This window comes from Pipistrellus hanaki (assembly GCF_964339955.1).
Source record: "Pipistrellus hanaki genome assembly, chromosome: 8".
Taxonomy (NCBI): domain Eukaryota; kingdom Metazoa; phylum Chordata; class Mammalia; order Chiroptera; family Vespertilionidae; genus Pipistrellus; species Pipistrellus hanaki.
The window spans coordinates 28,802,852-29,086,150 of NC_140510.1; the positions used below are offsets into that span (position 1 = coordinate 28,802,852).

Below are 283,299 nucleotides of genomic sequence, written 5' to 3' on the forward strand. Positions count from 1 at the left end.
AGAGCAAAAGGCAGGGCACAGGATTATGTTTACCTGCTCTCGGCAAGGGGACTTCCCTACCTCGGGTGTCTGAGTCACAGGGTTTCATGTATGGAAAACTCCCTCATTCTCATTCTTGATTTGGTTACTGTTGCATGCAAGGCAGGCCGCATACTGCTTCCTCAATTGCAGTGGGAAGGACGGTGCCTGGTGAACATTTTACAAGTGGAATTGAGGGCGATGCACATCATGTGCTTTTCTGATGTCTTCTCCATCTTTCTGGAAATGGTTGTTTCCCAAAGCACTTGGAAGGGGCAGTTTCCAGATACCAAATCATTAAAGGTGACTAACATAGTAAAACTACAAATGGGATGGGTGAGTTTTTAGGCCCAAGCCTGTTTATTTAAAATAGGAAGACAGTCCTCGGCAAGAACCCAGTTACAAGGCAGATTTCAGTGTCGATGGGAAATGCCACAGTCTCCGGAGCTGCAGGCTTGTGCTGCTCCCGGAGCTCCATCAGCCGCCCTGCACCTCGCGGGGCTGGGGCTGGGGAAGGGGCTGGGGAAGGGGCCGGGGCCAGGGCCGGGGCTGGGGCTGCGCCTCGGAAGTACAGGGCTGGGGCCTCTGGGAGAATGTGGAGCTGGAGCTGTAACCTGCCAAGGCAATTACCGGTGACATGTGCATTGGCAGGTTTAATGCTAGCACTTGTGACAGGTTTCATCTTGCGATGTGTCTTATGTACATAATAACACAGCAGGAGGAGGAGGAGGAATCTCTCAGGTGACACATCAGATGAAAATGTGGGCTCCCTTGGCAAAAGGCACCCTGAGCCACGGGACTTTTACTCTCCATTTGGCACAGGAAGCACCATCTGTGCGTGAATAACAGGAGACTTGCAGGTCACCGCAGAGCTTCTGTGTGGGAGCTCCTCTCTGCTAGGCACCCTCCAGCCCTTCCCTTGGCCACGCTGAGACCGCAAGGGATTCCCACAGCGTGCCTCACACCCTCGGAGCGTAAAAAAGGAAATCAGAGCCATTGGCCAACTTGTTCTGAACGACATGCAGCAGCACCAGAACCTCCTCATGCTCAGAGAGTGGCAACCAGCAATTCATGCGAGACTGCTCTGGCTGGGTGCCAGACACTGTTTTAAGTGCTTTACATGCATTAATCCATCTAATCCTCCTAATAAACCCAGAGGTTGGTCGGCACCATTGTCTCCACTTTGCCTGGGGGGAAACGGGCACAGAGAAGTTAAGTAACTTGCCCAAGGTCTCCCAGCTAGGAGGAGGGGGAGGCAAGACTCAAAACCAGGTGGTCTGGTCCCAAGGTGTGCGCGCTCTGCAGGTAGTAACCACCTCAGAATGATGCCTGTGTGTGTGTGTGTGTGTGTGTGTGTGTGTGTGTAATAACATGCCTCAAAAATCCTTTTGTGAAGAATTGATACAAAGCTTTATAGATTCACAGCGTTTCTGTTTCCTGCTTTGATTGGACTCTGAGACATCACCGTGTGAGCCCCTTTAAGCCATCAGATGTATCCAGGCAAGAATCATGGAACCGATAATGAAAGAGGATGCCTCCTGGTGGGGGGCGGGGGCTTCTAAAGCAAGGCTGAGGAGCTGCACAGTGGTCAGAAGTTTCTCCGTAGCAACAGACACTTAGACAGGAGGCGGACACTTCTAACTGTGTGGTGAGAATTCTACTGGTCATGATCCATGTCGACTTTTTTCTCTTTAAGGCATCTTCTCTGGTTGCTTGTTTAAGTACATAGCCTATATCCCCCCTACTTCTTAGGCCCGTGGTAGGCAAACCACAGCTCTCAAGTCACATGCGACTCTTTGGCTCTTGAGTGTGGCTCTTCCACAAAATACCACGGCCTGGGTGAGTCTGTTTTGAAGAAGTGGCATTAGAAGTTTAGGTTTTAAAAATTTGGCTTTCAAAAGAAATTTCAATTGTTGTACTGTTGACATTTGGCTCTGCTGACTAATGAGTTTGCCGACCACTGTCTTAGGCGAAAAGCAAAGCAGGGTTCTCCTGCCCCATCTCAGCTCGCTCCACCGGGGGTCTGAGGGGCACTGGTTGGGCTCTCTCACCCCCAGTCTGTGTGAGGCTGAGGAGGAAAGTGTTTAGGGAGCCCCGGTAATCACTGCCCCTGCCTCCCCCCCATCGTGAAGATGAATAGGGGCTCATTTTGGTGCTGTGGGTTTGGAACAAGCAAACAGGCCAGTCATACCACTCCTGCACATGCAAGTCCAGCTCCGGGAGGGATGGGCCCAGCACAGGCGGCCTCTCCTGGGAGCCCTGCTTCACCAGACTCCAGCGGCACCTCCCGTCCGAGGGCGCTGCTGCTGCAGGCTGGGAGGCACAGGCTGATGGCAGGGTTTTCTGGGCCAAGGGATGCCAACTTTCAGCCAGTGCCTACAGGTGTCCCTGCCCCCCAACCCAGGGGTTTGTGCTGCCCTGCGAAGCCCCCTCCTGGGACCCCTGCACACTGTCTACGGGGCTGTGGCCCCGCTGAGTACGATGCTCCTCCACCTCTTTACAGGGGTCATGTCCCAACAACACATCCGAGGCTGGGAATTCCGTAAGTCAAAAACACACATATACACCTAACCCGCTGAGCACTCACTTCGATGTGCCCAGAGCACAGTGCCCTGCAGGCACCGGGTTCTTGTCCTCTGAGCTCTGTGCCCGACGAGCTGCCGCTCCTGCCACTGCCCAGCACCCGGGGAGAGCAGGTACCACGCGTGGCCAGCCCAGGAGAAGATCATGGCATGGCTTTTGCACCATCCGAAAGTCGAAAGATCCTAGTGTTGAACCTTTGTGAGTTGAAAATAGTCTGTAATTCTGTAGAGGTAAGAAATGCCCACTCAATTGCTGGGAAGCAAAATCTCAACGTATTGAGAAAATGCTCCGGAAAATGGCAGTTTCACGACTTATTTTATACACCGGAATGAAGATGGTGTAAGGGGGTTACCTGAAATCCATTGGTGATAGATTAGGGAGGCACAGAAAGCAAAGTGTGGAAGCCTCTGGGGTTGGGTAAAACATAAAACGGAAAGACACACACTGCTTCTACATTGGTGGGCACAGGAGAGTTACTAATTAACACTTACAGCACAGAGAGCCGTCTGTGGGAGACCCAGGTAACAGAGGGATTCTTGGGTCTCCTGCTCTGGTGGGAGTTGTGCCCTGGGGGGCGGGGGGTGTCTGGGAAAAGGGGATTACTCTGACATTCCGAGGTCTGTTATTGTAGATGCAGGGGATTACTCTGACATTCCGAGGTCTGTTGTTGTAGATGCAACAGAACAGTCCACAGGCTCAGTTATGGTAAGGATTGACCTTGGTCAAGGAAAACACCAGCCTAGGCCCGTGGTCGGCAAACTGCAGCTTGAGAGCCATCTGCGGTGTGGCCCTTTGAGTGTGGCTCTTCCACAAAATACCACGGCCTGGGCAAATCTATTTTGTAGATGTGGTGTAAGTTTAAAAAATTTGGCTCTCAAAAGAAATTTCAATCATTGTACTGTTGATATGTGGCTCTGTTGACTAAGGAGTTTGCCGACCACTGGCCGAGGCCATGACTGCCCGCCAGGACTCACCTTTAGTGAGGAAGCGTTCCTCTCAGGCAGGCCTGTGTGGCACGTTAGGGCTCTGCGTGTGTAAGGCCTGCCCTGCAGGCCTCCCCTGGGCTTGTAAGGTGTACCATGTGGTCCCTTTTCCATCCAACTCCCAAGTGGAAAGCATGATGAAGCTGGAACCTGGGTTCGACTGTAATTTCCATTGAGCGGCCGGTGGAGGGTGAGCTGCACCGCATCCCAGGGCCTCTCTGCCTGTGGAGCGTGTTGGCCACTGCCTGTGCCACTCAGTTTGTGGTGAGGAGCAGCGGAGAAACTCTGTGCAAAGCGCGACTCAGGTATCTGGGATCAAACCATCAAAAACGCCCCAGAGAAGATGTTTACGCCTCAGACCCAGGCTGGGCCTTCCCATCAGTCAGTAGCTTTGCTTCCAGCAGGAGGAGGACGAACGTGCAGAGACAGGATCGCCTGCTTCTGCCCACAAGGCCAAGCCTCGCCGTAGCTCTCCATTTAGGGTTCTTCCTTTCCCACCCCTCCACCCTCCTTCCTCTTGGAGAAAAGCCGTCTTAGGCTATTTCAGGGGTTGATCACAGAATCCCTCATTGTTACCTTGTTCTCCCACATACCCTGCTCTCCAAATAACCCCACTGGGGGGCTCTGGGGCCAGTGCCCATATTGTGTGCCCAGGGGCCGTTCACACCGGGATTCCTGCGAGGCCCTGAGGTGGGATCCCGGGATCCTGAGTCAGGCCCGCTGGCTCCCCAGTAGCCACCACTGGGGCAGAGCCTGCTCCCCACCGCATCTTTGCAGCAGCTTAACAAGTTCCCCACAGAGAGATGAGGGGAGATCACGGAATCACTTAGCCAAGCTGCCGCACAAAAGCACTCTCGGCTCGTGCCAGCCCAGCGTCTGGAAACAAGCTGTCTGCTCCCTGGGCTAGAGAGCCCGTGGGAGGCCTCCTCCTGGTGCCGCCCCTGGAGGCAGGGCTGTCCTCTGCCCCGGGCCGGCCGCTCCTGAACACCAGGTAACCATGATCACAGCCTCTGCTTTGTCCTCGGCTCTTTCCAGGCCTGAGGCCAGGAGGAAACCAAAGTTCAAAGAGGTGAAGTCCTGTGTCCCAGGTCCCGAGGCTGCTTTGCTTCTAGAACTCAGGTTCCTTCCGTGAGGGCCCTTGGCTTGCCCGGCTGAGTTTTTGCCATTCCCAGTTCCCCCTATGAGTTGCTGCAGATAAATATTGCCATATATATATATAAAAAATCATATATATATATATATATATATATATATATGTATGTATATATATATATGTGATTTTTTTACACAGAGGAAGGGAGAGAGATAGAGAGTTAGAAACATCGATGAGAGAAACACTCATCAGCTGCCTCCTGCTTACTGCCTACTGGGGATGTGCCCGCAACCAAGGTACATGCCCTTGACTGGAATCGAACCTGGGACCCTTCAGTCCACAGGCCGACGCTCTATTCACTGAGCCAAACCAGTTTCAGTTAAATAGTGCCTTTTAAAGTGGTTTTTGCTTTACTGTATTGAATACATTAGGGAGTTCTTGAAGAAATAAAGAGTATGTCACCAATCCATGGAGCAGCAGAGAAATGTGCAGGGACACTGGGAATTGTCTGGATGTTAAGTGACCATCCTTATGTCAATTGCTGAGACCGAGCCCGGAGCACCCTGCTCAAGTCAGGGTTCCCTCCGTTGCACCACCCCTCTGCCTGCAAACATTGACCCTCCCATCGTAACCGGTGGCAGCGGAGCCTCTCGGACATGTGGTCAAGCACTGCGTGCGATGAGCTGGGTGGACACGTTTTGCCACAGCCCTTCGCTGTGTGTGCTATGTGCCGGGGGCCAGGAGAAGGGAACCATGGCAGGCACGGTGCCTCCGAGGAAATTCTGCTTGCTGGCCTGGTGTGTGAGATGTGAGCTGAATGCTCTCTGGGCTATTTCCACTTTTTGCTACATCAGGACTCTGTGATTGGCGAGCATCAAAATCCCAATGAAACACACACTTCCTTGGCTGCCCTCGCTCAGCTTGGAGAGAATTTTTCCGGTCCAAAAGAGAGGATGCTGGATTTGTCCGATAATGCTTGAGATGACACTTCTGGGCATCTCTGAAACAGGACTTTGATAACCATGCTTGCTGCAGCCGCTGCCTCCCTGGTTCCCTCAGACTCCGCTCTTGCCCAGATCTGCCAGGAGAGGAGCGCTCCCCATCGTGGGCCTCACACAACTAAATGGCATCAGGCTGAAGCAGGCTGTTCAGTATCTAATTAGCCTGTGGCTTCAGGAAGTAGAACAAAACCTCTACATGTTTGAAAGATGTCGCTGGAACGTGCTAGCTGAATAGCCTCAGCTGTTCAAACAGCAGAGCGAGACGAGACGCAGGTGGGGTGTGGAGGGAGGGGTGGGTGCTGCAGTGAGGTGTCAGGAGTCCTGGCAAAAAAAGGTCTCAGCTTCTTTGGATTTAAAGGGCCAACACAAAGGTGGCCGTAAATTTTATTTTCTTCTTTTGCAAAGCCTGGCTTTTTTTTCTCGAGTGCCCCTATGGGACTTGGGTTGTGGAAGGAACTACATTTTTCCTTTGTTCAGGTGGGATGAGGGCTTCATGTAGAAGGGAGGGGGGGCTCCTTGCAGATGTGGGATGGCAGCTGCTTCAAATGGAACCATCTCTGGGCCTGTTTATTCACCAGAGAAAGCAGAAGGTGGGACAAGGTCAGCCTCCAGGCTGCCTGGAGGCAAGAGGCATCTGGGGTGCTTATTCTAAAACCTCCCGCCCTCCTGAGCCCGGATTCTCGGGGGCAGAGGGATCTGTTTGGAGCGAGCATCCCAGGTGCCCCTCTTCCCCAGGTGCCTGGGGACAGTGGTCTGCCCCATCTCCAGCCTTCCAGCTCGGAAACCCTTGGCTCAGTCTGGGAGACAGTGAATCCTAATTATGTTCCAGACCCAAACCTCTTTGCAGATCTGATGACAGCTGTGGATACTCCCTTTAGAAAAAATGTATGCATACACAAAATATTAAATCTAGTTTCAGGGTTTCTGTCCCTTGATTAAGAATTCCTTCTCTAAAGTCAGTTGGAAAAAGAGAGTCTAAGATGCCCAGCTGGCATGGCTCAGTGGTCAAGCATCCATCTATGGACCAAGAGGTCAGGGTTCGATTCCTGGCCAGGGCATATGCCCAGGTTGCGGGCTTGATCCGCAGTGTGGGGCATGCAGGAGGCAGCCAATCAGTGATTCTCTCTCATCATTCATGTTTCTCTCTCTCTCTCTCCCTCTTCCTTTCTCTCTGAAATCAATAAAAAAATATATTCTAAAAAAGAATCTAAGAATTTAGGACTGTGACTATTGCAAAGTAGCGGCACACTGAAGATTATTCTATTATGTCTCTCAGCTTTCCTATGATATACGATTACGTCTAGTAATAATTAATGTCGTTTTCTAATACTTTTTAAAATCGAATTTATTTAAACAATACAACAAAATTTAATCAACAATATAGTTGCCGTTGTTTTCTACTACTTGTGCCCAACGCTCAGGAAGCATTTTAATCCCTCTGTTGTAAAATTCTTGTGATTTTGATGCAAAAAATTCAGTCAATGCATTTTTGAGGCATTCTTCATTATTAAATTTTTTTCCAAGAAGAAAGTTTTGCAAAGAACGAAACAAATGGTAATCGGAAGGGGCAATATCAGGAGAATATGCAGGTTGAGGGAGAACTTCCCATTCCAACTGGCGCAGTTTTTCAGCAGTGATTCTTGCAGTATGAGGTCATGCGTTATCGTGGTGAAGAATTACGCCCTTCCGATTAATCAGCGCGGGTTCTTTTTCTCTTAAAGCTTGGGCTAACCTTTCCAATTGGGCACTATACACTGCACTTGTAATGGTTTGGTTAGATGGTAAAAGTTCATAATGAAGAATTCCTTTAAAATTCCACCAAACACACAACATCACTTTTTTCGCATGCAAGTCAGGTTTTGGCGTGGGCTGCGGAGCCTCATTTTTGTCCAACCATTGAGGCCGCCTTTTCAAATTAACATACAGCACCCATTTTTCATCTCCGGTAACAATTTGCTCTAAAAACGGCAAACGGTTTTGACGAGAGAGGAGCGAACTGCAAATTGTGACTCTGATTACGGTTGTTGTTGATCAACTCATGAGGAACCCATTTTCCAAACTTTTGCCAAGTGCACGCAATTAATTGGAAATTGTTTTTTGTGAACAATTTAAAGTTGTCGCAAGCTCTTGTTGGGTAATTTGAGGATTTTGCACCAAAAGAGCTTGAAGAGCTTCTTGATCAAAATTGGACACACGGCCTCGACCACTCTTGTCATCTAACGAAAAATTTCCCTCGCGAAATTTCTCAAACCAACGCTGGTATTTTCTGGCGCTAACTGCATCTTGACCAAGAGCACTACAGATGTTTTTTGCAGCCTCACTTGCTTTTCTTCCTAATTGGAACTTGTAAAGCATGCAGTGCCGAATATGCTCTTCATCCGCCATCTTCTTAGCCCTAGTTTTGCAACAAAAACCAAACCAAACACAAACTTTTTCAAGCAAAACTTGTTAATTGCACTTCACACGTTCTGTAGATACCACGTGTTTGAAGGTTATGTCAATACAAGTCAACGCCAAGCAAGATTTTAAACGAATGTTGAAAAACGACATTAATTATTACTATACCCGATAGTATTCTTTTCATTTTACACATGAGCCAAGTGGGACATAGAGAGATGAACATACCTTGTGAGTGGTGGCTGGATTGAGCCCAAATAGTCTTATTCCAGAGCCAGTAAACTTAAAATTTTGAGTAACCTAATCACATAAGTAACAGATTTGCCTTCCGGAAGCCATAGCTCTTTCTGACTTGGATATTTATGGCCATTGCCCTACATTTCCCCCATATCAGTTATAATTAGTTGAGCAGTTACTGAGTAGCAGTGCCAGGAATGATCCTAGGAACTTTATGTGCATTGTTTTATTAAAAGATATGCCCAGAAAGGGAAATGCACTATTATTGTACACACTGAGTCCTAAGTAAATGTCGAAAAAAATTAGGGAGGGAGGAAAGCATTTCCTGAGGCTTAGAAACTTTCTGGATTATTTTCTCTTTGGGTAATTTCTCTCTCATGATATTATCAGAGACCTAGAAACAGACAAGAAACTGAAGATCTTCTAGTTCCAACATTTCCTTAGGGACCTGCAGAGAATAATAAGACAGTTATTTGCAAGGATTAATTCATCCTAGATTCCTAAGAGTCCAGCAGTGGTTTTTCCTCTATGCTCAGCGCTTTGGAGTCTACCAGACACCAGCTGGTCTCTGTGTGCTGCCAGTCGGAGCCACGTTAACCACAGTGAGAGCACCGCTGGGTGCCCAGGTGCTTTCTGCTGGCGCTGAGCTCAGGCACTGCGCATGCGCGGTTCCACCGCACCTCACAGGTGTATCAGACCTCCGCATGCGGGTGCCCCTTTCAAGCAAAGACCTTCGGGCAGAGATCTTGCCTGATGTGACGCCTGCACATTTCCCAAGTGGCAGAAATGCATGATTGAAGTACACAGCCAGGGATACGCAGGATCTGGAGACAGTTCCAGGCAGAAAACCCAGCAAGTGCAAAGGCCCTGAGGAAGCTTTTGCTTGAGGTGGGTTAATGGCAATAGAGCTCTGGTTTCATGCAAAGCACTCTCTCCACACTGGTATTTCAGTTTCTTTTTGACCTTGCAGATGAAAAAGATGGTACGTATGTTTGGGTTACCTTCAAAAGTAAGAAGTAAATTTGGGAGAATCAAGATCTTTCCTGGGGTTAGAAAGACATATCCGCAAAGCCATTTGGACATTTTTGTAGCCGGTAATTTTGTAAGCAGACCCACAGGACTTGCTCTGAAACCCAGGCGGAAGGGGCCAGCACCGGCCCAGCGGATGTCTTAGGCAGTCCGACAAACTCACCCCAGTGTTGGAGAGCGCGGAGGACACTGAGGAATAAATCTGGAAAAGCTGGCATGTGGCCCTGCTTCAGGGTCAAACACAGGCCGAAGGGGCCACCTGCATCTTTTCATGGTCCTCTTTTCAGGATTGGGAGGTTGGAGTGGGTGGGTGGAGGAGGAGAGAAAAAGAGAGAGAGAGTCAGAGTCCATGTGTATGCCAGGGTGGAACTTGTGCCTTCCTGATGGTTCCCAGGCCAGTTTGGGTGGCATCACTCACCCACTTACCAGGCTGGCCCAGCCCAGCTCACAGACAGCGGGAGGATCCTAAGTCACAGAGGATCACATGCTCCGCCGACTGAAACCAACACACAACAAGGGCTGGGCCACTTCACGTGGGTGAGTCTCAGAGGAGCTCACAGGCTCGGCCCCACCTGCTGCCAAGTGGCTGTCCCCGTGGGCAGGCCCGCCCACAGCCCCACCCTGGCACGCCAACCTCCGCATCTGCCACAGACGGAGGACAAGCGGAGCGGGGCACACCTAGGTGGGGCGCCCACTGCCACTTTTTCCCAGGTTGGCTTTGCCCAGGGTGACGTGCCCAGCCAGGCAACACCAGTTCTCAAACACCCATCCGCGCAGGACTCACTGGTGGAGGGGAATGGGGGCTCCGGGCCTGAGGGTGCTGGGCATACTGCTGGGGAAAGGAAGGAGCAAGCCGCTGGCCATGACCTCACCTCGCAGTCTCTAATTATGGCCTCTGAGGTTAACACATGCAGCCACAGACGTCTCCTGCAGTAGTTATCAGAGTGCTCTCCACCGCAGCTCTGAAGTTATGCAGCGTTCCCTGTACTGCTCTTGAAATGGATGTCTTTAATGAATCAGGACATTCGCAGCATCACAGGTTACCGTGTGTGTGTGTGTGTGTGTGTGTGTGTGTGTGTGTGTGTGTGAAGCACATTCATTTGTTCAATGGGACACACACACACACAAACATCCCACACTCTTTTATTCTATTTTGGTATGTCTTTCCTTCTTTTTATTAAAAAATAATTTATTGTTTTTATTGGAGAGAGGGAGGGAAGAAGAGAGAGAGAGGGGAGAGAGAGAGAGAGAGCGAGAGAGAGGGAGAGAGAGAAACATTTAAGTGAGAGAGGATCATCAGATGGAGCCTGAAACCCAGGCATGTGTCCGGACCGGGAACTGAACCGGTGACCTTTTGATGCATGGGTTGATACTCAACCAACGGAGCCACACCAGCCAGGGCTGATGTGTCTTTATGTTTGAAACTGTCAGGGACTCAGGGAATGCAAGTGATTTGGGCCAAACGACTCTGAGAGGCTTGGAAAGGCCACAAAGACCTCCGCAGAGGACCAAAGCCAAGCGGAATCTCTGCACCAGTTCTGTCCCCACCAATTCTCCCCAGCTACAGTCGCACTAGCACCTCATACTACCAGCGCCGGGTTTTGAAAAGTCAGTGGCCACAATGTTTCCACAGCAGGGCTGGCAGGATGGCACTGGAGTTCAGAGCCCTGCATGTGACAGGTCAGAAGTTCAAGATCTGCTGCTGGACAGCGAACAAACTGGTCCTGGGGAGGGATGTCGGCAGTACTGGCAGTACGGAGCACGGGTGGGCTGTCGCTGCTGAAGTGGGACTGAGCACTCTGGCCAGAAGTGAATGGCCAGCACAAGGTGACAGCGGGAGGATTCAAAGACAGGGCCACATCGGGTGTGTGTTTGTTCATTAGGTATCAATGGAGCACCTGCTCCGTGCTGGGTCCGTTCAAGGTTCTGATAATTGAGCAGTGGACAAGCAAGGCCCCTGCCCGTCGGGGGCTTACAGTCTAGGGGTGGGGAGGACAGCACCCTCGGAAATGATTTTATTTATAGCCTAATGCCATTATTAAAACGTGTGTGTGTGTGTGTGTGTGTGTGTGTGTGTGTGTGTGTGAGAGAGAGATGTAGAATGGGATAGGGTGGAATGATTGCAAAGTTTTTTTGAGTCCTTCCAGTTATGAACTAACTCGCCTGTGCCCTTGGCCCAACCACGCCTCCCCCCCCCCCCCCCCCCCCCCGTCTCAGTTTCTATGTTCTGCAAAGAAAGGGGGGGGCCTCCTCCTCTTCGAGCTCCGCTGCGCCCAGCTCCCTCCCTCTGAGTTCATTTCCTGAGCGGCCAGGCGGGTGGGCGCAGCTTCCCAGGCGCTGAGCGTCCCAGGTGTCACCCCGCGCGGCTGCCCGGCCGCCCTTCCGCCCGCGGAGAAACGGCGAGGTTTGCCCGCGGAGTTGGAGCCGGGCTGCTCCCGAGCCCGGGATCCCCTGTCCGGCCGAGGCCCGCGGGGTGTCCCAGGTGTCGCCGGGCGGGAGCAGCTGGTCCCGCCCCGCCGCGCCCCGCCCCGCGCGCCGCAGTCACAGCGGCCCCGGCGGCGCTGCAGCGAGGCGGGAGCCGGGAGCGCGGGCGGCGCAGGTGAGCGGGCTGCGGCCGGGAGGGGTGATCGGTTGGTGCGGGGGCAGGAGGGGGAGGGACGAGGAGGGGACTGCGGAGCCCGCGCCGGGTGCTGCGGGCGGGGGGTGGGAGCGCAGTGCGGGGCGACCCTCTCCGGCGCGCGGGGCCGCGGCACAGCCGGAGGGTCCGGTCCGGCCGCTGGCGTCCGGCGAACAGCTGCGAACATCTGCACCGGCCGGGGCTGGGGCGGCGCAAGCACCCCAGCAGGTGGGGAGGGGATGGGGGTGCGGGCTGCCTAGAGGAGATCTGAGCTGGTTCGGGGGTTCAGGAAGGAGGAGCCGGGGAGCTCAGCCTCTCCGTCCCGGCGCTTCCCAGGCCCCGCGCCGGCGCTGCTGCCCTCCCCCGGCTCCTGGCTCTCGGAGTTGGTGCTGAGTAGCCGCTCTGCAGCACCGTGTTCCCGGGGCTTCTGAGAGGCCGGTGCGAAGCTGCTCTGACCCCGGGGCCCCAGGTGGCAAGGTGCGGGTCTCTGAGCCCCGGGCGGTGTGGGAGCGGGAGTGTACTCACCACTTCCCCGGGCCTGGCCATCAGGACGAAAATGTGGAAAGAGTCTGGAGTAGAAAGTATTTAAATTCCAGTTACTGGCTGTGTTGCCCTGAGCAAGTTACTTAACTTTGCGGACCCCCAGTTTCCTGAAAGGTATTATAATCTTTTTATAAAGCACACAACACAAGGCCTGGGGAAAAAGTTCCCTCCACTTTTGTAGGTGTTCCTGCAACACGCTACCTTCCGGAGGTCCCCACGCATTCCTGAGCAGAAGGCAGAGCCTGGAGGCTTACATGGCCCTCCTTTAGGAGGGACCCTGCAGGTAGTGGCAGTGTGCTTTTTGAGAGGGAGTGGGCATTTTTTTTCCTTTCTTTCTTTTTATTTATTAATTTATTTGCTCTCATCCGAGGAGTGAGGATATTTTTTTAATTGATTTTTTTAGAGAGAGTGGAGGGGAGGGGGAGGAAGAGGAGAGAGAGACATAAGGATTGGTAGCCTCAGGGATTGAACCTGCAACTGAGATATTTGCCCTTGACCGGGAATTGAACCTGTGACCCTTCGTTCTACCCTTGGGTCTGTGCAACACTCATTTTGCTTGCTCTAACCATCGAGCAGCAGGGCAGGGCTCTTTCTTTCTTCTTCTTTTTCTTTTCTTTTCTTTTCTTTTTTCTTTTTGTACCACTCCGACTTGTTCATGGCTAGGCCTCCTCCCAGCTGCGTCACTTCCTGACACTGTTCTAGAGGCCAAGATGGAGAGGTGCGGGTGCACGGGGCCTGCGGACAGAGGTGTCATCAGCCTGCTCTCATTACATTTGTCAGTATTCTTTGAGTTGTTTTCTTCACGTGGAAATTCCCTTGAATTTAGATATCTACTGGCTCACAGGCCTGAAAGGCTGAGGGTTTTCGCTTCAGGCATTGTTAGTCCCAGGAGCTCCTATCAGGTTGCAGGGCTGCTCCTCTCTCATTTGTATCTTGGCTCTTGCCCCTCCCTGTTGACTGGTTCTTACTGGAGTGATAAATAGCATGGCACCTTCAGGCTCATCTGCTCCTTCAGAGAGAGGGTGGGAGGGGCCAGTCTCTTCTTCCATCCCCTCCATTATTTAGCACATCTTACTTATATACTAGACCAAAACAGGCCAGGCCATCTCCGTGGGCAGGGAGCAGGTTTCCACCACAAAGGTGGGTGCTTTACCCAGGTCGCACCAGTGTTTGGGGAGATTAGTTTAGCTACTAGGATAGTGCCACCCTGGTTGCTGGGGATTGGGGAGGGGCAGTCCCCAAAGAGAAGACTGCATCCTGGGCAGGTAATCAGAGGACATACCCATTGTACCCTCTCTGCCCTTGCTCGCCACCATCTGAAGAAGTCTGTAGCAGAGTGCACACTGCCTGGATGCCCTATTCTGTCTGTCAGTCATCAAGTCTTTATCCAAGGCACGAAGGCATCGCGCATGTTCATCCTTTCATTCATTGTTTTGTTCATTCATTCATTCATTCATTCATCCATTCAGCATTTAATTAGTGTCCAACATGCTAAGGCCTCTGCCAAGGGTGAAACTGCTTGCTTTTGAGCTCAGAGTCTAGCTGGAAAGGCCGTGTCTGGGACTGTTTTACTGGGGATGGAGTGAGGACTTCCCCAGGACATTGCAATTGTCCTTTAAACTGGAGATGAGTAGGAGGAACAGTCGGAGGGACTTCCCAGGCCATGGGCAGGGTATCATATAGAGCTTTCTATTGTAAGTAACGCTATTTAGGTGACTTTACCCTCTTGGGTAAGAAGTCTGGAGGCAGGCAGTTCAAAGTGGTCACAGCTCTAGGTTGGCTCCGGGAAGATGCCCGTGGTGTCCTCTGCCCTGGCACAGGGGCTCGGGAGCTCCATGCTGCCGTCACGGGGTAACAGCCAGAGCAGAAAGGAAGGGACAGGGGTTGCTTCTCCTGTTTCTCTAGATCACAAAGGACAACATTTCCTAGAAGTTCCATGTGCCACTGGCAGGAATAGTCACATGGCCACCCTAAGCCAGTGCCTATGAATGTTTGGGCAAGCAATCTGGGGCTGGGGGAGGGCTCACCTCCCCTGAGCACATTGATGCTCCAGACCCGAACAAAATCGGAATTCTGTTAGCAACGAAGAAAGCGAGACTGCCCAGCGGGCTGTTAAGTAGGCTGTCCACTGTGTCTCCCACGGCAGTGACAGATGGTGAAAGGCATGGCCTCTATGGGCGACCGGAAGTTCAGTACCATAGCTGGGTATGGTGTGGCTGCTGGGAAGAAAGGAGCTGAGATTGGAGACGCGGGCAGAGGCAAGAGTCCCCAGCGTTAGGTACCACTCTGGGTGTCACTGAGAAGCATGCATCTTGGTCCCACTCTTCAAATAACTTACACCCAAAAACTGGAAAAGTTTTTCTACTTTCATTAGTAACAGCAACAGTGTCTCGCTGTGTGTGGGTAACTCTCAGGGGGGGGACTAAGGTGGCGGGCTTTAGGGATGGGCCCTGTGTAGTTTGAAAAAGCTTCACAGATGGTTCTGCTGTGCCTCACACTCCCCAGCCTTCCCTGGTGCCCCCGTTCACCTCCCCCATGCCCTCTCGTATCATGTCTTCGCTTCAGTATTGTTACCTGCCTTTAAACGAATGGGCTGGGACTTGCTGAAGGTGCAGTTAGTGGTAGATCTTGGACTAGAAAACAGTTTTGCAGACAGTAAGTCCAGTGAGTGAATACTCCATAGGTGTGTTTCATAGGAAACCAGCCAGTCTATTGCTTTGGGAAAGTATTCAGCCTGTTTTCATTTGAGGTACGAGGTATGCTTTTTGTTTCCATTTGATATGGTGGACACTGCTGGACATTCGGGGTTAGATTGGATAACCAGGAGTGCTACTGCTCATGATCCCCCATACTCAGTATCTAGTTAGCATAGACACTGGCAACAAGACCGGGTCGCTAATCCTGGTAGAAAGGAGGGAGTGACAGGGAGCATTCTGTGTTGTTTCCATCAGCAGTACTGCCCTGGGTTGGCCGGGATCACTGGAAGAATGTGAGGGAATGAGGTGAGGAGATACCATGGATAGTCATTCATTCCATAAATATTTGTTGAGCATCTACTGTGTGCCAGACACCGTTCTGGTGCCACTGATAAAAGAGTGTGTAAGAAAGACAAAGTCTCTTCTCATGGAGCTTACAATTTCCTGGAATGAGACATTTATTTATGTTTTATTTCATATGTCAAGTGGTGTGAAGTACTATAATGAAAAGTAAAAACAGATTAAGAGAAGAAACGCGCTGGGCATAGCGTGATAATCTTAAAGGTTTATTGTCTTTCTTATTGCCAACAGAGAAATATAGTCTGAGCAGGCATTGTATTTGGGGACACACACACACACACACACACACACACACATTCACTTGGAAGAAGAAGGTTGCATATTGGATAACTTGATCTTAAAGAATTTCTTTCATGCAGAATCTGTTTTTATACCTGACATTGTTCCCAAACATGATTTACAATGACTTACAAAACATGCTACCAGGTGATGAGAAATAAGTGAAGAAATATGAGCAAAGGGATAATAAGGGTCATTTCTGTCATCATTGCGTTCCAGAATTGTTTAATTTTCGTAGCAGAGGAAGGAGGAAGTAAGGTGATTAAAAAATGTGGTGATTCATGTTCAGGGTTCATTACTTAAAAGGTGAGAAAATGAATTATGATGACTCAGAAAGTTATAACTTTTTTTTATTGTTGTTTAAAGCAGCGGTGGCCAACCTTTCGTACCTCAGGGACCACCGGAGGTCTGTGGACAATTGGTTGGCGGCCCCTGGTTTAAAGAATCAATTTTATTTGATAGGAAAAGTAGTCTCTTTACTAAGGACTTATGTAAAATTTATCTCCTGAGTTAGAAAACAACAACAAACTAACAGGTCTTTTTATATATAGTATATATATCAATCTGAAGTACATCAAAGGTTAACAGAGACCAAAGCCTCATTTTCTTGCCAAAGAGTATGGTACAAATGAAAATTGGTGAGAAGTTTGGACCTATAACTGACTGGAAAAAATGTACAAATTCATATAAAAATTTATAGCATAGAAATGTTATAAGGGATAATATTGATCACCTATTTTTTTGGGTTTCTTATTGTCAAGTTTTGAGAGTTCTTTATATAATCTGGATATATATCCTTTGTTAGAAATGTGACTTACAAATAAATTCTCCCAGTCTGTGCCTTATCTTTTTATTCTGGTTACAGTATCTTTCTTAGGGCAGATTTTTTAAAATGTTGGTAAACCAATTTATCAATCATTTTATGAATCAAACTCTTGTTTTATCTAAGAATTCTTTGCCTAACCAAAAGTCTCTAAAATTTTCTATATTTTCTTCTGGAAGTTCATAGTTTTATATTTAAGTCTATGACCCATTTGGGGCTCATCTATAATAATAAAAGCTTAATATGCTAATTAGACCGGACAGCCTAGACCCTAGACTAGGGGTGTCGAATTCAATCAGAGAAGGGGCCAAAATCTAAAATCCAGCCTAAATCGCAGGCCGAATGGTTTACTGAACAGTCATAAACTGACAATGTCATAAACTGACAGCGGAGTGCAGTGATGACAGCGCGGTGCGGGCCACATTGCAAGGCCTGGCAGGCTGGATTTGGCCCGCGGGTCTTGTGTTTGACATATGTGCCCTAGACCTTCTGGACGTCCTTCTGTATGTCCTCTGGACGAAACTGCATTTATCCTTTCTGATTGGTGTTTCTAGTTTCTGGGTATATATTCCTAGAAGTAGGATCACTGGGTCAAATGGGAGTTCCATTGTTAGTTTTTTGAGGAAACTCCATACTGTTCTCCAAAGTGGCTACACCAGTATGCATTCCCACCATCAGTGCATGAGAGTTCCTTTTTCTCTATATCCTTGCCAGCACTTGTCGTTTGCTGATGTGTTGATGGTTGCCATTCTGACAGGTGTGAGATGGTACCACATTGTCATTTTGATTTGCATCTCTTGGATGATTAGTGACTTTGAGCATGTTTTCATATGTCTCTTGGCCTTCCTTATGTCCTCCTTCGAAAAGTGTCACCTATTTTAACCATCTGTTCTTAAGTGCATATACATTTAGGATTTTTATGTCCTAAGAAAGGGAGAATTGATCCCTTTCTCAGTGTAAAATATCCTCTTTATCCCGGGTAATATTCCTTATTCTGGAGTCTATTTTGTATGTTAATAGTGTAGGTATTCCAGCTATCTGTCTTTTAATTGGTGTGTTGATCACTCATACTTACTATGATATCGGTATGATTTAATTAAATCTATTATTTTGCCATGCTGTTTTATTTTTTATTTTGTTCCATCTGTCCCCCTTTAAAAAAAATTCTCACCTGAGGATATATTTTTTAAATTTCTTTATTGATTATGGTATCACATAATTGTCTCATCCCCCCCATTCCCATCCCAAACCCTTTCCCACGTATGCCCTCCCCCCCCCCCCCCCCCGCCCCTGTTGTCCATGACTAGTGGTTAGGCTTATATGCATGCACATAAGTCCTTTGGTTGATCTCTCCCCTTTGCCCCCACCCTCCCCTACCTTCCCTCTGAGGTCTGACAGTCTGATTGGTGCTTCTCTGTCTCCTGGTTGGTTTCTGTTCATCAATTTATGTTGTTTATTATTTCCCCTAGATGTGTTAGATCATGTGATACAAGGAGTTACCTTATAAAAACCGAAACTGAGACAAGCCATAATGGTTATGTTGAGAGGCAAATGAATCAGTCTGTAGTGAGTTCCTTTCTGGGCCAACAGTTCTTTTGAGTCCCAATTTCAATGTCAAACAGTTCCATATGTGTGCCTATCAGCCATGGTATTTTAGATCTGGTTGGTGGACAAATGGTGGTGATGCAGGTCCGACCATCTCTGGTTTGTTCCTGGGCATCCTACAGCTACGCACAGCTGCTGCTAGTATGGTAAGGTGTTGTCAATGTCTTCCATCACTGGACTGAGGATATTTTTAGAGAGAAGAGAGAGGAAGAGGGAGAGGAGAGGGAGAGAGAGAGAGGGAGAGGGAGAGAGAGAGTGAGAGAGAGAGAGAGAGAGAGAGAGAGAGAGAGAAAGAAAGAAACAGAGAGAGAGAGAGGGAAAGAGAGAGAGAGAAGGAGAGAGAGAGAGAGGGAGAGAGAGACAGACACTGGCTATCTCCTGTACACTCCCTGACTGGGTATCAAATCTGCAAATTCTGCAATATTTTGGTTTTGGTCTATGGGATGATGTCTAACCAATACCAGCCAGAGCTTGATTTTTTTTTTTCTATTGAGAATTTTTTATGATTCCCTTTTATCTTTACTATGGACTTCTTTATTATGCTTCTTTAACATTTTTTAGTGAGACAGAGTTTATTTTCAAGTAAATTACTGTTTCATGTGTAAAGGACCTTTGCAGTATGTTCCCAATCCTTTTTCATCCTTTGTGCTGTTGCTGTCATTTTTCTTTTACACATAATGTGAAAAATACTACTGTTGTTACTTTAGACCAGGGGTCAACAAGCTTTTTCTGTAAAGGGTCAGAAAATAGTGTAGGCTTTGAGGCCACATTTGGTCTCTGTTGTATATTTTCTTTTTAAAAACATTTTAAAAACAAAACCATTCTTAACGCATGGATCATACTAAAGTAGACTATGGGGCTGGATTTGGCTTTCAAGCCATAGTTTGCTGACTCTTGCTTTAAACATTTAATTAACTTGTAGAGTAATTAAAATGAGAGAAGGATGAATTCTGTTTGACGTTCATTTATTCCATTTCTAGCACTTCATGTCTTTGTGTTGATCCAAATTCTTGTCTGGCATTATATTTTGCTTGAATAACTTCATTTGACATTTCTTATAGTGTAGTCTCCTGGCAATGAACTCTCAATTTTTGTTCGCCTACAAGAGTCCTTATTTCTCCTTCATTTTAAGAAGATATTTTCACTGGATATAGAATTCTGGGTTGGCAAAAAAAAAAAAAAAAAAAAAAGAATACAAAGATATTGTTTTCTTATTTGCCTAAAGTCTGGTAAGAAGTATCTTTGTAATTCTTACCTTTGTTTCATTGGTATTTGACCTGCTTGGTATTGTGGTTTGGTATTGGATCTGTGATTTGGTATCTGTCATAAATTTTGGAAAATTCTGAGGTTATTTCTTTAGATATTTCTTCTGTCTTACTATCTTTCTTTTTTTCTGCAATTTTGATTACACCCAGGTTAGAATTTTTGTTATTATTCCACAGCTTGTGGACACTTTTAAAATTTGTTTGCTTTGTTTTATCCTTTTATTCCTACTTGTTTTTGTTTGGGTAATTTCTACTGACCTATTTTTAAGCTCACTGATTCTTTCCTTGGCTGTGTAAAATCTATTGAAGAATATATGTTGAAAGTATTCTTGATTTCTATTACTGTGTTTAGCCTTTCAAGCATTTCCATTTTATTTTTATGATTTCTATTTCTCTGTTAAAATTATACGTTTACTCTTTTATTTTAATCATCTTTTTGGATAGGATATTTTACAAATAATTATGCTTATTTTAATTTTCATGTCGGATAGCTTCAATATCTGAATCTGGTTCTGTTAATTGCTATGTTTTGGGGGCATTGTAGCCTTTTTTCTTTCTTTTTTCTTTTTCTTTTTGGTGTGCCGTGCCATGTTTTGTTGAGAATTGGACATTTTGTGTAGAACATTAGAGACTGAGATAAACAGTTTTTATGCCTAGAAATGGGTAAGCCTTTCTGTTTCTGCTAGGCCTTAGTGTGCAGATCAGTGTGGTGAGGAGTTGAACTGGATTTGAAGTTTGTTGTTGCTATGGTTACCCTCAGTGCACCACAGAGTCCAGACTCCTATTGAGTTACCTTGAGTTCAGAGTTGGGGCTGCTTTGCTGAAGGGCTTTCCTCAGTATCTGTTTCAGTGTCAGCTTTAGGTATTCCCCTGACATTGCGCCTCTGAGTGGTCTGCCTCCATGCGCTTTCAACTTTTCCAGAAGCATTCCGTTATTATTTGTTACCTGATGCTTCTTAGCCAGTGTCCAGGTGTATTTGCCTCAGGTAAACTGTGCTCATGTCTTGTCTCTTCGGGCAGGTGCCTGGTTCTCTTAGATTTTGGGCTGGTGTGTTCCTCTGTGACCTCAGCTGTCTAAGGAGTTTAAGAACGTTGTGAGCTGGCAGTTTATCTGGCTTTTTATTTGCTGTGAGCACAGGAGGGATGCTCTTTTTAGCCCTGGGCGGAATTCAGCAGCCTTGATTTGATGCTTTCTACTCTTTCCTTTTACGATCAACTTGTAAAATCCTTGGGCTGTTTTCCTTCCCTGTGTGCTTTGTACAATGTTATGTATACATTCTGTGCATGTAAATCAGTGGTTCTCAACTCTTACCTGGGGAACATTAAACAAAATAAAAATCTTGGCCTCCAGATTCAATTGATATATGTTGGGGTCCAGGCCTGGGTGTCTTTTAAAAGCTCCCTAGGTGAGTCTGATGTACATCGAGGAGGCTGAGAACCTCTGGTTTAAGTATCACTTACAACCTTTCCTTTCACCGCGGTGCTGTTCCAACATAAACGACCAAATAAAATCCCAGGCTGTATACATTCACCCTTGTGACTGTGTGGAATTGTTTCCTTCCTTAATGATGCTTTCAGTGGTAATCACCTGCCGTCGGCTAATAGTCTCACAGAATGGGGAGGGACTTGGAGTTCTCGTTTAACTTCCCATTACTTACGTGCGTACCCTCCACGACAAGCTATGGCTTTGGCACTGCTTGGCCGTCTTTCAGATGCTGGAAACTCTCTGCCATTCAAAATGACACACCCCATTGTGAGATAGTTTTACTTGCTAGAGGTGTTTTTCTTCCATGGAATTGAAATGTGCCCTTCTGTAGTCTACTGAGTAATTTGTCCACCTTGTAAGTGGTTTTGAGAGAAATCCATTTGCATGACCTAGTGCACATGGGTGCACATAAGTGTGTGTGCATGCGTGAACATATGCACCCACTCTCATACCCATAACAAGCATTTTAAGAAACGGCATTTATTGTGAGTCTTGTACTTGTAAATTGATTTCACACCCCACCAGTGGGTTGTTTCTTGCAGCATGAAAAATGCTTCCCTATGAGACAAGCTTTCTGAGATTTAAAGACAGCACCGCTGGCACCTCCGAGTGTTCTTTGGCTGCTGCAGTGCTGGTTCCTTCAGCGATTTCAGCTTCCTCACTGCTCTGGCCAGTGTCCTGCACAAGGTGAATTTAAGTCCTGCATATGAATGGCCAAGGCCAGCGGCTGAGGCTGTGCAGGCAGGCAGATCCATTCAGAGTAGAGGAAGGGTTCCTTGTCTTTTTCTAGACACCATTTCTAGTTCTGGCCCAAATTTAGAAGGATGGAACTTGAACCCATCTTTTGAGGGACATTGTTGATGGCTTTTTTGGGGCAATTTTTATGTGTCCCACCTTTTTCAAATAACATGTCCTAATTAGCTACATATGCATCTTTCTTTACCAAGAGACTGTGAACTCCTTAGATGTCTAGAAGGATAGTTCATTCTTTTTCTTCAGAGTGATCGGTGCAAAAATGTTAATTTGTTGAATTAATCTTGGAAAACTGTGTTCCCAGTCAAGAAACTTTGGCCTTTAGCATGATTGCTTTGCTATCAGTTGTGCTTCTACATTCCCTATAACTTACCCACACAAGAGCTTGATAGCCCTGCATTTACTCAGGGAAGTGGAGAAGCTGGGTAATGTACCGGTAGATGTCCTTGTCACCATAGTACTCAGGCACATGACTCTGTGGCAGGTTCTGTGTGAGGTGCCAGTATTTCACAGCTTACAGCCTGCTTGGGAACACATGGCATGCAAGATGAATGTCAATGATTTGTATAGTGGGTATGTGTTCTTAGAGGTCACACAAGTGGTCAGGAAATAATTGATTTTGACTTTGAAGGTCAGCATCAGACATGGAGTGGAAGGTTATTTGTAAGTGAGGAAGATTTGGAAGGAGAAGAAAGCTATTTTCAGAGTCTCCCAAGTTGAATGAAATTGCAAGTTCTGCTCTCTCTAGGAGTGATTTGGATCCATAGGATCTGAGAGAAAATGCAGGTAAGATACAGAGGGAAATCAAATTTAAATTATTTCTATAGCAGGATAGAGATCCACAGAAGGTAATAAGCTCAATTCCCCCTTCCCCACTTATCCTCTCCCCCCCGCCCCCCACATTTGTACCTTCAGAGACTTTACCTCTGACAGGTGTAGTTTGTGTGCCATTCTGGCAGCTGCTCCTTGTCATGGGTTCAGCTGGCCAGGACCATTTCAAGGCTGGTAGCTCTGGCTCCATTGCTTTGTAGTTTTGTAATTTCTATCAGATTTTAGAGCAATCAGGCTTAGCCATTGACCAAAATTTTCTTGTTTTATTATACATATATTTTCTGTTGTTGTTAATTTCAGAGAGGAAGGGAGAGGGAGAGAAAGATAGAAACATCAGTGATGAGAGAGAATCACTGATTGGCTGTCTCCTGCACGTCCCCTACTGGGGATTGAGCCTGCAACCCAGGCATGTGCCCTTGACTGGAATTGAATCCAGGGTCCCTCAGTCAGCAGGCTGACACTCTGTCCATAGAGTCAGACCAGCTAGGGCCCTAATTTTTCTTCTTTCTCTTCTCAGAGGGCTCTTAATTGGTTGCATTATTAAGAAATGTACATTCTCAAAGTATACTGCCTTGACTACTCTTCATGATCCACTTCATCTGCGAGACCATCTTCTGAGTGAGCCAGTGACATCATAAAAATATTGCATCATTGGTGTCTTACTGAAAACTAATAATTTATTTCGGGGCTTTCTTGCTCAACAGAGGTGGAAAAAATATGCACCCTTTGTGTGTTATTTGTCCATTAGCAAGGTATGAGGACCAGAGTTCTTAAAGGCCGCTACAAGAATAGCTGAAACAAAGATGAGAGCTGTGCTGCACTACAGGATAGGTGTTAGTGTTACTGAGAGACGGACATCATGCTTTTCTCTTAGCATCTAGTGCTGCAATGGCCATTGATCTCCTGGGAGACCTAAATAATATTTTTTATATTTCTCCTTGTGCCATGGCAAAGGAAGCCCAGAGCAAAATGTAAAAGTACTCAACTGTAGTGATAATTTTATTTCAAATTCTAAGTACAAAGATTTCCTTTCTTAAATCATATGATTTCATTTTCTAAAAACAATAATTTTTATTTTTCTTATTATCACAGTGATACAAGTTCTTTATAGCAAATGTGGAAAAGAAGATATACCTCCCCAAGCAGACATTTTCCCATTATAGAGATAACCACTGTTTATGTTTTAATTGTTCTAATTTATTCTAGGCATAGACATGTGTGTGCATGTGTGTGTATATGTGTGTGTGTGTATATATATTTTTTTTTTTCAAAAGTGAAATGACATTTTTTACACTGTATTAAAACTCTTTTTAAAAAACATTTTTATTTGTTTCAGAAAGGAAGGGAGAGGGAGAGAGAGAATCAATGATGAGAGAGAATCATTGATTGGTTGCCTCCTGCATGCCCACTATGGGGGATTAAGCCCACAACCTGGGCATGTACCCTGACTGGGAATTGAACCATGACCTTCTGGTTCAACCATTGAGCCACACCAGCTGGGCCAAATTTCTCTCTCTCTCTCTCTTTTTTTTTTTTTTTAAATCCTCACGTGGACATGCTTACGGGGGGGTGGGGGGGATAGAGAGATAGACAGAGAGAGAGAGAGAGAGAGAGAGAGAGAGAGAGAGAGAGAGAGAGAGAGAGATTGGTTATCTGGTTGACTTCTATATGTTCTCCAACTCGGGACCCAACCTGCAATCCAGATACATACCCTGACTGGGATTTGAACTGGCAACCTTAGGTGCACTGGACAGTCCTCAACCAACTGCGCCACCCCAACTGGGCTAAACTCTCTTTCAAACTTCACCTTCACAGGCATTTTCCATGTCCTTAAATATTATCTTTAGTGGTTGGTATATTATTTCATCACGAAGCTGTATCTTGTTCTTTGAGCCTGAATCCAGCTCTTGCTGTCATAAACAATGCTGTCATGTATGTATATGCTTGTAGCTAGGTCTCTGAAGCGCATCCACAATTATTTCCTTAGAATAGAATTTCTAGAAGTGACATAATTGAGTAAAGGGCTATAATATTTTCAAGGCTCTATATATATATATATATATATATATATATATATATATATATATATATATATATATATATATATATATATATTTCCTTTTTGTCCGCCAGAAAGCATAATCTATTTTAGAGCTTAAGATTGCCTCTTCCCCAGGCCTCCTGCAGCACCAAGATGATTATTTCTTAAAATCTGTATTAGGAGGCTTCTGGCTGTGGCCAAGTGAGGAGGCTGCAAATCCTTTCCCCAGAAAGCAACTATAAGTCTGGACAAAATGAGCAGAAACGTCATTTTATAACCCTGGTCATCCATCAAAGGCGTACAACAAACTGAGAAGCATTATCCTGGAAAAAGTGCTGCACTTAGCCAAAGCACAGGGGGAGCCTGTGGGTGCTCCCGCCCCTCACCACCCCCAGCTCAGCGGTGCAGCGTGGTCTCAGCAAGGGGGGCTCTCAGGACCAGCCCTGGCTGCCAAGGCCAAAGGGATTCACTCCATTTGCAGCGGTGGGCGGGGCCTGCACCCAGGGAGTGTTTTCCCAGATCCCTCCTCCCTCCTTTAGGTTTACCTTGAATCTTTAAAAGATAGGAAATATTCTTCACTATAAGCATTAATATTTATTGTATAAAAAGGGGAGAATAAACATAAAGAGAAGAAAATTGAAGCCCACTGGGTGTGTATTCTTCTATATCAGCTCATTTTATAGATCTTGCTGTGATGACGGAAGTGTTGTACAGTAGCCTCTGCCCTCATGTGTTTATTGAGCACGTGGTCATGTGGCCAGTGCAACTGAGGATCTGAAACTTTACTAATTCTCATTAATTTAGATTTAAATATACACATGTGGCCAGTGCTATAGTGTTAGACAGACCAGTTCGATTACTTCTATAATATGGAGGCCTACACACATACCTACGTAGTTAAAAAACACAAAAATATGAACATATCACATATCGTATTTTATTTCCCTTTTTTCTGTTGAACAAGATGTCACAAACATAATTTTAATAGCTGAATGATGCACTTTCCATGGAATGAATGTACCGTAAGTTGTTTGATAAAATCTCTGTTGTGCCTTCAGGGTATTTCCAATATTTTGATCAAAGTCTTAGAATTTGAGTGATCAAGTCAACTTTGATAGCCGTTTCCAAACTTCTCTTCCAAGAGGGCCTTCCTGAGAACAGGGGTGAAAGTATCTCACCATTATTACTGTTATTTAAAAGTGGAGATAACTACACTTGCCTTAAGAATTATCCTTTTAAAGTTTAGGACTCAGTGGTTTTTAGACTATTCACAAAGCTGAGCAACTACCATCACTATCTAATTCCAGAACGTTTCCATGACTCCACAAAGAAATGTCATACTCATAAGCAGCCACTTCTCTTTCCCTCCTTCCTTCAGCCCCGGCAGCAACTAATCTACTTTTTATCTTTATGGATTTGCCTCGCCTGGACATTTCATATAAATGGAATCATTCATCATGCAACCTTTTGTGTCTGGCTTCTTTCACTTAACATAATAATTTCAAAATTTAAGATTCATAATGGTTTCAAGGTTATAGCATAAACCAGTACTTCATTTACTTTTATGTCTGAAAAATATTCTGTTGTATCAATATGCCATATTCTGTTTATCTGTTCATCTTGATGGAGATTTGGGTCGTTTCATTTTTGGGCTATGATGAATAATGCTTCTATGAACATTTATGTGCAACTTTTTTTTCCTCATGGACGTATTTTCTGTTTTCTTGGGTACATACCTAGGCATAGGATTGCTGGATCACATGGTGATGCTATGGTCTGGCAAACTGTTTGAAAAGCAGCTGCGCCTCTTTCCACTCGCACAGCAAGCTCAAGGGCTGCAGTTTCCATCCTCACCAACACTTTTCACTGTCCATCTTTTTGCCTATAGATATCCTAGTGGGAGTGGCATAGTGTCTCCATGTGGTGTTGATTGGCATGTTCCTAACAACTAATGACATTAAGCATCTCTTATGCACATATTGACCATTTGTGTATATTCTTTGGAGAAATGTCTGTTCAAATTATTTGTCCTTTTAAAAATTGAGTTACTTGTCTTTTTATTGTAGAGTTGTTAGAGTCTTTATGTATTCTGGATACCAGATCCTTATCAGATATATGATTTGCAAATGTTTTATCTAATTCTAAAGGTTATCTTTTTACTCCCTTGATAGTTTTCTTCGAAACAAAAGTTTTTTTAATTTTGATATCTTATCAATTTAAATTTTTTTACTTGTGCTTTTGGTGTCAGATCTAAGAAACCATTGACTAAGGTCACAAACGTTGACACCAATGGTTTCCCTAAGAGTTTTATAGTTTTAGCTTTTCCATCTAGATGTTTATTTGATCTCTTTTGAGTTAATTTTTTGTATATGGTATGATTTAGGGCTCCAAATTTATTTCTTTTAAGCATAGCTATGCAGTTATACCAGCACCATTTGCTGAAAAGAGTATTATTTCCCCCATTGATTGTCATAGCACCCTTATAAAAAATCAATTGACCATTAATATATAGTTTACTTCTGAATTCTCAGTTTTATTCATTGGTCTATATGTCTATCCTTATGCCAGTAACACACAATTTTGAGTATTGTTGTTTTGTAGCAATTTTGAAATTTGGAAATATAAGTTTCCAACTTTGTTCTTTTTCAAGATTGTTTTGGCTATTGTGGATCCCTTATATAGCCATACAAATTTTAGGATTAGTTTGCTAATTGCTGCAAAAGAGCCAGCTGGGATTTTGATAGGCATTTTAATGACTCTGTAGATCAATTTGAGAATTATTAGTTTGAGAGGCATTTTTTCAGTTATTTAGGTCTTTAATTTTTTTCAATGATGTTTGATAATTTTTTTTTAAACCTTAATATTGTTTTTTTTTTTAAATACATTTTATTGATTTTGTACAGAGAGGAAAGGAGAGAGATAGAGAGTTAGAAACATCGATGAGAGAGAGTCATCGATCAGCTGCCTCTTGCACACCCCCTAAAGGGGATATGCCCGCAACCAAGGTACATGCCCTTGACCGGAATCAAACCTGGGACCCTTCAGTCCCCAAGCCGACGCTCTATCCATTGAGCCAAACCAGTCTCGGCTGTTTGATAATTTTTATTTTATTTATCAAGTCTTGTTTTATTAAAAAGGTTAAAGTTAAATTTTTAAAAGTTAAATTTATTATTAATCATTATATTATTTCTGATACAGTGTAAATAAAATTGTCTTAATTTTATTTTTGGACTGTCTAATGGTAGTACATAGAAGTGTTATTGATTATTGTGGTTTGATTGTGTATCCTGAAACCTTTCTGAACTTGGTTAGCTTTGGTCATTTTTGTAGTGAGCTCAATAGGGTTTTCTGTATTCATGATCATGACATCTACACATGAGAGTTTTACTTTCTTTTTCTTTTTTCTCCAATATGGATGCCTTTTATTCCTCTTTTTTGGCTAATTGCTTTGACAGCACAATGTTGAATAAAAGTGGTGAGAGCTCATATCCTTGTCTTTTTCCTCTCTGATGTTCTTGATTAATGAGATGGTCAGTATAATTTGGGCTATTTTTGATGACTGTTTTTATACTCTAAGAATCTGAGTGATGGAGCAGGTGTTGCTGGCTGTTCCTCCTGGAAAGGGTTCAATCAAACAATAAAAATTCCCTTTGTCTCGTGCATTGGGAGGAAGCTTGGCATCGTAGTGAGCAGAAAAGGAGAATTTTAAGGGAGATTCTATTCAGGTGACATCTAGGTGCCAAGGAGTTCGATGAACATTTTCTAAGACAGAAGCATTCATTATTTAGAAATAGAATTTCAATTTTCCCTACTAGTTTTCCATCCTGCCTTCCCACATTTCTGATTGCCCACTGATTGCTGCAGGGACCGTGCTGACTCAGAGAGATTAAATGCGAGCCTTGCCCTCAGGGTGCTCGTGGAGAAGCCTTCTGGGGGAGACAGACCAGAGCAGGAAGTTGATTACTCTGGCAAGTGGCTCCCAGCAAAAGGTAACCTGTCAGAAGAGAACCAGTGCGGGATTGGGTTTCACCCTTGGAGTTTTTGGGTCTCAGTTCGCTGATGGAACATTCACTTTCAAACCCACGAATCAAAGAATTTTAGAAATGAAGGCTTGGAAAACCTCTATCAGTTTATCCAATCTCACATTTTTTGATAGGAGGAACCTCTTACCATGTGCAACAATCCCTGTTCTATCTCATTAGGAACTCTTCTTTCTCTGAAATGTTATATATATATATATATATATATATATATATATATATATATATATATATATATATATATATATATATATATATTAGAGGCACATGCACAAAATTTGTGCAAGGAGCCCAGCCCTTGAAGCCCTGACCAGCCCTGGCAGTCCTGTCCGGATGGTTGTTCTGCTGTTTGGTCTAATTAGCATATTAGCTCTTTATTATATAGGATTACACACACATGCACACCCACACCCACACCCACACACAAACATGACCTTCTCCATAGGAGGCAATCCATGTTTAGCCTACTTCCTGGCTCCATTTGTTGTGTCTGGTTGGGGTAATATGACACCAGTCCCCGTGTTCATCTTTAGGGTGACCCGTGTGGGATTCCTGCCTCACCTTGCCTGCGAAGGCTGCTCAGCATTGTTCACCTGATGTGAACCTGACAAGGACTGCATGTCATCCAACTCCAAATCTGAGTGACCCAGAAAGCTTGTGGAAGGCTTTCTGTTCTGGATTATTGAACAGTCATCTTTGTTCTTTTTGTCAGTCCTCACTTGATGATATTTTTTTACATTCAGAGAGGAAGGGAGGCAGGGAGGGAAAGAGGGAGGAGGGAGGGAGGGAGAGAGGAAGAGAGAGAGAGAGAGAGAGAGAGAGAGAGAGAGAGAGAGAGAGAGAGAGAGAGAGATAGCACCACACTGATTGTTTGCCTCCTGCAACACAGGTACATGCCCTTGACTGGGAATTGAACCCGAGACCCTTTGGTGCAGGGGTTGATGCTCTGAGCACTAAGCAGCACTGGCCAGGGCTATGCAGTCAACTTTGTAAAGAGCACACTCAGTCCAGTTTAATCTTGTCGGTTCAGAGGATTAATTAGTCTTCATCTAAAGTCATACCTGTGTGCTTACTGTAGACATTTGTCTAGAAAAGAATGAAAGGGGTATTAACAAAAGCAATTAAATTATTGTATATCTCAAATGAGTGATAGAGTGATTTTTAAATAAGTCAATTCAGAATTATATGGTGTTTCCATTTTTTACTTTGCTATTTAAAAATAAACCCTTGATTCTGGCTTTATTATATGTTATTTATTATTATGATTAAAATAGCATCAGGTTACTGTTACTTTTTTTTTTTTTTATCATTTCACTGGTAGATGGAACCGAAACCTTGTGGCCTTGAGCTATAAAAGAAAACGAATTGTCCCCACAAACCTTTCAAGTTTAATTAACTTTTAAACAAATATGAAGCCCTGGTTTCCTTTTCTCTTTTTTATTGCACTGCGTTTTCTCCTTCGATTATGTGAGGAGCCAGATAAGGATGCAGGGCTGCTTTCTGATTCCCACTGTTTACTGCATATGATACAGCTGCCGATTCAATCAAAAGGGAAATGGGAAAACAGCTACTCTATTTGTGCCTTGTAAGCGCTTTGCAAAGTCCTCTCCAGTCCCTGTGATTTAATGTTGCCTCCTCTCCTAGCAGACTTCTAAAATGAAATTAAAAAGTGGCACAAACAGCATTTTAGCATTTTAAAAGCAACCCCCATTACTGTGTGGGGACCAACCCAGCAAATTGAAGAATCACAGTATGACAGGCAGTCCTTTGGTGCAATGCTGCCCAGAATGCAACAGAGAAGGATATGGGGTGAGGACGAGATCCTGAGAAAGTTCTAGGTCTTTAAAAGCCTCCAATGGTTTTACCCATTTGGGGGGCCAGTTGGGGTGGGGAGTGGAGAGGATGCACTGGTGTTTATAGCAGGGATTTCCCAAGTATGTGCAACAAATGCATTAGTAAAACATCTATTTTAGTTTTTTCACTGAGTTATTCTTTCCCTCTGTCTACGCCCCAGAGTGGCCCCAGGACTTGACAGTCAGGAACCTGAGTCCTGTTCTTGGGCCTTCTGCCTCTCGGACCCTGTGACCTCGGAAGAGTCACCTTACCCCTCTGCAAAATGGGTTCCAAACTGCAAATTACGGGTTTGGACTGAGTCTGATTTCCCAGCCAAATCCCCAAGCCTCCATGAAGCCACCTCAGTGGTTGTCCCTGCACACACACTGGGGGTTCCTGGCTCCTGCCCCCCAAAAGAAGCAGCCTCAGTTTCCTGACCTACCTTTATGCTTCTGCAAGCTGCTGTTGGACCAGAGCAGCCACTAGCCAGTGCTTGAAAACTACTAGGAGGCCTGACCTCAGAGATCTTCTGGCTCTGACATTCCCGTTGTCTATAACGCTGACGCCCTGTCCATGCTGAAGGTGAGAGGGATCGAGGAACACCATGATCCCGCCTCTCTCTTCTTTCTCAGGAAACACCAGACAGGCGTGTCTTCAGCATCAGAAATGCACTCCCTTGTGAACCTGAAGCGGCAGCGGGGAAAGGAGTCTGGGTCTGTAGGACTTCAGCCTCTGGCTGCAGGAATATCTCCCTGAGCGGATGCAGTTTCTCTTGGCTCTGAGGTTAGGACCTGGCCATTGTCAGTGGCCTGGGAGCCATGTGGATGTGAGGGCACTGAGGCCTCGTCTGCTGTCTGGTGGCCGAGCCCCACACCCACACCGTGTGTCTCTGAGGTCCAGGCCGTAATCACCCCTTGTCTTCTCTGCACGTGGGCGTTCTGAGAGCGGGGCCTGCCCAGGAGTCACCTGCTAGTTCCTATTCAATAAGGGTTATCTCCCATCTGTGCCCTGTCATGGGAGTCTTTCTTTCCCGCCTTAATAACATGCCTTCCTCTGCCACAGACTCTCCTCCATCTCTTTTGAAATCACAGTGCACATACTTTGGTGTTGTCAGGAGCGAACATTTAGGGAGTAGGCCTTCAGTTTCCCGGCTGTTGCAAGCAAAATGGAATGCCTTTTGTTACTCGTCCCAGGATGCTCTGGTGAACACATAAGCCTGCGAGGAAAGGTTTGGCACAGGGAACCGTCATGAAAGAACTATTTTAATTGAAGAATATATAGCTGGAGACTCAGGGGTGTTGAGAAGTTTAATTAATGCTTATTAGAAATGAAGACTTACCCTTTAAAAATGAAAATTCAAACCTCCTGTCTCCGTATCCTTTTCTCCATCATGTCATTGTTCCCTTCACCCGCTTTTTAATTTAGCAAACGTTTACTGCGTTCCCATGAGGAGACCAGACACCTTGTGAGTCACTGGGCTGACAAAGATGGCGCTGGTGGCCGGGCTCAGGGGAAAGCTCAGCAGATGCTAATGGTCCCAAGTGCCCTTTGGAGAGGGCCCTGCAAGCGAGGGGATGCCCAAGACGAGCTGGGTGCCCTCGGCTGGGTCAGCGAGTAGTTCTTGCAGGAGGTACCCCGGGGTCTGGGACCTGAGGATGACCTGGAAGTGGCCCAAAAAGGAGGGGTGGGCATCCTGGGTTCACTGGGGAGAGGGAGTTGGTGGGATTGGTAAGTGTAGGAGCTCAGTGTGGTTGGAAGCAGACCCTGGGGGAGGGGTGAGGATGGGAAGGGGTGAGGATGAGGGAGCAGAGGCCTCGACAGGGATGGGATTGTGAAGGGCCTTGGGTATGTTATCAGTTTGGATTTCCCCCTGAAGGTATGGGAACCCACTGCAGAATTTTCAGTTGCCTGGGCTAGGTTTGTAAGATTGTTAAGCGTCGTAGCCAGGGGCTCTGGATCCAGGTGACTGGGGTTGAATCCTGCTGTGGGCACGTTACTTACCTGGGCTGCCTCATCTTTAAAATAGGAATAAAAATTGTAACTGTCTTTTGGGATTCTTGTGAAGAAAAAATATGTAAATTTACCTAAGGCTCTTACAGAAACAGGTTCATAGGAAGCACTTATTGAAATGTAGTTATCCTTTTTGGGGATGGGGCATATCCTGTTTTCCATGAGCAGTCTCCTTAGACTGCGGGTCAGTTATGGCCTTAATTATGTCCAGGCCGGGGTGAAGGATGGTGGCCAGTCATGTGAGGTGCCACAGGCTGCACTGGTGTCTCCTATAAATGCAACTTTCCACCAGGGGCAAAGCCAGCATTCAGCTTGCAAAAGCCTAAACCCCAGGCACCTGGCCTCAATTGTGACCTTCCTGCGCTTGTCCCAGTGTTGACCTTTAGACCTTGCAAATGCCTTTTCTACTGCTTCTCAGAGTCTTTGGGGGAGACTGCACATTTTAGGGGAAAACCTAGACTGTGGAATGAAATGGGGCAATACCCTCAGCTACTGCTTATGGGGAAGATTGGCGAGGAGCAGAGGCCGTGCCTGCAGGATGCTGGGTGGCCTCTCTCTCAGACTTACCAGGCTGCAGTGACATTCTTGAACGTGCCTTGTAGGAGGCGTGAACTGCTACAATAAGACTTATTGTATAAATTACAAGGGTAAAGTGTGTGTGTGTGTGTGTGTGTGTGTGTGTGTTTACATGTGTCTCTAGATGCCTCTCTCCCAGTGCAGTGGAAGGAATTGCCTTTTTTAATGTCCCCCCAATTCTTCCCCCACCCTCCCCCCGGACATTTGCCTTCTACTCTCTGACCTCCTGTGCCCAACTCTCCAGTGGACTCCCCTGAGCAAGGGCTGGAGACAGGGAGGGAGAGGCAGCCTGGATAGTATTTACTGGTTTGTCATTTTATTCTCCTTCTCCCAGACTCCTTTGGGCTTGGGAGTAGATTGCGGACAGCGATGGGAGGAGTCAAATACAGTCGCTTTGCCAGCATGTAAGATAATCTCTCTCTTCTTCCCTGGTCACTTTATGCTGTTGACAAACGTAGCCATTCTTCTCCAACAGAGAAGAGAGAGCAGGGACAGGGGGTACATTCTTATAAGTTAGCCTTTCCTACTTTATGTACGAGACTAGAACAATATTATGAAATTAAATATCAGATTCCTAACATGCTAGTCATTTATTAGATTAAAAATTAAGCAAGAGCTCTAAAATTACACTTAATAATTAAGTATACTATTAAATTGAGCAATTCTTTTGAAGAAAGAGAGGGAATACATTCTAGAATTCTTTTGGTGACAAACACAGCACTGGAAATAACAGGTCAAACATGTATGTAAGCTGCTCAGGGAGCTGTAGCATCGATGATGGTAGTGCTTTCTCTGGTTCATTTATTGGTGCAGGGGATTAGCACAGGGATTATAAGGCTGAGACTCCCTCCGCTGCCTCACCCCTGAGGACCCTCCCTCTGCCATTCCCTCCCCACAAGGAAAGCCACAGGAAAGGGAGCCCGGGAAAGCTCATATTCTAAAAGCAAGCCACGGATATACCTAAGGAGTTGCAAATTTTTTCCCCCCTGCAAGTGGTTACTTCTAAAAGGCACAATTCAAAATAGTCACAGCAAGAATAGACATGCCGAAGTCCTAATGGTGCAATTCTACTTTGTTGAGTCAAAAACTAGGGCTGGGTAATGACAAGTGGTAGCTATGCAAATGCGGAGACAGATCATCCCATCTAGTGCTTCAGGGTGTGAGTTGATGGCAGAAACCTGTCCATATGACTTAGGAGGGATGATTAATTCATATGAAAGCTTTCATATGATATATGTTCTTTTGCTTTTTCCTTAAGCATCCTTTATGGCTGAAATTGTAAATAGTTGATCCATTGGCAGCCTTTCCTGAGTGTTCACTGTGGGCAGGGCTTAGCCAAAAGGTTTGCAGATGGGTCCTCCCTTCCTCCATTCCTCTCTCCTCTCCCTCCCTCCCTCCCTCTCTCCCTCCCTCCCTCCCTCCCTCCCTCCCTCCCTCCATTCCTCTCTCCTCTCCCTCCCTCCCTCCCTCCCTCCCTCCCTCCCTCCCTCCCTCCCTCCCTCCCTCCTCTCCCTCCCTTCTCTCCCTCCCTCTCTTCCTCCCTTCTTTTCTTCCTTCGTTGATGAACACAGCTTTTGCTTTTCAGGAGCCTAAATCTTATTTTTATTTCTCACAGGAGGATATTTTTCCCATTGCTTTTCAGAGAGATTGGAAGGGAGGGAGTTAGGAGAGAAAGAGAGAGAGAGAGAGAAAGAAAGAGAGAAACAGCGATGTGAGCACAGGGGCAGGGAGGGAACCCACAACCCAGGTACATGCCCTGGACTGGAAATCGAACCCAAGACCCTTTGGTGCATGGGCCCATGATCTAATCACTGAGCCACATCAGCCAGGAGCAGAAGACTAAATCTTAATGGGAATGGCAAGATGCACACATTAGAAACTGAAATGCACACACACACACACACACGTGCACATTTATATATAGTACATATTGTATGTGGTAGATTTCTAATATATCTGAAGGGGAAAAAATAGAGTAAAAATGATGGTTCTAAAATTGATTAAATTAAACAATGAATTCTTCAACTCCTTTTGCATTCAGACCGAGTGGTGCTATTTCCAGGCTTGTCAGGGTTAGAATAACATTGCCACCTAAGAAGTAACCCCTCCCCATGAAATGAGCAGAGAATCCAAATAGTAGTTGGTGACTCAGCTACCATATACTTATAAACCCTGCAATTACCTCCCCAGAGCCTTCTATTGAATAGGAAGACTGATTTTAAACAGGAATCATTTGCTTACCTGCCCGGTGCCCCACTGAAGGTGAAATGAAATGGCTTGAGGAGGAGGATTTTATTTGTTCCATGGTTTCTTATTGAGATTTCTTACAAAAATATTATGTATTTTTGGGTTTTACTCTGAGGTTCTTATACTTTATATTAAAAAAGTGAATTGGAATTATTTCCTAACTACATATAACACAAAAGTGCTAAAGTTTTCAGAATAAGAAAACGTGGAGGAATGATTTAATAGATATTTAAATAAAATTTTTTGGACATAGTATCAATTGGATCCATTGATATTATGGATATCAAACATATCGTATCTCAAAGATAAACTCCAGAGAATTAAATATTGCAAGTTAAATTACAGAAAAACTAGTAGAAAATATTTATTAGGTCTTCATAGGAATGAGAATTTTTATGGCTTTAAGATAAAGAAGCAGCCAATGAAGAAAAAAAATGAACAGATTGAAATATGTTAGAATTTAACATTTCTATACAAACGAAGAGACAACAGAAAATTTGCATTAACTTGTGACACAAATTATTAACATGAGCTATAAGTTCAATATATAGCCTACTCAAATATATAAGGAATAGGCTGGGACCATAATAAGTAGACATAAAATATAATAGCTACCATTTATTTAATATTTTGCTGTGCCCACATAGATTTACAAAATCAGATTATACTGGTTGTCTTGTATATATTGATAGAATGTTTTTTATCACCAGTTTTTCTCACATGTCCAGAATATGTTACTAACTGGTCTTCTACAACATGGTTTTTAGTGGTTGCAAAGTATTTCATGGGTAAAGAAGGACAGTCCAGTTTAACTTGACTAAGTTTTCAGTGCTGGAGGTTAAGGTTATAGAAATGTAGTTTAAAGTGATTTCTAAAGCCAGGGTCTTTTGTTAGAAGTATGGGTATGGAAAAATATATCCCATTGAATGAAACGGAATGATTTGCAAAGAACCACACTTGATACTCTTTGTTTTTTCTTTATTTTTAGTGTTGACACTACAGATGTCCCCATTTCTCCTCTCCCCCCCCCCCTTCAATTTGCCCTCTTCCCCCAGCTCCCACCTCCTCTTCCCTACGGCCACACTCTTGTCTGTGTCCATGGATTATGCACTTTCTTTCACCTAGTCCCCATCCCTCCTCCTCATACTGTTTTTTATCAGCAACTTTATAGATAGCAATTGCCATTGAAACCTGTTTTAGCAAAAGAGGAAATATCATTTGAGAGCCCATGCTTTTCACAACATGTCATCAGTTATCTTTAAAGGCCTTAGTAGAGAGACATGTTAATTAGCATCCCCCACAAGCATCTCTAGGATAGGGATGACTATGGTATTATATGAGGGCACTTTGTCAAGCATGTCATTCCCTTATCTTCTTTTCGCGGCAGAGGAAATACAGGCACTCGAGAAATATCTTTGAGGTCGCACAGCAAGTTAACAGCAGATAAACATTGGAACCGGCAGCTCCAGAATTCCCACTGTGTGTAATTAGTTCACCGTGGGCAGGAAATGACAGCATTGGGGATGAATGGCAAATGTGGTGCTTGGGGACCCGGTGGCTGGTGGGAATTCTGTGCTCTTCTGAATGGTTAATTAAGTTAGTTCTGTGTGTTCTCACTGCATAGACTTGGAGGCCTCTCGGCCGGGGACCTTCTTCCTTAGGAAACACACCATCACCTGCAGCATTCGATGGGCTGTCGTGTCGGGGTGGAGGAGATTGAGTGTGGCCCGTGCGGTGCCTTACTGAGGTTCTGTGGTGTTTCTGAGTGTGGGTTTTGTCTTTAGCTCCCGAATGACCCCGAGGAGACTGGGAGTGAGCGGTTGAGTGAAAGGGCGGTAACTGTTTTGACTCTTTACAAGTTCACCTCCCTCCCCTGCACGCCTGTGTTCTCAGAGTCACCTGGCGGTGCTTGGTCAGCTCACCGTTTGTTTTTGTCCCTTTACGACTGGAAGATACTGAATCCACGGACTGCTTCCGGTTTTTAGGCACCTCACAAAATCGTTGCGGCAAACACAAAAAACAGGGTCTTTGAAAACTACTGCCAGGATATTTGATATGTTCCTGGAAAATTCTAGGGAGTCCAGAAACAGCCTCCCAAGGCTCGTTCTGTCAGAATTCCCATTGCTAACAAACTCATTAGGTCCTAGAATCTGGATTATCTTCATTCCTTATCCCTCCTTGTAAGGACAGGAGCACATCTATAATCACCAAGGGCTGGCTGGAGAGAAATGGATCGGTTCCCCGAAGGAAGGTGGGATCCTGAGTTCCCTTTCTCTGCTGCCCAGTCTAGAGGAACTGGACCTGCTTCCTGGGAGAACACAAGCTGGACTCAACTCCTTCTCCGTGGCATCACACCTGGCTGCTCCAACCAGGGCCATTGCTTGGCGGCATCGCTGTCACCTGAGAGCTGTCTAGGAGAGCAGCTGCACTGGTTCCCGAACCTGGGTTCTAAAACCCCCCATCCCACCCCCTTGGTGGTTCCCATGCATGCTCGAGTTCCAGAAGCACTGGTGTCCGACACGTAAATTCTTTACCTGTGAAAGGAACTTGGTCAGTGGTGAACGCTTCTTTCAGATCCTGTTTTGAAGTTATACACTTATGACTCTTGATAAAAAAAATTTTAGCCCCCTGACACTTTCATAATTTAAAACATCTTTTAAAAAGTGTTTTGTAAGTATAAATGACTACATTATCATTATAAAAGCGTCAGAAAAATACAGAAAAGTGAAAATAAAGAGCAATTTACCCCAGCAAGTATACTTAATGGTAACATTATAAAGGTACCTTGTTTCTTTCTTTTTTTTTTTTCTTCTGTGTATAATTTAAAAAAAGATTTTTTCTTGACTTATAGAAATTATATATTATTTTTTAGAAAATCAAGAAAAAGCATAAAACAGACAATGGAAACCATCCTATTTAATTAGGTTGGGGGTTTTAGAGAGTGCTATGAAGTGGGCCTTCGCGGTCTTTGCTTTGTAGAGGATCCTCTCAGATAGTCTTTGTCCTTAGTTTTTATGCTACTTGTAAGTCCTGTTTCTCCATTATTGTATGCAATTTAAAAAGATTCCTGGTATAATCATCCATGGCTCAAATAGTTATGTACAGTCAGAATGGAGACTTTATTAAGTTCTCTGTGAAACGGAAGAAATAATTGCCTACTCACCGGTGGGACAGATTCTATGTTATGTCTGAATCCTCTTCGACCAGAACCTTCCCGGAGCGGAAAGCCTTTGCCTTTGAAGGGTGCGTGACCACGCTCCTTTTACTGTGACTGGAAGGTGAAGGGGGAGACTGGTTAGATGGAGAGTCCCAGGAGAAAGTCCGTTTTCCCTTAGGCCAGTTGCTTCTAGATGTTGGGGAACACCACTGTCAGGAAGCTGGTTTTGTTTCTCGAGCTCTTTGCTGAGAAAATGCAAGGCAGAGTGAATCTTTCCCCTAATCTCTGCTTTTTGGGGTAAACTGACATGTGATTTGTAACATCCATAGAATGACTGGCTCCAATGTCTCAGGCAAGGCAGGGACAGCTGGGTGATTGCCCTGTCACTTCTCTGCCAGCCTTTGTTCTGGAATACATCATCGCCCTCCATAACGGACTGCACCACGTCCAGGGCAGGATTCTCTGTGTGTCTGTGCCATGGACGAGGCTCCCCGCTTCCAGGTGTCCCAAGAGGACTTGTGGCATTTTACCAGTCAGGGGAACACAGCTCACAATCTCAAGTAACTAAGGACTAATTCCCATATTTCACACTTGATTTGTCTCCTTTAGAGAACATGAAGAGGGGAGGGGTTCAATGCACATTTCTAAACATAATAAGTAATCTCTCTAAAAATTCTCTCCCGCCTCACACTGTTCTGGATCTCCTCTCCTCAAAACGTACATTTACTCTTCCAATCCATACCTTTCTGAAGTTCCGGCGCTTCTTCTCCCAAAGTTCTTCCTGTGTAAATCACTGTAGCCCCATTGACTTCTTTTATTTTTTATTTTATAATTTCCAACCCAGGAGAGCCATGAAATGACCCAGCAACAGCATTTATTCATTTTTGTAGGACAGGCAGGGGGCGTAGCTCCAGTAGAGCCTGATGGTCAAAGATGGTCACTACTTGGTCATTAATAATAATAGCTGTGTTTTGTTACACAACCTTCAGGCCATGCCCGGTAGTCCATACTTGTCTTGGCAACACAGATTGTGTTCTTAAGAACAATGCAGTCACCTTAGCTGGGTAGCTCAGTTGGTTAGAGCATCATTTCTATATGCCAAGGTGTTGGGTTCGATCCCCAGTCAGGGCACATACAAGAGCAATCAAGGAAACCATATATAAGTGGAACAACAAACCATTGTTTCTCTCTTTCTCAAATCAACAAAACAATAATAAAAAATAACAGTGGAGTCAGTTGTTTAGAATTTGTTATGAGTATTGGTGAATTGGAAAACTGTTTATATGTTGCATGAAACTGGTTGATCAGGATTGCATAGAGTTGGTAGAAAGCAGACCTTCAGGTGGCACCCCCAACCCCTGCTGTGTCTCAGATCTTGGCTGATAGCATCTTATTCATGTGGAGAAGCTGGTTGGGCAGGATGTATGTGTGGTCTGGATATTACATAAGCCAGCTTGCCATTTAAATTTGCCAAAGACCTTAAGGCATTAAACATTTAAAAAATGCCTCTGTGATAAATTTCAGGCTCCAGAGTCCTGTAGTTCTGCACATTATTCATTTTAACCAGCATGACATCTTTTTATAGCATCATTGCACGTCCAGTTGCCCAAGGTCCTGGGCTGAATTCTCTATGCCTGGTCCCAGCCTCATGTATGGAAGCTTGCCGCAAAACCAGTTTTCATTTTTATTAATAGAACTTAGGGTTTTTCCCCAGGTAAATATGCTGGCTTGCTGTATAACATTTTTTTTGGGGGGGGGGGGGTTGGGGGCAGGTTGTTCACTTGAAATATGGAGAAATAAATTCTTCAAGAAATACCACTGGAGAGTTTTGAGTAAATGAAAATTTGGTAAATGTTTGGTCTTTCTGTACTTGAAAAGGCATGTTTTGGAAGCAAGGTTCTGTATGGTCTTGCTCTCTGCTCCTCTCGGATCTTATTTCCTGCCTCTCTCCCTGTGAACATTAGGTTCCAGCCACATTGGCCTCCTCAATGCTCCCCAACATGCCCGCCATGCTCTGCCACAGGACATTTGCACAGAAGTCTCCCATGCCTAGAATGCTCTTTCCCATTTATCTTCAAGGCTGGCCCCACCCGTGAGACTCTAATATGAATGAATCCTCACTGAGGATGTTCTTGGTCACCCACATGTAACCTCACTCCCTCCCTTTAGCCCTGTGACATTTCTTATTCTGCTTTCCTATATTGTGTTTTTTTTTTTTTTTGCTTTTTGTTTTTCTCTTCTTAGCACTTACCAATACCTAACACAGTATAAATTTTACTCACATATCTTGTTGTTCTCTCTCTCAGTAAACTACAACCTTCAGGAAGGCATGGTAGGGTTTATTTCCTCTTACAGTGCCTAGAATGGAGAGCTTGGAGCATCATATAACTCACATGTCGCCATATAAAATGCTCAGTAAATAATGGCTGGAGGGGAGGAAGAAAGGTTGTGGATGACTCTTGTTTGGCTTCTACCTGTCCTAATTGACCCCTACATCTTAGACAACCCTGTGAAAACTAGCGATTAGTGCACTCCCTGACCAGAGAATGGCCTGCGAGGTTGAGGGGGATTTTGAGGCTCCTGGGTTCTGGCAGGCTTTACTGTAGGTAATCACAGGAACTAAACTCTCCTTAGTATTTGGAGGCTTGTCTCGTGAAACCAGTAAATCCCCCTCTCTCTACACAGTTCTACAGTTTCATTTCCAAGAAGTCAACAGGTAGTAGCAGATGCAGCCTGATTGATTTGTGGGAGGGGAGGGACAGAGCATATTTGCTGTGGGATAGGTAAATGCAGTCTCTGGCACCGAGATTCCATTATCTTTTGTCCAGGGCTAAAAGGTGTGTGACTGACTTATCATTTAATCCCACAGGCAGCATTAGCTGCAGTGATCAGTGAGGGTGTGAGGAGAGGGATTCTTACACAGTGATAAGACGGTGGGAATGTGAAACTCGGCTTGGCAGGGTCTGCCTGGGATTTTGCTGAGTCCATGGCAATATTTAATTAACTGTGCAAACATTCTATTCAAGATAAGACTATAACAGTTGCCTTGGGGAAAATTCTTTTGAGTCAATATTTGTTTGATCTTTTCCTTATGTAGTATTTTGGCTCTGCTATTCATGCTATAGCGAAGTTCCCATTATAAATGCCATTTTCAGAGATTTGCTGTGTTTGCACACCAGGTCAGTCCTGGAAGAGGTAAAGGATTGGAATCACTTTTAAATAGAGTTTCTAAAGGGTTTCAAATGAATCTTTAAAACAGAAATTCTGTGTATCAGTCACTTGACAAATAATCATTAAAAACCTGTTAAGTACTCTGGGGGAACCCAAAATATAGGATAAATTCTTTGCCTTCAATTTGCTTATAATTTAGTTATAGAAATAAGATGTTAATCAGTACATGCGATAAAGATGCAGATAATAATAACAATGGCTACACTTTAATGACCCGTAACAGAACTAAGCACTGTCCTAGTGCTTTTCTAAGCAGGAACTAACTCAGTAATCCTCTCAGTAAGGGGGTGATTAGCCCAGGGAGGTCAGTGTGAAGTTTGTCTAGAATAGACAGTGGGAGCGTGAAGACAGGGGAGACCAGGGAAGCGGAGAGACAAAAAGGAAAACTTTAAGGAGGGGGACTCTCACTCTAGATTAGGGGTGTCGAACTCAATCAGAGAAGGGGCCAAAATCTAAAATCCAGCCTAAATCGCAGGCCGAATGGTTTACTGAACAGTCATAAACTGACAGCGGAGTGCAGTGATGACAGCGCGGTGCGGGCCACATTGCAAGGCCTGGCGGGCTGGATTTGGCCCGCAGGCCTTGTGTTTGACACATGTGCTCTAGATCTTAAAGATCAAGAAGCCAATGGCTGTACGATGGGAAGAAGGAAAGGGACCTAATAGACATTTGTCGTTTCTGCCTGTAATATCCCTTTCTCTCTCCGGAAGGTTGCTTTATCCTTCCTAGACTGTCCGCACTGGTGCTTCTGGTGAAGGGGACAATATGCAAATATGTAAGTAAAACACAGAATGTCAGTGTGATAAGTGCTTTGAGGGAAACAGGTATAAGGGAAGGAGAGTGCCAACCCAGATGGTAGAGGAGCTGACTGGCCATTTTAAATAGGGTGGTTAAGGAAGGCTAACTGAGACACAGGAGTGAATGAGGATTGCAGGAGGAGAGAGAAAGCTGTGACGGTACCTGCAGGAAGAGCCTTCTAAGGCAGAAGGAAGGGCACGTGCAAAGGCCCTGGGGTGGCGACTTGCATGGTTTGCTCAAGGAACATTAAAGAGCCAGAGGGGCTGAGAATGGTGAGCCAGGAGGAGAACGGTTGCAGGTCATGTCTTTAGAGGCAGTGCGTGCTCAGTCTCTGTTGGTTTTGGTGATGATGATGGCGGTGCTGGTGTTGGAGGAGGAGTCACTGAGAGTGTTTGAGGGAGTGGCATGGCAGTTTGGTAGCTGTCACTGCTTTCTCCAGCCCTGAGCAGCTGTAGCACCTCTTGGTTTTCACTGGCAGCCCCAGCTCAGTAGCTCTCAGATCTCGATCCATTTGTAACGTGAGCAAAGGCCCCTTGGCAGCCTCACACCCGTCCCCGGGCAGGTAGGAAACTCGTGGTACAGCTCAAGCCCTGGGTGAGAGCAGGTGTGTGAGCTGAATGAACCCTCGCCTCAACCCTCAGGATTTTCTTGGCCTGTAATTGAGTTCCTTCGATTTCCTGTTGGGACCGCTGCCCTCTTGCCTGGGCCCTTGGATCTGCTTGGTTCCCGCCGTCCTCCCTGCCATCCTCTGTGTTGCTGGGAGTGGTTGCTGGTTCTGGACTGTATCTGTAGCTATTTGGGAGAGTTAGGAAGATCCACAGAACTGCTGGGCCTCCTTGCCTCGCCCCAAGTTTTTGCTTCTCTTCCTACCATGGCCGCAGCTCCTTGGGTAACAGACACGGAGACTGGAATTAGGCATGGTTGATTGTGCTTTTTCACACACATGGGCTGGACTGTTGCCAAAACTCCTCCAGGCTGGGCTATGACGTGTGGATCCCTCTGGCTTGGGTTTCTCTGTCTCTGATCCTTAGCCCATGCAGCCCATCCACTTAGCTGTAAGCACAGGCTCTGCCACAGAGGGAGAGGATGGGAACCTGGGTGTGTGTGTGGGGGGGAGATGAACCCCAGCCAGGGCACCGCAGTGTGAGTTGAGGGGGGCAGAAGTGAGAGTCTGGGGAAGGAAGCCTCAACAGAACGTGGTACAATCTGCTGTGATGACTCAGTACTAAGCGGAACCAAACAAACTGTTTAAAGGTTTCCACGTGAATGTTAATTCAGAAGTTGCAAATGCAACTAGTACTTTCAGAGTCTTACACCTGAGTCATGACTAAATTGTGTAAGAAGGATGTGTCTGCTTTGGAGACCCTGGGAGTGTCCAGGTGGGGCTGGGTCAGTATGAGTTAAGGTTAGGTCAGAGGGCTAAGCTAACGTTTACTCCAAGGGTCAGCTATGGGGTCTCTTAATAATGACACACCCGTGCACACACACCATGCACACACCCATGCATATACATATACATACTATACATGCACATACAGGCCATGCACACACACACCAGGCACATGCACACATATACACACTATGTATGCATACACCATGCACACACACAGCATGCACATGCCCATGCACACATATACACATCATGTAGGCATAGACCATGCACATGTGTACACACATATTCTTAACCAGTGCCTCCTTTGGTTTGCTTTCAGTTGCAGTTACTTCAGCATATGTAGATTTAAAACACCAACTTGAATGCCATTAATAGGAACAATAAAAATGCAAATAGGCCAGGTTCCCAAATTTATGGACCAGAGGTTGAAATTACAGAAAGTCCCTTGCAGTTTCCTCCTGTTTCCAGCAGCAGGAGCCTGGCTTGTCACAGGGGCACATCGAAGCTCTTTCGAATTTCCTGTGCATCGAGATGTGCTGCTGGGCATTTCCATCCAGCGCCAAAGAAGAGTAATTGTGCTGAAAATGTTATTATAAAATATAATATTGGATCGTAGAAGGTGGTGAAACTGAGATATTTCCTTTTTGAAGAAAGTGCTAATTTATTTAAGGTACTAAAGTAAGGCCTGCTACTTACTTTCCTGGGAAATGGATTAATTTGAATGAACATTTATTGAGTTTTCAGAATATCCTATGAAATGCTTTAAAATTTTAAAACGCCATTTATTTTTTGCACAGGTAATTCGCTCACGGGGTTCAATATTGAAAAGCTGAAAAAGGGTGTTCAGTGGAAATCCTCCCTTTCCTCCTCCAGTTGGTCAGTTCCTTCCTCAAGGCAACTCACTCATGTTACCAGCTTCTGATATATCCTGTTAATAGTCTATATTGACTCTTTTTGCTCAATCAGCGTGATGTGAAAACCAAGGTGTCTTTTCTCTCTTTAAAGATCTTATATTTGGTTTAATAAAATAAATCTATCCAGTCAATCACTGATAGGTGCATTTGGGAAAATTTTGTTATAAATCCAGTGATAACAAAATCCCTAGCTACTGAAGGCCATTTGATACGCGGAGTTTGGTCCTCAGACTCAGGAGCTTGTTAAGATGCAGGGTCTCAGGGCCCCATGCCCCCCGGACCTCCTGAACCAGAATCAGCATTTCTCACATTCACAGGTGACTCAGAGGCACATGGCAGATTGAGAAAGTTTGAGAAGCCACTGGGTGTATCGTTGTCACAGCATTGGCTGCAGAGTAACCTGAGTGTATGTTCTGTAGTGTGCATGTACAGTTTATTACAAATTTTACATTTCTGAGCAGTTTAGGCTTAATATCTATATCTATATCTATATCTATATCTATATCTATATCTATATCTATATCCATATCTATCTATATCTGTATCTGTATCTGTATCTGTATCTGTATCTATATCTATATCTATATCTATCTATAATTGCACTGTGCATCTTTTTAGTTAAGAAATTGGGAATTTAATAACGTAAAAATTGAAGTTATTCATGCTGGCGTCTAACTTGCGGTTGTCATCTGACTGAAAGTGAGCTGGTGTCATTAAGAAAGAAGGGGAGTTGAAGGGCATCAGGTCCCAGGGGTGTAGCTTTGGGTTAAAACCTGGCTGTTGCTCCCTGAAGCAAACGCGCTGCTGCAGGAAGGGCAGGCTTTGTTAAGGGGAAATCGCAGAATTCACATGAGGAATGTGACAGTCAGCATCATCACTTTGCCTGGGAGGCTGACCTGACAATGTCAGATCACAGTGACACATGCCCGGCCAGAGGAGGGTCCTGGAAGGACTGCAGGCACCCCAGGTGTGGAGGTACAGGGAATGCCGCCCTCACCTTGCACCCCTGCCTGCCCCCGGGAAGGTGCCGCCATCCCTGGATAGAGGCCCGTTTCCTGCCATTACTGATTTTCCTTTGAATCGGCCTTTGCTTCCCTCTCTGTTCATGAACTGCTTTCCCTTCATCACATCTGAGTGTGTGTGCGGGCAGGGTTCCTTTCTGTGATCCAGTGAATTGAACGTGGGGTTGCCAGCAGGGATTGTAAGTACAGTGTGTTGAAGTCACCAGGTCCTTGGGGGAGGACATCAGCGACTTTGGCTTTCTCAGGCTACCTACCCACTAGGCTGCTTCGGAGGTTGGTGCTCACCCTCAGGGAGCACTCCCCCCTCCCTTACATTGTGCCTCTGAAGAGCCCGAAGCTCAGCCTCTGCTACTGATTTCAGTGGGAATCATGGAAGCCCAGCTAATTTTCAAACTTGGAAGAACAACAATGACATTTTTTAAGATTGTTGACACAAAAACCTTATGCTTTAAAGACCATCAGATATTACCACTGCATGAGTTACCCCTGAATTACAGGTTGTGAGCTGCCCTCTAAACGCACTGAGGGCAGGGCTAGTGTCTACTTGGCTCACTGCAGGATCTGACCTTCAGTGTGTGGCCTGCTAGCCGGTATGTGATGGGTGCTCCATTCATATTTCTTAAGTGAGTAGAATTTCATTGCATAAAAATTCACTCCAGTCAAATTTTCTCAGCTAATCTTAAAATTTAATCTAGTAGGTGTTACTGATGTTTGCCATCATTTGGACCTTAGTCAAAGCTGGCACATACTGGAGATCAATTCAAAATCCCATCCTCGGGCTGATTGCTTTCAGAGGTTCATTTGTATTTTCTGTGGCTGCTTTGAAATAGACACTGTTGTGCTAAGTTTCTGCTGGACCTACGTTTTTGGAAGACAATGTACATTAATTCTACATTAAAGATCAGAAGTGATTCTGAACCACGAGCCTCCCTTGAAGTCTTATTACTTATTAAAATGCCATTTCTATTCACATTCTTTTTTTCTCCTGCATTATTTTCAGTAATCACATTTTTTGGAGCGGATTCAGGCCTTTGAAAAAAATAATTCATTCCTGCAGCGGGAGTTACCAGGCTAGGGGGAAGGTGTGCTGGAGCTGGCTTTGGGGACCTACATCAGCCACCTTCCTCTTTCGATAGAACCATGCAAAGCCATCCCAGATGGAGGCGTTAGCAGGCCTCCAGGGGAGAGAGTTTGCTGTTTCTTTCTTGCTTTTACCTCTCACAGCTTTTTGCAGCACACTTTTTATCGATTCCTGAATTCTAATCTCGGTACATGTGCCCTGCTCTGGGACATAAAGCAGTCTGCTTTATCTTTCTGCATTTGTTATTTCATCTCCAAGATGAGACTAGAACTGCCCTGTTGACCAACACTGCCAGGCCCAGGCTATGTAAAGGAGCTGGTTTGCCAGGGCTGCCAGCACAAAGTAACACAAACTGAGTGGCTTAAACAACAGAAGTGTATTTTCTAAGCCCGGAGGCAGGACCTGTTCCTTGAAGGCGCTAAGGAAGGATGTGTTCCTGGCTCTTTCCCAGCTGCTGGACTTCTCTGGCTGGTGGCAGCATAGCTCCAGTCTTCACAAGGGGTTCTTCCTGTGGGTGTGCACACAGTCCCTTTTTATAAGGACACCGGCCATGTTGGTGTAGGGGCCCTCCCTACCCCAGTATGACCTCATCTTAACTAATTGCCTCTGCAATGATGCTGTTGCTAAGTAAGGTCACATTCTGAAGTGCTGGGGGCTTAGGACTTCAATGTGTGAATTCTGGGGGACACACAATTCAACCCAGAACAGTAGGCGAGAAGGTCAAATAGAATCAGGTGTTCTGAAGCAAAAGGGGGTGCTATTTCTTTTAAGCTCTCTGTTCTTTCTTCCTTTTTAAGAATCCAGTATATGAGGGAAAATGCCAACCTGAGGCAGGTAAAGTTGCTCTAAGACTGGGATCCCGCTCACAAAGACCAGATAGAAATTAACTTACCTGGAGCCTTGATTTAGTTGTGATATTAATTTCAGGACGCTATAGCACCTAGACCCTCTCCTGAATGTAGCCCTTCCCATGCAAAGGTGCAGGATCTGGCCCGGGTGCCAGTCAGAGCACTGCTGGGCCTCATTTGTTTCCTGGCCTCTTTGAGATCCCAGATAGAAGACACACTAGGAGATCAAAGGCCTTGGTAATTACTCCCCCCAGCAACTCTTGCTAATGCCTGCAGAGTTATTTGTATGCTATTGCAGGGACCATGTCTAATTTTACTTTACATATAGACATAGATGTTGGTTCCTAATTGCCTGAAGCCCTCATATTTCTTATATAATACCATTTCTTAAGTAAAGTTTCCAATGTAGAAGTTAGAGATCTCTTGGTATAGAGGCATAAAATTAACTTCATATTTTAAATCAAACTTTTATGGAAGTATTACATACATGTAGAATAGTACACATGAATTTTCATACACTTAACATACCTGTGTAACCAGCCCTGGCATTACCCAGAGACAATCCTTGCACTAGTTACTCTCTCCAAAAGTAACCATTATTCTGAATTCTAACAGCATTGCTTATTTTTGCTTAATTTGAATTTTATATACATTTTAAATATATTTAAAACTTTTTAAAATAAAAAATTTTAATAAACAAATTATACAAATACATTTTATATAGTCATAGTATGCACTGTTTAGTGTCTGACTTCTTTTGGTCAACATGTGAGATTTCATCCATGTCATTGCCTGCAATCATATTCCTTCATTGTATTGAAGGAAAAATAAGTTTTCCTTAACTCTTCTTGGTTAAGACCCCTGTAAGAAAAGACAGATGAACAAGAGAAAAACAAGCAGTTGTTAAATGTGTACTTCATGTATACAAGACAGATACCTAGGGGAAAATGTGTAGCTTCCTGGGATAGTTGGAATTCAGGCTTACATACCATCTTAATAGGGGACAGGAAGGAGGGATTTTGGGGGGAAATGGGTGGACCCCTGAAGAATAGATGGGAGGTATGATAGTTTGTGACAGTTTTTCTGGGAGTGGTGTCGACTTTTAGAGTCTCCTGTTCTGTGATGGAAATGTCAGTCTCCCCTGGCTGATGAAACTCATGGGGAAGGGATTCATGACAGGTGAGTTCCTTTGGGAGGATCTGTCTTTCAGCAGATGGGGGAATTCAAAGACAGCCTCTCCCAGAATTTTCCGTTTTTCAAGTACCCACAGCTCAAAATAATCAGTATACCCAAGGTTTTCAGGTAACATATCCTGAACTCTGACAGTCAGATTTTAGTCTGGCATATTCTGTTGGCCTCCAATTCTAATTGCTTCGTGATATTCCAGGGTAGCCTTCCTATTTTATTCTAGTAGTTACTATGTAGTTAATTTCCTGAGTCACCTGCTGAATGGTCTGCCACACTTCTTTGTTGTACATCTTCATGTAATTCAGCGGCTGTTTCCAAGATTCGAATGCTTGCCCGCCTTCCTTGTTGCTGGAAGGTCCCTTTCCCCTTAATTCTATCCCCACAGGATATTTGAAGCTTAATTTCCCCCTTAATAACTCCCCGCGGTAACGTTGAGGAGGGAAACATCTGCTCTAGTCTTTTGACTCCTCCAACACGAACGCGAAAAGAGCTGTGAGCAACAGCAGCGGCCGATTAGCATGGCCCGAGAGGCCCAACTGGATCAAGGTAATATATCTTTGCTTCTCCTGCTTTGATTGCCAGGGTAGACAGCTGGCGGCAAGCTGTGATTTTGATTTTGATACATTCTTTCTCATGATGAATGGTTCTGGATGCCTAGACATGCAAACATTTCATATTTTGCATTAATGGTTTTTCCGAGAGAATAGTGAATCTCTCCCCTCCCCCAATTCCCATTTTTTGAAACAATGACAACTTAGCCTTCTGAATATGAATCATATTACAAATTACCTTTAGCCTTTAGTTACAGTGAGTGTTTCAGTCAGTGCTTTAGTGTAGAACTTAATGTGGTAAAGACTGGCTGTGTCTGGAAATCCACACATTATGGTCCATGTGAGGCACTTGGAATGGTGTCTGGCACATAGTAAGTGCTCACAAACTGGGGTTGTCAGGGTTATTCTTTGAAATTGTTATTGGTGGAAGTGGGGTTCTTGGGGATACCTCTGGAATAAGCATTTCCAGAGGTCCCCATGAGAGGATGAGATATGATAGACAACTTTATTTTCATAGAATTACATCCCTAGGTTTCTAAAGTCCCATTTTCCTTAGTCCAGTTGTAGAAGTGTAGCTCCGGTTTCAGTAAAGCTGGAAGCAGAGCCAGAGTTCAGAGTTTCCGTTCCATGTTGGAGCTTGGTCCAGTACAGCATCAGGTCAGTTACAGTCCATTGGTCCATTGTGTGTGGGCATCTGCATGGCCCTAGTCCACACGAGAGTGCCAGGAAGCGTGGTGGGAGCCATGAGCCACGCGTGCCAAGAGGAACCAAAAGCACAAGAAAGCAAACTTCTTTGTTCAGGGAATTAAGTATCCCAAATTGCTGTGCTTGCAGGAGCCAAGCCCATTCCGGCCAACCATCTCCATCCCTGGGTGTGACTGACAGCAAATAACTTGGCTAGTCCCCCAGTGTTACTGGGCATGCGTCTCTCTTCCCTTGTTGGATCCCTGGAGAGGGTAAAGTTGTAGCTTCTTGGCGAAGCTGCTTCAATGACATGCCTGCAATATCTGGCCTTCCATTTGGTCCTTTCCTGTTATTAATAACTAGCTAATTACAACGCATCATCATTATTCGGGATTTTCATTGTGCCGGCAGAGGGCCCAGGTTGGCTGGACTCCATTGCATGGTTAATAAATACCATAGAGTTAGGCAGCTGGAAAACCTTGTCAACTGAAGGGGGCTGGGTAGAGCCATAATTCAGACCTCCCTTTCTACCTCGTTGCCCATAGGAAATGAGGAATTCAGGGTGTAGAATAGCTTTCTCTGCCTGCCTGGGTGCTCCTGGGTCTGACTTCATAAAGGAAACCCAATGCCGCCCTGAGCAGATGTTCCTGCTGCAGGAAACGAAGCCAGTGCAGAAACCCGCATCTCCAGGTTAGAGTTTGGAGACATTGGACGAAGTACCCCTTGAATGGAAAGAAAATGGGACAATCTGGCCCAATTGTAAAAGTTAAGAATTTATGCATGCCATGCCAGGACACTGCACAGCGGACAATGAGCATTTTGCTCTATCTGCTATTCTTTCTCCCACACCTTTCAGACCTCAGAGCATTTCACCCCTTAGTAACATTATACCTAAAAAAATTAAAGATTATCGTTCTGTGATCTAATATCCAGTAGTTTCAATTTTTCCTTGTAGCTTTTTTCCAGCATTAGGATCCAATCAAGGTTCGCATATTGCATTTGGTTGCTCTGTCTCCTTAGTTGAACTTGTCCTCCATAGCTTCTCTTTATTGTCTTGCAGAGTCTGGGCTGGTTGTCTTGGAGGATTTTTCCCATAGTCTGTGTTTCTTGATCATTTCCTCATGAGTCATTGGCTTAATCTCTTTTGTGTGTATATCCTGTAAACTGGAAGTTAGGTTTAGAAGTGTGAGTAGAATCATGTTTAATATTATCTTGGTCCCTTCAGGCTGCTATATAACAATGTACAGTAGACTATTTTAAAACAACTGAAATTTATTTCCCAGGGTTCTGAAGGCTGGAAGTCAGAGATCAGGGTTGCAGCATGGTTGGGTGAGGGCCCTCTACTGGGTGCAGAGTTCTTCTTGCAGCCTCCTATGACCCAGGAACTAGGCAGCTTGGTGCGGTCTCTTATAAGGCACTAACCCCATTTATGTGGGCTTCATCCTCATGACCTAATCACCGATTAAAGGCTCCACCTCAGAGCATTTCCCATATTCTGGGTTAGGATATACCTTTGGGTTAGGATTTCAACATGTGAATTTGGGGGGACATAAACATTCAGACAATAGCCAACGTTTTTGCCCAACTACCAGTACTTCATAGGTTACGCTGTGAATTTCATATCTCATAATATCCAGCTGTCTCAGTACTACTGATGCAGAGCTGATAACTGCCAGATCCCCCCCTTGTACAAGGACATTTTCTTTTTGCAGTCAGTGAGAATTTGTGGGGTGATTTCTGGCAAAGTGCTGTTTCCTAGCAACTTTTCAACCGAGTTTTATGCTTTCTTTGACCCCTCCCTGGATCAGCTATTACACTGGAGTTGCAGAATGGAGATGTAATTCTTTCATGGCTTCTTTGTTGAGCTGCTGGCAATTTTCTGTAGAGAATTTTCCTCACTCACCCATTTTCTGAGCATTGCTGCAGACTCATGGGTTTTTGTTTACTTAATACATTACAACAATTACGGCCATTAGTCTTTTTGATACTCTGGTTGTCCTTCATGTTGAAGGACATGAGGGAGTTGAATTGGTTTATTGACAAGTTCTCTTGGTAAAAATAGGGCAGATAAAGTAGTTTTTTTAACTATAGGCAACTGACTTAAAAACCGGTTATGTTCAGAAGTATTTAGAATGTGCCAGCAATGGAGGTGTATCTGTCAGGGAGTTAGTTCTCTTTCAGAATCAGCTCTTTTGGGGGGCAGTTATAAAATTGTAGAACCTAAGAAGGGATTCTGAGTATTGCTAAAGCAGAGAGGAAAGGAAGGAGCTCATTTACTCTTATATTAAGTTAACTGTTCTTACTTTTTTGGCTGATTTGAAGTATTGTTCTATTTCCAACATTCCTATCACTAATATGGAAGGAAAATGAGGAAAGACTCCTGGGAGAGGATAGGAAGGTAGCCCTATTCCGAAGGCTAGTCAGCGAGGACTGGAATGATCTGAAAAAGGAAGCGAGGCTACCAGTGCCTCCGGGTTAATGCAGACAGCAGGAGAAAGGTCCATTAAAAACAGCTCCATCAAAATCAAGACATTGCCAGGAAGCTGCTCTCGGCAGAGGGTCTGGGTCTTCTCAATGCTTGGATGCACCTTAAGTGAAGGGTTTTTATCAGTGCGGAACACAGCCAATTTTTTCTTCCAAAGGGACCATACATTCTCTCCCTGATGAAAAAGCAAGGAGAAAGCCAGTTGGTTTGGGGATTGTGAATACTACCTTCTTCCTGCACAGCCCTCACCTCTCCAGACCCCACTCTGCTCATGTGGTGCTCCCAGGAGTTTCAAGGTATCCCAAAGTGGAACATTTAAAATCCAGTGCTTTTTTTATCTCCCTCCTTTTTCTCAGTCTGAGCCCAGAGTGTCATCTCTGAACAAAGCTGGCCTCCTTTCAGAGCTGGGATAAGGCATTCTGTCTTGAGGAAGGTATCAGATGAAATAGGATTGTCTTGCTTTTTATTTGGAGAAATGTATTCGTTTGCGAAGGCTACCATAAGAAAGTATCACAGACTGGATGGCCCAACGAACAGAAACTTTTTCCCCCTCACAGTTCTGGAGGCTATAATAGATGTTCAGGATCAAGGTGTCAGCAGGGCTGGTTTTCCTGAGGTCTCTCTCCTTGGACTGTAGATGGCTTCCTTTGTCTCCACATTATCTTCTCTGTGAGCTCCTCTTCTTAAAAGGACACCAGTCATATTGAATTAGGACCTTCCCTCCTGAGCTCATTTTAATGTAATTACCTCTTTAAAGGTCCTATTTCCAAATATAGTCACATTCTAAGGTCCTGATATTTGGACTTCAAAAATAAACGAATATGTATATGAATGTTATATCTCCTAATAGATGTAGTGTCTGATTTCAATATTGAAAATCATTAATATATTTGTAACTTAATCTCTTAAAAGCACACTTCCTGAATGCTGCTCTGGTGTGCAACTTATTCTTCTCTCACCTGACCAAAATAAATAAATAAATAAATAAAAAATACCAGAAATAAGAGCAAGGGCACAGTTAAGGTGTCATCTATAATGACTGAATTTAGTCAGAGAAAATATTTAATTGGTGGTTTCCTTTTCTTCTGCATCTGTTACTCTAGATTCGATTTGTAGGTGCATAAGGAAAGGAGAACTCAGTTATGGGTATACTATTCTTTAAGAGTTATAATATACTGCTCTGACACAGAGATTGTGGATTTGTTGTATAGTCCCCACACCTGTGGAGAGACTTGCTGGGAGGAGGGGGGGGGCTTGCTAACCCACTAAACTCTGCATTGTTACATTTCTGTGAGTGTCACATGTCTTCTGGGTTCATGCATCTCTGTGATGGTGGGTAGCTTCTAGAACCTTCTGAGACATCTAGAAAACAGACTAATCATATATCTTTCAGAGGATTTCTTTGAAATGCTTAGGACCAGGTTATCTGGGGATATTTTTCTAATTACTTGTGGTCTGTGTTCATTATAGGCGACTACATGATAACATCCAAGAATATGGTTATCCTAACAGGGGAGTAAAATATGAACAGATAAATTAATATAATAAATGTTCTTTGGTCTAAAGTTGGTCTGTTAGCTTCAAAATTTAATTATGTGAGCATGTTGTCTTTTGGGCTTGATCATTTGTTTTTTTGGACTATTGGTTACTTGGAAATTCTAATGCCCAGGAGCAAACCCTAGACACATTGCCATCTCTCTTGCTTCTGGTGGTGACCCCATTCCACTTCCTACAGCCTAGGATCACCATGTACATCTCTACCACACTGACACCTCTTTTGAAGTTTATCTGCTAGTGAAGAAATTCTAAGCAGTATTCCATTTGAGACAGTATATACAAAAATATTCATAAGATTTAAATGGCATGTTCAGTGTGTAGTGTTAGGACCATGTGCAATGGTTAAACAAAGTGTGGAGTTGAGAGTTTAGGGAATTTTCGCAGTAGTCATTAACTTTGTCAGGGCCAAGACTCCAGCACATGTGTCAAACACAAGGCCCGCGGGCCAAATCCAGCCCACCAGGCCTTGCAATGTGGCCCGCACCGCGCTGTCATCACTGCACTCCGCTGTCAGTTTATGACATTGTCAGTTTATGACTGTTCAGTAAACCATTCGGCCCGCGATTTAGGCTGGATTTTAGATTTTGGCCCCTTCTCTGATTAAGTTCGACACCCCTACTCCAGGGCAAAGTGTGTGAAATCCTTCTGATAAACGTAAGTAGTTGTATTCAATTGTTGAGAAGAACAGAGGAGATAGTACAGTGCAGTGGCGAAGAGCACAGTTTTAGAAGTGAGAACTGACAGACCTTCCACATACTTCTTGGGCGTCTTTAGAGGAATGGTTTAACCTTCCAAAGGATCAGTTTCTTCTCCTTAAAATGGTGATAACAGTACATAACATAGTGAGGATCAAAAGATAGAACATGCCTGGACTGGTGGCTCAAAGGTTGAGCATTGCCATATGAACCAGGAGGTCATGGTTTGATTCTCTGTCAGGGCACATGCCTGGGTTGTGGGCTCAATCCCCAGTGTGGAGCGTGCAGAAGGCAGCCAGTCAATGATTCTCTCTTATCATTAATGTTTCTATCTCTCTCTCCCTCTCCTTTCCTCTCTGAAGTCAATAAAGAATATTTTTTAAAAGGTGGAAGAGATGTAAAGCATACCATATAGTGCCAAACATGGATAGAGAATATTCTAGGCAATTAGTTCATTTTTAGTTGTGTGTGTGTGTGTGTGTGTGTGTGTGTGTATATATATATATATATATATATATATATATATATATCTCCATTATGAATTCAACTAGAAGTTGGTTAATATATTTAAGTTTGAAAGGGGTTGATTTCAAGCTGGTCGGATGGTGAGGCTGTATCTGGATACAATGGGAAGTGCTGGGGTTAAATGTTTCTATACAGGGAAGATTGATGACATATTGTCAATCCTTTATTATAGCTAATCTCTTTGGTCCAGTAATGTCTTCCATTTTTTATACTAAATATTAACAAATGATCTATAAGATAATTAAAATACTTCAATCTGATGTTAATGTTTTTCCTGGGTGATCATCCACACTATATTTATGGTTTGGATATATTGTGCTTCAGTGGATGTGCTAGAAAATTCAAGGGAAACATCATTTTGAATAAGTCCAGGAAGTACATTACTGACTCATGCTGTCTATTAACAACTCCTGGTTTTTCATTTGGTTAGTTTTAATTTTGAGAGATTTTTAAAATATGTATTTCAAAAATTTTAAGTGGTTCAATAAAAAAGCAAATGCATTTAAAAATCAAAATTGCATAATTGTGCAGAGGCTGGATGGGTAAGTATATGACTCTGCTGCTGCAGCCAGCTGCACTTATTTTTCAAAGCTGTGGTAGAAATTCCAGCTCTTCATGCTCAGATCCTACCCCACATTCTTTCTCTGCAATATGCACCTAAGTGTGTGATGGAGATGAACACGACCTATTCTGGGAACCCCAAATTCATGACTCTGCATTGATTTTCATATTAGAGAGGTCAGGGAATTTGTGGCTCTCTCTGCATACACTCCCATCGTTCCAGTGTGGTGAGGATTTTGTGTCATCGTAAGATGTTGAATCTTAGCCTATAATAGAGAAACATGTAAATTGACCATACCTTCACTATGCCCACAGCCAATCAGAGTGAGTATGCAAATTAACCCAACAAAGATGGCAGCTAATTTGCATACAGACATGGGTACTGGAAACCTCCTCGGCACCCAGGTCACTCCCAGCTGGCCATCGGGCAGAGCCTTTAGGCTTGGGAAGGGGCTCGAACCTGCAATTGGAGGTGTGGGTGGGAGAACCCCTGCCCAAGCCTAAAGCCTGGGGTAGAGGCTTTAGGCTTGGGCAGGGGCCGAGCCTGGGATCAGAAGGAAGGGGATAAAAATCAATGGAACCATATCCTCAGGTGAGGATAAAAAGAAAAAGAAAGAAATGCCATATTCTATGAAAGACACATCTTTAAAATGCTTAAAGAAAATTGTCATTTTTTCATGGTGAAGGGACTGGAGTCCATGTTGATAAAAATACCTTGGCGACTGCAGTGACTGGCTGTGACTGCAGCAGTGGGGTGATGGAGCTAGTGCCTTCCCCTGATCAGCCTGGATACCTTCTGCAAAGGGAGCCAGACTGCGGCTTAGGTCCCCTCCCAATGGGGAGTGGGCCTAAGCCACCAGTAGGACATCCCCTGAGGGTCCCAGTCTGTGAGAGGAGGCAGGCTGGGCTGAGGGACCCCTCCCCAGTGCACAAATTTTGTGTATAGGGCCCCTAGTTAATGATAATAGGTGATAGTATGATAAAAGACTATATTTCAGAGATATACATGTAAAAGACTATATTTCAGAGATATATGAATTCATCCTTTGGGGGGCACTAATATACCCTAAGATATTAACATAACATAGACTCACATGCAATTAATAGACTTTTTAGGAGATGGACTTGTTTTCCTAGAATTAAAAGCAAAGTGAAATCAACATGCATTGAAATAATATGAATAAATCAATATTTCTGGATGATTCCTCTCCATTTTAGACTTCGTTTCTTTTGACTCAAGCCAGAGATCAGAAGTATTCACAGAATGTTAGGAGTGGAAATTATCTTTATTGCTATTGTCAGTACTCTTAGCTTCTTCAAATAGGATTGTTCATATAAACCAGATTTAACAAAATTCTCCATATAAGGCATAAATGGAGATACTATATAAATCTTTTAGTTATTTTGAAAGAATACCCTATTTGTTAAAAAACTAATCTCAGGCCATTGGGGAGATAACTCAAACTGGGACCGAATGATATTGATTATGTAAAGCAAATGAAAGGGTATTAAATCTTTAAAACTTGATACAAAGCAATAAGAGCTTGTCTTTACTCATTTAATTATTTAGCTGATCTTTACTAAGAGCCTATTATATGACAGGCATTGATCATTTTGAAACTCTGAGGCTGTAAAATTATAGCATTAAGCAACATCAGTGTGGTAAGCATGGGAGCAAATGCATCGATTAAGATACAGGCCTTTCTCATGAGCTTTGTGAGGTTGCTTTTCTTTGAATATGTTCTGGTTGGTTCATTTCATTCTGAAAATATCTGGGTGCCCTGCATTAAGCACAGGGTTGAAGTGTGATTGCACACAGAATCAGGATTCATCTGATGCTTGATGTCTGTGACGTACTATGCAGTAGCATTAGCTTTGGGAGAGCTCTTTATTCAGACAGCTTTGCAATACAATTTTGTTTATTCTGTTTTACCTCTGCACTGTGAAGTTGGGGTTTTGTATCTAAGAAAAGAATCTAAATGAAATGAAGGCTTATATTTGTCCTTATTTAAACACACACACACACAAAAACATAGGGAATCTGTATTTCCTATGTTTGTTTGTTTTTTGTGTTTATGTATATATGAAATTGATTGATTCTAGTCTATCAAGAGTCTTTGGATCTTGTTTTTGGCATATCATACTTATTTTATTTATTCTTTTGGCTTCAAGCCTTTGGTATTTTTAATAATCATGCTAGCTATGTCCTCATTCATTTTGAACAGAACAAGCCCAAGGATAAAAGTTTGAACTATGCCTTTCATGAGCTTCCCTTTGGCTTATGTTCATTATAATTGGCATCTTTGTTTCTCTAACTGGCTACAAATCTATCTATGTTTACTATATCCCAGTATATATTTTTATTACCATCAAGTCATTTATCTGTCCATTATGCTACCCATAATTAATTGACATTTACCAGGGGACTCCTGTGAATCACATCCTGTGCCACTTCTGCAACTAAAATACAGAGAAGGCAGAGGGCATAATCTAGTAGAGGGGATCTACAAAAGGACATTTTAAACCTATGTGACAATTTTAAGCCAATTTTGAGGATTATTGTTTAGGAAATAATTTATTCAGGATAGAGGTTTGCCAGGAAGATAGTTAGATAGTTCATGTGAACAACTATCGTGTCTATATTGGTGAAGGGAAGGAAAGGAAGAAAGATTGAGAGGGAGAAAGAGAGATTTGCAGAGGGAGATTGAGAAAACCTGACCGATTGGGAAAAATGTGGCTCTGAGGGGACTAGTAGTCTTCATGTTTGACAGAATAGGAAAGTAAGAAAGCTGGAATGATAGGAAATTGGGATAGTGGGGTAGAGGGTTGAGTTTAAGATGTCAAAGATCAAGTATATTGGTGGGAGAGGGGATAGCAGAGTTGGAGGAAAGGTGAAAGTGTTGGCATTGAGGAAGTAAAATAATTGTGATGGTATCTATATATGCATAAAAATCATTTTTAGATGCTAGGAAGACTTGGCATGTTATGAAGACCATGAGCCAGGTGAAACTGAGAATGTGGAAGCGACTAAGCAATCTGTAAACCAGGACAGGCAAACAGTTCTGAAAGTGGCCCTAGAATCAAAGATTTAGATCCAAAGCAGATACTGTGAGATGACCCCCCATATCTGTTCTTCCTTGACAACATAATCATGAATTTTATGTGATCACATGGCCTATGTGTGGTCACATGACCAAGTTCTGACCAATAGAATATAAGGGGAGGTGGTGTTGATAACTGACACAAAACTTTCTTAGAGAGAAAAGAGCCTTCTGTGGTCTGGCTAACTTTAACCTGTTAACCAAGCGGGACGTATAAATACGTCAAACGTAAACAATATCGGGTACGGGTAGGACATAATCAATACTTCCTTGAAATATATGTTGCGCCCTGAAATGGGCGGGACGAATATTTCCGAACAACAAAGGTATTAGTCATCCATACATGTCTCAACATGAATTTAAGACACAGAGGGAATCAGTATAATTTCGCTATTGAGAGTGGTGGACGTGTTCTGGGTGAGCTGTGACGGGTACGTACTTACATTTACCTACCTATTTTCGTATTATATATTATTTACTTATATTTTTTATATCTCCAACCTTTATATAATAGAAAAACATATAAAATTGATCCAATCATCAATAATTTGTCAGAAAAGTTTAAAAGTTTTTATGTATGTGAACGAGAAATATGTGTAGATGAATCTCTTTTATTATGGAAAGGGAATTTATCTTGGAAACAATATATATATCTACAAAATGAGCTAGATTTGGAATGAAGTTGTTTGAGTGAAAGCCAATCTGGATACGTACAAAATATAATTTTATACACATGCAAGGACACAAATTATGGTTCAAACTACCCACAAGAAAAACAATCAACAAGAATTGTTTTGGAGTTAACACATGACTTACTGAATAAAGGGTATAGGATTTATTTAGATAATTTCTATACATCAATTCATTTGGCTGAACTCTTGTGTCAAAACAATACAGACATTGTTGGAACAATGAGGATAAACAGAGTCAGAATCCCCAGTGAAATAAAAACAAAAAAATTACAGAAAAATGAACATATAGTAAGAATCAAAGACAAACTTATGGTTTTAAAATGGAAGGATAAAAAAGACGTATTGATGCTCAGTTCTATTCATAACGATGAAAAGACAATGATTGAAAAGAGAGGAAGAAGGCAAGAAAAACCGAATGTTGTCCTGGATTATAACAAGAATATGGGCAGTGTAGATTTGGGAGATGGAGTTATGGTGGCCTACGTGGCTGCTGTTAGCCAACACTCTAACCACTGAGCAGAACTGGCTAGGGTATCTGATTTCAATTTTATAAAAAAAAATTTTTACGATTAATTGATATGTGCTGCTTCAATGCATATATTATATACAAAAAAGATAAAGGTCATTTGGATTGATTACACTTTTTGATAGAGTGTGTAGAGAAATTGGTAGATAACAACATAGTGAAAACCCACCCAAAGACATCAACAAGCAGCTCTACATCTAAACCATCATGCTTAGTTAAAAGGTATTTTCCAGAACAAATGAAAAGCGATATAGGAAAAACTAAATCCAGGAAATGCCAAGTTTGCTACAAAAAAGGTGTTAGGAAAGAATCTACATACTGGTGTCCGGATTGTAAGGTAGCACTATGTATCAACAATTGTTTTAAAATATATCACACGGAAGTTGAGTTTTGAATTTTTACATCTATATTTCAATTTTTTAAACTCAATATTTCTATTTTATTTGTGTGCTTTTGTTTATTGTTCTGTAATTGTTAACTTTTTATATTTTTATTGTGTATAGAAATAAAAAATATATATTTTTTGTAATCTTTATAATTGTTTGTAAAATTTATAATTTTTTAATTCGATGTTTCCATTTTTTTGTTGGTATTCTTTTCTATTTGTTTGTAATTTTGTATTTTCCTTTGTGCTTTATATATAAATAAACGAAAAAAATATATATTTAATTTATATTAATTAAGTATAAATAAAAATAATAATAATATAAAATTATGTCCACTGGGCGTGACGTACTGACACGTCCTAATGAAAGAGTATGCGCTCGTTGTACGTTGCATAATTAAAAAGGGAACTCCCCGGTTAACAGGTTAATATGCTTATGCTCTCTTGTGAAATTAACAGCCCTCTTGTACTAGTAGTCTGAGGCAAAAGCTGTTGTTCAGGATGCTGGAACAATAAGATAAGAAATAACCTGATTCTTTCTGATGAGAAGCCTACCTCTAGATATTTCTTATGTGTAAGAGAAATATATTGTTTTATCTTCTAAAGTCACTGATTTCTTGGCGTTCTGGGGTTCTGTCATTCATGGCCTAGTGAATACACCACCATAGTTTAGGATTGGGAAGAGCAGGTCATTGGCACCAGGAGGGAAGAAGCAGTACTCTAAGAGAAAGCCTGATTTTAATTTTTTTTTTTGTTTGTTTTTTTGTTTTTTTGTTAATCCTCACCTGAGGAAATTTCCCCCCATTGATTCCTAAAGAGAATGAAAAGTGGTAGGTGGGTGGTGGGTTTCACAGAGAGAAACATTGATGGGAGAGAGACACATCAACTGGTTGCCTCCCCCACATGCCTAACCTAGGGCTGGGTTTGAGCCTGCAACCGAGGTAAGAGCCCTTGACTGGAATTGAATCTGTGACCCTTCAGTCTGTCAGCTGTCAGCCAACACTCTAACCACTGAGCAGAACTGGCTAGGGTATCTGATTTCAATTTAAGCCAGGAAGTTAGATTCTGAAAAGAGCTATGGATGCTGAAGGACTGTTTTTCTTGGAAACAAAATTGTCAGAAGGTATAGCTGAAAGCTTTAAGGGGCAGGGAGCAGAAAAAGATGGCTGCTAAGGAGAACAAGGTGGGGAAGAGAGTTTGAGAATCCATAGGGAGGAATTTACATTTGGCAGAGATCAAAGAGGTCAAGAATGTGAGGTATGGTCATAGAATTCCAGCAGATGTTTGATGTGGTCTATGTTGGTCCACATGCAACTTAGATTGGTCTAGATACAATAAACTCAAAAGGTAGGGGGCCGGATGAACATAGCAATAGAGAGTAAAGTCTGTTGGTGCCTAGCCTGGACCTCTGGTCTAATGAGATCTCAGGATAGACTCTCTAAATATCCTATTATCATTTCCATGAGTAAGACTCAGAACAATATTCAAAAAGGAAGTAAGGGTAGTCTACTGTTTATTGTTCTGGGACAATCCCTGCTAGTTCCTGACCTCTAGTCTTTCACTAAGTGTTCATGGGCCAGCTCTTTAAAGATGAAGTTCAGGTACTTTCCTTTGAATTTGACATTTTCAGCTGTATGTGGTTCACTGTTCATTTTCTAGACAGCACTGGGTGTCTTTATTCTCTCTTTCCACAGTATGTTCTAAAATCACATTTTTTTTTCATTAACTATAGCTTTTACAATTTGTAATTTTCTCTTTCCCCAAGAATTTTCTTTTACATCTTTTGCATATACCAATATTAGGAATTTGCATTTTGTTTTACTTCTTTAGCTCATGTCAGGGAACAATCCCCCGCCCCCCCTCCCACCCCGGAATATTACTTTGGTATTGTGGAGTCATTATAGATGGTGGAGCAATAAGTGGGTAAAATAAGAAAATAATTATCTATTTAATTTTTGATACTGATTTATTAGTTATTTGTAATCCCTGTGAGTGAATGAACAGACATAATAAATAGTACATAGAGTAAAAATCTTTTGTTCCTTTCTTTTTAAATGCTCAAGCAAGGATTTGAATGCCTGCTACAATTTCACTAAATAAATGTAAATGAACTTTTGACATAGGAATGTTTGGATTCTTGTTCTCATAAGGAAAATTGAATAAAGCCTTGTAACTTCACTTTTGGAATTCCAGGGACATGATATAATCCTGGAGACATATTTTGGCACAGGAAGGTCATAATTGGACTTGCTGAACCAAATAGTCAAAGGATTGTCTGGAAGATGCTACTGAACCCCAGGCAGGTGGAAACGAATAGTTAGGAGACTGTTCTCCTGGGGTTAACCACTTGGGATTAAGTTCTGGACATGGTGCCTTATAAGAGCCAGGAGAGTAATTCTGCATTTCCTCTAAGACTGGAATTGTTGACAGCATTCATTAACTCTCAGATGGATTCCGTTTTTTAGGGAAGAATGAGATAATTAGATTTTATTTTAAACAAATTATTTAAGACAAAACCACATATATAGACAATAAGAATGTAAGCACCATTTCCAATTCTTGTGTTCATGTCTGATCCTTGTCAGTAAACAACAGCTAACTTGTTAGTTATTACAAGGGGCTTCAAACCAACATATTATTGCATCTTTGCTTAGTCACTTGTCAAAGGACTTTTAAGGAGGAAGGGCACCAAAAATAGCTATCAAAGCAATAAAAATTATTAACATGTGTGCTTTTATTCTGGCTTGTGTGACAATGGTTAGGAATTTTTGTTTTAAAGGATTATAGCATGAATACCATAGCTGGTGTAATAAAATAAAAACAAAAGTTGAAAGGACTTTTCTCTTTTTCAAAGGATGGCATGCCGTCCCACGTGATACTATGCTTCCAGATGAAGACATTTTGTTCTCGAGGTGAAAATTAGTGTATCTGGCTGAAGCCAGTTTGGCTCAGTGGATAGAGCGTCGGCCTGTGGACTGAAAGGTCCCAGGTTCGATTCCTGTCAAGGGCTTGTACCTTGGTTGCGGGCGCATCCCCAGTGGGGAGTGTGCAGGAGGCAACTGATCGATGTCTCTCTCTCATCAATGTTTCTAACTCTCTATCCCTCTACCTTCCTTTCTGTAAAAAATCAATAAAATATATATTTTTTAAAAAAGAAAGAAAATGAGTGTATCTGGCTGGGCTCCCCCCACCCACAATGGGAGTTTGTTAGAACACAGCAGTGCTTAGTGGTTTGTATGCATTTGAGCAGAACAATAAAAATCATTTACACTTAGCTGATCTGGTTAACTATTGCTCTGTGGTGTTGAAGCCATCAGATTGGAGGAGGTCAAGGAGAGGAAAATGGGAGGTAGGGAGTCAAGTCCGAGGAGGCCTTGTGTCTGCTGGGCCCCTAGTAACGGCCAGAATTCCTTTTGTGAGCTATCATGGAGCAAATGTCAGTAAGTTTGTTGTATGCCAGTTAAGGAACAGAAAATCATTTGAGAAACAAGTAGCACATTTACCCTTATGGGTTAAATATCTGTATTTCTACTTAGTCCAGGCTTTCAGATATCAAGCTTGGGTCTTGAGCTGTGTTAATCATTACTTAATATTAATATGGAAATGAGCTTACCCTGTTGCAAGTCCCAGGTTCAATCAGTGAGTAATTATGAAAATTAGTCTTAAATATGCCACGAAAGGGTGCTGCTCTGCAGGCAATAATTAAGCCTCTCAGCCATCTCTGGGTGGTTGACGTTTTTTTTCTTCTTAAGTTGTTTATTTTCCTAAACTTATTTTCTGCAGGTGAGAAAAGATGTCAAATTCCTGCTGACTGAGGGATTTGTTAGTTGAGGTGGGCAAGGTTCCATCAAAAAAAGAAGAGAGTGAGCGGAATGTGTTAGAGCTGCTTTCTTCTGGTCTGAAGCAAAGATGATTATTTTTTTTAAGTGGGAAGAGAACCTTTAAAACTTTAGTTATTTTCACAGGAATATTTTGGAGTCAGATCTCAAAATGTGAAGCTAAATCTCCATCCTCAGTGGAGCCAGCCAAACATGCTTGCCAATTTCAGTTTCTGGCAGTTAATAAACAGATGCTCAAAAATAGCAACTCATAATAATAATACTAATAATACTACTACTAATAATAATTATTATTATTATCATCTATACAGTGCCAAGGGAGCATGAGCATCACTACGGAAGTGGAGGAAGGTCTGTAGGCACACTGCTCTGGTGGCACTGTGCACCATTGTCCTTGTGCTCCCCACTTCCTTTCTCCCCAAAGGAAGCCTCTTTAAACTAACAGAACAGGGCAAAGCCACTCTGAAAGTCCTTCAAGTATGAAGGCTTCACAGACATGGTACATATGTAGGCACTGTTCTTAAAATTTTTTTTAATTGATTTCAGAGAGAGAGAGAGAGAGAGAGAGAGAGAGAGAGAGAGAGAGAGAGAGAGAGAAACATCAATGATGAGAGAATTGTTAAGGGCTGCCTCCTGCATGCCCCCACTGGGGATCGAGCCTGCAACCCGGGCATGTGCCCTGACTGGGAGTCGAACTGTGACCTCCTGATTCCTGGGTGGACGCTCAACCCCCTGAGTCATACCAGCCAGGCTGTTCTTCAATTTTATATCTGCAAAAATTGCAGTCTCAACAGGATGTTAGAAAGGAGTCACTTCAAACCATACACAGGAGCTCATTGTGGAGGAGGTAGGGTTGCCATATAAAACACAAGATACCCAGTTACACTTGGGTTTCAGATAAGCAATGAGTAAAGCATTATTTGTTGAAATTCAAATTGAACCGAGCCTCCTGTATTTTTATTTGCTAATGTGTCAACCCAGGTTTCATCGCCTCTTTTGGGGGTACCAGACCCGAACAATCTCGGCTGGGCAGTGAGTGAGTCTTTCATTCCCAGGGCTGTGATGTGTTCAGATGTTCAGGGACCCTGGTACCTTCTTCCCAAAGGTAATTTCAGAGTAATTGAGAATAACTGTTAAAGGAGGAGGCAGAATTTTTGGTTTAGCTATCATCAGAGATTTAAATGAGACAGAGTAGGCAATAAAATAAGCCTCTTAAGTAAATTAGGTTGTTTTACTGACTTTGGGAAAAGTCATTGGCTGTTGATGTGTCAGTGAAAAATACAAGTGGGCTTGAATCTAAACATCAGCAGTTTTCTTGGATTATTTGGTCCTTTCATCATGAACTTTCATCATGATTTTTAAGGCACAGACACAAGACTTATTTAATGAGGAAATAGAAGGGAGTATATATTTTAAAAGTCATTGGGTCAAACATTGTACTTTTGATCACTTTGAGGAAGTGTTTTAAAGATCTTGCAAATAAAAATTGTAAAAGAATTGCTTACTTATTATAATGTTGCCTTCTGTTTGCCTTTTGAGGGAGTTAGCCTAGAGTGATGGCAGACCCTAGGAGTTAAAAGACCCAGTCCCAGTGCTCTCCCTGAATGGGTGAATGGGTGCCAGTGTGGGTACATCCCGAGTTTCATTGTGAATTCCTGAGACTTAAGTTTTCTGGGGCTATCTTCACTTTTATGTTCTGACCTGTTTTGGATCCACATGGTCAAAGTCAGTCGTCCTGTATGAGTTGTGTAGGGCATGGCCATAGAGATTTAAAAATGGGTTTGCTTTTAGCAGTGCTTCTGTAAGTTAAGCTTATCTATTAAATGAGCATTTTGTAATGTTGATGTTACAGACATAGATACAGATTTCCCATACTGCTTTCACAGTGGGAAGTTAAGATAGATGTGTGATGACGGGACTGTGATGCTCAGCCACGTCCTGCATTTTTACAAGAATCCCAAATGCCTTTCCCACACACTCAACTGTCATAGCAATGGCCGAACGCCTCCTGAATTCCTGACTGGCTGCCAAAACAATTGTGTAAGTGAATGTTTCCTGATGTCCAGTGCCCATTAATGCCCCTCATATACAACTGGTGATGAGCTGAGTTTTTTCCACCCATTTTTTTTCTTTATTGTGGAAAGTATTACAGATATCCCCCCTTTTCCCCCCATTGACGCCCTCCACCCTGCACCCACCCCTCCCAGGCCTTCACCACTCCATTGTCTGTGTCCATATGTGCATATAAATTCTCCGGTTAATCTCTCCCATCCACCCAGCCTTCCCTCTGAAATTCATCAGTCTGTTCCATGCTTCTGTGCCTCTGGATCTGTTTTGTTCATCGGTTTATTTTGTTCATTAGATTCCACATATGAGTGAGATCATTTGATTCTTATCTTTTTCTGACTGGCTTATTTTGCTTAGCATGATATTTTCCAGGTCCATCCATGTGAGCTGAGTTTTTGAAGGCGTGCTGCCTATACTGCAGTGAAATCTATAAGAGAGCTTTGCCTTTGTGGCCCACTGGACTAGGGGGGGGGGGGCAGACAAAGCCCTGCAGAGGGACAGAAGCTCTTCTCTTTCATCTGTTTCTGCAGGGGCCAGAGTCGGTCTCTGAGCTGCCTGATAGGATTCCAGGAGTGCCAGCAAGAGGCAGTCCATGTTGCACGATCCCTTAAGCTTGGAGCCCAATAGAACTCTGACTGTTGAATACCTATCGCTGAATTATGAGGTAAATCCTGGTCACCAGGATGAGCTAGCCCCTTCCCAGACTTCTCAGAGTTCTCCAAAGCTCCTTGACCAGGGGAATGCCGAGTCCAGGACTGAATGCCTCCTTTTACAAAGGCCTATCTTCAGGAATTACAAGTCTTAAACCGAGGGACTTCTAAAACCCCCTTCCCAAAGACTGAGAGGAGAGCAGGCCCTCAAGGTGAGACATGCCTGTTTGCCCAGCCTAAGGTTAGACCACTTGTAAGTGTGTTGGCACAGCAGTGTTATGTTTAATAAGTAGGTGGCCCAGGGCTTTTGTCAGAGTCATTTCCAGGACTCACACAGGCTGCACAGAGCTATTCTCAGCAGCAGTGGCCCCTCCGCTGTTCTCAATGAGCAGTTGGTCCTCATTCTGTTTAGTCTGAGGAATGTCACACTTTTGTTCTAAGAAGGACCATTTTATACCAACTTATTTCCTGTTGGGAGACGATTGATTATTGATGTCTGCTGGGGATTGCTGGGGAGGCACAGGGAGTGGTGGAGTCCGTGATAACTATACTGGATCACACTGTATTTTAAAACCATTATACACTTTTAGCTTCTTTTCCTTTGAGCTAGTGTGACCACCAAAATGTTTCTTGACTCTGTGTTCAAGCAGTCATTGCTGGCCAGTTGGCATTGATTGACACATTGATGCCAGCTTACCACTTGTGGTTTTGCTGGATTGTCTTCTGCACTTCTTTCTCCAGAAATTTGTGTTCAAAAGCAGTGGGTCTCCCCCAGGTCCCTCTGCTCTGTCACCAATGGGCAGAGGGTCCTTGGACTGGCCTAGAGGACCTAGTAGAGCCTCATCTTCAATGAGAGCTAAAGGGCCAATATTCCTTCTTGGAAAGTTGCAGTTCTTCCTCACTACCCTCTCCTGCAGGCTTTATGAACCAAGTCTGTCTTATTCATGTGGACTTTTAAAATGGTGGCTTCGTGTAATTATAGTAAAAGCTATAATGAATCCATCCTTGAAATGACTAACATTGAGGATTCTCCTTTAAAAATTTTCATGTAGACGAGGCTGTGAGTTACCCCGAATTTGAAGCACCAAGACCAAACCAAATGGAAATCTGCTTCCTGTTTGTGCTAAAGGAACCCCAGACCCTCATCCTGCTGCCCAGCTCTTTGTGGCATTTTTCACTCATGTTGCTTGAACTAACCCTTGTCAGAGTTCAAATCTTGCAGGGAGAGCTGTGTCTTCAGACAGTCAGAACCCATGTGCTTAAACAATAGGCTCTCTTTTCCTCAGTTCTGCTGCTTTCAATAAGTTACCTGGACTCGATGCTCATTAGTGCGTGCCTTTGGCAAAAGGGGCATGCCTCCAAACCCGGCTAATTGCTCAGCTCTCCAGTACCAACAGGACTGACCGCAGACCAGCCACCTCAGCAGGGCGCTTCTCGGCCAGAGCCAAGTGTAGCAGCGGTGGGGACAGGGCTGAGGTGATGATAAAACCAGAGGCGATTGGGACCTCTCCAGGGAACTGTTAGTGCTTCTGTTTGTTCCAACATGTTTCCCCAATGGAGGTACTCCCAGGCCACTGCACTGCCCAAAGGCTAGACATTAAAAGGAGCTGGGAGCCAAAACCGGTTTGGCTCAGTGGATAGAGCGTTGGCCTGCGGACTGAGGGGTCCCAGGTTCAATTCTGGTAAAGGGCGTGTACCTTGGTTGTTGGCACATCTCCAGTAGGGGGTATGCAATAAGCAGCTGATCGATGATTCTCTCTCATCGATGTTTCTAACTCTCTATTCCTCTCTCTTCCTCTCTGTAAAAAAAATCAATAAAATTAAATTAAAAAAAAAGAGCTGGGAATTGGGGGTGGGGGTGGGGTAGGGGTTTGGTTGGTGGTGGCACAGATAGCCTTAGAAGGTCAGCCACTGGATAATGAATTTGGTACTAACTAGTGGACATGCCGAGGCTCAGGTAATCCTTGGCAAACCCTCTAATACAGTTGTGCTTATTGTTCACCGCACAAGGGCACCAAGCCAGGGGGTTGAGTGAGGCCAAAATCCAACCTGTTGTCTGTCTGGCAGAAGGCTACTGGTATGTTGGCCTGGACAGAGGGATGCCTCTTCAAATGCTCATACAGACACCATCCCCTCATCAAGCCCTGCACATACGTAGCGCCCATCTGCCAGAGTGGGGGCCTTTGCCTAATTTCCCCAAAGCTGCCATATGGGCTAATAGAGGCTCTCATGCTTCCCCCAGGTCCTCAGAGTAGGCCACACTTGTGTGTGAACTCTGAGTCCACCTTGGCCTCTTGGCTCAGGGGACGGGCTCTTGGAGATCTCAGAGCTGCCAGGACTGCCTGGCACAAGGTGAGTTCAGGGACACACACAACACAGGCATGAAATGGTTCCCTTTCAACTCTTTCAGTCCTACTTGTTCATCAAGAAGAAAGTATCAACCCTGGCCAGGTAGCTCAGTTTGTTAGAGCATCATCCCCATACACCAAGGTTGTGAGTTTGATACCTAGTCAGGGCACATACAAAAATCAACCAATGAATGCATAAATAAATGGAACAACAAAATCAATGTCTGTCTCTCTCTCTCTCTCTCTCTCTCTCTCTCTCTCTCTGTCTCTCAAAAATCAATCAATAAAAATTTAAAAGAGAAGCAAATATCAGTTTTGTTAAAAAGAGATAACAGCAAGTGCTAGAGTTGCCTTTGTCAGCCACATCATCCCAAAGAGAGAACTGACTGAGACCCCGAGGTTTCTGCAGGGAATGATTGCAGGCATTTCCTGACATTTTTAGTGCTCATTGTATTTATGTTTGAGATTATCTTCTGCCTTTGCCCACGGAAACTGATTTTCTATTCAAAGCAGAGAAGTAACATTTAAAATATAACTGTATAAAAGAGATGAGTTGATTTCTTCCCTCTTTCAGTCAAATCCAAGTTGTCACTGGCTTGGACTGCATTAAGGAAATACTGATTTAGTATAAAAGAACCAAATATAAGATGGAATTGTGGAATTGTTTGAGCAAGAGAGGCCTTCCCAGAAATGCAGGTTTTTGATAACTTCTGCTAAGAAGAGAATAAAAAGGAACATTTGCACTGTTGGAGGAATTTGGGTTCCAATGTGCATGTGTGCACGTGTGTCCCTGTGTTTGTGTGTACTTGTTCCAGAGATGAAGGCGGAGATATTGTCGACTCCCTGAATTCCTGAAGGTGGGGCAAGAAGATGTAGGAGAGACTAGAGCTATTTAGAATTCAAGCAATTGAACCACTTTTTTTTCTTTTTTTTCTTTTCTGTTTTAATCCAGCAACTGGCTGGATTAAAGCCAGAAAGTTCCAGAAGGACAACACATCTATTGATACTTGACTCAAGGTCTACCTTCATATGTTCCTCTGTGTGTGTCTGTCTCCTTCATTCTCTCTCAGTTTCTTTAATACACGAATACCTCCTTACTCTATCCTCCTGCTCCCCCCCCCCCACACACACATACACACACAATCCACCAGTGATTCAGATTTGCTATCTCTCTTGTAGAAATCCGTGCAGAAACCACCATGTAAAGTAACACAGGACACAGGGAACTCAGGACACTGTTCTCAGACATTTTCAGGTGACATAACACATTCACACTGTCGGTATGCACAAGGTTGAGCTTACTGCAGTAGAGGCATTCTTTGGGATCCAGTGGCAGCATTAGTTTATGTTTACACAAAGACAAAAAGTGCCCTCTGATATAATCTCAGAAAACTGCTGCCACAGGCCTTTGAAACAATTAGTTTAGACGATTTCACAGAGCATTAAGCTTAACAATGTCAGTCTGTTCCTAAATGCTCTGCAAGAGAATTTTTGCAATGAGGCCAAAATTTAAGTTGGCAAGAGGGCAACCTCAAATGGGCAATCTCATCCTTTTTTAAATGGCTTTTTTGAGATATAATTGACCTACAACAAACCGCATGCAATTTGTTATGTTTGACATGTATATATCTGTGAAACAATCACCATAATGAAGATAATGAGCACACTCCTCACTCCAAAGTGCTCCCTTGTGCGCCTTGGTGCTCCCCACCTCCCACCACTCTGTGCCATCCTCTTCCCCCGGCAAGGACATGCCTCTGTCACTAGAGATCACTTTGCATTTTCTAGAGGTTTATGTTAAGAGTACTGTATGAACCCATTTTCATCTGGCTTCTTTTACTCAGCATAATTATTGGGAGATTCATATAGGTTGTATATGTCATTAATTTATTCCATTTTAATGCTGAATAACATTCCATTGTTATGGTTATGCTTCAGCTCTGTATCCTATTCACCTCTTGATGGCTATTTGGGTTGCTAATAACTCTGGGCTTTTACAAATAAAGTTACTGTGAACATTTCTATACGAGTGCCTTTATGGATGTCTTTTTTCTTTTCTCTTGGATAATCACCTAAATGTGCAATGGCTGGGTCATAAGGTAGCTGTATGTTTAACTGATAAACCATCACACTGTTTTCCGAAAAAGTTATTCCATTTTAAGTACCCACTAGCAGAGCATGAGCTTCAGTTTCTCCACATCCTCCTCAACATGTGATATGTAAGCCATTTAATCTCATTGTGGTTATTAGCATTTTCTGAGTACTGATGTGGAATACTGCTGATATGCTATTTGCCATTCATATATGATCTTTGATGTGGAATCTACTCATTCACAAAGTTAGACTATTTTCTCGTTATTTTTTGCCATTCTTATATTCTGGATGCAAGTCCTTTATCAGATACATGCTTTGCAAATACTTTCTTCTAGTCTGTGGCTTATCTTTTCTACTTCTTTAGTCTTTCAAGAAAATAAAATTTTCATTTTGACGAAACCCAATTTATCAATTTTTTCTTTTATGATGATGAGAAGGAGGGGTTAAGGGAGGGAGAATGAAATTAACAAGGTTTGTTGTTGTTAGTTTCTGCAGCCCCCACTCTTTCTTCCATCCCACAATAAGAAAAATAAAGTTGCTTTTTATTGGGATGGAGAAAACTGGGAGAAAAGATGCAAAAGCTCAGTTTTTACTTATTAAGTTAGAGTCTCTATAAGGTGGACATACAGGTCTGGAGTACCTGAGAGAAGTCTGGACTGTAGTCTGAGTTAAGAATCATCAACATACAGCAGGCATTTAAAGCACAGGCCTGGAGAGGCCACCTAAGGGAGTAAGTGTAGATGGAGAAGGAAAGAGGGGTGAGGGTTGGGATTGCCCAACAGTCAGAGGTCAGGAAAATGGGGAAGAGCCATCAAAGGAGACCAACAAGGATGGCTAAATAAGCAGGATGAAATGCAGGGAGTGGCCTCCTAAGAACCAAGAGAATAAAGTGTTTCAAGAAAGAAGATGCAATATCCAATGTCAGTTGCTTTTCAAGTCGAGGAAAATGAGGTCTTAGAATTAATTAACTTTGGAAGTAGGCAATGTGGAGGACATGGTGACTTTGACTAGTACAGTCTTACTGAAGTGGTAGAAATGAAAGTGTGATTGGGGTGATCTCAAGAGAGAATATAGGCGAGGTAGTGATGACAGAGAGCATAGATAGTCCTTGGAATCGTGTTTAAAGGAGATACAGGAATAGAGTGTAATCAAATGCACATGCCTGAGATCTTAGATGTCTTAAAGGAGACACAAGAAAGGATTCCCTGTGGCTACCTCTGAAAGAGAGATGGAGTGGACTTGATATAAAGGAGACTGAGGAAGATTTTCCCCCATCAAACTTGCATTGCTCTTATTAAGAAACAATCCTTACAATGTTTATATTAATAAGTGAAAATGCATATAAACATAGATTGTGGTATACATAGCATGATTACATTCAACAAACAAAAACTATGTAGAGAAAAGACAAAAAAGAAAATAAATAAGCTATTAAAATTAATTTTATATGGTAAAAATGGAACTAACTTTGGAATCTCCAATAATACATTAAGTCCCTGGAAATTAATAGGTTCTTGGGTCATTATTTGCATTCCTTATAATTTTTCAGTGTTTTGAAGGGAGGAAATATTCATACCTATTTATACATTACTATTATAATCAAAAGTCAGAAACACTGAAAACAGACTGGAATAATAGTTGCTTAAAAGTTAGCTGTGTTTGGTTCTAGGTCATTTTCCATTTGGTATATTCCATTCTGTGTTTTTAAAACCAATGAGCCAACAAATAAAGAGTTCCTTTAAGTGGAAACATCAGGTGATTTGTGTTTTTCTGCCCGGGTCACTGACTATTTTATTGGAGTACATGGGAGAAATCTGGACTGTAGTCTGGGCTAAGAGTCATCAACATATAGCAGGCATTTAAAGCACAGGCCTGGATGAGGTCACCTAGGGAGTAAGTATAGATGGAGAAGGACAGAGGGGTGAGGGTTGGACAGAGGGGGTATAGGAGAAAGCTCAGTTGGTACCTGCCATCTGAAAAATCAGCTGGAGAAAATGTAATGCATCAGCAAAAAAGGCTAATGAAAAGGTGATTTCATTTATACATAGCCTTCAAGGCTTGAATCTCCTGCCTAACTTGAAGTCTACTTGTGATTCTTGTAACTGTTTTCCTGGTGTCAGTACTTAAAGAGTCCCCTCTTTCCCTTCCAGAAGTGTCCCAATTTGGAGGATATATTATGTAATCCCCTACTTAAGGGATATACAATAGAACTCTTAAAAGTTATCACAGGATCCAGAAACACTCTTGGATAGTTTTTGCTTTGTATCAATATATCAGGACTAGAGGCCCGTTGCACGAAGAGATTCATGCAATAGGCCTTCCTTCCCTTGGCTTCCAGCACCTGGGACCCAGGCCTTCACTCCAGCCTGAGTCTGCCTTCTTCGCTGCAGACTCCAGAGTCTGCAATCTTGTCTTCACTGTGGCACTTCGCTCCTGTAGATCCCTTCACCCTCTGCCCTCCCTCTCATAGCAGATGTCCTACTCTGCCTGGCCACTCTGCGCCTAGCGCAGCTGGGCAGCTACCATCTTTGGCCTTCTAATTTGCATACTCATTATGATTGGCTGTGGGCATAGCTGAGGTATGGTCAGTTTACATGTTTGTCTATTATTAGGTAAGATGGAGAATATGGTTTAGTTTAATGGGCCAATGACATTAAAAGGTCAACTACCAGATTTAAGTTCTGTGATGAAGTTGAGAAAAATAAACAACATTCAGGAGGGAAGATAGATTCCACAGTAAAATTTTCTGTCTTTGCTGGTTGGGCAGTATAAGTATGGGTTCTTAATATAGACCAGGGGGAGCAATATTAAGTAAAATATGTTGCAAACCATAAGGCTCTATTAAAATATAGAGTGCTTTTATTTGGATCATTCCATTTGAATCTATCATGTTCTCTATTTTTTAATAGATTTGAGACTAGCCAGTAATTGATTGATGTGGGGATAAAATTAATGTCTTCTCATGCTCTTCCATTATAACACACATCTGAGAGTCTTTTCCACACTTTCCAGGTGGGGCTTTTTCTGACCAGGACAAAGAGTGAGCATAGCTGGCTCCCTGAAGTAAACTGCCTGGTTACTTGTCCAGGAAACTGAATTATCTTCACCAGGTAAGGTTTCTTTGCTACAGAAGGTATTGAGAAGGTATAGTCTTGCACTGAAAAAATCCTTGTCTGTTTCCAAGATGGAATAGTAGTTGGTTGGCTGCTATCGGATTTGGGTATGTGTCATTTATCTCGACATTGGAAATTTCACCCCTTTCCCTTTCCCTTGCAAAGCCCAGTAAAGGGAAGTAAAACTATGGATGGGACAGTTGGAAGAGCTTTAAGGGGTTGTTGACCTGATACCATTTGAGGCTTTTATTTGGTACTTTACTCACAAACCAACTCTTAAATTAAGGATTACCGTTTGGAATTTAAGGGCCGAAAGAAAAAAAATAAGAGCTTATAGCTAATAGCTCTTTCAACTCTTTCTGAATACACAATCTTTGGAGAAAAGTCTTACCATTGTAAGTCATGCTTTTATCTCAGTGCCAAGTGATATTTCATTTTGATCTAGGAATGCAAGATTTGGATATATATTTCTTTTTGAAAAACAATGTTAGCATTTTGTGCTACTAAATTAAGTAACTGCTGATAAAGAAAACCCCCAATACAGCTCTTCCCTGCTGTCCTAAAACCATATCAAGACCCCACATAGCTGAGAGAAGGAAATTGTATCTTAAGGCTGGCCTTTGTTAAAGCTGGCTGTCAGCGGTCTGTAAATTAGAACTGTAGGGAATGTTGAAACTCAAAGTTCATCTTTAACATGAAGAGGGTTCACACATGCTCTTCTGTGGGCTAATCTTTAGTGACAGATGCAGAGAAAGGAAACTCAAGTGTTATGAGGAAAACCCAAGCCTTCCATTTTAGCTTTCATTTTAGGCATCAGCCAGTCACTGCCAGAAATACGTCTGAAAGGATTGATCCCAGCTATTGCAAAGGGCCTTCTTTTGTACAAAATACTTAGGGAATCATGCAATATTCTACTCTGTGGCATATTTTATATATACCAGTAATTTGTAATTACTACAAATATCAGTAGTCCTAATGAATTTTCCCCAAGTTAATGGCAGTATGGACGTGTGTGTGTGTGTGTGTGTGTGTGTGTGTGTGTGTGTGTGTTGGGGGAGTGGGAAATTCATAGAATTGGGAGGCAATTCTTACAACCAACAATTTAAATTAGATATTACCACTAATTAGATAAGTTAGTTAAACTTTTTTTTATCTCCATTTTTACATCTGTAAGTGAAGATTCTAATAACTTCTCTACTTACCTTAATGGGACGTTTTATGGGCAAATGGATGATTAGATGTCAAATCTTTCGAAAAATACAACCTGATTGTGGTAGAGTGTGCATCTTCATGGGAAGATTTCCTGGCTTCCCTTCCAGTTGGGCAGGTCATGTGACTCTTTCTGCCAAAAGGATTGTGGTTGAACATGAGTCACTTCTGGCCAGATTCTTTAATTGCTGGCGTGAGACCCTTTAGAGCTCGCATCTCTTGCTGTGGTGATGGTGTGTTTCTACATTTAGAGTTATCTGGAATGCTGAGACAACACATGGAAGATAGCTGTCTGGGAGAGGTGCCCATCATGGGCTTAGTCAGCAAGAAATAGACATAGATTGTGTCAGATCACTGAGATTGAGGGGTTGTTTATTGCGGCAGCATTACCTAGCCTATCCAGACTGCTCTAGGTACAAAGATGTCATAAAACTTTTATTGCAATTCATAGTCAGAAGTCTCCCAGATCCCTCCTAATATTTACCAATTATTTACTGGTATGCCATTTTTTTTTTTTTTGACATCTAATGGATTAAAATCTGATTATTTTTACTTTTCTCCCATTTCTCTACTCCCAAGAATCTCTAACACCCTTTTGAGTGTAACCTGAAAGAACAACTATTTTGGCAGTCATAACATACTGGCTACATAAAAGGAGCTAAGTTCAAGAAGTACTGTACCTAGCATATAATGGGCACTCAATAAACATTTGTTGACAATAAGAAGATAAATAAGATGATATGGCTGTTACCAGTCATTCCATGTTGCAAAATCTAGTAGTCAACCTGCAATTCTCATCTTAGTTGATCCTGCAAGCAGGGTTTGACACATCTTATTACTCCTTATTTCTTGAAAAACTTTTTGATCCTTGGCTTCCCAGACATCAGAATCTTTTAGTTTTTCTTCTGCTGGAATGGCCATTCCTCTGTTTCCTTTGCTGAAACCTCTTCTTCCGGACAGGTAAAATACTAGAGTGCCCCAGAGATCAGTCTTCATTTGCACCTCTTTTATTTGAATCTCTCAGTCATACCCGCTTTCTGTTTTACAACGAGTGATTTTAATTTATACGTTTTCTTTTATATAGAGCATTAACACTCTGTCTATTCTACATTGTCTATTCTAATTTTTTCTCATTTGCCATTAGATTTTTTACTTTATAGTTTTTCCATATAGACATTTTACATTTTTATATATCAAATATGTCAGTTTTAAAGGCTTCTAGAATTAGTGGGGGTTTGGGAACTCAGTTAATGTGCGATGTGATAATGCTTAAAATATGAAAGTGGTCCTATATTAAAACCACTTTCTTCTGCATAGCAGGGCTATGTTGGCCATCTGTCATTGTTTAGATATGTCCTTTGGGTTATGTAGCTATATGGTGAGGGGTCATGACATTCTAGTCCACATTCTTGCCAGATTACCCTGGTCACTGTAATAATAGTCTATCACTATGTAACAAAGCACTCCCAAATTTAGTTGCTTAAAGCACCCAACATTATTTATTATCTCTCATGATTTCTGTGGGTCAGGAATTGAGATGTGTCTTGCTGAGGCTAGGAGGATCAGGGTTTCTCATGAGTTGTAGTCAGATATGGCCAGGGCTGCACTTATCTGAAGGCTCATCTGGGGCTGGAAAATTTATGTCTATGGTGACTCATGTGGTGGCAAGTTGGTTCCTCTTCACTTAGACCTCTGAATGGGACTGCTTGGATATCCCTATGACATGGGGCTTGACTTTCCCCAGAACAAGTGATCTGAGAGACCAAGGCAGAAATTACCATGTCTTTTATAACTTGGCCTCAGAAGTCACACATCATTATTTCCGTCTAACTCTATTGCTTGCATCATAGACCAGCTCTGCTTCAATGTGTGTGTTGGGGATGAGGAGGGCAATACCAAGGTTTTGGCAACGAGGAGAGGAAACCATTAGGGATCATTGTGGAGGGACCACAGTAACCAAAGAATATTAATTGTTTGAGATACTTTAAAAACTTAGAATGCAAGGATGTTAACTGATGGGTACTGGGGTTTATCCAAAGCATTACAACCCTTACACGCTACTCAAGTAGGAAAAAGATGGGTGAATTTTTACAGACTGTTTGCTTGATACTGGGCCTCTGGTACACTTTCTGAGGCTAACACTGTTATTCTTGATTTTATACTTCCTCTATACCTCTCTGAATCCAAATATTTTGAATAATATAAATAATGTGGGGCAAGGAAAATGTTTAAGACAGAATAAAATAGCTGCCAATAATGGTACTTTTTACTTATTGCGCTCTTTCTGTGTGCCAGATGTATAACTGACCTTTTTCATAAGTTACATTTGATTTAGTACTTCTGTAGCCATTGATGGAAAATAATACTATCCTCATTTTAAATAGAACAAAACTGAAGCTTATAGTAATTTGTCCAAGGTCTTGCAGTAAGCGGTTGAGCCTTCAAAGGTCGTGGTCATTCTGCTACCTCTGACCATATCCAGCTGATAGACAACATATGCATATAAAATGTTTCGGCGTCAGAAAGTTGAAGAACTGTAGAGCTGTGTGTTATCTGGAAGGATCTTTCAAAAATAAAAGACCCAGGAAATTGTATTCCCAGGTACAAAAGCACTTTGCAAATGAAAAGTGCTTTATACATGTAAGGTGGCAGTGTGATTAATATCATTCAGCTCAGAGAACTAATTAAATGAATCATGTATAATCCCTGTATTTCTTCTTCAGTCATATTATAGCCGAATACCTGCCCATTAATCCTTCCCCTGCTAAAACATAAAGTGCCTATCCAGGTAATACATTGGGATTAATGTGTAATTAAAGAAAATGATCATCCACTCGGCTATGACATAGGGACGACAATATTTCAAGTTAATATACATTCTAGACCAATACATGTTTGAGATTAGGAAACTCTGCTAAAATCTATAATTTAGGGAGCTATCAAATCATCAGTTTAAAGTGAAAGCACAAAAGCCTGTGAAAGCATTTTGTTGTAATATCGATATGGTGTCAGATTTGTCTTCGATGGGAAGACATTGTCTTTCTGAAAACTACAGTTTACAGAAAATAAGCCTTGGGGGTGGGGAAGCATTTTTCTCTGGGATTTCCCCTCTTTTGACATGATTGTTGGTGGCATTAGCGCATTACCGGCGAACTCAGATGATGGTCTTGAGGTGACATGTGTCCCTCATTACAGTGGCTTGGCACCTGGCCCACAGACACCAGCAGCAAGAGCCTTGATTTCATTTTAAAAGGAGTTAGAATGTGAGGAAGGTCACGGCCATCAATCTGTTATCACTCTGCTAGATATGATCTCTTAAGGAGGAGCATGAAACATATTTTAAAACCTCCAATGAAAGCCCCAAATGACAATGTTCATCTTACCACTTTCTAATGAAAGTGCTCAGTCTATGAAAGAGAACTCACAAGCACTACGCCAGAAAAATGTATCTAAGAAAATGCCAGAGTCAGCATATACTGTCAGTATTTACAAAGAGGCAAATATATGAAAGCAACAAAATATTTCGCAATCCTCTTTGGTTTCATTAACTTCACATTCTTGTGAGAGGGACGGTACCCATGCTATTACAGAAGAAAGCAATGTAGATCGAAGCTAAATGTCCTGATGAGGGCAGCTTATTGATTGGAGGGTACAGCAAAGTCTGGAGGAGCCCTAATCTCCCAGAGTGCACCTCTCCCATCACTAGCTGTAGCCATGTGGTCTCTGGATATTATGCTCTTTGTTTTATTTTTAGAAATACTTTAGAAAAGAAACATGTACTTAGAAGTTTGAGTCCTTAACATGGGATTTAGTTTTGTAAAAGTTTATCTGATGTTTTAGGTGCATGCATTTTTACTTTTACATAATTAAAATTTTAATATATGTTCAAATATCTATTAAAATATCCATTTCATTTACCATTATTATTATTATAATAAAATGTGTTTTTGCTGCTATAAAATCTTTCTAATATTTCATGGTAGCATCAAAGTCCATCAAGTTGATGTGTCCTGATTTAATTATTGCCTTACTACTGGACATCAAGATTATTTCTAAAATTTCCTCTGCTATAGCTGATAATGTAATACACTTCATAAATACAGCTCTTTTATTTCTTAAGGTTTTTTAAAAAATTCTCACTGAGAATATGTTTTTCCAGTAATTTTTAGAGAGAGTGGAAGGGAGGGAGAGGAAGGAAAGAGAAATGTGGGGAGGGGAGAGAGAGAGAGAGAGAGAGAGAGAGAGAGAGAGAGAGAGATGTGAGACAAGAGACACATCAATTGGTTGCCTCTTGCACATACCCCAACTGGGGTGGGGATTGAACCTTCAACCTAGGTATGTGCCCTTGACTGGGAATCAAACCTGAGACTTTTAGATCTGTAGGCCAACACTCTACCCATTGAGCAAATGGGCCAGGGCGGTGTTATTTCTTTAAGCTAAAAAATTCACTAATGGACTTGCAGGGTCAATGCCACTTTTGTCATTTATATGATTATCTTCTAGCTGTAGTGGAGGGAGCAGTGCCTGCTGGGTCTGGGCCTGGTTCTGAGGGGTCCAACTCCACCAGGGATGCTGAGCTGAACCATGTGGTGAGTGGGATGAAACACCTCCTGCCTCCCTTCAGTCTCCTGCCCATGCTCTATTGGTCAGAGCCAACCAGAAGTCAGCTGTCCCTCCAACCTGGGTGACATGGTCTGTGGGGTCACCCTCCTGGGGCACAGAGCAGGACAGACAGCTGACCTTGGGTTGGTGGGGATGGAGATGCAAATGACAGAGAGACTGGCACCATGATGATAGGAAGCCTGTTTCAACAGAGTAGTAGTATTTTGTAGAATCACAAACTAATGTTATTAGTTTGAATGCTATTTGATGTATAGTTTGGGTTGCATTTATCTGTACATGTACTTTGGTTTGTGTAGATCAAGGGCAATACTTCTAAGGATGTTGTATTTGGTTTGAAGTGGTGTTTTCTAAGGAACATTAAAAACAATAAAGGTAACACTGGGGAATGTGAGGGAACATTTTCCTTAAAGAAAGGTCTGCATGTCTGCATACGTATAATTCAAGATGGACAATTGCTGTGTGGAGTTAAGAATACCAGTCTGGACTGTAGTCTCTGAGAAAGGCCTTCCATATTGCACATCCTTTATGATGAAAACCAGGTCACAGTGAGAGAGCAGGGGACTCAGCGAGAGTGCTCTGCCCTGATATGTCCCAGGTCTGCCGGGCTCTGTGTTTACTTCTTGGCAGTCTTTATAGCTCTATGTCAGCTTTGATTTCATTCCTCACAGGAGCTGTTCCACATCTCCTCCAGCTCCTAAACTCACCCCTCAAAATTTTAATAAAAATACAAGTATTTTTCTAGTTTCAAGGGCACTCCAAGGGCAGATTGTCTATTAAGAATCTGGTCACTGACAATATTCCACAGGGCAGTTTCTCACACTAAAACCTAAGGGCCTCTAAGCGTTTGAGGACATTGTGGGATTGTGAATCTTGTCTACGAATGTTAAAATGTTCTTTCATTCAGATTACAATGAAAATTTAATGTGCTCATATACTGAATCTTTGGATGACTTTCCTTGCAACTGAGCACTTCGACATGATTTCAATGTCTGCACCTGAATTCTGGTTTGTGCTTAGGTTAGTGTCAAGTAATCCAATTTAAATGTAGAGGGTGCTTAAGAAAAATCAGGGAAGAATCAATTTGGTGCCTAAACAATATTTAAAGGCCAAATGCTCCAGGGCAAGCTGATGAAGACAGGTGTCACAGTAGTTTCAGCAGGGGAACTGGTGGGAGAATCCAGTCATTACAGAGACCATGGAAGTCCATGCCGACCTAAAAGGACCCAGTGACCAGCACCACCTATATCCTCATTTGGGCAACAGCGTAGTTTCAGCAGAACATCATCTATCTTGTAATATTTATGTTATTAGTTTGAATGCTATTTGATGTATAGTTTGGGTTGCATTTATCTGTACATGTACTTTGGTTTGTGTAGATCAAGGGCAATACTTCTAAGGATGTTGTATTTGGTTTGAAGTGGTGTTTTCTAAGGAACATTAAAAACAATAAAGGTAACACTGGGGAATGTGAGGGAACATTTTCCTTAAAGAAAGGTCTGCATGTCTGCATATGTATAGTTCAAGATGGACAATTGCTGTGTGGAGTTAAGAATACAGACTGCTAATCTCGGCCTCTGTGAACTGATTGAGGGAGATGGAAGGATGGAGGGAAGAAGGGAAGGAATTTTAAAAATATCTTTTGGTTCTAAAAAAAACCTTTGTGAATACTTGCCCTAATAATTCATGAGGTTTGGATGATTTAGTGGCACATATTTAGGAAACACTCCTAGTACTAGCTGGCAGGATTCCCCTGGCTTGTTTGTTTCATGTTTCTCAGGACTCTGTCCCATGGAATTCAAAGGTGGTTTTACCTTTTCTTCCAGAACCAAGGAGCATGGTGAAACCTCATAAATATTTGCTCACTGATTTTATGAAGTGTTAATTTCATTGGTCACAAATATTAAAGAATGTTCCTTCCTTTTAATTCCTCACTGTGCTACCCCTCCAATAATGTGGATTTTGAATGTAACACTTCTTAGGAGATACCAATAGATACTACTATTTCTCTTTGGAGCTGGGGAAGACTCCCTAGTAATGATCAATGACAATTTTCCCATTGGATATTGTCTCTTCTGTGCATGCAGCAGGTAATTCATGTCAACACTCAGGTAGTTGCATGCCTCTGGGAAAACTGTGGTGTGTTTGGTATTACATGCATAAGTCTGTTCTTTAAGCAGAGGTTATAAAACACATTATGTAACTGAGGGATCATGTGATACTGGGAACAGGTGTGCATGGTGGAGTGGTCCGTTATTCTCAACTAGGCAACACCTTTTGTCCTTAGCAACTCTTGAGAGTAGAACCATTCATTTCTAATGATTCTAACGTGGTGAGAACAGGGCGGTTATCAACTATTGCCACTGCTGACTAATTCTTCTAATGGAGTTCATCAGAGGGGGCTTTTATCCAAATAATAGATCATTTGTAAATAATTTGTCACTGGAGCTGAAATGTGTCCTGCAGTTTCTCCTTTGCCAGTAGACCTTTCTAGTGTTTGCTTTTGGATTATGTTTGAAGGAGTTTGGATCCCATTTGCAGTCCTGCCCTTCCCCAGCTCCCTTCCGACCTCCTTCTCCCCATACCAACCCCATTGTTGTGAAAGGTGATGAAGAAAGGTTCACTGGAAGTTTCTTTGGGTAATTTTCTAGGTGGCCAACCCCAACAATCAAGAAGACCTAGGCTCAGCCACAGGTTGAAAGGAAGCCTTTGAAGAAGGAAGGGCGTGGCCGTGACTTTTGTTTTCCTAAGAGGAAAGTTGATGTGGGTTGATGAGGTCAGACTGCCTCTAACAGAATAATTCCAGGAGGAAATTGGACTTCCTCAGCCAAACATAAACCTTTCACACCATTTCTCCTCCATCCCAGACCGCTCGATTGGCAAAGCCCAGGAACTCAACACACCCTCACCTGCCAGTCCATGCAGTGGCTTCACCAGTCACCACGCGCTAAGCCTGTTTGCTAAAGTCAAACAAGGCCCAGCCCCAACAAAGCCCTCTGCAAACCAAGCCTTGCCTGGCCTGCCAGTTAGGAGAAGCAGATTACTTTCTAGACACAACTGAAAGTTTGGCCGAATTTCCTCTTCCTCCAGGCCTTGGATTTGCTCAGAGCTCCTCCTCCTTCCAGCAGCCACTCTGCCTCCGGGGATCCGGAGCCCAGGTAGGAATCTCATTCTGTCAGGAAACATCAAATTTGCTAATCTCTCCCCAAACCCTGCTTCTGGCCAGGATTACAGCGGGAGAGGGGCAGGTCTAGGGTGGGAGGGAAAATGGTGAGGTATGGTATAGCCCAAGCAGATTAAGGCCAATGTGATGTTTTCTCCCACTGAGGGTGAAGTGAATCAGGATCTTAACCCTTTTCTAAACCACACAGCACCAGTACTTTAATTCTAATCATCCTCTCTCTCTTTTTTTCTTATTGAGATATGTAACACTATATTTGTTTCAGGTATACAACATAATGATTCAATATTTGTCTAAATTGCGAAATGATCACCCTAGTAAAGTCTTGTTACCATCCATCACCACATATCGTTACAAGATTTTTCCTTGTGATGAAAACTTTTAAGATTTAACCTCTTAGCAACTTTTAAATATACAATGCAGTATTAATTGTAGTTATAAGGCTGTACCTTACATTTCCATGACTGACTTGTTTTGTAACTGGAAGTTTGTACCTTTTGACTCTCTCACCTCTTTTTTGCCCAGCATCTACCCCCACCTCTGGCAACCACCAATCTGTTCTTTGTATCTATGAGTTTGGTTTTTTGTTTGCTTGGTTTTTTAGATACTACCTGTTAGTGAGATCATAGGGTATTTGTCTTTCTCTGTCTGACTTATTTCACTTAGAATAATGTCCACAGAGTCCATCCATAGCGAGATTTTATTCTTTTTATGGCTGAACTATATTCCATTGTGTGTATATGTATGTGTATATACATACATATGCACACATACACACATTTTCTTTATTCATGTGTCTATCAATGGACACTTAGGTTGCTTTTTTTTTTTTTTTTTTTTTTTGTAAATAATGCTATAATGACATGGGAGGGAAACTACCTTTTTGAGTTAGTGGTTTTGTTTTGTTTGGATAAATATCCAGAAGAATTGCTGGATCTTATCATAATTATATTTTTACCCTCTCTTCAATTACATGCTACTGTTGTCTAATATTTAGTTCTGACCTTTTGCTATCACAAGTTTTAATATTTATTAATTTTATTATTATTTTACAGAAATACTTTAAAATATCTATACGCAGTTACCTACATATTTACCAACATTTTTGCTCACTACTTCTTGCATACCAGATATTCCTTTGGTTTTATTTTCTTTTTTTCTGAATTACATCCTTTAGACATTTCTTTAGTAAAGTTCTATTGATAGTAAACTCTATCCATTTTTATTTATAAGAATGTGTATTTATTTAATATTCATTCTTTAAAAACAGCTTCATTGATTGTTCTAGTTAATAGTTTCTCCTAGCATTAGGTAATTTCTGTCTTCCTCGGATTACTTCACTTTGTCACTGTTGTCAGTCTAACTGTTGGTCTCTTCTGTGGCTGCTCTTGTAATATTGTCATAGTATCACGTCTCTCGATGTGGAATCCTTTTTATTTGTTCTGCTCACTGTGTAATGTGTTTTTTGCATCTTTGGATTGGTGTTATTCATTAGCTCGAGAAAAACTTGGGCCACTATGTCTCGATGTGGAATCCTTTTTATTTGTTCTGCTCACAAATAAAAATTTGTATCTCGATGTGGAATCCTTTTTATTTGTTCTGCTCACTGTGTAATGTGTTTTTTGCATCTTTGGATTGGTGTTATTCATTAGCTCGAGAAAAACTTGGGCCACTATGTCCTTATACTGTTTCTCCTCTTGTCTCAAATATCTCTATGACTTACATTGGACTTATGTTCAACTTTCTTATTCTCTGCTTTGTGCTTTTAAATATACATTAATGTTTTTGACTTTATCTCTGCTGCATTCTGATCAGCTTTTTTCAGACTTCTTATCAGGTGAATGATTCTATCTTCCACTGTGTCAATCTGACCTAACCTAGCCTTTGAGTTCTTAATCTCAGTGATTTCATGTTGTTTTTTCTAAAAATCCTCTTAGGCTAATTTGTAAATCTTTTTAGTTATTTTAAAAGTCTCCATTTTCTTTATATTTTATTACAGGAAATATTTCATATACAATATTCTGTATCTGAGAATGTTAAATATTTGATAGTTGAGGGTACACCTATCTATTGTTTATTGTTTCTGGCAATTCTCATTTATACTGCTTTGTTTCTTTGTGTTTTAAAGATTTTTTTTTTTAGTTTATACTTGATTAAATTTAATTTAAAGCAATATTAAGGGCTTTCATTGATAGCTGTGTCCTGGAGCTTGGAGCTACATTAGCAACCTGACCTAGGGCCACATTAGCAGCGTTCAGGGTTCTCTGTATTTTTGTCGCATCAGCCTCAGGTTCACCTTCCGCACCAGGTGAGGGATCTGGTGCCGGTCTGAGCAGCATCTGCTTCCAAGGCAACCTGACTTGTGCATATTCTAGCCACTTACACTTTTCATTTTATCGTACATTTCTTCCCTTCCCCTCCCTTTCCTCCATTTCTTCCTCTCCCTTCTCCACTTCTCCCTTCTCTTCCTTCTTTCTCTCCCTCTCTGTTTATATACTTCTTTGAAATATTTTTTGTTCAAAATGCATTCTAGAGTTTGTTTGTTCTATTACTTAGGATGCTGTTATGGTGCAGCAAGAAGGCCTCTCAGAATGTGTGCTGGAAGCGGCAAATGTGACTGACACCTTTAGAGGATGCCCCAGTTCCTTGTCTCCCCTCAGGCACAGTTAGGTACACCTAATTTGTGCCTGTGTGTAGGCTGAGTTTGGAAGTATTTTTGGCTCATGGGTAGAATGGTGCCCTAATCACCCATCATTTCACATATTTCCTCATGGTCTTTTTACTGATTACCCTGTTCAGAGGAGTATCTTCAAAATACAATACAGCATAGGCTAATCGCTCTTTTCAAAAAAAAAAAAAACACAATTTGACCCTACATTTGGGTATTTAATTCCTTTAAAATATACATTTTCAACAAACATATGTCATTTAACTGATTTCTTAACTTAAAAGAAAAAAACACATAACCTATTATTCAAATGACTTTTTTATACTTGGATATGATATTGCCATTCCTTGCTTCTAGAAAGTCAGGTTTGTGTCTTATTTTCCTTTTTTAATACAACTACCGTGTGATATACTTTTCTGGAACTGAAAATCCATCATTTTTTGACTCCAGAGGGTTTGACAGGGATTTGCATATGGCATTTAGGGATGTGCCTTCAGATAGCATTTGAAATCTCCTGATAGGCCAGTCTTAAGTAGTAGAGCAGGTCATTTGGATCACGTTATAGATCCAAATCATGGATTTCAGGGATATTTTCTGAAAACGGATCCCTTGTCCTAGTTCTGGTCATTGGTACCACACCTTTCCCATCACCGATGAGCAGCTGCTGCAGTTACAGGAGAGAGACCCTCAAGGACGGAAAGTGAAGACAGAGCTGGGTTTTACTTGGTGTTTATCAAGGCTGTCTTCAGTGTGGCTGCCTCATCTGGATGGAGGCTGTTGAAAACAACGTGTAAGGTTCTCAGAGCTCTCGATGAATAGTGGCAAGAGGGTCTTTGTACATGAAACATTTCCTAAATTTTCTCTTTTCAAAAATAACCTTTCAAAACAAGCCAGAACTTCTTAGGCAATTACAGAGCCATTTGTATTAAGAAAATGGAAGCAGGATGTATTGTAGATGGTTATGTATATGTTCGCGGCCCAGATGCTTATGGATGTGTTCATGAAGAACACACCGCCTTGCCTTTTATGCTCTTTTGAGAGACCTCTCTATTTCAAATCCTGCCTACTGTTCCCATCCCCTTGATTGCACATCAGTAGACAATCTGATGAAAATGAGGCAGGCCACCTGCCTTAACCTCACAGATGAGAGAAATGGAGAACTCACCTGGGAAATCTCAACTCTTTTCTGATGCAAAATGATGAATAATTCCTGATTGGGTGAGATGTAATGCTGAGGGGGTGAATAGCAAAGGGCATATGGGATTTTGGGGTCCATTGAATGCTTCCTAGTACTCAGCATATAGGAAATACCCTTCATACACAAGAAGGACCAGTACTGGTTATCTGATGGGGACGTGCAAGGCAAGTGTCAAAAGGGTCCTGAAAAAGCCACCTCTAAGATACTAATAAGAGAAGAAAAAAGATCTAAGTGTCATAGCATGTGAGATTGCTTAGAGCATGAATGATTTTCCAAACTTGAGAATATACAAAATATATATTGCAGCATATTTCTTGGAAGTGGGACTTGAAGAAATGTGGACAAGTGTTAGGCCTGGCTGCTCTCTGCATATATTTCCTACTTTTAGGGCCCTGGTCTGCAAACGATGTGAAAACCTTCTCTTTGAGAAGGATATAATTAACTCCTTCATATGGAGGTATAGATTATTAATAAGCTTCACGGATGTCCTCCTCCTGTTTTTTAACTGGAGATAATCTTTCATTCAAGGCAATGCAGCTCCAGTTTATGGGTGTTGGTATATACCTTTTTAAGGGGTGGGGGATGCTAAGTATTCTTTAGAATCACAAGGCTTTTCTTGTCATGAGGGGCAGCACCCACAGCTGCTGGTGCTCATAAGGAAATAGACATGATTCATAGTGGACTTGATCGAGATTTCTTGATGGGGCTTTGTATCACCAGAGCAGAGACCTACCAGAGCTCATCTTTGCATCCTTCGTTTCTAACTCAATGCCTGGTGCAAGGTAGGAGCTCTATGAATATTGACTATTGAATGGATGTGAGCACAGGACCTGCTAATGGGCTGAGGGTATCTGGGAAGGAGGAAGAGAGGCACATAGACAGGCAGCCAACACAAAAGGCTGAACAACATTGTCTCACTCTTTCTCTTGCCATGGTCCCAGTCCTTCTTAATACTGTCTTGTGTGTGTGTGTATGTGTGTGTGTGTGTGTGTGTGTGGTGTGTGAAAATGGCCTTTTTCTTTCTTTCTACTTCCCTAGACTTCTGCTTCTGCTCCATCCCAGGCCCTGACCTTTAGTCCAGGAGCCTGGGTGCAGTTGGCCTTGTGTTCAAGTATAGTGATGGCATCCCCCTCTTCCCTGCATGCCCTTGAGAGGCCTACTGGGCCAGGTGTCCTAACTGCAGCTCTTCTCCCTTCACATCTCAGGACAAGCCTTGCCTTCCCTTGCTTTAGATTCATCTAAAGACATAGCCAGGAGTTTTGTGCCACTCATGAAACTCTCGCTGAAGACATAGTTTGTGCCATTCTGTTGATCAGTTCTCCAGTCCCTGCAACAGAAGTGGCAAATGTCCAAGCTCTGGCTGCTGTGGCTCCATTGGTTGGGCATCATCCCGGTCACAAATTCGATTGCTGGTCAGGCACATACGCAGGTTGTAGGTTCGATCCCCGGTCAGGGTGCATACAGGAGGCAGCCAATCTATGTTTCTCTCTCACATGGGTATTTCTCATCCTCTCTCTCTAAAATCTATTTTAAAAAAACAAACAAAAACCCAAACATGTGCTGAAGTGAGAATGGCCAATTTCCAGATGTATTGCATTGATATTGTTCTACGGGGAAAGAAAAAAAAAACAACAACTTTTAAATGGCTTTTGAAGGGGAAGAACAGGGGGGAAAGTCAACTACGTTAATTTGAACATAGAGTTTGGCTCCTGTTCTGTAGCTACTTTGTAACGAGTCTTTATTTAGGCACGCGTCCATGGAGTGATTAATCCAGGAGAGACAAAAGGTAGCCATCCATTTTAGGGACCTGGAAAATTCTGTTTTACACCTGGAGGGGAAGTTCATGGTGCTTATTTATTTTTTTTTTTTTAAAAGGTTTTTGGGTCTGAAAGAGGAAGGTAGGCCTAGTCCCATTGAATTGCAGCCAGGCCGGATTAGTGATTCTCCATGACTGGGGAGGGGAGCGGTGACACTATTCCTGCTGCTTCTGAAAATCTGTATCTGCTCCACCTACATCCCACCAGATCTTTCCAGCTGGGGACAGGAGGACACGGTCTGACGTCTGCGCCTTCCTTGTACCTGTTTGTGCCTGGGAAAGGCTATTGTGCCTAAGGACCTCTAAAAGACTTGTCCCCTGCCTAAAACCTCCTACTTACTGGAAAAGCCTTTTATCCCAAATGTCTACAACACCAGCCGTAATGATACCTTCCCGTGTTCATTTGCTTAGATGTGCCGCACCTCTGCCTGCCGTTGGCAGCCCTCCTGGACGAGGCTGCTTCTGTTAATCGCATGGCTGTTGAGTGTATTATGTTCACAAGTGGATGGAGAGAAGATATTTTTATTGAACTACAAATCCTCACCGCACGAGCTACTCATGCTTAGCAGAAATGTATTAAACGGTTGTGATCTGGAGTTGCATTAATCTCAGGGATTATGCTGTTCGCACACTGGTTAGATACTGTGGTTTCTGGATCCTCCCCTAATCATATTGACGTTTTACGAAAGACCTTTGGACACAAAGCTGTATCTTAGAATGTTTCCAGAATAAGATAGTTATTGACCTTCACTGGCGATTGTGCATTCATTTCCACTCACGTGGTTTTGCATTGCAGCTTTCTTAACGCTGTCAGCAGAAGCCCCTTCACTTAGCTCTCCATCCTAATCTTCTGTTCTGTTCACTGCAGATAAGCAGCAATTTCTTATTCAGTTTTATTTTCCTGTGGGTTACCGGTGGGTCTAAATAATCCCCTTAGTGTGCTGACTGGACCAGCTGAGAAGAGATGAAAAAGGGAGAGAATAAAAAGAGTGAAAAAGTATAAGAAGTATAAAGGAAACGGAAAGAAGAGAGAAGCATGTTGGGAAGGTGATAGAGGCCACTCACGCCTTCAGGGCCGCAAGCCTCCTGCATGACAGTGTATAAGCCAAGAGTTAGAAAGGACGTGTGTGGGCCTGGGTGGGCAGTCGGCCACTTCTCTCCTCCCCATCGGATGGTGAATGGATGGGAGAGTTGTCAGGGCTCTGGGCAACCCTGAAGCTGAGGTCAGTCTCCTACGGCAGTGGTCAGCAAACCTTGGCTCGCATGCTGCATGTGGCTCTTTGGCCCCTTGAGTGTGGCTCTTCCACAAAATACCCCGTACGGGCGTGCACGTACAGTGGAATTGAAACTTCGTGGCCCATGCGCAGAAGTCGGTTTTCGGCTCTCAAAATAAATTTCATTTTTAAAAATATATATTTTATTGATTTTTTTACAGAGAGGAAGGGAGAAGGATAGAGAGTTAGAAACATCGATCAGCTGCCTCCTGCACATCTCCTACTGGGAACATGCCTGCAACCAAGGTACGTGCCCTTGACCGGAACCCAGGACCCTTTAGTCTCAGGCCAACGCTCTGTCCACTGAGCCAAAGAAATTTCAATCATTGTACTGTTGATATTGGGCTCTGTTGACTAAAGAGTTTGCCGACCACTGTCCTATGGGATTTGAAGAGGCTCACAGAAAATTCTCTAGCAGAGGGCAAAGGCACCTGACCAGCAAAGTCTGTAGGAATAAAGAAGAGGACAAATAAGAGCTAAAAACAGAGTGATAGGTCAGAAAGAATTGATGGTGAAAATACTTCTTTCAAAGAGAGATACATCTCAGAAAAGTCCACAGAGCCAGAGACTGGAAGAGTAGACATATTTCGTTTTAGTCTCATCTTTGAGCTTTAAAAAATGGGGAAACCAAGACCAAGTGAGGGAAAGTGGTGTGCCCAATGCTATATAGTTAGTGGCTGATCAAAGCTGGCATCGTGGGTCCTTCCCATACATTAATGTTGCCTTTTTTAGAATCGGAATCAAAGGCAAGTCAGAGCTGTGTTGCATAGAATAACATAAAATGGAGCAGACAAGGGTTTGACTCATTACACCAAAAGAAGAGCATACCTATAATGGAGTTCATCTTTCTGCAGTCTTGAAAACTCATCTTTTCTAAGGCTGAGCCAGATTTCTTGTGTGCAGCAAATAGAAGCATTCTAGATGGAGAGAAGGCTGCCTGCTACAGACTCATACTCAAAAGGCTGCTGTAGAGATGGGTCTATCTTCCATGTATCATGATTTGATTTCCACTGGGCAATAGGACAGGACCTTAGAAAAGGCATATGGGTTAATAACCAATAGAACATGATTCCATGGATTTTTTTTTTTTCTCCAGAGAAGGTGTCGGGTGTAGCTCAAATTTCTCCATCTGTGGCAGCTCCAGTAGGTACCAGGCAAAGGCCCCACATTCTGGCAGCCTCATCTCTCCCCCCCTCCCCCCACTCCTGCAGATAGATATGAAATCATTGGCAGCTACACAACAAGAAGGAGAAGGGCTCTTTTAGAGCTATTTAGTGAGGAGAGTAACTGATGATGACGAGGACACCTTATTTCCATCTTACAGATGTATAGTAGTCCAGTTTGTTAACTGCCCTGGGTCCTGCCCCATTCAATCAGCCTTCAGCTCTCAGCAGCTTGTTGAAAGACTTGATAGGCTCTGCTTCTTTGCTCCTTGGCAGGCAGTTTCATAGAACACTTTGGTTGCAAATGTCAAGACAGAATTCTGAGACATAGAATTAAGGTTTGTTCAAAGTCTCTTAGCTTATGTGGCCTGATGCTTTTATTTAATTTGCCCATTCTTAATTTTTTTTTTTTTTTTTTTTTAGAGTATGTTCCCTTGTACAGAGCCAAGAGCAGTGATGAATCAGACACTTTGTTGCTTCTTTTTTTTTTTTTTTTAAATATATTTTATTGATTTTTTACAGAGAGGAAGGGAGGGAGATAGAAAGCTAGAAACGTTGATGAGAGAGAAACATCGACCAGTTGCCTCTTGCACACCCCCTACTGGGGATGTGCCCGCAACCAAGGTACATGCCCTTGACCGGAATCGAACCTGGGACCTTTCAGTCCACAGACCGACGCTCTACCACTGAGCTAAACCGGTTTTGGCACTTTGTTGCTTCTTTAGTTGTATTTTATGGTTCTTGTTTTACTGGGTTCTAGATCTCCTGTGATTTAAGTGACTCACGGCCTCTCATGTCTTCACCTACCTGGATTGTTTTCCTTTAGCTAAACTTAAGATTTAATAGGTCTTACAGATGCATATTCAGGAAGGTTAATGTTTTTGGCCACAGAGATTCTGAAGTGTGAAGTAGCCTGGGTGTCCTGGGGCAGCATGGTCAGGTTAATGAGGCTCTTGAGTGTGCAGTGTTGTTGCTGGTCTCTGGTCTGAATACCTCTCTCCTACCCCCCACTCTTAACTTTAGCTGCTGGAAAGTCAGTCAGTAGAGCCAGTGTAAATCTGTTTTATTTCAAGGGTGTACCCAGATATTCTGCTTGATCAGGGAACATTTTGGGGAACCATGCAGAGTAGGCAGGTCCCAAGAATGTCAGAGCCCCTGAGTCAGAATGCATTCCGTTGTTGGGCCCTGTGGTATAGTTCTAGATGTATCGCTGCACAATGAACAGAACTGGAGGTATTTGCTCCAATCAACTATGACTTTTTTTTTGGGTAAGGATGCATGGATGGAAAGTGAGTGAGTTATTAGAGTAAAATAGAAAAACACACACATTAATCCAGCAAATATTTATTAAATGCCTATTTGGTGCAGATGTTGAAAATATAGTAATGAGCAAAGCACAGCCTCTGATCTCTAGGGCATATGTTAATTATATTGAAGGAAGAGGGAAAACAAATGAACAAATATGTTTCTGTAGTGATAAGAAACAAAGGAAGGAAGGAAGAAAGAAAGGAAGGAAGGAAGGAAGGGAGGAAGGATGGAAGAAAAGAAAGAAGGGAGGGAGGGAGAAAGGAAAAAAGGAAGGAAGGAAGGAAGGAAGAAAGGAAAGAAGGAAGGAAGGAAGGAAGGAAGAAAGAAAGGGATAGGAGAAAGGACAGACCAAAGAACACAATTATAAAAGAACCAAAGAAAAGCAAGCAAGCAAAAGAGGGGGCTAAGGAAAGCTGAGGCCTATTTTAGAGAAGTGTCATGAGGAAAGGCCTTTCTGACCAGAAGACTTTTGGGTAGACAGCTGAAGAAAGGGTGGGGAGGAGGAGGCCATGTGGATGTCAGCTGGAGAAAGATCTCAGCAGAGGTACCTTGAGGATCGAGTCCACTCCTCCCTGCATGCTCCCCTGAAAGGCACACCTTGCTGATTCTGATTTATAAGCTGAATATGATTGTTTTTACCATAGGGGTTTTGAAGTAGTTATTATTAAGTGAAAATTATGCATACAATGTCTTTTATTAAAGCAGTTGTTGTTGTTATTAAGCATCAACTTCATCATATTTCTACTGCAGGGAATTCTGGTGTTTTTTTTTTTTTTTTTTTTTTTTTTTTTCCAGAAAGCCACAGAAAAGACTCTAATCCACCAAACTCATTCTTGCTTCTAAGATATTTGTAGGCATATAACACTATTCCTTAGGGGATGGGAATGCTACATAAATGTAGAATTGTTTTACTGCCCCTGCAATTCAGATCGCTAGAGTGTTCTTCTGAAATAAAAGCCGGTTTGCTTGGGGATAGATTCAAATCAATGATATAACTTGAAATGTTGCCAGCAACCCCATTCTCTCACAGTGCATGATGTGGTGGAGGGAAATGTAGGTATAGGAGGAGGCAGAGGAATGCACTGGCTTTGAATTAGCCAAATCTGGAAGTAAGCCAAGATCCATCAAGAAATCATGTCGTTAATCTGTGTTGTCAGTCACTGTCTACCAGTCCAGAGCTCTGGGTCAAGGTCTTTGGGTTTGGCATGCTGGAATAAGCAGGAGTGAAGCAGACAAGGTTAAGACTGTGCTAAATTAATAAGAAGATGCCTTAATATTTTAAAACCAAAGTTATTTTGGAATCTTGGAAAACATTCATGGCAAGGATCAACTCTTCAAAGCAGATTACTTCTAGTTATGTCTGATTTTCATAGAGTCCCTTATAATACCCCATTGTAAGCTTTATTTTATAAAATCTGAGGATTCCTTTAGGTTAAAATGATATTGTTTAGGAAGTTTTGTGTGCATATGTATGAATGAATAAATAAATATGTATTTTTCCCAGCTACTTCTAAGAAAGTTTGAAATTTTACAGAAAGAACCAGAAACATCAAAAATCAAATGAGAGATAATTTACCAAAACCCACAAATGATATATAGGGTGTCCCACTAAAAATTTAGACACACTCTGAACGATTACAAAGTCAGTGTTACGAACATACAGTTCATTTTCAAAATTTAAAAAGAATCTACAGAAATGAGTAATTTTTTTCCCAATGCCTGTTTTCAAACTAATGACTGTTCTGGTCCAGGCAGTGCTGATAACACAAAGCAATGGAATCACAAACATCAAGAGTCATTTGGTTTGGTATTTGTGTGTCCTCAATTCATCAAGTGTTGCAAGTTTTATACTGTAAACTTTACCTTTTATGAACCCCCCATAAAAAAGCATAGTGGATAAAATTTTCTTTGTTCAAAGCTCAGTCTGGCTTCACCCATTGTTTCAAATCAGTGAAACCTGAAAAGGAGAGAAAATTGAGTTATCACCCTATGTCTCTCCCTCCCCTTACCAACATGTATACACACTTTGAATAATTATAACAACAGTGTTTGTACTTCAACTGCATTTTCAAACTTCCAATAGCATTTTAGGATGAATTTCCTTTGTTCAAAGCTTGGCTGAAAAGAAACATCACTTGAGCTATCAGCTGTTAAAGAGTGTACGCATGTTTTTGTTATCCAATGGTTGGCAAACTCATTAGTTAACGGAGCCAAATATCAACAGTACAATGATTGAAATTTCTTTTGAGAGCCAAATTTTTTTAATTTAACTTCTTCTAATGCCACTTCAAAATAGACTCGCCCAGGCTGTGGTATTCTGTGGAAGAGCCACACTCAAGGGGCCAAAGAGCCCCATGTGGCACAAGAGCTGCAGTTTGCCAACCATGGCTATACCTGTATTATTTTTAGGGGAATCCTTGATTCTCCCTGCCATTGCCCACCACCTTCCTTCCCTCCTGCCATCGCCCACCATCTGCCCACGCTGGGTGAGATACTCTTCTGAGTGCTCAGGATACCCTGTGCATCTCAGTCATAGTATTGGCCACCTGTAAATTCAAAATCTGTCCAGGGTTTTCTGGAAAGCTGAGTTCAGAATCACCAGCACTTTGTATGGTGCCTCACATGTAATAGGGTCTCCATCTGTGTTTATTAAATACATGAATGAATGAATGCGTTTAAGATTTACATCTGGTTCTGAACTTTCTGTTAACCAAGCACGAAGAAAAATACATTGATTACACCATTTTCATATGCATATAAGATTAAACGGTATTACTTCAGATCCATGTTTCTCTTGGTGTTAACTTCTTAAAAGCATCTGATGAAACATAATATCAAGACAGTGAGTTTTAAGAAATGTTATTTGCAATACTTCATGAGCTACTCTTACCTGGACTAAATGAAAGAATGTGCTTTTCATGGCATCGTGGCTGCAGGCAACTCCAGCTCCTGGAGGGTCTGGGTCTGCGTCAGCATCTCAGCGGGTTCTCTGCTAGAACTTCACCTTCCCAGGTGGCAATGGGCCCATGAGACAGCACATCTATGCCAGTGGATTTTATTTTCATGATTGCAGCTAATAGATACAGTACTGAAAGATTTTATTGTGCTCGCAGGCTGAGGCATTAATTGAAGAGTGTGAATTAGTGGAAAACATCTAAAAGAAAACAAATTGTGAGGATGCTGCAGTCAGTTTACTAGTAGGATTCCAGCATGCCCTACTAGGTGTGGGTCTTCCACATTCTGCAGAAAAATTTGTCCTTGCTGACACATGAAGACTTTATGAAAAAAGAATTATTCCTGGAAAGAAGTGTAGATTTAAGAATACAGGCAAGAATAAGCTAGTGGATATCTGCTTAATTAAAAGGTCTTTGAACCAGCTTCTTCTGTGGAGAGGGAACAGTGCTATCAAATACAAGGATGTAGTTGTTGAAGGAAAGAAGATTCACCTTTTTTTTTTTTTTTTTCTATGTGTTTAGGAGCTAAGAGACAGAGAACAATGAAAAATCCCTTGATACACAGCAAGAATAATGATTGTTTTTAAATGTGTTTAAATGACATATTTTCTTTTAAGTTGGGTAATCAAATAGTAGAGAAAGGCTTATCATTAGTTGAGTGGTTACTCAAGCACCTAGACCCAAGCTCAGCTTAGCAGGTGCTCAATGAATATTTGTGTGTGTAAGACTGAGACAATCATTATAATTCTTTAAACATGCCATGCTTAATTTAGTCAACTTTCTGTCCATCGATATTTAGATTGTTTTCAGTTTGTTTCACAAACAATACTTATAGATACTACAATAAGTCCTTATACATTCATCTTTGCACTTCATAAATATATTTATGTTATTTAATTATGATAGATTCCCAGAAGTGGAATTGATGGGACAAAGGAATACATGTTTTAGATTTTGATGCAGCCTTTCTGCGGGTGTTTTGGCACATCTATCAGTGACACTACCTCAAAGAGCAGGTAAGATGATTTGTTTCATTGCAACCTGGCTGACTTTGGAGTTATCAGAGCTTTTCACTCTTTAGAGTATCATTAAATTCCAAAATTTGGAAGGCTGAATGCTTTCTTTGGTTTCTATTATCCTGCTTAGAAACAAAAACTATATAGTATATTCTTTTCTCCTGGGTTGAGAGAGTATGTGATATTATTCAATGAAATTAGTTCTTTCTTAAACCCCAAGTTACGTTCTCTTTGCTGCACCTCTGTTTGAATACATGGAGTCTCTCTTGTCATTGCTAACTGTGTACCGAGGGAAGAAAAAGCTAAGTCTAGACTTAGTTGTACTTCATTGGCAAGTGGGTTCTGACCACTTGCTGGGAAACTGGGGCTGCCTTTTCTAAACCACATTTAACCACTGTGGGAATGACCTTCTGGGGGAGCTTCTGCACGGTCTCTTGTTCCAGGCTCAGCAGCCAATGCGAGCAGACCAGACTCCATAGCGCATTCATGTTGGCTGTTGAGGATGCAGAGAAGAAGCTACTGACCTTGATCCTTGCTCCATAAGCAGGTGTGGATGAGGAAATCCCCGTGTGACCAACAGATCTTTCTACCTCATAAATCCCGTAAAGGTCATTGACTTATTTCTGGCCTTTTGCATGGGTTTTCAGCAGAGGATTTAAAAAACTCATGGAAGCATGTGCTCAACATTCTCCAAAACGATGTTTGCAGCAGTACCATGCCTTCTGAATAGGTTCTCTCCTCTCTCCTTCAAACCCGTGCATTTCCCTTTTTGCTTTGGCTACCAGGAAGTGTAGAGGCAAGTGTAAATCTTAAGAACGCTTTCATTCATTTATACAGTAAACGTACAAGGAGCCCTTATTCCATGTCAAGCACTGTGAAAAGTGATGGTTTTGAGCTGGTGATTTTGAGCACAAAGACACGGTGTCAGCCTTCAGCAAAGTGGTTCGAGCTCCAGCTCTGGAAGGAACGGGTTCTGGCCCCTCGCTTTGGATGCTTGCCCTGGAGGGGGGAGAGCGGCCTTTCCCATGGAACATAACCCGTCCCCACTAAACTTATTAGCACTAGAAAGGACGCGGCTCATTTTCCTCCCGGGTGTAGACAAAGGCTGCTGTTGTCCCAGGTGAAGGGCCTTCGGTGACTTGATTAGCAGGCAGCCTGGCCTGCCCTGATTTTCAGATGGAGACCATCAGATATAATCTGCCGCCTCATTAGGTTGACACTGTTCCTGCCCCCTCTTGTAATAATGTCACTGGAGCACATAATAATCGCAGGTAAATGCTGTAAGTGTACTCTGCCAAGGTAACCCAGGGTCAGTGGTGACAGATGCTCGAAAAAGCAATTGTTTCCTAATTCTCTGCTGTGTTTAAAATATAACAGGCAAAGAGGTATAGTAATTGGGTAGGTTTAAATATTAGAGCAGAATTTTCCGCAACTGAACTATTTTTATTATCTGATTCGAACTTGCAGTATTTCAGTGAAGAGGACAATGCAATATATAGGATGATTGCCATAGTCTTATAGGAGAGAGCTTAATAATTCTAGAGACGAGGAGGTTAGAGTAGGGCCCTTAAGTGTTTGAAGATATATAAGATGGACAGTATTTATGCACTCTTCTCTCTTTCCAGTGAAAACTTTTATGTAAGTCATAGTGATTCAAGGAGGAGTTAGGTTAGTCTACATGAAGAACTTCCTGACTTGAGACTGGAAAAGCCCAGGGTGGGGAGTAGAGTGGGTACACACACACACACACACACACACACACACACACACACATTTTGTCTTTTAATTGTAGGCAGTTATTTTCTTTGCTGGAATTGAATTCCAGAAACAGTTTATTGGCACGATACTAGGCTGTGTGCTAATTCACAAAAGTGTATAGCGTGTCCTGAGGGACCCAGTGGATGTGCAGGGGTGGGACAGGTGTTGTAGGGTTAGTGGGTTACAAGACTGTGGTGGGAAGACAGTGGAGCGTTTGGCTTGGTGCCGTACAGCTTACACCATCTTCTCTTAGGTCAGAGCTGGAGACTAGGATGATGGATGAGCTGGTGACTTAGGCTTACCAGGATGTGGGACTCCCTTAAAGAGCCAAGTAGGGGTACCTTCAGAGCATAGCTGCATGGAAGAAGCTGGGTGGGAGGATTCTTTGATATTAGTTAGTGCCATTTCTCTGGTAGTGAGGCATAAAGAAGGTGAGTGGGAGAAGTCTAATAGACATCTGATAGGGATTGGGGTTGTCCCTCCGGGAGCTGGCAGCTGAATTCTTGACCCTCAGGGACTTAGCCAGGACTACCTGCTGGGCCTTGAGGGCCAAGGTCCCTCCCATAGGTTTAGGTCAGCAATTTTCAACCTTTTTCATCTCATGGCACACATACACTAAATACTAAAATTCTGTGGCACACCAAAAATATATTTTTTTTGGCTGAGCTGACAGAAAATAGTTATAATTTTTATTGGTCTACAAAAAATTTAGTAATTACCAACCCTTTTTGCTCCAAAGTGACTTTAAAAAGAATCAGGTTTCTATACTTATATATAAACATTTCTGGTACCAAAAATTAATCAATAAGATGCAAACTTATTATGCAACATGACCAATAAAATGTAAATCTACTAGAAGACCTATATATTTATGTTCAAGACAGGCCCTTCACACCGGAAGACTATTGTTGTGTTGACTGTTGTCATTTCTTTATTTGACATCCTAAGGGAAAAGAGATCAGTGCCCCTGATTTAATAGCCAGGTATTGCATGTTTTAAAAATTCTTGAAAATCGCTGGCTTAGATCAAGTAACTTCTTTAAACTTATCATTGCTTTTAGAACACTTCAGGAGCATTGGGTGTTTATTTCTCATACTGTCTGAAAATAAGGTTTTCCCTAACTTTTTATGATTGAATGACCAAGGAAATAAATGCTGACCTTGAACCTGTAACAAGTGAGCCTGGAGAATTTTAACAAAATCATGGTACAAGTTTTTGATCCATTCTTGAATCTGTTCTTTTTCCTTTTGCCCTATCTTTGATCATTGATTAGGCATAAAAGAGGAAAAAAAACTGCAGTTAAAAAAAAACCACAACCTGCCAAAACCGGTTTGGCTCAGTGGATAGAGCGTTGGCCTGCAGACTGGCAGGTCCCAGTTTCGATTCTGGTCAAGGGCATGTATCTTGGTTGCGGGCACATCCCCAGTGGGGCATGTGCAAGAGGCAGCTGGTCAATGTTTCTCTCTCATCGATGTTTCTAACTCTCTATCCCTCTCAATTCCTCTCTGTGTAAAATCAATAAAATATATTTAAAAAAAACAGTAAAAACGTTCCTTTAAAAAAATAAATAAAAATAAAAAACAAACAAAAAAAAACCCAACCTACAGTGTATGGCATTTGGCCAAAACATACAGGAAAACTATTGCTATTGATTTCCCATTTGCAAATTTTATTTAATTTATGTGACAAACATTTATTTAGTACCTACTGGGTGCTATCAGGTACTAGTGGATAATACCTTGCCCTCATGGGGCTTTCCTTTTAGTGCTGGGAGCAAACAAACAAGCAAGGAATATCATGTCAGGTAGCGAAAAGTGATGAAAAAATAAAATAAAGCAGTGGAAGAAGGTTTTGAGGGGCTGGAGGGTAGTAGTACTGTTTCAGATTAGCTGGTCAGGTGAGGGCTTTCTGAATAAGTCAAATTGGGGCAGAGATCTGTGTGAATCCAGGGAGTAAGCCAAGTGACTGCCTGGGGGGGCATATAGGAAGGATGCCAGGGGTTGTGAGGGATGGTGTGTAGAAGCATTCTAGGAAACAAGAGTAGCACACGGGAAGTTCCTGAGGCGGGCCCAGCTGTGCTTGGTGTGTCCTTTGGGAAGAGGATGGGGAGAGAGATCTCGGAGGTGGCCAGAACTCATGGAGTCGGTTTGCCATCAGAGGAAGCAGTCTTCCATTTGTTGGCAGTGTTTCTGCCTTGCAGTTTTCTGACTGAGAACTTTATGTGTCCCAGTCAGGTGCAGAGCCTCTTAAAAACCTTGTTGAACGTGTTTGCTGGTTTAATTGCCCAGACATGTCAGCCCTGACAGTTCATCAATAAAAGGATTTAAAGGGAATGCACAAAGGAATTTGGAATTTCTGTAGTTTATTAGCTTCTCACTAGAGACTTCATTTTATTTTTTGGTGTTGCATTTTAAATGAATAAGCAATGTTGCGTATTTATTGTTTGAATAGTAGTAATAATGAACAAGGTAAAATGCAGATATATTACAAAATATATTTTTAAAAGTTAGTCTTCTCAGAAGCAAATACTGTTAACAGATTCGTGGTATGATTCTAAAATGTAAATACCTCTTCTTTCTTTATAAAAAAACAATGATTCTGCACCCTAGCCAGTTTGGCTCTGTGCATAGAGAGCGTTGATCTGTGGACTAAATGGTCGGGGTTTTGATTCTGTGTGCAGGAGGCAACCAATTGATATATCTCTGTCACATTGATGTTTCTCTTTCTCAGTGTCTTCCCCTACCTCCCACTAGCTCTAAAAACCAATGGAAAAATATCCTCTGGTGAGGATTAACAACAACAAAATAATAATAATAATAATAATAATAATAATAATAATAATAATAATTTTGGCTATGCACATTGTCACATTTGGCAAATCTTGGAGCTCTTCCATGTCAATACAAATGACATTGCCTCATTCTTGTTAATATTCATTACCTGAGAAGACCACAATTTAGTCATGCTCACCCTAATGGATATTAAGAGTTTTGTATCTTTTGCTATAACAACCATTACTGTGATGGAAACCCTCGTACACATTTCTTTTTGCACATTCATAAGTGTACCTATAGGAAAAATTCTTAGCAGTGAATTGGTGGGCAAGGGAAAATATGTATTTTAAGTTTGACAGATATAACCAAATTATATCAATTTAGTTTCCCATCCTGGCAACTCCATGTTCCAGTTCTTTTTTGTTTGCAGTATACACTGAGTGGCCAGATTATTATGATCTCTGAATGCACTGGCCACTCAGTGTGTGTGTGTGTATATGAGGCCCGGTGCATGAATTCATGCATGGGTGGGATCCGGCCAGCCTGGCCATGGGGAGGGGACATGGGTGGTTGGCTGGTCTGCCTGCTGGTCGAACTCCTGATGGAGGGGACAATTTGCATATTAGCCTTTTATTATATAGGATATACACTGAGTGGCCAGATTATTATGTGTTCAGAGATCATAATAATCTGGCCATTCAATGTAAGTAAAACATGATATGTCCTTGTAGTTTACTATGCATTTCTCTTAGTATGAAGTTGAATTCATAGATAAACAATGTTGTACTTTTGTTGAGGAATGTTGTCTATATGAATGTGATTCTTTGAAATTTTTTGAGATTTCTTGCAAACTTGGGGCCCTCATAATTTTATAAATGTTCCTGGAGCTTAAAAAGATGTGTTTTATTCACCGGGAGTAGGGTTTAAATTACTGGTATATTTGAAAATACTTCTGCTATGTTATTTGTACTCATTAAATACAACCTTTTTCTTTTGCTATTTTTAAAAATAATGTCTGCCTTCGGTTGGGTTAATTAGGTTTTTCCTTGTTCTTTCCTATCCCCTACCTCCCCGGAAGCTGAGTTTGTTTCCTAGGGCTGCTGGGATAAAGCACCATCAATGGGGTGGCTCACAACAACAGGAATTTATTGTCTCAGTTGTGGCAGCTAAAAGCCTGGAATCAAGGTATCAGCAAGGCTGTGCTCCCTCCCAAACCTGCACGGAATCCTTCCTTGCACCTCAGTTCCTGCTGGTTGCTGGCAGTTCTTGGTGCTCCTTAGTTTGCAGCTGCTCCACTCCCACCCCTGCCTTTGTGTTCACAGGATGCTCTCTGTGTGATTTCTGCTCTTAGCTTTATTATTCCCTTCCTCCTCCTGCTTTGGGTTTACATTACTCTTCTTTTCCTAACACCTTGAGATGGGAGCTTAGAATATTTATTTGAGACATTTCTTCCTTTCTAATGTTGGCATTCAGTGATATAAATTTCGCTCAGGACTGCTTTAACTGGGTTCTACATATTTTGATATATTGTATTTTCACTTTCATTCAGTTAAATATAGTTTTAAATTTCTTTTAACACATTGTTTTTGACCCGTAGATTATTTAGAAGTGTGTGGCTTAGTTTCCAAGTGTTTGGAGAATGTCCTGTTATCTTTCTGTTATTGATTTCTGGTTTCATTCATTGCAGTTGGAGAATATACTGTGGTTGATATAAATTCTTATACATTTATATACAACGTGGAGCTTGTTTTATAGACCACGACATGATCTCTCTTGGTCTGTGCTCCACGAGCAATCGAAAAGGTTGTGTGTTCTGCTATTTTGGGGTGGAGTGTTCTATAAATGTCTATTAGATTCTGCTGGTTGATGGTATTGTTCTTTATATTCTTCTATATTCTTGCAGACATTCTGTCTAGTTGTTCTATAAATTGTTGAGAGAAGGTCAACATATTTTTTAAAGTTCTCTCCAGAATACATCCTTCCTCCTTGAGGACTAAAATGTTCTCTGGATTCACAAGGAGCAATTCCATGGTCCATCTAATAGACCACGGTGGTTACATGATTACCCTCCTCCTCCCTGACATCCTTGACTCTTGAAAGCAGACTACTCATTTCAGTTGCTGGAGACAAGTTCAGTGAATTAATCGCCACTGGAGGGAGAGAAAATGGTAGTGTGGTTTGAAATTCCCACACCTGTACCATTGTTAGAGTTAATCGATTTGCAAACATTTAGGCATCGTCTGCTCTAGTTCATTTTATAGACTCAACCTGTATACTCAACCCTGCTGCATGTCAGAACCTCCTGGGGAGCTTTTACAATAATACTGATGTTTTGGCTCCCACCCAAGATCAATTAAATTAGAATCTCAGTTGGTGTGGTTCTGAGCTCCCTGGTGAGTTCATTTCCTAGTGCAGGCATAGCCCAGACAGTCACCACAAATGTTTATTAAGCACCTACAGTCTGCAGGTCTTGGCCCCATAGCACTTACTGAGGGTCTTATACCTGGACTCAGTTAATGTTTCTTAAATTGGTGGGTTGACTCATAGATCACTGAAAAGCTGCCTGGGATATGAGTGAAAAAGTTAGGAGTGAGGGGGGGGTTGAAGGGTGGCAGACCAGTGTTTAACTAGGGAAACAAGAGATACTGTATCCTTCAAACTCAACCCTTAATTTTGCCCTTTTTTTGTTTGTTGGTTTGTTTGGTATGTACTCTGATTGCCAACCACTCTCCCTGAGAACACTTTTCTTATTTAATGCATTCTCTTGGACTAACTAAAATTTTAAATTATTTACTACCTTTTCCTTTCCCACCTGATTAAAAGCTACATATCTTAATAAAATTCTTTATTAATTTTTTTAAATTAATAAAGTTTTTACTTTAGTTCTAGATTTTTTAAAAGCTGAAAAGATAGTACAAAAGGTTCCCATATACCCCATGCCCAGTGTCCACTATTAACACTTATATCAGTATGGTGCATTTGTCATAATTAATGAGCCAATGATACATTAGTATTAGCTAAAATCCATATTTGTTCAGATATCCTTAGTTTTTACCAACTATGATTTATCTGTCTCAGGATCCCACTAGGATTCCACATTAAATTTATGGACTACCTCTTTAAGAAATATTTCTTTTTAAAAAATTTGATTTCAGAGAGAGAGAAAGGGAGCGGGAGAGGAACATTGGTGTGAGAGAAAAGCATCAATCGACTGCTTCCTGCATACCCGCTACTGGGGACCAAGCCTGAAACCCAGGCATGTGCCCTGACAGGGAATCGAACCAGCAAACTTTTGGTGCATGGCATAATGCCCAACCAACTGAGCCACCTAGGCCAGAGTGGACTACCTCTTTTTCAATATTCATTTTAAATTTATTTTTCAGCAAGTTTAATTAGTAGCTTTCCCCCATATGAAACAAGAAGATTAACACACTTTAATTCCCTTTGTTTTTACCCAAATTTCTTAGCTGTTAGTATATACATTTTCATTCCACTTTTTTTTTTTTGGTTTGTTTGTTTTGAACTTTATTTTTTATTGTTGACATTTTACAGATGCCCTCTATTTCCCCTCATCCACCCAGCCTGTCTCACACCAGGCCTTCACTACACCAGTGTCTGTGTCTTTGGGCTATGCATATATGCATACAAGTTCTTAGGTTAATGTCTTCCCATCTCCCCCTTCCCTCTGAGATTCCACAGTCTGTTCCATGCATCCAGGCCTCTGGACCTTTTTGTTCATCAGTTTATTTTGTTCATTAGATTCCACAAGTAAGTGAGATCATGTGACTCATGTCTATGTCTGACTGGTTTACTTCACTTGTCATAATGGTCTCCAGGTCCTTCCATGATGTTGCAAAGGGTAAGAGATCCTGCTTTTTTATAACTGCATAGTATTCCATTCCATGTAAATGTACCATAGCTTTTTTATTCACTTATCTACTGATGGGCACTTGGGCTGTTTCCAGATCTTAACTATTGCAAATAACACTATGAACAGTTTTTATGATAAGTGTTTTGGGATTCTTAGGCTATATTCTCAGAAGTGGGATTTCTGAGTCAAAGGGCAGTTCCATTTTTAATTTTTTGAGGAGACTCCATACTGTATTCCACAGAGGTTGCAATATTCTACATTCCCACCAGCAGTGCATGAGGGTTCCCTTTCCTCTACATCCTGGCCAGAACTTGTTTGTTAAGTTATTGATGGTAGCCGTTCTGGCAAGTGTGAGTTGATACCTTGTTGCCATTTTATTATTTTTAAAAAATATATATTTTATTAATTTTTTACAAAGAGGAAGAGAGAGGAATAGAGAGCTAGAAAAATCGATGAGAGAGAAACATTGACCAACTGCTTCCTGCACACTCCCTACTGGGGATGTGCCTGCAACCAACGTACATGCCCTTGATTGAAATCGAACCTGGAACCTTTCAGTCCGCAGGCCGACGCTCTATCCACTGAGCCTAACCTTGTTTCTGTTTTAATCTCTCTCATGATTACTGATGAGCATTATTTTCATATGTCTCTTGACCATCTGTCTGTCCTCATTGGAGAAGTATTTATTCAGGTCCCATGCCCATTTTTAATTGGATTGTTTATCTTCCTTTTTGTTGAGTTTTATGAGTTCTTTATATATTTTGGAAGTTATATAAGGGTTCCCTTTTCATTTTTATGATTACTCCACCTTGTTTTAAGGAATAGCAATGCCAATGATCTGGGCAAGGACATTCATGGGAAATGGCTGTTATCTTGGTCTTCCTGTGCTGAGGACATGAAGGAAAACCACGTCCACACAAACGTTTTGACTATACCATTTGATAATTTTAGAAATATGCCTTCTGAAGTTGCAAAATGATGTTTTCTCAAATCACCCCATCCTCAGACCAAAAGTATGCCAAGGAAAATCAACTGTGGGTGACAAAATCTTGTTTCAGTCTTTCTTGGTAGTTTCTATACCCAGGTATCTCCATTCAATTGTCAGTCTTTAGAGGGGATAAAGATGAGCCATCGCAGATGCAGTAAATAAGACCCACAGACTCGAATTGTTTTCTCATCTGCAATTACAACTACTTAAACGCTAAGATCTGAACAGCTGCACAAGAATATTTAACAGTTTTCTTGGAGCCATTCCCACTTTTGATAAGACTTTTAAAAGGCTAGCTTATGGAAATCCATAGTAAATGATTATTTCACATAGAAAAGAAAAGCCAACCTGAAAAATTGGCAAGAAATGAATTCTCTGGTTTCCTTAGCTGCTCATTTTAAGTCAGTTGAACTTGAAGGAAACCACAGTACACAGCCTAAGAATAGTCTGCAGGTACTGAAGGGTGAGGAGAAATCAGTTCAAAGGACGTCTGTGAGGAGGTGTCGCCTGAGCTCAGTCCTGGAAGATGAGCAAGATTTTTTGTGCATATATTCAACTTGACTGTGTATCCAGCACTGTGTTAGAACTGGGACCCCAGGGTGAAATAAGCTATGACTTGAGCTCACAGTCTGGGAGAGTGGAGATGGACCTATCACTAAGTTGCAGTCTAGTACAGAGGATGGCAAACTATGGCCTCTGGTCCACAACCAGCCCAGCATCTGAACTGAGGATGATTTTTACAAAGCAAAGAGGGATGGGTGTGGGGTCTCCCAGCATTATTTTTCTTTTTCTTTTTATGCCATAGTGGAGCTCCTATCTGGTCCTTTAGATGAAAGGCTGTTATGGGTTTGGATTGCAGCATATTCATGGGGCTACAGGAACACAGAAGGGGGACAGTGTAAACTGCCCAGGGAAATCAGAGATGACACCCACAGGAGAAGAGATCCTCTATGAACGAACATCTAATTCCTCTTCTGCTTTCTGTGCCTTCCTACCTTCCATCCTTGATTGCCTATCCTTTAAGGGTTAACTAATCCTTCACCTGCTCCTTATAAAATGTGGCTCCTGATGCTCTCCTTGTTACCATCCACTCATTGTGTTCTTCTCTGGGTCTGCTTCCCTAAAGCAGGGTTTCTTCACGTGAAATAAATGGGTGGGGCTTAGGGTTCTGAGCACCCCTCAAATGAGAGCAAACAAATGCTCATGTGCGTTTTTCTGGGAGGAGGGTCCAGTTTCTTTAAGAGGCCTATCGTTCAAAAATGTTGAGAATCTTCTGTTTTAAAGTGGGTGTCTCAAAACTCAAATCGTTACTGCTGATGGTGGGTTTTGACCAGCTCAGAAGTAAGTAGAGGGATTGTGAATTCCCTTCTTTAGTCCCAGTCAAGATTATAATATCTTTGCCCACTGGTTGGGCATGTAGTGGGACCTTCCTCTCAAAGTTCTATGTGCTCCAGCAGCAGGTGCAGTTTCCCTCTGTAGGGGCATCACGGATATCTGCCTGGATGCTCCATACCATGGGGTCTAAGATAAGGATTAAGGTATCAGGGATGTATGTAGTTGGAAGAGGAAGCCCAGGATGGCAAGGGCAAGAAGAAGAGAAGCAGGACGAGGGAAGACGTGCTTTCCTGAGCAAGCTGATGCCATACCCAGGCTGTGAAGAACCACGTCTGTCTCTCTGAACAGAACCACGTCTGTTCACTGGCTCAGTGCATCTCCAGGGGTTCTGGGGTCACACCTTGAAACAGTTCCTAGGATGGAGAAAGGAGGGCAGATTTATCTGCCTGCCTCACGCCCATCTCCTTCTCACCTTGGTAAAGCTCTGTCCCAGGAGGTGCCAACTCTGCCTCACTCCAAGCTGGCACCCTGCACCCCATGGACTCCTTAAGGAGCAGGACCCATGCCTCCGAGGACCTTCTCAGCAGAACAAACACAAGAGAAAAGGTAAAAACAGAGAATGGGGTAGGGAAGAAGACTGTCCTCCTGAAATTATGTGCTCATCCTTCTGTCTGTGCCTCCACCTGATATTTACAAAGCTTCTAGTCCACGCCAGTGGTGATACAATGGGTGGACAGACACAGGCCTGGTCTCTTCTCTCACAGAGCTTAAAATCCAGTGTGGGAGACAGACATTAACCACCCAGTCACCTAGCAAATGTACAGTTGCAACTGTGTTCAGTGCTCCTGGGAGAGTGAAAGTACACTGCCCAAGAGCCTTCATTAGGGAAGGTACATTAGTCAGACAGGTTGAGAAAGGCTTCTATGGACCGAAACAGAAAGGACAAGTAAGGGAGAGAGGGGGATCTTTCTAGGTGGGGGCCTTCACGCCCACAGGCTCTGTGGTAGGCATGGTGAATATGAATGCCAGAAAGGAGGCCAATGTGACCTGGGCAGACAGAGCCCAGGGCAAAGAGGTGAGGATGCAGGGCCAGGATGGCTATGTGAGAGGAGTTTTGCTTTTCTGTGAGGAACAATGGAAACTTTTTGGCAGCATTTAAGTAGAAAAGTGTGGGGATAGAGGCCTACGCAAGAGGACTCCACATAGTGAAGATTCTCTCAGCTTCAGACTGTCATGCCAGGACTCTGGCTGCTGGAGCCATTCCGATGAAACCCAAGTGTTAATGACACCAGGGAATGTGAAGGAAAAGTGAGTCCAGGAAAATCTCTGAAGTAGCAAAAATGGGCATTTGAGACTTTGGGGCTGGTGGTCATGGGAGAACCTCATACTCATCAGCTGGCCCGGGGGACATTTTTTAAATGCTGCAGAGCTTTTTCTAGATTCTCTCTTAAGGTTTTCCTAACAACATTGTTGGGTAGAGCAAAACATTTGAGTTGCCCATATGGAAAGTTCTAGAACTGAATCTAGCATACGGGCTTCCTCCTGAGGTACCATCCCACAAATGGCAATGCTGGAAGATGGTGGGGTGAAAGGCTTCTCCCATGCTGTCCTGGGCCAGGACCCTGCCCAGGTTCTCAGTGTTTCCCCCAGACCTGCCTGTGCCAAAGGCCCCAGTACTGCCAAGAGGCTTCTGGGAGCTCCGGGAGAGACGTGTGGCCAAACTGCATATTCAACATAAAACTCTTAACAAAGAGGACACCCTATGGTGGGTGAAGCAATTTGAGGAAGAACTTTTCCCATCCAACTACCAAGTTACCTTTGGCTTGTGATAAACTCATTAACCGAGAAGTAGGTGTCTCAGAAAAGGGAAGGCTTTTCGTCTCTTGCAGAGCTCTGAGGGAAATTTAAATTTATTCTGATTTGGCAGGAATTTATGTATATATTGTGATTACCTCCAGTCAGAGCAGATTGGCTGATGCTTTGGTGTGCTGCAAGTAGCCTTGGGATTGGGCTGAGCAGGCTTGGCTGATTACAAATTTATGCATAGAACCAGTGTGTGTGTGTGTGTGTGTGTGTGTGTGTGTGTGTGTGTTTATTTCTAATCAACTCTAAGATGGCAGTAGTCATGTGTTCTGAGCTGTGGGTAGTTTTGATTCTTCCTCTTTTCTCCGGGATATTTCAGGTGGCTACAAGAGCAGACCTCCCTGGACCCCTCGACCTGTATAGTTTCAATGCACAAGAAATAACGGGGAATATCTATGAACGACTCCAGTTCCTCCCATCCCCTGCAGTGGTCTGCATTCTTCCCTTCTGACCTGGTCAGCTGCTTGAGAGAAGTTGATGGAACATGTCAAATCTGGGGTATTCCTTCTAAAAGCTTTTAGGTGCAGGCTTGCTTAGTAATCCTAAAGAGCGTTACATCTTCCCAGAGAAATTCACAGTTGGGTTTGAACAAATTGGAAGACTTGAGAAAAGAGTCATAAAGGCGATTACAGGCCAGAGGGAGTGACTGAAGAGATTAAAGGAGTGAAATGTGGATCTTGGCCAAAAGGCAGATGGGGGAGGTGCAGAGGGCAAAACACTTAGAAGAGGATAAACTGTTGGGGCAGGAAGAAAGAGTGGCTGTTTCCAGGCTCTTAACCTCTCTGTGGGTCATGGGCCCTTTTGTGAACCCAGTAATAGCTCTGAGCCCTCTCCTCAGAAGAACGTCCAGGCTCACACACCAGGGGCCCGTTTCTTTCTTCCTCCCGCTCTTGGCTCCAGACCTGTGGTTCCCACACAAGTCTGGACTTGCCAGATGACTTGGTGTTTTCAAGACAAGTTAAAAGTACAGATTATTATGTGATTTTTTAATTTTTATTTTTAAAATAACGATGCTGGCCAAATTAAATATCTCTTTGGGCCATTGTAGCGAGCCTCTAGTTTGCCATAAAGTCTTTAGCTTCCTGTAGTCTTTGAGTTTTTTTGGATTCATCTGTGCGGTTTGGCGCCATGCTCCTGTGTGGGAGCCTGATTCTTGGCTGAGCTCAGCTGTGAGTTCAGTGTGAGCAGGTGGGGCTTTTCTGTAGGCGATGGATGATGAGGGAATAGGGCCATTTCTCTGAGGCACTGATTTTTTCTAGAGGACTGTCCGGAGGGAGGAGAGGGGCAGGTATGAAGGAAGTTATGTGGTTCTGTAGCTGGATGCTGCTGTTCTGGGAACCAGCAGTTCAGTGAGCAGATTATTGCTACTCTATCAGCGTTTAGTCCTACACTTCATCCCGCTGGTCCACTGTCTGATGCCTTTGAATCCAGTGAATCCTCTTGTGAAATTTTTCCCGGGGATGAAGCCCTCATCTGTAAGGTTAGATGCTTTATTACACTGGGTTGAGGAGAAGCTCTCGGTCTAAATTGCTCTGTCTGCTTCAAGTAATCTCTCCGCTTTCAATATCCTCCCCTGCCCTCTTGTGTCCCGGAGCCTTCTGGTGCCCAGCCCCTAAGGATTCTACAGAACAAGTTCATTTGCTCTTGTTGGGATCCTACTTTGCAAGCTGTTGGTAAGGCAAAGAGTATCATGAGCTAAGTTACCATTGTTTTTCTGCTTTATATTCTTTAAAATCTCTCCTTTGCCACTGTTTCCTTCTAGTCCTCTTTATCTTATTAAAAAATTAAATAGTTTTACTATTTAATAGTTCCAGCTATTTAATAGACTTAGCAGTCGTTTTAGTAGGGAGTCGGGCAGTAATGTGTTGTTGGTCTGCCATTTTTAACAGAAAGTCTTCCTATTTCTTCATCCGATTCCCTCTTATTTCTTCAGGACCTTAAGTCATCTATTTTTATTTTCTTATCTTTTCAACTCTTCTGTTTTAAACCCAAAATAATTATCCCTCAACCATTCTTTTCATGTTTTTCCTACTACAGTTGACATTCAATGCTATATTAGTGTCAGGTGTTCAGCAGAGTGGTTAGACTTTCATATAACTTACTAAGTGTCACCTGATAAGTCTCTGACACCATACGTAGTTATTACAGTATTATTGGCTATATTCCCTATGCTGTACTTTACCTCCCTGTGACTATTTTGTAACCATTCTTGTTGACCTCACGTTTCATCACTAACGAGTAGCTTAATGTTGCTGCCACCGTCTGAGTTCTGCCTCCATGATTGCTAATATTCTTGGAAGGTCACTGATTCTCCAATTTAATGATGTTTTTTGGTCCTTCTCTTCAATGTCCACTCTGGTCACTGTGGATCCCTGACTCCTGATCCCTCCAGTGGCTTCCTGATCGCAGTGGCCCTTCAACTTCTGGCCACTCTTGAGCCTACCTTCTTTATCTGCTCTCTCCTACACATATGAGCCCCAAAGACCTTCCCAAAGTCCTTTTCTCTCTCTTCTGAAACAGACATACCCATTTCCATGTGCACAGCTGCTCTTTTAAGCAGGGAATCCTGGATCTGTATGGTGAGTCTGGACCTTCTCCCTTGATCTGGTCCAGCACGTGTAAATGCCTGTTGGGGAAACTTGCACAGAGGTCCTGCTGAAACCTCAAAATCACATGTCTAAGACTAGATCTGTTTTCTCCCTCATGGCCTGTGCTTTCCATTTTTGTTAATGGTGTCACTGTCCTCCAGTTCACTCAAGTTACCATCCTTAGGGCCATTTCTTAGCTACTACTTTTTCTCACCCCAGAATCTAATTACTGTAGTTACAAAGCCCTATTGCTTTTATCCTCACAGGGCCTCAGAATCTGTCCCCCATCATTAATTTCCATTACTACTACCCTCGCTTAGGACCTTACACCTCTTGCTTGAATTATCGCAAAACGTGCTTACTGCTCTTCCTACCTCTGCTTTTTCTTCTCTCCAGTTCATCTTCCACACCAATGACTCCCAGATGTAGATGTAGTGACATCAAAATGAAATGGGATTTTTAAAAAGCGCATATTTCTAAACACCTCCACTCAGTGATTGTGATTAATTACATCTGGGTAGGATGCAAAAACCTGAGCTTTTAAAAATGCTTTGCAGTGAGTAAACCAAATTTAGAACAATATTTACTGAGTGTATCATTTATATAATTTTAATTAAAGTAGTAATGCTATATGGATACATAATATACCTATATATTTCTTTCTTTTTCGAATCATGGGTTATAAGTATACTCACCGAAATGATATTATTGTGGGAAAGGAAACAAAGGGGAGGTCAAGGGCAGATGTAGTTTATTTCTCTTAAACATTCTTAAGCCAAAATGGCACAACATCAACATGATTTTATTACAAATGGAGAATTGTTCTATTATTATTTGTGCTTTTCTATCCATATTAAGCAAGTTTGAATCTCTCCAGATGATTCTTTAAAAAAATATATATTTTATTGATTTTTTTTATAGAGAGGAAAGGAGAGGGATAGAGAGTTAGAAACATCATTGAGAAAGAAACATCGATCAGCTGCCTCCTGCACACCCCCCACTGGGAATATGCCCGCAACAAAGGTACATGCCCTTGACCAGAATCAAACCTGGGACCCTTGAGTCCACAGGCTGATGTTCTATCCACTGAACCAAACTGGCTAGGGCTCTCCAGATGATTCTTATGCAGATCCAGGTTTAGGTTCTGTGATACCATGAAAGTGCTCATCAGAAAATGCAGATGTGACTACATTACACATGTTTGAAAGTTTTCCATGACTCCTACAGAGTCAATTTTAAATTCCTTGGCATAGCGTTCAACTGGCATGGCTCAGTGCTTGAGTATCGACCTGCAAACCATCAGGTCCTGGTTTGATTCCCAGTTAGGGCACATGCCTGCGTTAAAGCTAGATCCCCAGTAGGAGTTAGACAGGAGGCAGCCAATCAATGATTTTCTCTCATCAATGATCTCTCTCTCTCTCTTTCTCTCTCTCTCTCTCTAACCAATAAAAATATATGTTTAAGTTCCTTGGCATAACATACAGGATGCTAACCTACCTTTTTGGCCTTGCCTTCCATTACTCACCATTCACTCAGTCACTGGGACAGAAATCTCTGCTCTTCATGGGACCTGGGAAATGCCATTTGCTTTCACTTGGCTCTGTGTCTTCCAGATATTATTTCTTCTGTATTTTATTCTCTTCCCTGATTGCCCCCTCCCATCTTCTCTTCATCAAAATATTGTTTATCTCTCAAGATCTATGTTCTGTTTTACCATCTCTAGGAAACTTTCACCCATTTCATAAGTTTCCTTACCCTGGGTGGGTGGCTCTTTGGTTGGAAAGTTGTCCTGATGTGCCAGGGTTGTGGGTTCAATAGTCAGGGAAAATGCAGGAAAGCAAACAATGAATACATAAATGGGGGTAGAGCAATAGATCTATATCTCTCTTTCTCAAAATCAATCAATAAAAATAAAACAAACAAACAAAAAACCCAAAAGCTTCTTCTTCTGCACTTTCCATAGAATTCCACTTACACTTCTTATTCACTTTTGTGCTCATTTCATCCTCAAATGAAAGCTGTGTGAAGGCACGGGCTGTTTTATTCATTTGCTTGACATATATTTTACCAGTCAGATATTTCTAAGCACATGTTATGTGGAGGCACTGTGTTAGATTATGGGGGGATGCACCTGAGGAAAGCAGGATTCCATTCAGGTTCTGTCATGAGGTTGATGACAAGTGCTCACGTCATTAAGGGGAGGAGAGAACAAGAATGCCTTATCTGTTCGTCAGGCTGTTAAATTTTAAAAGGAAGAATCCTATGTGGTGGATGAAACTGGACAAAGACTTATGGATGAGTTGTCTTTGAGTTGAGCTATTTTGGGTGAGATATTGACAAGGAGACATAGTCAAGGTAAATGGTTGTTGAATTAATAAATAAATCCCAGGCAGAGGGATTTCAAAGTCGTGGAGGCCTTTGAGAAGCTGTTTAAGAACAGTAAGTAATTTACTTTGATCAAAGCCTGGACCAAATGGAGGGGAGCAGTGGATAATAATTCTGGGAGAGGGTTTGGGACTCAGTCTAGTAGACCTAGATGCTGGGCTATAAAAAGATTGCTTTTTATTTGGTTAGAAACCACTAAAAGTTTGTGAACAAGGTTGAGGTATGATCGGGCTCTATTAAGACAGCAACAGGTAGGATGGTCATAAAAGGAAGCTGGGAGAACAGGTAAGAAGAAGTTATGATCTGGTCTCGGACTGGTGATCCAAGCTGGACAAGGGTGTTTGGGCAGCAGGCATGGAAGAGAGGAGACAGGCATGGGTAATTCTGTTGAGTAGATTTGATTCAACTTCATTACTATGGATTACAGAGCTTATTGGAATTGGGGATCAAGGGGGTGAGAGCCCTTGGAGATGAGAGTTCAGCCTGGGCCCTCACTGGGAAATGGGTCTAGTAATATGAAGAAGAGCATTGGGAAAAGGAGAGGGCTTGTGGTAAAAATGATAGGTTCTGGTTTTGGGATGTTGTAGTTGATTGAATAGTATCCCCTAAGATAGATATAGTTCAGTCTTAACCCCAAGTACCTGTAAATATGACCTGATTTGGAAATAGGTTTTTTGCAGATGTAATTAAGTTAAGGATCTCTGATTGAGCTCATCTAGGATGAAGGGTGTGCCCTACGTCTAAGAACTAGTATTCTTATATTAGGTGTACTGGTTAATAATGCGGATTTTGTAATCAAAGAACAAAGGATAATTTCAAGTGAAACATCAAAAGTGCTTTATTCAAAGTAATGTCCATTGCTAGTTACACATTTCTCCCATCTTTTAGGTAACTTGTGGATACCGTCCCGATAGAACTTTTCTTGTTTTGAGGCAAACCATTCAGAGACCCAATTTTTCACTTCTTTGTACGTTTTAAAGTCCTGCTCAGAATGTGCGTGTGCCATCGATCAGAATAAGTGGTAATCTGAAAGAGCAAGGTCTGGTGAATATAGTGGGTGGGTTAGTACTTCCCAGGCAAGATCTTTTAACATGTCTTTAACTGGTTTTGAAGTGTGTGATGGTGCGTTATCATGAAGCAAAATTACTTTGCTGTTTCTTCTCGCCCATTCTGGTTGTTTTATGATCAAAGCGTGATTCAAATTGATTTTTGTTGTTGGTAGCAATCAATATTAATGGTTTCACTCTGTTTTAGAAGCTCATAATATACCACACCTTCCTGAAACCACTAGACTCAGAGCATTGTCTTCTTCTTTTTTAAATATATTTTATTGATTTTTCAAAGAGAGGAAAGGAGAGAGATAGAGAGCTAGAAACATCCATGAGAGAGAAACATCGACCAGCTGCCTCTTGCACACCCCCTACTGGGGATGTGCCCACAACCAAGGTACATGCCCTTGACCGGAATTGAACCTGGGACCTCCCAGTCCGCAGACCGACGCTCTACCAATGAGCCAAACCTGTTTCGGCCAGAGCATTGTCTTCTTTCTGAAGCAGTTTGGTCTTGCAGTCAATGTTGATTGTTGACCTGGATCAGCCCATTATTTTGTGTGTTTGGGATTCTCAAAATAAATCCAGTTTTCATCACCAGTCACAATTGGATGCAAAAAAGACTTTCGTGCCATTGAAGCAACATTTTACTGATGACTTTTTGTTTTTCCATTTGTCCTTCATTCAGTTGATGTGACACCCATTTTCCTTTCTTTAAAATATTTCCCATTGCTTGAAAATAATTCAAAATTGTTTGCTGAGCAACATTTAATCTTTCTGCAAGTTGTTTTTGAGTTTGACACGCATCTTCATCTGATAATGCTTGTAATTGTTGAACTTCAAACTTTTTCGTTTGATCTAGGCGTTCTTTGTCTTTCACATCAAAATCATAACTTTTAAAGTGTTTAAACCAGCATTCACAAGTATTTTGAGATGGAGAATGTTCACCATAAGCTTCCCGAAGTATATAACTTTCAGCAGCACTTTTCTTCAAAATAAAATAATGAATTAAAACTTCCGACAAATGCTTTTTTTTTTGGCATGAAATTGGACATTTTTAAGCATAAAAATATCTATGATATTAACACCTTCGTAAAAATTTGATATATGAAGTTTTGAAGCTTGCTGTCAATACAGCAAAATAGCATACATATCAAATTGCATATATATATCAACATATGTGTAACTTTATCTATTGAAAAAATTCCGCATTATAAACTGGTACAAGTAGACAGATATTTGATACAGAGACACAAGAAGAGCATGTGAAGACAGAGGCTAAGATTGGACTTCTGTAGCTACAAGCCAAGAAATTGGAGGCATCAGAATCTAGGAGGAGACAGGCATGGGGCAGATTGTGTCTAGGAACCTATGGAGGCATCAACCTCTCTAACACCTTGATTTTGGATTTCTGGCCCTCAGAACTGTGAAAGAATAAATTACTGCTTTAAGCCACTATGTTTGTGGTAATTTGTTATGGCAGTCCTAGGAAATACACAGATATGCTCAAATTTTAAAACAGAGGACAAGAATTTATCAACTTCGAAGCACCATCTGGAACTTTGTTGTTCTGTATGATGCACTGGGCCCACCATGCTCATTCATTGTGAAGAGCCTGTTGCTGATTTAGTTTGGAGAGGAGGTGAGGGCCAGGGGGAGGAAGTAGCTGTTTTATTGATTAAATGAGGCAGGTAGAGTGGATTTGCTTCCCTACAGGGAAAAATATTTCAAAAGCAAGAAGCAATCAGTAATTGAGCCTTCACTGAGTTTCTGTTTTGTGTTCCACACTATGCTGGGCATGGAAGGGGATTTAAGAATAATATTCCACATGGACTCTTGAGATACTCACAGCTCAGTAATTGAAATAGAACCATTAGCAAGGCTAATATGTAATCAGTGGTTAAGAGATTTAAGAAAGATTAAATTGAATAAGGAATTTTCATTTTTTAAAATTTTATTAATTGGATACTTGAATTGTTTCCAATCACTGAGTTTCAGATTCTGTGGCAAAGTCACTCCACAGAGTGTATCCCTTGATTCTGAGAGTCAAATTACCCTTGGCTTTATGTATGATGTGTGCTGATTTAACCATAGAACCCTGGAATTTGTATGCTGAGAAATTCGTTGCTACTTCATAACTGTAATTTTGCTACTGTTAATGAATCATAATATAATATCTGTGTTTTCTGATGGTGGCATTAGAAAGGTTGAGAACCACTGCTTTAAAAGATCTTTTTGCGGTTTAGATGATATGTTCCTGGCCATCTGAGCACCAAACTAGCGAATGAACTTCAGCTCATTCGTGTGCTGACTGGGTGACTGCAAAATCCTCTCAGCTGAGAAGCTAAGGCCGAACAAAGTGGTCTGAATTCTCTGTGGCTCTTAATTTTGGTTGTAGTTCCCTTGCCAGTGTGCTGCAAAAATGACTATTTTCATCACCTTCCTGGGGACATCTTCTGATGACTCCCACTGGGCCCCTCTTGTGCATCTGGGTGCACAATGGCATCTCCCCTCTGTGCCATCTGCTCTTCTACATGCCCTGAAGATGAAAACCAGCGTGGTGTGCAGCTTCTTGCTTTCTCTTTCAACTATTCCATTGTCTTGGTCGAGAGGAGCTGTGTTTGTCTTAAGACCCATGTTCCCACCTAGAAGGCTGGTTACCTTACTTATTTGCTGAAGAAAGCAGAAGCTTAAAGATGGCAAGCAGGTTGGGGGAGACATGCTTTTCTAATTGATTTTGTTCGGGTATTTTCTCTGGAGTGCTTCATAGTAGTGTCTCTGACTTCTTGACGTCAGCTGTGTTTATAGAAGCTTATCATAACCAGGTTGGTGGCCAAGATGGCACTTCAGCTTTAGACACCGTGACACGAAGAATTCCACATAGTGGGGATATTCTTATCTCACTTCAGCTTGAACTCTAAAGAACATTAATTAAGATTGTGGGGCAGATTGACCCAACCCTCAGGGAAGAAAACCCATTTAATAGGCTTTCATTTTCTTGCTGCTGCTATTGGTTCTGAAACTAGGGTTTATACGATTCATTGGCTCCTTGTGGAGTAGCTCTTCTGCCTTTCATACATGGTTCTTAGAATAAAGTTAATATGGAAAACAAACTTTTCATATTGTAAATATTTGATCATTGTTAAATTAATTAGATAAAAATTGATTCCTGGGTAAACAAAATGTGGTGTATACTTGCAATGGAATATTACTCAGGCATAGCAAGGAATGGAATTCTGATACAACATAGTTGAACCTTGAAAACATTATGCTTAGTGAAATGACCTGAAGAATAAATATGTGGTTCCATTTATATGAGGTCCATCAAATAGGCAAAGTCATAGAGACAGAAAGTAGAATAGTAGTTATCAGGGGCTGAGGGAAGGGGGTAACAGACACTTACTGTTTAATGGGTACGGAGATTCTGTTTAAGAGGATAAAAATTTTCTGGAAATGGATAGTGGTTATAGTTGCAGAACATTGTGAATGTGCTTAATGCCACTTAACTGTTCTCTTAAAATGTTAAATGGAGAATTTTGTGTTATGCCATATGAAAACATTTTTAAAAAATTGATTCCAAAGCAGGAAGAGTATATGACTTCTACATGCAAACATACACTTAAACCTGAACTTATAAACCTTCTGAGGGCAGTATTTCTTTCCTTAAAAAAAATCTTTATTGTTCAGATTATTACAAGCGTTCCTCTCCCCCCCACCAATAGCTCCCCTCTACCAGATTCCCAACCCCACCTCATGCCCTTACCCCCACCACTGTCTTCTTCCATAGGTGTAAGATTTTTGTCCAATCTCTTTCCGCACCCCTCAGACCCCTTTCCCCCCTGTGAATTGTTAGTCCAATCCCTTTCTATGTCCCTGATCCTATTATATTCACCAGTCCATTTTGTTCTTCAGATTTTTTTTTTTATTCTCTTGAGTTTTAGATTCACTTGTTGGTAGATATGTATTTGATGCCTTTTTGTTGTTCATAATTTTTTACCTTTACCTTTTTCTTCTTCCTCTTCTTAAAGAATACCCTTCAACATTTAATGTAATCCTGGTTTGGTGTTGATGAACTCCTTTAACTTTTTCTTGTCTGTGAAGCTCTTTATCTGACCTTCAATTCTGAATGATAGCTTTGCTGGGTAGAGTAATCTTGGTTGTAAGTTCTTGTTGTTCATAATTTTGAATATTTCTTGCCACTCCCTTCTGGCCTGCATAGTTTCTGTTGAGAAATCAGCTGACAGTCGTATGGGTACTCCCTTGTAGGTAACTAGTTGTTTTTCTCTTGCTGCTTGTAAGATTTTCTCTTTGTGTTTTGCTCTTGGCATTTTAATTATGATATGTCTTGGTGTGTTCCTCTTTGGATTCTTCTTGTTTGGGGTTCTGTGCGCTTCCTGAAGTTGTAAGTCTATTTCTTTCACCAGGTAGAGAAAGTTTTCTGTCATTATTTCTTCCATTAAGCTTTCAATATCCTGCTCTCTCTCTTCTTCTGGCACCCCAAAAATCTGGATGTTGGTACACTTTAAGCCATCCTGGAGGCTCCTTACACAATCCTCACACTTTTGGATTCTTCTTTCTTTTTGCCTCTCTGGTTGGGTGATTTTTGCTTTCTAATATTCCAGATCTTTGGTTTGATTCTTGGGGCATGTTGATCTATAGTTGAGTTTCTGCATATTCTTTATTTCAGACTTTATATGTTTAATTTCTGGCTGGTCCTTTTCCATTTTTTTGGTGTTCTCATTAAGGTCATTGAAGGTCTCACAAAGCTTCTTGGAGATCTCATCAAGTTTCTCAAAGGTTTTTAGAAGATTCTTGAGTAATCTTATAAATGTGATTCTGAACTGTGTGTCGTCCAGTAATTTACTCTCCTCCATCTCTCCCATTTGTGTCATGCTTTGGTGAATATTCATTTTGGCTGCCTCCCTGTATTGATGAAGTAGCTTTGTGTGGTTGGTGACCTATAGGGGCCAGTAGCTCAGCTTCCCCAATCACCTAAGGTGGTCGCTTTTGCTATATCCCTTTGTGGGCTTAGTGCAAAGTCTTGGTGTAATTAAGCCTTGATTGCTGTTGGTACACTGGGAGGAATTGACCTCCAGGCCGATTGTCTGTGAGGACCTGCTGTGTCCATAAAGGAAGAACTGCTGCACTGGAGACACGCCTTGTTTCAGTGGGGCTTTGGTGCTCACTGAGACCATCTCCTGAATGTGTCACTTATGGGTGTGAGGGATTGAAATTGAGCACTTGAACTCTGGTTTCTGGTTCTCAATGAGGTGCAGTTCAGCTACTGCCTGAGGCCGGTATTGTTGCAGGAGTACTGTGTGAACCATAGTCCTGTCTTCCTTGGATCTGTTTGCCCCAGGTTGCAATTTTGCTAAACTGCAACAGAGAGGGCCATTCATATGCAAAAGCCTCTGCTTGGAGCTTGGGCGTGTTTGTAGGTTTTGCAGGGCAGAGTCTCAGGACAGAGTATCAGGGCTTCACTAGGCTGGGGCATGGCCAACAGCGATGGCTGCCGTCCACTGCCTCTCCGATGGTGTCCCGGCGTCCCCACATCACCGAGTCTCCCCGAGTCGCACACCACAGCACAGCAAACAATCTCAGTTCTGCAAGCAAGCCAGACTCACTTTCTGATGGCAGACATGCTAGCCTCCCCCCAGAAACTGGATTTCAGAGAGATCGGGAACTTGTCTCTCTTCAGGTTGAAGAAAGCATCGCCCTCCGCCAGCCGGGATCCGCCACCAGCCAGTATGGCGTTCGTGCCCCTCCCCCCCTCCCCCCCAACTTCAGTTTTTCAGCACTTTTGCCCTGGATTCTCCTTTTTCTCTTTCAGTCTAGTTGTAGGGCTTCCTCTCAGCCAGAGTTCCCTTGGTTTTTGGGAGATACACGTTTTGTTTTTATAGTTTTTTTTTTTTAATTGTTGTACACAGCAGCGGTTTAGGAGTGTTTACCTACGCCGCCATCTTCGTTTTTAGTCCTGATACTTTAATACCTGCTGCCTTCGAGGTCCTTGGCCTGGGGCGCTCTCTGAGGGCAGTATTTCTGACATCTGCCCCTGCACAGCAGCAGATAAAACCTGCACTCCAGGCTGTGGCAGAGACCAAAGTCTCAGGAAGTTGTAGCCTGATTCCCACCCAGATTTTTGCTGGGAGAAATGATCATATTTCTGGGAAATATCTCATAGGATATGGAGTTCATTCTCCATTTTATCCCTGGATCCAGCCAACTGCTTTGTGCTTGGACCCCATTTTGGCTTTGTTTCTGGCCCTGAGGGAGCAAAAAGAAGCTTTATAGGAGACTCCCTACTGTGTACACTTAGAGGTGCTATTAATTATTATCCTCCCCCCCACACACATACCTCCCAATATGGATGATAAAGGATAGTTTAAGAATTTACCCAAGGAAGAAACACCTTGGGAGAAATTCCTCAATGATAAGAAAAAACTGACATCCTTAGGCAATATGTACATTGTATATTATCTTAAAGTCAATGTGATTATCTTGTGTCCATTTTCTTCTTTGCTTTGGCCACTAGGATGCTCAGAGCCCAATTTATAACCATGTCAAGTAACAGCTTACTACTTTATAGCATACATTTCTGTGAGCCAACTTTTATACATACTCTTGTAGCCCCTTTTTAAAAATGCTATCTTCTTTACATACTATACATATATTATAAGGCAGCTCGTCCTTTTTTGACATTAGATGGTGTATATGTATGCTCATACACACACACACACGTGTGTATATGTGCACATACATGTACTTAAATAAGCAAATGGAAAAAACAAACACATACTATACTATATATATGTATATATGTAAGTATATGTATATGTATATGTATATGTACACACACATATGAGAGAGAGAGAGAGAGAGAGAGAGAGAGAGAGAGAGAGAGAGAGAGAGAGAATATGTTTATTTTTAAGGAATTGACTCACATGAGTGTGGAGGCTGGCAGGTTTGAAATTTGCAGGGCAGACAAGCAGGCTGGAGACTCAGACGAACCTCAGTATTTACTCTTAAGGCCTTAGCTGATTTAATGAGAACCACCCATATTATGGCGGGTCATCTGCTTTACTCAAGGTAGTTAATCACATCTAAGAAATATCTTTACAGCAATATATAGATGTGTTTGCCAAACAGCTGGGTACCATAGCCCAGCCAAGTTGAATAAACACATACAATTAACCATCACAACCCTGGTTGGTGTGGCTCAGTTGGTTGGGCATTGTTCGGTGTACTGAAGGGTTGCCTGTTTAATTCCACTTTGGCCATGGTCAGGGCACATGCCTAGGTTGCTGGCTGGATCCCCATTGGAGGACATGCAAGAGGCAGCTGATTGATATTTCACTATCACACTGATGTTTCTCTCTCTTCATCTCCCTTCCTCTATCTCTAAAAATCAATATAAAAATTAACCATCACAGCAATATAAATATATAATATAATTTTTTAAATTTGGGCATAATTTTTATTTGTTTTTTCCATTTGCTTATTTGAGTGCATGTAGAAAAAGTTTCCAGTTTCCTCTCACCTCCTCATCAGATTCAAGCCTCATGTTGTCATTATTTCATCAGCTGGTAGGGCTGCCTTCCAAAGCAGGTTGGTTCAACAGCATAGAGTCTGCATTGTTGTGGATGTGTTGAATGTGTGAATGTGTTGACTTGCCAACATACCCTGATGTAGATCAGTGTTATACAGAGTTCTGCCAGATCCTTGCTAATCAGTCATTTTTGTGGAGGGACGTGATGAGGTATATCATATGATTTCACCAATTATTACCATTCCCAATTAGTTAGGGCCCAGGTGCGTGGTAATAGAATGTTAGCTCACTCTGTCTTAACAGCAGTCTCTGACTTGATTCCGAGGATTTCATGCATTTGATATTGTTCAATTGGTTATATTGCTGCTGTTGGACTCTGCAAAGTCCTCAAACATCTGGACACCTGCCTTTTGCGAGGAAGCATTCCAGTTGTTCAGGAATTGAACTCATCGCCAGCACTGGCTCATACCTTATCTTTTTATTGTTGGCAGACTGGCGGCGACTTCCTTTGGGCACAGACCTCTGCACTGCTGGAGGCCGACACCTCACTCTCTCTCAAGGTAAGAGTTGAAGCGGTTACAGATGACCTCAGTGTTCCATTTGGAAGCTTTGGAGCAGATTGTCGGGGGCCCATGTGCCCTCTTGGATGTCTGGGATTCTGTCTTTAGTCCGTTGCCTTGGTAATGTGCCAGGCCTTCTATCCCATCCTAACCCTCCCCTGCTCCCTGCGGCCCTGGCATTTCAAAGCCTGGCTTGGCTTTATTTCCATTTCTGGTGAACCCAAGGAGGGAGTCAAGCTCAGGGGATTATCCATGGATCAAAGACTTCCCTAATTTGGTCAATTAGAAGAGAACCTTCTAGAGTAATCTTCTCAGGTATGAGACTATCTGGGGAATAGGTAGGAAGTGATGCTCAAAAGTGTCTGTCAAGTTAAATATATCGCTAACTTTACTTAGTGTCTGCACTGATTATTGAGCATTCATTATTAGAGGACATTTAAATATTAAGGATTAGAAAATATCTCCTCATCCGAAATAGGATGAGAATGTTAATCTCACAGAGAAGAGGCAATGGCATCGATGTGGGCACCTTTAAAGTTGTGTTTCACTGATGGCTGCTTTTTACTTCATTTTGCCCTTTTGGTATAGGTATGGTGCTTCCTACACAGGCTGACCAGGTTCGGTGGTTAGGCACGTCTCCTTTCTCCTAGTGAGAAAATGGAATATAGGATCAGTTTTTCTGAGGTCAGGCTGCTAAAACGAAGGAATGTCTTTTTGAAGCTGCAGGGACCTGAGCCTGGTCTGCTGAGTAATCTCCCAGGCGTGGGCTTTCAGCGCCCAGCCCAGAGGCCTTCTGCTTGCAAGCAGACCTCCCACCTTGCATTGGAAGGGTGAGGGAAGGCTGCTTTCAAAGGAAGGTCTCTGAGATTGTGAGCTGATGGGGCCAGGGCCATGTTTACTTTCCGGTTTCTTGTCTAAAGAGCAGATTGAGTTATTAGCATCCATGTTTATTAGTGCTAATTATGTGTTTCAAGTACAAAGCCATGTTCTGTAGATGTCTACCAAGATTCTTTGCTCCTTGTTTTATTTAAAAGGGTGATATTGTACTATCCTAATTAGGTCCAAGAAAACAAGTAGCAATCTGTTTGCTATCATCATTGTTACCCCCTCAGGGAGTATTGGGTGGTATGTGAGCTGTTACTTCAACTTAAGAGTCTGCTATTAATAAACCCAAAGTATAAGGAGATAAAAGGAACCCTTTGGCACTGCTGGTGGGAATGCAGACTGGTACAGCCACTGTGAAGAACAGTATGGAGTTTCCTTAAAAAAACTAAAAATGGAATTCCCATTTGACCCTGTGATCCCACTTCTAGGAATATATCCCAAGAAGCTAGAAACACCAATCAGAAAGGAGATATGCTTTCCTATGTTCATAGAAGCACAATTCACCATAGCTAAGATTTGGAAACAGCCTAAATGCCCACCAGCAGATAAGTGGATTAAAAAACTACACAGTAGTACATCTATACAGTAGAATACTATGCTTCTGTAAAGAAGAAGGAATTCTTACCATTTGCAACAGCATAAATGAAACTGGAGAGCATTATGCTAAGTGGAATAAGCAAGTCAGAGAAAGATAAATATCACATAATCTCACTCATTTATGGAATATAATAAACAACATAAACTGATGAACAAAAACAGATCGAGAGACAGAGAAGCATTGATTAGACTGTCAAACCTCAGAGGGAAGGTAGGGGAGGATGGGGATGAGATGAACCAAAGGACTTGCATACATGCATATAAGCCTAACCAATGGACACAGACACCAGCGGGGTGAGGGCATCAGTGGGCAGGGGATTGGGAGGGTAATGGGGGATGAGGACACATATGTAATATCTTAATCAATAAAGAAATTTTAAATAAAGGAGATCAGATAAGTGAGAGTCCAGCAATGAGACATATAGAGAATACTGGGTGATTTTTCAAAGCAAGGAAACTTAATGGCTTCTTAGTTATAGTGTTAAACACCATGTCAGGAACATCATCATCATCATAATGATTGTCATAATAATAATGATAGCAATGGTAATAAAAAATAATCACTCTAATATTAACCATCTCTGTCACCACCATCATGACAGTTAACATTTACTGGCTCCCATTTTCTGCCAGGCACTAGACTAAGCATTTTATTTGCATCATTCTTTCTTAATCTGCATTGCATCCCTATGAGGAAGGTCCTATACATATCTGCCTTGTATAGGCAAGGAAACTGAGATTTGAAAAGATTAGTTGCTCAAAATAAGACAACCAAGCAAAAAGCTGCAAAAGGGGGTGTAACTGACTGAACAGCACAGCTTCGGGTTACTCATGCTGCAGCCTCGACCCACACGCACCTATTTGTGGCTGGTATTCCACTCAACTTTCACACTTGTCCCTACTCACATGCCCTTTGCCCTCTGTCCACCTACCATTGGCATTTTGTCTCTTTTGCACGGATGTAGTCAAACAGTAACATATATATATATAAGTAGTTCAAGACTATGGGAGGGTATCTGGCTTATTGAGAATACAGAGGAAATAATGAAGACTAAAAAGTGCCCAAGTTGAAAAGATGCCAACCTTGTAAATCATGAACACGTTTGTGCGCTTTGCTACTTACTGCCTTTCCCCTTGTGTATTGTTGGTTCCATAGTTACCGTATGTTTATGTTTTGAATTTTAAATTTAACAAGTCTTTTCTTGTGGCTTTGCTTTCATAATCCTACTTTAATGGCTGCCGTCTATGGTGAGAGGGCACTTAAGTTGATTCCACAAGAAGTTGTATCTTCCAGTTGCTCCCCTGTGACAAGTACAGAGCTTCTGCTCATGGAATGGGATGGCCAATATCTGTCTGCTGACAGTTGGGTTGGAGTTGTGGGCTGTCTATGTCCCCTCACAGTGTAAATACCCTGTATCTTGAGCAGAGTCTCTGTGGAGTTGGGCAGGAGTCTTACTGGCCTGGAGCCCAGGAGACCTAGACATGGCTCTGTACTGAAATTATCTGCATGTCTTTGGGCAAATTACTTCAGTTTTGTATCTTCATCCATGGATCACTTATATCCAGTCAGCTCTGTAATTCCCACAAAATAAGGAGTTTTCTGCACCCTCCTAGCTTATACCCTGATCAGTTCCAATTGATGCAGCAATTTTGGTTAAACTCAGTTGGGTTATTCTGTTACTTCAAGCAGGGAATTTAGTTTTTCAAGATGACCAGATCTGTAAACTCTTCAAACATGAAGTGTCATAGCTACTTTTCTATCATTCTTGCCATCCCCACTTCTTTGCCCTATAACCCCCTCTCCCCAGAATAAACAGTACAAAGTGTGTGCTCAACAAATAGGAGATGAAAAATACATGCATGACAGAGGCTACTGGTCTTGGTCTAAGAACCTTTAGCACTAAGCCTGACCCAACTTATCAAATTAGTAAGAGTGTTTCATGTAGATGTGGTTACTTTGTTTATAATAGACACAGAATTTTAAGCCTCCAAAATCTCTCATAACATATTTCAAGTGATTTTCCTACCAAAATGGTTAGGTAGGAAATTCTTCCTGCATGTTACAGATGAAAGAACACTGGTCTATGGAACTTGGTGTATTTTTCCCTGTACTATGTGTAGTGTGTGTGTGTGTGTGTGTGTGTGTGTGTGTGTGTGTGTGTGTTTGCTTAGGTCATGGAAAAAATCAAAGCTTAAAAAGTATATATATTTTTGCTGTGAACAGCAGAAAAAATGAAGGTGTTTGGGGCTTCCTGCATTCTTGGAGCCATGTATCTGGGCCATGCCGATAACATTTTTTGTTCTGACTGGCTCCCGCTGATTCTTACCTGATGATGCTGATTTTGTGTTTGTTTGCTCACACCTTGAAGATATCTGCCCACTTCATTGTGTAATATATTTTTTAAATATATATTTTATTGCTTTTAGAGAGAAAGGGAGGGGGGTTGGGGAGACATCAATGAGAGAGAAACATCATTAATCAACTTCTTCCTGCCTGCCCTCTACTGTGGATTGTGCCCCCAACCTGGGCATGTGCCCTGACTGGGAATCAAACTGGTGACTTCTTTTAAAAACAAAACATGTTATATATATATATATTTCAGAGAAGAAGAGCGAGGGAGAAAGAGATAGAAACATTAATGATGAGAGAGAATCATTGGTTGGCATGCCCTCTGCTGGGGATTGAGCCCACAACCCAGGCATGTGCCCTTACTGGGAATCGAATTGTGTCCTCCTGGTTCATAGGTTGATGCTGAACCATTGAATCACACTGGCCAGGCTCAAATGGGTGACCTCTTGGTACATGGGATGACACTCAACCAACTGAACCACACTGGCTGGCCATTGTGCAATATTTAAGACCTATGGTATAAAGCTACTTCCAAGGAGGTCAAATCTTGCCATATCTGGCCCTATATGTTTTCACAGACTAAAAGGAACAAAATCATGTGTTCCCATACCTCCCCGCCCCCTTCTGCCCCCACAAAGATGCAATTTGGCACCCACCTTGGCACAGAAAGCTTGCCTTCATCTCCCAGATTTGATCATCAATTAGTCTTAGCTTTTCCCAAGCTGATGTGCTGACAGTGGTGGCCTCACTGGGTGGCTACCAGGTGGGTGAGATGAGAACTTGGAAGCCCCATGTGGGGGTGGGTAAACCTGCTGGCAAAGAGACAAGCTGCCTGGTTTCATAGGTGTGTGAGTGTTTTAAACGCTACTGATATAAAAGCCTCATTTGTTTAGGGCTCTGTAGCTGTTACCTCTTGTTGCATAATAATAAACCACCCAAACTTAGTGGCTTAAAACAGCAACATTATTTGCTCACGGTTCTCTGGGTAAGCAATTTGGGCTGGGCTTAGCCATTCACCCAGGTGGTCTCCCTTGCTGCTGTATGCAGCTGGTGCCTGGTGACCTCGGAGACCTCAGCTGGAATAACTCATCTCTGTCATTTGTGCTTTCATCCTCCAAGAGGCTAGCTCAGGCTCCATCACCAGAGCTGCCCAGCAAGAAGAGAAGAGCATAAACTGTCCATTCTATTGGTCAAAGAATGTCATAGGGCCAGCCCACACGGGAGGGGGCAGAAAGGGGACTTCACCTGTTAATGGAATAGCAGCAAAGAATTCATGATCACTTAAAATTTATCAGAGGCTCTTAACTTAGATATGAAAGCAACCCCAAATTATTTTCATTTAAAATGATTTTTATTTTGCCTTTAAACTTGGTGTTATCATCTCATCTGAGAGAAGTCTGGAAAACAGAGGTCGTCTAGAACATACCCCAGAATATAATAAGAAAGATAGTAATAATAATGTTAATATTGTTCTTACTATATGCCAAGCGCTGTTTTAAGTTCTTTACATATCAGAATGCATTTGGTCATTACCAAAATCTTATGAGTAGGTACTATTTTTATCCCCATTTTATATGTGAGAAAACTGAGGCTCAGAGAGGTTAAGTAACTTCCCCAAATGTCATGAAGTTACTACGTGGTAGACCTGAGGTTTCACCTCAGCAGACTGCCTCCAGAGTCTGCACATTAGCCACAAATGCCTCTCAAGTTAATGGAAACTAATTCTTTCTGAGTCTGAGCAGAGTTCTCTCTTAGACCATGTAGTTTTTTTGAGACACAGGGGAATTGGCTATTTGGAGAGGAACACTAAGAGTCTTTGGTACACCCATTTGGCCAAACATGAGGCTAGTCACATTGTAGGAGACCCTGATTGGAGATAATAAAGATACTTGTGGTCCCATGCAACAGAGAGTAATTTTCCTGGATATAAATGTGTGGGTGTGTCTGGTAATGGTCATTGTCATGGTATCATTGTCATACTGCTCTTTGTGTGGGTTAAGTGTTTGAAGAATGAGAATATATAATAATGTCCCTCCCTAGCCTTTCAGAGAGCCTCTTGTTCTTGGCTTCAGCTCATCAGGAAGTCTCAGCTCCAAAGAAAATGTGGTTATTCAGCTTTTTGTTTAAGAGTAGGTTAACAGCCTCCTTTAGAAAACATTTGTGGAACTAAATTCAGTCCATCCTCCAGGTAGCATCAGGTGGTTTTTATTTTACTAATTTTACTGACATTTTAGGGTCACCCTGACAACCATGGATGAAGTGACCACTGGCCCCAGTCTTCATAATGGGCCCACATCCCCTTCCTCAGTTTGAGGAGTGTGAAGCATGTATTGGAGTCTGATTCTTATGGGCAATCATTGTAGCCATCTGCATCTCTGCCCCATCAAATACCATTGTTATCTCTCTCTCTTTTTTAAAAAAAATATATTTTTATCGATTTCAGAGAGGAAGGGAGAAGGGAGAAAGAGATAGAAACATCAATGATGAGAGAGAATCATTGGTCAGCTGCCCCCTGCACACCCCCTCCTGGGGATCGAGCCCACAACCCAGGCATACGCCCTTGACTAGAATCGAACCTGGGACCCTTGAGCCAAAGCAGCTAGGGCCCATTGTGGTCTCTTAACTCAGCGTTTTTCAACCGCTGTTCCGCGGCACACTAGTGTGCCGCGAGATGTTGCCTGGTGTGCCGTAGGTGCAGACAAGACAAGAATTTTATAATTTTTCACTATTTTGTTTACTTAATATTTCATAATAAAGTAATATAAAATACTTTCTTTGTGTTTATTTGATTCCTATTCAAGAGAATTACTTTATATATAGTCAATATAGGCACAGAGTTAAATTTTTTAACATTTTCTAATGGTGGTGTGCCTCGTGATTTTTTTCATGAAACAAGTGTGCCTTTGCCCAAAAAAGGTTGAAAAACACTGTCTTAACTGCACAACTACCAACTAGCCAACTAGCCTCCTTGTTCTGACATTCTCATTCTCCTATGTTGACTGAGTGACTGTTCCTGCTGCTGGGAGGTTTGGCCACGCTTATGTGTCCATAAGAACCTGCATGTTCACCCCGAGGATCTCCAGCCAGAATCTGAGCTGGCAGCCAGGCAATCTGGGTGGCACAACCCCACCAGAGAGGGCTGGCTGCCCCGCCCCTTCCATCACCTCTCCCCTCCCGACACGGGGAACCTCCCTGAAGGCCAGGTTTCTTAACTGTCAAGCAAGAAAGCTGAGGGATGCTTTCCTCATTCTCACAGAAAATCTGTTACCTTTAAAATCTTTTCCTTCAGCTCATCTTGAAGAGTTATAATCCTGTCCTACCTATGCTAAGTACTTTTTCCTTTTTGGATGCTTGCTTCCTTTTCTTCTTATTCCAACCAGCGGGGACAGTTTACCTCCTGCCCTAGACGCAAGGCAGGTCTATGCAGCAGGGATTCTCCCCACGGTGCTTTGCTGAGTAGCTCAGCCTCCTTTATGGCAGGATGAGAGGACAGAACAGAGGCAGGAAGCTCCCTTTGTTCCCGAGGCCTTTGGGGCTGTTCTTTCCCAACCATAAACATAAACATAATTGCTTCCTGTGATGGTCAGGCCGCCTGGCCATCCCGCTTTCACTGCCTTATGCGTGGGGGACCAGGACTACCAAGGCCTGCACCTTGGATTCTCAGTCATCAGCATTAGTTTGCCTTTGGCTTTGGCTGGCATCACCTCTTTTGGGAACTGGCGGTTCCCAGGAGGAGAACATGATCTCTGGGTGGAGGAGGGAAGACAGGTGAGAGGCAGCGTGCCTCTGGGACAGGATGACTGTGCTTAGGAAGCACCCAGCAGACCTTGAGCCTCCTGGAGAGGAGGTTTTCTCCCCTTATCCTCAGAGAGGACCCTGGTTCAGACATGGTACTTCCTTGAATTCTCTTCAGTTTGGACTCACCCTATGGTTGCTGTGTTTCATTGTTCCCCCATCTTGTTGATTTTATGACCAATATTGTAGGAAGACAATACCTGAATGTTTGTGTAAGTCCTTTTTTTTTTTTTTTCTTTTTTTTTTTTTTTCCTGGCAGTAAAGGTGATTGCTTAACAAAAAAAAAAAAAACACAGAAAGGGAGTTAAAAAAATAATTTTGCTCTAGGCTGGCCCTAGGCAAGGAAGGCTGAGCTGAGAAGGCATTTTAAATGGTTAGAATGGGCATTAGCACATCTGCCCATGCACCTCCCAGCCCCCAGCCCTTAGGAGCAGGCACTTCAGCAACTTTCTGACAACCCTCAGTGGCTCTTGAGAGGCTGTTCTCAGCAATCCAACCAGAGCACAGCATTCCAAATTCAACCGCAGGCAGCTCTCGAAATTTCATCTTCAGGAAAATCTTTCTAGGATAGAGATGAAAACTTTGTGTCTAAACAAGACAAGCCTACACATGACTTTGTGTCTAAACAAGACAAGCGGCTCTCATCACGATTGCTTTCCATGTGTGACCTGTGAACACTGAGTCCTGTCTACTGATTCGCTGTGTTTCCCCCCTTCTCAAAATGTGGGTCCTGCTAGGATAAAGAGGGCAAAGGCAGTTAAACCCAGGATGTTAGGTCTGTGTTTACCACCAGATGGACGGAGCATCAGTGTGTTTGGACATTGTTGTCTGCAGCATAGACTCTGATCATGGGGGCCTAGCTTCTTTTTCGTATTTAAACCTCAGGTATACTACAGTCAGGTGTGTGGGCAAGCCTTCTTACATAAGTGTACTTCAGAGCCTCCACAGTGTATCCAGATTGTTGCCAAAATGGCACATGGCATAAACCTGTTTAGCTCTCGCCTAACAGAACTCTAAGATGAGGCAATAATGTAGGATAAACCTATTAAATCAGTCTCTTTTCTATATTTTTAAGTAGCACTTCGTTTGTAATTAAACAGTGTTTTTAAATTTATTGAACTATATATGGTGTATAACATTGTATAAATCTAAGGTGTACATGTTGATTTGGTACGTATTATAATTTGATTGCCATTTTAGTGTTTGCATCTCTATCACATCACACCATTATCATTTCCTTTTGCAGTGGGAATAATTAAGATCTAGTCTCTCAGCAAGTTTGATGGTGATGACACAAGTTTGTTTATGTCACTATACTGTGTGTTAGCTCTTCAGAACTGATTTGGCTACTACATGCAAGGAAACAGTATTTTAATGTATCTCCCCCAAGGGGGTAAATTAGAGTAATGCAATATGGAATATAGTGGAGATTCTGATTATTTACAAACTAGAGGCCCAGTGCATGGAATTCATGCACGTGGGGGCGGGGGGTGTCCCTCAGCTCGGCCTATGCCCTCTTACAGTCCGTGAGCCCTCAGGGGATGTCTGACTGATGGCTTAGGCCTGCTCCCTAAGCTGTCAGTTGGACAACCTTAGCGCTACCGTGGAGGCAGGAGAGGCTCCCACCACTGCCGCTGTGCTCTCCAGCCAGCAGTGAGCCCAGCTCAGGGCTTCTGGCTGAGCGGTGCTCCCCTGTGGGAGCGCACTAATCACCAGGGGGCAGCTCCTGCATTGAGCTTCTGCCCCCTTGTGGCCATATGCATCATAGTGACTGGTCATTCTTCTTTCTGGTGATTTGCATATTATCCTTTTATTATATAGAATTAGAATCCCTAATGTACTCATGATTTGCTCCTGAGATTGATTATGATGCTGGAAGGGAAAGGTTTTCAATTTTCAAGTCTTTAAAATGAACTGCCATAGAGTCTTTACCTTTCTCTTGCTAGAGAATAAGGCATCATATTAGTTTTATAGGATTCTTTTATAGGATTCCATAACCAAGGCAGTGACCAAGAGCAGAGAACCGGGTGGTGTTCCCCTAGGATTTCTTTCCACTGAAGTTACAAATGTCCTCTCTGCCATTTCTTCCCTACTTTGTTGATCCCTGTTCTCCTCGGAGGCTAAATGCATAGTTCTGTGGGTAGTTTTCCTTGACCTGTGAGCTGAAATGGATATTTTAAATATAGAATGTTGAGGTGTCAGGGAGGAAAGTGACATTGATTAATTTGTTTTGTTCCCCGGCCAGCCTGAGAAACCTGTCCCGTCAGGTAATGAACAACTGCTTTTACCCAACTAGTGACTTTAATAGAACAATTACTCACCCCAGCATTTCCATTTCCCCTGAGTCATCCAGGTTGGCTCATATTGGTTTCAACTGAATAAGAATCTCCAGGCAATAGACTCGAAGGCCAAGGTTCCTGCTTAGTAACATGAATTACAAAACATGCCTGGGACATGGAGCCATGGCTCATTGTGGAAACATATTTCATAGATCCAGCCATGCGTCTATTGGGGAAATTGTATTGTTCGGTATATTCAAAAGTGTTATCTTAATGGGCATTGTAGAGTGAGTTTATAAGTAACAAGACCCTACAGCCTTTCCAGTCTTCACCTCAAGGACAAAGATTTACTATGAAAATGAATGATGATTTGAGGTTATCACTTGTTTGTACCTTCCTACTAGTGCTGCAGTTTGAACAGAGTATATAGTGTGGATCTTGGTAAAGCCCCTTTAAGGACCTGTCCTTGTGATGTTCAGAAAGAGCCTTGATACTTAAGAAGACATGTGCTGGGCCCAGCCACTGTTGCTCAGTGATTGAGCATTGACCCATGAACCAGGAGGTCACGGTTCAATTCTTGGTCAAGGCACATGTCCAGGTTACAGGCTCAATCCCCAGTACAGGGTGTGCAGGAAGCAGCTGATTCTCTCTCATCATAAATGTTTCTATCTCTCCCTCTCCCTTCTTCTCTCTGAAATAAATAAAAAACATATATTTTTTTAAAAGAAGACATGTACTATCATAGAGAGTTTCTGCAGAAAGGCAGCTGGAGTTGCTTCCATTTATACATCCTACTTGTCCTCTGTCATGCCACTGTTCAGAGTCCTCTTCCTGGGTCCTGTCTATACTAATAAAAGGCCTGTGGCTGTGATGCCATAACACAGAACGACCAAACAACCGGTCACCAGGAGTTCCAGAGACTAGAACACTGTGGCTCCAGCAGGAACATGCACCCCAATCGGGAGCATGGCCAGCCTGCAAACTACTAGTGCCCAAGTCCAGACTGGCCTCACCACCCAGCAGGGACCTGCACCCAGATCAGGGGCATTCCTGCCTGAAAACCACTGGTGTCCCAAGTCCAGGCCAACCTCACCACCCAGCAGGAACTGGCACCCTAAATTGGGGTGGTGGTGGTGGTGGTGGCCAGCCTGCAAACCACTGGTGCCCCAAGCCCAGGCCGGCCTTGCCCCCTAGTGGAGTCTGCCCTCAGGGAATTGGCCATTGGTCAGCTTGCTGTCAGTGGCCTGACAGCCAGGAATCCCATTCACCTGCACCCACAACCTATTGTTATTGTTTATTTATTAATGAATTTATATATTACTTTCATATAAAATGTTCTAATTTTCTTTAATCTCTGACACTTCTATTGTAGAGAAAGGGCAAATAGTGATATTAAAATATTTCTTCTAATTAATTTCCTTTCAATGTGCATGAATTTGTGCACTGGGCCACTAGTTCTATATGATTGGGATGACAAACATGAGACTAAAAGGTCCTGGATAAAATTTGAATGCATGAGTAGTTATAGAAATCAATATTAATTGGCCCACACATTTAGTTCCAGTTCATTCCAAAGTTCAGTTTATTTCCAAGTTCTTAATATTTTGATTCATTACAGATTTAGAGAAAGTTAGTTTTGAATGGGAGTTGTCTTCTGAGATTTAGTTGAGCCAAGACACACTCATGGGAGAGCCCAACATGTAGAAAATAAAAGGAAAATATTCAAAGCAAAATGCTGGGTGCAGGTTTGGGGGTTAGTTGAAAATCCTACCACTTTCACAAATTCTTAACTAATCCTCCTGGGTTTAAATAGAATCAACAGTTGCTTTTATAACAGCCTCTCTGTCACCTTTCTCAATCTTCAGGCACTTGAAATACATCATTAAATACCATCAGAATTAATCCAGGGCCCTTTAGACTATAGACTGAGTTCCTTGGGGCAGGAACCTTGCTTCCTTCATGTTGAATTCCAAGGACTAACAAAAATAAGGACACACACACACACTATTTATAAGCAGGTAAATATGAAATAACTAGAAACCAGGAAAAGAAAACAATTTGTCATTCAGAAGCCCTGGAGATTGGAGGGCATGCCTTGCAGGTCCATGTTAGATGAAAACCTGGGTCTGGGTGAGACAGCCGCCCTGGGATTCTTGGACAAAGCCTGGATGGAAAGGCAATAATGTGTGCCCTGTGGCGGACTGACTTTGCTATTGCCCATGATTCCTGTGTTGAAATAGGAAGCCTCAGCCCAGACAAATGCAAAGGAAACAAAACCAACTCTTTTATTACTCTCTACAGCATTTATAGCCAAGACCTACTCGCTGCCCTTATCCTTGAGGCATTCTGACAGTCATTTTAATGATTTATTTTCTTTTCCAAAAGTCAAATAAAATATTTTATCACCTTTTGGGTGGGCTTGATATTTTTCTCTTCATTTTATCACTTTCTGGGTCTATAAAACTCCCCTTACCTTTCAGTGTTTATAGCTCAAGGATAGGAATTCTGTTTTTCTCATTCCTTATAGGAAGGCCTTTTTTAGTCTGATCTTTTTTGGTCCTATATTTCCTGCCTATTTTTGTTGTGGTTGGGAGGTGGGAAGTGAGGGCCAGGGGGATGAGGAAAGGGGAACTCAAGAAATGGCACATGTCTGCAGTAACACAAGGATCAGAGGGAAAGGTTTTAAATGAGGGAAAGTATTTTTTAAAATATTTTGGAGCTAGAAGAACATTGGAGCCATTGGGGGTGAAGACGAAGTGGTTGTGCTGTACTCCACACTGACATTTACTCTGTGGTTTCTCTCCCAGGATCTGCAATAAAAGCCAATGGTCTGTGTGAGAGCCCACAGCCCTGTGATTACTCCTCTCCATTCTGAATTATATGCCTTCCTCCCAAGTTCCCTGCTTTACAGCTCACAGGCTTATTCCCCACTACTATTTGCCCTTTTTGCTTATTTTTTGCCTCATTTCTGTCTACTTATATTAAGATGTCAACAGCAGGATACTCACTCAGGCTAGTCATCATAAGCCACAAAAGCTACTCAACCACGTGGGTGAGTTTGTAAGGGCAAACTCTTTTCAGATAGGTGATTTCAAGCCTAAGTTTGATGCAGCCTGTGATTGTGTCAAGGTCAGTGGTGCAGCTGAGTGATCTGAGATGTCCATCTCCTGCCCATCCTGTCCTACCATCAGCTTCAATGAAGACCATAGCATTGAAAGCGCCTCCGGGTTCTTTTCTTCGAGGATCCTGCTCTCCAAGTGCAGAAATCCATTTGACACATCCACATGGATTGCTCATCATTAGCCTCTTGAGTAACCCTGTTGGCAGGGTGCTCATTGCTCTCAGGCAGTCAATCTCTTGTTGGGCATTTCAAACCTTGACCCCAAATGGGTCTCTGACAGCTTCTTTGAAATCATCTTCTGAAGTAAATTTCTCCTCTCCAAGTACCTGAAAAGTTATCAGTTGAAGTTTAATTCTTAGTTTTCCCCTTTCTTCACCAATGTTTTCAAATCTCTGGGCAAATAGAGGTAACTCTCTCAAATATAAATACAACAGAGGTTTTTAAAAAATATTTTATTGATTTTTTACAGAGAGGAAGGGAGAGGGACAGAGAGCTAGAAACATCGATGAGAGAGAAGCATCGACCAGCTGCCTCCTGTACCCCCCCCCCCCGCCCCCACTGGGGATGTGCCCGCAACCAAGGTACATGCCCTTGACCGGAATCAAACCTGGGAACCTTCAGTCTGAAGACTGATGCTCTATCCACTGAGCCAAGCTGGTTTCAGCAATACAGCAGAGGTTTTAGACCTCGCATCATCCTGGATATATGGTTCCAATTGTTGACCTGAAGCCTTACCAATAACATAAATAGTTGATTGACACATGTTTCATGTGTTATAGTCTGTATTTTTAAAAGTAAACTAGAGAAAAGAAAATGTTATTAAGGAAATCATAAGTACAAGAAAATACATTTATGTATTTAAAAAAGGCTGCACATAAATGGTCCTGTGCCATTCAAACCCATGTTGTTTAAGGGTAAACTCTACTGGCTTTATTTTTTAACCATTTGTCTTACTTCCAAACTGTGTGTGTGTGTGTGTGTGTGTGTGTGTGTGTGTGTGTGTGTGTGTTAATGGCACATTTAGGCTAAGCAGGTGATGCATCCTCATATGGCAGCCACCCTCTTGATTCTGCAGAAGGCAGAGGTATTATGAACCTGAAAGATGTCACATGTAGCCATATAGGACACATATCTGTCAGACTTTAAAATTGAGGTAGCACCTATGCTTTAAACTAATAACAACTCTCCTAAAAAAAGACCTTCCACCCAGTCAGTGTTGCTTAGTGGTTGAACATCTACCTATAAACCAGGTGGTCATGGTTCAATTCTGGTCAGGGCACATTGCCCGGGTTGCTGGCTCAATTCCTCAAGATAGGGCTTACAGGGGGTGGCTGATCAATGATTCTCTCTTATCATGGATGTTTCTCTCTCTCTCTCTCCCTTCCTCTCTGAAATCTCTCTCTATATATTTTAAAGAGACCTTCCCCTTACGCATGCCTTCCATCCCCATGCCCTAAGACATTCCACTATCCCTACTTTTGAAGCATCCATCGTATATAAAAATTGCTGTTTGAAATTTTAAACCTGCTATTTGGTTTTTCTAAATGCTTCCTTGCTTAAATAATCCTACCTAATAATAGAGTAATATGCAAATTAACCATCACTCTGCTACACCCACCAGCCATGCCCACCAGCCAATCAGAATGAGTATGCAAATAAACCTAACTAAAATGGCTACAGCCACAGAGAGCAGGAGGGAGGATTGGGTTTCCCTGGCAATGGAGGAAGCCAAGCTTTCCACTTGCCCTTGCTGGCCTAAGCCTCCACTCAAGGCTACAAAGTTTCAATTATAAAAGGTAAACAATTCCAAACAGAAATGGTGGCAGTCATGGAGCTGGAGGCTAGGGTTGCCCCTGGCAATGGAGGAAGCAAAGCTTTCTGCACACCCTGGCCAGCCCAGGCCTCTACTCCAGGCTACAAAGTTTCAATTGTAGAAGGTACCGTATTTTCCGGTGTATAAGACAACCTTTGAAACGAAAAAAAGTCAACCGAAAATTGGGGGCAAAAGACCAAAATTGCACAAAAATTACCTGCAGATCTTTACGGCAAAGTAAGTCTTTTCTTTGAAGTGTGGGGTAGTCTTATACAGCAAATATAGGCCTAAACCTATGTTTTAACTGTAAATTTAGGGGTCATCTTATGCGCCGGAAAATGCAGTAAATAAATCTCAGATATCAGGGCCTCCACTTGGGTCGCCAGGAGGTGTGGCTGATCTGCAAACTACCACAGGCCCCTTGCCCAGGTCGCCCCATGTCCCAAGGGAACCCCCACCCTGATCTGGAACACCCTTCAGGGAAAACCAGCCAGCCCCACCCATGCACCAGGCCTCTATCCTATCTAATAAAAGAGTAATAAGCAGATTGACCATCACTCCAACACATAATATGGCTACCCCCATGTGGTCAAAGATCCTGCTCCTATGTGAACACAAGATGGCCACCATAAGATGGTCAGCAGGGGAGGGCAGTTGGGAGGCACCAGGCCTGCAAAGGAGGGCAGTTGGAGGCAATCAACCCTGCAAGGCAGGGCATTAGGGGTGATCAGGCCAGCAGAGGAGGGAAGTTGGGGGCAAACAGGCTGACAGGGAGCAGTTAGACATCAATCAGGCTGGCTTGAGAGTGGTTAGGGATGGATCAGGCTGGCAGGCAGAAGTGGTTAGGGGTAATGAGGAAGGCAGGTAGGTGAGCAGTTGGGAGCCAGCAGTCCTGGATTGTGAGAGGGATATCCGACTGCCTGTTTAGACCTGATCCAAATCAGGCCTAAACGGTCAGTCAGACATCCCTTAAGGGGTCCCAGATTGGAGAGGATGCAGCCTGGGTTGAGGGACATCCCTCCACCCCCATGCATGAATTTCTACTCCCACTTCAGAGAGGCCATTAAACCTTCCCCAGACAAAATTATCGATGCTGGGACCAGGCCAAGCCTTTGATTGAGGTCTCAAGGCCCCAGCACATAGGGGCTCTTTAAGAACTTGCAAAGGAGGCTGGAAATACCCCATATTTAGGAGACAAAGAAGGTAAAAACATATAAATAGGGAAAATTCCTCCATGTTGGGGCCCAGAATTTGAGAGGCATTTTCCTTTGGACCCGTGCGTAATAAAATGTAACTCCAAACTCTCCAAGCATGACTTGATTTACTCTGGTTCTCTGGAACACTTTGACATGTCTCACCTGCTTTTATTTTTAGTAAAACTGTTTGGGAAGATTTGAAGAGCATCAATTCAGCTGTGTTTGCATTTTCTAGAGCATGAAAAATGATGTTTCAGTTATTGCATGTGGGGAGATGAGGGAGCAAATGTGCAGCCGGATTTTCAGAGTGCAGGTGGAACTGGAAGCATCGGTCGTTAGAGAGATGGACCCCAAGCCTGTGAGCTGAGTTAGTTCCATCCGTGTCACACGGAGAGGATAAACCTGGAACATCACAATTGCAGCTTCTGAATGCATTCCCAACCCCTCCTCATTTGGTGGGAAAAGCTTTTATTTTTCCACTGTTGGACTGCTCTTTCCATTGAATATGTAGCCAATTGGCTAAGGTAGTAAACTGGCTATGCTGGCTGGGCTCCTGTTTTTAGTATCCCGACAGGTAAGAGAGGTTTGTTGTAATTGGGTACCTTAGCTGTTCTTCCATCTGGCCATTTCCTCCTGTCTCTTATTCCCCTTCCCCTTGTTTCTTTGGGAGCCAATAGTGTTGCTTTTTATATAGAAAATAGATGTAGATGCCTGAGGGCATTGCTTTTTGGCTGAGAACTAGAGGGAGGACTTCTTGGGAGCCACCAGCAGGAAGCTTTGCCGTGGGATCTGCAGGCTGTTAGGATGGATGGTGACTACCCTGTGAACCAATCTCACACCTGCCGGGCACGTCAATACGCCGTCCCTGCACCGAGTGCCTTCGGCAGGTGGTACACAGAGCTTGTTCACAGGACCCATAGTGCTTCAGCTACATCTGCTCCCTGACCCACAGGAAATCTCCAACCCCATCAGCTCCTCGCATTCCCTGGCCCTGTCTCCTTCCTCCAAGAATTTCTTTGCCATATTCAACAGTGAACAAAACTGGAAGGGGACTAAGTGTTTTTTTCCCAATAAGTGACGTAAAGTGCTTATTGAGCACTTCCTATAGGTGTGGCATTGTGAAACACACTTTATAGGCAGTTCATTTAATTCTCAGTCTGTCTATCATTTACTTCTCACCACAGCCCTGAAATGTAAATGTTCCCGCCTTGGTTTATGGATGAGGAAACAGAGACTCTTAAGAAGTGAAGCAACTTGCTCAGGTTAATCGGTTCCTCACAGGGGTGATCAGAACAGAAGCTCAGGATCTGAACAAGGTTTCCTGCCTCCACTTACATTCAGGGCAAACCAAACCTTAATGATAACTTGTGTTCCATTAGGGGCTGGAGATTTACCTACTTGGGTTGAGAAGCGATGAGACTCCCAGCACAGCCTTTTTAGAGCACCACGCAGACAGTGTGTTCATTGTCTTTCCCTCTATTGCCACCCAAGAGTCTCAGAGCTTTATTGACATTGTAAAATATTACACTACAGGCAGCATCTTGTCACCACCGTGATCTAGAGGGCAATGTGAAATTAACTCAGAGTCAGTCTTCTGTCATTTTCCCTTCTCCCACTCCTCCCAAGTGAGAGGAAACCTGCGTGCTGTCCTTTAAGCACATGACAAACAAACGTGGCTGAGGCGATGCCCTGGTCAGCAGCTCAGACAGACACTCTGCCTCTCCAGCAGCTCAGGCAGATGCTGGAAGCTAACTTACCTTGCTTTTTGAAATTTTGTTTTCCTTGAGACTTGAGAGGCGCCTTTAATAAGTCCCTCCTGATACTGATATATTGTAGCCCTGATCTTCTAAGCCAAACTTGTGTTTTATGAGGTCCCAATTCAGCCGGCAGTGCAGGAGCAGGCACGTATATGCTGTTGAACAAGTGAAAGCAGCTGATCTCACGGCTCCCTGCTTCTGGGTCATCATTCTTTGGAAATAGTGAGAATTCCAAACCTGGTGGTACACATTCTTCTCTTTCTTAACAAAATGGTGCGTCCCTGCATGTAGGTCTTGTCAATAAATCCGTCAAAGGCCAGGCCAGTCTGCACAAAGCCCGCTTTACACGTTCCCCCTTCCCCCCTCCTTCCGATGGGATGCAAAGCCGCCCTTCAGCGCTGGGTGGCATGGGAATTACTTTTCTGTCCAGCTCAACAACAAAAGTGTACATCCATCAGTTTTCATTCTTGTCTACTGCAGTGGTCTGGAGATCACTTGTTTCTTTAAAATTATATATATATATAAAATTATTTTTTATTTTTTAAAATTAATTTCTTTATTGATTAAGGTATCACATATTTGTTCTCAACCCCCTATTCCAATCCCCCATCCCTCCCCACTCATGCCCCCACCCCCCTATTGTCCTTGACCACTGGTTAGGCTCATATGTGTGCACATAAGTCCTTTGGTTGATCTCTCTCTTTTATTGATTTTTTTACAGAGAGGAAGGGAGAGGGATAGAGAGTTAGCACATCGATGAGAGAGAAACATCGATCAGCTGCCTCCTGCACACCCCCTACTGGGGATATGCCCTCAGCCAAGGTACATGCCCTTGACCTGAATTGAACCTGGGACCTTTCAGTCCGCAGGCCGATGCTCTATCCACTGAGCCAAACCGGTTTTGGCAACTTGTTTCTTTTTTAACCACTTTGTAAATATCGAAGTTTGGGGAGCAAGGAAAGAAAGTTCCAGCTGTACCCATTGATTTCATAGTCACTGACGGGGGGCTGGTTAGAGAGCAGGGCATGCTGGGAGGCCTGCTTTCCTCTCCCACAGCGATGCTTAAGGGCTGTTGTTCCAGAAGAATCGAAAGGGAAATCTGTGCACCTAGTTACCAGACCAGGCATCCGAGAGCCTCCATTTCTCCTGGCGTAATTATGGGTCTTTGATGGGAATCAGAAAGCCCTGCAATTATGCTCGTGACTTTCAAAGGCAATCCGAGATAGTTTACCTCTCAAATCAATCTCAATAGCTGGCAGCAGCTAGCTGACAGTGCTGATGACTATTGCCAAATCTGGAGCTTTTGTGTTGGTGAATTGCTCCTGAAGCACGGAGAGCTGTGTAACTTATGATGAGGATATTTTGTATTCCTGACAGGGGTGATTTAAAAAAAAACCAAAAAACAAACAGGCTGTGTTATTCAGATCAGCACATAAGCCACAGATACAACCTCCTCCCCAGAGTTCTAAAGGGGATATTTTACTGTTGGGGTGCTGGTCAATGCTGGATATTTTGATGTGTTATTTTCTAAACTGGGCATTCTAACTTGGAGGAGTTCATCAGTTCACAGAGAGCTCTTGCTAATTCATAACATACAGCCTCTTTTTGGAAATGCCTCTTGCTATTAAAGCCTCGGTAAGCAAAGTCACAGTTTTCTCAGAATTCTCTACCCTGAAATGGCCAAGTGCATTCTGCACTGTGGAGGTGTGGGGGGTAGCTAATATTGCACCGTTGGTCTGTATTCACTCCAGTTTTCTTGAATTTACAAGCAGTGACACACTCAGTGTAAGAGTGCTTCTAATTAGCTTAGATAATTACCCAAACTGGTAAAAAAAAAAAATAAATTTCAACCTCAAGTTAAAATAAAAACAACTCTATCTTCAGTGGAAAATTTCTACAAAATGGCATCCTTTTTATTTACTTTTCTCCGCAATAAGAAAAGGAAAGGAGCCATTGGCAGTGGAGAGTCTGTCCCGTTGTCACTGGCTGGAAGGTGGGACCCCATCTGCCCAGCTTTTCTCGGGAAAGATTGAATCAGCTTTGCTGTCAACGCGGAGAAATGCTTGCGTGTGGAGAAAAACACTCTGTTAGATAAACCTCCCATCAGGTGTGGGCAGGCCCTGTGTGGAAGTGCGGGGAATGCCTGTGTATGATTGGAATACAAGGGGACAGATTTACTGGGCTCTGCGGGGCTCTCCCCCTAAACTTCCTGATTCAGCGTGCAATGCAGGCGCAGGTACAAGGCTACATGCTGTTTCGCAGTGAGACCAGCAGATTTAATGATTCTCTGCTCCTGGGGCATAATTCTCTGGTAACAGGGAGAATTCCAAGCCTGCAGGCACCTCTTTGTCTTCCCCAGGACACACACACACACACACACACACACACACACACCTTTCTTAAGGTGGATTGTTGGTTATTGGCCGTGGGTTGGTGTGTGCTTTTTTTGTTTGTTTGATTTGATTTAGTGTTAGTCTCCAAAAGTGAGGGGGGAAAAAAGAGAAAAGCAAGTGTGGAAGTACGAATGAGTTGGAGAAAAGTATTAAGTAGGCCCATGGTTAGCAAACTGTGACTCATGAGCCACATGCGGCTCTTTGGCCCCTTGAGAGTGGCTCTTCCACAAAATACCATGGTCTGGGTGAGTCTATTTTGAAGAAGTGGCGTTAGAAGAAGTTTAAGTTTAAAAAATTTGGCTCTCAAAAGAAATTTCAATCGTTGTACTGTTGATGTTTGGCTCTGTTGACTAATGAGTTTGCCTACCACTGAACTAGACCATTTGCTTGCTAGAAATGCTGTAAATTTTCTTGTTGGCAGGAGGCTGAACACTGAAATGGGCTTTGGTGTTCAGCTGGCTGGCTCTGAGGCCCAGCCGGCTGCCTGGGCAGGGTGGTGGTGGTGGGGGGGGGGGTGCTTCGTGTGGTGCTTCCCCCTGTCTCCGTCCCTGCCGCCTGCACTGATCCGCTGAGGGCACCGGGCCGGCTCTTTCCCAGGTACCGTCAGGCTCTGGGGGGAGTCCTGGACTGGGAGCCTCAAAGGACATTAAATGCTTCTTGTTTTCTGAGTTCACATCACCCTAATTCATCCCCCGGCCCTGTGCCAAGTTTACCAAAGGTACATCGATAGAAAAACTTTCCGACAAAATTGCCTTTAGCTGTACAACGTAATGATTTGATGCACATTGTGAAATGATTACCGCAGTGAAGTTAATGAGCACCTCCATCGCCTCACGTAGTTACCTTTATCTTGTGGTGAGAAGACGTGAAATCTGCTCGTTTAGCAAATTTCAAGTACATAATACAGTATTATTATTAACTGTAATCACCACGCCATGCATCAGATCTCCAGAGCTTACTTATCTTACAACTGAGAGTTTGTGTCTTCTGAGCAGCATCTCCCCATCCTCCCTCCCTCCCCCCCAACCCCTGCTGACACTGTTCTGCTCTCGGCTTCCGTAATTTTTGACTTTTTGAGAATCCATATGTAAGGGAGATCATACTGTATTTGCCCTTCTCTTTCTGACTTATTTCACTTAGAGTCATGCCCTTGGGTCCATTCAGGTTGTCTCCAATGGCAGGATTTCTTTCTCTTTTGTGGCTGAATAATAATATTCTACACATATATACCAAGAAAACATATATTGCACTTTAAAAATTCATTCACCTGGGTTGTTTCCATATCTTGGCTATTGTGAATAATGCTGCAGTGAACACGGAAGTGCCAATAGCTCTTGGAAATAATGATTTCATTTCCTTAAAATTTATACCCAGATGTAAGATTGCTGTATTGTATGGGGATTTTGTTGTTAATTTAGGGAACTTCTATACTGCTTCTCCTAGTGATTGCACCAATTTATTGTACATTACCACCAACAGTGCATAAGGTTTCTTTTTCTCCACATCCTTGCCAAAATTTATCCTTGTGAAGTAATAGCTCATTGTGATATTAATTTGCATTTTCCTGATAATTAGCGATGGTGAGCACCTTTTCACCAGCTGGGCATTTGTATGTCTTCTTCAGAAAAATGTATATTCAAATCCAAGCTGTTTTAGTCCCCAATTTAAAGCAGTTGGAAACATCCTTCAAGTGACCTCACCCTTTCTGTGTCCTTGAATCAGGCCTTGCTTCCTCATTTGTCTGTGCCTGGAATGAGACAAGATCAGTGACTTTTCAGATGTTTAAAACTCTGGAACCTTTTACCCAATTGTAATTTTGTAAAAATATTTTAATAAAAGCAGTTTTACAAATTAATCCTGTTCTCATTTAGGTATGGATTAGGAACCCGGAGAACTCCTGACCCCACTAAATCCCCTCCATCTGTAGCCTGGGGGCCCACCTTTAGTCCAGCCCCATGGCAGGCTGGCTGAGGCAGGAAGTTACACTGTGCTAAGGCCTGGAAATGAAGGTCAATCCTGAATTCTGGAGACAGCGTATCTTAAAAGTTCTAAGTCAACCAAAATGGCTCAACCCGTCATAAATTTGTGAGCACCAATCATCCTTCTCTTCTATATGCGCTGTTTCTTGTAACCAGAGTACTTTTAGCTTTGCTATTGCATAGTGATGTGCAAACGAATGTGGGTGATGGATTCTGTAAAGCATGCTCACCTCAACATCCCAGAACTATGCCAGGCCCTCTGCCATCCTTTCCGGTTTTCATAAACCCAGACTCTTTGCCCCCCCCCCCCCCACCTTCCAGCCTGCTAACCCCTCTGCTACATGAACACCATATCAATTTTCTTAACCTCTGTATTGATCACGTCAGCCTCCTTAAAAAATATAGCCTCATTGTTTAAAAGACCAAAACTCAACTCCAGACTCCAACTTGCTGAAATTTCCATGATTATTTTTCTATCAGATCCCATTTTTTCACTTCCTTCTAATATACATCCCTTTTCAGTAAGTCATTCTCTCCCAAAGCCTGTGATCATGCTCTTTGCCCATCTCTTTATCTCCTTCCCCCCTGTCTCCTTCATAGATCACCCTTTAAGTCCTTTCATGCTCCTTCATCTCCCTCCTCTGGCAATCAGCAAGGGAGCAGAATGGTGTTGAACAGGGATACAGCACCAGTACCACTAACTTGGGATTCTGCCATGGATTTGCAAGGCACCGTTGGCTAAGCCCCTTTACTTCTATGGGTCACGGTTTCCTCATCTGTAAAATGGGGTTAATAATATAATATATCCTTTGTCTACCTCACTGTGTGGCTGTAGGAATAAAAAAACAATACTATATGTGAATGCCCTTTATCTATCTTAAGTACTTTTTATTTTTCAGATCTTGTTCTTAAAAAGGTATTATTGTGAGTTATTATTATCACTTATTGTGCCCTTTAGCACTTGTTTTAATTATGAATAGCCCTCTGCCCTATACCTTTCCTTATTATATACATTATATCTACTCTCACCAGATATTTAATCTATTCTGGTGATATCTGGGGAAAGTCTCAGCCGGCATGCTTCTTCCTTTTTTGTGTGTGTTTTTAAGAATAAACCTTTTTTTCCCCTGAGGTATTTCCTCTACTTGGCCAAACTAAATGTGTGTAGATTTGTTCCTTGCAGATTTGCTTATTTCTGGAAACTTTCCTACCTGGTTTCAGCATAAATACTATACGTTATTATATACTACTAGATGCATTTCATAACCCAGTGCATGAATCTGTGCACTGGTGAGTTCCCTCAGCCTGGCCTGTGCCCTCTTGCAATTCGGGACTCCTTGGGGGATGTTGGAGGCCCGGTTCACGAATTTGGCCCAATCCCCGCAGGCCAGGCTGAGGGACCCCACTGATTAATGAATCCATGCACCAGGCCTCTAGTATGCATATAAGATCTTTGGTTAATCTCTTCCCACCCTCCCTCTGAGACTCATCCATCTGTTTCATGTTTCCATGCCTGTGTGTTAAGTGTCTGTCCCTTGGTGTTCAGTGTACTTCATAGCTACTGGTCTAACAGTCACTTAGGCATCTCTCTCTCTCTCTCTTCTCTCTCTTCTCTCTCTCTCTCTCTCTCTCTCTCTTTATATATATATATATATATATATATATATATATATATATACTAACTATAAGAATCACTAGATTTTTTTAGAAAAGTAAAGGCAGTAGATAGAGTTAGTAATGCTTTGTAATTCATTGTCCCCATACCAATGGCCACATGTGTGCCTTCATACATGGACTGCCTTCATCACTGTATTCAAATCTTTTTAGGTCATGGACCATATCTTTTTAAGTTTTTATTTCTAGTTTCTCACACAGTGAATAGGAGATGTTCAGGAATGCTCATTAAATGAGTAAGCAATCTATGCATTTTCTATGTAAAAAGTTGATTTGATTAACACTTTCTCAGCTAAGAAAACCCCCGAAGATAAAGTTGGACTAATGGTGCCAAAACATGACACTTCTAATCCAATGCTCAATGTAATTACCCACACAAAAGGAAGCCAAATTCGTGGACTGCACTGAGTGGCCAGGCTGTAGTCTCGGAACATGGCAAGTTTCCTTGGCAGGTCCCAGTGAACCCAGACCCAAAGGAATTCTGTGACGGTTCTCTCGCACCCTGCTTCATGAGCTGCCATTGCCAAAATGTGCAGAAAGTTCATCAGAAGCCTAAACAAGGGTGGCAGTATTTTAATATACAAACACCTAGTAGGCTTCATCAAGGCATTAAACTCCGGAGGTTCTGGAATTTTCCTGGAAGGATTTCATAACCAAATCAAGCTGTTAGAACATTAATTATTGCTGCTACTGCTGCCATTTTACTGGTAGAAACTCCTGATTCAAAGTCAGTTTGATGCTTTGCTACTGTATTTCAATCTCTATCTTTTTCTCATACAGACTGGCAACCTTTAACTGTTTTTGAGTTAATGTAAAATATGTGCTGAGTACTAGCCAGCCAGTCTTTTCAGCGTTCTCATTTAAGTGTAGTAAGTAATATGCACATTCCCTATGCAAGTATTTTCCTTCTTCTTATTAAATAAATCCATTGTTCCATAAAGTGCTCCTTAAAAGAAAATGCACCTTTAGTTTCACACCTTCTTTCTTCATTCCATAGCAATCAGCAAACACTTGGGCCCCTGCTCTGAGCCAAGCCCACTGCTGGAGACAAAAGACTGCACCTGCCTTCAGGGGCTGTGCAGAGGGAGAGGGAGGCAGCCAGACCCCTCCTTCTGTACCCGCACTCTTCTTCCCCCTGAAGAATCTGATGTTTTGGTCTGAGTGGTGGCCTGGGCTTTGAGGGCACTCAGGTGTTAAAAGCAAGCTTTTCTCAGTGGACCAATGAATGAAATTGAGAAGAACCATTAGGGTCTGATGCTCCAGACTCAAACAACCTCACAGTGACCTGGAAACAGAGCAGCGGTGATTGCCATCTGCTGACACACCACCCAGGCCGCCCAGGGACTGGAGCAGTGTTCTAGGCCAGACAGGCCTCCCACCCGCAAAGCCCGGAAAATATCCCTGATTAGAGCAATTAGAGCGACTCCCTGAGCCGGTTCAGAATTTGCTTAATCGCACTCACTTCACTGAACTATGGTTTTGGCTTCGGGGGTTTTAAGGAAAGAAAACAAAACAAAACAAAAAAAGCAAGTTTAGGGAAAGGAAGCAATTAGTGAGAGAGAGAATTCAAATTGATTCTCTTCTCTAGTCAGTTTGGAGTTGGCAGAATAGAAGGCAAATGACATCCATGACCAGGTATAAATGTAAGGAGGCTGATTTTGGAGGATGGGTCCTTTGAGCCTTGTTTGGATGAGAATCCCTAAGATCACAAAAGGAAGCAGCTGGTGAGTTTCGGAAACCTTTTTTGTGAAAGCACAGAATTTGAATAATGCACTAAATGAAGTGGAGTGCCTATATTTAAATATTTATGGACAAATGGCTGTTATTTCTTAGCCCGCTCTGCCATGGTCCCATGGCTTGATACAATTGCTTTTAAATGATCATTTTCTAGATACCAGAGAAGCATCAAACAGAAGGAGATGAGAATTGCAGCAAACCAAACAAAGAAAAAGCAGAGGAGTCGATTATAAACAAAAATACAGCTATCATAGCCAACTATATTTAAGGAGTTTGGAAAGCAGTGTAGTGCAGGAAGTAAGATGGATGAGTTTGGAACTGGACTGGAATTTAAATTCTATGTGTGATTTACTAGCTTTGTAGCCTTGGGTAAGTTACTCATCTTCTCTTGAAACCCTAATTCCTCATCTGTTTAGAGGGGATAATAATAGTACCACATTACCAGGGTGTGGTGAGAATTAAATGAATTATTGGTTTTAGGTGCCTGATACCCATAAGCTCTACAAGAGATCTGACACCCAGATCTTCAAGCTCAGGGACTTTTTTTTAGGGACTGAGACTATGGCAGTGAACAAAACGATGCCTGCTGCATGGTTTTTCCGTAAATGCTGGGTGAATGACTGAATGAATGAGGGTGTTTAGTCCAGTTTGAGTGTATAAATTGGATTATTTTATGAAATAAATTTAAAATGTTCATTTTAAATGAGATAAGGTATAGAGAAAGACATACAGGGTGAAAATTTTGAGTGTGGCAAAGGTATATTTTTCAAATAAGTAGCCAGGAAAATGTTAGTCCTCTAATTTCTCATCAGGGACACAGAGTTTGATGCTACTTGCTTCTCTGTGATCAAACGAATTGGGGGAGCATTTTTGTAACATTCTCTATGGCCTCCTCCTTTGCTCTCCTGAGCATAATGTTAAGAAGAGACACTGTAGGAGACAACAAGCACATCAACTATTGATTATAAACACTGTTTCCTGCCATTCCCTTCCATATCATGACAGCTTAATTTCCCCCTTGTGACAGAAAGTAGGGTCTCGGAGGTTCCAGGTCCCAAAGTCTAACTGCATCCCTGTCCTCCCATTTGTAAGCAGGTCCTACCGGGGTCTCTTCTAAATGCTCTTGTCAAACTGAGGGCTGTTGGCTCTGCCCTGCGCTTCGGGCAGGTCTCCCTCTGCTCCTGGTGATCCAAGCCCTGGCACCAAGAGCGGGGAAAGGGGTTGAAGTTCTCTGCTTAGCCCTAGCCCCAAGTCATTTATCAGACACAATGTGATGAGCAAAATGCTGCCATTGGAGGAAGATGAACAAATTTGCCAAGGAAAGGAATGCAGTTCTGGGACCTCCTAGCTACAGGATTATGTAAATCATTCAACAAAAGTGAAGTCAAAGTTATGAAGGTCAATTTCCATTTGTAACACAGCTAATTAGTCTAAGGAAAATGGTGATGGGATATTCTACAAACTCCCGGGAGGTAGCCTGGGAAGGCTGGTCCAAAGGGAGAGTTTTTACTGTGCCTCTAAGGTGTTACATGCAGGCAGCGAATAGTTCTTGGTTTGTATCTGATATTATTCTAAGTGCTTGAGACTTATTAACTCACTCACGTGAGGTCATTAATTTTTATTATTCCCTTTTTACAATGAGGAAACTGAGGCATAGAGAAGTTAAATAATTTGTTCAACATTTAATGCTTGATTCTACATGTAAGGAAGCTGAAGTGTGGGAAAATATAGAGCTTGTTCAGTCAGCTGACGAGCAGGAATTCCCCCCTCACTGTATGTGCATGAGGACCATTGCATCTTTTCCTTGGGAGCGGGTTCTAGCCTTTTTTTACAGATGAAGCCTTCCTGCCAGGGATTAGGGAGAGACGTTGCAGCTGCTGCCTCTTGAAAGCCTGTAATTTGGGATGTCAGGACCTCAAATGAAGTCCCAGGAGAGGTTGAGTTATTTCTCATATTCCAAAGAGCCTAACATATATTGCTTATTTAGGGACAATAAAACAATGTGGTTAATGAGTACATAAAAAGGATTCTTTTTTTTTGCATTTGTCAAAGATATATATGATGCTAATGTGCTAATGTAATAATGTAATTATTTTATGTGGGCCAGACACTTTTTATGGCAATTATGCATTCTTAATTTTTATAATAGGTATCTTCTACCTACAGTTTAAAATATTTTTTAATTTATTGATTTTAGAGAAAGAGAGAAAGACAAGGAGAGAGAGAGAGATTGAGATTTGTTGTTCTACTCATTTATACATTCACTAGAGGCCCAGTGCATGAAATTCATGCCTGAGTTGGGTCTCTAGCAGCTGCCAGCTGCCGCTGGGGCCTCCCTTCCTGTGGTTGGCCCACCAGCCTCAACCTTGGTTGAAATCTTGGTGGAACTCCAGGTCCAATGGACAATTTGCATATTAGGCTTTTATTATATAGGATTGGTTGCTTTTTGTAAAGGCTCTGATCAGCAGTGGAACCCACAACCTTAGCATATTGGAACAATGTTCTAACCAACTGAGCTACCTGGCCAGGGCTATGTATCCTTCAGATAAATCCTTATAAACATGGAATCTGGGATTTGGACTGAGGGCAAGGTAGAGATGAACCTTGAAGATGAAAAATTTAGCACTTATCAGTGTTTCCCAAAGTGTGGTACATGTACCCCCAGGGGTACGGGAAGAGTTTGGTGGGGGTACGAGTTGCACCGGAGTTTGGTGGGGATATGCACTGCACCATGCTTAGCTGCACCTAATTCTACATTCTCATGAGTACGAGGGGTACTCAGCGTTACAAAAATTATAGAAGGGGTACACATTTGTCAAAAGTTTGGGAAACACTGATAGAGTGATGTGTTGGTTATGGTCAACAATTACAATATACTCAAATGGATATAACACTGGTTTTGAGAAACGCTGTTTAACATATAACAAATTGCTGTGTGTATTTGAGTATTTCTGGACTTTATATTTTGTTCCATTTGTCTATTTATATGCTAGTATTATAATGTTTTCATGACTGGAGCTTTAATATCTATCAGGACTAGTCATTCCCAAATGCAATAGTAAGTCATCTGCTCCAACTCATGCTATATTAAAATGGCAGTTGATGAGAATTTATAATCCAGCCCCTATTTCAGTGGTAGGCCTGTTGACTTAGAAATATCAACAAGGAATGGAAGCTGAAAGTGTGAAAGTGAATGTGGTTCCTACGGAAAGTAATAATAATAACACACACAATAGGAAAATAAATAGTAATATAAAAACCTGAGACCCAAGGAAGGTCCTAATATAGGAGGTCAGGGGAGGAAGAGAAACCAGCAAAGGAAAAAGGACCTGGTTGTGGTGAGTGAAGGCTGCTTCTTCCTTGGAAACAGCCAGTCCTAGTTCTCTTTGGCAAAGTCAGAAAGGCCAACGGTAGAAGGTTGCAGCATTTGCTGTGTGCATGCCATGGGAACTCACGATCTGAGATGTGGGAAGTATGTTGAGGAGGCTGTGTGTCATGCTGCTCTGGGCAGTTCGCAGGCCAGGACAGGCAGTAACCATGCACACCGAGGCTGCCCATGCACTGGCTTGTGTCTCTGAAGATGTGAGCGTCAACCTCACCACGTGTTTCCCAGAAAGGTAGATGGATATCCATTATTCTCATCCCTCTTTCCAGAAGACAGCACTAAATCTAAATCTTTACTGGGGAGATGACTTCTATCTACCACAAGTGATTGCGGGAAAGACATCTAAAGTGTTTAGCAGGGGCAAATCACAATACCTTTTCCCCCCTCTGAAATGCACAGTCCTGCTGGACTCAGTCTAACCTTCACAGACCAGAGAATGATGCTCAGAGCCTGGATTCCGGAGTGGGTGGAGTGGCTGAACCCGGTTTACTGCGTTATGACCTCATTCCCTGGCAGACACCCTTAATAACCTTTGGCACGGCCTGTAACCTGCTCATCCCCAATTTCCTCCTCACAACCTGCAGGGAGCTCCCTGCACTTACTTCACAGGGATGTGGGGAAGATTCATTAGTTTCAGATGGGAAAGTTCTTTGAAGATGAGTCATATGGTGTAGTGAGTGTGGTCATGTGAGGCGGCACAGCCACAAATTGGGTAAATGTCTGCTGCCCAAACCCAGGCACCAAAGGGTCAATGGAAATTGTTCCGCCTCAGAGTCAGGGGAATGGACGTTGCAAACTAAATGAATGGGTGAAGTCAACCTCATTTAAGCATTTATTCAAAGATCACTTACCGAGTGTCTCTGCTGTACAAATGGTATCAGGGGGTTAACGAGGAGCGACATGCCCCGAGGAGCAGGCTCTCTGAGCTGCTGAAGAGGAAGGTGATAGCCCTGGATTGTGATCCATGGGCTGGATGTCATCTTTGCTGTCGGCCATGTGAGCGGGGCGGCAGTTACAGTGAGCCCACATCCTGGCTTACCCTGAGCAAGACGGATGTCGGGTCATGGCGCTGCCACCCTTTCCAAATCCCCGAGCCAGCCTTCCCTAGGTGCTGTCAGAAAAGAAAAACTTTATGCCCCCAAAAAGGACTAGAAAGGAGAATTTGGCCACTTTGACTTCTGCTGCATGCCATAGTTTTAAAAAGTACACTCACAGTGTGCTTTATGTTAAGCACAAGGTAAAAGGGACCGTTTTAGGCATTATCACAGAACACTTTCTCTGCCAATAAGGAATTTTATGGTCTGGAAATTGGTATAGAATATGGATGAGATCTCAATGTACATTTCGAGCTGAACTTTTTTTTTTTTTTTTTTCTCCTTTCAGGTGTCCTTGAGTGAGGGGTGCAGGGAGTTGGAAGGGGAGGAGGAGGGAAGAAAATTGATTAAGAAAGATGAGTCCGCGTAACCTTAGAAGGTGAAGTAAAGGGCTTCTCTGGGCAAGCAAGGCTACTAAGAACATTATCCCCGTAGGAGGGGCAGGACTGCAGAAGATGAGAGGTAACCAGAGAGCAAGCAGAGGGCAGTGCAGGAAATGTGTCATGTCAAAACTGTATTGTTTCATGAAGTACAAGATTCTAGGAGGGAGATTATAGGGCAAAGCACCATTGCATTAGTATGAGATCCCATATTCGTGATATTACGTATTAATAGTCAATAATATCAATTCATTTTTCAGTGAATATGTTATGGTTGAATAAACTCATATCTCTGTGCTTAGAAGTGATAAGAGGGTACAGTCTTAAATTATACTAAAGCTTCCGTAGGCATTGGTCTTATATTTATAGCTCTGTATTTTTTTGTTCTTAGCTCTTTTATTGAAGTTCAATAATCTTACACACACACACACCCCCCCCCCTACTTATTTAATTTTGTTCTTTAATGATTGGAACAGAAAAAGGTGATTTTTGGTGGGTTTGTGATATTGTCACTTGATTATAAAATATTCCATAGCTAATTTTATCTTGCAGTTAATATAGTCATTTCCTGATGCTTCCATTCTTACCCTGATCAGTTTATAGCATAAATCCACTTGTTGATTTCCTGTAAACCTAGCAGTGACACTTGCTCTTTCACTTTCCCAGTCCGGAGGTTCTGCTGATTCATGTCATCTGGTCCTGTGATAACCTGCCATGACAAGGCCCAACACTTCGGAGCAGGAGTTCTCTTCCCGGTACCTTTTTCAGACTGGATTCAAGGCTCAGGGTCCTGGCAGGAGCCAGGTGGCATATTCAGACTAGTTGAGATAATTAGTGAAGGGCTGTCTACAATAGTGTGGGCTAGATTTATGGAAACAGAATCTAGCCTACACTATTTCTAGCCTATAGGCCTACAGGACAAGGGGAGAAAATGGTCACCAGAAGGCAGGAGATGGTAGCTGTGGGGCAGAAGGAAGGGATGGCAGTTTGGCAGGGAGTGAGTCAGAGGAATGAATATCCCAGGCTCACTCTCTCCACCCTCCAATCTGCCAGTTACTGCCAAACCAAACCAGAAGCCAGTGGAAAAGGGAAATCTGTGAGTGGTCTCCATAGCTTGGCTTCCCGGTACACAGAGCAGGGTGGAGAGAGATGGAGGTGGATATTGAGGGGCAAAGGGTGAAAGCCCAGTAGAGTTCACTTCCCCTTCATCTGATAGGATAGTTTGGGGAGATCTTCCAGTTGTTATACATGTAAGGCTCATGTAGTGTGTGTTGAACAACATGTGAGAGTGTAGGCCATTGTTGGGCAGACCTTATGTTGCTGAAAATGGAGTTTTCACACTCCATATAATTAACCTACAGACTCAATGAACAATCAAAATGGAAATGTGAATGCTGTTGGTAGTAAAGATGAAAAATATTTTTCCTAAGATTATTTTTATTGGCAATGCCTGTGAAAGTGTGAGGCCTTCAGAGACTTTCAGCTCATCTCCAAGCAAGGACTGGAGCTTTCTGTGCCCATCCCAGTGCTAAGCAAGGAAGGGTAGTCTTATGTCTCAAAAAAACCTCAAGGTTTTTTTCAGGGTAGAAACCAGCCCACGGGCTAGAGTAGACATAGAAAAGTTTAATGAATGAAAAATATTAGAACTGTTACTTCAAAGAGTGGGAAGTATGAGGGTAATGACTCATGAGAGCCTATTGCTTTTTAAAGCCAACTTTATAACAACTGTGTAATATTTATAACTACTTACAGATAAATAATATGGATCAGAAAGCAGATAAAAGAGAATGCTTTACTGAGGCCTAAAAATTGTTCTCACATATATTCTAGGGGAGTTTTTTTAAAATTGGTCTTCAGAGGAATGTATATCCTTCTCTCATATATATTCAGACAATCATACAATTTGAGAGCTGATTATATATATATATATATATATATATATATATATATATATATATATATATATATAAATTACATACCTGCAATATCTTTTTAAAATATATTTTATTGATTTTTAAATATATTTTATTGATTTTTTACAGAGAGGAAGAGAGAGGGATAGAGAGTTAGAAACATCGATGAGAGAGAATCATCGATCAGCTGCCTCTTGCACACCCCCTACTGGGGATGTGCCCACAACCAAGGTACATGCCCTTGACTGGAATTGAACTTGGGTCCTTTCAGTCCGCAGGCTGACGCTCTATCCACTGAGCGAATCCGGTTTTGGCATACCTGCAATATCTTAATGATATTGTTAGGTATGTAATGATAGGGGTAGGTATGTAATGATATTGGTAGGTATAGTTAGTTTTCTGTTATTTTATTTTTTAAATTAAATGTATTGGGATGACATTGGTTAACATGATCATATAGTTTTCAGGTGTAGATTTCTATGCTACAAGATATGTATATCACACTGTGTGCCCACTGCCCAAAATCAAATTTTCTCCTGTCACCATATATTAGGGATTGAGTCAATAATTTGATAATAAAAACATCAGTGGGTAGGGTGCTGTCATTCATTCTCCTTTAAGTTCTACCACAACTCTCTGCAAAATAGATATATAATACTTCTATTTTACTGATAGGGAAACTGAGTCTCAGAGGGATTGCTAGAAGTAGATGTAACAAGTGACAGAGTCAGAATTCACACCCAGGCCTGTGTGCCCCCAAAGGCCATTCCTCCCCTATTAGACCAGGCATTTATACTATTTTTAACTTTGTGGGATTGTGAAACATTGCTTAAATGTTGTTCTTCATGTTGCAATTCAAAACTACTTAATGTACATACTTTTTCAGTTTCCCCTGGGAATATAAAATTATGCACATTATATCTTTGTATATGTACATTTCCTTCTCCTCCAAGTGGTAATAGTGACAGTCTATGCTTCAAGTGACTTTGTTATATATGCAGAATGCAGAAATTTTTTATTAGGACTGCTTTAATAAGCTTGTCAGCTTCCAGAGAGTTCTTTGAATAATCTGGTCTGCCTGTTGTGACTTTGTGAAAGTCAGCACACTGTTCTTTCACTGTAGCCTATAATTTACGGTTGATTTTTAAATGCCCTCCTCTTTCAGAATGATACCCACGAACTTGTTCTTTACTTGTATAATATATTTTTAGATTCAGAATCAAGAATGAAGTGGAGCTAGTGGAGGCTCTATAAACAATGGTCAGTGACATAAAACCCTACGACAGGAGAAAGATGACAGGACAGAAGCACAGTAACAATTCTGCATCTGTAAGCTCCCCCAATTGAAAGATAATCATGTGAGTGCTAAAAGCAGCTGAATGATTAGTAATGCAGTCTCTTAAACAGCGTTCTAGGGACAATTTACAACTTGACACATAGAGCTTAAGCAATTCATTCAATAAAATACATGTGTGTATAGGCAGATATACACATACAAATGTGTATGCTGATATGCATATAATATATACACACATATACACACATATACATACATGTATACACACATATATAACCTGATGAACTTATCACCTAAGATTCCTGCATTGGTGCAGACAGTGCCGTATTAAAAAGTATATAGAAAGAAAAACATTTGTATTTATTGTCATTTTTCTAGGTCAGTGGAGACTAAAGGAAGTCAAAAGTGCTACACATTATCTACACACCTAGTGACCCTGAAAACTAATCATCTCAGGTGAGTTCCATGTGCCATGTACTAGAGCAGTGTTTCCCAACCTTCTCTCATGATGAGAATCACCCGGTGGAGTTGTTAAAACACAGATTCCTGAATCCCAACTAAGAAGTGCTAAACTAGAGTTTTTGGGAACATATAGGTAAAATTGTATACTTAACTAGTGCTCTAACACAGATGTTATATACAGAGCACTAAGTTAGGTATGCAATTTTACCTATATGTTCCCAAAAATTCTAGTTTAGCACTTCTTAGTTGGGATTCAGGAATCTGTGTTTTAACAACTCCACCGGGTGATTCTCATCATGAGAGAAGGTTGGGAAACACTGTACTAGAGAATGCATGCTGGGAGAAATACACTCCTTCATCAACAAATATTGGGTAATGGGTCCTTAGCCAGCTGTTGGACATTTCAGTCTAAATTTTTATTCTGAGAGTTTCGATTGGTTATTAAAAGAAATGGGTTCAGTAAAGCAGGCAAGGATATGGGACATAAACACACTGCCTTTCATGCCCTGTCTCTACCACTCTGTGCATGTCCGCACAGTTCCGCCAGCGGAGTTTATTAGCAGCACCAAACACTGTGCCTGCGGCTGTCCCGCAGGATTCTGTCCTGTGATTAGAGCTTCCTCTCAAATTTAAAAACCCCTCTTCCACGGAGAAGAAAATCATATCTCTCATTTGCCTGCCTGGCAACAGAACTATCGCTATTAAGTTTCCTTTTAAAATGGTGCTGTTGGCTTTTTATAAGGAGTGGCCAAATGAAGGATAAAAGAGCCTTCAAATCACGTTTCAGGCTCTCTCCATATGTTGTTTGGTGCTCTCTCACTGATAACACACAGGCCCATTAATTTGAGAGCTAAGTGACTGAAGAGTTTCCTTTTACTAAATGATGAGAATATGTGTCCCAGGTGTGTCTCCCTGTCCGCTAGGAAGTCCAGAGCGGCGGGTAAGACAGCAGAGGACCACTGTTCATAGAAGGGGCTGGGGAGTTGACTCTCATCGCATCCAGTTTTTTTTTTTTTTACCCCATATGTTGGGAGCCTTAAATGACTTGGCATAAGCCTCCTATAAATCATGTATGGAGCAAACTAGGTAAAAGTTATTCCACTTAGTGAAGGATGCTCTCAAATTTATTCAATTAATACAGATTTCTACCATTTGTCCAAATAGTTCAATAAAACTTCACGTGCCAATCTTGATTCTTTTAAAGAGGAGTCCAGTTTTTGTGTGTGTGTGTGTGTTTTTTTTTAAAGGAGTCCAGTTTCCATTTCCTACATATCTAAGCTTTTCATCTTGTTCCTGTGGAGTTCGTATCATGTTAGTCCTTTGGTTTCATGAAAGCCTTCTAAAATAGATGTAAAATCATATCGATATCTTTGACAAAAATAGAGCTGAATAGGTATTACTTTGAAAGTGTCTTTTAGCTTTTTCTTGAATTTGAATCACACTTAAAAATATATCTTTAAAATTGATTAGATTGCCGAAACCGGTTTGGCTCAGTGGATAGAGCGTCTGGCCTGTGGACTGGAGGGTCCCGGGTTCGATTCCAGTTAAGGGCATGTACCTTGGGTGCAGGCACATCCCCAGTGGGGGGTGTGCAGTAGGCAGCTGATCAATGATTCTCTCTCATCAATGTTTCTAACTCTCTATCCCTCTCTCTTCCTCTCTGTAAAAAATCAATAAAATATATTTTAAAAAATGATTAGATTATTTCTAATATTACACAATGATGAACCCTGTATTAATTTATGATTAGATTTAAAGTCAATTTGCATAATGAAGTTATTTGAGCATTAGCACTGTTTTGGATTTTATCTTTTATCAAATTGCACATAGGAGGAAAACATCTACCTTTAACACTGCAAAGTGTACAGGTGTATGTTTAGAAATTAGATACTCATTTCTGTGAGGTTTTGATCCTGTTGCTTGAATTTTTTTAAAGCTTGTATTCTTTAAATCAGTGTAGCAGGAATATGAAACATTATGAGAATGCTATTACATTTATGAGTTTTATGGCATAACTGGAACTCTTAATTATTATCCTTTCATAAAAAATCAGAATATTAGTCATCAGTTCCCATTTGGTTGCAATAGAGAGAACTTCTGAATCCTCTTAAGAAATGAGTGTGTAGAATTTGACACTGTTTACCTGATTTGGTCCAGGTAGTATGGAATGGAGTTGCACAATCATCTCCCTTGATCTGATTTTTGTTCTCTGCTAATGATATCTGAAGAAGTGGGGAGAGAGGGAAGGTTAGGGGAGCAGGCACTTAACATTTGAACACCATCTCAGAAAAAATGCTTTATGTATGTAATTGGACTCAATCCCCACAATGACTTAGAAAAATTACTTATAGAGCTCTGAGTCTCACTTCTTTTATAGGAAAATGGGGACAATACCTCTTAACTCTATCACCTGAATAGTAGATGTAGAACTGGAATTTTTTCTGTGCCTATTGTTTTCCTCCCCTCTAAGATGATTGCATTAACTAACTCTTGGCAGTCATATCTAACCAGTGGTTCACATTGACTTTCTAACTCCAATAATGGATGAGAGCAGAAAGATTGTGTTTCTGTTATACACTGTTATCTACAAAGTGCTTAGCACGGTGCCTGGTATAACTGCATGCTATAATAGTGGATAAGCTCTAAGGGGAAGTTGCATCATGATTCTATTTTCCCCATTGAATTTTGTTGTTCAAATACATGGGACTCTGGAGATTTTTTATTTTCAGAGGAAAGTGATGGGTTGAGCATAAACTAAATTTCTGTCTCACGTTTTTCTTTAAGCACATATAAATCCTAGATTAAATATCTTTAAAATGAAAGAAATTCAAATTTAAACTTAGGGGAAAAAGAACTCTTCATGTACCAGAAACAGAGAGAGAACCTATCAAAGAGTGTAGGAGCTGAGCTGTTAGGAGCTGGGCTCTCACTGTCCAGGCAAGGTTAGAAACGGAGACCTCAGCTAGAGTAAAGGAGCTAGAACAGTCTCAACACAAGTCTCCTCAACACACTTCCTGAAATTAATGGGAAGCAGACTGTCTTCATTGGCCAACCTCTTCTATCAGCCAGAAATAAGTAGATCATCCTTAAGGTGGATGGTAAGGTTTTCCGGTAAATTTCTCCTTGTGAGAGGAGTGTTTTCATCTATTTCACTCTGATTAAAATATCAGCACTCATTTTTAATGTCCTCTTTGCTTTCTATTCTCTTTACAAAGGAAGCCAGGCCTATTAAAGTTTGTCATGAACGTGTCTCACAGAAGGATCAGTGATGCTTGCAGGAAGGTGTGAATGTGAATGTTGATAGGCATGCTGACCTTAGTAGAGCTGCTTTCCTTAAATTATCTATTTCATTTATTTTATTGGCAGTTGAAGTTGGCCTTGTGCTTGCGGACTCATTTTTAGCCATGTGCAAGAAATGCCAGTGTTTACTTCCTCTGTTTTGTCTCTTCTTTTTGAACTCTCCTGAGTCCATATTTCTTCATTATCTTGGACACCTTGTCAGCTCCTTACTGCCCACAACTATTCTTACTTGTTAAGAAAGGTGCTTCTGCAGGCTGGGAGTAGCTCAGTGGTTGAGCATCAACCTATGAACCAGGAGATTATGGTTCAATTCCCAGTCAGGGCACAAGCCTAGGTTGCAGGCTCAATCCCTAGTGGGGGTGGGGGTGGGGGCGTGCAAGAGGCAGCTGATTGATGAGTCTCATCATTGATGTTTCTCTCTATGTTTCTCTCTCTCTCTCTCTCTCTCTTCTCTCTCTCTCTCTCTCTCTCTCTCTCTCTCTCTCTCTCTCTCTTTCTCTCTCTCTCTCTTTCTCTCTCCCTCTCTCTCTTCTTCTCCCTCCCTCTCCCTCTCCCTTCCTCTCTGAACTAAATTATATATATGTATTTAATATATATATAAAGAAAGGTGCTCCTTATAAGTCAAAGCTAATGATGTTGGTTCTTCCCAAAAAGTATTTATTTATTTTTTTTAATTTTTTTATTTTTAAAAAATATATTTTATTGATATTTCACAGAGAGGAGGAAGGGAGAGAGATAGAGAGCTAGAAACGTCAATGAGAGAGAAACATCGACCAGCTGCCTCTTGCACACCCCCTACCGGGGATGTGCCCGCAACCAACATACATGCCCTGACCGGAATCGAACCTGGGACCTTTCAGTCCGCAGACCGACGCTCTACCACTGAGCCAAACCGGCTTCGGCCCAAAAAGTATTTATTGAGAACCAGTTTCTGTGTATGTATAATGATAATTGTGATTAATGAAAGCCAAACTCATTAAGCCAAAAGAAAAATGATGTAAGTCATTCCCCCCCCTCTCCCCCCCCCCAAAAAAAAATTATAATGTCAAGGATGCCACATGGAAGTGTAAAATGCCACAATGGAGATTAGATGGTTACCTTGGCTCCAACCTGGGAAATAGTTGCTTGTCTTGACCAAATGCCATATAGGTCTTTTACTCAGGCACTCGTGGGTGAAAGGCTCACGTGGGGTTTCCTACATTTACAAATCTGGCTACTTGCCATTTTTTGGAGTGCCTGAGAGTTGCCCATCCCTGGTGTAGCCCTACAGAAATCCCTTCCCTCTCTTGGTAAGAAAAGCACAGTGAATTCTAATTAACATGGTTTCCAAAGAGAGGGCTCATAAAATAAATGGAAGACCAGGCCTACTACCTGGAAAAGGTGGAGAACAATAAGGAGCTCTGCCTGGGAGGAATGTTTTGAGTTTGAGGCGTGTGGACCTGACACCTCATATATATATGCAACTTTCTTAGTGTCAAATATGAACACATCTAAATTGCAGGAAGCAGAATCATAATGGCTGTATTCTGAAACAGCAAGCAGCTGTTTTTAACCATCATGTGGGTCTCAGATTCCTTTGAGGACATGTGTATAGACACACAATTTTGCCAATAATCTTAAGAAGCTCATAGGTCACCCCTCTCTACGTGAAGAACTCTGCTCTCTGACAGAGTCGGAGAAGATACCAGAATGCTTTAGTCTAACGTGTGTCAAAGATTTCTTTTCTCTTCTGGAGAAAAATACAAGCTCTATTGTAACCTTGTTCTGCAACAAAGACTGCAGTGAGAGCCTGCTCAGCAGTTTCAGCAGATAATTTTTAGTTTAGAGTCTCCGTGAAATGATTCTAAATGTAAAACAACTTTTAAATACCATAGTTAGTCATTTGCTTTTTCATGATCCTAATGTCTTTCGGTTGTAAAAATAAAACAGTCATGTTAACCCAAACCTATACACTGAAAAATGGATAGAGACAGATATAGGTGCTTGGACCGGGGTGGGGTTGGGGACCAGAAGTGGTAACAGACTATAATAGCATGCTCTGGGAAATGAAACATTTTTATTTAGTGCTTTCCTTATCCTACAGGTAAAACCTCTGCAGTGGGAGAGAATTTTGATAGAAAAAGGCTATGTTGTTTTAGTTAAAAATGGAAATGAAAATACATCTAGTCTATACAGAAGCAACATTCTCCTAAGAGTAGTAGGTTGACTGAGTTATGTGGAAATGTTTGGAGGGCCTGCGTGCTAGGATTTTTGTGCATATGGCTTCTAAACCTCTCTTTCCTCAGTTGTATAAGGTTGATGACAACCTATTCCTTCCAATTTTGAAGAATAAACAAAAAAAGCAACTCTAACTCTTGATTTTGTTGTCAATGCAGTAGTTTTTAAGTTGTCCATTGTCCATTCATTTTTTTCATTCAGAGAAATTTTGTGGTTTTTCTGAATTCTATATTCCTCTATTCTCATTATTATAGGAGTTTGGGACCAACCGCTCTACAGAGAGGAAGCATTCTTGCTTTTCAAAGCAAGATAGTCTAAAATTAAGCCATGTATTGGCTTTGCCAGATCTGAAATTTTCACCATGGCCTGGAAGTGCCCGACTCCTCCACTCCCTGACTTGTCTGTCCGTTCCCCTTCTCAGCATGCGCCAGTCACACTGGCTGCTTCCTAAATCACCCCCTACAAGGTGCACTTCTTCTCGTCTTAGGACCTTGGTTTCTATCCCCTTGATTTTTTTGCTTGGACAGTTTCTTCTCATCATTTAATTAGCATGTAATGTCACCCAGCAGAGACATACTGGCCTCACCATATATCAAAATAGCTCCTTCTATTCACTAATGTACCTCCTTACATATTTTCTTCATAGACTTTATGGCTATCTGAAATTATGCTTTTTTATCATATTTATTTCCTGTTTTCTCTCTCTAAAATGCAGACTGTATGAGAGCAATGACCTTGTTGGGGATCCAGTGAATAAAAGTGTTTTCTGAAAAAACAATGATGTGAGAGCAAAACATACTTTTTTTTCTGACTTGTGATTTCAAATGGTGTGGGGATTTTTTCATAGTACTAAATGTTTACTTAATAAGAATTATAAAAATGCTGAGCACATAGATAATTTAGTTCAAGTGCTTTACATGTGTTAACTGATTTTATTTCTATAACCCTATGGGGTAGGTATTATTATTACTTTCATTTTATAGATGTAGAAATGGTGGTACAGGGAGATTAAGGAACTTGCTTGAGACTACATAGATAGTAGGCTTGGAAGCAGGTCTTTGAGCCAGTGCTCTTTACCACCTAGAAGTGCTTGATACATTCAGCTTTAATATGTGCCCAGCACTTGACCAAGTGCTTCATCCACATGATGTCATTCTGTCCTCGCTTCTACACTAATGTTTTGTCCTCACTTCTTCATTGAGGTAGGTCCTGTCGTTATGCCTTTTCTACAGGTGGAGAAGCTGAGGCTTGGAGAGCTTAAGCAACTTGCCCAAGGCCCCATAGTTGCTTAGTGATGTAAAAGGGAATTGAATGTAGACAAAGTGAAATCAATGATCTTAGATGATTGTAGGCATCATCTCAAAATTATAAAAACACTTTGGATTACTCTTGGAACACAGTTATTTTGAAATTTGTGAAGGATATATTAGCCCTCCTCCTTGACTCAAAGGGTCTTCCATTACTTGGGGATATGCATTACTTGGCCACAGATTCATAATAAATACAGAATAGTCCCACTCAGAGAGATAAACAGGAGAAGCAAAATTTGTATCAATACAATCCTTGTCTGTAGGGTATAAAATAATTGGCTACATGTATGTTTCTTCAGAAAGAGCATAAGAATGGGTTTTAGAAATCTAATAATTATGAAAGGTCAATTTTATTTTCTAAAATGAACCAGGATAGAATTATGTATATGTTTATATGTCCTAGGTCCAATTCTTTACTGAGCTGAAATGTGGTATACAAAGTTTAGCACTACTATTTTGTGAAACTTACCAGTTTTGTTTTTTCAGCCCTGAATACTTCCTTGGAATGAGATCATGATGTGGCTACATTTTCTCTAATAATCAGTTCCATATCCAAGTGTAGGCATTTTTAGCCACACATGCAAAACCAATATATTCACAACCCAAGAGGGGGAAATAAAACTCTAGAACTTACACATTGTTATACCACTTCAAACAGAAGTTCCATGTGAATGATTATGACCATATATGTGGAAAGCAAACTTTTTTTGGAAAAACTCTCTGTACCCACTGCAACCAGTTGATTGGAAAATGAGTTCAGCCAATATTATTGAACTATAAGATTCCAGCATTGTCATAGAACTTATAAGTGTTCTTACATACGAGATCCTATGTGATCCTACATCACGAGTGGGCAGGGTAGATGTCATTAAGCCACTTTACAGATGAGGAAATTGAAGTTGCTATAATATAAAGAGCTTGCCCAGGTCAGGCAGCTAGTAAATAGCAGAGCCAGCACCTGAATAAAAGTCTCTGGATTCCAAGTTACATACTTTTTCTGCTGCTCCACCTCTCCCCCTGTCAAAGAGAACCTGTCAGTGGTGCTGTTGTAGGTTCTGAGCATTATTCCTGAAGATTATCTTACTATCTGGTCTGCTTCTAGAGGGCAGAACCTATGGAGCTTAAAAATTAATATATTTTGCCCTGGCAGGTGTGATTCAGTTGTTTCAGCCTTGTCCTGTGCACCAAAGCATTGCTGGTTCAATTTCCAGTAAGAGAACATGCTCCTGATGGGGGCATACAGAGGGAAGCGATGGATGTTTTGCTCTCACATCAATTTCCCCCCCCCCTCTCCTTTTCTCTCTCTCTAAAAATCAATAAAAATATATTTGACTCAGGGGTTTGAGCATGCCTGCTGTTTTGTTGGGTTTCAGTCCTGCCTACTTTAAATCCGTGAATATGATATGGTTTTCAGCTGTTCAAACAACTGTAATTATGCTTTCTCTAGAACCCCTAGCAGCTTCTCCTTGTACCCAACATGACAGAAACTAGTGGGATGGCATTTCACAGTGACTCTTGTTTCTCTTCTCACTCACTGCCTGTGTACCCTGAGACACAGCAGACACTTGATGTCTCAGACTGATTGTCCTTTTACTCACTGTTCTTCCTACTGCTTCAACTTTTATTGTTTTCTCCGGGTTTTGAAAGAGTTGCAAAATTTCTGGAATGTAAGTGTTTACTCAAGGAATGGAATGGACAGACGGTTCAGTAACTTCAGCTGAACAAGCCTCCGAACAGTGATTGTTAGGAAGTGAGGTGATTCAGCAGGAAGTGAAGTGGGCCAGCCTGAAGCAGTGATGGGCTGGGGGTGGGGTGGGGGTGCAGCCAGGCCAGTACTGGCTGCTTGTTCTTCTGGAACCTGAATGGCCACTGAATGTCCTGCTAAAACTCAGCTGGCTAGTGCAGAGGCCTGACCAGTAGAAGGCGGTCATTGCTTAACTTTGATCAGAAAGAATACAGTTCCCACACAGGCACTGGCCCTCCAGAACAAGATGGTTCAATATATTTGAACAATCAAGCTTTCCAAAGAGAAGCAAAACATACTACTATTGATGTGTAAAATGCATATAAACTCAACCCATCTCTCTCTTCATTGTAGATATATGAGTTTTGGACTTGCCCAGACCCAAGGTCAGAATGCTGCTCTTCTGCCATGCTCTAGCTGTAGCAGTTGTCCAGATCTTTATCTTCTTGGAAAACCGGGCCTTTGCCAAGAACATCAACTTCTATAATGTGAGGCCTCCTCTCGACCGTAAGTAGTGGTTACCATCATATAGATCATGACTGTGGGACCAGAATGCCTATTTGAAGTTTCTGTTTCCACCTATAGTAACTTTGCATTTTTGAGACCATTTGGTTTATTTGGTTTATATCTATAATAAGACAGAAAATCTTCACTACTTCTGATATTCTCTCCATTTCTGTAAAATGCTTTGGCTTCCTGCTGAAGTTTCCAAAGGGTTGTTGTTTAAGATAATCTCTTCAGCACTGTCCCTACAGATGGCGTAGCAGAGCAAATTCAGTGTTCTTTGTTCCTCTCTTCACTGGAGGAGGATATTGGCTATAGGAAGTTTCTGCATCGATGACATATTCTATCAATGGCCATTAAAAATTTATTTTTTAATTCTCACCTGAGGATATGTGTTTATTTAATTGATTTTTAGAGAGAGAGGAAGGGGGAGGGAGATGGAAAGAAATACCAATGTGTGAGAAAAACAGCGATCAGTTACCTCCCATACTTTCCCCAACTAGGTGATCAAACCCACAACCCTTTGTTATACTGGACAAGGATCCAACCAATTGAGCCGCCTGGCCAGGGCTCAATGACCATTAACAATCTTGAAAACAGATTAGTATGTGTAAAATTTAGAGGAAATATACTTGGACTTTCATGAATATTATGCATAGTTAGGAAAGGCTGTAAAACTCAGCTTTCCCACTAATAATCTAAAAGTAAACAAATAGCCTATCTTATCTATACGATGATTTATATTTTTATATACATATATGTGTGTGCATATGTGCTTGTATACATATGTCATCTTCTCTCCTTTCTTTCTCTTCAGACAAGTAAAACTTCTCTACTTCTCTGATATACATCATTAGAGAGAGGCTGTTGTAGATAAAATTTGTTGGCAGAAATGTGAATGCCTGTGGTTCCCACACCGGAAAGAGTATCAGAATCATGATAAATGCCTTTAAAACTACACATTCCAGGGATTCAATGGTCAGGAGGGTGGGATACAAATTATCTGTGTGTGTGTATGTGTGTGTGTGTTTTTTCTTTTTCCCCTCCCTCTTCCTTTAAAATAGCTCTCCTGATACTATAGATACACAGCCAGGTTTGGGAACCACAGTCTTTACATAACTCCTAAAGGAAGCCTGTGTCATTATTGATTTCCACTTTGGACTTTGTTTATTATTTAGGACATTCATTCACCAGCATTAAGTAATAGTATTTTTTTAGATTTTAAGAAAAAATTATATTATAATTGACATACAATATTATATTGGTTTCAGGTGTACCATATAGTGGTTAGCCATTTATATAACTTATGAAGTGATCCCCCGATACGTCTAGTACCCACCTGACACCATACATAGTTATTAGCATATTATTGACTATATTTCTTATGCTGTCCTTTATATCCCTGTGCCTTTTTGTAACTAGCAATTTATACTTCTTAACCCTTTCCCTTTTGTTACTGAAGTGTTCATAATTTTAAAACTGTACTGCTTTAGTTAGATGGAAATGAATTTCATTATTTCTTTTTTACCTAATTCACTTTTATACATAGGCAAAACTGAAATGTATGTATAATACTTAATTTCATGTCCTTTGAATACAGTTCCCACACCTTTGGTATCTTACTCTTGTTTTATGCATCAATATTTATTCCCCCCCCCCCCCCTGTATCTTCAATACCTGCTGCTTTCTAATTATCATCTCAACTGTGGTCAGGATACTAGGATGGTTTGAGGTGAAAGTTTCACACAGAGCTTCATACACTGGCTTATAGAAAATGTCAAATTTATTGTACTTTTCATTTTGTGCTCATTAAAATAACAAGATAAAAGATAGGAAAGAAGCACAAAGACAAAAAAGAGAAATTAATATACTAGTTGCTCTCAAACCAGACTGCCAGCAGCTTCTAATTTCTTCTTTCCATAATAACCTGGCCTGAACAGAGGGTCTGAGAATTACTATCATCCTTGTATTAACAGTTACACTCCTAGTTGAGGTCTAATGCAATAATTGACATATACCAATAAGATTGTTTGATTGTGGTTAAATGAAACTAAAACGGAAGCATGTGTGGATGGAAACCAGCATGATTTGATGTGCTGTGGACTGACTCCATTAGATATTTTTCTTGCCACCTGCTTTTCAATCTTCACTATACCTCTGCAAGTCATGGGACCCTCATTGTTACTATTATTATACATAGTATTATTTCTTTGAAGTTAAAAATTATACAACTAATTAGTGGGAAGGGAAGAGTTCAAGCTCAGGTTAATCTGACTCCAGTTCTTTTCAGGAATGAAACCATACCCAATTATTGGCTCTAATGCTGCCACCACTCTTACCCATCCTCTTGATCTCCATTATTCCCAAGTTATAAATTATTATAGAACAAATCATGAATATTTCAAAGTGGCTTGTGGACTTATTTTTATTACTCTACAATAGATAATTATAGATGAAATAGTTAAAGAAAAGGGAATAAAGAAATTGCTCCAGAGTCTGGCAGTTAGGTCTAGCTCCCTAGAAACAAAAATTCTAAGCATAATGGCTTATAAATTTTGTCTGATCTTATTCAAGTTGCTAATTTTGTGCCATATTTAATGTTAAAAATATTTGTCTTTTCACTGTGCATTTTTCTTTAAAGCTACACCATTTCCAAACAGCTTCAAGTGTTTTACCTGTGAAAATGCAGGAGATAATTATAACTGCAATCGATGGGCAGAAGACAAATGGTGTCCACAAAGTAAGTGTGCTGAGTTTGGGAGACTCCTTTGGGATCACATCTCATTTAGGTGTCTCTTGATAAGCCACCAGGTTGATGTTGTTCTATAGAAATTAGAGATTTCTCTTAAGAGACCATTGTGACATTATACTACTTTGAGAACCCTTGGAAACTGATGGTGTAGCCTCAATTTGTAGTTGTGTGTTACATGAGAAAGGATTTCTTAAATAGTATTTACCCAGGAGAAAAAATAGAGTACAATGTTGACTAAGGCATTCTAAGAATTTCAGAAATGCCTGATGATATCTCCAGAAAAGTCATACTTACTGGCTAAAGCAAAGGAAAGGTTTTATACTCTTGAGGTACAGTAATGCTTGGGAAAGGCTTTCATTCATTTGGCAAACATCTTATATTGTTAGTTTGTTTTGTTCGCTGATATAGCCTTAGTTTAATCCAGTGCCTGGCCCAATTTAGACACTCAGAAAGTATTTGTTGACAGAATGAATGGATGCCTTTGATTAGTTAGTCAGGGAGTCTTCTCTGAGGAGTGTACATTTGAAAGAAGACCTGAATGACCAAAATAAGCCAGCTACATGGACATCTGTGGGAATAGCATGATCTTAAAAGGGACAGAAAATGCAAAGGCTACAAGAGGCAAGATTTGGCCTCTTCTATGAACAGAGAGAAGGCTGACCAGTGAGGCTTAGTGGAAGAATGTTGAAGAGGTAAGGACTGAGACACATGCATGACCTTCTTTTTCTAATAAAGAGTTCGGATTTTATTGTAAATATGATAGGAAGCCTGTAGTGGGGTTTTATACTAGGGAATATAAGATGCTAGTTGTATTCTAAAATATTGCTCTTTGCTTTGTGGAAAAAGGATGGTTTGGGACAAGAGTAGAAGGGGACACCAAGTAGGGTCTTTCATTATCTTCAGGGGGAGAAGATGATGACTTGGACCTTCAGGTGGAGGGGGCATATCAAGAAATTGAATGATTTAATATATACAAACATGGAGGTAAAGCAGACAAGCTGTCTGATGGGTGATTGGGAATTGAGAAACTACTTACAGCTATAAGGAGATCAGACTGTTTAGATTTTAGAAGTACCATGTTGTTTGTTTGTTTGTTTGTTTTAGTTTTGCAAATGTAGAAGGCAAAAGAAAACAAACAAACGAATTAGAGATGACTAGTTTTGGTCTACTATTATCTTGAATCTTTTGGAAATTTCTGTATCACATTATATATAGAAGTGAAATAGACTTACCTCTTCCAGATAAATAGTACAAACTAAAGACCTTAACGCTGCTGGAAAATCTTATGCCATAAATTAGCACAAGTGATTATGACATATACTCAGGCAGTATTTTTCATTATTTCCTTTCAAGAATAATCAAGAGCCAAAATATTTTTGTTGGGGTTCTCTTACATTTCTATAGAGCAATCCACCTTAAATTGTGTGTGCTTATGAGTGCACATGCACACTTGGTGTACACATTTGGGGACTTGTTTCCACATTTTTTTTTCAGATATTCATCTCAGTTATCACAGACTGTTTGAAGATGCCCAGTGCATCTCTTCACTACCTTATTTCTGAGGGTGGTGTTTATTCTTTAACTCTGCTTTAAAGCCTCCTGAACACTGGGCGTTACAGGTTAGGACAGTGTAAATTGGGGCGTTGGTGTTCATCCTGTTGTGCCTTAACTCACTGGAAATATATTTTTTCTTCTTCTTTTGAATTGTCCTAAAATAGTTCCTACTAGGTCTGTGCATAATGTTCCAATTTGTCACCAATTAATCAAATCCACTTTAATGGGATTATGCATGGGTATTTCTGGGTTATATCTGTTGAAACATGTGAACAAAAGGGGGAAGCTGCTGCTTTTTACCACCAAGAAAACATCAGTGCTGGAAGCAGGAAGACAGTCGGCTCTTCCACATCCACCCTGGGAACCTGAGGGTGACAGGGAATGACCCTGCATTCCAGCATGCATGCCAGTGCATTCTTGCCTGTACACCAGTCAAGCCGCAAGATATTAACCATCTGGAATTCTAAGCGAGGGTATAATTTCTTACTTTTCAGTTTGTCATTATTTAGGGAAATAGTAGTCGTCAACTATTTCTTCGGGCCAACAGGCCTACAGCTATTGTTCTTTGTCATCTTAGGTTTCCTTTTCACCTTACAGCTTTATTTCTGTGGTCTGTGGGTGTGAAAAGAGGTTCTCTGTGTAACAGGATATGACAAGAATGACATTTCTTATTTTATTTACCCTGGCTTTTATTCTAACTTTCTAGGGCTGCTTTAACATGTGTGACATTTCATATGAACACATGCAGCTACTGTTTTTCAATTCTTCTTTGTTAGAAGCGAAGTTGAAATGCCGCCCACAACATTTGGTGGTTCCCTTTCCTTCTGAAACTATAAGTCAGCTGCTCTTGTCAAGCATGTTACAGCACCATCTAGTTTAACATTAAGTATACTGAGAGGCAGAATAGTGTTTGGTTAAGGCACAAACCTTGGAAAACTACCTAGGTTAGAATCCTACTTTCCACCACTTTCTACCTATGTGACTGTGGACAAGATACTATGCTTCAGGTTTCTATTTTATTTTATCTGTAACATGAGGATATTAATATGACTTATCTTAAGACTTACTTTAAGTATTGAACGAGTGAACACATGTAAGAAGAGTATCTGGCTGGTGGTACCTGCTCAATATGTGTTCACTATTGTTGTTATTAATTAAATCTTACAACAACCCTGTCAAAATACAAAGGCACTTATTATCATAATTTACTAAAAAGAAAATGAGCCTAAAAGCAATTTATACATTCAGTGCAATCCCTATCAAAATCCCAAAGGCATTTTCACAGAAATAGAAAAAAAAAATTTACATTTGTGTGAAACCACAAAGGACCCTGGATAGCAAAAACAATTTTCAGAAAAAAGAACGAAGCCAGAGGTATCATACTCCAGGGTTTCAAACTGTACTAGGAAGCTGTAGTAATCAAAACAATATAGTACTGACAGTAATCAAAACAGTATAGTACTGACAGAAAAACTGACATGCAGACCAATGAAACAGAATTGAGAACCCATAAATAAACCCATATAAATGTGGGCAAATAACTTATAACAAAAGAGACAAGGATATACAATAGAGAAAAGAAAGTCTCTTCAATAAGTGGTATTGGAAAAACTAGATGGTAATATGCAAAAGATGGTAATATGCAAAAGAATGAAACTTACATCATACACAAAAATTAACCCAAAATGGATTAAAAACTTGAATGCAAGACATGAAGCAATAAAATACAAGTAAGAAAAACTAAGTTTCTGGACATTGGTCTTATGGGTGTGTTTGTGTATTTTACTCCAAAAGCAAGGAAAACAAAAGCAAAAATAAACAAATGGGACTACCTCAACTTAAAAAGTTTTTGCACAACAAAGGAAACCATCAGCAAAACAAAAAGGCAGCAAACCAAATAGAAGAAGATATTTGCAAATGATACTTCCAATAAGGGGATAATATGCAAAATGTATAAAGAACTCATACATTTCAACAACAACAACAACAAAATCCAATTAAAAAATTGGCAGAGGACCCAACATGTCTACTTGGGAAAAATAGACACTTTTCCCAAGTAGACATGTAAATGGCCAACAGATATCTGAAAAGACGCTCAACTTCACTAGCTATAATGTAAATGTAAATCAAAATCACAGTGAGATACCACCTCACTCCTGTTAGAATGGTTATTATCTATAATGTAAGAAATAATACATATTTTAAAAGATGTGGAAAAAGAGGAACCCTCATTCATTGTAAACAGGTACAACCATGATGGAAAACATTATGGAGGTTCTTCAAAAAATTAAGACTAGAGCTTCCATATGATCCAGCAATTCCTCTTCTGGGTATTTATATGAAGAATATGAAAACACTAATTTGTAAAAATATATGCACCTCCATGTTCACTACAGCATTATTTACAATAGACAAGCTGGGGAAGCAACCTAAGTGTCCACTGACAGATGAGTGGTTAACGAAGAGTGGTGCAGGTATGCAATGGAAAAGTACTCGGCCTAAAAAAGATAGAAATGTTGAAATATTGCCAATATTTCTTGAGGGTATTGTGCTAAGTGAAATAAATTAGATGGAAAAGAACAAATTAACACATGATTTTATTCATATATGGAATATAAAACCAAAAAGTAACAAAACAAAGATAAAGTCATGGATACAACAGATGGGTTATTACTAGAGGGAAGGTGGGAGGGTGAATGGGGTAAAGGGGTTTCCATATGCTAATAGAAGGAAACTAGATTTTTTGTGGTGAGCACACTGGATAGTACACAGATATCAAATGATAATATTGTGCACCTGAAATTTACATAATGTTAATAAGCATTGTTACCTCAATAAAAATTTTTAAATAATAGTAAACATTAAGAAAAATAAAAAAATTACCTCAAAGTTGCTAACATGGCTTGCTTGCTTATGACAAAGGCAATTTCATATGTCCAGTATTCTCAACTTTAGTCAAGTATTTTTCTCCTTTCTATGATATTGCTGTTATAGTTTCTTCTCTATAAATGAAACAGCATTTTATTGGCCTGAGGTAACCATAGAAGAATTACAGAACTAAAGTGAAATGTCCTGGGGTGGTGAGTGAAATCACTCTCTTTACAGAACCCTAAGTAACAAGATGTGAGTGATTAAAGCTATAACGATAGGTCCATGTAGAAATGGGTTAGCTATAAAGTGGGGGAAGGGGACAGATAAAGTAACAGCTAATTAAAGAAGAGGAAAAATAGAAATACTTTGAGTAAGGAAGGTGGTCTTAATGTGTACTTTGAAGAACCTGCTTTTCATTCCACATGGCCTATTAATCTATCAAATGTTGAATAATACAACCAGAGTATTCTGATCCATACCATTTTAAATTCACATTTTTCACTTTATTTTAGGCATAGAACATGTGGTTCAGAGAGAGAGAGAGATGAAGCAGAGATAGATACCGACACTTTCATATGAAATGGGAAAACCTATGGTTTTGATGAAAAGCTTGTCCAGTTTTTTTTCTCAGTTTTAGCTTGCACCAAAGGATAGGTACCCATTTTATATTCATTTTAAAAATGCTTCAAAAATGATAGAGAAGAAGGAAAAGGGAGAGAGAGATAGAAATATCAATAATGAGAGAATCATTGATTGCCTGCCTCCTGTACCCCCACACTGGGGATTGAGCCCACAACCCAGGCATGTACCATGGCGGGAAATCAAATTGTGACCTCCTAGTTCATAGACTGACACTCAACCACTGAGCCACACTGTCTGGGCCAAAAGTGAATGCCTTTTAAAAAATACCACCTGGAAACCCTAGAGATCTCTGCCATTGTATTTCTTGCCTAGAAACCTGAGGATCATCCTGAATTTTAATAATTTCTGAAGTAATAGTTGAGTGTCTTTTGCAGTGTAAAAAATGAAGTCTTTTTTTTTTCCTCCTGCCTAGACACACAGTACTGTTTGACTGTTCATCACTTTACCAGTCATGGAAGAAGCACATCCATCACCAAAAAGTGTGCCTCCAGAAGTGAATGTCATTCAATTGGCTGCCACCACAGCCGAGATTCTGAACATACAGTAAGGAGTGTGTGTGTGTGTGTGTGTGTGTGTGTGTGTGTGTGTGTGAAGTTACTGCCCTAAGGTGTCTTGCTAGTGACGGTTAGTTATATGTCATGGAGAGGCAGGAAGGATAAGTAATATGTTGAACATGTTTATACAGTGATGCAATGGAGACCTAAGAGAAGTTGAAGATTTTCTGTTCTTCAACAAAAAATAATGTTACTAAAATTGAATGATAGTTCCTAGATATAGGGCTAGACCCTAGACCTTGGACTTTGGGTGGATTCTCTGAAGTCATGTCTGGAATCCAAGAATAAACCATCCATGAGAGAAAGACAAGTGCTACAGAGCTCAGCTCACTTATTTTATGTTCAGAAGTCACCAAGAAGACTGGATAGGGCAGCTGGAAGGTGGAAAGAGGGAAACGGTGGCACCTTCTCACCCACTAGCTCTGCTTAGATGAGGAAGCAAGAGTCTGAAAGATTAACCTCAACTTAATATGATGAACTATAGATCAATAGCGCTCTGATTTTTTCATCCTAATATTCTAAATGAGCATTTTATTCTATAAAATATATATATATATATATATATATATATATATATATATATATTATTAATTTTTTACAGAGGAAGGGAGAGGGATAGAGAGTTAGAAACATCGATGAGAGTGAAATATTGATCAGCTGCCTCCTGCACACCTACTGGGGATGTGCCCGAAACCCAGGTATATGCCCTTGACTGGAATCAAACCTGGGAACTTTCAGGTTTGATGCTCTATCCACTGAGCCAAACTGGTCATGGTGCATTTTACTCTTTTATATGCCTGGAACCCTAAAATGCTTGAGAAAAAATTACTTGAGAGTATGTTAATTTCATGAGGTTTTAGAACTTGACTTAGCCAGTATGTACAGAAAAGAGCCTGGCACTAGTGGCTTCTAGCTCTGGCTGCATGGAGAGTCTCCTGGGGAGCTTGTATAAGCCGTGTTGGTGGTGGGAGGGGGCATCCCAATCCAAGTGAGACATAACCTCCGGGAGGGGTCCTGGGCTTCAGGATATTTTTTTGTTTTAAGTTCCCCAAGGAGATTCTGATGTGTTAGAAAGCACTGATAAAGAGACTTCAGAGTCACTGTCTTTATCTTCCCTAGCCATCCTGGACGCCTCTGTGAATGGCGAGGATTGTGAGGTTGAGGCATTTACCAGGTAATAAGGCAGGTGATGGCTTCCCCTGAAAACACCTTGTGCTATCAGGGAGCAAGCACTTTTCATCGCTCAGCAGCCATAATTAGCAAGTCATTGCTGTTGTAATGATAGTAATCAGGTGTTCCATAGACAATAGAGGGGCATTATTATCCCCTAACAAGGAGCACTGAGAAAGAAAATCAATGGGCAATCCAAGATGCTTCTAGCTTTCATTTTTGTCTCAGTGTTTTCCCTTACAAGCCTTTGGAAGATTTGTTGACTCAATCAAACAGTTTTATTCAGTTGCCCTTCCTCTTCTTTCCCCTGCTTATGCTGGGGCTGGTGTAGATAAAACACCGTGAAAAAGATTCTCCAGATGTTCCTTTCTTTCAGGTCAGTGGAAGGAAGGCTACCCAAGGGCCTGCGTGGCTGATAGACTGGTTAACTAACTCTAATTCCCTCTGTGCTCAGCTAGAGATCCAGAGCTTTTGTTTTGTTGTTTGTTTGTTTGTTTGTTTCACCCTGCCCTCTTCTTCCTGTTTATTCATTCTCTCATTTCCCTCTCTGCTTCCTTTTGTAACAGGAGTGTAGGTCGTGCTGTGAAGGAATGATCTGCAATGTGGAATTACCCACCAACCACACCAACGCTGTCTTCGCCGTCATGCACGCTCAGAGAACGTCTGGGAGCAGTGCCCACACGCTCTGCCTGCCAGCGCTTGCCTGGGCTTTCATGCTTCCATGGATATGATGCCGCTATTCCTGGGAGAGGCAGAGCCCAGCCCTCTGATGCACAAACTAAAAACTGTGTAAACAGTGAATTTTTGAGTGAGGACCAGTCTTGCGATTGGTGAAGAGCATGCATTGGACTCCAAAGCAGAAGACAATTGTTTGCTTCCTTAAAATGCTCTTGCATGAGGATGTGAGATTCGGGAAGAAAATATGGCCCAGTCTGAGGGCATTATCTGGCATCCAGGCTTCCTGGTCGAAGAGGCTGCATTTTGTCACTTTGGCAGGAAGGATCCTGCCGGCACCCACAACGGAAGGCTATAGCGGTCTATGTTGTCCTCACCGACCAGGCCTTTGGCTGACAGGACTTCTTGACCTCATTGACCCTTTCAGAAGCTGTAGGGTCAGATCTTCTCTTTCTGTGATCAGCTCAGAGCATCTCTAGGAAGTCTAACCCTTCTCCCAATGAAAAAGCAATGCCTGCTAATTGTGTGTGTGTGGAGGATAATAAAGCTTTTAAATTATACAAAGTAAAATGCTTGCTTCGTTGTTGCCTGACTAACATGAAGATCTCAGATGAGCTGAAACCGGTTTGGCTCAATGGATAGAGCGTCGGCTTGGGGACTGAAGGGTCCCAGGTTTGATTCCAGTCAAGGGCATGTACCTTGGTTGGGGGCATATCCCCAGTAGGGGGTGTGCAAGAGGCGGCTGATCGATGACTCTCTTATCAATGTTTCTAACTCTCTATCTCTCTCCCTTCCTCTCTATGCAAAATCAATTAAATATATTAAAAAAAAGAAAAGATCTCAGATGAAACACATCTACCAGTGTCATAAAGGAGGTCACTGAAGTTATGTTTTTTACTCACATGCTGGGGGATATTTTCTGGCTTAAACTACAAAACTTCATGCCAAAGTGACGTCGTATTTTTATTTGGGGGAAGTACACGTGGTAGGATGCTAAATGCAAAGTCTGTGAATTTAGAAGGTCAGGAAACCTCCCTGATGAAGGAGGATGATAGCTTATCACACGATGAACCCTCAGGAGTAGCAAATTAAAGTCAGAGAACCTAGCAAGATGGTCCTCCTTCCCCGCACAGTCAACTTCTCTGTGGCAGGCCCACCAAGAAAACCTTTCTAAAAACATCCTAAAACATTGTGTCCCTGTATCTCCTTCTTCATTTTGTACAGTCTCAGAGTTTCAAATAAGCACCTTCTTTTTATTCCCAGAATCCTGATTTCCTTCTTTACACTTTGGGGTGATCTTTAAGCACTCTGGCCTTGTATGCCTAGTGATGAGTTAATGGAGTCTTTGTGTTTTATTGAACATCCACCATCAGTGCTCCATAGTACCCATTAATGATACTATCCTTGCCACACGCCCCACCTATGATGGGGGTTGGTAAATTATGGCCCGTGGGCCAAATATGCCTCACCATTCTTAGTCTGCTAGACTGATGTAATAAATACACTTTTGATTAAATGGTTGAAACAAAAACATTTAATTCTCACAGTTCTGGGTGCTGGGAAGTCCAAGGTCAAGATGCCTGCAGATTGTGTCTGGTGAGGGCTCTCATCAGGGTTTGCAGAACACCATCTGTTTGTATGATCTCAGGGCAGAAAGCAGGGAGAGAGCTCCATTCCCTGCATCCCATTCATGAGGGCTCTGCACTCATGACTGAATGATCTCTCAAAGGTCCCACATCCAAATACCATCATATTAGGAATTTGGCTTCAACTTACGAATTGGGGTGGAGGGTATGAACATTTACTCCATATCAACTGCCTATTTTTGTGAATGAAGTTTTATTGGAACACAGCCATGTCTTTTCATTTACATATTGTCTAGGGCTGCTCTCATGCTACACAGGAAGGGTGAGTAGATAGATGCAGTGAAGTGTGTATGGCCTGCTAAGTCTGAAAGATGTACCGCCTTGTCCTTTACAGGAAAAGTGCCGACCTCTAACCTCTGAAATGGTAAGACTGCAGTGGGAGAAAGCTGCTTGCTTTGCAGAGCCCGTGGTGCTCATGGTGGTTACTCAGCCTAGGAAGGGCTTGCCAGGTCACTTCCCTTATTTTCTTTTTCTTCTGCATCACTTGCATTTTTCTTCTCTGTTTTGTTTGTCCCACTTATTTGATTCAGTCTCTTAATAGTTACGAGCTGATGTCAGGGGCTGGGCCCTGTGTTTGTTTTTTCTTCTCTTTGATGCAATGGGAGGGTCTCAACTTAAGGCTTTTCTGCCTCCAATAAAACAGGGAGGAGGCAGACATCATTATCTCCCTGCTTATGGTTGAATAGTAGGCTCACCTGGAAGCGTTGTTTTGAAGCCTGATACAGATTTATCCCACCTCTCACTCAGCACCTTGAAGTATTTGAGTTTTCGTAGCTATGCTTGTTTGAAATTAATTATATATGGCTTCACTTGGAACAGTTTAATAGCATCTTTGCTGTCTTTTTGTTCCTCAGGGTTTCTTTTGACTGTGTAATTGACGAATTGTCTGGTGAAAAACTATTAGCAGACATTTTCTTTCTGACTTTGTTTCTGCTGCCTAGATTAATGAATTTTCCTTTGTGTGTGTGTGTTTTCTTTCCTGGGGAAACATCTTAATTTTCTCTTCTTCACTCCCATACATGATGTTTGTATGGATTTCACTACTCACCACCACTTCCATAAGCATTTAAACTAGAGCTATGTTGAGCAAAAGAGGGATCATACAGAGAAAACTAACTCTTGGCAAAGATAGCCTAGTAAGTACAGGTGCCAGGTTTCCAAATAAAGACATGGAATGAGCCATTGAGTCTGAATTTTAGAGAAACAACAAATACTTTTTTTTTTTTTTTAATAATTTCTACAAATAAAAGTTCTTCATGAACTCATAAGTCTGGCTCATCTAAGGCAATGTTTCAAGTCTTTATAATAAATCAGAACCTTTTGCATAACTCATAACAATAAAATGCCTAGGGCTTCCTGGTGTTGATTCAGTAGATTCAGTGATGTGCAGCTCAGTGTGTTACTCTTCTCATGAGAGGATTACTTCTTCCTCTGAGCCCAGTCCTTGGCCACATAATAGAAATGCTAATGAATAATAAGATGTTCACAAGTAACTGGGTTACAGCCCAGGGCTTGCCAAGTGTGGTCCCCAGATCAGCAGGATCAGATTACCTAGAAACTCATTAGAAATGTGAGCTCTCCATTGCAGACATTGACTCAGAAACTCTGGGGTTCAATCTGTATTTTACTAAGGCCTCCTTCAGGTGCTCCTGATGCACACACAAGCTCAAGAACTCCTAGATCTGAAAAGTGGTTCCCAAATGTCTTCTGTAAATGGGTTCCTGGTGGCTGTGTGAGCATCACATGGGGGGGGGGGGGGGGGGAGAGAGAGAGATATTAAATGGCTGCTGTGGGTACAGGGGTTGATCTCAGCCCATCTTACATGCCCCCACCTGGCCCCTCCCTGCGACCCCCTCCTCCTGTCCCCTGTCTGCCAGCAGCCCCTCTCCCATCGCCACAGGTTCCATGTGCTGACAGCCCCAGCCCCACTCACACCCACTGACAGTGCAGAGCAATTGGGTCCGACACCAGCAGTGGGTACGAGTGGGGCCATTGCTGACAGCAGGTGGGAGAGGTAGCTGCTGGCCCTGATTGCCCCTCATGGGCAGGGAGAGGTGGAGAAGGGGTTGGCAGCTTCCACTCACACCCACTGATGGCATGAGTGGTGGCTCTGGTGCCAGAAGCAGTTGTGAGATCCAGTGAAACCATGGTGCATGGCAGCAAAGGATTTACAGTAACCACCAGAGGCTTGCCCCGATGACAGCAACCAGCACCCCACCTTGGTCTGGTGACCCCACTCACCTGCTCCACCATCCTACAGGGGTTGATGCCCCCCGTGTTCTGTGCACACCCTCTTGTGGTCAGCACACATCATAGCAACCGGTTATTCCGTTGTTCGATTGTTCCACTGTTAAGTCTGTTTGCATATTAGGGTTTTTTATAGAGAGATTATTGTTGTGCTTATATTTGTTCACCTCTTCAGTGTCCTGAACTGATTTTAATCCCATTCATGGCATTTTTCTTTAGGTCTGAAGGGTCTGTTGCTCCTTAGGACACAACTGGAAAGCAAGGGAGAAGGCATGATTTTCTGAGTGTTTCCTTGTTTGTTCTCCTTCCACATGCCCTCTGAAGAATGATCGGAAGTAGTCATTTGCTTATTTCTAAATATTTTTACAGTTATTATGAAATCAATCTTGAGATGGGTCCTGACTATTAAGTATTTATTCTCATTTTAACTAATGGATTTAGGTCAGGATTCATTAATGCACCGAGGATATCTTTTTTGTCAGAGATGTGGACAGGTTCTTAAGGAAAGTTCCTCTGAAGCTCATCCAACAAAGGGAAATGAAGAAATAACTAAGTTGAAATACAAAGTAAAGGAATAACACATTAGTTTGCCTTAGGCAAACCCACATTTCTTTCGATGGGTCTTTTCTTGTAACTAATCAGAAATCCAAATGTCTAATATTGATTTTGGAAGATGTTTTCTCAGCACTATTCAGAATCTGGCTCTTTTAAACTTACCTGGCCTTAAAAATTCTGGAATTTGAAGAAAGACCAGAGAAAGATTTTGATCATAGTTGCAACAATTTCTCATCTTTAACTACCTCGAGGCAGGGAGTAATTATTTGACTGAGTTATAACAGATTAGCGAAATAATTCTACATGACATCAGTATTTTTCTTTTATAATGCAATGTTTCAAAGTGAAAAGTGAGTTTAATTAACTGGAAAGATAATCCATGATTTAATAAGATAACAATAATGAAGCACATATTGCAAGCAAAGGAACAAGACGGAAACATGCAGTTTATGGTTAGGAAGAAAACAGTTAAATAATTTGAAGCAAAACTTTGATTACTAAAAAAAGAAAAAAGAAAAAAAGGAAGAATGCTAGATCTTATCTCCTTTTTGAGCAAGGCAAGAGGCAAAGCCAACCCTTTCCCATTTCTATATCAACTGCTGCTCTGGAAATGCAATTACCTGAAGTGGTTTGAAGTCCCTTGTCAGACCCTTGTCAGACGTGGATAAGTGTTTGTGCTAACGACGCAAGGACTGCGCCGAAGTACGTGGGTGCATTTAGTTTTCAGGGTGCTCGTGCAGAATGCTAATAAGTATTTAATTCTTTTCCTCAGAGAAGCCCGCTGTGCCTGGAGGGGATGCGTAATCTTAGATTTGCACAGACAAGTAGGAAAACCACTGCGTGTGGAGTGGCTTCGCGGTGCCTGCTCCCCTGGAATCTCTGCTGGCTTCAGCAGCACTGCCTCACGTGCGGGGGTTCATCTTGGCCTACCAGGCTTTTCCCTTAGAGCTTCCGCCGTTGCAGCCCTGGGCTGAGCATTTAGCTTTATAAGCAGCCAGGGTTTGGCATGCCCTGACATCCTCAATGCATCCAGGGCCGTAGAAGGAGGATGACTTTTACTCCTGTCATTCTCTTGGACAGAGAATGGGTGAATCACCTTGTGGGGTCAGTTGATGGGAAGGTGAATTATTTATAAGATGGGAGTAGGAAATGGTTTTTGCAGTGTAATATATTGCCCTGTTTGAGAACCTCATTCTTCCCACCCCGTTTTGCTCCATGTAACTAAACTCCTGTCTGATTTTTATTATACATTTCTAAGACTCTGAAATGGTAGCCAACTTTTGATGTATTCATCCTTTAGTGGGAGCTGTCAGAAACTAATCTCTGGTAGAATCCTTAATAAAGATGAATAGGCAAGAAAGAATGACGAATAAAGGAAGAAGCCTAGAGCCTAACAGTCCTCAAAGTGTGTAACTGAGCCCCTGAAGAACAGAATGCATCCCAGCATGTGACAAAAGAGATCTGTAATAATAAAAGAGTAATACGCTAATTAGACCAGATGTCCTTCCGGATGACCTCCCGGACAAAGCGTGGGCTGCAAGGGAAGTCTGGGTCCCAGTGCCAGAGGGAAGCGGGTTCCGGCAGCTGAGGGAACGAAGGCCTATTCTGGCATGAATTTCATGCACCTGGCCTCTGGTATGATTATAAATTAAAAAAAAAAAAACAACAACAACAAAAACAACAACAACTGGGCACCGGAGATCCTCAACTCCCGGTCCCCATCACTTCTCGCTATGCCCAACGTTGATTCCTGTAGTAGGGCCAACGGCAGGCAAGCCAGGGCTTTGCCCAACAATAAACACCATTAAAATGAACCTGGAAATACTTTTCACAAAGCCCTTAACCTCACCAGCATTTGCCGTCCCATTTGTACATGTTCTTTATCCCAATCCACCTTCTAGGCATTGCAGAAGAGTCAAGTAATGGCCCCTAGGTATTGGTAGTCAGCAGGTGCTGCAAATAAATATAAACTTATATTACCACCATTTTTTGAAGTAAGCAGTTATATTTTATGTGCTACCCTTTATATTTTCAGGGCCTTTGAAGTCATTAAGATGCCCCTTCTGCACTCATCAAATTGACTTCATTTTATTGACAAACAGAGGGATTCTCATTTCGTTTTTGTTAACTGATTAGGTTTCCTCAAACTTGGAGTTCCTCATTTACAAACAAACAATAGAAAATATAAGCTTTATATTATGTAATGTGGAGGGCTTTCCTTTTGATGCACTGTTTGGCTAATTTTCTTTTAGGCAAATAAGCAAACTAATTTATACAAGCTATTAATACCAATTATTAATGATTTTCATTTTGTTGGTTTCAGCAATCTTTGCGTGACACATACTGCAACAAAATGGGAATTGATTTCACCAAGTTTGGCAGCACTGCCGTGTTTTGTAACCTTTGCAACCATGCTTATTTGAAAGGCTGGGTTTAATTACCCTCCCCCCGCCCCCCCCCCCCCCTGCATCTCAAGATGCTGATGGTAACAGTTCTATTGCACTTGACAGTTAAAAGTAAATTCATCTCGAGTGTTACTACACTGCCCTTGATGCTTGTCACATAAGGAGAATATGCCCGCAGAAAAACATTAGCCTCGCTCCTCTGTAAGGCCTGTCACATGTGCAGAAAACGAAGCAAGTGTCTCAGCTGCAAGGCAGTGTAGGAAGCAGGCATTTGGGTAGAACAGAACCTGACTCTGTCAGTTCTGAGACTGGAATTAAAGGCCCACTGGGATTTACGAACCCTGGATCTTCTCTCTGGGGCAGTGCCTGCATCGTGCCTTTCAATTACACCTCTTTTCGGTGTCTTCTCATTTCATCTCTCGCCCTGAGAACTGACTTCCTGACCCGCTGAGTCATGTAGTGTACTCCCATTGGGATCCACTGTGACTCTAATTCTCTGGGTTGTCCCTTTTCTGCCTGTATTTACTTCTAGGGCACAGTCTGTGATGCCCAGTGCTTTCTTGCTCCGGAAGTCATTTGCAAGCCAGCCTCTCAGACGGTCGGTCCGGGGTCCAGCTTCGAGGTTGGTTCCCCCAGCTCCAGGGGCCTGTGGTGGGCAAACTCATTAGTCAACAAAGCCAAATATCAACAGTACAACTATTGAAGTTTCTTTTGAGAGTCAAATTTTTAAACCTTAAACTTCTAACGCCACTTCTTCAAAATAGACTCGCCCAGGCTGTGCTATTTTGTGAAAGAGCCACACTCAAGAGGCCAAAGAACTGCATGTGGCTCGTGAGCTGCAGTTTGCCAACCAGGGTCCTAGTGGGAGGAGGGGAGTGGCTCACAGGTGAGGGAGCTCAGCTGTCTGATGCTTCCCTCTGTAAAGCAGCTGGGCCGGGCCGTCTCCTTTATAAGTGGTGATGGGTGGGCTAGTTACTGGTCCCTGACCAGTTGGGACCCCAAATAATAAGTATGGACACACCTTTGAGGGTCTTTTTGAAGCTAACTGTAGCAACTTAGGAACATCTTTCTCTCCTGGTCTCTCACCTCACTTCCACATCCTAACCTTCCCCAGTGTCAAATTTATTCCATCAGTATTTGAATTTCAATGATCAAGACCATGTCTTGCCAGCTGCCACATTTCCAGTGGCCTACATTTTTTAAGATAAGTGGTGTTGGAAACATTTTGTGTTCCACTGTTCTGGACAGCGAGGGCTGTGTTTATAAAAGGCTAAGATCCACAGAGACTCAAAGAAGGTGACAGAGGTGACAGCCCAGAATGCTTGTGTTTCCTTTGGGCCTGTCTTATGAGTTGCCCTTAGTTTTCACATCAACACCTGGTCACGCAGCAGAGCAAGAGGCTGCAAGTCCAGGGTTACTCTGCTGGGACAGGGAATTGGGATGCGTGAGCTCATTTCTATGCAGAGAATGTAGTTAAATCTCTCAGGGTGAGTCTACTGTGATTGCACGCAAGCTGTAACTCACTGCACGTGCTGTTGCTGGTGTGATCATTGATGTAACATCAATCAGTCTCCCCAAGTATCCGCACTAAATCAGGAGACAGACGTGATTCCACTTTGGGAGACTTACGATCTAAGAATCTTATTGCAGCATTTCCAATTTCCTGCTAATCTTGCTGGTCGGTTTGTTAGGCAGAAGAGAGGCCAAGGCTGATAAGGTGTGTTTTAAGAAAGAATATTAAAGCCAGGAATAAACGAGAGAGCTTTCTTTGATCGATATTCAATTAGTCCTTTTTGTCTTGGTCCTGAAGTTTTGCTTTGAATTAATTTATTTTTTAAATTTGTCTTTGTTGTTGAAGGTATTACAGATGTCCCTCTTTTTCCCCCATTGACTCCTTCCACCCCACTCCTGCCCCCTCCCCAGACCCATCCTGAATGTTTAGATGGTGGGGTTGCATTTCTTTCTTGTGCTCAAGTAGAATGTAGTTTTCCTGGGGAAAAGTTCTGAGAAATGTCTGACCCTGAAAGATAACCAGATTTTATTTTTTAAATAAGCCATAGGGATACGAATGTTTAGTAAAAAGGTGGAAAGAATGAAAACAAAAACTTGATTTAAAATGTACATTCTTACTGAAACCGGTTTGGCTCAGTGAATAGAGCATCTGCTTGTGGACTGAAAGGTCCCAGGTTCAATTCCGGTCAAGGGCATGTACCTTGGTTGCAGGCACATCCCCAGTAGGGGGTGTGCAAGAGGCAGCTGATCGATGATTCTCTCTCATCAATGTTTCTAACTCTCTATCCCTCTCTCTTCCTCTCAAAAAATGTACATTCTTGCCCCTTCCCAATGCTGTAAACTTCAGTAAACTTCAGGATAGGTCTTTTTTTATTTTATATTTATTGATTTCAGAGAGGAAGGGTGAGGGAGAGAGAGATAGAAACATCAATGATGAGAGAGAATCATTGATCTACTGCTTCCTGCACACCCCCCAACTGGGTATGGAGCCTGCAACCCAGGCATGTGCCCTTGACCGAAATGGAATCTGGGAACCTTTAGTCTGCAGACCATGGCTCTATCCAATGAGCCAAACCAATGAGGGCCAGGACAAGGTCTTGAAGAACAGTCTGGATGCTGGAAGCCAAGTTTGAATCAGAAGCAACCTAAGTAGCATTTCTAACGTGGTCTCTTTTTGCCCCCACCATGACATCACAAGGTCTCCGAGCCACTAAACACTGAGCATGCCTGTCTGGTTCTCTACCCTCGTCTTGCTGGCCCTCCTCACCCTTGTAATGGATGAGGGTCCTCCCTGCCCTTTGGATTTGCCAGTAGGCATGGGAGGGGTGGCAGTTCAAGTGTAGGTCTCACATAATTCCAGCTTTCTCAATCATTTGATTTATTTAAGTACCTGCAATGCCAAGGCCTCTGGGCATTCATCCAACTCACTGCTTTTGTTTCCATAAACAATGTAAGCTCTGGGACTCACCTGAATTTGGCCAAAGGCTGGCTGAAGGGGTGTCTCTCCTGCTCCCTGAAGGTCAAGAGACTGGGAATATCTTAATATATATATGAAAACCCTGGGTCCTAAATCTAATAACGAGGGAGGCTCCACCAACCAGAAGTCAGTCCTGCAATCAGTGCTGGACTGCTTCTGGTGCCCCAAAACTGCTGATGGGGCTGCAAATCAGGGCCAGAGAGAGGCCTGAAGAGAGAAGCAGGGACTGATCCGTTGCCTCTGTGGCAGCTTTAGATCAGGACTTGACTCTCTCTTTCTCTCACAGGCTGGCCAGCAGCTGCACCTCCATTTCTTTCCATGCCTATTGATCAACCACACATATCTGATCAGGCCCCATTGATAGGCCCAGAGATGCTAACTGGCATAGAAACTGACCAATCAGAACAAAATCTGGGTGAAGTGTGAGGAACCACTGACTGCCTAGGAGACAGAGCTTTTGACCCTGACTGGCATAGAACTGATCAATCAGAACCAATTTGCCTGGCAAGGGAGGGCAGTTGGGGTCAAGATCAGGCCAGCAGGGGAGAGCAGTTGGGGGTGAGATCAGGCTGGCAGGGGAGGGCAGTTAGGGGCAATCAAGCAGGCAGGCAGAGGCAGTCAGGGGTGATCAGGCAGGAAGGCAGGTCAGTAGTTAGGAGTCAGCGGTTCCAGGTTGTGAGAGGGATGTCCGACTGCCAGTTTAGGCCCTGTAGGGTCTCCAATTGGAGAGGGTGCAGGCTGGGCTGGGGGAACAGTTGGGGGTGACCAGGCTGGTGGGGGCAGTTAGAATGACCAGGCTGGCAGGGAGGGGGCAGTTGGGGGTGACCTGGCCAGTAGCAGGGGCAGTTAGGGGCAATCAGGCCAGAGGGGGTGGGAGCAGTTAGGGGCAAACAGACAGGCAGGCACCTGAGTGGTTAGGAGCCAGCGGTCCAGGATTGTGAGACATCCCCTGAGAGGTTCCAGATTGGAGAGGGTGCAGGTTGGGCTGAGGGCACCCCTCCCATGCTCGAATTTCATGCACTGGGCCTCTAGTTAGTGTTTAAGAATTTTTTCAGAAAAGTCTTCCCAGATCAGCATTTTATAAATCATCTTGTTCAATATTCAAATCTTACCCTGGCTGGCGTGGCTCAGTGGTTGGAGCCACTGATGGGCCTGTGCACCAGAGGGTCACAGGTTCAATTCCCAGTCAAGGGTTTCAGGTTTGATACCCTCTCCTCTCCTCCCTGACCACTCTCCCTCTCCCCTTAGGTCAGGGTACCTGTGGGAGAGACAACCAATCCATGTGTATCTCTCTCAGATCAATGTTTCTCTTTCTCTCTCCCTACCAACCTACTTTCCACTCTGGCTGGACATCAGTGGAAAAAATATCCCCACTCCTCAGGTGAGGATTTAAAAAAAATTCAAATCTCAATGCATTTCAATAACCTAGGTTTGGGTTTCATTTTGGTTGGTGTAGAAAAGTAGGCCCTAGAAATTGATGTGTAGAATTAGAAGTTACCACCCATTGACCAACCCTAACAGATGTACGTTGAAGAGGCCAAGTCCAACAAGCTGATGTCCAAACGGCAGTCAGAAATTCACAGATTGATGAATTATGTGTTTTAATGCCAAGGTCAAAGAGAAATTCAACTTGATGTTTGAGAATTCAAATTCCTTGTTTTTTGCTCATGGACCCTAATGATTAGTATAATCATGCTAGTTACTATAAATGAGCAAATCATTAACCTTGGTCCTTGCTGTGCACTGGCACTATAATCAATAAATGATATTGGTGTTTTTTTCCCCCTGCCAAATAGTTGGAGCATGAGTGTCTGGACAATATTCACAATGGATACTCATGAGAGAGAGCACCATTTCTAGCTGGCTTGCTACAGAGGGATTCTCTTGGGTACAATGATGCCCACATCACCATGCAGAACAAATAGCTGTAACCAAGATATCCATGAATGCTCAGCATGCCCGCTTTGAGGAGGCTTGGGGACTAACAATGAAAGAGTGATTCTTGTTATTTCTAAAAACTCCCTTTAAGTACTAGTTTCTGTAGCAACTGGTTTTCTAAGTCCTTCTGCTCTATTTCTCCCCACCTACAAAGACAATCTCCTTTCTGCTTCCCTGCTGCCTGCCCTTCTTAACACCACTCCATACTTAGAAGTCAGGGTGTAGTCTCCCCTGCAGCAATCCTTTCCCTAATCCTCCCTACGGACAAGTTTGAATGAAACTCCATGGGAAGTTAGGTGATCTTGGATAGGAAATACAACATGGAATTACTGACCACTGATACCGGAAGTGGTTGCACTGGGTCACTCCACAGTACCCTGACACACTCCTGGGCCTGCCTCCCTGTGCCAGCAGCCGGCTCATTGCCACTCTTCATTTCTTACCTGGCCCACCGATTCCCAGCCACCCAGAACGCCACTGGGCATCTTAAAGCTTTAATTATTGAGAATCTATCGGTATCTGACATAGAGTAAGGAAGGTGCTTCTTCCTCCTTTTAGTTTGTGGTAGGTGCCTCATCTCAGGATGATTGAATAGGAATATCAATTTCATTCAAGAGTTCCCTCCCCCAACTTTTATGGTACATGATGGTCCATTGACCTCAAGGATAATTATATAAAAATAGTTTTAATGGAGACTTAAAAACCAAGAATATACTAATGTTGGATCATTCTTTAACCTATTACAGATGTAGTTTGTTTGAGGGAATGGTAAAAAGACAGGAAGATGCAAAAATAAAGGGAGGAGGAAGGTATAGATATTACGTTAGGAACTATTTTATTGTCTTTCAGGACATATCAGATATTCCTCCATTCTGATAGCAGCTATTCAATTAAGAAGGCAGGTACTACTGCTAGATTGTTCAGTGTTTAAATCTTTACCATGATGAGAAAAGTAGTACTCATATGTGTGAAAATAACTTAGTGTCCACACACAAAAAAAAATACATACATCAGTGGAGAGTACTCTGGCTGCCAAAGGCCATGCAGAGACATGCTTGTATGTACAGGGCATGTGGTGCGACCCAGGAAATGCATTATCATTGCTACTACTTGGTCAATGTAGCTGTGTCATTTTTGGAGGCAAAATCTGGGTGTTGTCCTTTAAATTTTCTGCTACTGCGATATATATATGTCAACTATATTGCCAATTCACATTTATTCTTTTTAAAGTGTATGTAATATAGCCCTACTTTTTCCTTCTCCTTGAACTGAGATACACTTGAACCTCTTTTTGTTCTTTGTTGAAGCAACTGGAAAGCTGCTGGTATATCTGACCATACCAAATTGCAGCCATGAGGAGAGGACTGTACCAGAAACTCCCAATAGTGTAGCTAGCGCCAATGCAATGTACCAGTTTTATTTGTCACCCTAGACTGGCATTCTACAATATGGCAAGGCACGCTGTGCTCCATTTAGTGTTGGTAGAGGCCACTATGGACTGAATGTTGATGTCCTTGCTCAAATTCATATGTTGATATCCCAACCCCCAATGCGGTGCTATTAGGAGGTGGGACTTGAGGAAATGATAAGGTCATGAGGGTGGAGTCCTCATGAATGGGACTAGTGCCCTTATAAAAGAACGCATAGAACTCCTTCACTCTCCTCCTGCCATGTGAGATACAACGAGAAGTGGGCGGTCTGTAACCCCTAGATGGCTCACCGGTGCTTGGCCATCCTGGCACCTAATCTCAGACCTCCAGGCTCCAGAATGGTGAGGAATAAATTATAAGCAAGCCACCCAGTCTATGGCATTGTGTTATAGCTGCTCGAACTAGCAAAGAAAGAGCCCAACTATCAAACACCTCCACATTTTTACAAATGCTGCAAGGACTTTTGCAACCTTTTGACCTAGTCAGCTTCTAAGCACTTGCTGGCGAGACAGTAAATTGTCATTTTCTTTGTCCTGGAAGCATTGAGACTCTCTTTTTCAGGGCAGTGTTATTTAAAACTGGAGTCATTCAATACACACTTTTAAAGTGAATTGATAAATAGGCTGAGCCCACATAGACTAATGTTCTTCCCTTCTCTTCCTGGTCATTGGATTTCCCCTCTGTTATGATCTCCTCTCTATCCTTTGAGAGAAAAAATCTTGCTGAAACAAATACCCTTGGAGTTTTCTCTAAAAACAAAACAAAACAAAACACAAGAAAAGGTTACATGGAAACCAAAACAACTTACAACAAAGGCGAGAAGGTGGATGATAATCCTCTTATGTCTACCTCAGATTTTTATTTGTTCAGGATTTATGAATTAGTAATTATTTCCATGATTGCACAAAGGCTTATTATTATAACTGTTGAATTCAATTAGTTACTGAGACTATTTCGTACATTCAATAATTTAAAAAAAATTTAATCCCAGAAAGAAACTCATATTAACATTTCAATATATAGAACCTGGTTTTTAGGTTTTCCCTTTTTGTTTCTAAAATAATAAATCTAGCAATATTTATCCACTCAAATATTTATTGAGTGTCCACTATACTGAGCAGTACTCTCAGGTGCTGGGCATACAGCAATAAACAAGTCAACATCTTTACTTTATGAAATTTATCTTCTACAGCAGTGTTTCCCAAACTTTTGACATATGTGTACCCCTTCTATAATTTTCGTAACGCTGAGTACCCCTCGTACTCATGAGAACGTAGAATTAGGCGCAGCTAAGCACGGTGCAGTGCATATCCCCACCAAACTCCGGTGCAACGCGTACCCCCACCAAACTCTTCCTGTACCCCTGGGGGTACGCGTACCACACTTTGGGAAACACTGTTCTACAGGAAGATAGTAAGCAAGCAAATAATTCAGGAGAGATGTTGCTAGGAAGAAAATTAAAGCAACTTGAAAGGGATGAAGAGCATTGGAGAGGATGTGTTTTGTAAGGGGCCTATTTAAGGTGGAAGGGGAGTAAGAGAGGATGTGAGGATGTGACATTTGCACAGAGCTCATCAACATGTTTTGCCTTGAAGTTTGATTTGTCTTCTATTTTATATCCAGGCAATTATGGGTTGGATTTGCTGAAATGGACTTTGTAGGCACATGCTATTGATTAGAATCAACACCTGTGAAAGGGAGGGAGGGGAGGTAGTTTTTGGCAGAGGGAAGTAGTGAAGTGTCATGCCTTGGCTAACCTGTGTCTATCACACAAGCCTTCTTATAAAAGCATTTTCTTGTTAAAGTCTTGCTCATTCAGAAGTAAAACAATCAATACATTGTTAAGTGAGTCATTGAATGAATATTTAATAAACATCAACTATGTTCTGAGCACTCCAAGAGGATCTGAGTAGGAAGGAGAAGCAAGTGTTCTGTCCTCATGAGCCCTCATGTCTGGGTTGATAGATGTCCATGTGAATAATTTCAATTCAATGTGGGAACTGTATTTAAAAGGAGCACTTGCCGTGCATTGGAGGGCATGGTTAAATGATTTACGTGCAAGTACATTTCGTAGCTAACTGACCTGGCAGGCTTATTGGTGTGCAGTCTTCCTCAAAATCAAGTATTCTGCTGGAACACTATTTAAGTTATATTTTGGAAGTGGCAGAAAGTTGATAAACCCTACCCTCAGAACCTCCCAAATCTAGAGCAGCTCTTCCACACTTTATTGTTCAGGACTCCTGGGCTTCCACTGATGAGTTTTGGAACATTTGCATGGATAATGAATAAATAAAACCTTATTTCACATAAGAGAATAGGTCTTGTATTATTTTTCCTCTTAAGCCTCATAGTTACCACTGCACACAATGCATGTGTATATTTAAAAGTGTAATATGCAAATCGACCAGATGGCAGACTGACCAGCCACTATGATGCACACTGACCACCAGGGACAGATGCTCAATGCAGGAACTGCCCCAGCCTGTAGGCCCCAATCAGGTCTCTTCCCTGGCTGGCAGCTCTGATTGCCCAATAGGGAATGGGGAAGCAGGCATGGATGGTGGCTGGGGGTGAGGCCAGCTGCCAGCAGCCAGGGAAAATGGCCCTGATCACAGGCCAGGCCTCGGAACTGTACCTGTGCACAGATTTCGTGCACTGGGCCTCTAGTAAATAATAATTTCCTATATTTGAGATATATCTTTGTAAAGGAACAATACATAGGTGCTTGGAAGATAGTTACATGCTATACCAGAATATATATAACCTCGTTGCATTCAACTAATGTCTACAAGTTGTTAAAGAGGAACAAAGAGACAGGCCCTTCTAACCTAAAAAAAAAAAATAAATAAATAAATAAAAAAAAAAAAATCTGGAAATTCTAAAGAAATGAAAAAAAGTGAAATAAGAAGTTGAATAGAAAATAAGCCTACTGAAGGGAACTGCATAAAATTTTCATTTAGAAAAATCCAGGAGCTTTATTTTAGAGAGAGAATATTTCAACCATATACATGTTTGTGACTCTTTGTTTTCTTTGTACTTATTTTTCTTTCTGCAAGTAACATACTCATTGAAAAAATAATAGAAATGCTCGAGGAATAGAAATATAAATTATACCCGTAATTTTACAACCAAGAAGAACTACTCTTGTCTTCCGATCTTATTTCTATGTGTCATATTTTGTGTCCATTGAATTTTAAATCTAGCATCTTTTCTTATCACTAGGAAATAAAAGATGAAAGGGGAGCTCAAGTTCGAGAATGAAAAGGCCACATAGCAGCAGAGAAGCTATTTTGATACCCACCAGTTTCAACGGTGACGTGGCTGTGGAGGTCTTAAATTTAATTTTGTCCATGCTGCCTTAGGCACCCAATCTCAGTGTAGTCTTTAATCCTGTGGGAGAGAGAGCCTTGGTTTATATCCACAGGAGGACAGAGTGAGCTCACACACTGAGAGCTACTGCACTTATTTAGAGATTTTAGTGTTTAATAGAAGAGTTTGGAGCCAGTTTGGGATCTAAAATCTTGTTGTTGGAATTGTATTATCTTCTAATGCCTTCCACCTCAGGTGCCTTCCTGGGTCAGGCTTGCCTTTACTGAGAGCCTTGAAGCAAATCATCCCTTATCTGATGAAATTTATCCTCAAACTAAAATAATATGCCCATGCGGAAACCGGTTTGGCTCAGTGGTAGAGCGTCGGTCTGCGGACTGAAAGGTCCCAGGTTCGATTTCGGTCAAGGGCATGTACATTGGTTGCGGGCACATTCCCGGTTGGGGGTGTGCAAGAGGCGGCTGGTCGATGTTTCTCTCTCATCGATGTTTCTAGCTCTCTATCTCTCTCCCTTCCTCTCTGTAAAAAATCAATAAAATATATTTTTTAAAAATTTAAAAAATGAAATAATATGCCCATTCACCAAGGAACATGTAAGTCCTCACTTAGTCATCCACAGGTTCTCAGAAATTGTACTTTACAAGAAACAATGTGTAGTGAAACCAATTTTACCATAGGCTAACTGACACAAACACAAGCTACGTTCCTAAGGCAGTGGTCGGCAAACTCATTAGTCAACAGAGTCAAATATCAACAGTACAACGATTGAAATTTCTTTTGAGAGCCAAATTTTTTAAACTTAAGCTATATAGGTAGGTACATTGTTATTAACTTAATTAGGGTATTCTTAAGCTGGCCTTTGCTAAAAACTCAAGGGGCCAAAGAGCCGCATGTGGCTCTCGAGCCACAGTTTCCTGGCCACTGTCCTAAGGCATACTTCTAGACACAAAAGTATCCAGAACTTCTAAATCATAACCCAAAACACTTCTAATATTAAACATTTAAATTAAAGTGAGCTATACATACATTTAAGAAAGATTAATATGACAAGTGCGGTCTTTTCCAATGGGGTCACGGGGTGGCTGAAGCCAGTCCCAGCAGCTCAGGGCACCAGGTGGGACCCTCCCTGGACAGGATGCCCTCCCTCCCAAGAGGCTCTCACATTCTCACACTCACTCAGACCGGGACACGTCAGACACACCTGTTCACCTAACATGCACATCTTTGGGATGTGGGAGGAAACGGGATTTCCTGGAGCAAACCCAGAAAGACATGGGGGAAATGTGCACACTCTACGCAGACTGGCCCTGGCCTGGAATCCATTTTTCTCCCTCATCCTTTATGATGAAACGAAGTTGAATGAAACGTTATGCAAGCACCTGCTGTGTGCAATTTTAGGCTAGATAAATGGGGCATGTTAAAAGCACACACACAGAACATATATCTGTGGCTTTTAGAGACGATAATTGAAGAAAAGAAAGATTTTACCTTCACGTATGGTTGATGGTTTGTCAACCCTCTAATATTCTTGGACAGAATCCAACACCTGCATAGTCACTTTTGTGCATTTCTGGGATGACATGTTTGATTCGTGTTCTTTGCATGAGAAACCGCAGAGCACAGAAATCAACAACGTTTTCCAAGGTGGAAGGTGACTTTACATGGTGATATTAGGATTCAATCTGAGAATTTAGCAGGAGACTGTAACAAATTCACTTAATGATGTGCTGAATGAAAATCTTTCTATCTGACAGGTACAAAGCTGCCTCCCCTCCACCTTCCTCTCCAATTGGCAACGATTTAAATCCAGAAAGTAACTTTTTCTGGAAAGCACTCTCCTAATTAATAGCTTTCCATATGACATCATTTTTTTGTTACAACATGAAAAGGGTATCACTGAAAAGTCAGAGCTGCCCTTGTCTTCATTACATGAGGAACAGAACACCTTTTTAATGTTTGAGTTGATTTTTTTGTTATATTTGAATAATTTCAAAGTGGACCAAACCAATAACAAAATACTAAAGATTTGGTGAAAATAGATTACATTGATCAGAATCTATGCACTGTCATTTGGGAATGATATTTGTATGAGCACCAATCCTCCTTGGAAAACAGTCACAGGAGTCAATGTCTAAAATATAGTTGGGTCTCTCTATTCCTTGAGCGTGTTATACATTCATAGAAAGGGAATGCTTCTCTAACACACACTAAAAACAGAGCAGAAGCCATGACTTTAGAGTAATGGGATTATAATTTTGCTAAAACCCAGGAGGCTTGTCTGATTTCCATTGCCTTCTTAATTAGGGATTCTCAATATTTCACAAGCTGAGCGGGCCAACAGTTGACATGCAGGTTAATTTCCTGTCCTCTGGTATTTCTGAAATGCTGCTCCCGGAAGTGTGGAGACTGGGTCTAATTCTCTCTGAGTGATCAGCCTGTGCAAGTCCACGCATCCTACATCAGTCTCCTCAAGGCCTTTAGCCCCAGCATTAGACTTAGGTGAATGTAAAAAGTTTCTCTTCATCACTCCTCTCCGTTTTCAATTATTTCAGATAGCAATGAAGAATTAAGAATCTTATATAATAAAAGCCTAATATGTTAAGAGTCCAGTTGTGTGGTCAGCCGTTCAACCAATCAAAGCATAATATGCTAATGATATACTAAGGCTGCTCGCACCGGCGGGCATATTGTAGTCTGTGTTAGGCTGATGCGTGCTGGAAACCAAATCAGTTTTACTGAGAAAGAGATGTTGACAGGAAGCCAGGAAGGCTGGTCAACAACCTTAATTGCTCAACCTTTAGTTGAGATTATGTTAGTTGAAACAGCTGTTATTTCCTGCCTAAGGGCTAAGCCTCAATAAAAGGGGATGGCAGGGCCAGAGCAGTAGTAGTTCTCCCACTAGAGTTGGACTACCGCATGGCCCCCCAAATCGCCAAATTGAATTTCTTCAAGTCTCTTTTCATTTGTGTGCGGCCCTTCTCCAGAACCTGAACCCTGAATTGGAACTCTTTCTACACGGGCCGTGAAAGAGAGTCCTATAGATGCGAGCATCCTGGCCTCCATGCGGCTGCCTACACTTTGTCCTGAGGAATGTTCACTCACCGAAAAACCAGTTGTAGGCTCATGCTCTATGCATGTTGAGAATGCAAACTTGATGAAAAGGTAGAAAGTTTTGAATAACGGGACTTGTGAAGCTTTAAGTCTGGAGGAAGGATTGTTACCACCATCATAGCTCTACCTCCTGCTGCAGCTTTGTTCTCAGCAAAGCAGACCTCCTTCTCTATTTGTAGTTTTGAAGCAGAAGTTCAATTTTATTGTCCCCATTTTATTGAGGGCCAGGATTATGGCAGATGCACTGTTGTCTACACAATAGTTAACCCACCTTCTTCTTTGCTAACAGAAACCTACAGGGGTGGCAACATGCTCAGATAAGGGGATCCCTTCTAAATCCCAGGACTTCTGGGAAATGCCTTTTTCTCTAATCAATATCCAAGTTTTCCTAAGACAGTGATGGTTTATGTGTATTGTCCTGGTGAAATTACTAGCAGTGCATTCTTTCACTTTAAAACATTCTAATTTTAATGATAAATTATATGAGAGAAAGCGCTGCTCTACCTTTGTTTCTGCCTCTGGCAATCGAAAGTGGGGGTATGATTCTTGGGGGTGTGGCAGCCATTTTATGCTTAGGAGGATAAGAGCCAGAGAGAACCAGAGATCCAGACCCAACTGAATCTGGATCTGCAGGGCCTCTGGATTTGACAGGACAGGTGAAGGTTTGTCTTTCTTACTTAAGACATTTAGGGGAATAGTGTCTTACTTGCAAGGAAGGGTATGAAGGGATGAGGCTGTTCCATGGGAAGGATTTGGAGTCATTTTGGGTAATATTTCTGAATTATATTTAGTTTTATTTTCTCTATTCCTCTTTAAGAATTCTGGAAATTATATATGGTTGAGAGGTAACGGTAGAAAATAGAAGAACCCTGGTCTCCTGCTCAGTGAAAGGGGTGGAAATTGAAAAGGAGCACTGTTTTCTCTCTCCCTACTTTGGGCTCCTTTTGGTACCAGTGGAAATCAATGGCAATCTGTTTAGGGATAAAGGTTCTCACTTCCCACAACTGAACCCCCTGAACCCCGCTCATTTGTTACTGGCTAGCTCTGGGGATCAACAATTTGACTTTTACATCATCAAAATAGCTATATTCAGAATTTACATTTTCTTTATAGTTGTGACATTCCTTGTGTGCTATTTCAGAGGAGGATATTTAGTTGAGAAATTCTGAAACCTGCTTTGGATTCTTTAAAAATGTGTAGAAAAGAGGAAATATTTTCCTTTACTTACTTTAGGAAAATAATGGCTTATGAAGTTCTAAAGCAAAGCAACTGACTTTCAAGGGAGAAACACACAGGGAGAGGACCAAAATATACTGTTTCTGACACTGTGCCTGGCACATAGCTCCAGGGGGGATTTCCTTTCCTGCCATCTTCCTTTCTGTATTGTTAGGTAATAATGTGATTCTGTAGGGTTTGACTTAGTAAGACCTGGATGCTTACAGGATAATTTTATTTTATTTTTTATTTTATTTATTTATTTATTTTTGCTTTACACAGTGTGTCTTTCTTAGACTTACCTCTTAAAGAGGGTAAAGTTCCTTGTATTTCATCTTCTCCAGAATCCTTGGAGACTTTCTTCAAAGTCAGTTAAAGAGCAGTAGGTCAGTCCTAGAGAACTGATCTGTCTGAAGGAGTTCAGGATCTTTAAATATCTGTGATGATCTGCCACAACTAAAGAATCAGTCTTTCCAGCAGTTTCCCATCTCTCTTAGGTTGTGGCCTCTGCCTTCTTGGGCTTACCTCTGTGGCAGGACAGACATCATAATTGACAAGCTCCATGTAAGACTACACAGACAGATGAGAATCTGTAATACTTGACACTTTCATCTTGTTAAAATGCTCATTTCACTCTACATGTGCAAAAATAGATATTTCTCCTTCATATCCAAGGGGAAAAGATTGTTTATAAAACTGGTATCTCATTACTATTTTTAAATGTATTTCTTTACCACAGCGGGTAGATTTTTGTTACCTCTTTTCTTTTCTTTTCTTTTCTTTTTTTTATTACCTGTTCCTGCCTTCACGCTTTCTATTAGAGTATATTTTCTCTTTTCAGCTTAAGTTTCTTTGTGTGTGTGTGTGTGTGTGTGTGTGTGTGTGTGTGTGTGTATGCACACATGAATGCTAAGTTGGGCTTAGGCTTGGGAGAATAATGTCAGCATCACCCACCTCCATGTCAATGGGCCTGATGGGGAAAAGGAGGCCCCACACAGTATTTTGAAAAAGCAAGGTATCATGATACCCCAGTTAATTAAACAATTATCTAATCAATCAATTTACTCATTTGTCATTCCACAAACATATTTTAAGGGCCTACTTTGATAGGCATCATTCTAGGAGCTGGAGGTACAGTTGCAGTAATATGACACCCTGTCTGCATTGGAGCTGCTGATGTTGCAGTTGAGAAAATATATGACAACCAGCAAATAAAATGAATGATATATACTAATTTACACCATTGATAAGCATTGTGAGGGAAGCTATAGCAGGCTAAACCAATAAAATGTGACAATATTGGGGATAGTTTAGAATCCACACTCTTAATATTAACTCTATAAATATTATACTGCCTTTGGGACAAAGAAGGAAGCGTTGTCATTCCCTTCTTTTTTCTTTTCTTTCTTTGCTCCTTTCTCCCCTTCCCCTTTTACAACTGCTGTTAGGACAAACAAAGCAGACTGTGGAGAGAGCTAGGGTTATTATTTTCGTTTTCTTTGTGGAAAATCTTCTCCGTGAGTATTTTGTTATCCAAAGAGATAGTTCAATCTTGACAGAATTGGCTGATAATTGCAATAAATAAATATCTTTCAGGCCCATCAGCCCTCTGTCGTTAAGCCCAATTCACAAAGGTGGCTGAGGTTTGCACTGAGTATTACACGACCTCAGAGCTTTTGCATTAACACACTCAGCCATTGAGCCTTTCTTGGCCTGTGTGTATTGGCTCATCTCCGTTTTTGAATCAATGTGTAATTAAATTTCAAGTGTTCTCCTTGATTTAGTCACAGAACTAATAATATGGAGGATAAAAATATTTTTTTTAATGAAATTGATGCCAGTTCACTTCTGTCCGGCGTTTCTTCAGTATAGGACTTTTTCTTGCAGCTCATTCCAAACTCAGCCATTTAAAATATCATTGTCCTCCTTTGAGCCTATTTTAAAGGAGTAATCTTAGAGGCACACTTTGATAGTGACCCCAAATAATTTCCTGTTAAGTTCAAAGCTTCCAGTTAAGGTTATGCCTATAAAAATTAGATTTTGGAAAAACTGGACAATTACACAAGCCTCTTTCTTCATATTGACTCCTTGATGTTTGTTTATATGTTGGAAATAGTAACTTTTCTGCCAAATAAAGCAAGGTACCAACTGCTCCTCCTGGGTCAACACTGAGAAGAGAACATTTGTGTTGAGTCTGCTGGAGATTGTGGCTTCTTGTGCCATTTCAGACCCTTAGTGTAGGGAAGCATGGGTCTTGGTTGGAAAGTCTGTAAGGAGGAATCTCAAAAGGTCAGGGGTCTCTAGGAGCAACTTGCCAAAGGCGACAGACCCTGCCTTGACTTTTCCAAACAAGTCTTAGCCCCAGCATGTTTTACTGGAATCTTTATAATTAGACTTCAAAACATCCTTACTTAAAAGACACTACAGTCGCATGTGTCTTCTCAAGGATCTAATAGTTAATTTTAGTTCAAGTTGTAGCTACAATAAAAGCCCAAAGGCAGGTGAATGAGGCTGTTTTGTTCCTATAGCCAAGCAGTCCCTTAGCCCTCTCTTTCATAGAAACATGTGTCAGAGTAATCATTCATCTGTCACTCAGGGTCTGCCAGTCAGCCTTGGCACTTTAGGACTTAGTAACAGTGGAGCTCTTTCTGCTTTCATGCTACTTGCTTTCTTCAGACTTGCTTCCATAAAGATAAACATACTTCTCATTAGCAACTTTAAAAATATTTTTCATTTCTGTGGAATTTGTTGTATCTGGAAATGGACTTTAATATTTATAGTTGCCAATACTTACTGCTTTCTAATGAAGGATACAGTTCAAATACCTGAGACTTGAGGTAGGGTAGCCACTGTCCTACTTTATTCATGCTAGATGATCAGACTTTTGGATAGTACTGTCAGCTGGTGGTTGTTGGTGCCAATTCAATACCAACAGGAGTCCTCAGTTTGAGGTGCTGGGAAGAAGGAAACTTTATTCAGTGCAAAACAGCTCAATGGTGATACAGCATGGCTGTGAAAACAGCAGGGCTGTGAAGCAACCCTGGGGCCAGGCCCCTCTCTAGACAGCTCTGCCCTGCTCCTTGCAGGTCCACCTTGCACTGTGCCGATCAGCTCCCCTGAGCTCAGTCAGCTCCATTCTGTGCCAGGCTGCTCTGGCCTGTGCTGGTCTGCTCCACTCAGCTCAGCCAGGGAAACACAGTCTTCTGTGGAAAGGCAAAGTGTGCTCTCAGAGTCAGAGAGGAGTGGGCTTATATGGACAGAAGTCCCCTTTGCCTGGTCCCTGACTGGTCTGTATTCATGCAAATGAGGAATCCAAATCCTCACAGTTTGGTTCAAAATAGACACAGAAGCATGGAACAGACTGACAATTTCAGAGGGAAGGTTGAGATGGTGTGTGTTTGGGGGAGGGGGGCGAGATTAACCAAAGAATGTATATGCATACATGCATAACCCATAGACACAGACAATAGTGCGGTAAAGGATGGCGGGTGTGGTGTGGAGGGGTCAATGGGGAAAAAGGAGACATCTGTAATACCTTCCATCACTAGAGATACATTTTTAAAAAGGGATTGTCCTGATTGGTCAGGATAGGGTGGCTCCAGTTGGGTGGGGAAGCCTGTCCTATGGGTTGAAATAGGATTCCAGGGACTCCTTTGTAAGGGCTGGCTCAGATGGCAGGAACACAGTGCAGGCTTCTCTCTGCAGGGCAGTTTATGTGAGTGGCCTCTGTTAGAACTGGTGCTAGGGCTCTGTATGTTTGTTTTTTAATTTGAGCCTTGTTAGCCACCAGGAGCCTTTCTTAGGTGTGTGTTTTTTCCCTCAGGGTTTACAGTATATACTTTTCCCTGCACTCTAGAGGCAGAGTGGGTTTAGAGTAGGAGGTATTGGTACTATGTTGTAACTGACTGTTTGAATGCAAATGAATTGCTATTTTTTTTTAAAAAAACCAGTTAACATTCTTAAAGAGGGATCGACTTGGCACCCCCTAGTTGGGGATGTCTGACTCCCACTAGATTGGTATGCCTTGAGCACTCTGCAGAGTTCCCTTAGCCTTTAACACTGTGAATGCTTAAGATATAGAGACTTACTGCCAAATGTAATTCCGTATCTGATTTTTGAGCACATCCTAAGCAACTCTATGAGTTAGATGTTGTTATTATCTCTTCGTATAGATGGGACAGTGAAGGCTTACAGAGGTTGAGCAAGCTTCCCGAGGCTAAGTAAGTAGCTCCGGTTGGTGGCAGTATCAGAACTCAAGCCCGAGATCTAGAGACTAATACTGAATTTGTGAACCACTTTGTACACTCTCTCCCTGCTCTTGGCTTCCTATGATTCTGTGTTGGTCCTTCACTTGTGACAAATCTAGTCTTGTTTCTTGGTTACTAGCTTGGCAGCGTTCAGGATTCTCTCCCCTAGGACTGTCATTCACCACATTAATCATTTCTGTCTTCCTGCGGGTGTTGTCTCAGAATCCTCTCAGCCAAGCAGGTTGATGCTGCCTCCGTTCCCAGTTTCATCAGATTATTGTTTGGCACGAGGGCATAACTAGCACATAGGCTCTTCTCTAAAGGCTTCTGTTTATTGGCCGATATTTTAAGACTAGAGCCTATTTGGGGATGATGCCATACACTACAGCATGCTAATGGTTTGCAGTAACAGAATATTTTACGTGGCATGTTAATACCTGAAAGTGAAGTGTATTATGTTAATTAAAAAACAACAAAACAAAACATGAAGTTGTATGCAACAGCTAATTTCAATGTAGAGTTGTGAGTCTGCATGCTAATAAAGATTGGCAGATAATTTGCACAAGGCTGGCATTGTTGATTATATTCTTTGTGTATGCTAAGTTGCTAAAGTTAATAGAAATAATAAGTAACATATCGATTTGGAAAAGTGTTGTAAAAAGAAAACATAAACCAATGATCTTAAGTGGAAATTACATTAAATGCCTTTTTTGGGGGTATCACTTTAGAGTTTATAAAATTCACTTGACATATTTTCTTATTTGAGCGTTATAACAGCACAAGGAAATAGGAAATAGGTATTATCTGCCCTGTTTTATAGATGAAGGGTGTAAGGCTCAGGGAAGTTGCTTGCCATTTTCTAAGTCTCCAGTGATGGGACAAAGACTCACACCCAGTTCTCCTGACTCCAGGTTTAACGTTCCTCTCGTCATGCCATATCGTTCTTTTCACCAGAGGGCAGAGCGACTGGCATTGGCTGCACAGCCACAAGCCCACTTAACAGGAGAAAGTCTAGTAAAATCATTGTTCCCACACCAGATCTCCAAAGCCATCTTCATCTAAGAAATCCTGGCCAGTTACACACCTCTAAACTAAGTAAACTACTTAAGTGGTAGAAAAAATAAAGATGTAATATAACCTGAATCCAATCTTCCTCAATCCATCTTTTTGGGCTGTAAAATAGGTTCTTGAGTATATGGTAGGTTTCACTTCTTTTTTAAAAAGAATAATTGCTTTTTATTAACTTTTTAATTGTGGTAAAATACACATAACATAACATTTACCATCGTACCAGTTTTTAAGTGTACAGTTCTTTAGTGTTAGGTAAACAATAGTTCCATTGTTGTGCAATCAATCTCCAGAACTCCTCATTTTACAAAACTGAAACTCTGTACCCACTAAACAACTCCCCATTCTCCCCTTCCCCAGCCTGTGGCAACCACCATCATAGTTTCTGTCTCTATAAATTTGGCCACTCTAGGTACCTCACATAAGTGGAATCACATAGTATTTGTCTTTTCTTGTGATTGATTAATCTACTTAGAATAATGTTCTCAATGTGCATATGTAATATGTAATATGTGTCAGAATTTCCTTCCTTTTTCAGGGTGAATAGTATGCCTTTGTATGTATATAGCACATTTTGCCTATATCTATATCTATATCTATATCTATATCTATATATAAAAGTATAATATTCAAATTGACCAGGCAGCAAAATGACAGATTACTATGATCACAATGACCACCAGAGGGCAGACCCTTCACGCAGGAGCTGCCTTCAGCCCCAGGCCCCATAGTCTGATTGGGGCCTATGGACCAACCTCTGGGTCCCTCCCCCCACCCCTGGGGCTGACAGCCTCCAATTGCCTGAATGGGGAACAGGGAACCAGGGGCGGGGCCAGAGGATAGGGCCAGCTGCAGGCAGCCAAGGAAGATCAGCCCTGATTGCAGGCCAGGCCTAGGGACCCTACCTGTGCATGCATTTTATGCACCAGGCCGCTAGTATTCATATATTGATAGACACTTGGGTTGCTTCTACCTTTTGGCTATCGTGAATAATGCTGCTATGAACATGGTGTACAAATATTTCTTCGAAGGCCAGCTTTCAATTTTAAGGAGTCTATACCCAGAAATGGAATTATTAGATCAGATGATAATTCCACTTTCAATTTTTTGAGGAGCTAACATGTACTTTTCCATTGAAGCTTCATCATTTTATATTGCCACCAACAGCTGATGATGCCTCAGCTGAAACTAGCAACAGATGAGGGTGCTGCAGAGATGTCTCTTCAATTCTTTGGTGATCCAAATTCCTACCTATAAGTCTTCAGGTCTTGTATTTCCTCTGGTGGAGAAAATTCAGATTTGCAGTGTTTGTAGTGACAGGGATTTAACTACAGTGGCAGAAGGGAAGGCACAAGTTTGTGTAGGTAGTGGCTGAAATGTATAAATGGGCCTGAAGTGGGATTGCAGAGACGAGGCAGGCAGGAGTAGTGTTGATTTTTAGAAAGGTGATTGCTCCTAAGGAGATGTATCAGTCAAGTCCAACAGGAAAAATAGAAATCATTGTGAGCATTTAAAACAGAGGGAGTTTAATTGAGGGAATTGGTTTCACGGGAGATGGAAGAGGCTGAAAACCTAACTAGAAAACATGTTGTCATCCCAGAGTGCTGACAGAAGCAGAAAAATAGGGAGAAAATGGTCCAAAACAGAAAAGGGAGGGAGAAACAGCTGACTTCTCCCTTCCTCCAGCCAGTGTCTCCCAGGGGCCAAACCCAGCCAGGAGCCACTGACCTGTGACCTTGGGAAACAGAGCGGAGCCGGGAAGGACAGGGAATAAATTTAAGACAAACAAGCCCAGGTGTGCTTGAGATAAAGGTGCTGTATGAGACACCAACCATCCCCTTCTGCTTTATTTGGAGAATTTCAGCTCTTTTTTGGGCATGTCACTTGCTGAGCTTGGCAGTGCCCCTTGAACTCTGCTGACAAAGCTTCATGGATTAGGCTGTTATCAATTAAAAGGGTCTGACTTGTTTTCAGGGTTGTCCAAGGCTGTGAAAGTCTAGGACGGGGGTAGCTAGTAAACGTGGAAGATAAGGAGGGTGTAAGCAGCCCAATGGCCAAACTCGTGATCTTGGTTGAACAACACAGTCAGGTAATTTATAGAAAAATCTTGGCTTGTTGGTCTGGGAAGGTCGAGAACAGAGTGCCTTCTGACAATGCATCCCAGGATGCAGGATGGGAATTTTACTGTTAGCCATTTCTGAAATGAATTTATTCTTTTGCACATAATGAAGATATGGCTTATTCTTTATTTTAAGTCTTTATGTATATATTTTCTTACATATAGCCCTTAGATAAAGTGGGCCACAATGACTTATAGAAAAACACTATGAAAATCAACATTATACTTATAAGATATTATAGGGAGTGGACAAAGGGATAAGAGGGGAAATGTAGGTATAAGAGAAAACAGCAAGAAAAAGAAGGAGCACAGGGAGAGAGCATGGCAGTTTAAGAGAAAAGGGAAGTGGTTTTTAGAGAGTCTAGACATTGTGTAGAAGGTAAATAATAGAGAAATTGAGAGGAAGTTAAAAGAAAGCAGAAAGAGAGTTAAAGAAAGGCAGAGAGGAAGCCTTAGGTGAGGTCCATTGTCAAGTATATAAAATTGGTCATTTAAAACTTTTAATTCACAAATCTTTGATTTTCACAAGAGTCCCTCCAACCTATAATCTGTGACCCACTCACTTCTTACAACCAGCCGGGATGAACTAGTATAGTGATAACAGCTGTTAAAATATTGGTTTACCAAGTGGTCTCAGCTCTGAGGCACCCTGTCCCCATCACCTGCTCCCTGAAGCCTCGGCCCCATCTTTGGGAGTCATGCTGACCTCCTCACCATCCAGTAACCAGAGATCTTCAGATCCCTGCTGCTGGGCTTCATGCCAACTGGTTGGCAGTCATTGTGAATATCACTATATTTCACTGGGATTGTCACCACACCCAGCAAAGGAGCATTCTTGGGATTTCAGCTGTACTGATCAACATGTTGTCATTCCATAGGCTGGAAGAAACTAGAACAAGGAATAGATGTATCAGTCAAGTCCAAGCATTTTCACATGAAAGTCATTTTCAAAGAAACAGCAAGTAATCCTGGTAATTTAGAGTTGTTTCCCTCAGGGTTTACAGTATATACTTTTCCCTGCACTCTAGAGGCAGAGTGGGTTTAGAGTAGGAGGTATTGGTACTATGTTGTAACTGACTGTTTGAATGCAAATGAATTGCTATTTTTTTTAAAAAAACCAGTTAACATTCTTAAAGAGGGATCGACTTGGCACCCCCTAGTTGGGGATGTCTGACTCCCACTAGATTGGTATGCCTTGAGCACTCTGCAGAGTTCCCTTAGCCTTTAACACTGTGAATGCTTAAGATATAGAGACTTACTGCCAAATGTAATTCCGTATCTGATTTTTGAGCACATCCTAAGCAACTCTATGAGTTAGATGTTGTTATTATCTCTTCGTATAGATGGGACAGTGAAGGCTTACAGAGGTTGAGCAAGCTTCCCGAGGCTAAGTAAGTAGCTCCGGTTGGTGGCAGTATCAGAACTCAAGCCCGAGATCTAGAGACTAATACTGAATTTGTGAACCACTTTGTACACTCTCTCCCTGCTCTTGGCTTCCTATGATTCTGTGTTGGTCCTTCACTTGTGACAAATCTAGTCTTGTTTCTTGGTTACTAGCTTGGCAGCGTTCAGGATTCTCTCCCCTAGGACTGTCATTCACCACATTAATCATTTCTGTCTTCCTGCGGGTGTTGTCTCAGAATCCTCTCAGCCAAGCAGGTTGATGCTGCCTCCGTTCCCAGTTTCATCAGATTATTGTTTGGCACGAGGGCATAACTAGCACATAGGCTCTTCTCTAAAGGCTTCTGTTTATTGGCCGATATTTTAAGACTATAGCCTATTTGGGGATGATGCCATACACTACAGCATGCTAATGGTTTGCAGTAACAGAATATTTTACGTGGCATGTTAATACCTGAAAGTGAAGTGTATTATGTTAATTAAAAAACAACAAAACAAAACATGAAGTTGTATGCAACAGCTAATTTCAATGTAGAGTTGTGAGTCTGCATGCTAATAAAGATTGGCAGATAATTTGCACAAGGCTGGCATTGTTGATTATATTCTTTGTGTATGCTAAGTTGCTAAAGTTAATAGAAATAATAAGTAACATATCGATTTGGAAAAGTGTTGTAAAAAGAAAACATAAACCAATGATCTTAAGTGGAAATTACATTAAATGCCTTTTTTGGGGGTATCACTTTAGAGTTTATAAAATTCACTTGACATATTTTCTTATTTGAGCGTTATAACAGCACAAGGAAATAGGGAATAGGTATTATCTGCCCTGTTTTATAGATGAAGGGTGTAAGGCTCAGGGAAGTTGCTTGCCATTTTCTAAGTCTCCAGTGATGGGACAAAGACTCACACCCAGTTCTCCTGACTCCAGGTTTAACGTTCCTCTCGTCATGCCATATCGTTCTTTTCACCAGAGGGCAGAGCGACTGGCATTGGCTGCACAGCCACAAGCCCACTTAACAGGAGAAAGTCTAGTAAAATCATTGTTCCCACACCAGATCTCCAAAGCCATCTTCATCTAAGAAATCCTGGCCAGTTACACACCTCTAAACTAAGTAAACTACTTAAGTGGTAGAAAAAATAAAGATGTAATATAACCTGAATCCAATCTTCCTCAATCCATCTTTTTGGGCTGTAAAATAGGTTCTTGAGTATATGGTAGGTTTCACTTCTTTTTTAAAAAGAATAATTGCTTTTTATTAACTTTTTAATTGTGGTAAAATACACATAACATAACATTTACCATCGTACCAGTTTTTAAGTGTACAGTTCTTTAGTGTTAGGTAAACAATAGTTCCATTGTTGTGCAATCAATCTCCAGAACTCCTCATTTTACAAAACTGAAACTCTGTACCCACTAAACAACTCCCCATTCTCCCCTTCCCCAGCCTGTGGCAACCACCATCATAGTTTCTGTCTCTATAAATTTGGCCACTCTAGGTACCTCACATAAGTGGAATCACATAGTATTTGTCTTTTCTTGTGATTGATTAATCTACTTAGAATAATGTTCTCAATGTGCATATGTAATATGTAATATGTGTCAGAATTTCCTTCCTTTTTCAGGGTGAATAGTATGCCTTTGTATGTATATAGCACATTTTGCCTATATCTATATCTATATCTATATCTATATCTATATCTATATATAAAAGTATAATATTCAAATTGACCAGGCAGCAAAATGACAGATTACTATGATCACAATGACCACCAGAGGGCAGACCCTTTAGAGTTGTTTGAGGCACTTTCAAAGTGACCCCTGTATTATGGGGAAGATTAAGATAACGCCCATTGGAGGGGAGAGGGTGATACTCAGGTGTATAATTGGCATCCCAATGTGAACGTTTTATCTGTAAATCACCTTGAACTCTTTGGCCAAAAGTCAAAGCCCTGAGTGTGGCCTATGTTGATCTCTCCCTCTCTCTCTCTCTCTCTCTCTCTCTCTCTCTCTCTCTCTCTCTCTCTCTCTCTCTCTCCCTCTCCCTCTCTTTCTCCCCCTTTCTCCCCTCTTCACTTTTTACAGCTGTACTAAAAAAAATCAAAGGACACCTCTGGAAGGAGACCCTAAGTTAATGGTGATAACAGAAATTCAACATCAATTCAGCATGATCTGCCTCAATTCAGGGCCCAATTCCTCTGTATTAAGCAGGTTCGTTATAATTATGGAGTGAAGAAATGAACGAGTAGAAGAGAAGGAAATAAGAATGAAATACTTCCTAATAGCAGATAACCCCAAAGCCATTTCCTGGACATTGCAAAGCAGTAAATGTTTTTTTTTGTTGTTGTTTTTTTCCTGTTGTAGATTTACTTCCTTAATTACATTTTGCTTGGGTTAATACTAAAATTCATGTTTTTTAGTGCTTTCACACTAATTATGTGAATTTAAATGCCTCAAGGGTGCAGAATAGCAAGGAGACATGAAGAGTAAACCAAAAATGTTCCGGTGCTAATTTTTAAGTAGGTACTTCACATAATTTTTCTTAAATGCCAGCATATGGTAACTATGTGTTTCACCAACTGCTGCTACCTTCTAAATATTTGGACTTCAGTGAAAGGAGATAGATTTTGTGTAGGACTTGCACTTTGTCAATGCTTTGTCTGGAAAAAAAAAAGGGGGGGAGGGGATTGAATTTCAAATGCTTTCAAACTATTTTCTATAGATCCTTTATTTTTGAAATTCTTAAGATTCATCTATTTAGATAACAATAGATCTCATTCTTATATTTGTTTTTCTTATTTATAAAATGGGAATACATGGTTGTTGTGAGGATTAAAGCAAGTAATCCACATAAAAATATTTGGACAGTTCTTGGTTTATTAAATGCCCAGAACTAGTGGGTATCAATATTACTCTTGTTACATGCTCTACAGAGTAAATTAGCATCGACTTTGGCTTTCCTATAAAATTTAGTGGTTGGGATATTTCACTGATACTAAACATACACTACAGTGGTTTTCCAACTTTTCATTACTAAATAGCTCTCCATGCTTTGTAGTACACTAAATTAACTTTTTTTAAATTAAGTAATTTTTAAAAATTAATCAAGAATGCTTAACTACCACCCGGCTAGTGTGGTTAAGTGGTTGAGCCAAGAGGCCTTGGTTCCATTCCAGGTCAGGGCACATGCCTAGCTTGCAGGCTCAGTCCCCAGTAGGAAGCCTGAGGAGGCAGCTGATCGATATTTCTCTCTCATTGATGTTTCTATCTCTGTCTCCCTCGCCCTTCCTCTCTCTTAAAAAAAAAATCAATAAAAACATTAAAAAAAGAAAAAGAAAAAAAAGAAGCTGCCAATTAAAGCTTCTGATTGATGTGGCATGATCAGTACTATAATAAATTGATATAATGACAGTTGTTTAGCAAATTAATATATACTTTTTTTAGGTTTTAAAAACTGTCACTTATATTGATAGTAACTCAAATAATACAGTATTATTACTTACTCAATACAGCTTATTTAAAGGCCCTCATTTATGTACTGTTCTATATTTCGTTAGGGTAGAATGTTGGACAAAAAGAGGTATTGCAATTAGTAGTTCAATTATTTTATTTAACAAATGGGGAAACTGAGGCACAGAGGAGTCATGTGACTTCTAATGTTAGAGGCAGAATTGGGACTGGGGTCAGATCTTCCCATGTCAAGTACTATACTTTTCCCACATGGAAGTCCACATAAAGGATTACTGTGTGAAATTTTAGCAAATGTTTATTCAGAAGAGAATTAAGGTGTTTTCCCCGAAATAATAAAGATACTAGCCAACAATTACTACTAGTTCCTAAGTATCAGTCATAGTGCTAAGTGCCTATGTAATCTCATTAAATATTCAAGGAAACTTTGTAAGGCAGGTAAAGTTGTTATCCTTACTTGGGAAAGTTATCCCAGTTGGGAGAGTAAGGCTCAGAGAGGTTAAGAACTCAAATTGTAAAATATGAGCCGGGGTTCCAGAGAGGCAGCCAGGATGCTCCTCTTTGACCACTCCACTGAACTGCCTCTCTAACCGTGATCCCTGCACCGAAGAGACGGAAGGCAGTGTTTGTGTCTGTGGCTGCTTACCTCAGGAACTTAGGACAACTGTGTAAACAAAGACAAAGCCACGAATTCCAGGCTGGAAAAGCCAAAGAACTTTTATATCCCCTGTTCACAGACTACATTCTTATCCTAGGCTACGTATCTAAGTCTTGGCTTCGTGGAAGCCCAGTGAAAATCCTTCTCTACTCAAGTGGCTTTAACTGTCAAATGTAACCACGAACCAAAAATGGGGACTGGGGAAACCATAAAATTACTAAGTAGCAGTTAGAAAGCCTATGTCTGTGTATTTCTTTATTAAGGAGAGTTCCTCTAATCCTTTACTCTTGGAAGACACGTTTTCTTTATAAATTGCTTTTCATGTTCTTCATCCATTTTTCATTTTTTGTGATACCAAATTGCTTTGCAGGAACTCTTTGCATACTAAGCCCATCAATTTTGGGGCTGTCATAAATATACAGCTATTTTTCTATCTGTTGATTGTTTTATAATTTTATTCATTCCTTACATGTAAAATTACTATTGTTTTATGTATAAAATCACTCAATCCTTTTCTTTATTATTTCTTAGAATACTCCTCGAGTATTATAGAATGTATACCTCCTTGCCTGGCCACTATTCTATGCATCTGAAACTAATATAGAATATTGAATGTAAAATGTGATTGAAAAATTAAAAAAGGAAAGTATATCCCCATCCCTAAAACATATTAATATTCACATATAGTTGTCCTATTGTTTTTGAGTATTTTTTGCTCTTTAAAATTTTAATCAAATTAGAAGTACTTTTGGTGTTTGGTATAAAATAGGGATATTTTTTTATTTTTCACAAATTTTTAGTCTTTTAATTCACCCATTTGGTGAAAATTCACCTCTTTTCCACTTATTTGAAATATTCTAATTTCTGATTTAAAAATTTTTTGTGTAATTTCTGTGGTGTTTCATTAATTAATTTTGCATCAATATTTTAATAATTTAAATTATTGTTGTGTATGCACTTACTTTACACTCATTTATGCAATGCTGGACCGGGTCTCTAGTTTCCTGGCCCTTAGCAAATTGCAACAACCTCCAGGCTCTTAAAGGGAGCATGAGCACATCAAAAAATGACTATGATTAAGCTTGACTAAAAGATGGGAAGTAGAAAACACTATAAAGTAATCTTGAAAACTCATTTGAAGTTATTTGGGAATATGTAATATAAGTTAAAAGTCTTTCAAGAGCTCAAACACCTCTGAGACTTCCACTAAGTGATTGATATTCATAAAGAACTCAGGTTATAAAAAATAAATATTCACATATTCATAGACTCAGAGCCAATTTCTTGGACTGAACTGGGTCACCGTGAAGTATGGGGGAAACTCAGACCCTGCCTGCTCTGCCAGCTGCATTTTATGTAATAGATTTTGCTTCCTACTTATGATCTGTGCAAAATATAGAAGGCACAAGCTGAAATTAAAGCTTAAATCGGCTCACAAATAATTGAATCAATTATTTGGCAAGCGTGTACTTTTTTCTTTGGAAAACTACTTACGGAAACATACAGATTAAGAGTAAAGATTACTCTACAGAATGCATCATTACCTAAACCAGATTACTTTAATCTTAAGTACAACTAGGGCGGCTGGAATTCTCGAAGAAATAACTCAGCTCTGACGTGTGCATAACAACTAATTCTATCTTTTCTATAATTTCTTCCCTTTTCTCCCCTCTTTCTTCCCCCATCAATGCAAGCTCTAAGAGCAAGTAGCAACACCTTATAGGACTTGGGAGCTTCCCACTCAGCTTGCATACTCTTTGACTGCTATGAGGAGAGTCTTGTAATAGTGCCAAGACAAGAGTGAGCTATCTGTTAAAGAGGGAGTGACCAACCATGGCTAGTTTTATAGTTCTATTTTTTTTTTAAATAAAATAAAAAATAGTCTCCTGGCCGGTGTGGATCAGTAGTTGAGCATCAACCTATGGCCCAGAAGGTCTGGGTTCAATTCCTAGTTAGGACTTGATCCTCAGTAGGGGGCATGCAGGAGGCGGTTGATCAGCGATTGTTTCTCATCATTGATGTCTTTCTCTCTTCCTCTCTGGAATCAATACAAATATTTTTTTAAATAAAATACAAAAAAATAGTCTTCATTCCATAAAACACATGGATCATAAATGAAGAGTTTGATGAGTTTTGACAAATATGTACCCATGTAACCAACATCCAAATCAAGATATAAAAAACACTCTGTCACCTCAGGAAATCCCCTCATGTCATATGAGGCAAGCCCTCTTTCAGTTTTCTCACAGCATAGGTTAGTTTTGCCTCCTTTTATAATTCATATCAATGGAATTATAGCATGGTCTTTGAGTGGGACAGTCTGGCTTTTCTCAATCAGCAAATATTTTCAATAGGCATCCATGTGATTGTGTGGGTAAACTTGTTCCTGTTTATTGCTGAGTAGTACTTCATTGTATGACTAACCACCATTGTTTTTCCCATTCATATGTTGGTGCACATTTGGGTTGTTCTAGATGTGGACCATTGTTAATGAAGCTGCTGTGAATGTTTTTGTATATGTTCTTTTGTGGACATATTTTTTCACTTCTTTTGCATAAATAACTGAGAGTGGAATTGCTGAGTCAAAAGGCAGATGTGTGTTTAACTTAATAAACTGCCCTCATGATTTTCTATGCTGATTGTATCATCTTAGTGTCTGAATAGGAATGTATGAGAGTTTGTGTTATTGCACATCTTTTCCAATATTTGGTATTATAAAATTATTTCTATTTTAGTCATTCTAGTGAGTTTGAAATAACATATCATAGGTATTATAATTTCACTTTTCTGTTGACTAGTGATGTGGAGCACACTTTCTGGTGTTTATTGGTTATTTTTGTGTTTTCCTTTATGAAGTGACTATTCAAGATTTTTGCTCATTTTAAAATTGGGTTATCATTTTATTATTTTGTAAGATATTTCTATATATTCTGGGCACATGCCATTTATCAGATACATTGCAAATATTTTTCCCATTCTGAGACTTGTTTTAAATTTTCTTATTTTTTGTTTGTTTACTGTCTGAATATAGCTCCAACCAGAATATAAACTCTATGAGAATAGGACTTCTATTTATTTGGGGTCCTAAGGTTTATTTAGCATTTAGAGAAATTCCTGGCATATAGTAGACACCCAAGAGGTATTTGTTAAAAGGACAAATTAATGCCTTCCCTCTGGGGCTTGCAAGGTATTTTGGAGGTGTGGAAATGGAGACTCAGATGAAAATAAATTTGGTATTAATCTTGAGGCTCTTGGTTCTTTCAGAATCCCTTTGGGGCCTACTTTTAAAAACAGCAATAGAAAACCCAGAAGGTAAAGTGAAAGTACAATATCTCTCCCAAATAGACCCCTGTGCTCTTCCTAGAATAGAACATTCTCACTTTATGGAATTAAGAACAAAGCAGAAAAGTATGGAACACATTTTAGAAATATTTTCAAACAAAAACAATTGAGAATGTAAAGTTGTTTTTTTTGTTGTTGTTGTTTTGTTTGTTTGTTTTTTACAGAATTAGGCTTTAGTAACTTGCAAACTGCGTTGTATTTCCAAATAATGCTGCAAAACAAGGAGTTATTATATACATTATCAGCATGGTTATATGGCTGCTGATATTAAAGCACTTACTGAATGCTTAGGACTTTACAGGCATGAACTCATTTAATCCTCACAATACTACATGTAAGACAGACTAAGGTATTATAAGAATATATATTCAGGAACTTGAAGCTTAAAGAGGTTAAGTAATAAGCTATGCCCATGTATTTCCTTAGGACATCACATTAAAAATAAACTTTCTGTGAATTCCTATGCATTGTCAGGGGATCTTCAAACCTCCTGTCCCAAGTTTGAATGTGGCCAGATCTAGACTGGTTAAGGCTACTCTTAAGAATTTAGCACTTGATGCCCAAATGTGGTGTAATAATATGAGCATCAACTTTAGGTTTACCTCACTATCATCCAACAATGCCCAAAGGAAAATCATCTTGGCACTCTTGGTGCTTATAGGAAGATTAACTTTTACCCACAGATCTCCACACTCACATATTTTTTTAAAAATGCCTGAGTCTCAAGAAAGAGAGAGGAAAACATTTCAAAATACATGGTTCTAGTCTGGCTATGCTACCATTAGGACTCATGATAGACTCCCCCCCCCTAACACTCACACACAAACACACACACACACTAGTTCCTGGAATTATAAGAAAGATGCCAAGCATTGTGAGATTGAACAAACGTGTCCTCTGTTAAAGGAGTTCATTTCATGTTCTGGTCCTCTTGGAAGCTGTTTAACCAGTCTTGGGAGTAATGCTCTATTTAGTACCTTGATGTTATCATTTTCTGATCTCTGCAGCCCTGAGTTACTTTGGCTACAGGTACAGGAAGTCCTCCCTTTAGAATCTGTATATCTTCTGCTTCCACAATAAATAAATAGAAATCTTTCCAATTGGCTCATCAACTTCTCATGATCTCCCAGTTTCTTCCCAAAGTCCTAGAAATTGGCTCATGCTTTATTTCCCCAATACTCCGTTCCCCTCTCACTATTATTCCAGTAACGGTGACACTGACTTAACCCATTTTTCCATCCATTTCATCCCTTCTCTCCTCATGTCTCCTAGGTTCCTGCTGACATGCAGCTCCTGTGGAAGCACAGTTCCCACTAACTTTCTTGTGCCTTATTCAGGTCACCTGGTGTCTGTTTGGCCCCCAGGTTGGGACTGTCCACTGTCAGGTCATTCCATCACAAACACATTCAGTTAGGAAACATGACTAGGATGTGGAGAAGGCTCCGGATCAAGGCTGCCACCACATAGGATAGCACAGAGGTAGGACAAAGGCTACACAGCACAGGCTTGTAGCTACACAGCAGAGCCCAGAGAAATCACTGGTCTGACCAGAGGACAGCTTTGTGCGGGGGAATAGTGAGAATGAACAGATGGAGGCAGGGCTTGTCTTTAGAAGTCTCCACAGTCAGACTGAGGAATTTTTCTTTGATGAAACAGACAGAACCCTTGGAAATGCTGTGCAAGGGGGGTAAAAGGATAAAAGCAAAGCTTTAAAAGATTAGTTTGGCTATTATGGTATGTTGGATGGATTGGAAGCAGAGACACTGCATTTAGGAAGGTTTTAGAGCAACAAAAGAATGAAAAGCCATGGATCACACTGAGGAGAAGGAACAGAAAGAGGAGACGTGAAGGATTCCATTGACAGAAGAACAAACAAGAGACGGTGACAGTGTTTATATTCATAATGCTAAGCAGCTGGGAGAAAATGGAGACATGGGGTTGAAATCCAGATGTTCTCAAATACATATTCAATTCTTTAATGGTAGATGAGCCATACATCTAAATTTTTAAAATATTTTTTGTTTGTTTTCTGATGGTTGATGGCTATTTTATAGACACAATCATACTATATCAGGGTAAACAATGTTCAAGAACAAGCTAATACATTTTAATTAGATTTGGGAGCTAATTAGTGAAGGTACTAAATATTAAGGATAGTTTGGATAAAGGTCTAAGTAAACTTTGGGAATTAAAGATAGAAAATTATTTTATAAAGTTTTTTTTCTATCATGAATGTTCATGGAATGACTTGCTTGCCCCCACTTGCCTGGAAATAATATGTGGCAGGCTGTTAACAAAGAATGTGAATTTTATTTATTCTGGCTTGGAGAGAGAGGGGTTGGTAGGTCTTATGCTTTTGGTTTTTGAAAGGGTAGAATTTGTTTAGAGACAGAATGATATAGTCCAGTGGTTGGTAAACAGCCGCTTGTGAGCCATATGCCTCAATCAGATTGAGGACGTTTTTAGCAAAGGCCAGCTTAGGAGTACCCTAATTAATTTAATAACAGTGTTCCTACCTATATAGTTTAAGTTTAAAAAAATTGGCTCTCAAAAGAAATTTCAGTCGTTGTACTGTTGATATTTGGCTCTGTCCACTAATGAGTTTGCTGACCACTGATATAGTCTATCATAGACCAAATAACTATTTTGAAAATCTGGCAAAAATCTGCCTGGCTTGGGCACATAATCACATCTCTGCTATTTAGCAGCCATGTAATTTGGGCAAACTCACTTCACCTGTGAGGTGGTCGATTTGTTATTGCAAACTAAGGACAACAGCATGTAATTCCTGAGGCTGATACAACACTTAGATAAGTTAATGTGGTACTAAAGACAGCAGCAGAGAAAGCACTCAGGAAAGGTTAGCTGCTGTCCTTGAAAAACTTTGAGAAAGACTCATTTGCTTAGCTGAGTTATCTTGATTAAACCTGGGAGAACCAGTGCAGAATTTATTGGGGGCTGGAAAAATGTATGTGCAATCAATGCTACCCAATTCTTATGAAATTGCTCCGGAGTGTTGACACTAGTAGACAAGCAAGGACAAAGAGACAGTGAGTAAAGTCATCCTTTACTCTTAAAGAAAAACGAGAAACTAATCAAGGAAGTCAAGCAAAGGAATAAGTTATAATTTGATCTCAAGTTTGGACAGATTTATTTCCATTTTTGAAGCAACGTAATTGTATCAGTGAATAGATGGAAGGGTCAATAACACAAAGATGAAAAAGGGACCAAATCACAGTAATGGGGCAATAAATCCAGCGCTTCCAAGGAAGCCAAAAACGAAAATATAAAAATCAACAAAAGTAATATGTCTGACTTTGTTTTCAGAGGCAGATGTTATTGTGGATAGATGGCAAATCCTTGGCACCATGTGAATGATTGTGTCTCTTGCTGCGTAGAAAATGCTGATTTAGGGTTTGGGAGATGTTTATTAAGAAATTTAATCTAAGGTTGGTGGAAAACAAGAATGAGTGATTAATAATCAAACTGAAAAATGAAAAGGGGTCAAAGCAAGTTTCAATAAAGAAGAAAAATGAGGCAGAAACTTATTTAAGGAAGCCAGGCTAAATTATGTCCTTCAAGCCTGCATAAGTAGCTCCAGAAAAGAATAGTAATTAGTGAGTAATAGCCTACTATTTAGAAAACAAGTAACTTTTCTTTTGTGTGTGTTCTGGGTATAGATATATCAGCACATATATAGATATAGATATAAAATTATTAGTTGTTAAAATGGAATGATTATCACAATAGAATGAAGACAAATACAAGTGAAATACCTAAATATCTATATAACATTGTATTATTTAATTTGTTCATAAATCGTTTGAGAGAAATGAAGGAGCCATACTAAATGACTGCGGGAAGTTTGTGAAAAACTAAAGAGGAAGCACATCAAAATGAACACTTAAGAGATTTAAGATGAAACATTTTTTTGAATACATGTTCTGATTTCATAAAGATCAAGGGAGAAAGCCACTATCACCTTTTGAGAATGGCAAATGAGGTTCAAGAAATGGAAGAGACTGACTTTTGAAGACAGTTTTATGAAAAATTATTCAATTGTATGTTCTTTGAAAACAAAGATCATGACTCTTTAACATGTATGCTTCAGTCATTTGGGATGCTCATACGGTGTTTTCTGAATGACACTAATCCCAGAAATTGAAACCTAAAAGGTACTGATTCAAAGAAATTCCAGTTCTTTATTATTTGTATAAAGCTCTTTATGACGCCAACTACAAAATTAAACCAAGTGTTAGGAACTCAACTCTTTGATATTCCAGAGCTTTGCCCCATACTATTTTTTAAAAATATATGTTTTATTGATTTTTTACAGAGAGGAAGGGAGAGAGATGAAGAGCTAGAAACATCGACGAGAGAGAAACCTTGATCAGCTGCCTCCTGCACACCCCCCACTGGGGATGTGCCCACAACCAGAGTATGTGCCCTTGACCGGAATCGAACCCAGGACCCTTCAGTCCACTGAGCCAAACCGGTATCAGCTGCCCCATACTATTGATATGTTTTTCACTTGAGACTGAAATTTGGTTCAGAAAATCATTATTCAGACAAGTGCACTTGGATTTATCTACACTATAGTGTCATATCTGTGACAAGTTTTATTTTTGGAATTTAAAATGCAATTAGTAGGGGGGAAGATCTGGAAAATACTAAGGAGTTCATCATAAATGGACTTTATGAATATTGAAGGGATGGTCATCAATATCTGCCTAAGGAATGTCATAGGAAAGGGTCATTGAGCCACAGGCACACGTATCAATTTCCAGGACCCTCATGCTCTTACCTCACCCCTCACCCCATCTCACCTCCTTCTGATGTTTGATGGGCTGATCCAAAGGCAAGTAGCAAGTAGTGAGTAGTCAGGTAACGGAGAACTGACTTTAACAATAGAGCCAATATCTAGCTCACAAAGTTTATGGATATTAACCTAGTTTGAGACCCAACCCTCAAAAGATCTTAGTTGAAATGATCTCATAAATCTTTTAAGATAAGTTAGGAAGCCAGGTCTGAAGAGGTTTCATGATGAACGGTAAAACACTGGAGCCTACGTTGCATGCCCCGGAGGAAAGCAAGTGGAAGGTGGGGAATGAGAATCAAACACGGTGAGCACTTAAAGGGCAACAGCAACAATCACCCCACAAACACCGCAGCCCATGCTGCTTTTACTGGCTCATTTATGGGGTTCCAGAGCCAGTCATGTTTACTCTGAACCACAGTCAGTTAGCATTACACACAGAAACAGCAAATGAATTCTTCTCAGTGAAGAAACAAACTTCCTCGCTGTAATGGGGTAGTAGTTTTGCCTGTCATCAGGTTACTGAAACCAATCATTATTTGGAAGAAGGGGGAGCGGAGGGACCACACTAAAATTATTTAGGAATGCCCTATCCCCGGGCTGACAGACCTGGAGTTGTAGCTGACCTTCACTGCTTCTGCCATTCGAGCCGTAAATCTCCCTTGAAGGCAGACAGCCCTTGGGCAATTGGAGAGAGGGCAAAGGCGCAGAATTATAGGTTGTCTGGGAAGAGTTGAAAGATTAGACCTCAACAGCGGAAAAAATAAAATGAATCATCATGAAGGGCAACGACTACGTAGGGTCAAAGTTTAAATGTCTCTAACTCCTGTTTTTGTTTGACTTGCTGCTCGGATAATTAATACTCTCAGGTCTCGGAATAATTGAAAGTAAAGCAGTACATTTAGAACAGATGAATTCACTTCAGAAAACAAAAAGGGCAATCATTTAAAAAACAAATCTGTCTTGAAGTCACTGAACACATGAAGACAAACACAAATAACCTAGCTTTCCTTTGCTAAAGTGAGTAATTTTTAACCTATAAAAGGATATGATGGGTTTCTTTAGAATAAGAATGGTAGCATAATATTAGAATAGATCCTCAACTTTCTTTATTTAAAGGTGTCTCTCTGCATCCAGCTTAATTTGTGTACTTTTAAAAACCTTGATGTAAAGAGCCACAGAGGATTTTGGAAGGAGTTAAGGCTTCTGTCCTACTGTCCTGTGAGGTGGTTACAGACCCTGAGCTTGAGGTGTCATTGTCAGTCTTCTGCACACATAGCACAACTAGCCAAGGTAGTGCCTTAAAATTGCCTTTCCCCTCAGCAGCAAGAAGGCTTACCATGTACATGTAACAAACCATTTACACAGATTTTAAATATTTCTAATTTTAAAAATTAATACAATGCCTGATAACTGGCAAACTAAACATAGACTATTTTGTTATATCAGGGGGAAAAATATTTTTCTGGCTTGCCAATAATATGTGTATTTGGATCCTAGTCTAATCTATGAGTCTATTTCAGTTACACAGGGAAGATAGATTTAGCATTAATGCTTGCAAATGGGAAACTAAAACTTGAACTCTTCCAGATATTCCCAATTCTCTAAGAATTTGTAATCAATCTGATAATGCCTAAATAAAGAAGTTTGAAGTGGAAATCCATGACAGAGGAAAGCACTGGTAATTCGTAGAGAGATTTGCAAACGTGGGTTGTTTTCAGGTGTTTGCTGAGAATAACAGTGAGCAGCTTTGTGAATGAATAATCCCAAACACTTGTGCTGATAGGGATGTGCCACTGCACCTGTGACAGTTGAATCTATCATTTCTTTGATTTGGGGCAAATAGTCTTCAATTCTGCCTCAGTTTCCCCATTGTCTAACTTCCCAGAGCAGTTATGCCTTTCAAATGCCACGTAGAAAAAAAAATGCAGTGAAAATGACATCCCTTATTACAGCTCTCCACAGTGCTGCCACTGCTCCTTCTAAGCCAGAATAGCTGAGGGAATGTGTGGCCTTGGTCATGGTCAAACTGGCTGCAGTTACCTATATTAACCCTGGTTTATAAGGAGATCCCTGTGGATCCTGAAAAGGGGCCCAGATGTCTGGTCTGTTACCGTCAAGACATGGCAGATGCAATTAGAAGCAATTATGCTGATAAAGCTGTGGGGAAAAAACAAACAACCACAACAATCTTAAAAAATCTAACAAACAAAAGCACCCTCATTTCTGCCAGCTAAACTCACCTGACATCCTGAAAGAAAATATTTTAAATTTTTTCTTCATTATTACTGTATACCTCAGTTCTCTGCCTTACTTATTTTCACACCTTTCATAAAGATAAGCTCTCTGGTATATCCATGGTTAAGGACTATTAGCCAAAGTCAAGTTTTATGGAGGCCACAGAGAGACCTGCCTATTTGCTTGTGTGACGATGCATCTTTGGGGAAAGATTTGGCAACACGGTGACCAAACCCGGACAATGACAGTGATCTCAGTTCATCCAAAGGCTTAACTCATCTCTTGAATGTGTCCAATTGGTAGTAAAGTTGTAAAAGTTTTGTTGGCTAGGGCTCTACGTGCTCCTTGTCCCATTCAAAAATCTTTCTTCATCTTGTTCTTATAATGATTTCCAAAGAGAGTTGTGCCTTCTGAGACTCTAACAGATCTCTAACTCGAAGTGAGTTGATCGACTTGCAAGTTATGCTTGGTTGCAGCTTGCAGATTTCAGCTCTCTGTGCTCATTATAGCTAATTGTACATGATACCTTCTCACGAAGTCCCATTCCAGGTAAGGGGTGGCATTTAAATCCTCTGATAACATGATTATTGAGTACTAGAGACCTGATGCATGAAATTCCTGCAGAGGGCTCAGCCCTCACAGCAGCGGCTGCCTTGGCTGGCCCTCGAAGCCCCTAGCAGCCCCAGCCAACTCTCGCTGCCCTGGTTCCATCGGAAGGTCATTTGGACAATCCTTCAGATGGTGGTTCTGCTGTTCGGTCTAATTAGCATATTAGTTCTTTATTATATAGGATTATATAGAATTAGAAAGTAATTAAGATAACTGTGACAATCAGTTTCATCAACAGCACAAAAGGAGGTTTGCCTATGTTCTTTATTTTTTTAAATATATTTTATTGATTTTTTTTTTTTTTTTTTTACAAAGAAGAAGTGAGAGGGATAGAAAGTTAGAAACATCGATGAGAGAGAATCCTGGATCAGCTGCCTCCAGCACACTCCCTACCGGGGATGTGTCTGCAACCAATATATATGCCCTTGACCGGAATCGAACCTGAGACCTTTCAGTCCGCAGGCCGACACTCTATCCACTGAGCCAAACCGGTTTCGACTGCCTATATTTTTAAAGGCATAGAACTATGTGGCAAGGACTTGCAACCACCTGATGTTTAGAGATTTGCAAAATGAGCAAATCCGCTACCTTCCCAAAGTGGCAGGTGATGTCCTTTGGCTGCAAGTGTGTCTTTAATTATGGTGAAACTGCTCAAGGCCCTGCACTGACCTTACTGCTTGCTCTTTCCCATTAATTTTGAAGTTGTAACCCAAGTCCAGAGCTGTTTCAGTGTGACCCCGAGGAAACTTGAGTTTCCCATTTGTGTTTAAAGTAAATAATTGTGATCAATAATTTCCCTCTGGAATCCTTAGAGCAAACCCTTAGAGTATGACAATTACATGAAATTTGCTTGGCTCTTTCATGCATGCCCAGAGTTAGAAATAAGACTATAAGGCATTTGGAATGATAATTTCCAAGATATGCCTGAGTCCCTCAATAGCTCTGTGTTCCCTCTCTGGCTCATCAATATCCCATTGCCACTTGTAACTGCACAAACACAAGGAGATAAGGCAAATGGAGGGTATATTCTTTGAAGCCACAGAGAAGAGATAGTCTATTCTCTTTTACTAAAATGAAACCATATATTTGCTCCAAGCATAACAGCTAGTGCTTGAGGTGATATTTCTCCTTTCACTTTTTTTTTTTTGGCCCAAAAAATATTGATATTTTAAAGCACACTATGCTATATTTGGCTATGAGATGGCTGGGTTTGAGATATGAATCAAATACAGTATTATGTCTGAGTATCCATTTAGAAGAGCATTCACATTGTCAACAGCTCTTAAGGAAAGGTAATACATAATCAATAATGATGTATTGTTTGGGTTTTTTTCTGAAAACCAAACCCTCTGTGTAGTGACTGCACACTTTTCTGAGAAATCAATGGACATTAATTTTATAGAACCACAAGCCAAATTTATAACAAGTGAAGAAAAATAAAAATCTTGACACATCCACTTCATAGAAGTTGGGCAAATGTTTAATTATGCAGCCTATTTTGTTACCTTGTAGAATTTCTAGAGGGTGTCATGTTCTAAAATAAAAATAGTACTATAGAGTTTTACAATGACTAAACCATAAATTGATGTTATAATCTTAATAATTTAAGAAATTACAAAGCATAATAAAGTGCCTAAAACAGACAATAAAATAGAAAGGCTCCAAACTTGCTAATGAGAAAACCCACAATCTACAGTCAAATCTTTACTATGCAACTTGAAACCTGCACTATGCCACTTATTGAGGAAGTCCCTTAATATCCTTTAACTTCAGTTTCTTCATTTATAAAACAAGGATCCCAATATTATACTCAGGTCACAGGGTTACTGTGAAGATAAATGAAATATTTATGATAGGGAATTAAAAACCATAATGCATAATACAAATGTTATTCTAGCAACAGTTAATATCACATGGCAAAAGCTCTGTAAGGATTGTAACCTTCATTATCTCTTTAAAAAGCTCACAAGAGGGCTAGTCTTAGAAGTTCACATCTTTAATTATCTTCACAGATATTTATGCCTATAATGGTTTTAGTAAGATAATGGTGATTATTCATCTAAATAGCTTAGCTTCTCGTAGATGTGGGTAGCAGAAAAAGTTAAATCAATAAGCTTTTCTATACATATAGAATACACTTATATTCTATACTAGAGGCCCGGGTGTATGAAATTTGTGCACTTGGGGGGAGTTCCTCAGCCCAGCCTGCACCTCTTGCAGTCCAGGAGCCCTCAGGGGATGTCTGACTGCTGCCTTAGCACTGCCACAGAGACAGGAGAGGCTACGGCCACCACTGCAGCTCTTGTCAGCTGTGAGCCTGGCTTCTGGTGTTGAGCATCTGTCCCCTTATGGTCAGTGCACATCATAGCAACCAGTCATTCCACCTCTTGGTCGATTTGCATATTAGCCTTCTATTATATAGGATGTTCTTCTAAAAAATGAATCAAAATGGAAAACTATTAAATTAGCCAATGTATTGTAGTAGATTTCAACAAGGCACATAGAAAGACCAGTGCACAGAATGGTAAAGAGGCTAAAGAAGTCTTGTTGTTTTGTCATTAACATGCTGTGTGATTTCTTCTAAATCCCTCTAGTTCCCTGTTTTCTATGATGCTCCATAAAGACAGGGTTTTAGCTATAGAAGTGCTCTTTAGGAAAAATTTATTAGGGATGGAGTGAAGGGGGCAATGTCAGCTAGGATGAAGTTGAGCTTCAGGGCTCATGTCTCTGGCATAAACCAGTGCCCCTTTGTGAGGAGCTTACGGAGATATGAGAAGGGGCAGCTGTGAGCTTTTAGCAGGCCACACTCACACCACTGGGTGGCATGCACCAGCCTAGTAAAAAGCATCAAGGTGGGGGCACCAAACTGCAGCTATGACAACTGGTCATCTATTTCTTACCAAAAGCTTTTTATTTAACAGAAAGTCAGGGAAATGTGTATTATGAACAGTTCTCCTTAAAAGTCACTTCCTTCCTTTTTTCTCATCTTTGTTAAAGAACTGTAGACTTTGCCTTTTAAACTTGGTATGCTTATCTTCTTCATAACCACCCACATGGCCATTTCAGTAACAATGTCTTCTTGTCTTACAGGGTAGATTCCAAGAAAAAGCAGACACAGCAAGAAAAATGCTAAGTTGATTTAAATGGTTTTGACAACTAAGATATTGCTTCTCCTTTTTTATGTTTTCTTCCAATTGTCCATTTTCCGTAAATCTGATGCTATATTTCCTGATTGACTGTGGATGGCCAGCAGGAAGAAATGTTGTCATAAAAAACTAGGTATTAGGCATTTAATTATGTAAATTTCAGACCAAAATTATGTAACCAATAGTAAAAAAAAAAAAATTCCAACAGAAAAAGGACATCAACAATCCCCAAACTTAGAGTCTCTCTCAAAGAGAGCCCTTCTCTTTCTAAAAAATCCAGAAACCAAGATTTCTGAAGCTAGGTCATTTTTGTTTGGGACATGCAGCATGTGTTATCTTTATCTGAGACCTTCATCACAAACACTTTGTAATGAGTTAGTTTTATTGGTTTACTATTTATATATAGTATGCTCTCTCCTTGATTGCAAGTACAAGTGTAGGTGTCTGTCCTATTCACCATTGTATCCCCAACACCCAGCCCATTGTATCCTGGAATATGAAGCAGCATTTTCCAAATAAATGTATGCACAGACCTCCCTCCCCTCCCACAGCCCCACACCTCCCCACCCACAAACACACACTCAACTCTTATCTGGAAAATATTTGGGGAAATATCTTCATCCAAGAAAAGACAATACAACAGAGGTTGGCATTCGGTCTTAGTATAGATGGTGACTGGGCTGATCATTCATCTTTTACCCTTCCCCAAATTCATTCTCCACCTCACTCTATCCTGACCCCAGAGCTCCATCACCCAGGCTCCATGGACTCTGGTTTCTGGTTGGGCCAATATGAGGCAATTCAAGGGAGCAAAGGGCAGGGGGAAGAGAGCTTTGGAGCACTGCCCCTCCCCACTTCTCTCTCTGCTTCAGCACTGCTGTTCTGTTCCTGGCTGCCTCCCTTTAGGACAATTGCTCCTCCTCAGTGGACTCCCATTGATTCTGTCAGCTCATCCAGGCTTCAAGTACACGCCCCCTCCTCCTCCTGTCAGTTCTCAGGGTGGTAATGACTTTCCCGGGTGCTATCCTTGGGAGCCTCAACATTGCCTATAGGTTTTGTTCAGTCTTTCCAGAATTCCTTCAGAACGTGCCTTTTGTTTTCTGTGGGCCTCTGACCACTGCAGTGAGAGCCCCTTCAGCCTAGCTCGGACTGCCAGGAGGAAATCGAACATCTTTCTGGCAGAGTTGGAGCTTCACACTGTGGTTTTGTTATTTTGACTGAAGTTTTATGAATTCCCAGAATTTCACCCACACCTGTAGAGGGTAGTACAAAAATAAATCCCAGAACCAAAGTACTTTTATGAGTTCACAGTTGGGAGGCAAACTGTGTACTAGAGGGTTTTAATCTATTCCTTACATAGGCTCTGAACTTCAAAGAAAATAGGAACTTATTCCTTGGGGCCATCACTCTTCATTTTTAATATAATTCAGGACACTGTAGGCACTCACTGCACATTAATTTAATTCATATATTCATTTACATGATGGCCACAGCTGCTGAGAATAGACAAGATGGAGGCATTATCCATTAGCTTCAGACTAACGTATAACATTTGGCAACACTGTGAAGAAAGGGAAAGAGGGACACATTTGTGAAAAGAAGGTACCAAATCCCCGGGTGTAATGTTTAGCATCTTTTTTGTGATATAAAAATAAGATAAATATGCTTAGGTTTTAATATAGCAGACTTGGCAATAATTAGGATGTGTCCAGTGATGGTAGGATAATGAATATCCTTTGGGTCTAAGAAGATATGGTCTGTAGATGGGGTGATTATGTCACTGCATGAACTGTTGGTTTTCTAACTAGCTTTAATAGCTATATTTGCCTTGGAATGGATATGGGATACAGCAAATCAAATAATGTTGCAAATCAAAGTTCCCTAAAATGTGTGAAAAGAAAACTTCCCATTCTGATGATGGGGTTACAGAAATCCAATGCCATGTGAAGGCCGCCACTGGATCTCATGAGCAGTAAGAGGGTGTAAGAATAGAGAAGCAGACTTCTTCCTCCAAACAGGTGCCTGGGGCTGGTGTTATTTAGTAAAGAAACTGTCTCCACCATAAATGCTGCGATCCAGATTGCTACTTGGTTAACTTTACGGTGGTCCTCCATAGTTTGCCATGATCTGACTGGATTTTTCAAGGACTACATCACTATATTAAATGCAGAAACCAGTGTAGGAAACACAGAAACTATCCTGAGTATTTAGCACCTCAGGAAGCTCCTGCAGCACTAATATAAATATGTGGCCATCTTACTTAGCACCGGATCTGCGTTACCACCAACAGTGCAGGAGGGTTCCCTTTTCTCCACTCCTCTCCAACACTTATTGTTTGTTGATTTATTGATGATAGTTATTCTGACAGAAAGACAAGCACCATATGATTTTTCTCATGTGGATTCTAATGAACAAAATAAACTAACAAGTAACTTAGAGACAGACTCAGATAGAGAACAGGCTGACAGCCGTCAGGAGGTGAGGAAGCTGGGTGGAAGGGGAGGGATTGAGAAGAAAAAAAAAAAAAAAGGAAAGGCTCATAGACATGGACAACAGTGTGATGACTGTCAGGGGAGAGGAGTGGGAGGACACTCAAGGAGGGTATGGGGCTGTAAATGGTGGTGGATGGAGACTTGACTTGGAGTGGTCAACACAATACAGATGATGTGTTGTGCACCTGAAACTTGTAGAATTTTGTTAATCGGTGTCATCCCAATAAATTCAATTAAAATAATAAATAAATAAATGACCATCAATTAGAGCTGGTCTTTTCCATCCAAGATTTTTGGAGGAGTAAACCCAACATAACCACTGCTTCTGTTTTGATCTCTTGCTCATTCCTTCTCCTAGACCTTAGCCCATTTCTTCTTGATATAGTTTCCATTGCCTTGGAAATTATTTTGCAGGATAAAATGGTTGCTTTCTGGGTATGTGGGTCCTTGAAATGAGTTGTGTGTTTCCTTTCAGTGGAACTGGTTCATAGGATTCCAGGCTAAAGCTGTCTGGGCAGCTAAACTTGTGATGAAAATAATGACAATCCAGTTCTTCTGTTCTTCCTTATAATTATTTATTTTAATAATCACTTGTTTATATGTTTATCTCCTCAAAGTATTAGTTCCTTGAAAACCTGTCTCTTTGGTCTTTATCTTGTCCTAACAGCTGACTCTTCCCAGGATGACTAAAAGTAGAAATGACATGTGCCCCCCAGGGAGAGTCCTCCCTAACCCAGGCTTTTTATCTCCATCAGAGAGATGATATCAGAATCCACAAGTATATCCCTGAAAATGTGAGGTATTCAGTCTTAACACCAACTGTAGGACATTAACAGTCCAGATTAAGCTTTATCTAGCCTGCTCCGTAGGTGACTGCCAATACTCGTCCTGAGGGAGATTAGGATCTAGGCTTGTCCCATTCTTGCTTTATACTTTGAGGTCCCCGCCCTGAGTATCTTCAGTGTTTCCTGATTTTTGACATAGGTGTTTAACAGTTTAGTAACAGATAGCCAAAGAAGCTCAAAACCCTTATTTCTAATAATGGTATCTGTCATTTGTATGAATCAGTAGTCAGTTCTAGTGGTTTTCCTAAAGCAAAACAATAGAATGCTGCAGAGTGGACCCACGTCTCCAACTCTTGCCAGTGGAAAGAAACTTTGTTTTCCATTCTTTCTATCTCCAGTAAGATTCCAAAGATTACATAGGTAAGCTTCAGACAGAGCGCAAACCCAGAATATTTCATGTGTTTCCCACACTGGTTTCTGCTTTTAATATAGCAATGTAGTCCTTGAAAGATCCAGGTAGATCATTGCAAATTATGGAGGACCACCATAACTGACCAAGTAGTAAACTCAAACAACTGTGCTGAATGCAGTATCATTACTAGAACACAGCACGGCCTCTCATACTTGTTATGTGACCATATATTAGCACAGAATCCTTCAGGCTGCAACAGGAAGTAAGAATCAAAGAATAGTTGACCCTTAAAAAATATGAGTTTAAACCGGGAGGGTCCCTTTATACCTGAAATTTTTATCAATGCATGCCTTCGATTTGAAGTTGGTTAAGCTAGTATTTCTTATCCTCCCTTATATGTATCAAGCACTGTGCTAACTCAATTATCTAGTCTGTTAGAAAAGAAGTAGATCAATTTGACTGACATAGAGCATTCAAAATGTGTTAAGAACAATCATGAACATTTTGGATTCCAGCAACAAGAGTTTGAGGTATGTTGGTGGGATTTGAGAATAAAACATATAACCTTCTAGAAGCTAATGAGTATAAATAGCAAAGATTTGATTAAAATCATATTGGAGGGAAGAAGACCAGTTGAGAGGCCCTTGTAATAGGCCAGATAAGGTATATGACATGAGCCTCATTAGGATGCTAATCTAGGCCATGTGGGATGGACAGGAATATGCAGACAGGAGACTGCCAATGGTATGCATTAGGGAAGAGAAAGAAATCAAGGATGACCCTAAGGTTTTCTACCTGATGGTGGAGGGGGTGGGAGAGATCAAATAACAGAGAAGGGGAGGGAGTCTGCAAAGTGAAAGAAATTATTAACTTGCTTCACCACACCCCTCTTTCGTTTCCTGCAAATCCTTGCCACTGGGAGCTTCTGAAACCTAATACCAAATTCAGTTTCTGTGGGCTAGATTCTCTAAGGGCGGAAGGGTTGAACCCGATTCTAAGCCTCCCTGAGCTCCTTCCTTTTGTATTTTTCATGTATCATAATATTTAATAGAGGGGGAATTGTACTTTCTAATTCCCATTCCAAATTGCCGCCCTTATGGAGAATCTTATTTTCACAACACCAGGGGTTGGAGACTTTCTAAAATTGGAATTTCCCAGCTCCCATCAGGATAAGTGATACTTTTAATGTTCTTTAAATACAGTGTTTGGCCAGTTAATTATATTATGCAAAGTTAGTAAACAGCTATTTCAAGACAGGGCTGATTAAAATGAATCTGCAAGGTGTGGTATTTATTAGTATTTTGTTTTCATGACCAAGCGATACAGTGTCCTAGCTCTTGAAGTTGAAAGATGACTGGGGCCTAGAAAATGATATAACAATGATGACAGCTGGTGTTTAAGTTTCAATGAAATAGTTGTTTTGATAATTTATTATGGAACTGATTAGTCCCCTGCCTGTTGGCTGAGAGACAGCTGTACTCTCCTTGTTTCCTTTCTATGACTTGAATAGCCCCGTGGATGCTTCTCACCTATTCGACTTTTTGCTCTTTGTCACATGGCTAGATGCTGTGTCAGCTGAAAGAGTTTCTGGCTAGAGAGAACCCAGCACTGTAGATGAGTTGACTATAGATCAGGGACTGGGAAATTGTGGAGAAAGATGATGAGTGGAAATATTGAAACAAAATATACATCTTCCTGTTGGTCCTTCAGCTAACGCCACAGTGAGCACCCTTCTGTCATGTGATTATGTGCCAGCAGAGTCTCACGGCTACCATGTGTCTTATGGAATTCAATACATGTTGCCATGTTAAGTTCTTTCTTTGCAAAAATAAGGTGTTAGTTGCAATATATTCTAAAAGCTCTTTTTCATTCTCGGTATGCCCCTTCTTGTTTGTATGCCCCTTCTTATTTTTAAAAATATATTTTTATTGATTTTGGAGAGGAAGGGGGAGGAGGAGAGATAGAAACATCATTGATAAAAGAGAATCATTGATTGGATGCCTCCTGCCTTCGCCTCACAGGGGATGGAGCCTGAAACCTGGGGTATGTGCCCGAAGGGGAATCAAAAGGTAACCTCCTGGTTTATAGGTTGATGCTCAACCACTGAGACAAACTGGCCAGGCTGCCCCTTCTTATTTTTAAGGGATTCTAAAGTGGAGACATTTACATACTTACTACTGATGGTCTCTGGTCTATGAGATCTGCTTTAATTCTAGACACTTTTCTAAAACAGGACTCCACAGCCGAGCTGTTCCAGACACTGACTGTGAAATAGCAGTTTTGGACCTGACTGAAGATTTTTAGTGAGATTTCACCAGACTGTGTCTCAAGATCATCACCAGCATGTAGGTTATTTTCTTTATGCCTTTGACCATGCTGCATATTATATGCAAACACTGTAAGTTTGATCATATATAGATCCCACTGGTAGCCTGCTTCCAGTAAAGTGGCCTCTGTTGGCCCATATCCCTTTCCCAGAAGTCCTATGGGCATTGTAGATATTTTACATAGAGATTTAATTTTCAGGAAATAATAGAGAACAAATCTAAAATATGTGAATTTCCTATGTGCACTTTTCCTCTTTTTAACTCAAATTCCAGTCTGTAAAAAGCCTTCATCTCTCCCCTGGAGCTGATGGGGATGACATTGTCTTGGGCTGTAAATTCCAGGGCCTCAGCTCAGGGTATCATTTCATCTTCCAGAAACCATGGGTACCTACATTGTCTATGGCATATTTTCAGATGTGCTTGGCTCTTTGGTTATTTTGAAATCAGCACAGTTTTATCTTTTTCTGCTTTTTTGTCATCCTTTTTCTTTTCTTACCCCTAAGATTTTCCTTCTTTCTAGTCATTCCTCTGCACCACTTCTGTCTGCACATCTGTGTGAAATTTCCGTTTCCCACTCGTAAAGGCTTTATCAATTGACTATGTATTCTTCACTTAAAGGGGGATAAATTACTTTTTATCTTTTCAGTATCTTTTCCGTTCAGGAACTAGCTACCTTTCCCTTATTTGGTGGGCTATCTAGTCATATGGTCTCTCCTCTTCCGACACCCAGCTCTGGCTGGCCAAAATACCCTGCCCCTTTAGCCTGAATCCTGATTGGCTCAGGTATGGCCATGTGACCTAACCCAAGCCAAACATAGTCCTCTCTAGAAATTTTGTGACATCGTTCAGGAAAGTGACTGTGTCTTACGTTTTCTTAGTGATTACTAGCTGTAAGTCGACTAAAACTTATGACTGATAAGGACTATCTTCGCCACAACATGGAAGAGAATGAAGCCAGCACAGAGAAAAACAAAGCCAGGAGAGGGTGGGGGTCTGCATTGAGTTCTTAAAATGTGGTAGAACCCCAGGATTTCAGCCTACATTTTTCAGGTACATGGGCCAACAAGTTTCCTTTTCTTATAAGCTAGTTTGAGTTGGGTTCCTGTCACAACATCTGAAAGATTTTTGACTAAAATACAAATACAAAATGTCAGTTGTAAGTAAAAAAAAATCATCTTACACAAGAAAAGGCCTCATAGTCTACGACTAGAAATATACTTTCACATACATTAAGTAATCTATTATAAATGAGAGGGACTAGATTCTTGTCATCCATAAGGTGGGGACCAAAATCCAAAGTGTTCCCAGTTAAATCGGATCCTTCAGAGTGCTGTCTAGCCAGTGCTTAGAAATGGATGCCTCTGAGAGGTCTCCAGCATTCTTGGTTCCTTGTCATGCTGCCTCACCACTGCTTTGAACACCTTTATGAAGCCCAGGAATCTGTCTCCTTCAGGCAATCATCAAATACCTATCGGGCCTTGTGAGATGTAGGGTTGCTCTTCCCTTTATCACTTCTTCTCAGACCTGAGAGAAGATCCTTCTCCCCAGCTGGACACCACAGCCGTGAGCAGAACAATTAACAACTGTGTTCAGATTGGCTGTAGTCACAGCCCTCGGGCTGTGGATGTTCCTTGCTTGGCTCTCAGCCTGACCGCAGGTCTCCAGGTCTCCAGAGCCAAGGCCCTCCTCGCCAAGCCTTATTTCCTATTCCAAAAACAACTTATTTCTTAGACACTTGCCAAGGGAAATCCTTCTCCAGATGGGGAAAGCTTACCCCAGCCACAAGAGTATGGTCTTACTCACTGGTCCCTGGGGCATAATGACTATAATGACTGGGCAGGTAGTGCGCAGCATGAGCACTTTCAGCCTTCAGTGATACCCTGCATGGGATAGCACCAGACAAGCCAGCCTGCTGAATTGCTTTCTCTACTGCCTGTCTCCCAGCAAGAGTGAAAGTTCTCTCCTTAACATATGCCATTATGCTTGATGCTGCTCAGAGAAGACACACCTCTTATCACTGCCTAGAGTTGTTTGAATTATGATTTTGTTAAGTAGCTGTACCTTATTTCAAAAGTAACCACGATGAACCTCCATTTTCTTCACATGTAAATGGAGACAAAGATAGTACTTACCTCACAAGTCAGATTAACTGATACACACACACACACACACACACACACACACACACACACACTGAGTGGCCAGATTATTATGCTCTCTGAACACCTAATAATCTGGCTACTCAGTATATATATATATATTGAGGCCCGGTGCATGAATTCGTGCATGGCTGGGGTCCAGCCCGCCTGGCCAGGGGGACGGGACATAGGCAGTTGGCCAGCCTGCCTGCTGGTCAAACTCCTGGTTGAGGGGACAATTTGCATATTAGCCTTCTATTATACAGGATTACATAGAATATACACTTAGTGGCCAGATTATTATGCATTCAGAGATCATAATAATCTGGCCACTCAGTGTATATATCAGCTCTTAGGCTAAGTGCAATATGGAGTCTGCATGATAAAACCCTGTTTCCTAACCCACAAAAAAGGGGAGAGTAGTAATGCTGACAAAGACATCCAGGGCCATGAGTATACTCAATGGTTCAGATCACCTGGAACCCTTAGTCTCCAGACTAAAACATCTGTCCTTAGGTTGATGATGACTTCAAAGTTTTCTCAAAGAGAACTTGGTTGTGTTGTAGGTGGTGGGAATGGCAATAGGTGTCTGACCAGTGGGATCAAAGCAAACCTGAGTCAGCAACCTCGGTACTTGGGTTTTGGCAAGGAGAGAATTCAGAGCAAGACCCAAACTCTAAGAGAGCACCTATTTGGTAAATTACAGAGGGAGAAAAAGTAATTCCTAGAAAAAATAGGATTAGGAAACAAGATATGGAGATAAAGGAAGGGCCCTTGGAACTTGGGAGTGAGGAAGCTAATATTAACTTGTGCCGGGTTGGGGAGGTGGGAGGGAAGTGGGGGTGAAAAAGATGAAGAGGACATGGGCATGCTCCCAGGAGGGAGAGTGCACGGGGTTCTCTATTCTAAGAGTTTTAAGGGCAGAGATTTTAGGGGAGGTCCCAAGGAAATACCTTTTTTTTAAAAAAAATTGTTTAAAGTATTATGTATAGTAGTACATATATCTCTCCCCCAACCCCCCATTGAGAAGGAAAAGATCTTAATAGAATATTCAAAAGTTTTTCAGGTGTGTTCATTCAGGGTTGATTGGCCAACACCGGGGCAGGGGGTCATTATCCCATGCAGCTGGTCAGCCATGGCTGGTTTTATTGCTTACTTGGGCCAGCTGAAATACAACTGAGGTATAGATATTATCTCTAGGAAGGAAAGATCAGAGGGTCCAAGCCACATGACCAGCAATATGCTAGGGAAAGAAAAGTCACCTTAGGGAGCCAGGTCCCACCCTACAATTGATTGGCTCTTGCTAGGCAACAGGCATCAAAGAAAACCTGGTTTCAGCAACCTCGGTACTTGGGGCTTTCCATCCTGGTGACTCTCTGTACCTGGCCCATCATCCTTGCTCTGCTCATGTCTGCCTAACTGTCTATAGCAGTTGGAACTTGCTTTTTGGCATGTCACAGTAAAGGGCCCCTTCTAACAGTGCCCCCAAATCAGGAAAACTACCTTCCCCAGAGATTAAAGGCAGTCTTCTACCTCTTGAGAAACAGAAAATTTCTTGCATCTTTTAAGGCATTTTCTCCAACTTCTTCCCAATTTTAAATGTCTTTTTTTAGGATCATTATTGGTATAAACGCACAATGATAAGCAATCCATTTTTGTTGGAAGAATGGAGGTAGTTTGTGGGTGAGCCTATTTATTATGCATCTGCTCTGTCAGGCACCAGGATTTATGTGGGGAAATAAAGAAGGCACCCTGTGTCCCCATTGTATTAGAAGGAAAAAGCAAACGATGACTCAGGAGAGAAAGACAAAGCGAACAAAGTTCCTAAGAAGGAATAAAGAGGAGTGTTTTTCAAACATTAGTGTACAAGTGCATACAAAAACCCTGGGAAGCCTGTTAAATGGTGGGTTCTGAATCAGCAGGTCTGTGGTAGGGCTCGGAGGTCCACATTTCTGAGTTTCTCAGGTGACATTGAGGCTGCTCATCCAAAGACCACTTTGAATTGTAAGTTTTGAGCAAGAAGGGCTATGCTTTTCTTTTCATTCAAGCAATGACCGCCCCCCTCCAACCCCCAAGTATTAATACCGTGTTTCCCCAAAAATAAGACATCCTCTGAAAATAAGACCTAGCGCATGGAAAGATAAGACATCCCCTGAAAATAAGACCTAGCGCAACTTGGGAGAAAAAATGAATATAAGACACTGTCTTATTTTCGGGGAAACAGGGTATGTTTTTCCCAGTTTAAGCACAGAGAAAAGATCAGCAGCTGCAGAGGCAGGAAGGGATTACTATCTGTAGAGGGTGTGCAGGAGGCAGTCAATCAATGATTTTCTCTCATCATTGATGTGTCTATCTCTCTCTCCCTCTCCCATCCTCTCTGAAATCAATAAAAATACATATATTTTTTTAATCAGCTTAACAATAACCCACAACCTTCAGACCAACTTATATATATATATATTTTTAAAAAAATGTATTTAGCCATAAGAACAGATTACTCAACTACAAATACCTAAAGAGCATCGAATATGACAAGAAATCCAGAGATGTTCTTTTAATTGCTCAGCAATCCCATCTTGACCTAATCTCTATGTATCCTTTTGTCCTCAAAGTTATTGCCTCCTGCTTACAAAAAGGCTGCTGCTGCTCCAGATAGCTCTTCTATGTTCCAGGAAGGAAGGAGGCAAATGGCATGATGCATGAAGTCCCAAGGAAATACCTTTTTAATCAGAAATGCAAAGGTTTCTCTGAAACTCCATGGCAGACTCCACTTCCATTGCATTGGCCAGAATCTCATCACATCCCTAGTCAACAAGGGAAGTGAGTAAAATGAATATTTAACTCTCCCACTTTTCATGATAAATTTTGAGAAGTGATAAAGAGGTCGGGAATGAGTGTTGGCTAAACCAACTTACAATATCTGTCTCATTCAGGGCTGTCTGTAGAGTTAATCTAAGCATCTTTGTTTTAGAGTAATCAGTCTACCATGTTAAATGTACTGTGTTCATTAATGAAGAACTGCCTTATCTTTCCCTTGGTTCTCCTTCTAGTCACAGCTAGCATGAAGGCCTCAGTTTGAGAAGGAATATGGAACAGACTGAGACCTGTTATTCTCTGGGCTTGCAACCACTCTTACCTGGCTCATGTTCCCAGGCTAATTCAGTGATTGTTTAAAGGAAAGATAAAGTAAAGACTATCAAGTGCAATTAAATCTAGGGAACAGTCAATTCTGGGTCATCTAGCAGTAGATGATTTGTTTAAGGATTTTCCACATTGGGAGGGAAAAATTACTTCCTACAGCTAAGTCCTGTGATTTCAGTCCTACGAGTAATTCACGAGGTTTCTCAGGAGAGCATAGCGGGAGTTCTCTTAACCAGGTTATTTGAAAGCTTTATTTTGTACTTCAGTGAGAGGGCAATACCTTTAATCAAAGCCATAGTAATGTGAGATTCTGAGGAAATCACCAAAAAGTCACATAGAAACTCCAGTGGGATTAGAGGAGTTTTGGGGATGGGTCTCTTACTCTTAGGACACAGGCTCCCCTGACAGCCTCCCAGCTACAGCCCCTGTCTCTGCCTCTCCCTTGGGAAACCATGGTGCACTGGGAAAGGTAACAGAAGACAGTTCACAGGACTCTTCTATAGAGGTATGGACTGTAAAGGAAAGTAACAACCCTGGGGCCAGAAACAGCAGGAAACTGCAACACTTGTCCTTTCTGGTAACTGTTCCCTCCTCTCACTGGAATTTAGGGGGGCTTTGTAGTCTTAGATGGAGGAACACAGGCACTGCTGAACCCTAGCTGAGGAGAGAGAGGGAGCTGGATAAACGAACACTTTCCTCTCCTCCTGTCCTGCGGGCACCCTCCTCTTAGCAATTCAAACCTGAAAGAGAACAAAGGAGGATATAGTCCACAGAAGGCAAACTTCCAGGCTAAGAGCAAAGAGAAGGATCTTAGAGATTGTGCTGGGCGTTCTCCATTTGCCCCTACAGAGCCAATGGCCTTCCTCCCATTTGTTGTTTCGTCAGACTTGTTGTCACTTCTTTAGACTTGTGTAGCATGTCTACTACACTGCCTTCTTTAACTTTCTCTGGGCCTTTCTTTTGCATCTACCTACACATAGCCCCAGCTCTCCTGTGACATTTACCACTGGTCATCTCATTCATTATTTAATAAGTCAGCTCCCCACTAAAATGTAAGATTATTGAGGTCAGAGACTCAATACCATATATATCATGTGTGTGTGTGTGTGTGTGTGTGTGTGTGTGTGTGTGTTCTTAACCCCTATCCTACTGTCTGACACATAACTGATGTACAATAAATGTTTCACAGGTTAAGGTAGGTGGAAGAGTATGAATTAAAGAGAGCCACTCCCTCCCCAAAGATCTTCTACTGAAACATAGCTCTATTAACGCTCCCTTGCACATTCATTTGGACTAAGATTCAGATATTCTTTATGAATTTGTAAAGTCCCAAGCTGTATGCTGATGATTGTATGTGTGTCACATTTGCAGTGATAGTTCAAATCTCAAAGCTCCAAAGACCTTGCCTGCCTAATTACCAAGAAGTGTACATTTCTCTTAGGATCCTCTCTCCTGTAGTGAAAGAATCTCCAGGTGTGCTTACAGGTGTCACATGAATGTCCCTAGTTCTCTCCTTACTCCTTCCCTAGGATTTAAGGATCCAAAATGGAGTCACTCCTCCAGAAGTCCCAGGTTGGGATTTGTCTGCGATGATCAGGATCACTCCTTACAGCTTTGCAATTCCTCTACTTCTGCTCTGACGACTTTCTACTTCTGCTCTGACCATTTTTTTTGCTGTTGCTTGGTCACCTTCTGGCCATTGCCCTTGCTGCTGTCTTTGCTGCTGCCAGTTCTTCTCTGGACTGACTGTATCTACACTGCCTTCCCCAGAGACCACTGACCTCTACACTGCCCACAGGTCCCTGGTCAAACAGCTCTAACTTCCTCTAACTTTCCAGCCACCATTGCCTCTGTTCCCCACTGTTCACTGGGGAAGTACCTTAGCTTTGCCTGACCAGATGTTTCAGAAGGGCTTCCTATACCAGAGCAGTGAGGCCTCTAAGGACTAAGCTCTCTATTCTTCATTCCTCTCCTTCACAGAGCTCAGGAATTCTGGGGTCAAGATGGATTGTATTTGGGCATGTGAGGACCTTAACCCCCACCCAGAGCCAAAGTGTCAATCTCTCTTGCTCAGTTCACCACACTTAAGGTGGTTTTTCTCCAAAGGTTTCATTTCCATTTCCTGTTGCTTGTTTCTTTTTGAGGATGTTTAGCCCATCCAGTGAGACTGTAATGTCTGAGCCCTATTTGTATAGAGGATTTAAGCTCTTTGATGTGGGTCTACAGGGCTCCATCAAAATCGAGGAGAATTAGTGGGCATTTGTTTCAAATATCTTCAAGTACTCTACGATAAGTAAGAAAATCACTGAACGTCTATGACAGAAGGCTTTCTCTCCAGAAAACCCAAAATACTTTCAGGGAGTGGTCTTGTTTAACCCCACAGTCTACCCAAACAGTCTTATGTCCAGACCAGACAAGATACCCAATGACATCTGGAAAAGATAACACTTTTCAATCCTACACACATGACATGATTTCATTTGACATGGCCAAGCTTGCTGCAGGCTGAGGGACACAGTAAATGATAGAACTCCAAAGTGGAGCTGGTACTGTAAGAACTTCCTTACATGGTAATAAGATGGCCCTTGCCTGTGTACCTGGCTAGCCCCAGGTCACTGCTTTATAATAAGTCTGCAAGCCTGTGAGTCCTGGGCCTCCAACACCACAGAGTCCTAATGCTAGCTGGACCACTGATTTTCACAGAAGGAACTCAGTCTGCTCTTATACTTGTGTATGTTATTTGCACTTTTCTTATTTGCTGGTTTGGTATGAAAGAGAAATGAAAACCAACTTAACACTGAGGCAAATTTGTTATTCTTGTCCAGCTTCATAACTGGCTCAGGCCTTCTGGGGTGACCTGTCTTTGCTGTTTTCTGTTGGGTTTAGTCAAGTCATCAAAGCTGTGTGGTGAGCCCAAACCGGTTTGGCTCAGTGGATAGAACGTCGGCCTGAGGACTGGGGGGTCCTGGGTTCGATTCCAGTCAAGGGCATGTACCTTGTTGCAGGCACATCCCCAGTGGGGGGCACGCAGGAAGCAACTGATAGATGTTTCTCTCTCATCTATGTTTCTAACTCTCTATCCCTCTACCTTCCTCTCTGTAAAAAATAAAAATAAATAAATAAATAAAAAGCTGTGTGGTGATTTTGATGAGTAGAAGAGATCATAAATATTCAGATATTTAAGCAGGCGAGAGCTCAGTGTTCGGGATGATGCAGTGGCAAACCACAGGCCTTGGAGTGCACAAGTCCCCCATCCACCACATGTCATTTAATGCCACAAGAAATAACAAGGGCAGCGTTTGCCCTTCGTCTACCTTTCAGGCTGGAGATGACTGATGGTCAGCAGGTGAAAGGTTATAGATATACTTTGCAAAATATACTCACAGGTATAAAGATCATTTGGGAACATTAAGAGTACAACAGAAGGAAGTTGGAGAAATGGACCTATGACACTAATAATACTAATTAGAGGCATTAATGAGCAACTTTGTTCACTTCCCAATCTTACCCAAGATTAACAACCTTGGAAGTGTTAAAAACATGGACTTACTCCTTAAGTGAGGTGAGTGTGGGTCATGACTGATTCTTATTAGTTATAGTTCTGTGAACAAATTAATTTACTCCTCTAACCTTCAGTTTTTTTCATTGATTAAAAATATCTACTCTCTAGTTATGCATGTATGGGGACAGGGGATACCTGAGAAATTTCTGCGTGTCTTCCCTTTAATTTTGCTGTGAATCTAAAAGTGCTCTAGCCTGGCTGGTGTGGCTCAATGGTTGAGTATTGGCCCATAGATCAGGAGGTCATAGTTATATTCCTGGGTCAAAGCATACACCCAGGTTTCAGATTCAAATCCCAGTGTGGGGCATGCAGAAGGCAGCAGATCAATGATTCTCCCTCATCATTGATGTTTCTATCTCTCCCTCTTCCTTCCTTTCTGAAGTCAATAAAAATATATTAAAAATAAAAATAAAAGTGCTCTAGTGCAGTGATATAACAAAACAAATCAGTGACTTAAAATTAATTATTTTTTTAAAGCACATGTGTCAAACACAAGGCCCGCGGGCCAAATCCAGCCTGCCAGGCCTTGCAATGTGGCCCGCACCGCGCTGTCATCACTGCACTCCGCTGTCAGTTTATGACATTGTCAGTTTATGACTGTTCAGTAAACCATTCGGCCCGCGATTTAGGCTGGATTTTAGATTTTGGCCCCTTCTCTGATTGAGTTCGACACCCCTATTTTAAAGTGACTAAAAATAGTATTAATTTAATAAATACCTACCTAGAAAGATTCATTTTTAATTAATGAAATTGGTGACATAAAGTATCTAACGAATAATTGGTATTTAATGAATAATTTGGGAGGAAAAGATGCAGTCATTAGCGTTTCTCATGAACACATTGCTCTCATTCCTTTATTAAGTTCCAAAAGGAGGAAGGGCTTTGAAAGCTGTAGGAGCAGAAAATTCTCTTTTGCAGAATAGGTAATAGGATGAATGAAAGTTACACTGATAAAGCCCAACAGAAGCACACATAAAGAAAATCTGCTAAAAGCTAAGATTCAGAAACCAGACTGCCTGGGTTCAAATCTCAGCTCTGCCACTTGCTAGATATGCAACTTTGATCAAATTATTTAACCTCTCCATGCCTCAGTTTCCACATTTATGTTGAAAATAATCATATATTTCCTATAGTGTTCTTTAGATAATTGAATGACTTAATATATATAAAGACTTAATATATACGAAGAGATTAGAGCAATATGTGCCCTTAGTTAATGCCATATGTGTTTGCTGTTATTATTATTACCCTTTTTATACCTTTTTAAATGACTGGACAGTGCTTTGGACATGAAAGGCATTCAAAAAATATCCTTTGAAATGTGTTTTGAAGGAAAGAAGATGAGGCAGTTAGATAGTCAGCAACAAGGCTTGTAGTATCTATTAAAAATGATACTAATATTTAGCCCCCCAAAAAAAGATTGACTAAAAAACTGTACATGACGCCATTAGAGAGAATGTCTTCTCACCCTCTAACTTAGACAATAGGCTCCTGTATTTGGAGAACTTAGATCTTCCTGTTGCCACTTGCTGGGCCACTAACCCCTTTAGAGTGGCCACTTGTGTGGCTCTAACTTGTACCTGTTGGGGGCTGTATGGCTGCTACTGTGGAGAGTGGAAGCCCTGCTCTTGGAGCACAACCAGGGCAGCTCAGCTCTCAGCTGCTTTATATAGTACGGTCTCACGGCTTTAAAAAGGGTGGTTTTATTTTTTTGCTTTGTTTTGCTGTTATTGGTTTTGTTTTTAAACTACTGCACTAAATAAATCAAGAAAAGGGAATATGCAGATCTCTCCCATGATTTGTAGTTCAGCCCATCATGCCATTCTCTGGTAGATCTGAGTTCCAAGTTGAAAACAAAGCAAACCACTTGCTTGCCTGCAGATCTTTCTTCCTGCCCTCTCCTCAGTCTTTACTTCTTACTGTCTTTTTGTGTGCATTTTCTCCTTCTGGTTTTATGGCTGCGGGGTTGCTTTCAGAGGATACCTTAAGAGTGGGGAAATTAATGCATCAAAGGAACTGAAGCAAAAAAATCCATCTGACCTGGTGACAGTTGGTAAGCATTAGAGAAAATCTCATTTATTTGAAAACCATAAGTTTGGCAATTTCATTTCGGCTTAACTTCGCTGTCCTTCCCAGGTTCAATCAAAGAGAGGAGGAAAAAGCAACTTCAACTGAATTTGCTCACAGAGAAACTTTGAAGCTCACAGCAAGGTTGTTTATGTAAGAAAAATATCTCATTGTTGGTTCAAATCCGACTGCCTGATGCCCTGTTGCATTTTAATGAAAACTTGAAGCCATGCCCCAGATTTTCCTTTGCAGCTGATGGATGGGGAGTGTGGCTCTAAAAGAAGGCACACATTTTTTCCCCTGCCCTTTTCTACTTCTGGCTGCTTTATTGGGTGCTTTATCTCCACCACTTATAATTGTTTTATGATGAAGGCTGCATTCCAGCTCATCTCCAAGTAGAATGCGCTCTTCCACAGGGGCAAGGCCTGAGAAGAATGTCTTTCTCGCAGAAGGAAAAGGGGAATTTGTCAGTGATGCAAACCAGACAGGAAGGGAAGGACGGGAACTCTGGTTGTACACAAAAGGATCCTAAGACACTGAAGAGTGAGCCTGACAGATTCCATCAGCGACTGAGGCCATCTGCCTGCCATTCCGTGATCTTGTCTCTAATCACCGAGTAGATAGGCCCCGGCCAGCATGGGGCTGTGCACCCTGGGCTTTGAAGGTAGTGACAGACACAGCAGGTTTCACCAGGCAGAGTGATGGCGCTGCTTTCCTGGGGAGACCTTTGACCTGGGTCATGTTCTTTGTATCTTCAATCTCCCATCCGCCCCAAATTTAACTCTTCCAGACAGGCCAGGGCAAAGATTCCATCCTGGGTAATCTAATCAATCCAGTTTCAGAACTCGGACTAGAACTAAAACATTCCATTTCTATAAGAAAGTCCATGTTAGCTTTGCTCATCTATGATGTCACCATCTTCATGGGTATTGTATTTTCCTGAGCAGTGTTTTCTAGAAAAGACTTTTAAAAGGAAAAAAACCACACAATTATTAAGTAAATAATCTATTGTGCAGAACCTCTGAGGCCAGATTTAATGGGAGGGAATGGGTAAAAAAATAGCTTAGTTTTGTTTATTGTTAATGTTTGATTTAAATCTAAGAGTCAATTAATTATCAATTGTACAATTGTGTAGCTATAAGACACTTAGGCTTCATTTAGTATTTATGGTGTGCCAAAGAGTTTCAATACTTTTTTGTTTACAAAATGTTTAAAATTTGGGGAAACAAAATAATCTCAAATAGCAATTAGTGAGAAGACAATGTGATAATTAACTATATTTTGCACTGTCAAAATAAAGTGCTAAAGAGTCAAGTACTCTAGAGAACAGAGCCTAGCAGAATGAGGTGTTAATTGCATGGTATAGATTAAAAAGCAGAAGCAGTTCCAGAGAGTTGACTATAGTGCAGTTTTGTTAGGAAACCATTGAGGAGGCAGTTCATGCAGCCATTTAAAAAATATTTTTATTGGTTATATTGTTCTGAGAGTAGTTTATGATTCTTGATATCAGATCCTCTTAGTTACCCTAATGACTGGAAGAAAAGGCCTATGCTAATACGTCTACTGGTATGTGCTAGACTGAATTTGAGTGTTACTGGATGGGTTTACCATGGGAAAAGTGGTGCTCATTTAAGCTTTTACCAGCTAGCTTTCAAACCATGAACTAAACGCACTTTTCTTTTAAACATGTTTCCTAGCTTTTCCTAAAATATCTAGCAATGTTTATGAGAACTAGCCACAGGGAGCTTTCAAAAGAAGTAGATTTTATTTCATGGTTTCCTTTACCATCAACCACATTTCTCCTTTAAGTGGCATAAAGCTGGGATCTCCATCTCACACACTTTAAGTCCTGAGGTGTGTTAACATTTCCTCTGAGTAATAAGGATTCTTCTTCACTCCAGAGTTTTTTGGACTTGACTTTGAGGACATAGAAGAAAACAATGATGGCACTCTGAGTGATATCGCTTCAGGAGATCTTCCAGACCTTTGGGAGACTTCTCATTAGCTAATGCTCAGTGCTACCAACAGGACCACCAGGGACTTACATCTTATAATAGTCTTTTCTTAGACTACGTTGCAACTCATTCCTTTTGTCATCTATTTGATCAGGGGTTTCTTAGTAAGCTTGGGTTTGTTGTAAAGAATCTATGGTATTTCTGTAAAAGTCTTAATTAACCTTACATTTTCAACTTGTGATCTGGGTGGGAACAAAGTTTCTTGGATGCTCTTCCTGATCTGAAACTGTTAAAGCACATGTGGATTATTTGTTGAGCTAACAGGGACCACCAACATTCTTTGGATTCCACTACGAGAAATACTGCTCTAGGTCCATCAAAGGAATAGGCTGCCATGCCTGAAAGAGAACAAGATGGGGAATTGCTGCTCTGTGGATGGAAGAAGAATGAAGCCTGGCCATGGCATGTGGTTAGTTTTCCTGAAACTGGGCAAAGGAATAAGGTGGTGGCAATATAACTAACTAGAGATGGCAGAACCACGGATGGGAAAGATTGTGCTGTGGAACTAGGAGCCAAGCAGCAGAGATTTGGGGGCCCCAGTAAATTTTCCTTAGCTGAGCTTGGTAAGGGTGTGAAAGATTATTCAAGGGCCTGTAAACAGTACTAATTTTTAAAAACCCCTAAAAGTCTATGAAAAAGGAAAAACCCCATTTTCCTGGATGACAAAGATATCATAACAAATAAATAATCTATTGTGCGGTACCTCTGAGGCTAGATCTAATTGGAGGGGAGAGGGAAGTAAGAAATAGCCCAGTTTTGTTTATTTTTAATGTGTTGCTTGGGGTTCTGGTAATATCCAAGTGTTGTGATGAAGCCCTGATAATCAAACTTCTCATCAACCTTGTGAAGGAGTGTTAGAAGAAAATTTCATTTTATTTAAAAAAAATTATGAAGCATAAATGCTGTTGCATTCCAGAAGTCATGGCAGTTCAGATCTGTTAACAAGTCTTCAACAGATCATTGCAAAAAGACTTATTTTTGTTGGGATGTAGATTTCTCTGATCTTGAGAATTGGCTTAACAGACTAAGCAAATGCTTGTTTTTATCCCTCACCCGAGGACATATTTGTGGATTTTAGAGAGAGGAAGGGGGAGAGAGAAGCATTGATGTGAGAAACATCTATTGTGGTTGTCTCTCATACATTACCCAACTAGGGGCCAAACTCCCAACCTAGATATGTGCCCTGACCAGGAATTTGAACCCGCAAACTTTTGGTATCTGGGAGGACACTCAACCAAGTGAGCCACACTGACCAAGACAGGCAAAGCAAATTTAACAAACATAAATGCAAGCCAACTAGGTATTACATAAGCCACAGTCCCATTTGGTAAAATGGAAAAAGAAAACCTTAGCTATCTAGTAAAGATGTATTTAGTGGAATTTATCACTATTTCTAAGCAAAGGTGACCATCAACACTGACTACATCTATGCATTTTCAATAATGGAAAATCCAGGGAAGTAGTAGACCTGAGGCCTCTTATGGACTTCCCACTTACATCATATCAATCGTATTAAAATGAGCTGACAACCCGTATTTAATTAAGTGCGTAAGAGATATGAGTTGAGTTGCAGTCACAGGTTCCCATGCAGCATTTTAAAAAATATTAGTTTTAATTTTGTGATTATCTTTGTTAATATTTGGAACAAATCGATTCTCTTTTCCATATCTCACTCATTTCCACAGGCCCTGGGAAATCTTGAAGGCCCCAGGTGATTTACCTCTGGTGCCTAATGGGTTGAAGGCTCTGCCCAGGTGAAGAATGAGTGATCACAGGATGCTTCCTGTGCCAACTGACTTACCGTCCCGCTCCTCATAAAACAGCAGGGAGGTGACCTTAAGCCAGTGTCAGAGTCTATCACTTAACATGATACAACCGGTTCCTTTCCAGATGAATTACAAACATATTTCATTCTAGTGGAAGGAATGTAAGCAACTTCGCTCCTAAAATATCTATAAAATGGTTAAAAAGCTTTTTAATAATGGTACAAATAAATCAAACCAGTGACTTTTTTATGGCTTCAAACGCAAAGGCATTCTTATTTGATCAGGTATATTTTATAAGGATATGTAATTTCTCCTTTTATTATCATTTTTTAAATCCTCACCCAAGGATTTTTTTTTCAGAGAGAGTGAAAGGAAGAGAAGGGAGAGGGAAGGAGAGAGAGACAGAGAAAGAGAAGGAAAGAGAGAGGGGCAGAGAGAGAGAGACTGATGTGAGAGAGACACATCAATTGGTTACTCCTGACTGCAGCCAAGGATCGACCCTGCAACCCAGGTGTGTGCCCTTGACCAGAAATCAAACCCAGGACTCTTTGGTGCATAGGTCAACACTCTAACCACTGAGAACACTGGTCAAGGCTGAAATTGTTTCTTTTAATTGGCAGGTTTGTGGTAGCTTGAAATAGTGAAATACTGGCAAGAATACTAGACATGTTACAGGGAAAAAGAACTGTGTTTTATTTCTCACACAAAGGAATTATATGAGCTTCACTGCATCTCTTGCAGTTAAATCCCCAGTTTCTTCTGTTGTGAGGTGAATGATTTGTAATGGACAGATATTTTTCTAAACTTCAGACATTCCAAAGCACTTTCATGATTTTTTTTTTGCCATAATTACATGATAGTAACCAAAAATTTTGTGATATTTTTTCTTTATGTAAATTCCATTTTTATTTTAAAGATGTATTTGTGCAGACTTCTGTTTCTGGTGGAGATGGAATAACAGGAAACATATGTACCTTCCCATGTGAAACAACTGAATACATAAGCAAGTTATAGGAAGCTGACTTTTTCAAGACATTGAACATCAGGGAATGAAGGCCAGTGATATCTGAGAGAGATGATATAAGTGAGGTTAGCCCTACAATTGTCCTAGGTTATTGCCTAGAAGTGTTTTCAGATGTGGCACCAGGAGGGCAAACCCTGATAGAGCCTTGTAGTCTCTCTGAGTTGAGCCAGGAGAGGCCAGTGGACTGGAGAGGAAACAGCTGCACAGAGATAACAGGAGACCTGAGAAGTTCCCCTCCAGTATTCAGCTTAGTAGTAATCAGTGCATGCATGTGAGAAAACTACTTGAAGCTGAGAAAAGAACCATCTGGAAGTATTATAATGAGTGATCAATAAGGATCATAAAGTGCTGGGGATAGTGCCTCTTCTCACCAGTCAGACCTCATAATTCCAAAGAATCAGGTATTCAGAAGAGTATTGCCTCAGTCATGGGAGAGTTGGCCCTACATTAACTCTACTGTGGGCTCACCTGAAAAAGCTTAAAAGCAAAACCTGATAGGATCAAACTGTACCAGGTCATTTAACTGTGTCCCAGAGCAAAGTTAAAGAACTTCTATTTTAAAAAATATACCTCTGCTGGTGTGACTCAGTTGGTTGTTCGTTGTCCTGCACACCAGAAGGTTGAGGGTTCAATTCTCGGTCAAGGGCAGGTGCCCAGGTTTTGGATTTGATTTCCGGTAGGGAATGTGCAGGAGGTAGCTGTTATATCAATATTCACTCTCACATCCATATCTCTCTTCTCTCTCTCTTTCTCTTTCTCTCTCTCTCTCTCTCTCTCTCTCTCTCTCTTTCTCTCTCTCTCTCTCTCTCTCGTCTCTCTCTCCATCTCTTTTCCTTTCTCTCTAAAAATCAATACACTATTGTTTAAAAATAATATCCAGCACCAAACAAAATAAAATTTCCAATTCTGGTATCCATTCAAAAATTACCAGGCATTCAAAAAGGGATAATGAAAAGGGGAAAAATAATCAAAACAACCCTCAAATGACACAGAATTTAGAATTTATAGACAAGGACATTAATCAGCTATTATAGCTATAATCCATATATTCAAAATGGTAGAGGAAAGGCTAAATATTGTTAGTAGAAAAATGAAAGATGAAAAATATACTAATTGAATTTCTAGAGATGAAAACTAGAATGTCTGTGGTGAGAAATACACGGGGTAGAACTGATGGCAGATTGGACATTACAGGAGAAAAGGTTGATGAATCTGAAGACATAGGAATAGAAACTATTCTAACTGAAACATAGAGGAGAAAAAAAGAAAGTAATGAACAAAGGTTCAGAGGGTTTTGGAAAAACTTCAAACAGTCCAATATATGTGAAAGCTGATCTGCACAACCATTCTGGCTCAGTGGTTGAGTGTAAGCCCATGAGCCAAGAGGTTACTGATTCGATTCCCAGTCAGAGCACATGACTGGGTTGTGGGCTCAGTCCCCAGTAGGGGGCATGCAGGAGGCAGCCTATTGATGATGTTTCTCTCTCATTGATGTTTCTAACTCTTTATACCTCTCCTTTCCTCTCTCTCTAAAAATCAATAACAAATTTTAAAAAGAAAGCTGATCAGGCTGTATTAATATTAGACAACATAAGTATCACAACAAAGAATATTACCAAGGATTTTTAAAAGTCCATTTCTTAATGATAAAAGGGTCAATTCAACAAGAGAATATATCAATCCTAAACATTTATACACCTAATAACAGAACTTCCTTCAAAGTATGTGAAGCCAAAAACAGATAGAACTATAAGAAGAAATAGACAAACCCACAATATGGTTGCAGATTTCACCACCCTTCTCTCAATTGATAGACCAAGTGGGCAGAAAATCAACAAGAAAACTTACTACCACACCAAATCCACTTGACCTGATGGAGACTTATAGAACATTCCATCCATCCAATGCAGAATACACATTCTTCTCAAGGGCCCCCAGAACATTTGCCAAGAGAGACCATATTCTGGGCAATAAAACAAATTTCAATAAATTAAAAAGGATTCTGACCACAAAGGAATTAAAATAAAAATCAATAACAGGGTGATGTTTGGACAGTTTCCAAATATTTGGAAAATAAATAAATAACGTTCTTCTATGGGCCAAAGAAGAATTCCAAAGCAAAATAAGAACATGTTCTGACCTGAATGAAATGAAAACACAACATATTAGAAGAAATGTATAGCACTAAACCGCTACAGAAGAATAGAAGAAAGATCTCAACCAAATGACTTCAGCTTCTACCTAAGAAACTAGAAAAAGAAGATGGAATTAAACTCAAAACAAGCTAAAGAAAGGATCGTGTTTTGTCCTGGTAACAGTTAGCTGTGTGACCTGGGGAAGCATTTTCCCCTAGAGCTGCCTGGTTTCATCGTTTGCAAAATAAGGACTGTAAACAATATCATGGCTTACCAAATGCTGGGTCTGCAGCACAGGAATCACCAAGGAGCTTATGAGAAACACTCATTTCTAAGTCCTGACCCAGACCTAGGGTATCAAAATTTCTGGGTAGAGCCTAAGCACCTTTGAAACACAGAAGTCATACGATTGTTTGGAGAGCAGCAAAACCAGTGTCCTCATTGCTGTCACGCTGTTTAATGACATGACTTCTGAGGGCATGAAAGCTAGGAAAGCTCAGCCTTTGACAGGAGGGCCTTGAGCTTCAGGGTGATCCCTAACCCCTGTAATTCAATTAACCAAGTCACTGCAAGATGTGGACACTGAGGATATTAGCAGTGAGCAGGATGGACTAATGATAGAACTCTTCCATTCATCATGTAATGTTATAGAAGCCTCAGAGATTTTTGGTTGCTTCCCTAGTAGGTGAGGGAGTTGACTATGACCAAGGTTGGATTCCCAGCCCTTCTAGCAAGATGGGAACTCAGGAAGTGATTTAATTTGTTTCATTTTCATTTCATTTCTGCCTGTTTCTGTTCCCTAATTTACTTCCTTAATCATAAATGTCTTTAAGTTTCTCTTGGAACAACCTCAACAAATTTATGCTGGCATCTTTTCGTACTGTCCTCTAAAATGAAGTTTCATTTGGAGTGAATTATTCTTCCAGTCTTTTGTTTCTTGGCTGTCCTTACAAAAAGTAGTCCTTCTTCCTATGGTTTTGAATTTTGGTTTGCAGACTCATTTCTGGTTTCCCCTGCAAACATTCCCGTCCCTCACAGTTTGGTGGTTCTTTCTACCTAACCCAGCCTTTCCCCTCTTAAACCAGGACTGGGTTTTACAATTCAGCTGGGATGTACTGTCCCTAGGGGCCATTGAAAGATACGGCAGGTCCTCTTACAGAGCCAGTTGGCTCAGTTCCTGTAGCATTTAGGCTTTTTTTCATTGTCTTCCCAGGCTCACAGCTTCATCTGAAGTCCTAGCCCCAGTAGAGTGGAGAACCCTGTCTGCCTCTGGCATCAAACAGGAAGCCTGGCTCTGCTCCAAGTCTCATTCACATTTAGAACTCCTTGTTCCACAGGGATCAAGCTCCCAGTCACAGGTGCCTACTGCTAGGCCCAGACAACCCACAATTTACATCTTCCTTTTGTAACTGGTCCACAGAGATTTTATCTTATACCAGAGCCTGGTAGCATCTTCTTGGTGTTCTTTCCTTCTTTTCATTCTTCCTCTCTTCAGTCCCTCCCTCTCTCTCTCTCTTCCTGCCTTTTACATATTTCATCTGTCACAGCTATGTATTCAGAGCAGGAAGGTGAACTCATAGCCTTTTGATCATTATAAAAGTCTGAATTCATTTCCTTCCAACTCCCAGTCTCTGGAGTAAGATCTACATCCTCTACCATGATTGATTTTCATTGTTCCTCCACCTGACAGAGCCTGAACATTTATGTCTCCTATTAACACTGTGGTATGTTTTACAAGTTGGTACTTATTGATTTGTTGGAAATGTTATGTGTATATATTTTCCAAAATAATCTGCTAACTGCTAAAAGCAAGGATCATGGTGTATCATTAAAATATTCCCCAAATGACACATTCTCTGGTAGCCAAACACCAAAAGCCTCAATAATTATGAATTATCTGATTAATTTACTCCCCCATCTCAAATTTCCTTGATTCCTCCATCAAATGTTCTATTAATATTAATAAAATATTTATAAAACTGTTTATATACCAAAATGTAATTTTGAAATATAAACAAATGGACAGCTATATACAATTTACAAATATGTCCATATTTGACATTTTTTTGGGCTCTTATTTTCCTGCTATGTGCTTTGAGTATTAGTGCCTACTGACCTTTCAACTTGAGAAATATTGTACAGTTGTCTTCTATCCATTTCCCAGTGATATGAGAGAAGAATTCCCCATGGAAGGGCCTCCAGTCCTGCCCATCAGGAAGTCAGCTACCTGTGACCAGACAGCCAGTACATTCTTTCTCTGAGCAGGTGTTAACCCAGCCCACCTAAAGAGCCTGCAGGTCTCTAGTTTTGGGAGTTAAAGAGGCAGCCTGTGTGGGGTCCCTTCTCCTCCCTGACAGACCCATTTGTTACTGGGGATACACGCCCTCCAGGAATCTTTCATGGTTCTTCAAACAGTGGGCAGGCACAATGCACCTGACCTTGTTCAAAGGCAGGGGCTCACTGCCCCAGGCAGAGAGTGCAGAAATACAGACAATTACATCTTTCTCCAGGCTTTTTCACTTCCTTGCATGGAAAGGCTCCTATATCTGTCGACCAAAACACTTATTATTTCTCCCCCTTTTCTCTTCACTTCAGTAAATTAACTAACACACAGTATCAGTTCTTAATGATTCAGCAATAAGAATCTTCGCTTTGATAAGAGGCAGCCCAGTGGGGGAAATGCAAAACTTTGCATTCTTTATACCTTAGATCATTTATTTACCTCGGAGAAGAGTGTTTTTCATGCCCCCTCCCTGAATCAGGAATGGACTTTGTGTGAAGCATGTTTGATCCTGCAGAAAGGCTCTTTGGAGAGTGGCATTTGTTCAAAGGGAACTAATGCCTGCAGGGTATTCTCACCGAGGTGGAGGTGGCTGGTGACAAGATGTGACATCTGTAGAAGAAATATAGTCAAGCATTTTAGCCGCCTAATACTTCTCAATAGACACAGGACTCACTCACAAAGCAAAGTAGAGAAATTTGGCTCATGTTCAAAAGGCTATTTACTCAGAACTCTACCCAACCAATGGTGCTTGCATTTTAATTATAAAATGGAGAGAGAGATGTGAAATCTGTGTGAGGCCGATACTGCCACCACATACTCATACACACACACATGAAATTCCTAGCCTAGCTTGGCAAAGACTATCATGAAAGAAATCCATGATAAGATAAATCCCTGTCCATTTGTGTGAGAAAATGAAGGATACTTTACAAAAAAAGGTAATTTGCTAAGTAATTGGAATGTTATCTTTTGACTCTAGGTTTCCTTTCAAGTTTCAGCATAGGCTTATAAAGACAAACTAGAAAGTGACTACATTCCTAAATCCCTGTAAAATGGACTTAAAAACCGATTGGCACATTTTAACGACTTGTGTGAGTTGGGGGTGGGACAGTAGGAAATGTTTTCATGTTTTTTTCAAGTGCATACTCAAAGGTGAAAAATAGTAATGTGTGCGAAAGCAGTTATAGAAAAGAGTACTGTTGAATATGTTTGCCAGAAGATTTCGATTCTAAAAGTGGAAAACTTAAAAAGCAGGGCCAGGGCTGCCCGACTTGGGAGGGGCCTAGGAGAATTCAGAGAAGCCCACCACCCCGCCTCCTAGTACAGGGAATGTTAATGGGTTGAAAACATAAGAAGTTCTGTCTCCTGAGACCCCAGAATGTGGCCGTATTTGGAATTAAGGTCTTTATAATTAGTTAGAAGGAGGCCATACTGAATCAGGATGAGCCGTAATCCAGTGGCTGGTGTCCTGCCTTTCTAAGAAGAGGAGTCGGAAGACACATGGAGGAAGCCATTGACAAGCCCAGGAACGGTAAGGTTTGCTAGCAATCACCAGAAACTAGGAGGGAGAGGGGAGATGTGGGATGGACTCTCCTCCCCGAGGAGGCCTTGATTTTGGACTTCTACCTTCTGTGAGAGAGTAAGTTTCTATTGTTTTAAGGCAAGGAATTTGGAGTATTTCATTATGGAAGCCTGAGCAAACCCATGTGAGGTAACATGTCTACTAGGCTTGGGACATGTGAGTGGGAAAAAGGGCTTTAGAATAGGATTCTCTCTGAGCCCCTTGTTTTCAGCATAACACAGTTTGCTTTTTGGGTTGCAGGTTTGATTCCTGGTCAGGGCATGGGCATGGGCCTGGGTTGAAGGTTCAATCCCTGGTTGATGGTGTCAGTGAAAAGGAATTTTTGGACTGGAACCCAGATTCTTTGTCTGCCGAATAGAAGAATGAATCCACGGACAGGAAGTGGAATAGCAAAGGTGGAGATTTATTGAAGAACAAGTGGTACAGACTCCCACATGGGCAGAGGGAAAGAGTCCCCCAGAACAGACTCCCAGGTCAGGAGGGAGAAAGGGTCCCACTGAGTTCCTGTTTCCCTATGGCTTATAAAGGCTGCAGATCCTGGAGCCTTGATATCCTCTTTGATTGGTCACCATTCCCCTAGACTGGTTACTATAGTAACTCCTGAGCTCAAAGGTTGAACCTCATGTGAGGTTCCCCTCCTCCCCCTTCCTTATTCTTTTCCTATTCTCCTTGGGCTTTCTTCTTCTCCTTCTGGATGAAGGGCTTCCTTCCCTTTATTTTGTAAATACGGACTTTTTGCTGTTCCCAGCTCCTTCATTCTATGAAAATGTACCTGTTGCAGCTTTTCAGCTTTCCTATTCTATGGAAATATACCTTCTGCTGCTCTGCAGCCCTGTGCTTCCCATGGTCCCCTTAATTTCCAAAATTTCCAAAATTTCCTAAACCTGTCCTATTTTACCCCTAAAATTCCTGTTTCATCAGGATGCATGTTGGAGGTAACCAATCAATGTTTCTCTCTCTCCCTTCTTCTATATATATAAAAAAAATCAATTTAAAAAATTAAAAATAAAAGAAGATAATAATTTAAATAACATTCTCTAACTTTGACAAGTATTTAAATGTGAAAGTATTCATTAAAGTTGGGTTTTTGGTTTAAACCTATAATATTTAACATTTACTACTTTCCTCCATTGGCCTCTGTACCCAGTGTTGGGTCTCTGTACAATGATTTATTTGAAGTTCTTTTAAGAACATAGCTAACTTGACATCTTTCCAGGAATTTATATTTATTTTCTGGATTTTTCTAGGCCTTGTCATGGTTTTTTCATTCATCTGTCACATTAATATTTTTTAGTATCTCCTTGGAATGTGAATTATTTTTGTTCTTTCTTTTAAGTTACTTCATTTCAAGGTCATAAGGGTTTTCATTTGGGTTTGTGAAAATAATTTTTTAATCCTTTGGGTGACTTGGGCAAATTGATGAAGCACAGTTTCAGTTTGTTTTTCTATATATTCCTCCCAAATTACATTTTAAAAAACAGGTTTAACCACAGGTTTCGTGACTTCTACCAACCTCCAATTTAGGTAAAACTTGGCCTAAATTCTGCTTCTAAGAATGTACAATTTCTGAGGAAAGGTAACCACACCTTGGTGAATTGTACTGATGTGGGTGAAGCCAGCCACTACTCTCTCTGGTAGGAAGACTGGACTGCATCAAACACCCATTTCCCCCATTACTCACAGGACTGCTGCGCATTCCTTCCACCAAGAAATATCAAACCTTGTCTAAAACTGGGAATAATGGGAAAGGGCACCATATCCTCTCAGGGCCACACAGGGGTAAGTAAAGCCACCCAAAGATTATCTGAGGAAATATACTTATGTGAATGGAAGGAGCCACATGCTGACCTGGGAAGCTCAGGGGAGGCTTGCGTGGCAGTCTTGCAAACTCAGAGACCTAAAATAACAACAAAAGAAGGTTTGAAAATTAAATATCTAATTAAAAACAGGTTATAGTGGGTAGTCATGTCCTAGACCGATATTTCACCAAAGATCAACTTAGATCAACTTAGATCTTAACAGAGCTCGGCTGCCTCATTGCCTCTAAAATAACATATCTGAGAGTTGTCTGGGTAACTTGTAACTTCCTTTTTACCCTGACCCCTCAGGGCACAACAAATGGCCTCCAGACATTCCCTCATTGTTATTGTTATCAAGTTAATTGTCAACTGTTTTACCCTATCCCAGAGTTTCCCCTCTTTGCTTTGTCCCACCTCCCTTATCTATCACCAATGAATTTCATGTAATTCACCTAGTCCCTTTCCTTTGATTGCAATGTATAAATATAGATGTAACCCTGCATTCTCCAGTGCATTATCTCAATCTGTTGAGGTTATGCTTCCTGGCATCTGTCGACAGTTTGGCTCAAATAAACTCACAAAAATTCTTTACAGGTTTACACTTAGTTGTACTTAGCATTTATTATTGATTAAATGCCTCATGTTAACTTAGGGATTTTGCTGGTAGAAATATGAATAGTTTCTGTCCAGTGAGAAAGGTAACCTTTAATTTATAGTTTATGGTTTATGAACCAGTTTTTTATCCAGCTAACTTATTCTAATATTTCTTTATTAAATTGCACACATAAACACACACACTCCCATTTCTCAAATGCTCTTTGGGCTACTTTTACTATCTTATTGGTTCCTTATATTCTATTGTTTTTTTTACAGAGAGAAAGGGAAAGTGATAGAAAGCTAGAAACATCGATGAGAGAGAAACATTGACCAGCTGTCTCCTGCACACCCCCCACCGGAGATGTGCCTGCAACCAATGTACATGCCCTTGACCGGAATTTAACCTGGGACCCTTCAGTTCACAGACTGATGCTCTATCCACTGAGCCAAACGGTTTTGCTAAAACAATGATTTTATGGACTGAACCACCTGCTCCTAAAGGGCTTTAGGGAAAGAGTGATTTGAGAGAGAGAAAGAGAGAGAGAGAGAGAGACATCCATAGAGCCACTGTCATTTAAAAGGCCAAGTCTTCAAGTACTTCCATATATGGGTCAGAGGCTGATTAAGTACAGTTTCCAACTTCCCATACAAATTCACTTCTGAGTTACCTGATCCTTTAGTAGGGAATTTTATGCACAGCTATCAAAGCCCCTTTATTTTTTTCTGGGGGTTACTGGTTATATAATGGCCCTATCTATACCCTCTCCCACCAACAGACACACATGTGGTGGAGGCTCTAGGTGAGACAAGGCTAGAGAGCCAACCCACACCCACCCCATACTGATAGCTAGAGACACAGCTGGCTATCATTAAGCAGTATAGAAACCCCAGAACCAAGACCTTTGAACTAAGTTTCCTGGTTGTCATCAGAGTTAGCAAGGACAAGATTACCTGTCACACTTAGGATCCTTAGAGATTTGGAAGAGGCACAAGGAGAGCTGACACTGCGGACTTTTATCATCTATGTCATAGATCCTGCTCATCATCCTCTCCCACTTGCAAAAGCCTCACATAAAACCTTTCCTGCTGCATAGTTCCTGGAAATAGGGTCTAGCCCTTGCTTCTAAAGACTCTTCCACAGAGCAGCAATACCACCTGGCAAGTCCCCATGAAAATCTGGCAAACAACATTTCCTTCACTTCATCAAACCTTATAAAGCTCCATGGAGCTGATGTAGGCTTGCTGCAAAGACAGAAAAACGCATTTGAATAGAAGGGCAAGAAGCAACACAGGGAAGGAGTGAGCTGGGCCAGTGAAATCCACAAGAGGATTGCTGGGGTATAAGAATCAGAGGACTTGGGAGGGAGAAGGTACCCTGCCCGCCAGTTAGGAGTGTTGGGCATTTGAGGAGCATTTCCCAGTCCCTGGAGCCAAGTGAATACCCATGAGGGGTATACCAAGCACCAAAGCCTGCAGGGTGGCCCAGCCCTCCCTACAGAATGCCTAGGGAGCTCTTATAGCTATTCCCCCAGGGAACAGAAACATCTAGAGTATGTTTCCATTGGGGAATCTTTATGCAATGACTTTACTAGTACTGCTCTAAGCTGGTCTTGTATATAAATCCTGGGAATAACATGTGAACGTCTATTTAGCTGATTTAGTTTCAAAGCACTTCTCACATCTATTATCTTATTTAATCTTTACACCACCCTATGGTATAGGCACCTTTTTTAGTGCCATTTTATAGGGTAAAGTTTAGAGAAGTTAAATTACTTCCACAAATTCCAGGTGGGAGAGTTGGAGGCTTGAACTAAGACTTCCTGACCTATTTGTATTTATTATTTGTGCATAATTACATACATTATATAATATATTATGTATTCATATTTTATTCAACTAGTTATCATATTTTGCTACTATTTATTTTAATGTTTAAATTGTCCCAGCTTTAGCCAGTGGCAGCCCCTTTAAGCTCCTGTGTCTTTTTTGACATGTCTCTTTTCTTCTTTCAGTGTTCCTATACTTTCTAGCACAACATGATGTTCCAGGCTCATCATGTCTTTTCCATGCCCCAGCCCAGGAGTCAGCCATTTTTCTAAGGAGCCATGGGCACGTTTGTGCAGGATGGAATTTAAAAATCAAGATCTGCTGCTAGTTGTGCTTTCTGTACTTGGATGTGATTGCTTCCAGGCTATCTCAGTGAACAGAACTAAAGAGAAAAGTCTATAAGATTGGTATGAATATTTGCATATAAAAACAAATGTATAATCATACGCATATGTATACTTTTTACATATCTATCTAAATTTAAAAATGAGCTCATATCATTGCCACATATGCTAATTAATTACTTCAGAGTCCATTCTAGTTAACATGTTCTGGTTAATGTTTCCTGTCCTTTGTGGTCTGATGTTCAGTATCTTGAAAACCATTGCTTCATGCAGTTAGGGTCTATTGTCTATTCCAAGGAGAGGGTAAATTGAGTCTCTTTTTTGTCATCTTAGCTGGAAGCAGAGATCTACTATTGCTTTTTATGTTGTTGTTGTTGTTAATCCTCACTGGAGGATATTTTTTTCCATTGATTTTTGTTTTATTATTTCCCCCCACATATTCTTTTAGAGAGGAGAAGGAGGAAGGAGAAAGCAAAGAGAGAGAAAGAGAGAGAGAGAGAGAACAATACATCAATGTGAGTGAGAGAGACACATAGATTGGTTGCTTGCCTCTCACATGTACTCAGACTTGGCCGGGGATAAAACCTGCTATTTAGGTACATGCCCTTGACTAGGAATCAAATATGTAACCCTTCAGTGCTCATGCTGAGGCTCTAACCATTGATAAATACCAGCCAGGGCTACAATTGCTTTTTGATGTGTTTTCTAATGTCTTTTTATAGATACCTTCTGCATGGGCATATGATATCATAAAGCAAGTTTGGTGTTTAATCCCTCAAGCATTCCTTCTGAAACCTCCCAAATTCCCCTGCCAACACTCTCATATTTCATGTTTACTTGTTAGATTATTGATCAATGACTTTGTCCCTCACTAGACTGAAAGCTCAATGAGACATGGCATCAGCTATGTTTTTTGTTTTGCACATCATTGTCTTTCAAGCTCCTAGTATGTACCGTTTGTCCAACGGGTATTTAGTAATTAAATGAACTTGCTCTGCCAGCAAAACTCATTGCTATTCTTTTAACACAGAATTCCAGGGAACTTTCACACTTCCATATTTGATTATTCTATGCACCGTTACAGTGTCAGTCCTGTGCCACCTCTAAATTTGCTCAGTCTATCAGACATAGAGAATGTTGACAAAGGAGCACTTTTGTACTAGATTTGCAAGATTGTGACTTATGCCTTCCACTGAAGAAGAAGGACTGGTTGCTGGATCCTGGCAGCTAGGCTCCAGGACCCTGTGACAATCAAAGATCTCCCAAAATGGGACAGCCAGGGCCTGCACAGAGGACACTGGGCAGAGATGTACTGCTGAAGAATTGTACAATTTTATTGGGAAATCCTGTTTTCTTGTTGAAAGTGATTCCTTTTTTGGAAAAAGGGGAAGACAGGTAGTTGTGACAACATCCACACATAGTACTAGGAATGGACTATTCACAGTTGACTCTTCAAAAGGCCAACAGAAAAATCTGAAGATCAAGCACAGATAAATTTATTTGTTCTATGGCAATACAGACAACACCTCCCTGGCCAGAGTCTTAGTAGAAACTTAAAACTGGAAACTTAGGGTAGAGTATGAGATACTGAACATACAAATGGACAATGGCCAGATCATATCTCTCTCTCTATATATATAAAAGCCTAATATGCAAAGTCTCCCCTCGGGAGTTCCACCAGGAGACCAGGAGTTTGACCACTTGCTATGATGTGTGGTGACCACCGGGGGTGTTGCAGAACAAAGGAAAGTCCAGGTCAACAGGTGGCTGTCAGGAAAGGGAGGTCCTGGCCAGCAGCCAGAAGGCTCCAATAGGCCCTGATTACCAGCCAGGCCTAGGGGCCCTACCCGTGCATGAATTTTGTGCACCAGGTCTCTAGTATAACAATAGAATCCTGACCCACAACTTCTGCAGCAACCTATCCAGGAGGCCAAATCACAACCTCTATAGCAATTTGTCCAAAATGGTCAGGACTGGTCAATTACGACAACTCCTCTAATCTTACCCCAACTTCCACAACTTTGGATCAGATGGAGAAAGCCACAGATGCTCCTCAAACCAATCCTACAGGATACCCTGCTCCTAGTTAGCCCACCTCCAGCATCCCCATGACAACTTCCAATCAGAGCATACCCAAAGCTTTCCTTTTTATATTTTTAAACTATAAAACTATCATTCCTATGTCTGTACTTAGTCTTTGACAAATGTAACTGACTGGCTGACTCCCTTGCTATATAGCAAGATTTGAATAAATAGCTTCTGTTCTCATCTAGGTTCCCTTCATTTACCGTATTTTTCGGACCATAAGACCCCATAAGACGCACCAGTTTTTAGAGAAGGGAAATGAAGAAAAAAAGATTCTGAAACAAATAGTGTCCTAAAATATTTTATGTGCATTAAAACCCAACATCACAGTCATAAACACATGTAATCAACCCTGTAAAGTAAACAGCAGCATTTAGAACCATTTTAGAGCCGGGCAAGCACACAGAGACCACACAGAGCCGGGCAAGCAAAAAAACTTTTTTTTTACAGTACTGTATATGTGTAGGCTATATTTGGACCATAAGACGCAGGGACTTCCCCCCCCCCCCCCCCCCACTTCTGGGGGAAAAAAAGTGCGTCTTATGGTCCGAAAAATACGGTATTTCCACAGGCATGTCTGAGTTTTTTAGACCCTGGTCTGGCATTTCAAGGCAAGTTTTGAAAGGCAGGGACCGGTTGGAATAGGCAGAGTTTATGACATAATTGTCTTGGAAGGCACAGTGAAGTGAGATCTTGAAGTACTCACTTGATGAGAAGTTAGCCTTGAATGCAGGCAGCTGAATCGGCTCACAGTCTTATTTTCCAGGAGCAGGGATTCCTTGGAGCAAAGAGCTAGGCTAGCTTTGTTTGCTCTCGGTGATATTTAACAGAGGGAGAGAAACGCATGCCTAGTACCAGAATTGGCAAACACAAGGACAGGGGATTTTGTTGGTTTTAGTTTTGGGGATTGATGAGGAACAAAGTTTATTTTGAAGTCTATCCTTGCTTTTCTTATTCTTTTTACCCAACCTAGGCAACATGGTTGGTCACTTGAATGACATTCTTGCTAGCATAAAACCTTCCTTAGCTACTATCCTATTATACGGGCCCACAGAGTGCTAAATCTGGATTAATCCTACAATTTGTGATGAAATTGTTTTTCGTCTTTTCTTTCAACAACTGTCTGCGGGTTGGTAGCTGTAGGAGAAGTGAAGTTAGAAGGGTGCTGAGGCCAAGTCAGGGCTCAGATAAAAACAAGCACATGACCATTCACAATGTCTGCTATGGGCACAAGTGGAGAGTGGTGAAAGTTTAACTTTTATACTTGTCTTTTTTTATATATATAAATATATCTTTATTGATTTCAAAGAGGAAGGGGGAGGGATAGAGAGAGAGAAACATCAATGATGAGAAAGAATCATTGATTGGCTGCCTCTTGCATGCCCCACACGGGATCAAGCCCACAACCTGGGCACATGCCCTGACCAGGAATCGAACCATGACTTCCTGGTTCATAGGTAGATGCTCAACCGCTGAATCACACTGGCTGGGCTGTATTAAGTCTTAAACATTTATATCTCTGTTGAGTTTTGTATCCACATAACCAACTACCCACTGGGTAACCTTATCTGGATGTTCTACAACCTTCTCAAACTGCACATGTCTAAACTTAAATTGTAATTGCTCTCCTTCACTAAAGTTTATTAAAATCCATCAGATAGGCCTGATGATTCTTGTCAGCAGTGTTTGAGGCAGCATTTCCATGGTTTAGCCTAGCACTCAACTCAAGAAAAACCCTCTTTGCAACCTGGCTAAGGAAATTCGTCCTAATTGTGGAATTGCAGGCATCAGCAATGGGGATGAGATGATGGAAATCCGACCTCCTAAGATCTTATCCATTTCACCTTTCTTGGCCGAGTACAGACATGAGATCAGAGGCAAAAATTTAACCGGTACTTGTTTATCTCAGGTACAGTCACAGAAATAAAACTTAATAAAACTTTTGGATTCATATTTTATAATATCCTATTTAGGTTTCATATATTTGCACATATCCCTAGACTTCTCTTTCACTTCCAACATTTTCACTGTCTGATGGTCATTAGGAGAGGACCTTACTTATGTGAAGAATTACAGTGTCAATTCCAGGCAGGATGGTATCTGACTTTATGCAAAAAATGCTCCCTGATAGAAACAAGGTATAAAGCTGTCTTAACACAAGTGATGGGTCTCTACTGGCAGCCAGTATTACTGTTTTCTAGTAGAAAAAAAATGGTAGGGAAAATTGAGTTTTTACAATAAATTTCATAACAGCAGCTTAGCTGTAAATGATTTTTTAAAAGTCACTTGACTGTGCAAACTAGTTAGAGCAGAAATATTTTAATGATATTTCAAGAGCTTAATGTCAACCATCAGTGTCCAATAAATGAAAACTACTTTTAGTGATACATCTGGAAATATGATGGTTTTTTTTAACCCAAATCCCTTAAGCTCTGCAAAATCTGAATTTTTATTTTTACCAAGTGCTTGTTATATAAACTTCTGATATTTGTGATAGAGTAAAAGAAGACGAATTAGATACTACTTGAGATGTTGAAAATGAGTAAAATATTAAGATGTTACATTTATTGTTTACTCATTGAGAGAAAGTTAATAATTTATTTAAGGGAAACAATTTTACTTAAGGAAAAGATAATATTTTAATAATAAAAAAGGGGAAAGAGGATATATTTCGAAATAAGAGCAGGATCACTGGAATGAAAAATGTAATGTGCCAAAGCAGCTACTTTGAAGGGGAAAAACACTCATTTAAAGGAAAAATTTCTTTACATTTCTGTAAAATCCCAACGTTATCTTCATTCTTATCTGTTTATTCACTTAACTAATATTTGAGTACCCACTCTGTGTATTGCATTGTATGAGGCATTGGCAATATGTTACAGCTTCTTCTTTCACTAACATTTAGTCAAATTGTCATTACATTGATTAATTCATGCATTCATTATATTAGGTAATGTGAGTTTAGCTCTGGACAGGAAACTTGAAATGACAATGGTTCAAACAATTGCCTCATATAAATATGCATCATCCAGACCTCAAACTGTGCCTCCATCATCCTGAACATCCATATGTTCTTTTACCTTGCTGCTCTGCTGTTCATATTTTTTTTAGGTTATTTCATATGCTTAAGTTTAATGAAGCTCTAAATATATAGAATCATTACCTATATACATTAAGTAAATGCTCTGCTGTTCTTAACTAACGTATGCATTTAGCTTTTTGAGTCTGTTTCCTTTCACTTAGCATAATGCATTGAGATACACAATGTTTGTGTCAACAGCTCATTCCTTTTACCTTTGAGTAGCATTCCATTTTATGGATGTACTCAGTTTGTTCATTTAGTCCCCAGTGAAGAGATTTTGAGGTTGTTTCAAGATTTTATTTATAAAGTTGCTATAAATATTTGTTAACAGGTTTTTGAATGAACATGGGTCTTTTATTTCACTTGGGTCAATATCTAGCCGTAGGAATATTGGATCATATGGTTAAGTGTTTGTTGAAATTTATAGAAGCTGTGAAATTACTTTTAGAGTGGCTGTTCAATTTTTGCATTCCCACCAGCAATATATGAGAATTCTGGTTGCATTGCATTCTTAACAGTATTTGGTATTATCATTATTTAGCCATTCTATTAAGTGTATCTCATTGTAGTTTAATTAGAATTTCATTCATTATTAATGATAATGAGCATTGTTTTCTTGTGCTATTTGTGATCTATATATCTTTTTTGGTAATATGTTCAAATCTTTTGCTCATTGAAAAATTGTCATTGTTTTCTTATTGTTGAGTTTTAAAAGTTATATATATATATATATATATATATATATATATATATATGCTATAAGTCCTGTGTCAGATATATGGCTTGCAAATATTTTCTTCTAGTCTATGTTTTTCTTTTCATTCACTTAACAATGTTGTTTACAGAGTGAACATTTTTAGTTTTGATAAAATCCATTTTGTATATTCTTTTATGGACAATGCTTTCTGTCTTAAAACTGGATTTTCACATGTTAAAAACTAAATTTATTTTAAAAAGAATAAATTTCTACTAGCAACAATAGATTATCTACAAATAGTACCTTAGCTATATTTTATAAATGTGGCATCAAACGAGAAATTAGATAACTTATGCCAAAAGAACCAAATTAGTGTTATAAAGATCTAATGATACTAATTAAAAAAAATAGAACTAAATTTTTAGATTTTATACAACAGTAGCATGTTAATACATAAAATCCTTCATGAGCATTTCAAATGCCTATTCATTTATTCACCTATTTACTTATTTTAAACATTTTATTGAACACCTACTATGAACCAGGTGCTGTGTTTTAGATGGGATACACAGATAAATATGCTGGAATACAGGACTTTGGGCAAGTAAATCAACAGATTATAACATAATATAATAAGAACTATGGCTGGCATATGTTCAAAGTAAACCGTGCTTTTTCCATATGTGGTGGTTTCATCACACTTATCTCAGTTTACAATTATTTGGTTGTGTGATTTGATTCAATGTTTGTCTCTCCCATGGTGTGCTTTAGGAATATAAATATGATATGTTTTCTTCATTGCGGCTGGTACATAATAGGAGTTGGGTCAATAATCGATGAATAAATGAAATGCTTGCTACTGGAGTACAGAGAGGAGGAGTTGCTAATTCTGGCCCTGTCCAGTTTTGAAGACTTCATTAAGAAGGTGTTATTTTGAGTGAGTCTTAAGCAACTGTGGGGATTGCTGGTAAGGGTGGGAAGAGTGAAGAAGAAAAGGGTGGCATTCCAGTACTCCTCAGTTTTAGCCTTGGATGTTTGAAGTCACTTAACACATGTGCAAAGGACAAAATGTTGCTGTGGGGAGGAAAGTGTGAAGGCCGGGGATGAAGCCAACAGGGAAGGCTGTGGTTAGGCTGGGAAGGGAAGGCCTGGCCAACCAGGCACCAGGTTTGAGCTTCATAGCAATGGAGTTGGGGGGATTGAAAAATTTTAAGCTTAAACGTGCCATAATCACCGGTCATTCTTAAGGAGATACGGCAGCATTGTGGCTGACTAGACAGAAGAACAGTCAAGGCTGTTGCTGAAACCTGGGTAAGATGATGAAATGGAGGCAGTGACAGTACCGGTATTGAGGAGGGAGAAATCTGAAAGCTATTGTAGGAGACAGAATTCAAGGGACATAGTGACCAGTAAGATGTGAAGGGAAAAAGAGAAGGGGATTTAATAGTTTAGTTCCTCTGATGGATGCCTGAAGAGTATTGTATGTTCGGAGTGAACAGATTTTTTTTTTTAATTTCCTGAATAATAAGTGTTACATGTTCTTTAGAAAATATGGTAAAGAATAAAGAAGAAAACAACAACAACAACAACAAAACACATCTATTATCCTGCCACACAGAGACAATGCCTGCCAATATTTTAAATGTATATCTTTCTATCATTTAAAAAAAAACAAAAAAAAGATTCTAAGGATTCTGTCTCCATTAGGAACTGAGCTTGATAAACTGTAGTAATAGATTGAACTTCATTTTGAAGTCAAATATTAAGTTTTTACTAAACTATGAGCTGAGCCAATGTAAAAAAAAATAAGTGAACTAGGTACATAGACAGAACTTCAGAAGAATAAACGTTTTCTGACGCAGCGATGACACCCAGGACTGTCCTTTTCAGTCCCAGATTCTAACGCACAGAGACACGGAGAGACTGTTACAGGATTTGTTTGATTAATTCATGAGCTTGTGTAAACCTGTGCACATAAACCAAGTAAGAGAAAAACTTCCTGAGGTCCAGAAGCCAAAACTATGTTATCTGAAGCCCTTCTGAGCAGAGGTGTGTGTGTGTGTGTGTGTGTGTGTGTGTGTGTGTGTGCAATGTTTTTATGTTGATGGAGTAAGTAGATTATGGGGAAGAGCAGAGGCAGGAAGTTTCAGAGGAGGCTTGCCCTAAAAGAAGCTCAAAGAATACAAAGTCCAAGGAGGAGGCCTGGGAGCTTCCAAGATGGATAATTGTAGCCATGGTCCTAGCAAAGGCAGCCCTGCATGCCAGGTACCTGGTGCAGGTGGGGCGATCCCCAGTTCCTGACTTCCAGGGGGAACCCAGGGAATCCTTCCTCCTTCCCGGGGACCTTCCCTAGTCACCTCCCACCCCGCCAGCCCTGGGCAGTGCTCAGAGGGCAGTGGGTTAGGGCCATGCTCCGCTTCCCCTCGGAGGCTCTGGGTTGAAAAGTCCAGGAGAGTCAAACATGATTTACAACAAGAGAAAAATCAATGCCACATGAGAGGCTGGGAGGAGGAGCGGGCTTTACTTGGGCAAAGGGTATGGCAGAGGGCGGGAGAATCACGTCCACCAGAACCCACAACCGACTCCCACTTCCTCACGAAGACATGCCTCGCACACCCTCATTCCCCGTCATTGTTCGCCCCGCAGGAGTCAGCTATTGCAAACCTCAAAATGGTCTAGGTCTGACTCGGTGCGGAGCTCCATTTGCCATTCAGCCGCATGCTTCATTGCTATGGGTTTTGTGCAGCCCAGGGGGCGGCGGGGAGTCAGGTTTGGCTGGGCCCTTTCCCACGGCCAGGCTTCCCATCACTCCCTCCCCTGCCAGCCCGGGTGCGACCGGCAGCGCGGGGCTCGCTCGCAGGAAGGAATCGCTGCAACCTGAGCAAACACTGTTCGCTTGGAACGCGCCTGGGAACGGGATGCGCGGGCAGGTCTCCAGGCCTCGGAGTTCCGTCCGCCGCCCTCGGCTCACTCACCCCGCCGGCCGGAGCGCGCGGAGCCGGGGCCCCACGGGTGTCCGGCCGGCCGGTCCCGCGGGCCGGAGTTTGCAGACTTGGGGCCCCGGGGGCGGACACTCCCGGGCGCGCCGGGCCAATGAGCGTCCCCCGCGGAGGGCTCGGCTCCCCCCGCGCGCGCTGATTGGTCCTTCGGCCCGTAGGGCCGGGCTGGCCGGCGGCGGGGGGCGGCGGCGAGGGCCCGGCGCGAGTGGGAGTGGCGCGCGCGCCCCTCGCCGCCCCCCGCCCTTTCCCTCCCCGCTGCGGTCTCTCTCCCTCCTCCCTGCTCCCTGCTCCCTCCTCCCTCCTCCCTGCTCCCCGCCTCCCTCCCGCACTCCCGGCTCCGGCCGCGCGCTGGCGGGGCTCCGCATTGCACACTCCGCGGGCGCCGCAGTGATCGTGGGATGGGGCGGCGGGCTGCCGCTGGCGGCCGGACTCCGCACGCAGCTCCGGTGAGTGAGGCGGGCTTCCCGGGAGGGCACAAAGGGACACGGGGCTGGTGCCAGCGGAGCCGGGGCCGAGGGGGAGCGGGCTGGTCCCCGAAGCCGCCCGGGGCTGAGACCGCCGCCCGGGACCCGCGGAGCCCGGGTCCTCGCCGCTGCCTCCCGCCCCGGCATCTGCCCGGGAAGGAGCCGCCGGCACGGCGCGCAGCTTGGACGGTCCGGAGGGGCGTGTGCGCGCGCCGGTGCGCAGGGCTGGGGCTGGGATGGGAATGTCAGGAGCTACCAAGTTCAATGTCGCCGGAGAAACCTTCCCCAGAGTCATCCAGCCCCTTCCCTGGGCCGAGCGTGTGTCTTCGAGGAACTCCAGCCGGAGGGAGTTCCCGGGCGGCCGGGTGGCAGCGCCCCACATGTTGCTGCGGGGATGGAGGGGTAGGGGTGTGGGGGCGGCGGCCGTGGCCTGGCCGAACTCCCCCCCCCCCCCCCCACCAGAGCCTCTGCCCAAGGTGCTGTGAGCAGGGGCGCCTCCAACCATCGCTAGGACTGGCCTGGCCCTCGGACCACCCACCCAGGCGACTCCGCGAGGGGCAGTCCACCCCATCAGTCAGGGCTGCGCCTGGGCTTGACTTGGCGACTTGCTTTTCTCTTCCCGAACAGCAGTTCGGTTGCTTTCCATTGGGCGAAACAGTCCATGTTCGCCTAAAGCCCTCTCTCTGATGGTGTTTCTGACTCGCTCTGACTCCCGCCAGTCCCATCAGCTCTCCTCTCCTCCCCACTCTCCAACCCCCAGTATCCACTTCGCGATTCAAAACTTGGTGTTTGAACATGATTATTCAGCCTGGCCCCTGGCACCTTAAGTATCACAATCATTTTTCATTTCCTCGGGGACTAAAGGACTTCTTTCTTTATTATTTTATTTTATTTTATTTTTTTGGTGGGGGGGATGGGGGGGGGGTGAGGAGTCGAGGCGGGGAGCAGATCTTTGATAGAGATTGGTTGGTAGAATAGCATTGACCTCCCTAAACATAGGACAGAAAGAACGCTAAGCTTCTCCCTCTGGTAACCTACCCAAGGTGTGACCTCCAAAATTCAATTTTCTTTGTGGGAGGCGAGGGAGTTCAGATTCTCCAGGGGCAAGCTTATTTCTTGTTAAATTGACTTACTGTGACATATGCTCGGTTTTGCCCCGCTCTGGCCAGCCATTGCAGATGCCATGATATTATTAGAGCAATTCCCTTAAAGCCATTACATTTTCTTTCGAGTGAAAGGACTCGAGGTGTAGGTGCTTAAATTTTTGGATCTGCACCTTGTTCCTCTAGAAGACATTAATAGTTACTGTATATGTGCTCACGTGTACCAAGTTTGCAAAAGATATTTGTGCAATCGTCCATGAAATAGCTCAATGCACATTTATGTTAAACCCATTTAAATGTAAAACATCTATCTGTTTTCAATTTTAGTTTCCACCTTGACCAAAGGCACCAGATTGAAACAGGACTTAAAAGAGGCTTTCTTGTTTAAACAGGGGTTTTATAGAACTTTAGGACTTAGAGCACACAGTAAGCTTTCTGAGTTTGCGTGCACACAAAGCTGTTAAATTTGTGAATTGGTTCTTTGGGTTAAACATATGGGAAATGCTTCCAGACAAGAAATGTAGGTAAGATTCATAGGGCTATATTTTGAAGCTGTTGACAGTCTTTGTAAGATGAATGTTTATGTCACAGAATGCATAAATGAGCTGATTACAAGCAGATAATCTTAAGCAAAACACCATACTATATATAGTTGCATTATACTGTAAAATTTACATGGTATACTGAGATCTGCTACTAGAGTGTCTTAAGAAATCATGTTTTATCAACCCCGTTTTACAGGTGGAGCAACTGAGGCTCTCAGATATTAAGTGACTTTTCCAAGGTGATTAGCAGAGTTGCAGTCACGTGTTGTCTCCCCCCCCCCCCCCCCCATTTCTTCTCTCCCTTCCTCTTCACTCCTTTTCTTCCTTCCGTTAGGCTGGGCTACATCGTTAGTGTCTTTCTACTTCTAATTTCTGCACCACTTTTTATTACTTAACCCATGGCTTCAGGACCATTTTGTGCCATTCCCACTAAGGTGTGAGCTAATAAAGACTTACTGAGAAAGCTAATAATGGTTTTAAGGAACTACCCTTTTCAAAGGGGTATATTATTTTCATCAATGAGTTGTTAAGTATATAATTAATTAAAACCCTAAAGAAGGATGTATTAACGGCAGCGTTTCAGGAAATAAGGTGACTAGCAGAGGCAGAGAAGTCTGAGAAACATGTAAGTCTTCCACTTTATAAGCAGATTACTCATGAACTCTATTGACAATTATAATGAAGCCTTAGCAAATGCTTATTTTTATTAGCGCCACTCTTATTTTAAAAAGAATTGACAAAACAGATTACTTAAATAAACCCAGAACTGCTCTGGGGATAAAAAAACATACACACACCACACCCACTTATTAAAAGTCCTGAAATCCTCGTTACCTAGTGTACAAATGCAACAGAAAACATTGATTAAAGAGCAGTCATGTTTTTACTTGCATAGGTGGCATGGAGCCTACAGATGTCCCTCCGATTACAGTAGTTCCCCCTTATCTGCAGGGGGTATGATCCAGGGCCCCCATTGGATAGGTGCCTGAAACCATGGGTAGTACTGAACCCAATGTACACTATGTTTTTTTCTGAAATACATTCCTATGATATAGATATTAGGCATAGTAAAAGATTAACAACAATAACTAATAATAAAATAGAACAATTATCACAATACTATATTAAAAGTTATGTGAATGGCTGAAACCGGTTTGGCTCAGTGGTAGAGCGTCGGTCTGCGGACTGAAAGGTCTCAGGTTCGATTCCAGTCAAGGGCATGTACATTGGTTGCAGGCACATCCCCGGTAGGCAGCTGGTCGATGTTTCTCTCTCATCAACGTTTCTAGTTCTCTATCTCTCTCCCTTCCTCTCTGTAAAAAATCAATAAAATATATTTAAAAAAAAAAAAAGAAAGAAAGAAAGAAAAGTGTTTCTTTAAAAAAAAAAAGTTATGTGAATGACTTTGGGACCATTATTATGCAAAATAAGGGTTACCTGAATACATGTATCAAAGCGGTCAATTGATCTGATAATGGAGGAAACCACTAAGTGACTAATAGGCCAGGAGTATATACAGTGTGTATACACTGGACAAAGGGATGATTCATGTCCTGGGAGGGACAGAGCAGGTCTGTGAGAGTTTTCATCACGCTATTCAGGATGGCATACAATTTAAAACTTATGAAATGTTTATTTATGGGATGTCCTATTTGATATTTTCAAACTGTGTTTGACCATGGGTAACTGAAACTGAGAAAAATGAAACTGCGGGTGTGGGGGAGGGGTACTATATTTGTTCAAAACTCATCTCTTGTACTTCTTTCCTTAGAAAATAACTGCTCACAGTATTTATTATTGACATTGAGTATTATTTATTAAGATGATTAGAATTAATTTTGTTTGCATTAAAATGGGTGGGTGTTGAGTTTACTAGTAGTAAGTTCTGATTTAGTATGTGTGCTTGGGCCAAGTCCTGGCTTCACATACACTAACCATGGGACTTCGGAAAGTGATTGAACCTCTCTGTGCTTCAGTTTCCTTATGTGTAAAGAGTGGATATAATGTCACGTAACTCATACAGATTTCCAATTTCTCCATGCAGCAATATTTAGTGAGCACCTACTGTATGCCAGCATCGCTCTAGGTACTAGGAATACATAGACAAACTCTTAAGTACTGTGAAATGAACATTGCATAAACACTTGGCTTACATCGTACCAAACATATACTCAGAGATAAAAAGAATATACAGTGTAAATGAATTCTGAGCTTCTGATTTTGCTGAGTAATGGCTCTACACTCAGACTTTCTCATGCAATAAACACACTGGAGGTAATAGATGAAGAAACGGCAAATGCTCAGGATATTCTAGACCTAATCAACAGACTCGAAGCAGATAAATCACCACGACTAGATGACAACCACCCGAGTGTGTTGAAGATACTTAGTGTGTATGTATAATAGGTGACAGCTCTCTGGGGCATTGGCTGGCATCCTTGGGGGCTCCCTTTAGGTAAGCCTTTCAGGGAGGAACTGGAACCATCAAACCAAATCCACCTCCCTGTGGACAGTTGGGAGATCAGTATTCAAAGCAACATACGTTACAGCAAATACCACTTATTTTATAGAAAATCGAAATGATGTATTACAGTTAAAGAAGGAAATATGTTTGAGGCTACAAAAAAAATGTGGTATTTTTTAACTTTCCAAAAGCTTGACCAGGTTTCAAACCCAGTTCTTACCCTGTTAATGACCATTTTGTTTGGCAGAGAAACACTGGGAATAAATAGACACTTCCAAAGTGGACAAATAGACTCTTCCAGGAAGTAGTTTGGGAATGGTTTTCATATAATTTTATAAAAGTTTACAGAAGGTGTGCAGTTCTTATTTTTAATATATTTTATTAATTTTTACAGAGAGGAAGGAAGAGAAATAGAGAGGAACATCAATGAGATGAGAGAGAAACATTGATCAGCTGCTTCCTGCACACCCACTACTGGGGATGTGCCCCAAACCAAGGTACATGCCCTTGACTGAAATCGAACCTGGGACCCTTGAGTCCGCAGGCGGATGCTCTGTCTACTGAGCCAAACCAAATAGGGCTGTGCAGGTCTTATTCATAAGTGAAAACAAGGCTGATAAAGTTGAACCACATGTATAACTTAAAAGACAACCCAAAAGGGAAGGAAATTAAAGTCAAAATGGAAGATTGAAGATAAGTATACTTGGGAAAAGCAATGTCAAGCACATTTGTAGGAGATGTTAAGTTTTAAATTCTATTTCCATCAGCAGTCAACATGGCTGGATAACATTCTCTCAGTTCTCTAAATAAAAGTGTGTCTGCAAGTTAAAGTCAATATTAAGAAAAGAGTAGGATATAAAATTCTTTACTAGAGTGATACCATTTTAAAGATGAGTAATTGATCTCTACTTATCAGTTCATCTATGTAGAAAGAAATGTTTACAAATTAGGTAACAGTGACTATCTCTAGGTATTATGTGATTGCAAATGTTTTTCTTGTCTTACTACTGCATTTTCCAAATTTTCTACAATTAACATGTATTGCTCTTATAAGAAATAGCGCTATGAAAAGAAGATGTATTATAACTTCAGATTTGAGGTAGTCTAACTATAAGAAAAGCTCATTTGCTCATCATTTCTATGTCTTCTACAAATCTGCAATTGAAAAATGTGCTGTATTTCCCCCTGAATTACCTATGTATAAAAGGCAGCATGTTTAAATACTTTTTATGGATTAGGTATTAGGAAACGGTATGCTTTCTTTAGATAGTAAGAACTGAGAAATCGAAAGGTGTTTATTTTTTCTATAGCTATCAGAATATGAAGTGCCAAGTTAATGGAAAGATTGCTGAGTTTTTTCTATTGTGTAAGCTCCATGGGGTCAGGGCCAAGTCTGTTTCTTTCCTTTCTGACTCCATAATGCTTGCCTTGGTGCTTGGCTCATAGGAGTCTCCCAATATATATGTTGAATGTTTTTGAATTGAATAAAAGGGCTGAAAGCACCCATAGACTTACAGAGATTTGAAATAAGAAGAGACCGTAGTGCCCATTTTTCTTCTGAAGTCCTAGGGTTCACTCAAGTCTTAATTACTTGTGATCTGTAAGTCATTGTGCCATTTCTTGTGCCACAGTAACTGCGAGGCCACAGAAATGGTTTGTGGTCACCTAGGTTCCTCTAGCTTATTCTCCAGTTTTGATCCAGGTCCTGCCACTTGATTCTGTCTCTTATTTCATTTCCTTAGGTTTTTGGACTGGTATATGCATACTAGTAAATGAGTAACACATAATGGGTTGTTAGGTGAAATGGCAGTATTGGGTGTGAAATCTTCATCTTTTGATAGACTTTAAGAAGTCATAGATGTAATAATTCATAAACCGAAGATTATTCTTCTATTTCTGCCCTTTTTAAAATTAAGTATCCTAAATGATTAAATAACAATATGGTTAATGTGTTTGAGTGGTAGGATTTGGGGTGAACATTCAAAAATATACTTCTCAATATTTTTATAACCTATAAAGCAGGAGGAATAAAGATCTGATTATTTTCATTTCATTTGTTTGTAATTTTCCCAGTGGCAAATAGTATAATAAATTAGCAAATATATACATTATTTAACTTTCCATTGAGACATCTAGAAATACCAGTTCCTTTCTGCTATTCAAGCAATTTAGATAATATATACACTTACTTGCACTTATAGTAGTAGCATTTATTACCCTCTACTTTTTATATTTATGGATTTTCATATTCTAAGGGACTCTACCTGCTTGTGAGGGATTCTGTTAATTTTTTTATGGGCAGAGAGGAAATGTAGAATAAAACTTAAAAACCTGGGATATCCTGGGTTGCAATTCTGGCCCAACCAGTTGCCAACTGTGTGACCTTGGACAAGTTATTTAGTTTCTTTCAGTTTAACTGGTTACCCTTAACTAGCTGGGTGACCTTTAGCAAATCAGTCACCCACTGTCTGGGCTTCATTTGCTTGAACTATAAAATCATTAGGTTGCCCTAATTAAACTTTAAATTCCCAGATGCATTGGAACCAACATATATTTTTTGACATTTAAAACTGTCCATTAATGCTTATCTAATAAAATAGTTTTAAGCAACTGAAAGTGTTGCATAATATTGGTATTTAGACCAAACCAAGTTAAACAGACAGTGTTCTTGGCTTCTAAGACCATGAGATCTGTAATAAAAGATCAAGCACCTCTCCCTTAAATTTGTTCTTGCTAAGTTGTTCTTTGACTTAATTCTCCATGCAGAACACATTTAATTTCTTAGAAGTTTTACATCTTGAAGATGCAAAAATTTACTTTCAAGTGCATAAAAATATTACCACTTAAAAATACTCACTTTAAAAGAAGCAATATTCTGTATTTATGCAGTGTCTTTTCATACAAGATCAAAGGAATAGTATTAGAAATACATGTTTTCTCTTTTATGCATAACTTCATAGAAAAATTTGCTTTTATGGAATTCTTATAACTCAAATTCTCAGTACCCCACCCAAGTGAGTTCACAGGAACTTTTGCAGCAATTCTGGCTTGTTCTTGGTCAAATGTGTCCTTGCCCAGGGTGTCTTTCTATCTATTATTTCTCAATTGACAATCATTTTTATTCTTCAAGACCTAGTTCAAATGCAACTTCTCCAAAGAAGCCCTTTCTCCTCATTCCTCCATCAGTATAAATTTTGTTTACTTATACCTATATTTTGAACTGACATAATGTCTTTTTAAGTCTAGCTTATTTCTTATATAATACCATATTTCTCTTGAATGACAACATGAGCATATTGTCTTGCACAGAGTAAACCCTCATTAAATATATCGAATAGAATCACAACTTTCATAGAGCAAAAAGATTGTAAAGATTGAAGAGAAGGGGGAGGGGCGCAGAATCACAAAGACTGGTTTAAATGAAAGGAATAGCTTTTGTATTTTATGACAACTGCCACATAATTTGAGTCTCCAGATGCCCACAAAGAACAAACAAATACCACAAGCTGGTACCATTTTCTCAAAGGCACTGCCCTGCCATTGTTTCTTAGGAATAGAATCTCTTCTAGGTAAACCATTAATCAACATGACCTAGGACTTGGGAAAGTTAGGAATGCCATCTTCACAGGTGGAAGTCAAAAGCAGGCTTCTTTGCACTTTCATACTAAATGACATGTGCTTTTGAAAGTGAATAGTAGTTAGGGCTGGCGCTTTCTAAACTGACTACACAAGGCTAGGTCTGCTTAATCTCTAATAGCCGGTGTTCTTCCTGTTCTGCAGTCACAGATTGGAATCAGAGCCAGCTGACTTGCAGTGTTGTTTTGAGGAGCACCAAGTGAGATGTGGCTGGCTCAGCATCGACTCCACCCAGTTCTGAGAAACAACTCAGGGTTCATGTTCTACTGTTGCCAACATTGTTATTCTTAGGTGTAGGCAAGCCTGACATGTGGAAGTCAACAGGATGAAAAAGATGCTTTTTCCACCAAAGCTACTTCAGAGGCTCAACATTCTAAAGGAAGGATAATACATATCATATAATGGAATAGCATTTTAAGGAAAGGTACTCTTTGTAATGGTGCTTTCTTCTTGGCTTGGGAACTATATAGGCTAGACCTTTGCTAGAAGGGGTAATTTTCAGTGAGGCTACACAAATTGCAGAAGTGTGGAGTGCTATAGAGCCCAGAAGGCATTGAAGACAGGCAGGTAAACTCATTTCTTATAGCTTCTGAGCAGTGGTGACCTTGCATGAAGGTTTCAGATCTCTCCGAGAGAAGAGTGTACTGAATAAGGTTGAGCAGGGAAAATGGCAAAGGAAAGAGAGAAGACAAGAAGGAGCTAAGAGACTTAAAAATAAAGAAAAGATCACCACTTTATACTTATGTTAAGAAAAATTTCTGATCCTGCTTCTGATCTTATCTGTGAAGCCCTAAAATAAACAGAAATACATTTGAAGAGAACTGCCAATCTCTATCTACCTTAATTATGGGCTGTGTTCCTGCCATGGCCTCCATTAAAGCCACTCCCTTGATAAGTCATTGTCTCACTTTAGAGTTTGAAATTCACAGGTTTCCCAGAGGGATGGACATGCTGGCTAATGAATGAATCCAGGCTGGCTTCATATATGTAGCTACCTATATTGGTCAAGTAGGCAAGTGAAGGTTGAAGGGATATAAGAATCCAAGGGGACTGAGACAGAGACAGGGGGCAGCTATGTTGCAGTGAGATAAGGGTAGAAAGGAAAGATGTTGGGATATTTGCTTATTTTCATTTCCTACTTTTAGTTTAAACTCTCATCATGCTATTCTTTGAATATCAGTTTCCTCATTTATAACATGATTGTACAAGCTCAGCATCTCTATAGCAGGATCTTCCACAGGAGACACTGTTCTGTGAGATGATGAAGGAAAAAATGTACCGTGGTCAAATACATCTGGAAATAATGGGTTAAATAATATTTTTTATTGCAAGACTTTTCAGGACGTTTAGTGTCTGAGAGATCACTCTAAACATCTGAAAGGAGGTGCTCCATGCAGTGAATCCCAACCTGTCTGACAATGAAACCCATTTTGAAGGTCAAGTGTCCTGTGCAACACTAAATATCGGACAAGCTTGTGTGAGGTCCTTCTGGGTTTGAAGTTATGTGAGTCCACAATTAGGCCATTTGTCTGTCCTCCTGTATCTTTTCTAGCTAGCCTTGCCTCTTCTCTGGAAGAGTTTGTGTTGTATATAAACCTTTCAATCAAAAATGTGCTCTGTTAGAAAATTTCTGCATCTACATTATGAGAACAGCACTGTTGAGATAATGCAAACCTGCAAGCTATGCATTTTCCCCTCTACTTTTATATTTATTTAGATTATGCAAAGTCACATGCAGTCAAAACACGAATAATGGATTCCCAAACACACACACACACACACACACACACACACACACACACGATATTGAAACATTTATATTAGTAGAGGGGATAATATTTCAGAAAGAAGCAGTTTATAAAAGACCCAGGTTTTATTCTGACAGGCATTCCTGAGCAAAGCAATGCAATTAATCACAGAGCTGTAACATAAAGATGAAAAGATGAATACTGAACACATACAAATGTGCACAGTTCCCTTCATCTTCAGGATTACAGATATTTTCACACCTCGCCCCACCGATACTGATCTTTGGCACCTGCCAGACTCACCCTTTGTTCAAAGAGGAGCTGGTGTAAGCTGGGGTGTTGTGGGGAAGGGAGTGGAGACATGTGTAGAGGTCCAGGGCATGGCATGGCTAGGACTGGATTATGCCTCCTTCTACTGAAACAGCTTCATTTCCAGAGGTTGTTGGGGTGGGGGAATACACTGTGTTCCTCTAATTTTGGGGGGTTAGAAAGAGTAAGAATTCACATGGCTCTTTTTCATATTGTAATCATTATAGTTTGTGAATTCTCTAAAATTAGAATAATTGGAATCTATAGCTAACAAATAGGTAATCTACAGTAGCCAATTTACAGAGGACTATGGTTTGGTTTCCTTTATATGTTTTTAAGGAATAGTTTGTTAGTTAAGCTTAAGATACAAAAGCCAAAACTGGAGACTAATTTCCCTTTACAAGTACATTACATTTACATATTGTTCTGTTTCTAAGGTTTGGTTGTCTATCCTCCACCAATATTTAAAATATTTAAGAATCTTTGTCAACAGTTTGGTTATTTGAATCAAGCTTATTTCAGATGAGACATCAATTTCCCTGTTTAGGTTTCTTGTCTTGTTAAAAAATTGGAATTAACTATATACACGTATCTTATTTTTAAACCCTACATTGTGTTTTGAAATTTGGTGAACAATTGATAGTATTCTCCCCCCCCCAAGTGATATAGGACAATATCGGCTTGCTTCAGAAGTCTCATTTCTCACCTCCTTGAGCTGTCTCAGTGAGGGTTTAATGCCACGCTGTGCTCAGGTTTTAATTCAGCTCTCATTTTTAGAGGATACCTTTTCTACTTCCTTAAACATGTGACCAGTTCCCTTCAACATGTGACCAGTGCACGAGTTCATCGTTCACTGCAAACCCTGGCATTGCCATTGCTCAGACTTACTCAGAAGTATGTTTTCCTAGTTAAAGACTAGTTGTTTGAGAGATGACAGGGGAAGGGAAAGGCTCCTCTTTTTCTGTTGTATTCCTCCAATTTCCACAATTTCCTAACAATTTGTCTAGGTCATCACCAACATTACAGCTTGCCAACCTATTGGCACAAGAACCCAAATGACTTGTTTTGTGGCTTGGCATTGACATTGATTCTATTTGCTGTAATTCACCCACCTGACTGTATTAAAGTTTCCTTTCCCATCTTTTTCGGGTAGATACATGTGTCATTTGGGGGGAAGGGGGGCACTTAAGAAATTGCCTCTTAATGGTGATTTTGAGAATTGTTCATACTTGAATAGAGATTATGAGCTTAAGTTTAGTTTTGAAATGCTTCAAAAATAGTTACATATTTTAATATTGCATCAACACTGTCTACATTTAGCATGTCCAACCGTCTGAATGACCTAATATTTTACATTTGCCAATGCAAACATGGCACTAATCAGGCAACAATTACTTTCTTTCTGGGCCCTACCCAATGGCGTGAAAAGAAGGATAAGACACGGCATCTGTTCTTACGGAACTTGGAATTGGCTTCTCTCTCCTTAAATGTTGGAGGACCAACTCGTGCAAATCACAGTTTAAGGTGGAAACACAGAAGTGAATGAAACAGGCAAAAATATTTCGAGATAAAGCAGTGAATAAAACTCACAAAAATCATAGAAGGGTGGAGGCAGAAAATAAGGAAACAAATAAGAAAATATGCAGTGCCCTGGCTGGTGTGATTCAGTTGGTTGGAGCATTATTCCATGCACTGAAAGGTTGCGGGTTCGATTCTAGTCAGGGTACATACCAAGACTGCAGGTTTGATCCCCAGTCAGGGGATTAATAGGAGGCAACCCATTACTGTTTCTCTCTATCTCTCTCTTTCCCTTACTCTCTCTCACAAGTCAGTAAGCATGTCCTTGGCCAAGGCTTAAAAAAAAAAAAAAAAAAGAAAATATGCAGTGTTAGGTGGTAATATGTGCTATGAGAAACTAAAGTGGGGAGAGGGAGAGGGAATGTTAGAGGGGATGGGAGCCAGTTGGTAACTTTAAATGTGGTAGTCATGGAAGACCCCACTGTGAAGGTGCCACGTGAGCACCTGGGCCAGGTAAGGGAGAGAGCCATGGGGACCTCTCCAGGAAGAGCCTTCCAGGGAGACATGCAAAGTTGCTGTGGTGGCGTCATGTCTGGTTTGCTCTCAAAAGAGCAAGGAGACCAGTGGCAGGAGTGGAATAAGCCAGGGGGAGAGTAGCAAAAGGTCATAAGGAGGCAGGCCACCCATCATATCAGCCTTAGAGTTGATTCCAAATGCCCTTCCTTCCTTCCTTCCTTCCTTCCTTCCTTCCTTCCTTCCTTCCTTCTTTCCTCCCTTCCTTCCTTCCTTCCTTCCTTCCTTCCTTCCTTCCTTCCTTCCTTCCTTCCTTCCTTCCCTCCCTCCCTCCCTCCCTCCCTCCCTCCCTTCCTCCCTCCCTCCCTCCCTCCTTCCCTCCCTCCCTCTTTCCTTCCCCTCCCTTCCTTCCTTCCTTCCTTCCTTCCTTCCTTCCTTCCTTCCTTCCTTCCTTCCTTCCTTCCTTCCCTCCCTTCCTCCCTCCCAGCCTCCCAACCTCCCAACCTCCCAACCTCCCAATCTCCTTCCTTCCCTCTCCCCTTCATCTCCCTTTCCTCTCCCCCTCTTTCCCTCTTTCCCTCCTTCCTTCCTTCCTTCCTTCCTTCCTTCCTTCCTTCCTTCCTTCCTTCCTTCCTTCCAGTGAGTTGAGGAGCCATTGAAATAATTTTTACTGAGGAATGACGTGATAAAATGTATGATTTAAAAGTTCACTAGCTATTGTGAGAATAAATAATAGGAGGGAAGGGGCAAGGTTGGAAGGAGGCTGTTGCTATAATCTGGATGATGTTGGCTTAGACTGAGGAGGTGAAATGGGGCATTCCTTATTGACTTGGAAAGAGTGGAGGAGATAGGGTTTACACAAAGGGAAGGAAATGGGGCATGAATGAGAAAGCAGAGTCCAAGATGGTTTCAAGTGTTGGGGTCCCATAACTGGAAGGGTTGGTTGTCATTTACAGAGATGGAAAGGCTGAGTGGGGGCAGATGTGGAAGAGGAGCAGCTTAGCCTCAGACACCTGACATTTGAGATGCCTATTAGGCTTCTAAATGGAGCTATGGAGTGGGTGGTTCGAAATATGTTTGGAGTTTAAAGAAGGGATCTGGGCTGATATGTAATTTTGGGAGCTTCGTTATGTCTGTACAGGCTATGAAATAGGAGCCAATCTACAGGCAGGTGGAGCGGAGGCCAGGAGGGCAGAGCAGAGGGAGGACAATTAAGTGGCAGTTGTGTGGTCCTTGAATGTTTCTATAGGTGCAGAGAAGTGGGTATTTGTAGGTTAGAAGTGATGGAGCAACTTTTATGGAACTGGTCCTTACAGGTCGGTAATATCTGGAGGGTGTAGAAATAATGAGGGGAGGGCATTTGGGTTAAAGGGTACCAGGATTGAACACTCTGCAGTCCCTTAGGAGGAAGGTAGTAGGGAAGACATACCAAGATCCTGGTAGGTTTCTCACACGTGGAAGAGAAAGGATGTCCATTCGCTGTCACTCTGTTTCCTAGGATCATGATATGCAAATGTAGTGAGACTTGGGTCCCATTAAAATCTCAAACATTTTCCAACACTTTGCTAACAGCTTTTCCTCCTAATCCTTGCAGCTGGTGCTGCCTTATATTTTGTAGTGACTTGAAACTGACATGTGGGGAATTTTAAATACATATGTTATCAAAACAGATGTTTCACAGACATTATAGATGCTCAAGAGGTCATCTCCTCTTTCAGAAGGCAGCTGGAATTTGAATTTAGTTCTTCCCATAATTTTATGGTCTCCAAAGTAACTCCGTGGGAAATGTAAAATTTATTAGCACCTTTCTCTTACTCTTGGATTTTAGAGAAATGGCTTCTTCAGTAAACCTGAGCAAAATTATATGCTGTGTTACCTACAGGCAGATTACTGAATAGCTTTACTTGTCTGGTGATAAATCTAAGGTTAATTAGTGTTGTATCCCTGGAACTCTGGGTTTATAGTTCATTAACCCCCCCCAAAACAAACAAACAAACAAACAAAAAAACCACACATTGCATTTTTTCCCCCTGAAGTCAAGTGATAATTAAAGCAAAAATGAACTTCATAAAATAATACAAAGGATGCAAAGTTCAGAACAAATAGAGAAATGTTGCCTTTTGTTCCCTCTCCCCCTATTATTTTTTTACAAGAATCTAGATGAGAATCAAGTCCTGCTTTTATTCTGTGCAAAAGTTTCTCATGGAGTTGCAAAAGCCGTGGACTTTGGCAGAACTCCCTGAGGTAAGAGCAAATCATATATTTCCTTGTTCCTTTGACTTAAAGAATGCCTTTAAAACAATGTGGTGTTGATTGTTTGGCATAACCAGGTGTGACAGTTGCCCGTCCCCATTTTTTCTCTGGGCTTCAAGGAGCTACCGAGAGCAACCCCGGCAGGCCTCGGCGGTTTGTGGGTGAGGCCCGCTAGGTGTGGGGTGGAAAGAAGTGTGGTGAGCCACGTAGCACTGTCAATAAAACTTCCTAGTCTCCTCTGTGGTGACAGAAACATTCTCTAACTGCACTGGCCAGTGTGGTAGGTATCAGCTGCATGTGGCTGCTGAGTTCTTGAAATGTGGCCAGTAAAGTCAGGGAACTGGATTTTTTATTTCATTTCATTTTAATTTACTTACATTTAAGTGGTGACATGTGACTAGTGTCTGCTGTATTGGACAGTGTGGTTTGAGCCGATGGCTTACCTTGGGTTTTCTGGGACATAATGTGGCCAGATGCCCACCCTGCCCTTACTGGGGTCTCCCCACCACCCTGGTAAGCGTCCACAAACATATCCTTCATGTACAGACACAAGGCCTAAGCTATGCAATTGGAGATAATCAGGACTTTATGAAACACCTCTCTCCTGCCCTTCACGCTATTGGGGAAGACAACAGAAAAAGGTGGAATGACGACAAAGGAGATGGAGTAATTGCTATGGCCATAAAGACTTTTTATATTAAACAAGGATGATATTCAAAATAGCCAATTTAAATATTTGAATATTTTATTACTGGTTACGAAAGAGAATTATCCTGAGGAGTAGACTTTAGTAGCAACACGTTTTGTGATACAAATTTTACTAGTGTCTTGAAAGTAGGAATTCTGCGAGGGACCAATTTCTGACCCTGAGAAGGATTGCTTATTTATAAGGAGCACTCTTAAGTTTTTTATTAATTTTTGAAATGTAAGTGTGGATTATTGAAGGCCTACTGTGTGCTTTCACATAAATCCCAATGAGGTGTGTGGCACTGTGTTCCAGGGAGGTGACTGTTAAGGAGAGGGACACTTAGCACGGGGCATTAAAATGGCTATGATAAGGACGCTGAAAGGCAAGGAGGAAGGTTGAGGGTGTGACAGGGACAGACCGTAGGCCCAGCCTCAGAGTTCTCTGTTGGAAGGTTGGTGTTACGGAGAATGGCACGTTGAAATTATATTCCAGATCCCAATGGGTGGTCAGAGAGAGAAAGCGATCAGTTTTACACCTGCAGGGGTCTGACACACTAGTGGTCTCACTGGTGCTGTGAGGAACTATCCACCTCCTGTATCAGCAGCAGTCCCTCTTGAACTTCAGAGAAGGATGTTAAAAAAGATTGATTGGTATTTCTGAGTCATTCTGCCACTCTCAACCATAAAACTGAATGGAGCTTATGTGCCAGTGGCTCTGCCTCACTTGCCATCTACTAGTAAGTGAGGAGGAAAATACTGTGTCCATGGAAGAAGAAAACTAACAATAAAAAGTGCCATGAGAGCCCAGATGAGTGGTGCAGACAGGAAATGCCATATCCCACAGTTGTCTTCAAAGACATACAGAGGGCCGTCAGATGGAAGGGCCATTGTACTTACTATCTGGAGCTCCAGAAGGCAAAACTGGCGGTGTTTTCTGTACTTAAAGAAATGGTTTTTGTAGGCCCATGTATGCAGAGCACTCTGGGGAGGGAGAGTGACTTAGGAGAGGACCCGGTGTGTGGAAATAAAGATGTGAGAGTGCAGGCAAACTACTGGGAGAGTCCTTTCAGTGAAAAGGAGGAAAAGCTTCAGAAAACAGAAGGGGCTGCTAGGAGAGGGCTAGCCCCCTCACTGGAGGTGTCCCCAAAGATCCCTAAATGGGAAGGGGGGACACATGCAAAGAGAGCAAGGGTCAACAAATTGCTGACGATGGGCCCAATCCAGCTCTCTACTTCCTTTTATAAATAAAGTTTTGTTAGAATCCAGCCGTGCCCATTTCTTTAAACCTCATGAGTGGCTGCTTTCACACTACAATGGCAGAAGTGAGTGGTTGTGACAGACCCTAGGGCCAACTAAGCCTAACTTATTTACTCTCTGGCCTTTCACAGAAAAAGTATGCTGGGTGCTACAGAAGGTTGGACCCAGTGATACATAAAATCCTTTCTAGTTCTCTGAAAGCAAGAGATTCAAAAGAGAAAACAGCCTCTGCTAGGAGTGGGTCATTCTACATGACGACTTGGGCATATCTGAGGGGATTAAGTCAGTGTTTCT

General features: G+C 41.5%; 2 protein-coding genes and 1 long non-coding RNA gene across 11 annotated transcripts in view; all 3 read left to right on the forward strand.

The window, feature by feature from the left end:
• The first annotated feature begins 11,866 nt into the window (after nucleotides 1-11,866).
• LYPD6B (LY6/PLAUR domain containing 6B) lies at nucleotides 11,867-177,941 on the forward strand. 8 transcript variants are annotated; one of them, XM_084893056.1, is made up of 9 exons: nucleotides 11,867-11,940; nucleotides 74,751-74,848; nucleotides 83,771-83,838; nucleotides 123,907-123,975; nucleotides 157,999-158,076; nucleotides 167,008-167,160; nucleotides 169,799-169,897; nucleotides 175,389-175,519; nucleotides 177,267-177,941. In XM_084893056.1, the coding sequence occupies exons 6-9, from the start codon at nucleotides 167,046-167,048 to the stop codon at nucleotides 177,429-177,431; spliced, it is 510 nt and encodes a 169-aa protein (XP_084749182.1). In that variant the 5' UTR covers nucleotides 11,867-11,940; nucleotides 74,751-74,848; nucleotides 83,771-83,838; nucleotides 123,907-123,975; nucleotides 157,999-158,076; nucleotides 167,008-167,045; the 3' UTR covers nucleotides 177,432-177,941. The 8 variants fall into 8 exon arrangements, with proteins under 8 accessions (XP_084749182.1, XP_084749184.1, XP_084749183.1 ...); XM_084893058.1 differs by lacking the exon at nucleotides 83,771-83,838 and adding an exon at nucleotides 97,149-97,258; XM_084893057.1 differs by lacking the exon at nucleotides 83,771-83,838.
• An 82,027-nt stretch (nucleotides 177,942-259,968) lies between these two features.
• The window catches only part of LOC311626999, a 180,031-nt gene continuing 156,700 nt past the window's right edge, over nucleotides 259,969-283,299 (forward strand). The window contains exon 1 of the long non-coding RNA XR_014795805.1: nucleotides 259,969-260,153. This is a non-coding gene — a long non-coding RNA (uncharacterized lncRNA). The remainder of the gene's footprint in view (nucleotides 260,154-283,299) is intronic.
• The window catches only part of LYPD6 (LY6/PLAUR domain containing 6), a 113,929-nt gene continuing 97,400 nt past the window's right edge, over nucleotides 266,771-283,299 (forward strand). The window contains exons 1-2 of one of the 2 annotated variants that reach the window (XM_084892522.1): nucleotides 266,771-266,954; nucleotides 280,962-281,052. The gene's annotated coding sequence lies outside the window, so the exon portion shown is untranslated. The remainder of the gene's footprint in view (nucleotides 266,955-280,961; nucleotides 281,053-283,299) is intronic. The other variant, XM_084892521.1, reaches the window with a different exon arrangement.

Coding starts and splice junctions, on each gene's coding strand:
- LYPD6B (XM_084893056.1), top strand. CDS start 167,046: ATGCTGCTCTTCTGCCATGCTCTAGCTGTAGCAGTTGTCCAGATCTTT. Junction 167,161..169,798: donor TGTGAGGCCTCCTCTCGACC/GTAAGTAGTGGT, acceptor TTTTCTTTAAAG/CTACACCATTTCCAAACAGC. Junction 175,520..177,266: donor GCCGAGATTCTGAACATACA/GTAAGGAGTGTG, acceptor CTTTTGTAACAG/GAGTGTAGGTCGTGCTGTGA.